The sequence below is a fragment of the Taudactylus pleione genome, unplaced genomic scaffold, assembly GCF_031769625.1.
Source record: "Taudactylus pleione unplaced genomic scaffold, aTauple2 ptg000537l, whole genome shotgun sequence".
NCBI lineage: Eukaryota > Metazoa > Chordata > Amphibia > Anura > Myobatrachidae > Taudactylus > Taudactylus pleione.
In genome coordinates this window covers 8,209,057-8,497,414 of record NW_028284939.1, presented here as the reverse complement: position 1 = coordinate 8,497,414, position 288,358 = coordinate 8,209,057, and the positions used below count along the sequence as shown (strand labels likewise).

The 288,358-nt window shown below is 47.8% G+C and overlaps 2 protein-coding genes across 2 annotated transcripts; one reads left to right on the top strand and one right to left on the bottom strand.

Annotated features, from left to right (window-relative positions):
- The first annotated feature begins 90,570 nt into the window (after positions 1-90,570).
- SLC7A10 (solute carrier family 7 member 10) lies at positions 90,571-181,250 on the top strand. The gene is made up of 11 exons (XM_088451096.1): positions 90,571-90,970; positions 135,928-136,132; positions 142,574-142,725; positions 149,664-149,789; positions 157,523-157,676; positions 160,992-161,115; positions 161,245-161,348; positions 165,174-165,270; positions 175,095-175,244; positions 177,297-177,474; positions 180,762-181,250. Exons 1-11 carry the CDS (start codon positions 90,796-90,798, stop codon positions 180,890-180,892), a joined length of 1,596 nt encoding a protein of 531 aa, XP_088307222.1. The 5' UTR covers positions 90,571-90,795; the 3' UTR covers positions 180,893-181,250.
- Positions 181,251-189,391: 8,141 nt separating this feature from the next.
- LRP3 (LDL receptor related protein 3) lies at positions 189,392-238,077 on the bottom strand. Its single transcript, XM_088451134.1, has 7 exons — positions 237,757-238,077; positions 209,013-209,060; positions 204,456-204,594; positions 203,089-203,297; positions 198,047-199,133; positions 194,788-194,920; positions 189,392-191,268 (listed from the first exon to the last, which is right to left on the bottom strand). Exons 1-7 carry the CDS (start codon positions 237,809-237,811, stop codon positions 190,459-190,461), a joined length of 2,481 nt encoding a protein of 826 aa, XP_088307260.1. The 5' UTR covers positions 237,812-238,077; the 3' UTR covers positions 189,392-190,458.
- Positions 238,078-288,358: the final 50,281 nt, after the last annotated feature.

Here is a 288,358-nt window from a genome sequence, read left to right as displayed (position 1 = left end):
TATGGCTAGCTATTCACTGTAGTACTACTAGTACTACAATCTCCAGTGATTAACTTGTGATGTCTGCAGTTTGATCTGCCTGTAAACCCTTTGCGCAGGTTACATGAAAAAGGTCACAGTAGTGACCGAAACGCATTGTTGTTCCTGATTTCACCTTCTGAAACACCGCCATTTTCTTACTTCCCAATTGAAGACTTTGGCCCTGATTCAGAGCCGGACGCTCTGACCAGAGCGCTCGCTCTGAATCAGGGCCCACCTCCATAAATATGGAGCGTCCTCCTGGACGCTCGTATAGCTGTGGGTCACCACCCACAGCATATACGAGCGTGCAGGATGATGGTCGCGATGGTCTTGACCATCGCGACCATCGCCACTGCGAGCAGAAGCCTGCGGTTGAGTTTCTCAACCGCAAGGCCAGGAGTGATTTTGGCTCTATCAGAGCCAAAATCACTCCCACTGACATCACTAGTGATGTCAGTGGGGCCGGCTTCTGACGGTAGGCGTTCCCTTGGGAACGCCTCCGTCTGGCAGGCACGCCCACCAAAGGGGGCGTGCTTTCAATCAACATCGACAGCACGCCCCCTTTGATCAGACACTACGAGCGAAGGAAAGTCCTTCGCTCGCCGCGTCTCGCGCATGCGCATGACGGAGCTCCCTCCGTCGTGCGCATGCGCAGTGCAGACCATCGACCCACTTGCTAGCGGACAGCCGCTCGCAAGTGGGTCTGAATCAGGCCCTTTAGCTGATGGCAAGCTGTGCCGACTAAAGTGAGAAGCGCGACCCTGCAGTGGCCTTGTGAACAAGATCTACTGCCACCAATAGAGGTCCAGCACTACTCCTCACCAAGCCAGACACAGAGACAGGTATGAATGACCAGGGGCGTATCTATAATGGGTGCAGGGTGTGCGGGGCACACGGGCCCCTGGGTCCATGGGGGCCCCGCACCGCACACCCTGCACCCATAATATTACCTACCTCTCCGGAGTGCCACGTCGGCGGGGTCCGGCACTGTAAAAACAACTGGAAGATGGCCGCGGCCATTTTTAAGTCATTTAAGCTTGCACAGTACAGTTAAAATGGCCACCGCCGCCATTTTCCCGGTGACCTGTGCATACTCTGTAGACTCTGGTGCCCAGAGTCTATAACACCGGCGCTGGCTGCGCACAGCTCAGTGCGCTGCCGACCGCCGGGGAGAGAGAGGAGGGGGCCTGTATAGGAGACTGCACATGGGCCCCCTCCTCTCTAGAAACGCCCCTGCGGGTGACCCACGAGGGGGATGCCCCTCAATCTGATTGAGACCCTGAAATGGGACTCTTGGTCCCTGTGATCTGGGGGACTTACATTTATCAGCTCATATATCGGAGGTAATATTGCGTTTTTTTTAAAATTGACCAGTGTTTATCATATGTGCACTCAAGAAACATTACAAACCACGAGTGAGATAAAAAAATCCACATACACATACATACATATGCATACACATACACACATATACATACACATACACACATATACATACATACACACACATACATATACATACACATACATACATACACACATACATACACATACATACATACACACATACACACACACTGGCCGATTGAGCTTTCTTTGAACTTTTCAAGCTTTTGAATGAGATCATTTCTTTATGTGCTTTTAGATACATTTGTATCTATGTAGCTTCTTGCTATGCTAATTCAGCCTGAGTATTTACACACACAGTGTTTGGATTTGTTTCAGCAATTATAAATTGCCATATGACAACTTGCATTAGCCATTTAGCCATTTGTTTTTAAAACAACTGCATTCTTATTTTTATTTTGTAGTCTTTCCAATATATGTATAGGCTAGCATGTGTTTGTACTAGTAAAATAATGTGTTACGTATACTTTCCAGAACTCATGTTTACATTTCAGGCATATTAATTATTATACAGTGAGTTGTGCCCAGTCCCTAAAAATGAAGAATCCTTATCACGGCAATAAAGATAATTTTTTCGGGGAATGTTCCAATGTCAATCACCAAAACATGGGCTCTAATGAGAGCCCACCTTGGTGATGAGTTAGAAGTAGAGTGATTGCATACGCGAGCTCTTCACTTCCATGATTCGGAGCTGGCCACTGCACACATGCGATCCGAAGATGAAGCGATGGACATCGGGTTCTCCTCTAACCTGCCTGAGAGGGAGCGCAAGATCCTGCTCCATTGAAGGTAACGGGCTAGAGCCACCAGAAGATGACATTAGCATGCAAGATCTGAAAAGCTACAGTTCTTGGTTCGTGTTACTTACCGTCCCCATAGAAAATTATGGGACAATGGTTGCAGGGGCTGGCAGGTGATATCTCCAAAATCTCCAGCATTCTATAATATTACAGTCTAGCGACATTTAATGAGGAAAATAGCAGTTTCCGTATAGTATAGGGACAGGATTGCTTGATAAATAGACCCATTACTGTAGGACTGGCCAGAAAGGAAGGTCTCTGATGTGAAGTGTATTTCAATGCGTAGAACTAACACTCCCTAGGGGAGATGTATGAACAGGTGATATGGGGGTGAAGTGGTATCAGCGCACGTTATGTGCGCTGATACCGCTTCCCCATGTATTAATGTGGGGTTGGGTGGTAATGCTATACGCCCACGTCATTATCGGTGCTGCTATCTACAAGATAGCGCGCCGATGAGCCGGACAATGTATGAACGGTCAGTCGCATTGACATCGATATCAACAGCTGCAGCTGTCGTTGGCCTAACACCACAGCAGGGACAGCACTGTCCCTGGCTGCGGCGACTGCCGGGCTCCGGGCTGCACGGAAGAACTTGCGATGCTTGCGAGATTTCGTGCATGCCCAGCGGAGCCGGCCGGGAGGTGAGACAGGGCACATCAGCACTAGGCTGATGCGCTGTGAGCTCTTGCAGGGATCACCGGTGGGGAGAGTCTTCACTTCCCCAGTCTGGCAAACAAGATGGTAGCTCATCGGTACTGCTTCCTGCTTCACCTCGGTAAAGAGGTGAAGCAGGAATAGTTACAACGGCACAATGCGTGTCGCTATAATACATCCCCCCCTCTCTGTTTCTAAAACGAGTATATATACAGTACTGTATATATTATTTTTTTTTTAAAATGTATTATATTTTTTAAAAATGACAAGAAAACAGTATGCAGTTTCCCTTTACATTTTGGCACCATCCCTTGTGCTAGTGTCTGCTTGTCTAAATGTAGGAGTTAAAGTTTGTGGTAATTTCAAGGAATTTACTGAAAGAAAACACAGACATGAAAAATCAGCAATGCGGCTGTCTAGATAAGTGTACAAGCGTGTGGTTGGTATCAGATACTGTATGTCTGGAATTGTAATCTCAATTTGGGACAATAGAAGGGATGTTTTATTATAAGATCTAGATCTGTATCTAATTTGCATACTGTATTCCTTTTTTCTTTCTTCAATAAACCATTTTAGTAGCTGTAATTTCATTGTGACAAGGTAGGGTAAAGATCAACCCCAGGTTCCTCTGGGACAGAGGGCCTGATTCAGACCCGGTCGCAAGCACTGAGCACTCACAACCGGGTCGATGGTGGCCCAGAGCGCATGCGCGAGACCCAGATAGCGACGGGCACTCCGTCGCTCCAGGTCTTGCAACAAAGGGGGCGAGCTGTCGATGTTGAGTGACAGCTTGCACCCTTTGGTGGGCGGGCCGGGGGGGGGGGTGGCTGCCCAAATGGAGGCGTTCCCATGAGAACGCCTGTCGTTTGGGGGCGGCCCCACTGACATGTCAGTGGAGAGCTTCTGGCTCTGTTAGAGCCGAAAGCTCTCTGGAGCTTGCGGCCACGAGTCCCTACCACAAGGGTCTCGTCGCATAGCCCGATGGTCGCGATGGTCTTGACCATCGCGACCATCATCATGGCTACTCGCTATAGCTGTGGGTGGCAACCCACAGCTATGCGAGCGGCCAGGAGGCTGTTCTTAAAAAATAAAAAAGCCCGGCCCTGATTCAGAGCGAGCGCTCTGTCAGAGCGACCTGGTCTGAATCAGGCCCAGAGCCCCCAATGGCCACACTAAGATGGTATGCATAGAAGTATGCCTCAGACAAGGGGTATATTTACTACTGTGCGGGTTTTTAGAAGTGGAAGTTTTGCCCATAGCAACCATTCAGGTTCTACTTATCATTTATCTAGCACCTTCTAGAAGATAACAGCCAGGGGCAAGGGTGTTTCTAGATAGGAGGGGGCCCGTGTGCAGTCTCCAACACGGGCCCCCACCTCTCTGTCCGGCGGCCGACAGCGCACTGAGCTGTGTGTGGCCAGCGCAGGAGTTATTGACTCTGGGCGCTAGAGTGTGCCCAGAGTCTATAGAGTATGCGCAGGTCACCGGGAAGATGGCCACGGCGGCCATTTTCTCTGTACTGCTCAGCGCCGGACTCCCGCACCGACGTGGGACTCTGGAGAGGTAAGTAATACTATGGGTGCAGGGTGTGTGGTGCGGGGCCCGTATGCCCTGTACACCCTGCACCCATTAGAGATACGCCCCTGGCCAGAGGGGCCTATGCATCATAACTAAAATATTTGATGGAGGTAATTAGGTTTAGAGCTCACATGGAGTTCTACCTAATTACCGGAGGAATCCATCATTCCTCCTCTCCATCATTATCTATTCCGAAAAGCTGTCATTTTTGCCATGACAGTTTTTCAGGAAATAGATACTTTTCCCTGCCTATACCAGTACACCTACCTTACCGCAGCTGTAATCAGTGCTGCACATGCACCATTCCATTCACAAAATCGGCGCATGCGCAGCACTGCCTACAGCTGCGGTAATTCTGTGTGTCCCCCAACCACCACCCCTCCTCACCTCCCTGTCCCCCACCTACCTGGCCGCAGCGGACCCCGACCTCCCGTCTGAAGAGGAGAAAACAGTAAAGTTACAAAAAAAAAATATATATATTTTTTTTTTCTTTGTAACTTTACTGTGTTCTGCCGGGAGACACAGTCGGAGCCACGAGGGAGTGACAGAGGGAGCCGGAGGAGGACCTGCACAGCTTAAGGTAAGTGTAACCCGCTATATACCATCTGAGAATAGCGTATAGTAACACCATCAAATTCTGAAAATACATAATTTTTGGAACTTGATGAATAGCCTAATTTCCATATCCCCATACTAATGTACTAATGTATGGGGAGTGTGGAAATGAACGCAGTGTGTTACTGAATACTAAAATAACGGTAATTAAGGAAAATGTCCTTAAAATCGTTATTTTAGTGTTGATAAATAGGTCCCAGAATCTGATAATTGGGAACAACGCTACTTCTACAAACCCGCAAATATACCCCAAGGATCTACAACATTGTTTAATCCATAAAAAAAAATCTTGATACATAACATTTAATTTGACAAGAGCAGCACATAACTGGTCAAAATTAATAATAATTTCTCTTTATAATCAGGTAAATTCCTGTCGGAAGATTTTTGGAACGTGCTTCAGAGGGCCGATAATATTGTTACATAGGGACCTATTCATTATCGGGGGCCGGGAGGCCCCCAATAATTAAGTATCCAACTTGCTGCAAGTGGCAGAGGGGGATACTAAAACACCAAAGCAATTCAACATTGCTGCGGTGAGGAGGCAGCTGATCCGAAGATGAGCGGTCCCGCAATCTATATCAGCGCTACTTCTGTAGCCGTGAAAATAAGTACTAGTGCGCATTTGGAAGTGGTGGGTCAGAACCGCACTAATCCAAGGTGAGGTGGTGTGGGGGCGTGGTGGTGAGGGAGGGGGGGAGGGAATGGGTGGTGGTGGGAGTGGTGAACGGAGAGGGGTGAAGGGTGGTGGGGATGGGTTTGTGGGGTGTAGGAATCTGGGTATGTAAAGAGAGGGGGGAGGGGAGTGATACCTTCTTACAGGAGTACCTGGTCCTGTCTCCAGTAGCTATGATTATAGCAGTCAGGTGCGCTCTTCATAGGTGTGTGGGTTGAGATGTTGTAACTAGATATGTGCGGGTTCGGTTTTACTCGGTTCTTTTCGTCAAAATTATCGCAAGTACAGATTAGTTTGGATTTATTTTATTGGCTATTCGAATCAAAACATGTGATAGCCGATAGCCAATAAAATGCCATTTTTGAGATCCGAGTAAAACCGAACCCGCACATCTCTAGTTGTAACGCTGATGGCGATCCGTGCTGTGTGTAAAATAAAGAAAGACCACAATGTGGGGCCAAACCGTTTTTTTCGAGTAGTCACAATGCTGCTCCGGAATGGTCGGGGAAAGGGGGGTGGTTGGGTTGGGAAGGTCTAGGCAGGTGTGTCAGGAATATGGGGAAAGCGGGGGAGGACGGATTGTATGTTGTTGTTGGGGTGACTTGCTCTGGGTGGGAAAATTGGTGGACCCTTTCAGGGGGCTCCTTACCGTGTAGTTCTTGACCAGCACGTATTCCCTGCTGGACCTATTGTCTACAGTCTTATGAGCAGTCTGTGTGTGTGTACTGTCAGTGGGGTGAGTAAAGTCTCAAATAATGTAATGATATAGGCGGCGGCCCGCACGGTGGTCTGGCAAAGTTCTTACCTACCTATAGGTGCTTGCGAGGAGTGGAGCTGCGTTCGGCAGTTGTTTCCTGCTGCGGTTCGGTATGGCTCTTCCTGGCTTGTACTGATTTATCTGTTGTTGTGGGGATCTCAGTGGGGGAGGAGGGTGGCTACCTAGGGCGTCTGAGCACCTCAAGTATCTGTGGGATCCTTCGCAGTCCAATGGCTGTATGTGGCCTCAGTGCAGTGGGTGGGGGGGAGTCTCCACCTTCCTGGGCCCGGAGGGTGCTTTGAGCTGGTGGTGCTGAGGCTGGCCTGAGGTTGGTTGGTGACCTTCCCTTCTATGTGATAGGCCTTGTTGGTGGTAGGCTGTCTGCGTCTTCCAGTGCATGTAGGGACCAGTCCAGGGCTGGGTGCCGTTAGCTGATGCTGCTCGCGGCTTCCTGGGCTGGTGCGCAGCCTAGCAGGCACTGGGTCAGCACTTGGGGGGGAGGAGGTCTCCGCATACGCATCGGCGTAAGGGTGACGTGGGTGAGGTTGATGAGGGGGGAGGGAGAGCGGTAGTAGCGCCGGTGTCCGGAAGCCGGTGTACACTTGCCCAGAGTAAGATGAGTAGTTCAAATGGTGTAACCCATTTGGTGTAACCCATTTGTAACCCATTTGGTGTAACTATGCCTTCTTCAAGGAGGTTTACACATGCGCACAAAGAAAGTGGCGTCTGGCAGAAGGAAGCGAACAGGGGCAGATCCAATTGGATCCTTCCTTCCCATGGGAAAGAGCAGGAGTCAGCCATCTGAAGATGGAGACGGTTCATGCTGTCAAGCTCTGAAAATGTTGTATTTTTGGAGATTGATGAATTTCAGTCCTTATACTACTCTATGGGGATGACGGGCCACATCGAGGCTGAAAGGTCAGCAGGAGATATCATGCGCTACATTAGGGTAACTGGCATAGTACTCACACTGCAAAGGGCCCTAGTGTTAAATTAAAAATTAAAAATCTAAAATACAAAAGCAGCGATTAGTGAAAATGTGAAACATATAAACCAATAAAAGCTATAAAAGTTGGCAAAACCACTTTAAAACTTTCTAACCTGCCTTCCCATGACCTGCCATTAGTGCTTACCCTGCATCCAATGCCCTCAAGCCAAAGCAGACCGTGCCAAACTCTGGCCTTGGCAAAGCACAAATGGTAAATACGCTCCTGTAAATCAGTGGCAAATCCAGAATGCTCCATCAAAGGGAATATGTACCCGATTTATTGCAAGGTCTTTTATAGAACTCTTCTGTTATTCTCCAGTAAAACATATCGTCACATTCCAAAAAGAGAATGTTATTTCTTCTCTGCGTATTTCCATGGGTGGGAGTTGCTACATTGCTGGGGCATAATGGAATATCACCCTTAGGGTCCTGCCATTTTATTCAGCGCTGAGATATCCTGCATCACCGCTCAGCGCAGCAATACAGGATGTCTTAGCGCTGACACTTGTTATGATTACTCCTCTAGCGACCTCTATCCTGCCGGTAGCTCACAGTCCTAGCGCTGATGCGATACGAATGACTCCTGGTGGCCCCATCGCAGCATGCACGAGATATCGCAAAACCACTACATCTGTTTACGGCGGATGGATCTGCGTTGGCAGTGGTGGGACTGGTGAGTAACACATAGCGCCATCCACAGATGACGCTACATGTTAGTGGGCAAGCAAAGAAATAAATCTCAGCTTAGAGGGTTCCCCTAATGCTTCTATCTATGGCAGGGCCGTAACTAGGGATGTGTGAATGGTACAGCCACATAGAGGCCCTGATTCAGACCCGCTCACTGCCGGAGGCCTGAAGGGCGTTTTTTTGGGGGGTTCGGCCTTCTGGCCGCTTGCTAATCTGTGGGTGACCACCCACAGCTTTTGCGAGCGGCCAGGTGATGGTCGCGACCATCGGGCTTGCGACGAGACCCTTGTGGTAGGGTCTTGTCTGCCGCAAGCCCCAGTGAGCTTCTGGCTCTAATAGATGCTCACTGGTGATGTCAGTAGGGCCGCCCACAAACGGCAGGCGTTCCTTCAGGAACGCCTCCGTTTGTCCAGCCACAACCCCTTCCACCCCGCCTACAAAATGGGGCGAGCTGTCGATCAACATCGACTGCCGCCCCGTTTGTAGCGAGCCCCGGAGTGAGTGAATTTCTCACTCACTGCGGGGCTCGCGTGTGCGCACTGCCCGGCCATCGACCCGCTTGCGAGCGGGTCTGAATCAGGCCCACAGTACCGTCGCTGCCCCACAGAACCTGCATGTGGCTTGCAGTGTGCCTGGAATGGGCCCGTGCAGCCTGTTGAGCTGGCCGGAGCCCTGGACAGTGCTCTACTTACAGGAGGCAGCAGCTCCGCCCTCTAAGGCATGACATCATGAGTTTAAGGGGTGGGCCTGGCACAGTGCGGCATAGAGCTGTTTCGGCACTGATCTATTAACAGAGTAGAAGGTGCCGCAGGAGAAATCGCTATAGCTATCTATGGTGGCGGCATTATTAACAGAAGCAGAAGGTGCCGCTTGAGAAATACGGGTTATCACCACTTCATACATTTGCCCCATAGTCTCCAGTGAAATAGTGCCCCTGGTGGTGATATAACAAATTGTAAAACCATTTCTAGTTATGACAAAGTAAATGATTACAGAGTAATACACAGTTCCCAGACGGGATCCAGTCACCAGGGCCGACTCTAGGGGTATTCAACCTGAGCGGTCGAACAGGGGCGCCACCCATAGAGGGCGCACCCTTCCCCAGCATCCCGATTTCAGCAGGACAATACTGTCCCGCTGTTCCACCCGTGGGCCGAAGTGGCCCCCGGATGGTCAAATCATCATCAGATGCGCGCGGCATCCTTTCAGTGCCGTGAGAGGGCTGGGGGAAGCCCAGCTAGCGAGGCTCCCCCAAGCCTGCCGTTATTTGGAGGTGTGCCATGCAGGCACGCCTCTCAGATAATGTCATGTAAGGAGGCGTGGCCTATGGTAATTAGGCCACATCCCCAATTCCGATCGCTCGTGAGAGCAGAGCACTCGGCCGGCACAGGGCGCTATTAGCCCTGGAGCCGGCCCTGCCAGTCACATGTCGACATTAGTTAACATGAGTCCAGTTAACATGTCAACATTCATAATGACACTAGAATGTCGACGTGGTTCAATCCCTGGCATGTGCTTGTCACATGACCACCTGGACCTGGAGATGACACTGGAGATGGGACTGCCGCTCTGAACAGGCAAAACACCACTAGTCCGCCCAGGGGCAGAACTATGGGAGACAACGGAGGCGCCTACCGCCGGGCTCCAGCTCTGAAGGGGGCACCTTCTCCATTGTCCACAACATATTCTCCCCACTTAGGGCTGTAACTGTGCACCCAGAGTGCACCATCATGGCCATCTAATACATGGCACCCCTTCCCAGCACCTAAGAAGCCACCATACACTAGTAGAGAGCTCCATGTCAGACCATCAGCTGCTGCCTTCGTCTATCTATAGCCTGTCTGCATGCAAATTTCACAGTGTCAATTGCACACTGTGACAGGGGGGGGCACCAAATTATAACTTGCCTCCGGGCGTCTTGTATGAACCTACGCCACTGAGTCCGCCAAGGGACGTTTGTGGATAGTATCCGTGTAGACATGATAACTTTCGACTAAACATACGAGACCCCTCTCAGACATGGGAGTATCACTAGTGTTCTTAGAACATATACCTAAAATATACTAAATTACATTTAAAAACTATCTGCATCTTTCAGCCCACTGTAACCCCAACTATTCATGAAAGGATATTGAGCTGCTGTTGTGTCATGTCGCAACAGAAAGGGCATAGGTTAACTAGTGACTTTTCTGTTGCTGAACCACAGGACCCAGCAAGCCTAAGCCTGTATTAAAAGCGAAAAAACTCTGGGCCTGATTCAGACCCGGTCGCAAGTGCTGAGCGCTCGCAACCGGGTCGATGGTGTCCCAGAGTGCATGCGCACGACGGAGGCGGCTCCGTCGTGCGCATGTGCGAGACCCGGATAGCGATGGGCAAGCCGTGGCTCCGGGTCTCATACCAAAGGGGGCGAGCTGTCGATGTTGAGTGACAGCACGCCCCCTTTGGTGGGCGGGCTAGGGGAGTGGCTGCCCAAACGGAGGCGTTCCCATGTGAACGCCTCTGTTTGAGGCCGGCCCCACTGACATCACGAGTGATGTCAGTGGGAGAGATTTCGGCTCTGTTTGAGACGAAATCTCTCTGGGGCTTGCGGCAACGAGACCCTACCACAAGGGTCTCGTCGCAAGCCCCATCGCGACCATCTTCCTGGCCGCTCGCTATAGCTGTAGGTCACTGACAGCTATGCGAGTGGCCAGGAGGCCGCTCTAAAAAAGAAATAGCCCGGCCCTGATTCAGAGCGAGCGCTCTGTCAGAGCGTCCGGCTCTGAATCAGGGCCTCTGGCTACATGCTGTGTGCTAAAATGCAGGTATTAAAGCTCTATAAGGCCATGGCGATTTACAAAACATTCTGAGTGGCTCACCTGGCCAGGTGTCACTTTACGATTATGCAAATGAAGCGAGCGGCAGTGAGAAGAGAGTTAGGTAACCGTGGTTGGGAGGAAAAAGGAAAAAAATAAAATAAGAAATTGGTCTGGGCACCTTGTTATGTAATCAGAGATAAGGGCTAGAATGCAGACAAAGAACTTCGACACAGATTAGAGGAGAATGAGGGCAGTTGGAGGAGTTCTCTGTCTGAGACATCAGCTGGAATGGGGGCAGTTGGCCAAGTCTTGATTGCTAAACCAGGAAATAGGCTTTAAGGAGAAGCGAGACACACCACTCTAGATAAGTCAACAATTAATAAAGGCTCTTAAAAAACGGATTTTATACTTACTGAAAAGGGTTTGACACAAGGAAACAATTGATTTATGTTCCTCCCAGTTGTTGGGGTCCTATTTTTCCAGGCCTCAGTGCTGGGATAATTATTAATATAACAGAGTTTTGGGCTAGAACCGAGGGCACATAAACTTCTAGTCAGGGATAGAGGGGTTAATAAAGTTAAGGGTGTTGGTGCTTGTTTTGACAGTGGGTCGGCAGCAGTGATAGGATGAGAGGTTAGGGGGCGTGTTATGTGAGAGGGTGTGGTGATAGGATGAGAGGTTAGGGGGCATGTTATGTGAGAGGGTGTGGTGATAGAATGAGAGGTTAGGGGGCTGTTATGTGAGAGGGTGTGGTGATAGGATGAGAGGTTAGGGGGCGTGTTATGTGAGAGGGTGTGGTGATATGATGAGAGGTTAGGGGGCATGTTATGTGAGAGGGTGTGGTGATAGGATGAGAGGTTAGGGGGTGTGTTATGTGAGAGGGTGTGGTGATAGGATGAGAGGTTAGGGGGCGTGTTATGTGAGAGGGTGTGGTGATAGGATGAGAGGTTAGGGGGCGTGTTATATGAGAGGGTGTGGTGATAGGATGAGAGGTTAGGGGGCGTGTTATGTTAGAGGGTGTGGTGATAGGATGAGAGGTTAGGGGGCGTGTTATGTGAGAGGGTGTGGTGATAGGATGAGAGGTTAGGGGGCGTGTTATGTGAGAGGGTGTGGTGATAGGATGAGAGGTTAGGGGGCGTGTTATGTGAGAGGGTGTGGGGAATCTACAGTTATAACTCTGCCTCTTTGAATTTTATCTCTTACCCTCCCCTATTGTGTCTTGTGTCAGCTTTATTTCATAGCAGGGAAAGACCAGCAATATTGAAGCGTCCATCTTGCGGCAGTAACAGCGGTGCGCACCCCTTCAATGCACTGGTTAGGCTGATTTCACCCTACTGGGGTCAGCTCCACCTCTAAACCGTGCAGGCATGACTGGTGCATTGGCATGGGTGTCGGAGGCCGCATCACTTGCTTTGAAAGGCATAGTTGGCCCTTGCAAGTTTTAAGCTCTTGCTTGGGATAGTTGGCACTAGTAAGTTGTGATATCATTTTGCCTAAGTGGACGCTGGTTGTTTGAACGTTCCTTCTTCTGCCACCATACCTACCACTGTAACTAAATAAAGCTGACCACTTATTTTTTCAACGGCATAACTTGGTCTCTTTAGTTAAGTATAGTTTAAGTTTATAGGTCACATCTATCATCTGATGATAGAAAGTTTAAGCGGCTTCGGATAACAGGGAGTCACCCCCTGTGCTTTTCTGAAAGATATAGGATTCTCACAGTTACAGGTATAACTATCGCTGGCTGAAAACTAGCACATACAGCTCTTATACAGGGCAGGGTTGGGGAAACATTTTCTGCCTAGGGTCATTTTGATATATGCAGGCCACACCCCCTCCGTGTGACGTCACGCAGGGACGGGGCCACAGTCGCCGGTGATTACAGCAATGCCAGGAACATCCTGAGGATGCTCCGGGAGCTGTAAGGGCAGCGGTGTGACCGTGTGAAGTGTCCTAAGGACGCTTCAGGTGGCACTTTTGCATAGATTCTGTCTGTAGGGTTCCATTCTAGGCACCCTGCTAGCCAGATGAGGCTAGCAGAAAAAAGCTCAGAGGGCCAGACCAAATGATTCCGTGGGCCTTACACAGCCCCCAGACCTGAGGTTCCCCCATCCCTGATATAGGGGAATACCATTTCATGAGATGCACCATAACTGCCAATACCAACCCAAAAACACACGACTCCAACCAAGCCCCTATAGCACACACCCTAACCGACAAACATCCAACAGCAACTTTCCACCGAACACCACATCAGCCCTGACTGATTCGTACTGTAGTAACCAGATTGTCTGCGTTGCCACGGTTACTGGTTCACCTTTCACTACGCCTGCCTCCGATGCTTGCACTCTTTGAACTCTTGCTTGCGTGTGGCCAGCCCTGACCATCAATTGATGATTCTGCAGTGGAAAAAGTTAGTTTGCTTAGCTGTGAATTAGCCATTTGAGTTTATCTCAGTCAGTGGTCTGAAGTTCCCCTTTTCGGGATTTGTACGATTTATTTTTACTTTGTTGTGATGATAGTAAGAGTGGTGACCAGGCAGAAAAACATAACAAAAACTTAATACATCGCAGATCTTATTTATCAAAATGACTTAATATATGGAAATGTACCGGACTCTAATGTGAATGCCGCTCGTGTTTGTGAGAGGTACGGAAGAGTGACAGCAAATGGATTAGTGGAAGAAAGGTAAACGTGGGGTCTCCAATTCTGATCATGTTGCGACCTCATTTGCTCATAGGCATTGCAGCTACACAATCCTTCACCACCTCACCCGGACACGTCCTCCTCATAATTTTAAGGGTTTGAACGTCTAAATCTGCGACGGGCAATAAGTGGTCCGAGTCTACACCTGCGGCCCCCAGTTACTTTCTGCTTCTTGCCTTGTTGGTCCTTTTTCCCTTCTTTATGCCCTGTTGGCCCTGACTATTATGGGAAGATGTATCAAGCTTTGGAGAGGTGCAGTAATGCCGAGCTTCAGGAAAAAGGGGAGGTGCATCAAGGCTTGGAGAGAGATAAAGTGGAGAATTGCCCAAAGCAACTAATCAGCCTCTAACTGTCATTTATCTACTACAGTGTTTGACATGACAGAAGCTGATAGGTCGCTTTGGGCAACTTCTCTGCTTTATCACTCTCCCAGGCTTGGTACATCTCCCTTCTAGGCCCACATGTAATAAGCTCCGATTTGCTGGTCTCAGTGCGATTCTGGTGATATAGGAGTCTGCGCAACGTGAGCAATCTGAAGTGTGAGTGGGGGGCTGAGGAGTGTTTTAGGGCAACTGGAACGTATAAGAGGAGTTTTATTGTGTTAATAACAGATATGGAAGTGTAATGGTTGAATGGGTATTGCGTTGGATGCTGGGGCGGTTCAAGAGAGGAGGGGGCCAGTGTGCAGTCTCCGTCACGGGCCCCCTCCTCTCAGTCCGGCGCACTAATAGACTCTTGGCACAGAGTCTATAGCGCATGCGCAGGTCACCGTGAAAATCGCCGCAGCGGCCATTTTACAGGTGTTTTTTTTACAGCGCCGACATCGGTGCCGACGTGGGACTCCGGAGAGGTACATATAATATGGGTGCAAGGTGTGCGGTGCCTGCCCCCCCCTAGATACACCACACCCCCTGAACCCATTATAAATGTATAAATACGCCCCTGGCTGGATGTGGGGCCAATATAATGTGATTCTATGATAATTGCGCCATTTGGCCCTGCCCCTCTTCTTAGATGAGCGATTCACAGTGTTTTGGAGCAGCCCGAAGAGGAGAGGCTGCTGGCAGGCTCGGGGGCGGGGGGCCGGATTATTGACGTCATTAGGCCCCATCTATTTCTGGGGAAAATCCTAAATTTGCTAGTCCACAAGGAGAAGGCGGGGGTAATAAGTTGTTTTGCATATTTTTAGCCCCCGCCCCCTCTCTACGGTCCTGCAAATTCACCTGTAATATCTCCTCATCCTGCCCACTTCTGTAGGCAGTGTGCAGGAGGCGGGTGATCTGCCTACTCTTTTGGGGAGTGCGGGGCGCTACCCAAAAAATCGGGAGCCACCCGCGACATCCGGGAATGTGGGCATGTATGCCACTGGCAGAGCAGGCTAAGCAGCCGGTACCTTGCATCAGACGTGCCAGCGAGAGCCTGAGACATCATCGCCATGAGGCTGGAAACAGGAGCATTTAGTTAATGAAGGTGGAGAGCATTGGTGACTCTACTGTGACAGCAGGATGAGGTGGGGAGCGGCAGCCGGCAACTCCAGGAAAGCTGTGGCAAACACAGGGACCCGGCTGACTGAATGCAGCCCGCCAAGTGCTCCGGAGATAAAAAAAAAAAGGAAGAGTTCTCCATCAAACGGCCCACAAAGCATCTATCTGTGCCGTCTGAAGTATTTATTATTTAAACCATGTTCATTTTCTAATTAAAAACAATGAGCGACTTCTGAATGTGCAGCTGCCAGACTTCTGCTTTATGTATAAGAAATTAATAATTGTTACGTCCTCAGGCTGCCGGCACTTTGCCATGAATTCATTGTTCCAAAAAGGAAGATCTCCTGACCCCTTTTATTGAACGTACGGAGGGGATAATATAAACAAGTAGCAAATGAGCAAAGTGGACTTTTAGTGTACCACGCGGCAGACCGATGGATAGAGGTGCTAGGTGGGAGACTCCGGACGGACGGGGGGGCGGCACTGAACCCGTGCCCCCGCCGAGCCCCTCAGGAAGCCTGGGCCCGGGTAATCTGTACCTGCTCCCTCCCCCTCTCGGCGGAGGGTTAGGTTTAGGGTGCAGGGAGGGGGAGAGTTAGGTTTAGGCAGCGAGGAAGAAGGGGTAGGGGTAGGAGAAGGGTTAGGAGTTTGGCCGGTTGGGGGACGTGACTTGCTAAGTACAGAGTAGGCGCACGGCTACAACAAACTGTGTAAAACCTAGATGGAAACAAGGTGAAGAGGGCACATTGCAGAGGATACCAGGCTGTGCAGAAGGCCATGGCGCCAATAAAAAAAGTTCATTTCTGCAGCATCTCTGAGCTACTGGTGATACAAGAGCCTGATTCTGAGCTGGGCCCAAGTCCAAGAGCAGGAGCATCCCGGGAATATTAGTAGACTGCGCATATGCCACAAGAAGCGATTGCAGACTCTGCATGATGGAGCCCACAGAAAGAAAGAGGAGATTCAGACCCGCATGCCTGACTTTAGGTCTATCCCTGACCATAGCGCTCCTCTCCTCTAGTTTACACGCCGGGGCGGTCAGTAGATTGTGACATCACACCCCTGCTGACAGCAGTCTCAGGGGCCTATTCATCATATCTAAAACATTGATGGAGGTAATTAGTTTTAGAACTGGCATGGAGTTCTACCTAATTACCGGAGGAATTCATCATTCCTCCTCCCCATAACTATCTATTCCGAAAAGCTGTCATTTTTGCGATGACAGCTTTTCAGGAAATAGATACTTTTCCCCGCCTACACTAACTTACCGCAGCTGTAATCAGTGCTGCGCATGCACCGTTACATTCGCAAAATCGGCGCATGCTCAGTACTGATTATAGCTGCGGTAATTCTGTGTGTACCCCCTCCTCCCCTTCGCATTCATCCTTGTCCACCACCTATCTGGTTGCTGCAGCCGCGGACCCCGACCTCCTGTCTGAAGAGGAGAAAACAGGAAAGTTACGCAAAAAAAAAATATATATTTTTTAAAACTTTACTGTGTTCTTCCGGGAGACACAGTCGGAGCAGCAGGCGGAGCCGGAGGAGGGACGAGGGAGTGCCAGAGGGAGCCGAGGAGGACCTGCTCACGCTGAAAGCAGGTATCACCCGCTATACGCCATCTGAGAGTGGCGTATAGTAACACCAGTCTGTTAATGAATACGAAAATATGTCCTTAAAACCATTATTTTAGTGTTGATGAATAGGCCCCTCAGAGAGGATGAGGTAAGAGGAGGGGAGGAGAGGAGACAATAGGGTTGGACCGCCACCTCCTTTGTTATGGCTGGCCGCAGTGTACTGTAACGATGCAGTGTGACTCATTATTATCACTGCGGTCAATGCTGGTGTGTGGGCCCCTTCATTGCCGCGGGAACGGTGGGCACCGCCGATATGACCGCCACTGAGCCTGCCAGATGATCAGGGCCGCATTTCAGGGGACCCGACCTCGGGCCCCGCAGGACCCGCCGGGCGCCTAGGTTGCCTAGCGGTAAATCCGGCCCTGGTGCAGGGTGTGAAGTGTGGGCCTTACTTGCCGACTATCTGGCTGCCCCTTCCGGGAGGGAGCAGCCAGATCGGCATGATTGGGGGGGCGTGACCAGCAAACGGGGGCGGGGTTGGCCAGGTGGGGGCGGAGCCACACAATCACGTCATTTTGGCCCTGCCCCCGCTACACACTGCAGATATTACAGGCAGTGTGAAGCAGGGGGCAGGGCCAAAATGATGTGATTCCACGTGAATCATGTCACCGCCGTCCCCCGCTGCGGGGGCTTTACATGTAGTTGCGGGGGGATAAGAGGGGTCGCCGGCAGCCGGGAGGCTTGCCTGCGTTCCCGGGAGGTCGGGAACGGCACCCAATTTTCGGGAGGCTCCCGACCAAATCGGAAGGGTAGGAAAGTATGGTGTGGGACCTCTTGGATCAAGGGGCCCGTGTGCATTGCACACCTTGCACCTATTATAGATAGGCCACTGATTTATATAGGTAGCCCGCTACCTTTTGAAACTGTACATCTGTGTAATATACTGCAATTATATTATGGACATTGCATATTACCCATTATTGCTCTCATTGTTCCTGATAATCTGTAACTCTTCTGTATATAACTCTGGCACACATCAAGCATAAAACAAGACACTATCCATGGAGAAGTGACCTGAAGGGGACCTTGGATCTATAAAACCAGCACAGAGCTAGAATCTGCACGTGGTGACAGGGAACCGGGGCCTCTGATGAGAAGCAGATTTCACTTTTGGAATTAATTTTGGCAATGCCTGGCCATTTGTGAGTCGTTTGCCATACGTCACATATAAATCAAAGTCTTCCCCCCCAGCAAATCGCTGAGGCCAGATAGCGATGAACATTTGGACTGGATGTCAAGGTAATTATGACAATCTTAAAGGTCAAAATGTTAGTTAAATTAGACTAATGATTTGTTCTAGCTTGTGTGCATTGTGTCCGTTGCTTTGACACTCGATGTAAGAATGACCCTTTGCAAGTAAACGGAATCCATCCAAGCTGTTAGAGCCAAACGTGGTGATGAGGTCACCGGGACAATGCGCTTGGCTGCTTGAAGCGTTTACTGGAAGTGATGCGGTTTTAGAGCAGATATATAAGGCCCAGTGGAAACAATCTGGGTTTGTATTGAACCCTTAAATGGCTTTTCTGTGGCACAAACGTAAATATGACAGCCAAGAAGACGTCACCTTTATTTCTTTCCCAAATCTGATCCTAAACACGTCTTACAGGCTTTATATAGTGAGGATTGTGAATAAATACACATATCAGGTTATACAGATTTGGGGGCCGAACCTGCAAAGAGCGGGGCACACAGACAAGACGGACAGTGACGAGGGCGAGGTGTGGCTTAATAGATCTATGCTATTTAGATAGACGGTCAACAGACCGACACCAAATGGTAGACAAGCAATAGTTCGATGGGTACAAAAGGTCGATATGGATGAAGATCAACAGGTACAAAAGTTTGACAAGGTCAAAAGGTCGACATTGGAATGGTCAACACAGAGTGGGTCGACTCATGATTTTTATTTCTTCTAACCTTAATCTTCACCCTAACTCTCCCCTTGGTGCCTAAACATAACCCTACCTCCTGGTGTCTAACCCTAACCGTCGGGGTAAATGCCTAACCATTCGTCCTAGTGCCTAACCCTCCGTCCAGTAACTGCCTAACCGTCCATCTTAATGCCTAACCTTAACCGTCGGGGTAAGTGCTGAACCCTAACAGTGACTTCTACAGCCGAACCTTCCAGTAAGTGCCTAACCTACAGTAACCGTCCCTTCTAGAGTCTAATCCTAACCCTCTAGTAAGTGTCTAACCATAACCAACAAACAAAAACACGTGTCAACCAATTCTGTGCCTACCATTCCAATGTTGACATTTTTGACCACGTCAGCCTTTATGCCAACATTTTGAGCGTCGACCTTTTGATCATGTCGACCTATTGCCTGTCTACCAGTTGGTGTCTACCTAGACACTGTCGACCTTTTCATTGTCTATCTTTTGACTGTCATCCATGAAGACGGGGGATAATATTTACAGCCACAGAATTGTCCTGAATTACTAGGCCTGATTACGAGTCGCGCACTAACCGGGCGCAATGGCGATATTCACGCAGTTAGCCGATGTTATGAGTACTGCGTATGCCGCCTGATTGTTACCGCACAGAGAGGCCTAAGGAATTTGGGAGCAGGGAGCGTAGATTTAGTCGGCGTACCTGGGAGTTAACAAGGGTGGTTAGCAGACGCGGGCTTGACACTGACAGTGACTGCATCCAGAGCTGCAAAGCCGCTCACGCAGGGGCCATGTTGAGATGGGGAACCTGCACCTGCCATAGGGCTGGTGCAAGTTTTGATGATGCCCAAAGACGTGCTAAGAGGGATTTCCACAGGCGCAAGATGCAGAAAGTGGGCATCTCAGTTGTAAAGAAATCGGCATTAGCATAAGACGCAGTCACGTCCGTGTCTCTATGTGACGCAGAGTCAGGCCCCTCTGCTTATACCTAAATTGTGCATCTGTGTCTAGTTTCAGGGAAATGGCCCTAAAAGTTATCCTGGCAATACAGTGACTGCTATGCAGGGGAAGCTAGCTAGGCATTGCCCTGGCAATACGGTGACTGCTATGCAGGGGAAGCTAGCTAGGCATTGTCCTGGCAATACAGTGTCTGCTATGCAGGGGAAGCTAGCTAGGCATTGTCCTGGCAATACGGTGTCTGCTATGCAGGGGAAACTAGCTAGGCATTGTCCTGGCAATACGGTGTCTGCTATGCAGGGGAAGCTAGCTAGGCATTGTCCTGGCAATACGGTGTCTGCTATGCAGGGGAAGCTAGCTAGGCATTGTCCTGGCAATACGGTGTCTGCTATGCAGGGGAAGCTAGCTAGGCATTGTCCTGGCAATACGGTGTCTGCTATGCAGGGGAAGCTAGCTAGGCATTGTCCTGGCAATACGGTGTCTGCTATGCAGGGGAAGCTAGCTAGGCATTGTCCTGGCAATACGGTGTCTGCTATGCAGGGGAAGCTAGCTAGGCATTGTCCTGGCAATACGGTGTCTGCTATGCGGGAGAAGCTAGCTAGGCATTGTCCTGGAAATACGGTGTCTGCTATACAGGGGAAGCTAGCTAGGCATTGTCCTGGCAATACGGTGTCTGCTATGCGGGGGAAGCTGGTTAGTCATTGTCCTGGCAATACGGTGTCTGCTATGGGGGGTAAGCTAGCTAGGCATTGTCCTGGCAATACGGTGTCTGCTATGGGGGGTAAGCTAGCTAGGCATTGTCCTGGCAATACGGTGTCTGCTATGCAAGAGAAGCTAGCTAGGCATTGTCCTGGCAATACGGTGTCTGCTATGCGGGGGAAGCTAGCTAGGCATTGTCCTGGCAATACGGTGTCTGCTATACAGGGGAAGCTAGCTAGGCATTGTCCTGGCAATACGGTGTCTGCTATGCGGGGGAAGCTAGCTAGTCATTGTCCTGGCAATACGGTGTCTGCTATGCAAGAGAAGCTAGCTAGGCATTGTCCTGGCAATACGGTGTCTGCTATGCAGGGGAAGCTAGCTAGGCATTGTCCTGGCAATACGGTGTCTGCTATGCAGGGGAAGCTAGCTAGGCATTGTCCTGGCAATACGGTGTCTGCTATGCACGGTAAGCTAGCTAGGCATTGTCCTGGCAATACGCTGTCTGCTATGCAGGGGAAGCTAGCTAGGCATTGTCCTGGCAATACGGTGTCTGCTATGTGGGGGAAGCTAGCTAGTCATTGTCCTGGCAATACGGTGTCTGCTATGCGGGAGAAGCTAGCTAGGCATTGTCCTGGCAATACGGGTCTGCTATGAGGAAGAAACTAGCTAGGAATTGTCCTGGCAATACGGTGTCTGCTATACAGGGGAAGCTAGCTAGGCATTGTCCTGGCAATACGGTGTCTGCTATGTGGGGGAAGCTAGCTAGGCATTGTCCTGGCAATATGGTGTCTGCTATGCAAGAGAAGCTAGCTAGGCATTGTCCTGGCAATACGGTGTCTGCTATGCAGGGGAAGCTAGCTAGTCATTGTCCTGGCAATACGGTGTCTGCTATGCACGGTAAGCTAGCTAGGCATTGTCCTGGCAATACGCTGTCTGCTATGCAGGGGAAGCTAGCTAGGCATTGTCCTGGCAATACGGTGTCTGCTATGCAGGGGAAGCTAGCTAGGCATTGTCCTGGCAATACGGTGTCTGCTATGCGGGAAAAGCTAGCTAGGCATTGTCCTGGAAATACGGTGTCTGCTATACAGGGAAAGCTAGCTAGGCATTGTCCTGGCAATACGGTGCCTGCTATGCGGGGGAAGCTAGCTAGGCATTGTCCTGGCAATACGGTGTCTGCTATGCAGGGGAAGCAAGGCAGGCATTGTCCTGGCAATACGGTGTCTGCTATGCGGGGGAAGCTAGCTAGGCATTGTCCTGGCAATACGGTGTCTGCTATGTGGGGGAAGCTAGCTAGGAATAGTCCTGGCAATACGGTGTCTGCTATGCGGGGGAAGCTAGCTAGTCATTGTCCTGGCAATACGGTGTCTGCTATGCAAGAGAAGCTAGCTAGGCATTGTCCTGGCAATACAGTGTCTGCTATGCAGGGGAAGCTAGCTAGGCATTGTCCTGGCAATACGGTGTCTGCTATGCAGGGAAAGCTAGCTAGGCATTGTCCTGGCAATACGGTGTCTGCTATGCAGGGAAAGCTAGCTAGGCATTGTCCTGGCAATACGGTGTCTGCTATGTGGGAGAAGCTAGCTAGGCATTGTCCTGGCAATACGTTGTCTGCTATACAGGGGAAGCTAGCTAGGCATTGTCCTGGCCATACGGTGTCTGCTATGCGGGGGAAGCTAGCTAGGCATTGTCCTGGCAATACGGTGTCTGCTATGCAGTGGAAGCTAGCTAGGCATTGTCCTGGCAATACGGTGTCTGCTATGCAGGGGAAGCTAGCTAGGCATTGTCCTGGCAATACAGTGTCTGCTATGCAGGGGAAGCTAGCTAGGCATTGTCCTGGCAATACGGTGTCTGCTATACAGCGGAAGCTAGCTAGGCATTCTCCTGGCAATACGGTGTCTGCTATGTGGGGGAAGCTAGCTAGGCATTGTCCTGGCAATACGGTGTCTGCTATGTGGGGGAAGCTAGCTAGGCATTGTCCTGGAAATACGGTGTCTGATATGCGGAAGAAGTTAACTAGGCAATGTCCTGGCAATACGGTGTCTGATATGCGGGAGAAGCTAGCTAGGCATTGTCCTGGCAATACGGTGTCTGCTATGCGGGGGAAGCTAGGTAGTCATTGTCCTGGCAATACGATGTCTGCTATGAAGGAGAAACTAGCTAGGCATTTTCCTGGCAATACGGTGTCTGCTATGAGGGAGAAACTAGCTAGGCATTTTCCTGGCAATACGGTGTCTGCTATGTGGGGGAAGCTAGCTAGGCATTGTCCTGGAAATACGGTGTCTGCTATGCAGGGGAAGCTAGCTAGGCATTGTCCTGGCAATACAGTGTCTGCTATGCAGGGGAAGCTAGCTAGGCATTGTCCTGGCAATACGGTGTCTGCTATACAGCGGAAGCTAGCTAGGCATTCTCCTGGCAATACGGTGTCTGCTATGTGGGGGAAGCTAGCTAGGCATTGTCCTGGCAATACGGTGTCTGCTATGTGGGGGAAGCTAGCTAGGCATTGTCCTGGAAATACAGTGTCTGATATGCGGAAGAAGTTAACTAGGCATTGTCCTGGCAATACGGTGTCTGATATGCGGGAGAAGCTAGCTAGGCATTGTCCTGGCAATACGGTGTCTGCTATGTGGGGGAAGCTAGCTAGGCATTGTCCTGGAAATACGGTGTCTGCTATGCAGGGGAAGCTAGCTAGGCATTGTCCTGGCAATACAGTGTCTGCTATGCAGGGGAAGCTAGCTAGGCATTGTCCTGGCAATACGGTGTCTGCTATACAGCGGAAGCTAGCTAGGCATTCTCCTGGCAATACGGTGTCTGCTATGTGGGGGAAGCTAGCTAGGCATTGTCCTGGGAATACGGTGTCTACTATGTGGGGGAAGCTAGCTAGGCATTGTACTGGAAATACGGTGTCTGATATGCGGAAGAAGCTAACTAGGCATTGTCCTGGCAATACGGTGTCTGATATGCGGGAGAAGCTAGCTAGGCATTGTCCTGGCAATACGGTGTCTGATATGCGGGGGAAGCTAGGTAGTCATTGTCCTGGCAATACGGTGTCTGCTATGCGGGAGAAGCTAGCTAGGCATTGTCCTGGCAATACGGTGTCTGCTATGAGGGAGAAACTAGCTAGGCATTGTCCTGGCAATACGGTGTCTGCTATGCAGGGGAAGCTAGCTAGGCATTGTCCTGGCAATACGGTGTCTGCTATGCAGGGGAAACTAGCTAGGCATTGTCCTGGCAATACGGTGTCTGCTATGCAGGGGAAGCTAGCTAGGCATTGTCCTGGCAATACGGTGTCTGCTATGCAGGGGAAGCTAGCTAGGCATTGTCCTGGCAATACGGTGTCTGCTATGCAGGGGAAGCTAGTTAGGCATTGTCCTGGCAATACGGTGTCTGCTATGCAGGGGAAGCTAGCTAGGCATTGTCCTGGCAATACGGTGTCTGCTATGCAGGGGAAACTAGCTAGGCATTGTCCTGGGAATACGGTGTCTGCTATGTGGGGGAAGCTAGCTAGGCATTGTCCTGGCAATACGGTGTCTGCTATGCAGGGGAAGCTAGCTAGGCATTGTCCTGGCAATACGGTGTCTGCTATGCAGGGGAAACTAGCTAGGCATTGTCCTGGCAATACGGTGTCTGCTATGCGGGGGAAGCTAGCTAGGAATTGTCCTGGCAATACGGTGTCTGCTATGCAGGGGAAGCTAGCTAGGCATTGTCCTGGCAATACGGTGTCTGCTATGCAGGGGAAGCTAGCTAGGCATTGTCCTGGCAATACGGTGTCTGCTATGCGGGAGAAGCTAGCTAGGCATTGTCCTGGAAATACGGTGTCTGCTATACAGGGTAAGCTAGCTAGGCATTGTCCTGGCAATACGGTGTCTGCTATGCGGGGGAAGCTGGTTAGTCATTGTCCTGGCAATACGGTGTCTGCTATGCGGGAGAAGCTAGCTAGGCATTGTCCTGGCAATACGGTGTCTGCTATGGGGGGTAAGCTAGCTAGGCATTGTCCTGGCAATACGGTGTCTGCTATGCGGGAGAAGCTAGCTAGGCATTGTCCTGGCAATACGGTGTCTGCTATGCAAGAGAAGCAAGCTAGGCATTGTCCTGGCAATACGGTGTCTGCTATGCGGGGGAAGCTAGCTAGGCATTGTCCTGGCAATACGGTGTCTGCTATACAGGGGAAGCTAGCTAGGCATTGTCCTGGCAATACGGTGTCTGCTATGCGGGGGAAGCTAGCTAGTCATTGTCCTGGCAATACGGTGTCTGCTATGCAAGAGAAGCTAGCTAGGCATTGTCCTGGCAATACGGTGTCTGCTATACAGGGGAAGCTAGCTAGGCATTGTCCTGGCAATACGCTGTCTGCTATGCAGTGGAAGCTAGCTAGGCATTGTCCTGGCAATACGGTGTCTGCTGTGCAGGGGAAGCTAGCTAGGCATTGTCCTGGCAGTACGGTGTCTGCTATGCAGGGGAAGCTAGCAAGGCATTGTCCTGGCAATACAGTGTCTGCTATGCAGGGGAAGCTAGCTAGGCATTGTCCTGGCAATACGGTGTCTGCTATGCAGGGGAAGCTAGCTAGGCATTGTCCTGGCAATACGGTGTCTGCTATGTGGGGGAAGCTAGCTAGGCATTGTCCTGGCAATACGGTGTCTGCTATGTGGGGGAAGCTAGCTAGGCATTGTCCTGGCAATACGGTGTCTGCTATGCGGGAGAAGCTAGCTAGGCATTGTCCTGGAAATACGGTGTCTGCTATACAGGGAAAGCTAGCTAGGCATTGTCCCGGCAATACGGTGTCTGCTATGCGGGGGAAGCTAGCTAGGCATTGTCCTGGCAATACGGTGTCTGCTATGCAGGGGAAGCTAGCTAGGCATTGTCCTGGCAGTACGGTGTCTGCTATGCGGGGGAAGCTAGCTAGTCATTGTCCTGGCAATACGGTGTCTGCTATGCGGGAGATGCTAGCTAGGCATTGTCCTGGCAATACGGTGTCTGCTATGAGGGAGAAGCTAGCTAGGCATTGTCCTGGCAATACGGTGTCTGCTATGTGGGGGAAGCTAGCTAGGAATTGTCCTGGCAATACGGTGTCTGCTATGTGGGGGAAGCTAGCTAGGCATTGTCCTGGCAATACGGTGTCTGCTATGTGGGGGAAGCTAGCTAGGCATTGTCCTGGCAATACGGTGTCTGCTATGCGGGAGAAGCTAGCTAGGCATTGTCCTGGCAATACGGTGTCTGCTATACAGGGGAAGCTAGCTAGGCATTGTCCTGGCAATACGGTGTCTGATATGCGGGAGAAGCTAGCTAGGCATTGTCCTGGCAATACGGTGTCTGCTATGCGGGGGAAGCTAGCTAGGCATTGTCCTGGCAATACGGTGTCTGATATGCGGGAGAAGCTAGCTAGGCATTGTCCTGGCAATACGGTGTCTGATATGCGGGAGAAGCTAGCTAGGCATTGTCCTGGCAATACGGTGTCTGCTATGCGGGGGAAGCTAGCTAGTCATTGTCCTGGCAATACGGTGTCTGCTATGCGGGAGAAGCTAGCTAGGCATTGTCCTGGCAATACGGTGTCTGCTATGAGGAAGAAACTAGCTAGGCATTGTCCTGGCAATACGGTGTCTGCTATACAGGGGAAGCTAGCTAGGCATTGTCCTGGCAATACGGTGTCTGCTATGTGGGGGAAGCTAGCTAGGCATTGTCCTGGCAATATGGTGTCTGCTATGCAAGAGAAGCTAGCTAGGCATTGTCCTGGCAATACAGTGTCTGCTATGCAGGGGAAGCTAGCTAGGCATTGTCCTGGCAATATGTTGTCTGCTATGCAGGGGAAGCTAGCTAGGCATTGTCCTGGCAATACAGTGTCTGCTATGCGGGGGGAGCTAGCTAGTCATTGTCCTGGCAATACGGTATCTGCTATGCGGGGGAAGCTAGCTAGTTATTATCCTGGCAATACGGTGTCTGCTATGCAGGGGAAGCTAGCTATGCATTGTCCTGGCAATACGGTGTCTGCTATGCAGGGGAAGCTAGCTAGGCATTGTCCTGGCAATACGGTGTCTGCTATGCAGGGGAAGCTAGCTAGGCATTGTCCTGGCAATACGGTGTCTGCTATGCACGGTAAGCTAGCTAGGCATTGTCCTGGCAATACGCTGTCTGCTATGCAGGGGAAGCTAGCTAGGCATTGTCCTGGCAATACGGTGTCTGCTATGTGGGGGAAGCTAGCTAGTCATTGTCCTGGCAATACGGTGTCTGCTATGCGGGAGAAGCTAGCTAGGCATTGTCCTGGCAATACGGGTCTGCTATGAGGAAGAAACTAGCTAGGCATTGTCCTGGCAATACGGTGTCTGCTATACAGGGGAAGCTAGCTAGGCATTGTCCTGGCAATACGGTGTCTGCTATGCGGGAGAAGCTAGCTAGGCATTGTCCTGGAAATACGGTGTCTGCTATACAGGGAAAGCTAGCTAGGCATTGTCCTGGCAATATGGTGTCTGCTATGCAAGAGAAGCTAGCTAGGCATTGTCCTGGCAATACGGTGTCTGCTATGCAGGGGAAGCTAGCTAGGCATTGTCCTGGCAATATGGTGTCTGCTATGCAGGGGAAGCTAGCTAGGCATTGTCCTGGCAATACAGTGTCTGCTATGCGGGGGGAGCTAGCTAGTCATTGTCCTGGCAATACGGTGTCTGCTATGCACGGTAAGCTAGCTAGGCATTGTCCTGGCAATACGCTGTCTGCTATGCAGGGGAAGCTAGCTAGGCATTGTCCTGGCAATACGGTGTCTGCTATGCAGGGGAAGCTAGCTAGGCATTGTCCTGGCAATACGGTGTCTGCTATGCGGGAAAAGCTAGCTAGGCATTGTCCTGGAAATACGGTGTCTGCTATACAGGGAAAGCTAGCTAGGCATTGTCCTGGCAATACGGTGCCTGCTATGCGGGGGAAGCTAGCTAGGCATTGTCCTGGCAATACGGTGTCTGCTATGCAGGGGAAGCAAGCTAGGCATTGTCCTGGCAATACGGTGTCTGCTATGCGGGGGAAGCTAGCTAGTCATTGTCCTGGCAATACGGTGTCTGCTATGAGGGAGAAGCTAGCTAGGCATTGTCCTGGCAATACGGTGTCTGCTATGTGGGGGAAGCTAGCTAGGAAAAGTCCTGGCAATACGGTGTCTGCTATGCGGGGGAAGCTAGCTAGTCATTGTCCTGGCAATACGGTGTCTGCTATGCAAGAGAAGCTAGCTAGGCATTGTCCTGGCAATACAGTGTCTGCTATGCAGGGGAAGCTAGCTAGGCATTGTCCTGGCAATACGGTGTCTGCTATGCAGGGAAAGCTAGCTAGGCATTGTCCTGGCAATACGGTGTCTGCTATGCGGGAGAAGCTAGCTAGGCATTGTCCTGGCAATACGGTGTCTGCTATACAGGGGAAGCTAGCTAGGCATTGTCCTGGCCATACGGTGTCTGCTATGCGGGGGAAGCTAGCTAGGCATTGTCCTGGCAATACGGTGTCTGCTATGCAGTGGAAGCTAGCTAGGCATTGTCCTGGCAATACGGTGTCTGCTATGCAGGGGAAGCTAGCTAGGCATTGTCCTGGCAATACAGTGTCTGCTATTCAGGGGAAGCTAGCTAGGCATTGTCCTGGCAATACGGTGTCTGCTATACAGCGGAAGCTAGCTAGGCATTCTCCTGGCAATACGGTGTCTGCTATGTGGGGGAAGCTAGCTAGGCATTGTCCTGGCAATACGGTGTCTGCTATGTGGGGGAAGCTAGCTAGGCATTGTCCTGGAAATACGGTGTCTGATATGCGGAAGAAGTTAACTAGACATTGTCCTGGCAATACGGTGTCTGATATGCGGGAGAAGCTAGCTAGGCATTGTCCTGGCAATACGGTGTCTGCTATGCAGGGGAAGCTAGGTAGTCATTGTCCTGGCAATACGGTGTCTGCTATGCAGGAGAAGCTAGCTAGGCATTGTCCTGGCAATACGGTGTCTGCTATGAGGGAGAAACTAGCTAGGCATTTTCCTGGCAATATGGTGTCTGCTATGTGGGGGAAGCTAGCTAGGCATTGTCCTGGAAATACGGTGTCTGCTATGCAGGGGAAGCTAGCTAGGCATTGTCCTGGCAATACGGTGTCTGCTATAAAGCGGAAGCTAGCTAGGCATTCTCCTGGCAATACGGTGTCTGCTATGTGGGGGAAGCTAGCTAGGCATTGTCCTGGCAATACGGTGTCTGCTATGTGGGGGAAGCTAGCTAGGCATTGTACTGGAAATACGGTGTCTGATATGCGGAAGAAGCTAACTAGGCATTGTCCTGGCAATACGGTGTCTGATATGCGGGAGAAGCTAGCTAGGCATTGTCCTGGCAATACGGTGTCTGCTATGCGGGGGAAGCTAGGTAGTCATTGTCCTGGCAATACGGTGTCTGCTATGCGGGAGAAGCTAGCTAGGCATTGTCCTGGCAATACGGTGTCTGCTATGAGGGAGAAACTAGCTAGGCATTGTCCTGGCAATACGGTGTCTGCTATACAGGGGAAGCTAGCTAGGCATTGTCCTGGCAATACGGTGTCTGCTATGTGGGGGAAGCTAGCTAGGCATTGTCCTGGCAATACGGTGTCTGCTATGCGGGAGAAGCTAGCTAGGCATTGTCCTGGCAGTACGGTGTCTGCTATACAGGGGAAGCTAGCTAGGCATTGTCCTGGCAATACGGTGTCTGCTAAGCGGGGGAAGCTAGCTAGGCATTGTCCTGGCAATACGGTGTCTGCTATGCGGGGGAAGCTAGCTAGGCATTGTCCTGGCAATACGGTGTCTGCTATGCGGGGGAAGCTAGCTAGTCATTGTCCTGGCAATACGGTGTCTGCTATGCAAGAGAAGCTAGCTAGGCATTGTCCTGGCAATACAGTGTCTGCTATGCAGGGGAAGCTAGCTAGGCATTGTCCTGGCAATACGGTGTCTGCTATGCAGGGGAAGCTAGCTAGGCATTATCCTGGCAATACGGCGTCTGCTATGCAGGGGAAGCTAGCTAGGCATTGTCCTGGCAATACGGTGTCTGCTATGCAGGGGAAGCTAGCTAGGCATTGTCCTGGCAATACAGTGTCTGCTATGCGGGGGGAGCTAGCTAGTCACTGTCCTGGCAATACGGTATCTGCTATGCGGGGGAAGCTAGCTAGTTATTATCCTTGCAATACGGTGTCTGCTATGCGGGAGAAGCTAGCTAGGCATTGTCCTGGAAATACGGTGTCTGCTATACAGGGAAAGCTAGCTAGGCATTGTCCTGGCAATACGGTGTCTGCTATGCGTGGGAAGCTAGCTAGGCATTGTCCTGGCAATATGGTGTCTGCTATGCAGGGGAAGCTAGCTAGGCATTGTCCTGGCAATACGGTGTCTGCTATGCGGGGGAAGCTAGCTAGTCATTTTCCTGGCAATACGGTGTCTGCTATGCGGGAGAAGCTAGCTAGGCATTGTCCTGGCAATACGGTGTCTGCTATGAGGGAGAAGCTAGCTAGGCATTGTCCTGGCAATACGGTGTCTGCTATGTGGGGGAAGCTAGCTTGGAATTGTCCTGGCAATACGGTGCCTGCTATGTGGGGGAAGCTAGCTAGGCATTGTCCTGGCAATACGGTGTCTGCTATGTGGGGTAAGCTAGCTAGCATTGTCCTGGCAATACGGTGTCTGCTATGCGGGAGAAGCTAGCTAGGCATTGTCCTGGCAATACGGTGTCTGCTATGCGGGGGAAGCTAGCTAGTCATTGTCCTGGCAATACGGTGTCTGCTATGCAAGAGAAGCTAGCTAGGCATTGTCCTGGCAATACGGTGTCTGCTATGCAGGGTAAGCTAGCTAGGCATTGTCCTGGCAATACGGTGTCTGCTATGCAGGGGAAGCTAGCTAGGCATTGTCCTGGCAATACAGTGTCTGCTATACAGCGGAAGCTAGATAGGCATTCTCCTGGCAATACGGTGTCTGCTATGTGGGGGAAGCTAGCTAGGCATTGTCCTGGCAATACGGTGTCTGCTATGTGGGGGAAGCTAGCTAGGCATTGTCCTGGAAATACGGTGTCTGATATGCGGAAGAAGCTAGCTAGGCATTGTCCTGGCAATACGGTGTCTGATATGCGGGAGACGCTAGCTAGGCATTGTCCTGGCAATACGGTGTCTGCTATGCGGGGGAAGCTAGGTAGTCATTGTCCTGGCAATACGGTGTCTGCTATGCGGGAGAAGCTAGCTAGGCATTGTCCTGGCAATACGGTGTCTGCTATGAAGGAGAAACGAGCTAGGCATTGTCCTGGCAATACGGTGTCTGCTATACAGGGGAAGCTAGCTAGGCATTGTCCTGGCAATTACGGTGCCTGCTATGCGGGGGAAGCTAGCTAGGCATTGTCCTGGCAATACGGTGTCTGCTATGCAGGGGAAGCAAGCTAGGCATTGTCCTGGCAATACGGTGTCTGCTATGCGGGGGAAGCTAGCTAGTCATTGTCCTGGCAATACGGTGTCTGCTATGCGGGAGAAGCTAGCTAGGCATTGTCCTGGCAATACGGTGTCTGCTATGAGGGAGAAGCTAGCTAGGCATTGTCCTGGCAATACGGTGTCTGCTATGTGGGGGAAGCTAGCTAGGAAAAGTCCTGGCAATACGGTGTCTGCTATGCGGGGGAAGCTAGCTAGTCATTGTCCTGGCAATACGGTGTCTGCTATGCAAGAGAAGCTAGCTAGGCATTGTCCTGGCAATACAGTGTCTGCTATGCAGGGGAAGCTAGCTAGGCATTGTCCTGGCAATACGGTGTCTGCTATGCAGGGAAAGCTAGCTAGGCATTGTCCTGGCAATACGGTGTCTGCTATGCGGGAGAAGCTAGCTAGGCATTGTCCTGGCAATACGGTGTCTGCTATACAGGGGAAGCTAGCTAGGCATTGTCCTGGCCATACGGTGTCTGCTATGCGGGGGAAGCTAGCTAGGCATTGTCCTGGCAATACGGTGTCTGCTATGCAGTGGAAGCTAGCTAGGCATTGTCCTGGCAATACGGTGTCTGCTATGCAGGGGAAGCTAGCTAGGCATTGTCCTGGCAATACAGTGTCTGCTATTCAGGGGAAGCTAGCTAGGCATTGTCCTGGCAATACGGTGTCTGCTATACAGCGGAAGCTAGCTAGGCATTCTCCTGGCAATACGGTGTCTGCTATGTGGGGGAAGCTAGCTAGGCATTGTCCTGGCAATACGGTGTCTGCTATGTGGGGGAAGCTAGCTAGGCATTGTCCTGGAAATACGGTGTCTGATATGCGGAAGAAGTTAACTAGACATTGTCCTGGCAATACGGTGTCTGATATGCGGGAGAAGCTAGCTAGGCATTGTCCTGGCAATACGGTGTCTGCTATGCAGGGGAAGCTAGGTAGTCATTGTCCTGGCAATACGGTGTCTGCTATGCGGGAGAAGCTAGCTAGGCATTGTCCTGGCAATACGGTGTCTGCTATGAGGGAGAAACTAGCTAGGCATTTTCCTGGCAATACGGTGTCTGCTATGTGGGGGAAGCTAGCTAGGCATTGTCCTGGAAATACGGTGTCTGCTATGCAGGGGAAGCTAGCTAGGCATTGTCCTGGCAATACGGTGTCTGCTATAAAGCGGAAGCTAGCTAGGCATTCTCCTGGCAATACGGTGTCTGCTATGTGGGGGAAGCTAGCTAGGCATTGTCCTGGCAATACGGTGTCTGCTATGTGGGGGAAGCTAGCTAGGCATTGTACTGGAAATACGGTGTCTGATATGCGGAAGAAGCTAACTAGGCATTGTCCTGGCAATACGGTGTCTGATATGCGGGAGAAGCTAGCTAGGCATTGTCCTGGCAATACGGTGTCTGCTATGCGGGGGAAGCTAGGTAGTCATTGTCCTGGCAATACGGTGTCTGCTATGCGGGAGAAGCTAGCTAGGCATTGTCCTGGCAATACGGTGTCTGCTATGAGGGAGAAACTAGCTAGGCATTGTCCTGGCAATACGGTGTCTGCTATACAGGGGAAGCTAGCTAGGCATTGTCCTGGCAATACGGTGTCTGCTATGTGGGGGAAGCTAGCTAGGCATTGTCCTGGCAATACGGTGTCTGCTATGCGGGAGAAGCTAGCTAGGCATTGTCCTGGCAGTACGGTGTCTGCTATACAGGGGAAGCTAGCTAGGCATTGTCCTGGCAATACGGTGTCTGCTAAGCGGGGGAAGCTAGCTAGGCATTGTCCTGGCAATACGGTGTCTGCTATGCGGGGGAAGCTAGCTAGGCATTGTCCTGGCAATACGGTGTCTGCTATGCGGGGGAAGCTAGCTAGTCATTGTCCTGGCAATACGGTGTCTGCTATGCAAGAGAAGCTAGCTAGGCATTGTCCTGGCAATACAGTGTCTGCTATGCAGGGGAAGCTAGCTAGGCATTGTCCTGGCAATACGGTGTCTGCTATGCAGGGGAAGCTAGCTAGGCATTGTCCTGGCAATACGGCGTCTGCTATGCAGGGGAAGCTAGCTAGGCATTGTCCTGGCAATACGGTGTCTGCTATGCAGGGGAAGCTAGCTAGGCATTGTCCTGGCAATACAGTGTCTGCTATGCGGGGGGAGCTAGCTAGTCACTGTCCTGGCAATACGGTATCTGCTATGCGGGGGAAGCTAGCTAGTTATTATCCTTGCAATACGGTGTCTGCTATGCGGGAGAAGCTAGCTAGGCATTGTCCTGGAAATACGGTGTCTGCTATACAGGGAAAGCTAGCTAGGCATTGTCCTGGCAATACGGTGTCTGCTATGCGGGGGAAGCTAGCTAGGCATTGTCCTGGCAATATGGTGTCTGCTATGCAGGGGAAGCTAGCTAGGCATTGTCCTGGCAATACGGTGTCTGCTATGCGGGGGAAGCTAGCTAGTCATTTTCCTGGCAATACGGTGTCTGCTATGCGGGAGAAGCTAGCTAGGCATTGTCCTGGCAATACGGTGTCTGCTATGAGGGAGAAGCTAGCTAGGCATTGTCCTGGCAATACGGTGTCTGCTATGTGGGGGAAGCTAGCTTGGAATTGTCCTGGCAATACGGTGCCTGCTATGTGGGGGAAGCTAGCTAGGCATTGTCCTGGCAATACGGTGTCTGCTATGTGGGGTAAGCTAGCTAGCATTGTCCTGGCAATACGGTGTCTGCTATGCGGGAGAAGCTAGCTAGGCATTGTCCTGGCAATACGGTGTCTGCTATGCGGGGGAAGCTAGCTAGTCATTGTCCTGGCAATACGGTGTCTGCTATGCAAGAGAAGCTAGCTAGGCATTGTCCTGGCAATACGGTGTCTGCTATGCAGGGTAAGCTAGCTAGGCATTGTCCTGGCAATACGGTGTCTGCTATGCAGGGGAAGCTAGCTAGGCATTGTCCTGGCAATACAGTGTCTGCTATGCAGGGGAAGCTAGCTAGGCATTGTCCTGGCAATACGGTGTCTGCTATACAGCGGAAGCTAGATAGGCATTCTCCTGGCAATACGGTGTCTGCTATGTGGGGGAAGCTAGCTAGGCATTGTCCTGGCAATACGGTGTCTGCTATGTGGGGGAAGCTAGCTAGGCATTGTCCTGGAAATACGGTGTCTGATATGCGGAAGAAGCTAGCTAGGCATTGTCCTGGCAATACGGTGTCTGATATGCGGGAGACGCTAGCTAGGCATTGTCCTGGCAATACGGTGTCTGCTATGCGGGGGAAGCTAGGTAGTCATTGTCCTGGCAATACGGTGTCTGCTATGCGGGAGAAGCTAGCTAGGCATTGTCCTGGCAATACGGTGTCTGCTATGAGGGAGAAACGAGCTAGGCATTGTCCTGGCAATACGGTGTCTGCTATACAGGGGAAGCTAGCTAGGCATTGTCCTGGCAATACGGTGTCTGCTATGAGGGGGAAGCTAGCTAGGCATTGTCCTGGCAATACGGTGTCTGCTATGCGGGAGAAGCTAGCTAGGCATTGTCCTGGCAATACGGTGTCTGCTATACAGGGGAAGCTAGCTAGGCATTGTCCTGGCAATACGGTGTCTGCTATACAGGGGAAGCTAGCTAGGCATTGTCCTGGCAATACGGTGTCTGCTATGCGGGGGAAGCTAGCTAGGCATTGTCCTGGTAATACGGTGTCTGCTATGCGGGGGAAGCTAGCTAGTTATTATCCTTGCAATACGGTGTCTGCTATGCGGGAGAAGCTAGCTAGGCATTGTCCTGGAAATACGGTGTCTGCTATACAGGGAAAGCTAGCTAGGCATTGTACTGGCAATACGGTGTCTGCTATGCGGGGGAAGCTAGCTAGGCATTGTCCTGGCAATACGGTGTCTGCTATGCAGGGGAAGCTAGCTAGGCATTGTCCTGGCAATACGGTGTCTGCTATGCGGGGGAAGCTAGCTAGTCATTTTCCTGGCAATACGGTGTCTGCTATGCGGGAGAAGCTAGCTAGGCATTGTCCTGGCAATACGGTGTCTGCTATGAGGGAGAAGCTAGCTAGGCATTGTCCTGGCAATACGGTGTCTGCTATGTGGGGGAAGCTAGCTTGGAATTATCCTGGCAATATGGTGCCTGCTATGTGGGGGAAGCTAGCTAGGCATTGTCCTGGCAAAACGGTGTCTGCTATGTGGGGTAAGCTAGCTAGCATTGTCCTGGCAATACGGTGTCTGCTATGCGGGAGAAGCTAGCTAGGCATTGTCCTGGCAATACGGTGTCTGCTATGCGGGGGAAGCTAGCTAGTCATTGTCCTGGCAATACGGTGTCTGCTATGCAAGAGAAGCTAGCTAGGCATTGTCCTGGCAATACGGTGTCTGCTATGCAGGGTAAGCTAGCTAGGCATTGTCCTGGCAATACGGTGTCTGCTATGCAGGGGAAGCTAGCTAGGCATTGTCCTGGCAATACAGTGTCTGCTATGCAGGGGAAGCTAGCTAGGCATTGTCCTGGCAATATGGTGTCTGCTATACAGCGGAAGCTAGCTAGGCATTGTCCTGGCAATACGGTGTCTGCTATGTGGGGGAAGCTAGCTAGGCATTGTCCTGGCAATACGGTGTCTGCTATGTGGGGGAAGCTAGCTAGGCATTGTCCTGGAAATACGGTGTCTGATATGCGGAAGAAGCTAGCTAGGCATTGTCCTGGCAATACGGTGTCTGATATGCGGGAGAAGCTAGCTAGGCATTGTCCTGGCAAATACGGTGTCTGCTATGCGGGGGAAGCTAGGTAGTCATTGTCCTGGCAATACGGTGTCTGCTATGCGGGAGAAGCTAGCTAGGCATTGTCCTGGCAATACGGTGTCTGCTATGAGGGAGAAACGAGCTAGGCATTGTCCTGGCAATACGGTGTCTGCTATACAGGGGAAGCTAGCTAGGCATTGTCCTGGCAATACGGTGTCTGCTATGAGGGGGAAGCTAGCTAGGCATTGTCCTGGCAATACGGTGTCTGCTATGCGGGAGAAGCTAGCTAGGCATTGTCCTGGCAATACGGTGCCTGCTATACAGGGGAAGCTAGCTAGGCATTGTCCTGGCAATACGGTGTCTGCTATACAGGGGAAGCTAGCTAGGCATTGTCCTGGCAATACGGTGTCTGCTATGCGGGGGAAGCTAGCTAGGCATTGTCCTGGTAATACTGTGTCTGCTATGCGGGGGAAGCTAGCTAGGCATTGTCCTGGCAATACGGTGTCTGCTATGCGGGGCAAGCTAGCTAGTCATTGTCCTGGCAATACGGTGTCTGCTATGCAAGAGAAGCTAGCTAGGCATTGTCCTGGCAATAAAGTGTCTGCTATGCAGGGGAAGCTAGCTAGGCATTGTACTGGCAATACGGTGTCTGCTATGCAGGGGAAGCTAGCTAGGCATTGTCCCGGCAATACGGCGTCTGCTATGCAAGAGAAGCTAGCTTGGCATTGTCCTAGCAATACGGTGTCTGCTATGCAGGGGAAGCTAGCTAGGCATTGTCCTGGCAATACAGTGTCTGCTATGCGGGGGGAGCTAGCTAGTCATTGTCCTGGCAATACGGTATCTGCTATGCGGGGGAAGCTAGCTAGTCATTGTCCTGGCAATACGGTGTCTGCTATGCAAGAGAAGCTAGCTAGGCATTGTCCTGGCAATACGGTGTCTGCTATGCAGGGGAAGCTAGCTAGGCATTGTCCTGGCAATATGGTGTCTGCTATGCAGGGGAAGCTAGCTAGGCATTGTCCTGGCAATACAGTGTCTGCTATGCAGGGGAAGCTAGCTAGGCATTGTCCTGGAAATACGGTGTCTGCTATACAGCGGAAGCTAGCTAGGCATTGTCCTGGCAATACGGTGTCTGCTATGTGGGGGAAGCTAGCTAGGTATTGTCCTGGCAATACGGTGTCTGCTATGTGGGGGAAGCTAGCTAGGCATTGTCCTGGAAATACGGTGTCTGATATGCGGAAGAAGCTAGCTAGGCATTGTCCTGGCAATACGGTGTCTGATATGCGGGAGAAGCTAGCTAGGCATTGTCCTGGCAATACGGTGTCTGCTATGCGGGGGAAGCTAGGTAGTCATTGTCCTGGCAATACGGTGTCTGCTATGCGGGAGAAGCTAGCTATGCATTGTCCTGGCAATACGGTGTCTGCTATGAGGGAGAAACGAGCTAGGCATTGTCCTGGCAATACGGTGTCTGCTATACAGGGGAAGCTAGCTAGGCATTGTCCTGGCAATACGGTGTCTGCTATGAAGGGGAAGCTAGCTAGGCATTGTCCTGGCAATACGGTGTCTGCTATGCGGGAGAAGCTAGCTAGGCATTGTCCTGGCAATACGGTGTCTGCTATACAGGGGAAGCTAGCTAGGCATTGTCCTGGCAATACGGTGTCTGCTATACAGGGGAAGCTAGCTAGGCATTGTCCTGGCAATACGGTGTCTGCTATGCGGGGGAAGCTAGCTAGGCATTGTCCTGGCAATACGGTGTCTGCTATGCGGGGGAAGCTAGCTAGGCATTGTCCTGGCAATACGGTGTCTGCTATGCGGGGCAAGCTAGCTAGTCATTGTCCTGGCAATACGGTGTCTGCTATGCAAGAGAAGCTAGCTAGGCATTGTCCTGGCAATACAGTGTCTGGTATGCAGGGGAAGCTAGCTAGGCATTGTACTGGCAATACGGTGTCTGCTATGCAGGGGAAGCTAGCTAGGCATTGTCCTGGCAATATGGCGTCTGCTATGCAAGAGAAGCTAGCTTGGCATTGTCCTAGCAATACGGTGTCTGCTATGCAGGGGAAGCTAGCTAGGCATTGTCCTGGCAATACAGTGTCTGCTATGCGGGGGGAGCTAGCTAGTCATTGTCCTGGCAATACAGTATCTGCTATGCGGGGGAAGCTAGCTAGTCATTGTCCTGGCAATACGGTGTCTGCTATGCAGGGGAAGCTAGCTAGGCATTGTCCTTGCAATACGGTGTCTGCTATGCAGGGGAAGCTATCTAGGCATTGTCCTGGCAATACGGTGTCTGCTATGCAGGGGAAGCTAGCTAGGCATTGTCCTGGCAATACGGTGTCTGCTATGCAGGGTAAGCTAGCTAGGCATTGTCCTGGCAATACGGTGTCTGCTATGCAGGGTAAGCTAGCTAGGCATTGTCCTGGCAATACGCTGTCTGCTATGCAGGGGGAGCTAGCTAGTCATTGTCCTGGCAATACGGTGTCTGCTATGCAGGGGAAGCTAGCTAGGCATTGTCCTGGCAATATGGTGTCTGCTATGCAGGGGAAGCTAGCTAGGCATTGTCCTGGCAATACGGTGACTGCTATGCAGGGGAAGCTAGCTAGGCATTGTCCTGGCAATATGGTGTCTGCTATGCAGGGGAAGCTAGCTAGGCATTGTCCTGGCAATACGGTGACTGCTATGCGGGGGGAGCTAGCTAGGCATTGTCCTGGCAATACGGTGTCTGCTATGCTGGGGAAGCTAGCTAGGCATTGTCCTGGCAATACAGTGTCTGCTATGCAGGGGAAGCTAGCTAGGCATTGATGAATCAGGGTGATTAATGGAGGCTAAGAGCCAGATACAGTAATGTTAAGGGCTGGTGAACCATGAGGAAAGAGAAATCATGTTAGATTCAGGCCCTTGAGAACGCCTGAAAGAGTGGACAAGTCTCACCAGCCGCCTGACTACTTCCAGAGTGAAGTGGACAGCCCAGGAAGAGTTTTGAGCTGAATCGTGTCATCTTGGCCCCGTTGCCCGCTTTACATGTGCCGCAAGACCTCGTACCACCCACTTTGCCACGCCATGCCCCCTGCATTGCTAGCCTGGGAGTCGAGTCTGCAAGTATGATTATGTCAAAGCAAAGTGTAAAGTGTCTGTACATAGAGACCTGGGCAACCTTTGGAAATAAAGAGGCCTCCCTACAACCTGACAAACAGGAACCATCTTGTTTCTCTCCTCGTTGTGGACATTAGTATGCAAAAAAAAAGGACCATTCTGTAGTCTATTACAGCGGTTCCCAAACTTTTTTGAATCACGGCACCCTTAGAGTTTCAGCATTATTTTCATGGCACCCATGGCCCAAAAGTTTCTTATTGAGAAACTGAGCAAAAATGTAATTAAGTAAATTGTGCTTCTAGGTCACCCTTAGGTTCAGGTTAGTAAACAAAGCAGGCCTTAGCCTGGTGGCTACAAATCTCAGCAGTACCCAGTCTTATGGCTAGTATACAAAGCAGTCTTTAGCCTGGTGGCTAGTATTCACAACAGTATTCACAGCAGGACCCTTTCTTATGTCAAGTATATAAAGCAGGCCCTAGTCTGGTGGCTAGTATTCACAGCAGGACCCATTCTTATGGATAGTATACAAAGCTGGACCATAGTCTGGTGGCTAGTATTCACAGCAGGATCCATTCTTATGACTAGTATACAAAGCTGGACCATAGTCTGGTGGCTAGTATTCACAGCAGGACCCATTCTTATGGATAGTATACAAAGCAGACCACAGTCTGGTGGATAGTATTCACAGCAGGATCCATTCTTATGGCTAGTATACAAAGCTGGACCATAGTCTGGTGGCTAGTATTCACAGCAGGACCCATTCTTATGGATAGTATACAAAGCAGACCACAGTCTGGTGGATAGTATTCACAGCAGGATCCATTCTTATGGCTAGTATACAAAGCTGGACCATAGTCTGGTGGCTAGTATTCACAGCAGGATCCATTCTTATGGCTAGTATATAAAGCAGGCCCTAGTCTGGTGGCTAGTATTCACAGCAGGACCCATTCTTATGGATAGTATACAAAGCAGACCACAGTCTGGTGGATAGTATTCACAGCAGGATCCATTCTTATGGCTAGTATACAAAGCTGGACCACAGTCTGGTGGCTAGTGTTCACAGCAGGAACCATTCTTACGGATCGTATACAAAGCAGACCATAGTCTGGTGACTAGTATTCACAGCAGGACCCATCCTTATGGATTGCATACAAAGCAGACCATAGTTTGATGGCTAGTATTCACAGCAGGACCCATTCTTATGGCTAGTATACAAAGCAGGACCCAGTCTGGTGGCTAGCATTCACAGCAGGAACCATTCTTATGGCTAGTATACAAAGTAGGCCCTAGTCTGGTGGCTAGTATTCACAGCAGGGCCCATTCGTATAGCTAGTATACAAAGCAAACCCTAGTCTGGTCTGCTGGCTAGTATTCACAGCAGGAACCATTCTTATAGCTAGTATACAAGGCAAACCCTAATCTGGTGGCTAGTATTCACAGCAGGAACCATTCTTATGCCTAGTATACAAAGCAGACCCTAGTCTGGTAGCTAGTATTCACAGCAGGACCCATTCTTATGTCTAGTATACAAAGCAGGTACTAATCTGGTGGCTAGTATTCACAACAGGAACCATTCTTATGGTAAGTATACAAAGCAGGCCCTAGTCTGGTGGCTACAAATCATAGCAGGACCCATTCTTATAGCTAGTATACGAAGTAGACCCTAATCTGGTGGCTAGTATTCACAGCAGGAACCATTCTTATGTCTAGTATACAAAGCAGACCCAAGTCTGGTAGCTAGTATTCACAGCAGGACCCATTCTTATGTCTAGTATACTAAGCAGGCCTAGTATGGTGGCTAATATGTCAAATAGCCCAACATATTCTAATAACAGTGAACAACACACTATACCCTGCAATGCCCAATGTATATGACCCAGTAGAAACTTCTATATCATCTTTTGCCCATTCACCATCCCCATCCGCATTGTTTTATCCCCTCAGATATTTCCATTCTCTCTAGTGCTCTCCTTTTCCTCGCAGCTCCCAAAGCTAAAACGTTAATCTGCTTCCTAGAATATGAAAAGGACATTTTCCCCTGTCACAACACACAGAAAACATTGACACACTATCCCACTGATACCACTTAATGAGATTGTGTTTTTTTTTTGTGCTCTCTGGGCCTGATTCAGAGCCGCTCGTAGGCGGCCGTTCGTTTGCTCCGAGTGATGTTCGCACAACTGCGCATGCATATGGGTCGTAATGCGCATGCGCCAACCAGTCAGTGCGATCGGAAATCGAGTGCTCACAAAATAGCGAGTGCCTGCTAATTTGAGTGACAGGATGAGGCGTTTGTGGGTGGTAATAGGGGAAGGTGCTTGAAAACGGGGAGTGGAGATCCGAACGCAGGCGTGCCAAACGGTCAAAACAGGCGTTTTAAGGGTGTGCATAATTAACAAAGCAGCGTCATCGGCCACGTCACTTGGTTGTTTCTTAGCCTGAACTGTTCGCATGATTGCGGTAGGAAAATGCTACCACAAGCACTGCGAGCAGTTCAGACGCCTTTCGATGTACTCGATTAATCAAATAAATAGCGGAGATGACGTATGATGCGAGCGGCCAGGGGGCGTCTTTACAACATAGCGAGCGCATGTTTCGTTCGCTCGCTCAGACATAGAGGCGTCAAGAGACCGCAAAGAGCGAGCGCTCAATTTAAATAGCCGGCCCCTTTTTCTGCCCGAGCGAGCGCAAATAGCGTGCGGCTCTGAATCAGGCCCTCTGTGTGCAGTGTCAAAGGGATAGAGTGTGAGTGTTTTCTGTGTGTGGCGTCAGTGGGAAAATGTGTGTGTTTTCTTTGTGCAGTGTCAGTGGGATAGGGTGTGAGTGTTTTCGGAGTGTATAATCAGTGGGATAGAGTGTGAGTGTTTTCTATGTGCGGTGTCAGTAGGAAAATGTGTGAGTTTTGTGCAGTGTCAGTGGGATAGAGTGTGAGTGTTTTCTGTGTGTGTCGGTAGTAGAAAAAAGTGTGAGCGTTTTCTTTGTGCAGTGTCAGTGGGACAGGGTGTGAGTGTTTTCTGTGTGTCGGTAGTAGAAAAATGTGTGAGTGTTTTCTTTGTGCAGTGTCAGTGGGACAGGGTGTGAGTGTTTTCGGAGTGTGCAATCAGTGGGATAGAGTGTGAATGTTTTCTGTGTGCGGTGTCAGTGGGATGGGGTGTGAGTGTTTTCTGTGTGCGGTGTCAGTGGGATGGGGTGTGAGTGTTTTCTGTGTGCGGTGTCAGTGGGATGGGGTGTGAGTGTTTTCTGTGTGCGGTGTCAGTGGGATGGGGTGTGAGTGTTTTCTGTGTGCGGTGTCAGTGGGATGGGGTGTAAGTGTTTTCTGTGTGCGGTGTCAGTGGGATAGGGTGTGAGTGTTTTCTGCGTATGGTGTCAGTGGTATAGGGTTTGAGTGTTTTCTGTGTGCGGTGTCAGTGATATAGGGTGTGAGTGTTTTCTGTGTGCGGTGTCAGTGATATAGGGTGTGGCTGTTTTCTTTGAGCGGTGTCAATGATATTGAGTGTGGCTGTTTTCTGTGTGCGGTGTCAGTGATATAGGCTGTGGCTGTTTTCTGTGTGCGGTGTCAGTGATATAGGGTGTGGCTGTTTTCTGTGTGCGGTGTCAGTGGGATAGAGTGAATGTTTTCTGTGTGCAGTGTCAGTGATATAGGGTGTGGCTGTTTTCTTTGTGCGGTGTCAATGATATAGGGTGTGGCTGTTTTCTTTGTGCGGTGTCAGTGATATAGGGTGTGGCTGTTTTCTTTGTGCGGTGTCAATGATATAGGGTGTGGCTGTTTTCTGTGTGCGGTGTCAGTGATATAGGCTGTGGCTGTTTTCTGTGTGCGGTGTCAGTGATATAGGGTGTGGCTGTTTTCTGTGTGCGGTGTCAGTGGGATAGAGTGTGAATGTTTTCTGTGTGCGGTGTCAGTTGGATGGGGTGTGAGTGTTTTCTGTGTGCGGTGTCAGTGGGATGGGGTGTGAGTGTTTTCTGTGTGCGGTGTCAGTGGGATGGGGTGTGAGTGTTTTCTGTGTGCGGTGTCAGTGGGATGTGGTGTGAGTGTTTTCTGTGTGCGGTGTCAGTGATATATGGTGTGGCTGTTTTCTGTGTGCGGTGTCAGTGATATAGGGCGTGGCTGTTTTCTGTGTGCGGTGTCAGTGATATAGGGCGTGGCTGTTTTCTGTGTGCTGTGTCAGTGATATAGGGTGTGGCTGTTTTCTGTGTGCGGTGTCAGTGATATAGGGTTTGGCTGTTTTCTGTGTGCGGTGTCAGTGATATAGGGTGTGGCTGTTTTCTGTGTGCAGTGTCAGTGATATAGGGTGTGGCTGTTTTCTGTGTGCGGTGTCAGTGATATAGGGTGTGGCTGTTTTCTGTGTGCGGTGTCAGTGATATAGGGTGTGGCTGTTTTCTGTGTGCGGTGTCAGTGATATAGGGTGTGGCTGTTTTCTTTGTGCGGTGTCAATGATATAGGGTGTGGCTGTTTTCTTTGTGCGGTGTCAGTGATATAGGGTGTGGCTGTTTTCTTTCTGCGGTGTCAATGATATAGGGTGTGGCTGTTTTCTGTGTGCGGTGTCAGTGATATAGGCTGTGGCTGTTTTCTGTGTGCGGTGTCAGTGATATAGGGTGTGGCTGTTTTCTGTGTGCGGTGTCAGTGGGATAGAGTGTGAATGTTTTCTGTGTGCGGTGTCAGTGATATAGGGTGTGGCTGTTTTCTTTGTGCGGTGTCAATGATATAGGGTGTGGCTGTTTTCTGTGTGCGGTGTCAGTGGGATACAGTGTGGCTGTTTTCTTTGTGCGGTGTCAGTGATATAGGGTGTGGCTGTTTTCTGTGTGCGGTGTCAGTGATATAGGGTGTGGCTGTTTTCTGTGTGCGGTGTCAGTGATATAGGGTGTGGCTGTTTTCTGTGTGCGGTGTCAGTGATATAGGGTGTGGCTGTTTTCTGTGTGCTGTGTCAATGATATAGGGTGTGGCTGTTTTCTTTGTGCGGTGTCAGTGATACAGGGCGTGGCTGTTTTCTGTGTGCGGTGTAGGTGATATAGGGTGTGGCTGTTTTCTGTGTGCAGTGTCAGTGATATAGGGTGTGGCTGTTTTCTGTGTGCAGTGTCAGTGATATAGGGTGTGGCTGTTTTCTGTGTGCTGTGTCAGTGATATAGGGTGTGGCTGTTTTCTGTCTGCGGTGTCAGTGATATAGGGTTTGGCTGTTTTCTGTGTGCTGTGTCAGTGATATAGGGCATGGCTGTTTTCTGTGTGCGGTGTCAGTGATATAGGGCGTGGCTGTTTTCTGTGTGCGGTGTCAGTGATATAGGGCGTGGCTGTTTTCTGTGTGCGGTGTCAGTGATATAGGGCGTGGCTGTTTTCTGTGTGCTGTGTCAGTGATATAGGGTGTGGCTGTTTTCTGTATGCGGTGTCAGTGATATAGGGCGTGGCTGTTTTCTGTGTGCTGTGTCAGTGATATAGGGTGTGGCTGTTTTCTGTATGCGGTGTCAGTGATATAGGGTGTGGCTGTTTTCTGTGTGCGGTGTCAGTGATATACGGCGTGGCTGTTTTCTGTGTGCTGTGTCAGTGATATAGGGTGTGGCTGTTTTCTGTGTGCGGTGTCAGTGATATAGGGTGTGGCTGTTTTCTGTGTGCGGTGTCAGTGATATAGGGTGTGGCTGTTTTCTTTGTGCGGTGTCAATGATATAGGGTGTGGCTGTTTTCTTTGTGCGGTGTCAGTGATATAGGGTGTGGCTGTTTTCTGTGTGCGGTGTAGGTGATATAGGGTGTGAGTGTTTTCTGTGTGCGGTGTAGGTGATATAGGGTGTGAGTGTTTTCTGTGTGTGGTGTAGGTGATATAGGGTGTGAGTGTTTTCTGTGTGCGGTGTAGGTGATATAGGGTGTGGCTGTTTTCTGTGTGCGGTGTAGGTGATATAGGGTGTGAGTGTTTTCTGTGTGCGCCGTCAGTGGGATAGGGTGTGAGTGTTTTCCGAGTGTATTGTTAATGGTGTATTGTGTGAACATTTTCTGTGTAGTAATTTTCCTAGTGAATTGATTACAGAAGCAGCGCCAGCACCAATCTTACAACTATAACTGCTTGTCAGTGTGTACGGTGTCACCTAACTCAGCCATTTTGCGTGAGGGCACACCTGTTCACATTAAAGTCACAGCCATTATTACAGTTGTCCTATCTGATGACCTTCAGCTAATAGAATAGGGCGAACGATCCATTAATCCTCCTTTGATTGATTGATAAATAGACTGACAAATCATACAAAATGGCAGCAGTTTATGAGTAGTGTGTCAGACTACTCACCCCAGCAGATAACAATAATGATTCTGGGAGGGGTATTTACCTATGAGGGGTGTGCCATGTAATATTAATTAATGACTTATTGCCTCGCAGACCCCTCTGGCAGCTCCAGTGATTTGCCAGAGACAAATCGTGTTTATTACAGACCAAAGGCCATGACGGTGCAATAAACAGAAAATGGCAGAGGCCAGATGAGTGCGAGCCAGAGTTCTGTCATACGACTTACACTGGAAGCCATCCCGGGATTTTTATATCTCTGATTGGCTCTGTGGACTAGGAAAGATAAAGGAGGTGGTGTGATTAAAAGTTATAACTAACGAGGGAGTATAAAAAAAAAAACCTATAATTAACTTTTGATAGTGAACACGCCAAACGTTCAGCCCCAGCCTCACCCCGGAGCGTAAGACAGAGATAACGCAGTGCAGCCTCTGTAAGTGTACCACCAGTAACAAGACATGTACAGTCCGCTATCCCTGCAGGAATATCTATAAGGGAATTAATACACGCTTTAATACACTTTTATTTATTTTTGTAGATAACCCGGTGGCGTTACAATTCAGGGGCGCTATATTTTCATTTTAAAAGGGGTTATAAGAATTATGAGAAGGGCTTGTTTTCCACTGGCACCGGAGCACAAGCAATACTTTTTGCACAACATACAGTATATCCCAATCCCAATACATGTACATCTAATGACACGGCCCCTTGCATTGTTTAGGCAAATGAAAGATCAGCAATAGACCATTGAAACAGCGCCACCCAGTGGCCAGCATAAAAGATAACACTATAGTAGCTTGGCCATTTTTCTCCTGTTACGAAATATTCAATTATTTGAATGTTTATTCAAAGCCATGCAATTGTAATACTTATATTGCATACTGAATTATGTATCGCCGACACTTTTGGTGCTTTACACAATAAAATGTGTTTAATAAAAAAAAAGAAAATATAACACTGTACTGTACTGTGATTTTTAAAAAAAAAATTTATACGGATTATACTAGAAAAATATTTAGGTGGCTTTTTTTAATATGTGTAATAAATGCAGTGTTTTTTTATGCCATTTGTGATGTATACCCTTTGTTATTCTATTTGTATGTGATATACTGGTGTGTTGGTGCATTCTTTTAGCAGACTGGCAATGGGCCTTTCATGAAGCGTCAACATTCGCTATTACAAATTCTACAAATCTATTACTATTTCCACGCAACTTTCATTTACTAATCACCATTGCACTCATGTATTGACTAGGTGGCACTGGTATATAGAGACAGGCCGTGATGTGTGTATGTCTGCTGGTGTAATTAGGCCAGTGGGCCTGATTCAGAGCTGAACACTCTGACCAGAGCGCTCGCTCTGAATCAGGGCCCTCCTACCTTTTTTTGGAACGTCCTCATGGACGCTCGCATAGCTATGGGTTACCACCCACAGCTATAGCGAGCGTCCATGATGATGGTCGCGATGGTCTTGACCATCGCGACCATCGGGCTTGCGACGGAGACCCTGCGGTAGGGTCTCGCTGCCGCAAGCCCTGGAGTGATTTTGGCTCTATCAGAGCCAAAATCACTCCCACTGACATCACTAGTGATGTCAGTGGGGCCGGCTTGAGACGGTAGGCGTTCCCATGGGAACGCCTCCGTCTGGCAGGCACACCCACCAAAGGGGGCGTGCTGTCAATCAACATCGACAGCACGCCCCCTTTGGTGCGAGACCCGGAGCGATGGAGAGCCCGTCGCTCGCCGGGTCTCGCGCATGCGCACGACGGAGCTCCCTCCGTCGTGCGCATGCGCAGTGGGGGAACATCGACCTGCTTGCGAGCGTACTGCCGTTCACGAGCGGGTCTGAATGACCCCCTGTGTTCTTTAAGCCTGCTGTATCTAGTCAGACACGGCAGGAACAATCCACTTATCGGCATCCCTTGTGCTTTCTGGGAACTTACAGATTTTTTTTTTTTCATAGTTTTCATTACAAAAGATAATTGCAGCTGGTGCCAAGTACGTCCTACACTATCATCGACACACTGAAAGATGCAGAAACATTTTAAAATCTTGCAGAAAGTAGATAAACAGTGTTCCGTTGGCTAACACATTGGAATGCAGGAAATCGGATTGCGCTGAGTAAAGCTAGGTACGCACGTTACAGACTTGAGTAACGATCTGAGAGATGAATCGATCCAGAGAACATTCGATACCCAGTGTGCACTCTACTCGACTATCCTTCCTATCTGTACGGTACAGTAAATGTTCCTAAAGGTCGTTGAGGCGATGTTGCTAAATGCACTATGTATGTCAGACCGATCACATACACAGTATGGGCCTGAGGGGGTCATTCAGACCCACTCGCGAGCGGCAGTACGCTCGCAAGTGGGTCGATGTTCCCCACTGCGCATGCGCACGACGGAGGGAGCTCCGTTGTGCGCATGCGCGAGACCCGGACTGCGACAGCCAAGCTGTCGCTCCGGGTCTCGCACCAAAGGGAGCGTGCTGTCGATGTTGATTGGTGGGCGTGCCTGCTAGATGGAGGCATGGGAACGCCTACCGTCTGAAGCCGGCCCCACTGACATCACTAGTGATGTCAGTGGGAGTGATTTTGGCTCTGATAGAGCCAAAATCACTCCAGGGCTTGTGGCAGGGAGACCCTACCGCAGGGTCTCCGTCACAAGTCCGATGGTCGCGATGGTCAAGACCATCGCGACCATCTTTTTGGCCGCTCGCATATGCTGTGGGTGGTCACCCACAGCTATGCGAGCGGCCAGGAGGCCGCTCCATTTTCATGGAGGAGGGCCCTGATTCAGAGCGAGCGCTCTGGTCAGAGCGTCCGGCTCTGAATCAGGCCCTGAGTCAGCAAGGATTGCTAGTCTGCTAGAACGCATGCACCGCAGTTGCTAATATTAGCGATAAAATGCAAATGTTTGCAATTGCATTGCAATCTCTGCCTAACATAAGGACGCGCACTTCCCTTTACTCACATCCGTATACTTGGGCAACATAGCAAAATAATCGGTAACATCGAGTCTTATCGGACCCATACGCACAGTTAAGGCAGGTCAGACCTCACTCAGGAATTGCTAACTTCAGCGCACGCTATGAGGCCTCACGCTGCGTATGGTATTGCAATGGATAATTTATGCATGCCCCTGCAACGCCATCCCAACGCACTGGCACGCCTGACACCCCCCCCCCCCCGTCATCACCCACAGACGGCACTTCCTGTCAATCCCCGCAGTGCGGAATTATCGGCCGAGCGCGTGCGTTTTCTCCTTTGTGTTCCTTGCTGAATCAGGCCCTATGTTTGCAGAATGATATCGGCTCATCGTTACCTCGTACTTGACAACATTTGAAAATGCTTTTCAGGGAGATTGTGAAAACAGCACCTATGAGCGTGGCAGTAAAGTGGGCGTGTACTGCTACATCTGAGGGGCGTGTCATACATCTGAGGGGCGTGTACTGCTACATCTGAGAGGCGTGTCATACATCTGAGGGGCGTGTACTGCTACATCTGGGAGGCATGTCATACATCTGAGGGGCGTGTACTGCTACATCTGAGAGGCGTGTCATGCTACATCTGAGAGGCGTGTACTGCTACATCTGAGAGGCGTGTACTGCTACATCTGAGAGGCGTGTCATGCTACATCTGAGAGGCGTGTCATACATCTGAGGGGCGTGTACTGCTACATCTGAGAGGCGTGTCATACATCTGAGGGGCGTGTACTGCTACATCTGAGAGGCGTGTCATACATCTGAGGGGCGTGTACTGCTACATCTGAGAGGCGTGTCATACATCTGAGGGGCGTGTACTGCTACATCTGAGAGGCGTGTCATACAGAGGGGCGTGTACTGCTACATCTGAGAGGCGTGTCATACATCAGAGGGGCGTGTACTGCTACATCTGAGAGGCGTGTCATACATCTGAGGGGCGTGTACTGCTACATCTGAGAGGCGTGTCATACATCTGAGGGGCGTGTACTGCTACATCTGAGGGGCGTGTACTGCTACATCTGAGAGGCGTGTCATTCATCTGAGGGGCGTGTCATAACATTTACTTACAGTCACATGTAAACGAGACCCAAAGTAGTTAGTAAGATGTACTTGTTGATGAAAACACGCTGATACTATTCAGAAAATGCATGTAGCTATAGGGATCATTGTGCCTTATAACCAATACAGGGAAATTATAGTAAAGTTCCAATTTAAATGTATTTATCTACATATATATAAAAAATAAAACAGCTTCACAATGGGGTAAGGTGCAATCAGGGAGATTGCTAGACTCTTGAGGGAGTCAGGGAGATTGCTACTGTAGGCACAGAAACAGACAAATCTCAGGTGCACAACTCCAAATTATTAATAATATATATAAATGCAATAAAATGTTGCAATCAATAGAGGTTTTTAGCATAATCATGGCCAAGATTATGGGCCCACCCACCATATCCAGGTAACCTCTTTCGGGTGGGTCCCTAACATACTAGGGTTCAAATCCAGAGCGCAGGACCCCCCAAAACTGGCCCAGCCAAGCCGCCCCAGGGCACCACCATAGTAAGAAAAGTGCAGTGTAAAGAGATAGTTAGGAGCAGCTGCTAAAAAGATTATGCTAAAAACCTCTATTGATTGCAAAATTTTATTGCATATATATATATTATTAATAATTTGGAGTTGTGCACCTGAGATTTGTCTGTTTCTGTGCCTGCAATTAGTCTCATCAGGTAGCACCTCCCATCATATATATAGTCAGGTTGTGCAGTCCAGAAATCTTTCCCAGATTGCTACTGTATCAGGGAGAGTTGGCAAGTATGCCAGTATTAAGTCAACCTGTCATCTACATATAAAACTGATATCAGAACACACAAAATTTTAATTTCTTCCAACTCTTAAGCTGCATACACACACAACGATTTAGTAAATGAACGATTTTTGTAAACGATTTTCGTTCATTTTTTCAAGGGCAAAATTAATGAAAATCGTTTACTAAAATCGTTCATTTACTAAATGTGATTAACGACTTTTTTGAACTACAAATGATTTTTGCATATTCCCTTACTGAAAATCGTTGAGTTGGTCAGTCTGACTGAACTACAAACTACAAACGTGAATGCGCATTAATGATGATCGTTCATCGTTTTAACTCAGACAGAGAACGATTTTTTCAACGATTAACGATATCGTTATCGATAATCGTTAAAAAAGTCGTTGTGTTTGTATGCACCTTTTTAATTTAGTTGGGACAAAACCATTTTTGAGAGGATTGTCCAACAAGTTGTCACATTGGTCCACCTTCACTCAGTTCATGCCATCGATGTTAAACACAGATGGACCTCTCTCGTCTTGTCATTAATAGCAGGGAGCCAATGGTTTCCTAGCATTGATGGCAGCCTCCCGCATGCAAAGGCCGAAAACTTACGGTGTTCGTAGTTTGCTGAATATTAGGCCCCTAGTAATAAATGGGCCCATTACTTAAAACATTTGGAAACTAGCGTCGTTTCTTGCATATGTAACAGGCCCATCAGTGATCATGAATATTCCGCTTAGAGATCTAAATAAATGTTATCCATGTTTTTGCTATCAGAGCTTAATAAGACAAATAAAAGGGACAAAGCTGCCACCTAGTGTCAGAGAGCATTTACAGCAGGTAGAGCTCCATGCACATTAAAAAATGATCGTCCTGCAGAAGTGATTGATTAAAGGTGACAGAATATACATAGGGGGATTGGTAAACTAACCATGACCCTGATACCATCCACAAATACTTCTGTGTGACATACTGGCTTGGGAAATGTGTCACATACGTGTGATTTGCTGTATATTCTCTGTTTAGTACAACATATATGACGCAGGTCCATAGTGACTGAACCAAAACTTACAATTTTCAATCACAGAACCAGTTTTGGAAAATGTGTGACTGGAAATGTCCTTATTGTTCAGTAATGACAAACACACATTGTTTTTGTTTACGGACACAGACAACGAGTGTGGCCAAAACAGCAGTAGGGTTACCACAAATGAATTTGTCATCAGAGCCCCCTCATATGCCATAAGAGCCCCCTCATGCCCCTTTTGTATGGAGTCCGAGCCCCCTCATTCGCCATAAGAGCCCTCTCATGCCCCAGTTGTATGGAACCAGAGCCCCTCATACGAGATTAGAGCCCCCTCATGTTCCTATATATGTCAGAGCCCCCTCATACCCTTTTTGTATGGAGTCAGAGCCCCCTCATGCCCCTTTGTATGGAGTCCGAGCCCCCTCATACGCCATAAGAGCCCCCTCATGCCCCAGTTGTATGGAATCAGAGCTCCTCATACGAGATTAGAGCCCCCTCATGTTCCTATATATGTCAGAGCCCCCTCATGCCCCTTTTGTATGGAGTCCGAGCCCCCTCATACGCCATAAGAGCCCCCTCATGCCCCTTTTGTATGGAGTCCGAGCCCCCTCACACGCCATAAGAGCCCCCTCATGCCCCAGTTGTATGGAATCAGAGCCCCTCATACGAGATTAGAGCCCCCTCATGTTCCTATATATGTCAGAGCCCCTCATACCCTTTTTGTATGGAGTCAGAGCTCCCTCATACGCCATAAGATGGGTTGCAGCCCAAATACATTGGTAGCTCATAGATCTAACAAAAAAAATGTAAAAGAATGATAAACCGCTCAATGTTACTGATTTACACGTAACAGTACTGACTGTCATAGGGGTCTATTTACTAAGCTTTGTTAGGAGATAAAGTGAACAGTGATAACTGATAAGGTACCAGCCAATCAGCTCCTAACTGCCATTTTTCAAACACAACCTGTGACATGACAGTTAGGAGCTGATTGGCTGGTACCTTATAATCATTCACTTTATCTTCTATCAAAGCTTAGTAAATAGACCCCATAATCTTGAAAGGTGGTATGTCCCAGTCACTGCATGGCAATGCATGAGATTGTAAAAGGAGGGAGTTCAGGGGCTGCCTAGTGCTTCAGAAGCATCAGGGTAATCCTTCTTAGTGTAGCCATGTCTGATTTGTGAAGCGGCCATTCGTATTTCTGTAGGGCGTGCCCTAAACTAGCAAGTCTCCTATCACAGGTTACCGACGGCTGTTTTCTGACTTGTCTGCAGCTTTGGGTCTATTTAGCTGGGGTAAGGTGTAAATAAACGGTATCCCGATAAAACTATAGACCGGCACTCAGAGCCTGATTCAGCAAGGAACTCACGGATGCAGACGCACGCACCCGGCCACTGCGAGAATATGCTAATGAATGCATACGCACGGCAATGGCAGCAGAATAAGCAGACGCCCAGCCTGCTCGGACTCCATAATACCACCCACTTCCCTTTACTTGCGGCCTCTATACCTGGCAAGGCAGCAGAAACATCGGTAACATCGAGAACCATCGGACCCATACGCACAATAGTGGTTGACCTGACCCTCCTGCAGACATAGCGAGACTTCCTGTGTGCAACCAGACCTCAGGCAGCATACGCCGCCGCAAGGGCTTAATTATGCACGCCCCTGAAACACCATCCAAACGCACTGGCACGTCTGCGTTTGCCCGACCACTCCCCCGTCACCACCCACTAATGGCACTTCCTGTCAATCAAATGTCCCTGGGGCTGCGGACTCCCTGCGTACGCATACTCCATTGCACTGGCCTGTTCGCGCACGCATACTGCGATGCATGCGCATAGCAAAACCATCGAACGATTGCGTGCCTCTGCATCCATGCGTTCCTTGCTGAATCAGGCTCTCAGTTCCCACCAACTCCCAGAATATACATATTTTTCCCACACTCCCAAATTTCACAGAGTTCCCCCGGATTCCTGCAAAAACAGAGCACCCTGCCACATCCTCCACACTTTCAGTCATATAGTTACATCGCAGCACTGCGCAGGGGCAGGAGGATCATGATGATTCATATTGCACCGCCATGCCGCCCGCACTCACCCCCCGCCCCCTTCCTTCCTCCAGGATCTCTGGAGGAGTGATCAAAAAATATCTGCAAGTACGATGAGTAAAAACAAATATAATTGTGGGGAGTAAAATGTGTCAGCCACCTGTAATCCACCTGTAATTCCGCCTAGGCGGAAAGTCTTTCAAATTGAATACGGGGTAAAAGCAAAACAGGTGAAAATGACATCATCGGTGAAAAAGTATCGCGGATCCGGACTTTTCGCCTCAAATTGAATACGGGCCCAATACGGAAATTTGCAAAACCCTGTGTATAGATCATTAGGTCGGTGCAACTGACGGGAATGTCTCTATCCATCCTCATCCACTTGTTTTCTCAGTGCTCACAGCGGTTTACTTTGAACTTTGGGCCTAATTCAGACACGCTCGCAAGCGGGTCGATGTTGGCCCAGAGGCGGCTCCGTCGTGCGCATGCGCGAGACCCGGATAGCGACGGGCAAGCCGTTGCTATGGGTCTCGCTACAAAGGGGGCGTGCTGTCGATGGTGAGTGACAGCACGCCCCCTTTGGTGGGCGTGCCGGGGGCGTGGCTGGCCATACGGAGGCGTTCCCATGGGAATGCCTACCATCTGGAGCCGGCCCCACTGACATCACAAGTGATGTCAGTGCGAGTGCTTTCGGCTCTGATAGAGCCGAAAGCACTCCAGGGCTTGCGGCAATGAGACCCTACCACAAGGGTCTCGTCGCAAGCCCGATGGTCGCGATGGTCTTGACCATCGCAACCATCTTCCTGGCCGCTCGCTATAGCTGTGGGTGGTCACCCACTGCTATACGAGCGGCCAGGAGGCCGTCTAAAAATTCAGAAGGACAGCCCTGATTCAGAGCGAGCGCTCTGTCAGAGCGTCCGTCTCTGAATCAGGGCCATTGTTCTCACCCTCTGGCTCAGTGTGACTCATGCTCTGGTTCTACCTCCTGCCCTGCAGAAAAGGACCACATTCAGGGCTGGAAGGAGCAAACCAGCCGAAAACTATGCCTGGTACATAGGATCCAATGAGCACATTAAGGCCATAGGGGAAATGTATCAAATCTTTGAGTGATAAAGTGTAGTAGTGTCCCAAAGCACCAAATCAGTTTCTAATCATGTATCTAATCCCAGTCTATAAAGTGACAAGATTTGGACAACTTCTCCACTTTATCTCTCTCTCCAAGGTTTGATACATCTCCCCATGAGAGAAGAGAGGTTCTATAGACATTCTAAGTAACAGTGTGCTATGTAAAACGGGATCCGGTTACATTGTGTCAACATGGTGACTGTCGCCAATGTGACTGGATCCGTGGTGGCTCCAGCGGTGGGGCTGCAGCGCCAACTGCCACCCCAAATGCTGCCAAACATCACTGGCTGGGACTCACTGGCAGTTGGTGGCTCCCCTATTTTAATTTTGGTCTGTGCTGCAGCCCCACAACTGAAGCCGCCACTGGACTGGATCCTGTTATACATCGCACGCTGTTACTTAGAATGTCTACCCTCCCAACTGAAATGTTGCCATGTTGAAGGTTGACATTCTCCCATGCCAATGGTTAGGGTTAGGTCATGGGGCAGATAATGGTTAGGCTGTGTGAGGGGGGTGGGGGTAAGGGATAGACACTATGGGGAGAGTTTAGGGTGGAGCAGAGATAGGAAAAAATTACTAACCATTTGGTCGACAGTCTATTATGCCATTGGTTTAGACCTGATGCATGTCGACATGATAACGGTCAACCTAACATAACCTGACATACCACACCCATGTAAAACAACTTGCCGCACTCAGATAATAATAATTTAGTATGGCGTTTACATTTTTCTACAAAGCTGTCTCACAATCCAAGTCACTGACTGCGATCAATGGGCCTGATTCAGAGCCGCTCGTAAGCGGCCGCTCGTTCGCTCCGAGCGATGTTTGCCCAACTGCGCATGCGTACGGATCGTTATATGCATGCGCGAACCAGTCAGTGCGGTCGAAATTCATATGCTCGCAAAATAGTGAATGCCTGAAAATTTGAGTGACAGAATGAGGCGTATGTGGGTGGTAACAGGGGAAGGTGCTTGAAAACAGGGAGTGGAGATCCGAACGCAGATGTGCTTAAAGGTCAAAACGGGCGTTTTATGGGTGTGCATAATTAATACAGCAGCGTCATTGACCACGTCACTGGGTTATTTTATAGCCAGAACTGCTCGCAAGATTGTGGTAGCAATAACCAACCACAAGAATAGCGAGCAGTTCATACGCTGGTCGATGTACTCGATTAATCTAATAAATAGCGGACATGACGTAGGATGCGAGCGGACAGGGGGCGTATTTTTCCAAAAAACGACCGCAGGTTTTGTTCGCTCGTTCAGACCTAGAGGCGTGAACAGACCGCAAAGAGCAAACGGTTCATTTGAATAGCCACCCCTATTTTCTGGACGAGCGAGAGCTAATTGCGTCCAGCTCTGAATCAGGCCCAATATGCACACTGCAGTTGGTGGAAATGAATAAGAGAGCAGAGCAAATCTCTTTTTGGCTACTTAGAAAACTATTGGCTGCAGAAGGTCACGGTTTATGCTCTGTCTCAGTATTAAGAATGCCTGCGCCAAAGGTTTCCTCCAATAACGATCGTTCGTTTCCCATTTCTACAGCTGGCGTCAAATGTAGATCTTAAGCTAAAACTCCAAAAGGTCATTTCTGAAGAATATGTGTTTGAAAAATGACAGTTAGGAGCTGACTGGCTGGGACTTCTCTTTCTCTATTTTATCTCTCTCTCCAAGGCTTAGTGAATAGATCCCATGGTAGGCTCAGCAGCTGCTTACTCAAAGACACAGACTGATCTAACGCCGAACAAAGCTATTTCTTATACCCCTTTTACACCGAACTGAAAATCCCAGGTTGATGCACGTGAAGTCGTGAAAGCTCATCAACCCGGGATTCTTGTCGGTGTAATCGGACCCTCCCGCGTCCCTGGACCCGGGGATTCAACTCTGGTAGTTTGCAGGGTTGACCACGGGTCGTTCCCGTATCACCCTTCAGTGTAAACAGAGCGATCCGGGTCACGATGACCCGGATCATGCCACATGCCGCCTGATTGGCTGGCTTCAGTGGCGCTTGGAGATGACATCATCTCCAAGCGTCCACTGCAGAGTTGGGCCGACCTGCACAGAGCAGCGAACCCCACCTCCCTGCCACTGGACCACTGCGGAGTGAGGTAAGAGGGTCGGGGAGGGGGAGGGAGGAGAAGCGCTGCTCAACTGCGGCGGTGTGAACAGGGGTGTAAAAAGGGTCTGTCTCGGGTCTGATCCGGGTTGGAAACGTGTTCCAAAACAAAGGTCAGACCCAGGACTTTGGTATAAAAGGGGTGTTACCCTGAACTCCCCAGAAAAATATGGGATACGGTCCATAGAGGAAGCATAAGAGCGAGAGAGTAGTGAGGACTTGCTCGTTACATTGCGCCTATACACTGCTGCATGATTTTGTTCATATTGAAGAACAAATAAAGTTATAAATAGGCCCAGGTTTGAGGACAGGCTACATAGCGCTGTCTGCAGGACTGAACAGGCCCCTGGATAAAGTTTTGTTTTTTTATATTATGTTTTGCCTTTTTTTTTTTTTTGTTTCCTTAAGTTCCCACCAGGTGTTTGAAATTAATTTTCTTTTCTTATAATGTTTATTTTCCTATACGTACATCTGCCATTTGTAATCAGTGTTTTAGGATATCTGGCAGCATAAAAGAAATCCAGAATTTGTCATTATTTTTATATTTAATTAATGGTAGAAATGATTTATTTTATATAGGAGGACACATAGTGGAGGTTGGGGCAATGGAAGTCTGTGGCAATGGGATTGGGGTAACTTCCACAGTCATACCCACCTGGAGGACCAAGAAATGTGTCTATATGCACATCCCTGCCAAAAGTCCTTATGTTTAGAGGTCAAAAGAGGCTGCTCTGTTAAAAATGGGTGTGGGATGGGTCGGTCAGGGAATGTTTACGTGAATCAGGCCGTGGCAAATTCCCCATGTAGAATGTAGAGAGGTACAAGTGTATACTCAATAAGGTATAGAAATTATTTTAAGACATTAGACCTTCCAACAGTTCATCGTCAGTTAGGGATGCAGTTTGTGCCGCTGGTCTATATCCGAGAAGACGGACGGGGGACTTCAGATAGGCGCCAAAATATAGATGCCTATCTGAATCCCGACGCCAGAACGCCGAAGGACGAGGTATGTCCTTAGCCGGTGAGGAGGGGGGGCGGGGGAAGGTTAGGTTTAGGGAGTGCAGCGGAGTTAGGGTTAGGTTTTGGGGGGGAAGGTTAGTGTTAGGCACCCCTAGCGGGGAGGGTTAGGCACCCCTGGGGGTAGGTTAGGGGTAGGCACCCCCCGGGAGGGTTAGGTTTCAGGTGTGGGAAGAAGGGGTTAGGTTTAGGCACCCCGGGGGGGACTTAGGGTTAGGCACCACCCCAGGAGTTTTAGGGTTAGGCACCAGTGGGGGGGGGGGGGGGAGGGTTAGGGTACTTGCCAGCCGGTGTCGGAATCTGCTGCTGTCGGGCTTCTCGTGACGGGATTTGAATCGGCGGCTATTACATACGGATACCGTCAGTTATACTGTATGATAACATGCCTTCCTGGCAAATTTATTAAATAGATTGACAGCCCTAGGGATTGAGGAGACAAACATTATATGAGAGCATTACTATAAAGCACAGAAGGGTGGTTACCACAATAAAGCGGTGTATTTAGTAAATAATATTACAGGAGAACATGTACAAACCTATACTTATAAAGTTATAAGAGGGTGGAAACCCCTTTAAGATTTCAGATTTTGACTTGGGACCTCCCAAAATTTAGGCTTTTTATACTATATTTTTCCATTAGGCCCTGGAGTTATTCATCTCCTCAAATTATTACGTACCCCAGGAACACTTGGTCCTAAATAATATTATGCTAGCGTGATTCTTCTGCAGGAAGGTGGAAAACCAGCTTTGCAGCACTTACAATAATTCTGCTCTGATATTTAGAATGGCTGCGAGAGCTTGGAGAACATAGGATAATGGCATTTCAGCTGTTTTAAATCAAACATCTTTTTTTATAGGACAATGGAGGTGCAGGTAATAGACGTAAGTATATATCAAAAGCCTCTCGAGAGAACTTAGATGCGCAAAATGATCTAGGATGACTATAAACCTATAATGTTCTATGAAGGATATAAAATGGTGATGGGATCCTGCGCGACGGGCAGCAATCTGAGGTGTCATCTGTTCTGCTGTAACTATTTTGGTTGAAGCCTTAATTGGAGCCATCGCTTCTGATGATAGTCTAGGCTAGACACCTGCAATGAGATCTTGCATCTTAATAATACATGTATCTGCTGTCATTTTAGTATTGTCCGCAACGTCCGTCTTTGGTCTTTGACAATCAAAGCAGATGTTATTTCAGGTCATTACATGAGGCTTGCGGTTTAGGAACAGGCAAACCACTAGAGATTAAAACCCATTTTAATTCAGATTTCCAGGTGCCACATAACCAACTGGAGCTGGTGCGATTGAAAACTTCTGGGAAAAAGAAAAATCTATATATCTCTGAACTACGGTAGGAAGAGAACAAACCAATTACATTCTTCCTGTAGCACAATATTGTTGTAGACATTTCCTATTTTACCACTCATCATAGATATTGACAGATACACAATCATGATTATTTTATATATTACTGTTATTTCTTTCCATTTGTATGCAGTTTTCATGCTTTGATGCCTGAATAGTTTAACAGTGAGTACATACAGATTATAAGGTGCTCAAAAATGATTACAATAGGCACCTGGAGTAGTTTGGGAATATGCCCTCATCATATATATGACCACAACTTAACCCACCCTCTAGTGCCTAACCCTAACCTCCCTCTAGTGTCTAACCCTTACACCCCCTCTTCCCGTAGCCTAACCCTAACCTTCGTCTAGTGTCTATCCCTTACACCCCCTCTTCCTGTAGCCTAACCCTAATCTCCCTCTAGTCTCTATCCCTTACACCCCCTCTTCCCGTAGTCTAACCCTAACCTTCCCCTAATGTCTATCCCTTACACCCTCTTCCTGTAGACTAACCCTAACCTCCCTCTAGTTTCTATCCCTTACACCCCCTCTTCCCGTAGCCTAACCCTAACCTCCCTCTAGTGTCTATCCCTTACACCCCCTCTTCCTGTAGACTAACCCTAACCTCCCTCTACTTTCTATCCCTTACACCCCCTCTTCCCGTAGCCTAACCCTAACCTCCCTCTGGTGTCTATCCCTTACACCCCCTCTTCCCGTAGCATAAACCTAACCTCCCTCTAGTGTCTATCCCTTACACCCCCTCTTCCCGTAGCCTAACCCTAACCTCCCTCTCTTACACCCTCTCATCCCGTAGCCTAACCCTAACATCCCTCTAGTGTCTATCCCTTACACCCCCTCTTCCCGTAGCCTAACCCTAACCTCCCTCTAGTGTCTATCCCTTACACACCCTCTTCCCGTAGCCTAACCCTAACCTCCCTCTAGTGTCTATCCCTTACACCCCCTCTTCCCGTAGCCTAACCCTAACCTCCCTCTAGTGTCTATCCCTTACACCCCCTCTTCCTGTAGTCTAACCCTAACCTGCCTTTAGTTTCTATCCCTTACACCCCCTCTTCCCGTAGCCTAACCCTAACCTCCCTCTGGTGTCTATCCCTTACACCCCCTCTTCCCGTAGCCTAACCCTAAGCTCCCTCTAGTGTCTATCCCTTACAACCCCCCTTCCTGTAGCCTAACCCTAACCTCCCTCTACTGTCTATCCCTTACACCACCTCTTCCCGTAGCCTAACCCTAACCTCCCTCTAGTGTCTATGCCTAACACCCCCTCTTCCCGTACCCTAACCCTAACCTCCCTCTAGTGTCTATCCCTAACACCCCCTCTTCCCGTAGCCTAACCCTAACCTCCCTCTACTGTCTATCCCTTACACCCTCTCTTCCCGTAGCCTAACGCTAACCTCCCTCTAGTGTCTATCCTTTACACCCCCTCTTCCCGTAGCCTAACCCTAACCTCCCTCTAGTGTCTATCCCTTACACCCCACTTCCCGTAGCCTAACCCTAACCTCCCTCTAGTGTCTATCCCTTACACCCCCTCTTCCCGTAGCCTAACCCTAACCTCCCTCTAGTGTCTATCCCTTACACCCCACTTCCCGTAGCCTAACCCTAACCTCCCTTTAGCGTCTATCCCTTACACCCCCTCTTCCCGTAGCCTAACCCTAACCTCCCTCTAGTGTCTATCCCTTACACCCCCTCTTCCCGTAGCCTAACCCTAACCTCCCTCTAGTGTCTATCCCTTACACCCCCTCTTCCCGTAGCCTAACCCTAACCTCCCTCTCTTACACCCTCTCATCCCGTAGCCTAACCCTAACCTCCCTCTAGTGTCTATCCCTTACACCCCCTCTTCCCGTAGCCTAACCCTAACCTCCCTCTAGTGTCTATCCCTTACACACCCTCTTCCCGTAGCCTAACCCTAACCTCCCTCTAGTGTCTATCCCTTACACCCTCTCTTCCCGTAGCCTAACCCTAACCTCCCTCTAGTGTCTATCCCTTACACCCCCTCTTCCCGTAGCCTAACCCTAACCTCCCTCTAGTGTCTATCCCTTACACCCCACTTCCCGTAGCCTAACCCTAACCTCCCTCTAGCGTCTATCCCTTACACCCCCTCTTCCCGTAGCCTAACCCTAACCTCCCTCTAGTGTCTAACCCTTATAAACCCCCATACCCATAGCCAAACCTCCCTCTAGTGTCTATCCCTTACAATCCACTTCCCGTAGCCTAACCCTAACCTCCGTCTAGCGTCTATCCCTTACACCCCACTTCCCGTAGTATAACCCTAACCTCCGTCTAGTGTCAATCCCTTACACCCCACTTCCCGTAGTCTAACCCTAACCTCCCTCTAGTGTCTATCCCTTACACCCCACTTCCCGTAGTATAACCCTAACCTCCATCTAGTGTCTATCCCTTACACCCCACTTCCCGTAGCCTAACCCTAACCTCCCTCTAGTGTCTATCCCTTACACTCCACTTCCCGTAGCCTAACCCTAACCTCCCTCTAGTGTCTATCCCTTACACCCCACTTCCCGTAGTATAACCCTAACCTCCGTCTAGTGTCTATCCCTTACACCCCACTTCCCGTAGCCTAACCCTAACCTCCCTCTAGTGTCTATCCCTTACACTCCACTTCCCGTAGCCTAACCCTAACCTCCCTCTAGTGTCTATCCCTTACACCCCCTCTTCCCGTAGCCTAACCCTAACCTCCCTCTACCGTCTGTCCCTTACAACCCCCCTTCCCGTAGCCTAACCCTAACCTCCCTCTAGTGTCTATCCCTTACACCCCCTCTTCCCGTAGCCTAACCCTAACCTCCCTCTAGTGTCTATCCCTTACACCCCCTCTTCCCGTAGCCTAACCCTAACCTCCCTCTAGTGTCTATCCCTTACAACCTCCCTTCCCGTAGCTTAACCCTAACCTCCCTCTAGAGTCTATCCCTTACACCCCCTCTTCCCGTAGTATAACCCTAACCTCCCTCTAGTGTCTATCCCTTACACCCCACTTCCCGTAGCCTAACCCTAACCTCCCTCTAGTGTCTATCCCTTACACCCCACTTCCCGTAGCCTAACCCTAACCTCCCTCTAGGGTCTATTCCTTACACCCCACTTCCCGTAGCCTAACCCTAACCTCCATCTAGTTTCTATCCCTTACACCCCACTTCTCGTAGCCTAACCCTAACCTCCTTCTAGTGTCTATCCCTTACACCCCCTCTTCCCGTAGCCTAACCCTAACCTCCCTCTAGTGTCTATCCCTTACACTCCACTTCCCGTAGCCTAACCCTAACCTCCCTCTAGTGTCTATCCCTTACACCCCACTTCCCGTAGCCTAACCCTAACCTCCCTCTAGTGTCTATTCCTTACACCCCACTTCCCGTAGCCTAACCCTAACCTCCCTCTAGTGTCTATCCCTTACACCCCACTTCCCGTAGCCTAACCCTAACCTCCCTCTAGTGTCTATTCCTTACACCCCACTTCCCGTAGCCTAACCCTAACCTCCCTCTAGTGTCTATCCCTTACACACCATCTTCCCGTAGCCTAACCCTAACCTCCCTCTAGTGTCTATCCCTTACACCCTCTCTTCCCGTAGTCTAACCCTAACCTCCCTCTAGTGTCTATCCCTTACACCCTCTCTTCCCGTAGTCTAACCCTAACCTCCGTCTAGTGTCTATCCCTTACACTCCACTTCCCGTAGCCTAACCCTAACCTCCCTCTAGTGTCTATCCCTTACACTCCACTTCCCGTAGCCTAACCCTAATCTCCCCCTAGTGTCTATCCCTTACACCCCCCTTCCCGTAGCCTAACCCTAACCTCCCTCTAGTGTCTATCCCTTACACCCCCTCTTCCCGTAGCCTAACCCTAACCTCCCTCTAGTGTCTATCCCTTACACTCCACTTCCCGTAGCCCAACCCTAACCTCCCTCTAGTGTCTATCCCTTACACTCCACTTCCCGTAGCCTAACCGTAACCTCCCCCTAGTGTCTATCCCTTACACCCTCTCTTCCCGTAGTCTAACCCTAACCTCCGTCTAGTGTCTATCCCTTACACCCCACTTCCCGTAGCCTAACCCTAACCTCCCTCTAGTGTCTATCCCTTACACTCCACTTCCCGTAGCCTAACCCTAACCTCCCTCTAGTGTCTATCCCTTACACCCCATCTTCCCGTAGCCTAACCCTAACCTCCTTCTAGTGTCTATCCCTTACACCCCCTCTTCCCGTAGCCTATCCCTAACCTCCCTCTAGTACCTATCCCTTACACCCCCTCTTCCCGTAGTATAACCCTAACCTCCGTCTAGTGTCTATCCCTTACACCCCACTTCCCGTAGCCTAACCCAAACCTCCCTCTAGTGTCTATCCCTTACACCCCACTTCACGTAGCCTAACCCTAACCTCCCTCTAGTGTCTATCCCTTACACCGCCTCTTCCGTTGCATAACCCTAACCCTCACTGTAGTACCTATCGCTACCCTCACCCTGCAGCCTAACCTTAACCTCACCCTGCAGCCTAACCTTAACCCTTGCGCCTGCTGCCTATCCCTAATGTTGACGTTCTCTAAATGTCGACACATTGAATGTCGACATTTTAACAATGTTGACATCCTAACTGTCAACATTGCAGTGTCATTATGAATGCTGACATTGTAAATGTCGACTTAAATGTCTACATCCCCCAGAAGGGTTAACAACCTTAAGGCACCATGCAGCAGGTCCGAGTGTTCAGTTACCTTAAAATTATTATATAATATATATATATATATAATATATTATATAATATATTATGTCAATATCCCATTAATTTCATTGGTGTCGTTCGTTACATTTACAAACCCCATGGCAATGAATAGGCCATTGAGATAAATTGAGTTCCACAGCATTGTCACTTTTCCCTCATACAATGCCTAGCCTGATGATAGGGGTAACCCTCACCTGTGGTCTCCCTGCTAAGAGTGGGAACTAAAACAGGCTATCTAGCGAGTCAGCTGACTGAGGAGATTGGGGGGGTAGTCACTGTACCTGATTCTTTTAATGATTTAGTTTTGGTCCTTTACCAGGGATGCCAAGAAGGGGGGGAGGGGGGGGCAGGTACTAATTACCCGGAGGGGCCCAAGTCCGCCTCCCCTTCTTACCTGTCAGCTGCAGCAGCCTCTCTCCCTAGCCCCAGTCAGCAGCCTTTCTGATATGCTGGGAGGGAGCAATCACACTGGATCTCGCCCTTGCTAAGGGGCACATGACATTTTTTTTTCTTCAGATTTTTTTGTGGGGAAAATTGCGACACGATTAGTCCAACACCACCCCTCCCTCTCTCTTGTCTCACAGCAGCCCAGCACACACTTCTGTGTGCTGGGTTGCAGCAGTCCCCTATGCCTGTGAGGGGAGCGTTCGCACTGAACACGCCCCCCCATCTTTGCGCCGGGCTATGGGGCTCACAGCACCCCCGTCCCCAGCATGTGGCGCTGCAAAAATGATTATGGGAGTTTTTAATCCTAAGGGAGCCTGGCCTAGGCCCAGCACGACTCTCAGCGCCCCTGTGCACACAGGCTGTTCCCTGGGGGCAGTCCGCATCTCCGGACCCCCGGAGTGGCTAAAACAGGTTCGGGCTGCGAGACCATGCCTCCTACCCGTGAGGCCACGTCCCTTTCTACAGGACGCTGCTTCGCCGCACGCACTACTATCCTCTCCGGGGCCCGCACTGTCCCGGCAGTACTACTGCGCATGCATGCACAGCTTCTAGCGAAAGGAGCCGAGCAGTGGCGGGAACTAACACCGTCTGAAGATGGCGAACGTTCCCGCAGTCAAGCTCTATATATTTTGTATTTTCGGAGTTTGGTGAATTTAGGTCCCCATATTAGTGTATGGGGACAGCGGGGCAGATGGGGGCTGAATGGTAATGAATGGCCCAGATACTTAATTTCTACAAAAGTAGGTGAAAATTTTATTTTTCACCTGCTTTTGTAGAAATTAAGGCCCTCATTCAGAGCCAGACGCTCTGAGCAGTGCGCTCGCTCTGAATGAGGGCCATCCTCCATAAAAATGGAGCGTCCTCCTGGACGCTCGTATAGCTGTGGGTCACCACCCACAGCACATACGAGCGTGCAGGATGATGGTCGCGATGGTCTTGACCATCGCGACCATCGCCAGTGCAACCAGAAGCCTGTGGTCGGGGTTTTCGACCACAAGCCCTGGAGTGATTTTGGCTCTATCAGAGCCAAAATCACTCCCACTGACATCACTAGTGATGTCAGTGGGCCGGCTTCTGACGGTAGGCATTCCCTTGGGAACGCCTCCGTCTGGCAGGCACGCCCACCAAAGGGGGCGTGCTGTCAATCAACATCGACAGCACGCCCCCTTTGATCAGACACAACGAGCGAAGGAAAGTCCTTCGCTCGTCGCGTCTGGCGCATGCGCACGACGGAGCTCCCTCCGTCGTGCGCATGCGCAGTGCACACCATTGACCCACTTGCGAGCGGACAGCCGCTTGCGAGTGGGTCTGAATGAGGCCCTAAGTGATGATGAATAGACAATACTTTACAAATTAGCCTCTTATATTTTGTGGAATAATAAGAAGGAAAAAAAATGGAGGTTCCACTTTAAAAGGGGTTACATGCAGTGGGGGCTGAAGAGGTGGGGCTGCAGTACAGTGCAAAATTCAAATAGGTGAGCCACACCAACTGCCAGTGAGTCCTGGCCATCTATGTTTGGCAGCATTTGGAGTGGCAGTTGGTGTGACTCCCCTATTTGACTGTTGGGCTGCGCTGCAGCCGCACCTCTGGAGCCTCCACTGGTTACACGTATTCTGCACCTCCTGTCCTTTCATTTCATATAACTTGCAGTAGCAGGCTTATAGTTCTGAAAGCAAATCTGTCATTTTCATTTACTGCATATATACTCGTTCCTCCCTGCAGTTTATAAATGACATAAAAACTGAATGCGGGGAATGCAAAATCTGATTTATCTCTAAAGTCCTTTCTTTTCATCTTTTTGTTCCGGATGGATTGGAGAATCTGCTCTCACACTGCAGAAGTTTCATCATTTTATAATCTTGTTGCTTTTCCTCCTATGCGAGGTTTATAAATCCTCCGGAGACGTTCAATGTTTCCTTATTACCTTCCCTATCCATCTAAGTGTGCTTTTCTTCTTTTCCGAGTCTTCTATAATACCTCAGGATTTAATCTATTTCTCCTACAAGGTCCTCTCCAAATGCCGCAGCGACCGCAGCTTATCGAAATGAATCTTTTTAAGGCATAATAATGTTTTGTTTTTATTACATTGGTGATTAGATTTACAGGACAGCACTTTCAGTCAGTGCCCGTCCAGTCTGGGTTTGTACGATCATGGAAAAATCAAACTAACGGGCAAGCTTGTGTCTGACTTGACTGAGCTCTTCAGTGTGGGATAAGTTGTTCTGGGTTGCGGGTGAAGCACCAGTGAGATTGGAGTGACAAACTGTGGGAGGCGGGGGGCGGAGCCACAGGCTGCACTGACACGGTACGGGCTCACCAGTCCTCTAGATTTTACCAATCTGTACCCAAATAAAGTATTGAGTACACTGTCTCCGTAATGCTTCTCTAAGGAAGCATTTGCCCTTACTAAGATGGCCACTGTCACCGTGTATAAGCGCCACAGTGAGACACGGAAATGTCCAACTTAGCTCCAGAGAGACCCTGCGATATACAGTACCTCAGAGATACCTGCTACAAAGCACACCATTACCTTCTATACAGTATGTGCACCGCTAACCTATACTATTACCGGCTGGTGACTTGTATGCTCCACTCCATCCAGATACCATGTGTATATAAACTGTAGGTGTGGCTGTATAGACACATTGCTGTACAATAAACCGTACTACTGTCCTGAGCTGTCAATATACCTCCGATCGAGATGCTGGCGGTTGAAATCCCGGCGAAGGAATCTCGACATCAGTTCAGATGCCGACGCTGAAATCCCGACAGCCGGCATCCAGAAAGTGAATATAGCGGGCCAGGTTAACTGTTAGCTGCGGGTGGGGGGAGGGTTAGGTTTAGGCACTACGGAGGGTTTAGGGTTAGGCTGCAGGAGGGGGAGGTTAGGGTTTGGCTGCAGACAGGGGGTTTAGGGTTAGGCCCACTGGGGGGGAGATTAGGGACTAAGGGGGGAGGGTTAGGTTTAGCCATTAATCAGGAGGGTTAGGGTGTGGGGTAGGGAGGGTTAGGATGCAGGAAGGGAGGGTTAGGGGGTGAAGGGGGCAGGGTAAAGATACTTACCTAGCCCCTGTCGGGATTCTGAGAATAGGGATGCTGCTGTATTTGTTTTGACAGCTGGCATCCTGACTGCCTGTCTCCCATACCCAACCCGTCTGTTGCATGTAGGATTCCGCTAGTATATACTAATTACTCTGCTTACCATCATCCAAATAGTACACGCGTGTAAGAAGTATAATAACGGAGGCCTGCGTCAGATAGGAGCTATGGGACCCACCTAGCTCGGGGGTCCGTGTGCACTGCACGCTCTGAACTCATTGTTTATATGCCATTGTCTGCACAACTATCACTTTGCTTCCATCTCATTGCCAGGACGGGCTCTATAATGGACCCCCTGTCCCGGCACGAGAGTTTTTGGTAAATTCAAGTGAAAATATTCTTTTTTTTTTTTTTAGTCATAATTACCTCACACTTACCTACTTTTGAAACAGCACTTTAGGGATATTGTGAAAACAACACCTATGAGCGCGGCGGTAAAGTGGACGTGTAAAGCTATGGCCAAAAGTTTTGAGAATTACACAAGTATTGGTTTACACAACGTTTGCTGCTTCAGTGTTGTTAGACCTGTTTGTCAGATGTTACTATGGTATACTGAGGTACCATTACAGCATTACATAAGTGTCAGATGTTACTATGGTATACTGAGGTAACATTACAGCATTACATAAGTGTCAGATGTTACTATGGTATACTGAGGTACCATTACAGCATTACATAAGTGTCAGATGTTACTATGGTATACTGAGGTAACATTACAGCATTACATAAGTGTCAGATGTTACTATGGTATACTGAGGTACCATTACAGCATTACATAAGTGTCAGATGTTACTATGATATACTGAAGTAACATTACAGGCATTTCATACGTGTCAGACGTTACTATGGTATACTGAGGTAACATTACAGCATTACATAAGTGTCAGATGTTACTATGGTATACTGAGGTAACATTACAGCATTACATAAGTGTCAGACGTTACTATGGTATACTGAGGTACCATTACAGCATTACATAAGTGTCAGATGTTACTATGGTATACTGAGGTAACATTACAGCATTACATAAGTGTCAGATGTTACTATGGTATACTGAGGTAACATTACAGCATTACATAAGTGTCAGATGTTACTATGGTATACTGAGGTAATATTACAGCATTACATAAGTGTCAGATGTTACTATGATATACTGAAGTAACATTACAGCATTTCATACGTGTCAGACGTTACTATGGTATACTGAGGTACCATTACAGCATTACATAAGTGTCAGATGTTACTATGGTATACTGAGGTAACATTACAGCATTTCATACGTGTCAGACGTTACTATGGTATACTGAGGTACCATTACAGCATTACATAAGTGTCAGATGTTACTATGGTATACTGAGGTAACATTACAGCATTACATAAGTGTCAGATGTTACTATGACATACTGAAGTAACATTACAGGCATTTCATAAGTGTCAAAGGCTTTTATTGACAATTACATTAAGTTTATGCAAAGAATCAATATTTGCAGTGTTGACCCTTCTATTTCAAGACCTCTGGAACTCGCCCTGGCATGCTGTCAATCAACTTCTGGCCACATACTGACTGATGGTCGCCCATTCTTGCCTAATCAATGCTTGGAGTTTGTCAGAATTTGTGGGGTTTCTGTTTGTACACCCGCCTCTTGCGGACTGACCACAAGTTCTCAATGGGATTAAGGTCTGGGGAGTTTCCTGGCCATGGACTCAAAATGTAGATGTTTTATTCCCCCGAGTCACTTAGTTATCACTTTTGCCTTATGGCAAGGTGCTCCGTCATGCTGGAAAAGGCATTGTTCATCACCAAACTGTTCTTCGATGGTTGGCAGAAGTTGCTCTTGGAGGATGTTTTGGTACCATTCTTTATTCATGGCTGTGTTCTTAGGCAAAATTGTGAGTGAGCCCACTCCCTTGGCTAAGAAGCAACCCCACACATGAATGGTCTCAGAATAGAAAACGAAGGTTGCCTAAACATGAGTGAAATAAGAATCCTGGGGTTTTTGCTGATCAGCTGTCTTGACAGCCTTGTTACTAGGCAGAATAAGTGGGTTTAGGTGGTCATGTGGTTTAGCTGACCAATGCTGTGATTTCTGGGTTTGCCTGTGACTAGAGGTATAAAAGTGGTCAATTGCATGTGATCTGCCTCTTTGCTGATTCTGGAGCCCAGCCTCCCGCCCAAAGCTTTGCTGATTCTGGAGCCCAGCCTCCCGCCCAAAGCTTTGCTGATTCTATTTTGTTGTGTTTAATGTTCCTTATTCAGGGAAGGCGCAGCATGGCGGGAGAACGCTGCATCTCAGTGGCTTTATTGTGGCGCAAGAGAGCGTTGTGAGGGCGCTGGACCTCGATGTAACATGACGAGTCTGTCCTTCTCATACGAGGGGACCCGAACGCTTTTGTACGGAAGCGCTCGGAGTAGATTGGCCCAGGAGGGAGGCGGGACCTTCGCAACGTAAGTGCGTCTTTAGGGGGAGCGTTTCAGTCATTCCCCGTGTGTGTCTCCAACTTCAAAGCTAGAACTGAGTATGCAGCGTCTCCTGGCCACCTTGGTTAGGTGAATTAATGAATTCAGAAATAAAGCTGTGACCTTTTATCCAAGCTGTTAAGGTGTCCGTCTCTTTATTTAATAGATGAGTTAAGTAAGGATGTTTAAGGTATTTAATTAGCAATAAGCCAATGGAGGTCTTATGCTTTACTGTTGGCATGGAAAATGAAAAGTTTTTGACACATGAAATTGTAACCTGATACAATGCTTGTTAGCTGTGGTGAAAGTGCGCCACCTACTGGAAGCTTCATAAACACTACGATCCCATTAATCTCCAATTGTGAATTGCGACAGACTTCACTTTAACTGTTACATAACTGACAATTAATGGTGAAGTGAATCTTAAATGGTCCCATTACTCTGGTCATCAGCCAAAATGTGTTGGCAAGGATGTCAGTCAATTCTGAAAATGAATATGATAAATAAGAACACAACAGCTAAGATGGATAATTAGCTGAGCTCTTGTTCCATGATACAGTACGTATCCCTTACAGTCCTGCTTACTTTCTGTCGCTTTCTTCACATTACACATGAAGAGTTTGGATGGAGGCAATCACTAAAGCCAAGAGTAAGAGGTCTGTTACAGGCCACTCGAGGAGCTGAGCAAGATCCTATTACCACAGCTGCACATTATATTGGGACTTTGGAAGAATTTTGGATGAAGATGGACCAGTTTTCAGCAACCACAAGGACAAATTTTCCACACTTAGGGGTAAATTTACTACGAAGAGAGTTTTTAGAAGTGGAGATGTTGCCCATAGCAACCAATCAGATTCCACTTAACATTTCACTAGCACCTTCTAGAAGATAATAGCTAGAATCTGGTTGCTATGGGCAACATCTACATTTCTAAAAACTCTCATCTTAGTAAATTTACCCCTTAGTGTGGCCAAAACAAAGGAAGATGTTGTCATTGCCCCATAGATATAATGGCCGTCGAAGAGGGGAGCGGGTACTAACTGCTTGGGCATGTTGGAGGGTTCACGCCAACTGATAAGGGAGATTGTCCTCCTTTGCAGTGCTGATGATGTGCAGCCCCTGGTGCCTGGGCCCTCTTCGGCCCCCTCGCAGTAGGCCTACAGACGAAGACCATCAGACCGAGCAGGCTGAAGCAGCGCAGCGGGTGTTCAGTCTCCTGGGGCGGCAGTCACCTCCGCACCATGGCCGGGTACGGGACCCGGTGGGACCACTTCACCTAGGGGCTGACAGGCTGCCCTGAGCTGCACTACTGCAGCATCAGTCAGTGGGCATGGATGTGACTGTGTTATGGGGGGGGTGATCACCCTGATCGCCCCCCTGGATTCATCCCCATCCAACAGCCGGCGCCCCCTGAGCAGCTTTGAGGTGCCACGCATAGTATTTTTCAAATTTTTTAGGGAGCGTGGCCATGCCTCCCAGGGTTTAGTAACACCCCCATACCCGGGCCAGTGGATGCTTTCGACGGCCCTGGGTACAAGAAAGAGCTTCTCATGGATGAGCACTTTGTCCAGATTATACGGGTTGATGAGAAAACGGATTGTAGTAACTTTTTGGTGTAGATGGAGCAGATAACTATGGTGAACTTGTGTCACTTACTGCTGTCTGGTCAGAAATTAAGCTGCATCATGTCCTTCCTTATACACAGGTTTCCATCTCTCTCACCCGGACCTTTCCCCAGACATCTGTGGCGCAGTGATGAGAGATTCCACAGGACATCCCAGCAATGGAGAAGAGAAATCAGGGTACATGTAGCTGTAGATTGCTAGCCGGGTATTGCCGGACTGTCACACGAGATGCCCCGCATGGGAAATACAGACGGCAGGCGAAGAAGCGTAAACTGTGTGACATCTTTTTATTCTTTTAAAAATGGGAATCAATAGAATCTGTATTTTATAAAAATATATATATATATTGTTAAAATATGGTATTTTTTTATTTGCCCCTTCTTCGCTTAATGCACCTTATACTCAGGGGTGTAGCGAGGGTGGTTCCAGTGGAGCATGAGCTCCGGATGCCATAATAGACAGAGGGCGCCATCCAGGGTTCCAAAATTCATGAAGGCCGCCTGATAGGCTATAGAGCAAACAAACCGAGATAAAACTGCCACCTCCCCTCACCTGTCCTTTTTTTATTGGCTTCTGTCACCATCCCTCTCTGATCAGCTCTTTGCCCCTCCCCTCTCCTTTCTTATTGGCTCCTGTCACCACCCCTCTCTGATCAGCTCTTTGCCCCTCCCCCCCCTTTCTTATTGGCTTCTGTCACCACCCCTCTCAGATCAGCTCTTTGCCCCTCCCCTCTCCTTTCTTATTGGCTTCTGTCACCGCCCCTCTCTGATCAGCTCTTTGCCCCTCCCCCCCCTTTCTTATTGGCTTCTGTCACCACCCCTCTCGGATCGACTCTTTGCCCCTCCCCTCTCCTTTCTTATTGGCTTCTGTCACCACCCCTCTCGGATCAGCTCTTTGCCCCTCCCCTCTCCTTTCTTATTGGCTTCTGTCACCACCCCTCTCTGATCAGCTCTTTGCCCCTCCCCTCTCCTTTCTTATTGGCTTCTGTCACCACCCCTCTCTGATCAGCTCTTTGCCCCTCCCCTCTCCTTTCTTATTGGCTTCTGTCACCACCCCTCTCTGATCAGCTCTTTGCCCCTCCCCCCCCTTTCTTATTGGCTTCTGTCACCACCCCTCTCGGATCGACTCTTTGCCCCTCCCCTCTCCTTTCTTATTGGCTTCTGTCACCACCCCTCTCGGATCAGCTCTTTGCCCCTCCCCTCTCCTTTCTTATTGGCTTCTGTCACCACCCCTCTCTGATCAGCTCTTTGCCCCTCCCCTCTCCTTTCTTATTGGCTTCTGTCACCACCCCTCTCAGATCAGCTCTTTGCCCCTCCCCTCTCCTTTCTTATTGGCTTCTGTCACCACCCCTCTCTGATCAGCTCTTTGCCCCTCCCCCCCCTTTCTTATTGGCTTCTGTCACCACCCCTCTCGGATCGACTCTTTGCCCCTCCCCTCTCCTTTCTTATTGGCTTCTGTCACCACCCCTCTCGGATCAGCTCTTTGCCCCTCCCCTCTCCTTTCTTATTGGCTTCTGTCACCACCCCTCTCTGATCAGCTCTTTGCCCCTCCCCCCTCCTTTCTTATTGGCTTCTGTCACCATCCCTCTCTGATCGACTCTTTGCCCCTTTTCTTATTGGCTTCTGTCACTGGCCCTCTCTGATGTGCACTTTCCTCTCCCCTCTCCTCTTTGATCCCTTCCCTCCTTCTCTCCTCATTCATTCATTGTGCTTCAATGGACTTAAAAGTGACACATTTGAGGTAAAATCCTAAACTTCAATTATAAGGTATGAGTTTAAAAAAAGTCACTGCTTTGCTATATAAAGTAATGGAGATGTTCCCAGGCATGACCACAAAGTGTTATTTTAAAGGTCATTAAATAAATATTAGGAGACCTGAAATAATAATAATGGGGGTAGACAGAACATGACATGATTAGTAGTACTCACATTAATATAGGTGCAATGTATATTGGGGAAGTAGGAGCATAGCTGAGAATGGAGCTTCCCATAGGTGTTCCCACTCCAGTGACAGCTGCAGTAATAAGCTGTGTACCCTGTGGAATCTCACACTAGCACATGTACTCTGTCAATTTAAGTTAAATGATCAGAATATATAATACAATCTCCTATATTGGCTAAAGACAATGACTCAAAAGGAGATAAAAGTCAGATCCTAGGTCAGGACACGGGCCCCCTCCTCTCCGCCCGGCAGCGCACTGAGCTGTGTGCGTGGCCAGCACACAGCTCAGTGTGCTCCGGCCAGCACCGGAGTTATAGACTCTGGGCACTAGAGTGTGCCTAGAGTCTATAATGTATGCACAGGTCACCGGGAAAATGGCGGCGGCGGCCATTTACTCTGTACTGCGCATGCACCGTTGCGGCCATTTTCCAGTCATTTTACAACGCCGGACCCCCGCGCCGACGTGAGAGGTAAGTAATATTATGGGTGTTGCGTGTCCGGTGCGGTTCCTGTGTTCCCCGCACACCCTGCACCCATTATAGATAAGCTAGGTGCAATACATAAATAAAGTAGTGCCAAGGAGCTACACCTTAATGTCATATAGTGCATCACCGAAGCATTCTATTCTGCCAATGGGACCTCCATTCCCCAGCGGGATACTGCCACTGTTTGTTTTTTTCTCTTCACTTCAGTATTCCCTCACAGGCTACCCAAACCCCACTGGCACAGTTCAGTACAGGGAAGGGGGGAGCTATGATATGCACTTTTTCCGGGCGCCATGGTGCCACGCTACTCCTCTGCTTATACTCCCCACATAAAACTATTTAATCAAGGAAATAAACAATAAGAAAAACCTATTGATTTGAATGTGTGCCCCCTATTACTGGACTATAGTTGAGAACACCAAACAAAACAGCCACTGGGAGACACAGCGCACGGTTCCGCTCAGAGGAAAGTACAAGCTACTGCTAGGACTGCAGCTGACAAATGGTTGGAATTGTCCCATTGAGCCAACACGGACGTCCTGTCTTTTCAGGGTGACAGAGGAGTACACGCTGACAGGTGCTGTCACCATGCTGGATGCCAAACGTTTTGGCAACAGAACAAGAATTTGTCTACTCTTTAGTTTCAGATATCTGTATACAGCGGTGGGTGAGCTGATGCTCTGTCCCAGATTTCATTGTAAAGAGACAACAATGACTTTTCTTCTTTTATTCACAGCGCGTTTTGCATTATTATTTCTTTTGTTGTGACAAATGCAGCATTTTTTAGTAAATAGTAGTTTACTCATTACTTTGAAGTAATGAAAGCATCTGCAGAAGTGTGTCTGCAAATGCCTTCTCCCTCCTTGGGCATTTATATAAAGAGCGTAGTGAGGGTGCTTTGATGTCAGCACGGGCTGGGCTGAGTTGTGCGCACGCAGAGATCCGTCTCAGACGTATTTCTTGCACCAAGGATAGGAGTGCTGCAAGTGCCCGCTGGTAATGATGTGACCACAGGCAGATGCCCACAACTCGGCATACAGGCGAGTATGCCGGGTTCTCTGTATATACATATATTTATCCTTGACCTGAGTAAGTTAGAATGAAGCTGGGTACACAATAAACGATTGTGTACCCAGCGATGCGACCCATTGTCCCAGCGCTGATGGGCAGACATATTGGGAGGTCCGTACACACTGGGCCCGACCGCCTGATTTGCCGGTCCCCACCGCATAGCGCGGCATGGGATCGCCAGCCGCATCGTCTGATCTTCCTGCATGTACACAAGATGAGGCGTTGCGGCAGACGGCCCTACGAGAGCGCACACTACACGATGTACTGTATACACACTGCACGATATTACAGATTTGTCGTTCCGGTGCGCCGAAATCGGGCAAATCGTGATCAATATCGTGTAGTGTGTAGGGGCCTTAAGTCTTGTAGAACATTTCTCAGATATGGTTACATTGTTGCAATACCTGTTTGTTGCTTATTACCCTCTCTCCAAGGGGCATATGTATCAAAGCTTGATGTGAGATAAAATTGTGAAATATATATCACCAATCAATCAGCTCCAAACTATCATTTCTTAAACACAGCCTGCAAAATGTAAGTTAGAAGCTGATTGGTTGGTGATATAGATCACACAATTTTATCTCACATCAAGCCCCCTTCTGCAGAAATTGTGAGATGCCGTGATAGGAAAGCGCAGTGGAAGGATTAGCAATGATTGGAAGGATTAGCAGAGGTATTCGTGTCCTAGCCGACATCACACCCGCACACTCCGCACAAGCATTCTGTGGAAGCCGACAGGTGTGGCTATGAAATGTTGCCCCATCTTTCCTTTGATCTGATCTCGCACAACTTCTGTCTCTTCCCTGAGATGAAGCAGACACTTCAGGGTAGGGGATTTGACAACACAAATGATGTCGTTCTGGAAGTGGAATTGGATTCATTTGCAGGACTTCTATTATGATGGGTTGCGGAAGGTCAAGAAACACTAGCAGTATCTGTAGCTCTGCAGGGCGACTACGTGGAGGAGACAAGTTCAACATACCACATTTAGGGGTCTATTTATGAAGCAGTGATGTGTCCTGTTTAGCTGAAAACAATACACTTCTCTGCTTGGTGCTATTCATAGAGCAAGGTACCACTGTACAAGCTTATTACTATGTCCGGTGGTTTAAATCCCGATGCCGGAAGACCGGCAGCAGTGAAGATCCTGACAGGTAATTAAGGTAAGTATAACTAACCCTCTCCCCCCCCCTAACCCTCTCTTAGGGGTGCCTAATCCTGACCTCCCCCCTAGTGCCTAACCTTAACCCCACCGTAAGTGCCTAAACCTAACCCCCCCGTTCCTGCAGCCTAAACATAACACTCCCAGGGGAGCCCCTAACCCTCCCCCCCCAGCTTTCCGTTCCTCTGCTTAGCATTGCCTTCGCTATCTCAGGATGGCGTTAGCAGTAATGTTAGGGGGGGGAAGAGCAACAAGGACAGCTGTCTTCCTGCCTTATTCCTGTTCTCTCCGCCCCCTTCTCTGCCAGCGGAGGTGCCCAGGGTGTATGCATATGTCGGGTCACCTCTTTCAGTGCTGGTTTATGAGTTGCGGATGACCCAGTGCCCCTTCTTCCTACATCGGCCCTGCTAGGCGACATGGTATATGTATATGCCAGGTCCTACATCCGGACTACCTCTGCCCCCCTCCCCCCCTCGTGCCTTCCCCTACAGCCTCTACGTAAGGTGACCCGGCATATGCGTAGGCTGGGTCACCTCCGTATGGATTACTAGTGCCCCCCGTGCCACCCTCCTGTTCATTCCCCTGCTGCCGCTAAGGTGAGCAGGCATATGCCGAGTAACCTCCATTCTAACTGCCCACGGGTCCCAGTACCTTCTCCTGCCGCCAACGTAATGACCCGCACTCTCTCTCTCTCGTACATACACACACACACATATATATATATATATATATGTAGCTGGTGGACAGAGAAGTGCTAACACATTCCAGTTTTGCTACTTTATGAATCGAGTATTATATGATCAGACACTAACTGCAGGTATCGTTTATATTACACCATTTACGAGGTCTTACAGTATATGATTCAGAGAATCGTTTAATTTAAGGTCATACATTAAGCATTTGTGTTTGCACCAATATTGAGATTTACCCCTGAGGAAGTCTCAGAATGAGACGAAACGCGTAGGGTTTATGAAAGGTGGACACCATGTATGAATATTCCCTTGATTGGAAGGTGTAAAATATTTTCCGTCAAAGAGTGGAAGGTTGCATATTACCAGAATTGCTATCTTTTCTAGAACCTCCAGAAAAAATTTGAGCAAGCTCAGCTATTGTCTATGGGCTAATTTGCTCAGAATTGCTAGCAAGCAGGAACAAGGGCAAGACTGCCTCTCCAAAAGAAAAAGAATCAGGATCCATAAGATTGTGGAGGAACCAATATCGTTGTACAATATATGTGATAATATATGTAAAATTGGGTTGTATCGAAACACCCCGTCAGTAATTAGTGTATTTAATTTTTTTGTTTAGTCCTACTAACAGAGACTCTCTGAAGGGTGCTGCTGTAATTGTTTTATTAGCGCAGAGTAGGTATTTTCGTGACAATATATATATAGATATATATGTATATAACATGCTTTTTTTTATAAACATACATACACGAAATATCATTCCTTATTGTGTCAATGTAAGCATGTGTGGCCTGTTTGCAGAAAATGACAATTAGGCCCCTCAGGGTATAGAGTAACTAAAATGTGATAATAGTGACAATGAATAGCAGTGACCAGTAGAGGGAATAACATTGTCACTTTTGCCTGCTTGAACGTGGCAAGTAATTCATTTTATTTTCTCCTCTCGGTGACATTTCTGTGTCAGTGGACAGGGTCAGCGACTTCCGTCCAGCAAGAAGAGACTCATAAAGGCCGAGGCATCTGGGTATTCCTTGATAAGTGCTTACCTCACACGTTGGGATAAGAATGTCTCTCTTAAAGCCGTAGCCTGTTTGAAAATATGCAATTATGGTGGCGTGTTTGAACTCATTCAGAAAATCTGGGCAAAGCAGACCTGAGAAGTTAAACGGTATAAGCTTGATTGCATCCTGTGTCTAGTTGCTATGCAGCGGCCATTCATTGGCAAAGAACGCTGGCTTTCCTGCCTGCTGCTGACACATTCATCCAGTCTTCCCCCGCACAGCTCGGAGGCTCCGTCCCTGCAAGACGCACTCATTTTGTGTACCGACAATCTAATCATCACAGACACATAATAACAAATAACGATGGTCTCTATATTCATTTTTTGCAAAACGGTTACCTTTGCATTGGGAGATTTAGCTTTGACAGAAAATAATAAAATAATAATAAAATATAATATATGATTATAATCAAGGTATATACACAAAATAACATGGATGTAGCCAACACTATTGATCCGTCCTGATTGGGGAATGTATATGTATATGTATATAAACCACGTGGTCCTATATTTGTGCAGTTACAGATATTTATATTTAATCCTTTTTTTTTGTGTGTAACTGTCTGAAGCTGTAATAACTTATGACCGGTCTGTTCAGCTACCTTCCTGCCAATAGCATAAGCAAAGGGCTGAGTACGGGATGCCAGCGCTGGGGACGCCGGTGCTCGGTATCCCGATAGGGTTAGTATACTGACACCTGTTGGTAGGTATCCTAACCCTATCCCTAACCCTCCCTCCCTGCAGTCTAAACCTAACCCACCCCCTTAGTGCCAAAACCATACTTGCCAACTCTCCCTCATTGTCAGGAGGAAATAGTAGCAATCTCCCTGACTGCCTGAAGAGTCTAGCAATCTCCCTGATTGCACCTTACTCCCATTATGTAGTTGTTCTTTACTTGCGCATTGTATCTCAGATTGGCTAATCTGCCCTACAGCCCGGCAGATCTTAAGATGCAATGCGCGATGAGCGGGGATGCGCATCGGCATCGTGATCAAGAGCAGAAACTCACGATTTGGCCATTTTTTACATGATCTGTCATCACGATTCGTCGAAATCGGCCAAATTGAATGAAAAGCCGGTATGTGTGTGGGCACCACTACATTCTGATGCAAGTCAGTGTTAGGACACACCCCTCAGATGTAGTAGCACACGCCCACTTTACCGCCATGCTCATAGGTGTTGCTTTCACAATCTCCCTGAAAAGTTTTTTCAAAAGTAAGCAAGTATGTCCTAAACCTAACCGCAACCCCCAAAGCCTAAACCTAGGGTTAGGTATAGGACACAGTACACAGTAATGTATGACAGAATGGAGCTGAGCAGTGATGATATTAGTGATACAGCTGTCACTAGTGTATAGAGAATGTGTGGAGGAAGGATTAGGTGTATGACACAGTAATGTATGACAGAATGGAGCTGAGCAGTGATGATATTAGTGATACAGCTGTCACTAGTGTATAGAGCATGTGTGGAGGAAGGATTAGGTGTATGACACAGTAATGTATGACAGAAGGGAGCAGAGCAGTGATGATATTAGTGATGTAGCTGTCACTAGTGTATACAACATGTGTGGAGGAAGGGTTAGGTGTATGACACAGTAATGTATGACATAAGGGAGCTGAGCAGTGATGATATTAGTGATACAGCTGTCACTATTATATAGAGCATGTGTGGAGGAAGGGTTAGGTGTATGACACATTAATGTACGACATAAGGGAGCAGAGCAGTGACGATATTAGTGATACAGCTGTCACTATTATATAGAGCAAATGTGGAGGAAGGCTTAGGTGTATGACACATTAATATATGACATAAGGGAGCAGAGCAGAGATGATATTAGTGATGTAGATGACACTATTGTATAGAGCATGTGTGGAGGAAGGGTTACGTGTATGACACATTAATGTATGACATAAGGGAGCAGAGCAGTGACGATATTAGTGATACAGCTATCACTAGTGTATAGAGCATGTGTGGAGGAAGGGTTAGGTGTATGACACAGTAATGTATGACACAAGGGAGCAGAGCAGTGATGATATTAGTGATACAGCTGTCACTATTATATAGAGCATGTGTGGAGGAAGGGTTAGGTGTATGACACATTAATGTATGACAGAATGGATCTGAGCAGTGATGATATTAGTGATACAGCTGTCACTATTGTATAGAGCATGTGTGGAGGAAGGGTTAGGTGTATGACACAGTAATGTATGACATAAGTGAGCTGAGCAGTGATGATATTAGTGATGTAGATGTCACTATTATATAAAGCATGTGTGGGGGAAGGAGTAGGTATATGACACATTAATGTATGACATAAGGGAGCTGAGCAGTGATGATATTAGTGATACAGCTGTCACTAGTGTATAGAGCATGTGTGGAGGAAGGGTTAGGTGTATGACACAGTAATGTATGACACAAGGGAGCAGAGCAGTGATGATATTAGTGATGTAGATGTCACTAGTGTATAGAGCATGTGTGGAGGAAGGGTTAGGTGTATGACACATTAATGTATGACATAAGGGAGCTGAGCAGTGATGATATTAGTGATACAGCTGTCACTATTATATAGAGCATGTGTGGAGGAAGGGTTAGGTGTATGACACATTAATGTATGACATAAGGGAGCAGAGCAGTGATGATATTAGTGATGTAGCTGTCACTATTGTATAGTGCATGTGTGGAGGAAGGGTTAGGTGTATGACACATTAATGTATGACATAAGGGAGCTGAGCAGTGATGATATTAGTGATACAGCTGTCACTATTATATAGACCATGTGTGGAGGAAGAATTAGGTGTATGACACATTAATGTATGAAATAAGGGAGCTGAGCAGTGATGATATTAGTGATGTAGCTGTCACTATTATATAGACCATGTGTGGAGGAAGAATTAGGTGTATGACACATTAATGTATGAAATAAGGGAGCTGAGCAGTGATGATATTAGTGATACAGCTGTCACTAGTGTATAGAGCATGTGTGGAGGAAGAATTAGGTGTATGATACATTAATGTATGAAATAAGGGAGCTGAGCAGTGATGATATTAGTGATGTAGCTGTCACTAGTGTATAGAGCATGTGTGGAGGAAGGGTTAGGTGTATGATACATTAATGTATGAAATAAGGGAGCAGAGCAGTGATGATATTAGTGATGTAGCTGTCACTAGTGTATAGAGCATGTGTGGAGGAAGGGTTAGGTGTATGACACAGTCATGTATGACACAAGGGAGCAGAGCAGTGATGATATTAGTGATACAGCTGTCACTATTGTATAGAGAATGTGTGGAGGAAGGGTTAGGTGTATGACACATTAATGTATGACATAAGGGAGCTGAGCAGTGATGATATTAGTGATGTAGCTGTCACTATTATATAGTGCATGTGTGGAGGAAGAATTAGGTGTATGACACAGTAATGTATGACATAAGGGAGCAGAGCAGTGATGATATTAGTGATGTAGATGTCACTAGTGTATAGAGCATGTGTGGAGGAAGGATTAGGTGTATGACACAGGGCTCTATTTATTAACATTATTTTTACTAAAATAAAGTGAAAAAGGGTGTTTTCACACCCTTTTCACATTATTTTAGTTTCACCTGTATTTATTACAGGGCAATTGGAGTAGAATTAGTAAAATTCTACTCCAACCCCCAGTATCACTTATTTTTAGTAAAGCAGATCGCATTTCCCATAATTGTAATGGGAAATGTGATCTGTGTGCAAGTTACTAAAAATAAATTGTAAAAAAATACCGGGGGAAGCCCTGTGATAATAACGCCACCTGGAGGTGGCGTTATCCAGGGTCTCCCCCGGTTACCGGGCTCCCACTCTGCTCTAACGGAGAGAGCAGAGGCGGGAGCCGGTACCAGTAATCAGCTATGTGGTCTAAATAGACCGCAAGCTGATTGCTGTAAAAGAAAGAAAAAAAAAAGAAAACATTTTTTTTTTTTACTTACCTGAATCCAGGGACCGGTGATCGGGCCTCCGGTGATGGCTCCTCTCCGGTCAGCTGGTCTCCCACAGTGCACTGCTGCCCGGTCATCAGGTGATCGGGCCCCAGTGCAGTATGGGAGATCACCTGATCGGGAAGCCCGGAGAAGACCACCGGAGGCCAGGAGGATGCAGGTAAGTGTAATGAAGGGAGGGGGGGTCGTAGGGGGGGGGAGGGGGGGTCGCGGGGGTCCGCGATCGCGGGGGGTGGGGCTTAGCACCGGGGGGCGGGGCTTAGCATCGGTGGGGGGGTAGTAGCGGTGGTCGGTCGCGCATGCGCGGGCTCTTAGTCGCGGTATTTTTTCCGAAAATACCGCGACTAGAGTGCAGATGGGATCCGCAGGGACAGAGCTTTATCGCAAGCTCTGTCCCTGCAAGGGATTTATAGTAAATCCCTGTGATATTACCTGAATTCGCAATGCGAATTCACTCGGTAATATCACACTACAATCCGCATTCAATATGCGGATTGTAGTAAATAGAGCCCACAGTAATGTATGACAATAGGGAGCAGAGCAGTGATGATATTAGTGATGTAGCTGTCACTATTGTATAGAGCATGTGTGGAGGAAGGGTTAGGTGTATGACACAGTAATGTATGACATAAGCGAGCTGAGCAGTGATGATATTAGTGATGTAGATGTCACTATTGTATAGAGCATGTGTGGAGGAAGGGTTAGGTGTATGACACATTAATGTATGACATAAGGGAGCTGAGCAGTGATGATATTAGTGATGTAGATGTCACTATTATATAAAGCATGTGTGGAGGAAGGAGTAGGTATATGACACATTAATGTATGACAGAATGGATCTGAGCAGTGATGAAATTAGAGATACAGCTGTCACTATTGTATAGAGCATGTGTGGAGGAAGGATTAGGTGTATGACACAGTAATGTATGACACAAGGGAGCAGAGCAGTGATGATATTAGTGATGTAGATGTCACTAGTGTATAGAGCATGTGTGGAGGAAGGATTAGGTGTATGACACATTAATGTATGACACAAGGGAGCAGAGCAGTGATGATATTAGTGATACAGCTGTCACTAGTGTATAGAGCATGTGTGGAGGAAGGGTTAGGTGTATGACACATTAATGTATGACATAAGGGAGCTGAGCAGTGATGATATTAGTGATACAGCTGTCACTATTGTATAGAGAATGTGTGGTGGAAGGATTAGGTGTATGACACAGTAATGTATGACACAAGGGAGCAGAGCAGTGATGATATTAGTGATGTAGATGTCACTAGTGTATAGAGCATGTGTGGAGGAAGGGTTAGGTGTATGACACAGTAATGTATGACAGAATGGATCTGAGCAGTGATGATATTAGTGATGTAGATGTCACTATTGTATAGAGCATGTGTGGAGGAAGGATTAGGTGTATGACACAGGGCTCTATTTATTAACATTATTTTTACTAAAATAAAGTGAAAAAGGGTGTTTTCACACCCTTTTCACATTATTTTAGTTTCACCTGTATTTATTACAGGGCAATTGGAGTAGAATTAGTAAAATTCTACTCCAACCCCCAGTATCACTTATTTTTAGTAAAGCAGATCGCATTTCCCATAATTGTAATGGGAAATGTGATCTGTGTGCAAGTTACTAAAAATAAATTGTAAAAAAATACCGGGGGAAGCCCTGTGATAATAACGCCACCTGGAGGTGGCGTTATCCAGGGTCTCCCCCGGTTACCGGGCTCCCACTCTGCTCTAACGGAGAGAGCAGAGGCGGGAGCCGGTACCAGTAATCAGCTATGTGGTCTAAATAGACCGCAAGCTGATTGCTGTAAAAGAAAGAAAAAAAAAAGAAAACATTTTTTTTTTTTACTTACCTGAATCCAGGGACCGGTGATCGGGCCTCCGGTGATGGCTCCTCTCCGGTCAGCTGGTCTCCCACAGTGCACTGCTGCCCGGTCATCAGGTGATCGGGCCCCAGTGCAGTATGGGAGATCACCTGATCGGGAAGCCCGGAGAAGACCACCGGAGGCCAGGAGGATGCAGGTAAGTGTAATGAAGGGAGGGGGGGTCGTGGGGGGGGGGGAGGGGGGGTCGCGGGGGTCCGCGATCGCGGGGGCGGGGCTTAGCGCCGGGGGGGGGGGGCTTAGCGTCGGTGGGGGGGTAGTAGCGGTGGTCGGTCGGCGCATGCGTGGGCTCTTAGTCGCGGTATTTTTTCCAAAAATACCGCGACTAGAGTGCAGATGGGATCCGCAGGGACAGAGCTTTATCGCAAGCTCTGTCCCTGCAAAGGATTTATAGTAAATCCCTGTGATATTACCTGAATTCGCAATGCGAATTCACTCGGTAATATCACACTACAATCCGCATTCAATATGCGGATTGTAGTAAATAGAGCCCACAGTAATGTATGACAATAGGGAGCAGAGCAGTGATGATATTAGTGATGTAGCTGTCACTAGTGTATACAGCATGTGTGGAGGAAGGATTAGGTGTATGACACAGTAATGTATGACAATGGGGAGCAGAGCAGTGATGATATTAGTGATGTAGATGTCACTAGTGTATAGAAGCTATACTGTATGAGCTGCAGCCCCTAGAAGCCGATAGGGCTGCCGAAATAGTAGGGGTGTGGCTTCCCATGGTAAGCTCTCTCTCTGCTATTGCCATCCGGACTGGCAGTCCCAGGGGGAGAAAACACTCTGGCTGTGATGATTAATGATTAATAGGGAGTGCTTCCAATGAGAAGTCTTTGCCACTAGCCTTTGCTAGGCAGTCTCTGTGAGTGTCAGATTTTACTGGGGAAGGGAGGGGGGACTGCAGTCCCGCAGCCCCTAGGTAAAATCCACTACTGGTAAGGAGCCGATTGGTTGGTACTGTATCTACATCCACTTTATCTCTTACTAAAGCTTAGTACATAGGCCCGCAGGTCGGAAGGGCGGTTTGTTTGTTTTTTGACCGGCCTTCTGGCTGCTCGCTAAGCTGTGGGTGACCACCCACAGCTTTAGCGAGCGGCCAGGTGATGGTCGCGATGGTTGCAACCATCGGGGCTTGCGACGAGACCCTTGTGGTAGGGTCTCGTCTGCCGGAGGCCCCAGCGAGCTTCCAGCTCTAATAGAGCCAGAAGTTCACCACTGACATCACTCGTGATGTCAGTATGGCCGCCCCCAAATGGCAGGCATTCCTTCGGGAACGCCTCCGTTTGGCCAGCTACCCCCCAGACCCGCCTACCAAACGGGGCGAGCTGTCAATCAACATCGATAGCCGCCCCTTTTGGATGTGAGCGCCGGAGCGAGTGATTTCTCGCTCGTTCCGGGGCTCGCGAGTGCGCACTGCCCGGCCATCAACCTGCTTGTGAGCGCATAGCGCTTGCGAGCGGGTCTGAATCAGGCCCATAGACCCATCTGTTCAAGTTGACATCAGGAAGAAAAGCGATTAATGGATTCTACAAGGCAATCTCATAAGACCTTGGTTAAAAAAGACATTCGCCATAGATGGAAAATTGCTACCCTGCAAAGCCAGGGCGGGTCGCTAGTTTGTATAATATATATATATATATATATATATATATATACACGACAGGCTCAATCCACGGCACTCGACCATCTGGGGTGCCCTTGGTGTGTGACCACACCATCTACATGATATTTTTTATATATATATATAGATATATAGATATATATATATATTATGATGCAGATCCAAGTAGCAGCAACAACACAGTCTTTTCTGAGCGTCCATTGCAGAATTCTATGTCGCAGGCATTGTAACACCCTGCAAAGACACAATCTGGAAGCACTGTTTAGAGAATAAAGATGCAGAGTCACCTATATTCTGAAGTGCTCCTGTAATTAAGTAATCGACTTGTCTGGAACACTGGACAGGCCCATGTACTGGGGGGGAAGTGACCTCTGAAGGAGGTGTGGCTATGCTCTATCTGGGTGTACACTCCTATGGTGTACGCCCCCGAGTAGCAATGGTCGAGGAAAGGGGTGTTTGTCTGTGGCATTGTGCCCCCTAAAGAGGACACAGCCCGGGTAATTTGTACCCCCTTCCCCCTATTAGTGGCTCGTGTCTCAGGTTAATAAGAAACAATGTATCAATGTATATAAATAATTTATTTGGTCAATGTCTCAAAATAGCTTTTTCTTAGGGCAAATGCAGATGTAATAAGTCTGGCAGTGTCAGCATTTGTTTGTTTACAGTGCACAATAAAATATTACAAATATTCTAGGGTATGAATTGCGCCCCATTTTATTTACCGCCACCGGCAGCCGTATAATTAACAAGACCTTGCTCATTCAAAGCTTTGTAGAATAGAACCATGTCCTCAGTTCTCAAGTCAACACTTCAGTAAGAAACATACAATATTGCTTTTATTAACAACAGCATAAATTAAAAAATTAAATAGAAGAACAATAAAAAAAAAAGTCACTTATCTTAACGTTGGATACAAAAAAGTACTGTAACCTTTAGCATCCAATCAGAAATTAGCTGTCATATGACTGTCCAGTGCAACCAATAAAAAAACATCTGGCTGTTACAGTTGATATGCACTATTTTCACCATGGTATTTAAAAAAAAGCAGAGAGGATGTACACCAACATTACCGAGACAGCACCCGTGTACCCACTAACCTCACCCTGCAAATTCTCTCCCATTCCCGGAAAGGACATTTTTTTTTTCCCCCTTGTCTCCTATCTAATCAAGGTAGTCTCTGGTGACAGTGATATGTCGCTGAGAACACACGACCACGAAACAAAGGGATAACTGTACTGGTTCCAAGAGTGTTAAAACATCTGCACATCGGGGAGGTGCCATGTGGACGGAGAATGGCGTCCATTCATCCTGTGCTTTTTGTTCGTCTTCTTGTTTAGATTTTTTTTGTTTTGTTTTGTTTTATTTTTTGGTCAGGGGGAGGGGGGTGTCAGAAAAAGATTTTTGTTTCTGAAAAGGGGAGAGGGGGTCGGTTAACCCTTCACATGTAAAAAAAAACGTCTCAAATGGTCAAGTCTAGAAAACGTGGAACTTTATTTAAAATAACGTCAGCAGTTTATTCTTTATTGAAGCTGTATATTTCCCCCTCCCCCCCCCCCCCCGAGTATTTTTTTCCAATAAAATATATATGTGACATAAGAGTTAACATGGCCATTTATCAAAGAACTAGTTAGCAGTCCTTCAAAATGACGGGACACTGTCGCGCCCGCGAAGAGTCCCGTTTGAGCGCTGAAAGGGGTCACTTTTCAGTCATTTGTGCTCGGCGGCTCGGTGCAACAATTGAATTGCTCTGTTGGGCGCCATCTAGTGGCCAACGGTGTGCAACACACTTGAATTACCCCCATGTAGGTGAGGAGCAGCGTTAGCCTGAACATTGTTGCGGGCCCGAAAAGTCCAGTTTGAGTACTCAAACGGATCACTTTGGGGTAATTCCTGCTCGGCAGCTCCAGGGGGCTGGGAGTCGAAAAATGTTAGCGCTGGCTGCTGTACGTGCCCGTAAGGAGCAATTGTTCTGTTGGGCGCCATCTAGTGGTCATCGGGCGCAACACACTTGAATTTCCCCCCCCATAGAAATGAGGAGCAGTGTTAACCTTTTATACATATATAGATACTTGCGGGATATCCCCCTGAAAACAAACTTTTTTTTGGGGGGGGGGGCGCACAAATATTAAAGGATCCCATAAAAATATCTATAGGGGGCCATAGCAGATATCTCCCATTTGCAGAAGCAGCCCCGTAGGTTTCTATGGCCAAATGGCACATTTTTTTCCAAGCTTCGGAATGCAAAGCATTGGCCCTGGGAGCTAGCGCCACCTTCAGGCACTGTAGCCTATGAACAGCTGTCTGCAAAAGGTACAGGGAAAGGGATCCACAAGATGAAAGTAAAGTTCTCCTATTGGCAATCCTCTTACTTTTATACATTGCAGCCAGGCAGGGCCGGTGCAAGGTGTCTGGGCGCCCTAGGCAACATTTCATCCACTGCTTCCTCCAATACTACACATAAGTGACACCAGTTTATAATATGCCACACAGCAGTGGCCCAAATTCAAAATATACAATATAGAAATGCCCCAACTAATATGCCACACAGCACAGAGACCCAATTCATAATGATGCTACACATCAATGCCTCCAATACATATGCCACACAGCTGTGCACCAAATGTATTGCATGCCACATTGCTATGAATTATGCTATAAAATGCCCCTAATACATTATGCCACACATGTGCTCCAAATTCTTCATATGCCATACAGCTGTGCCTCCAATACATTATGCCACACATCCATGCCCCAATAGATATTTATGCCACACATCTGTTCCCCATTATATGTCAGCACCCATTAACCACGCCCCCCCTCCCTCCCCCCACACACCTCACCCTGCCAGCACCGTAATACCTACTGGTGGTATATCATTTCTTATTGCTGCTATAAGAAATTATACTGATCGGGTCTGAACCCTGATAATTAATAAAAGGGCTCCATAATAAGGAAGGCAGCAGATTTTATTTTAGTCACCCAATCTATAATATATTCCCTATATGTTAAGCCTGTGCATGGTGGGATAAACACATATTTAATAACTTAATAAGTAGAATTTAGTGAAAGTGCAAATTTTGGCAGAATCCAATTAAAACTACCAGGATGTTTTTGGAAAGTGGGAGGAAACCGGAGCACCCGGAGGAAACCCACGCAAGCACGGGGAGAACATACAAACATACTAACCACTACGCCATCTGCGCTGCTCCACTTATGTTTATTAGCACATGAAAAGTGTATTTAAAGCAGCCCGTTGTTTAGAGTCCTACAAGGTATTACTTTCTATGAAGATAATGGAGCGTACACACGGTCAGATTTGTCAGACTTGTCAGATTTGTCAGATGAACGATTGAACGATTAAACGATCTGAACGATTTGAACGATTTGACCAAAGTTTTGAACGATTTGAACGATTGAACGATTTTTGACTGCATTAAAATGAATGGAATCGTCCAAGTCTGACTGCAAACCCATCAGATGTCAGATATCGTTATCTGACAAACGGGAACGCGCATCGTTGATCGTCCATCGTTCAGGCATGTCAGATATGAACGATTTTACTTCAGATATGAACGACTGAACGATTTTTAAATCGTTATCGTCCATATCTGAAGAAAAAATCTGATCGTGTGTATGCACCATAACACGCATGAGCAGCAGACGTGATTGCTTCCATTAACGTCCGGTTCTTAGCTACACATATCGATCCCATCGTTTCCAAGACTAGAAAATCGGAGGCTGGACAAACAACATTATAATGACTTTAAGGACCATATTTTATTATTAGTAGTAGTTTGCGACTCATGCACTGAGCAGTATACAGGGAATTAAATTAAATAAATAAATCCATCTGCATGACCAAATATTCTCAATCAGACTATTTTACATGTTGTACATACAGTGCAACCGCAACGATTATCTCCCGTTTTCTAGATCACACAAGTTATGAATACACAATGGTTTCCAGGTCATTTATCCATCCTAGCAAACCCTTTGCTGTTTCTGCAAAGCCTTATTTGTAAGTCACTGACATTATTGCACAGAAGTGGAAACGCTTATGGAGAAACGATCGGTAGGGCTGGTTGATGTGAAACACGAGTCCATTCTCCATTTATAGAACCACCAAAAAAAAAAACAACTTTATAGTAAAACCGTAAATAAAATAAAAAACAATAGGTTCCATCAATTGCTAACAACTCTCTCGCTGTACAGTATTAAAGTGTCCACCTGTGGAATTATCACGTGTTTGTAAAGAAAACCAGAAAATCGATGTAACATGAATTGTGCATTAAACATTCTGCAGTGGTACAAAGATATCTCATCCTGTCCCTTTGCTGTATCCCCATAACCTGTTATTGGGACTGTGGTGCCTTGGCAATAGAGATTGCCACTGACCATCACTGTTTGCAAACCATCGATGGTTAACAGCCGATGCCAGATAATTTTTCAATCTATGGCAGAGGGCCTGATTCACCACTGATCGCAATATAGTGTACGCACGTAGTTCAACTGCGATAGTATGTTAATCTGTAACGCAATGCCGCCGCACTACTACATAAGGACGCCCAATTCACCTACACGCATATCCGTAATGGTTGGCAAGACTGCGAAAACATCAGTACAATCGAGTAACATCGGACCCATACGCACAGTTAAGGCAGGTCTGACCTCACTCAGGAATTGCTTGCTGCAATATGAGGGTATCGCTGTGGATAATTTATGCACGCCCATGCAACGGCATTGAAACGCACTGGCACGCCTGCGTTCGGCCAACCACCCCCCCCCCCCCCCACGTCACCCACAAACGCCACTTCCTGTCAATCACTGCCATGGGTCTGCGTAGTCACTGCAATGGCAGTCCCGATCGCAGAGGCCGATTGCGTGCATATGAGCAACTGCGATCCTTGCTGAATCAGGCCCAGAGAACGTTGCTGGTTTTTTTGCCCCCTGATGCACCTGTGAAGCCTCGTCCCTTGGTTCTAAATGGTAGGCAGCCCAGTATGTCATAGAGCAGAGATGACCGTTGATGGTTTAAACCATCGATTGCTTCTGATTGGTTTTACACCATCTATGATCACTACCGATGGTGCCATCGATAGTTACCCACCGATGGCCATCCCTAGTTTGCAATTTATCAATAATTATCGGGGCTCGTCTTCCATCTGCTGGTGAATTAGAATAAAGAATATACTGGGCGTGTGCAGTCTCAGCAGCTCTCACGCTGCCTAGTAAGAACAAATCAGGCACCGGATTACCGCATCAGCGTTGCGCTGGTACGGAATGGCAGAAAAGGCACCACTGGTAGGGTAGGCGTTCACAGGGTCTCCCCAGCAGGAGTCACCTTGATAAATGACAGTGATTACACATCTTGTATCACTGGGTAAGATTCTAGTCATTTCACAGAGTGTACATGATAAAGGATAGCTGCAATTTCATTGGTTGCTATGGGCAACACCTCCACTTGTCCCCTTTAGAAGGTATGATAAATCTCCCCATCAGCTTTCAATATGGCCACCCCTGATTCCATTGGCTAATTTGCTTGTTCAACCACAACTGCCCTAAGGTATCTCAGGGTGCGACTCCCCCCAAAGAATCAATAATTGCCCTGCTCCCATCAGGCCCTGATGCTCATGCACTCTCACACTTGCATATTGAGGTCTTGTGACAAACGTTCATTTTCTGTATCTGCAATTTTGACAGCAAATGCAAAAATGTGGATAGGACTCGAATTCAGCCAAGTCAAAGGTATCACTACCTGCATACTACGTTACCATAAAGAGCAATAAAGCATACTAGTGTTGTTACAGCTGCAGAGTACTCACATGATGCTGGAAAAAAAAATTACAGCTGGCCAATATAATGAAGATTAGCCACGGATTTTCAAGAACAACCCTGTGGTGCCGTTAAATACTTAAGTGCAGAAAATATTTGCATGTACTGCTGAAAGATTATAATGAACTCTCTTTTGACCAAGGGAAGAGGGGGGGGGGGGGGGGGGGGCAATGGATGCGAGCGCTGTGTCTTTAAGAGCCCAGTGTGTGGACACTCCTCCTGGTCCTGACTGTGGAGAGAGCACACTGGCTGTGGCAGCATGTGAAGGGTACTCTGCGTGTGCCAGTCTCCGTGTGTGTGTGTGTGCTGTCACTGTGTGCTCTGCAGGTGCAGCAGAGAGAAAAATAAGGTACCTGGCGAAGACACAGGGTCCTGTCCAAGACGAGCGAGCCCACACCGAGCATTGCAACAGTCTGGCAGGCGGCTGAGCTGGGCTGAAGGAAATCCAGGACGCTGGAGAAATGTCAGGAGAGAATCCGATCAAGAACTCCAACAGCAGCAGCGGTCCGGGGCACGGTCCGACGGCACCGACACCGCACCTACCCAATGCCACGCCGGGGGGCCAGGACGCCGCCACAGAGAACGTAACCTTAAAGAAAGAAATAGGGCTAGTGAGTGCGTGCGCCATCATTATAGGTAAGATCGACATTACTGTGATGCATAACCCCAGATTTGTACTTTTTTTTTTGTATCTTTTATTTAGTCCAAAATGTTTGATCACGGTGAACGTCCAACTGGGTCTTTGTACAAAAATGGGAATAGGTTTTAGGTAGGCAACCTATGGCAAGGGCAGCTGTCGTGGTACCGCAGGCCAGCCGACTGGTAACTGTAGGTCCAAAACAGCTGGACAGTCACAGGTTGGCTAATCCGGATGTAAGAGAAACCTTGAGCTCTTTCACGAGTCCATCAAAAACAGGTATTTAGCCCACGGTACCGCCATGTTTCACAAATACACATGAATGAATGAACACGCACATTTATAGACATTTGCACATTTATTACATCTGAAATGTTAAGTAACTGGCACAGCATCCATAATGTGGGATTGTCTACCTGCTATAACAAATGCATCTGGGGCTCACAGCGCGCATAATTGGTAAATACATGTATTTATGCACTTGTGTAAGGGCTCGGATAGTTTGCTGACGTATTGATGTCCTTGCTGTGGCGCACTTGTGATACAACATGCATATTATTAATGCAGAAAGGTTCTGGGAAACATGTCATTAGTAAAGCATCAGAAAACTTGAATAATGCGCTTTACGCAAACGGCAAATTTATGGCACTGTAATCATTTTCTTAGAACTGCATATGTTCTATCTATATGTATATTGATATAGATGGGGGCAGTATCACTGCAGTAGGGATCTCACACTGGTTTGTGTTCACACTAGTGTCCATTGGAAGAGCAGTAGGACTGGTGTGTGCTCTTTACAGATCTCTCTCCTCCCTACACTGTGTCAGTGGATAGGTCCGGTCACACAGCAATAGGGTTCTTACCTCAGTCACTAGTGTCCAGGCACGGACACTGCCATTTGCTCTGTACAGATCTCTCTCCTCCCTACACTGTGTCAGTAGGTAGGCTCAGTCACACAGCAATAGGGTTCTCACCCTACAGTAAGTAATAATCAGTGTCCAGGGAAGGATAAGGAAGACTGGTGTGTGCTGTGTACAGGTCTCTCCTTCATGCACTGTCAGTATGTAGGCCCAGTCACACAGCAATAGGGTTCTCACCCTACAGTAGTAATTAGTATCCAGGGCAGAATAAGGGAGACTGGTGTGTGCTCTGTACAGGTCTCTCTCCTCCCTGCACTGTGTCAGTAGGTAGGCCCAGTCACACAGCAATAGGGTTCTCACCCTACAGTAGTAATTAGTGTCCAGGGCAGGATAAGGGAGACTGGTGTGTGCTCTGTACAGGTCTCTCTCCTCCCTGCACTGTGTCAGTAGGTAGGCCCAGTCACACAGCATCAATTGTTTTCATCATACTAGTAAAAACGGAATCGGTATGAAATACCGATGGACAGGATGCTGGCTGTCATTGCACTGACAGTGGTATCCCGATGGTTCAAATCCCGACAAGGGAATGGTAAGAAATGTTCCCCTGTCCTATTTACCCCCTAACCCTCCTTTCCTGTACCCTGATACTACCCTGCACCCTAACCCTCCCGGTAAGTGCCTAAACCTTACCCTCCCCCCTTAGTGTGTAACCCTAGCCCTCCCCCCTTAGTGCCTAACCCTAACCCCCCCCCCGGTGGTGCCTGAACCTAACCCCCCCCCCCTGCTTGGAGCCTAACCCTAACCTCCCCCCTGCCTGGAGCCTAGCACTAACTCCCCCCGGGGCGCCTAAACCTAACACCCCCCTCCAGGCTGATACTCACCTTTCCGTGGTGTCCTTACGATCGGGATGCCATCTATCGGGATCCAGAGTAATGTCTGGATTTTGTCGCCGGTGTTGTCTCTGCGTTCGGGATTCCGATGCCGGGGTCCCGGCAGACGGCATCCCGCTTGGCGGGATCCTCACCGCATCCCGTAAAAACACCAGCAGCCACTTCATTTACTGTCCCCACTGCATCAATCTACAGTGTCCTAAAGCCCAAACAATGACCTAACAACTAGGGGTACAGATGTGTAATAAATAAAGCGTTGAATGGCTAGCATGGCTACCTCACAGTGATGGGACCGGAAGGGCTCCCTGCACTGTACGTTATTCTCCTAGGTTTACTCCAGCTGCTCCGATTTCCTCCCAAGTTCAGGGGTCATAAAAGAGGATATATATTGGTCTGATGTTTATGTCTCTGGTAGGGAAATTAGGGCCTGATTCAGCTTCAGACGGAATAGCTGAGCTGCTCGCAAGATGCTTTGCGATTCCGCCTGTGCAGATATGGTAATGCAGCAGGGGGCATCTCACCACCTGGGGGCATCTCACCTCCTGGGGGCATCACACCTCCTGGGGGCATCACACCTCCTGCTGCATTATGTACCCGAGCTGCGTTGTCCAACGCAGCATCGGATACATTGCGGGACATTGGCAGGCTAAAGTGACTCATGGGGTCACGCAACCGGCCGCCGCAGTTGAGACGAAGAAGCCAGGAAATCACCGTCAGGCGACGAAGATCCTGACTCCCCCCCCCCAACAGCGGCGACACGCCTCTGTTTCGGGGAACGGAGGTCATCGCTGCCCCCTCCCCAGCCACAAACAGCAGCAGACTGTCAATCACTGCCAGTCTGCGAGCGGGATCGCAGAACCGTTCTGCACATGCACAGATTCCCGAACATCGATCCGGCCCTCAGACTGTGACCTTCAATGTAGCAGGGACTGATTGCCTGAGCATAGTTCTACAACTGCTCACTGCTGTACTATATGCTAGCATGACATAATAATTATAACAACAACTATACTGTAAAGAATCCCCATTGATAAAAGTGCATTTAACAATTTACATTGTGTTATACATATGCTGGTGTTTTGGAGAAATCAGTATGTTCTGTAGCACAACAAATGTCCTATAGTTCTAATGGAGGCTTACCGCTATAGGCAGTGGGATAGGACATTTACACTGGTTTGAACAGATTGATGTTGTCTCTATTTAGCCTGTTTAATTACCTGTGGATGAATGGGCGACAATGAATGCAGAAAAGACCCTTTGCTTTGACACTCATTAATAACTCATTGAGTCATTTGCTGCTGGTGACCAGGTACCAGCCCCCTCCGTCCGCACCAGAATACAGATCTCTGGGGAATAATTGGCGGATGTGAATTCGGACATCACGTTCCGAGCTGCATTCTTCCCACAGTATCACATAAATCTCAAGCTGGAGGCTTCGCTGGCAAAGCCTAAGGCCCTTGGTGTTGCTGTGTGCGGCTTGTTCCGTCCAAACAACGCACAGTCCTGCTAGTGATATTACTAACCCAGACAGTTACAGAATAACTCCCGATAACTGGGTTACTGCGGATGGGTGGAAAAGAGCTTACTATTCTCAGCTTATTAAAGCGCTTTGCCAGTTCAGTTATTTTCTCGTTACATTCATACCCTTCAAATGAGAATACGATGAAACATTGCAATTACGTTTTCTACTTTATTATGCTGAAAACTAAGGGTTAAGTGTTTTGCAGACATTTGCATCTATAGTTTTAGTTTGTAAAAATGTAACAGTACTCTCAGCGGTATGCAGTTGGGATGCTGACGGTCTAAGGGCCTGATTCAGAGCCAAACGCTCTGACCAGAAAGCTCGCTCTGAATCAGAGCCCTCCTCCATGAAAATGGAGCGGCCTCCTGGCCGCTCGCATAGCTGTGGGTGACCACCCACAGCATATGCGAGCGTCCATGATGATGGTCGCGATGGTCTTGACCATCGCGACCATCCGGCTTGAGGCGGAAACCCTGCGGTAGGGTCTCGCTGCCGCAAGCCCTGGAGTGATTTTGGCTCTATCAGAGCCAAAATCACTCCCACTGACATCACTCCGTCTGGCAGGCACGCCCCCAGCACGCCCACCAAAGGGGGCGTGCTGTCAATCAACATTGACAGCACGCCCCCTTTGGTGCGAGACCCGGAGCGATGGAGAGCCCGTCGCTCGCCGGGTCTCGCGCATGCGCACGACGGAGCTCCCTCCGTCGACCCACTTGCGAGCGTCCTGCGCTCGCGAGCGGGTCTGAATGACCCCTTAAATGCCGACTGTCTGCATCCCGACTGTCTAATCCTGGCAAGGGTCTAATGACAGGCGTCAAAATCCCGATGCCTGTCATTTTACCTACGCCAGGAGCCCGACATCCCGATCGAAAGTAAGCCAGGTGCCGGACGCGGACAGCCGCGGGGGGGGAGGGATAGGTTAGGGCCTCCCGGGGGGCACTTAGGGTTAGGCAGCCCCCCGGGAGGGTTAGGGTTAGGCATGGGGAACGGAGGGTTAGGGTTAGGCACGCCTGGGGGGAGGTTAGGGTTAGGCACCCCCCCAGGAGACTTTGGTTTAGGCTGCGGGGAAGGTTGGTTAGGTTTAGGCACTTAGAGGGGGGTTAGGCACTTGGGTGGGAGGTTAGGCACCCGTAAAGGAGGGTTAGGGTAGGGAATTAGGTAAGCGGTACTTACCTAAATTAGCAGTCGGGGTCTTCACCCCTGCCGGACTTCTGCTGTCGGGATATGAACCTTTCAGCAGCCAACTTCCTTAGAGAATAACTAGAGAAGGGAGAGGAGCAATAGGAGAGCTCAGAAGTTTATCTTTTCCAACGGAGGTGACACCTGCCGGCTAAATCTACAGCTCACAGGTTTTTTTTCTACCTGAAAGGTAACAGAATAAGCAAAACTTTTTCATTCACACTAACTTTATGACTGGCCGTTTTGAAGCAGCGTTCAAACCAACACATACATTATTCTTCCCCAAATACGGCTTCTCCGTGTCCATCCATAAAAGTGAGGAATCGATTGGGTGCTGTGATGAACACCGATGGCCAGGTGTAATAACACGTATGAACTAATCGCATTCTGGATATTTTTTGAAGGGCGGCTTAGAAAAAGATAGCAAAAGTCTGCCAAGGGTTACTGCACCTCGTTCCTCAGCACCAGTTATCATAAATATTCACTAATCTGTCTCCAGTATCTAATAGTATTCAGTGATTTCATACCTAGGACACGAATTCATAGGGGATGTTTTCAGGAAGATCTCCGATATCTGCCTCAGGCCTTCCATTTCCAACCGCAAAAGCAGCCTTCAAAAGGTTTCTATGCGGGTTGATAGATGGTCAGATTGACCAAGCTCTGGAATGCCAAGCATCCTGGAGCTGGGCCCCGGCAGCTAATGCCATCTTCAGATGACGTTAGCCCATATTTCTCCCCGTTGGGCCCCACTGAGTTATGCACAGGTAGACAGGTGAGGAAGTGTAGCATGCACGCCTGGTCTGATCCCGGAAACTAAGTGATAGCTGTAGCTTCTAGCCCTTCACTGGGTCAGGGTGTTTCTTGAAGCTCTGTCCCGCTGCCCCAACTTTAATAAGTGCAAGCAAACAGTTTCATTACCGCATTGCGAATAGAGGCGATATTTTCATGCCACAACCACATTTTACATGCGGGTTGTGGTAAATATGCCCCTTGGTAACCTACGTACAGTACATGGACAGTGGCTACGTCATTTGTGAATTGGTGGCACCTTGGAACCGCAGCCCTAAAGTTTTATTCTGGTGCATTATACTATAGCGGGATATAAAGAACACAAGAGCTAAAGCCCTGTTTTTTTTCTTCTCTGACCAAACACACAGTGGGGGTCATTCAGACCCGGTCGTTAGCGCCGATGCGCTCGGACCGGGTCGATGGCCCCCCACAGAGCATGCGCACGACGGCCCCGGCGCCGTTGTGCGCATACGTGAGACCCGCTACGACCGACAGCGCCGGTCGTAGCGGGTCTCGATCCAAAGGGGGCGAGCTGTCGATGTTGGTTGACAGCTCGCCCCGTTTGGAAGGCGGGCCAGGGGGGTGGCAGCCCAAACGGAGGCGTTCCCATGGGAACGCCTACCGTTTGGGGGCGGCCCCACTGACATCACTAGTGATGTCAGTGGAGAGCTTCCGGCTCAGACAGAGCCAGAAGCTCTCCGGGGCTTACAACAAGGGAGACCCTACCCTAGGGTCTCGTCGTAAGCCCCGATGGTCGCGATGGTCTCTGACCATCGCGACCATCAACGGAGCGGTCGTTAGAGCTGTGGGTGTTAACCCACAGCCTAACGACCGCAACAGAGGCGTGCGGTCAGGATGCAAGTGGCCGCCCAGTTTCTGAGCGACCGCTTGCATCCTCCGACCGCCTCTGAATGAGGCCCAGTATCACTTCTCTTGTTCTACATGCAATTCTCAGCATCCATTCCGGACAAATCAGAGAATGCCATTGCTGAGCCTAGAATGCGCATGTATGACCCATGTACCAGCCTTTCTGTCACTGCGACACACTTGGCGGTACATACGACACAAGATTTGTATTACGGATAAATTAGATAAACTCCCTATCGACAGAAGTGAGATTGCATAACCCCCACACACTAACCATGAAACCTAAAGAAACAAGCTATAAACTCAACTAAACAAATGACGCAGTCATAGTAAAATGCAATAACAACTGGTCACCTGTTTTATTTAAATTTAACAATCAACTAAAGTATGGTGGCAGAAAGAGAGAATGGCCAGCTGCTCAGCTACATTACGTCTTACGCTAATCTAATGTCCACGACATGTGTAACTAGGCCAATTGCCCGTTACCAATATAATTATAAGGCTCCAACTCTCCCACCAATACACCATAACAGGGCCGGCCAGCCAGCCAGTGCCAATGCCCCCCAGTAGGGAAGGTCAGACTAGATTAATGTATCGGTGTAGAGAACGCACCTCCATATAGCCGGGTAATACCCACCAGACTGCCGTTCTTTCCCACTGCAAAGAGGTTGACAAACCCATCCAGCAAAGAAAAAATACCAATTGTGTTGTTACCAAAGCGGTAGGCGTTCCCATGCGCAGTGGGGGAACATCGATCCTAACTAGTGAAAAACACAAAATGTCTGCCAAACCCCACCCTAAACCCGCCCCAAACTATCCCCATAGGCTAATTACTTAAAAAGATTAACCTTAGCTTCCCTAGTGTGAGGGTCTGCAATACCAAACTCCCTAGGGGTTTAAACTTGCTTGCCCTTATTCAAGCACTCGCTCGTCATTATGTTGAAAACCATTAGTGCATTACAGGTGATGTGTTTTATTACCTATAAAATATAGGCCACACTTACTCCCCCTACTGCAGATCTACATTATTATTTAAGAATTATTATCTGTTACCCAATAGCTTTCTGACACACAGTGGCGTCACAAGGTGGGTGCGGCCCGCACCTGGGTGTCACCTGACGAAGGGTGACACCAAGGTGCAGACTCCCCTTCAGTGACAAGAGCCGAGTGCTGCACTGTAGCATTGAGTGCAGAACTCAGCTCCTGACATTGTAAGGGAACCGGCACTGCCACAAGGCACCTTCTGCACCCCCTTGCAGTAACAAGAACGGGACCACCGGGGTTCGGGCCGCGAGGCCACGCCCCGTCCCGTGAGGCCACGCCCCACCCAGTGGGGCCACACCCCTTTTTTGGCGGCGCGCGGCAGAGGAGGGTGCAAATTTATAGATCGCTGAGGGGCGCCGAACACCCTAGCCTTCCCTGGCTGTGTTACAGTCTGGAATGGTAGTGTTGCTGTCCCGGACTGTGGTGTAGCATGGTGTGTGTGCTATGGAAATATATTCAGGAATATATAGAGGGGTATTCAATATGAAACGTTAACTTCACTGTCGAAGTTAATGTTTCATATCGGAGTTTTTTCCTACGTTAAAGTCTGGTGCGCTCCCGCTTATCCCCGTATTCAATATAAAATTAACGAAAACGTTAAACTCCGAAGTTGGATTTGCGTAAAGTTACGAATTTTTACTTAAAATAATTGTAAGACCCCCCTAAAGTTGTAAAAACATGGGGGAACACTATGGATACCCCTGTTTTAGCCTTTAATTGAAAGTCGGGGATTTAAATAGCCGCAGCAGGTGTTTTTTTCTGACATTGAAGAAGTGATGCAGAAGAGCACTTAGGTTTTTTTTTTCGTTTTTTTAAGTGGTCCCATCAAATTTGGGGTACATGAAAATGGGTACTAGCATATTTTTAAGTCCCTAAAGTAAGTTTTTAAAAATTCTGCATTTGTGCACCTGCCGCTATAATTCTATTCTAGAAAACACGTGCCGCATACTTGCAGAATAGCCCTGAACCTATTTCCCTATTGTTAAACAATTTTTTCCCTTTTTTTTTTTTACCCCAATTTTTTCATTATTTTTTGGGGTGTCCCTATTTTTTTTTAAAACTTTTTTTAAATGTCGGTCCCAGGGGTGCAGGCTATTTTTTTTAAATCTGCACCCCTAAACCCCAATTCTGCACTTTTTTTCGACACCTATTCAATGGTGAAAACTTAACCCCGTTTTTTATCAAAGACTTTTCAAAACTGCGATAAGTTTTTGAAATTGAATACGGTGTAAAAGTAAAACCTGCGATAATGACGTCATACCTCCGATATTAACGCAAAAACGATGTTACCGCACCCATATTGAATACCCCTGATAGTGTTTATGTATGCCCAGCGGTAGTGAGGAGTGTGCACTCAGGCTGAAGGGGGGGGGAGAGAGGAGAAGGAGGAAGGATCACACCAATTGGCAGAAGCTGTGTACACATAGAGTTGTATATACATAAGGGGGGGTGCATTGTTGGTTCTATAATAATAATGCATTGGTAACTTATTATATCTAACCAAAGGGTACTATGAGTGCTTGTAATCCTTTAATAGTTGTTACTAAGTTTTATTGGTCTCCCTCCCCGCACCAGGTGACACCATGGGGAGGGACGCCACTGCTGACACATCCAGGTTAGAACCAAATGTGGCATGACCCAATGGGTCAGGGCCGGCTCCAGGGCTAATAGCGCCCTGTGCCGGCCGAGTGCTCTGTGCTCATTATCGCGTGTGGCCGAAATCGGGGGTGTGGCCTAACTACCATAGGCCATTCCTCCTTACGTGCAGTTATCTGAGGGGCGTGCCCACATGGCACGCCTCCAAATAACATCAGGCTGGGGGGAGCCTCACTAGCTGGGCTTCCCCCAGCCCTCTCCCATCACTGAATGGATGCCGTGAGCATCCATTCAGACTCCGGGGTCCAGCTAGTGACCCCCCGATTTGACCACCCGCAGGCCACTTTGGCCCACGGGTGGAACAGCGGGACAGTACTGTCCCGCTGAAGTCGGGATGCTGGGGAAGGGTGCGCCCTCTATTGGTGGCGCCACTGTTCGACCGCTCATGTTGAACACCCCTAGAGCTGGCCCTGCAGTGGGTTATATACAGATCTGAACCAAACAATTCAGGAATGACTATCCTGGTGGCGGCCCTACGCCGTATTTTGTGTCTTTATATCAATGTTCCCTGTATATGACAAATTCTGCATTAGATATAGTAAATGCAAATAAATAATAACCATTGCTGGTGGTTTTATATCTAATATTTTTATAAGTAAGTAAATACACAATGAAAGGACAATATAAGAGGATGGGTGTATTATAGTCTGGGCAGCAGTGACATTTATTTAACGTAAGACATAATGATACATTCTAGAAAGTGAGCCGACAGTCCATTATACAATTCCGGGGAATAATCGGATGCTGGCGGTAGTCTATTAGCATTATCACAGATCAGCTTTCACTGCAGAAATAGATGGCATTCATCTGCAGAATACAGCAGGGAGACGTTTAAGTCCTTGTCCTATTTAGCAGCAGTAGGAGGTTGGTAGCATTGTGCAAAGGAATAATACAGGAAATAGTTGAAGAATATATGGAAATTGGTGTATTGGATTGGTTTCCATAATCTCCACATTTCTTAAATCATTACATTAACTGGTCTGAATAGCTCAGTGCATTTAGGGCCTGATTCAGAGCCGGACGCTATTTGCGCTCGCTCGTTTAGAAAAAGGGGCCGGATATTTAAATAGAGCGCTCGCTCTTTGCGGTCTGTTGACGCCTCTATGTCTGAACGAGCGAACAAAACATGCACTCCCTATTTTTTTTAAAACGCCCCCTGGCCGCTCGCATCCTACGTCATCTCCGCTATTAGATTAATCGAGTACATCGAAAGGCGTCTGAACTGCTCGCAGTGCTTGTGGTAGAATTTTCCTACCGCAATCATGCGAACAGTTCAGGCTAAAAGACAACCAAGTGACGTGGTCGATGACACTGCTTTGTTAATTATGCACACCCTTGGCACGCCTGCGTTCGGATCTCCACTCCCCGTTTTCAAGCACCTTCCCCTGTTACCACCCACAAACGCCTCATTCTGTCACTCAAATTAGCAGGCACTCGCTATTTTGCGAGCACACAATTTCCGACCGCAATGACTGGTTCGCGCATGCGTATTACAACCCATACGCATGCGCAGTTGTGCGAACATCGCTCGGAGCGAACGAGCGGCCGCTTACGAGCGGCTCTGAATCAGGCCCTTAGTCTTTAGTCATAACATATTAAACGGTGCATCACTTTATAGAACTTACAGTGTGAATGACATCACTAAGGTAGGAGTGACTTGTATATTGCGTACTGATAGGTCAGGAAAACAGAAGGGGAGTTTCAGAAGGGGAGCAGATATTAAATAAACTATATGGTGCGATGCTCTGCCACTGATGAATATGAGGTTTGTTTTCATTTATAGCAAGAGATAAATTATATTCAAGTTCACCATAAATTGGAGAGGTCATGTATCCAGAGGGTAATGTCACAGGATTAATGCAGCCTTTTTCCACAAAATTGCCCTTCAGAGCATCCACAATCAGAACTAATAGGTCAGTTGTTACTGCCAACGGTCTATGCAACTTCATCAGTTTATATCAATGTCTACATCTTGTCATCTGAGATTATTGGGAGGACTAGTAACTCATTTGTAGGTTAGAACAGTGCATACATGCTGACCTTTGCGCTGCCACCAACAGATCTGCACAGTGGAAGGGGGCGTGGTGCGACTGAAGTGGGCGGCGCAAAGAGGGGGGGAGGGGCATGATGACGCAGTTGCATCATCATGGCCTCATGCAGCATTACCAAAATGGTGGCGCAGGGTGAATCTCGTCATTGGCCTCCAGGACCACCCACTTCACTCATGATGGGGACAGGCGCAGACACGGCCTTTGGGAGACTTGCCTACTCTTCTAAGCATCTGGGAGCACCACACGATTTTCAGGAGCCTGAGCATGAACGATCAGGGAGAGTAGGTAGTATTTCCCAAGCTTGATCCTCAAGACACCCTAACAGTCCAGGTTGTATGGATATCCATGCTTAAGCACAGGTAACTTATTTAGTACCACAGTCACTTTGATTATAGCATCTATGAACACAACCATGGATATCCTTAAAACCTGAACTGTTAGGAATGCCTTCAGGACTGAGTTTGGGAAACACTGGCTTAAAGACCAATCAACTAATAAGTAGATAGACCCATACAAGCTGATTTTGCCCCAGGACTGATCACATCCATTAATATCTGATGGCTTTGGATTCAATCACACAGATTAGATCACATAGTCGGCAGATGAACCCCATCAGCAGGTGTCTTAGGTCATCCACCGACCTCAAATGGGGAAACCTGTCTAACCATGAAGGACCCGATCTGTTCAAATGTATTTTTCTTTATACGGCAATCGGGTTGAATGGCTGGATTGTATGGTGTGGTTTGTAAGACATGACCTTGCGAACAGTCGCTGATCAAAGATGTTAAGGGCATATCATGGATCATACAGGAAACTGTTCAGGCTGAGTTTGTGCCGTGGAGGCTTTGATGAAACCTTCATGACACAAAGGTACTGCCCCCCCCCACTCCTCAAATTTGATTTGTACTAATTAACGCACACATCTAACTTCTAAGACTCATATCTTTACTGCTTCATTTATTAACGCTAACATTGAACAATATACATCGAAAATAAATAATTACTAAGATTATCTAAAAGGATGGTCCTGGGTGTACAATATAGAATGAAGGGTTCTTTCTTATGTTCCTGAAAAATAATATGTCAGACCGGTGTCTTACAGCTCCTTCAAGATTATTTCTCGGTTCTAGAGAGGGAAAAACATTGGAAACCAAAAAACCATGTGTATTAGGGGATGTAGTCAGGATGCCGACGGCCGGAATGCCCACTGCCAGAATCCCGACACTGAAAGCCCGGCATGGGACTAAAGATAGACGTCTAAATGCTGACGCCTATCACACCGAAATCGCAATGCCTGGCATACTGAACATAGGTAAGCCGGGCATCGAAAGCTGTTAGCCCCGGGGAGGGTTACGTTTAGGTACCCCCCCGAGAAGGTTAGGCTAGGGGAAGGGGGAGGTTTGGGTAAGACACCCCCTGGGGAGGTTAAGGTTAGGCACCACCAAGGGAGGGTTAAGTTTAGGGTGCGTGGAGGGAGGATTAGGGTTAGGCACCATGGGGGGGATTTAGGGTTAGGCACCACCCCCAGAGTCTTAGGGTTAGGCACCCCCAAGGGAGGGTTAGTGGGGAGAGGGGAGGGTTAACTATAGTTACCAGCCGACATTGGGATTTTATGCTGTTGGGCTTCCAGTGTCGGGATTTGAACCAGCGTTTTTTAAGCCGGCAGTATTTCATACCGAACCCGTCTATTAGTGCTACATGACCTGCAGTTCCTCCCAGTAAACACTAACTTGAGTCTGATTGCAGACTCCCACTGCGCAGGCGAAGTTCTAATGCACAAAAAAGAGAGAGCACTTATACTGTAAGTGTCATTTATGTACGTTAATGCCTGACCATCAATAACCGCACAGATTTTATGTATTCACTGGGAGTAGTCAATGTCTGGAGAATTTTGTAGGTGGATCAGCATATTCGGTCTGTCCACACCAGCTCACTGGATGGCTAGCATACCATTTGCAATCAATATTGAGAAAAAGAATTATATATATATATATATATATATATATATATATATATATATATAAAAATTGGGGGTTGTTATAGGGCCGAAACTTCCCTTTAACGTAACAAGCTGCCTTTTATGTAATGTTACCAAATTAAGTTAAAGCATTTTTTTTTTTTTAACTCACATTTGATAAAACACGGCGGACGAGAGATTATAGGATTAAGTGTAAATGAAACTAGGAATTGGGAGAAATTGTAGCGGGACTGTAGCATATTCCGATTTACTACAGGAAGAATGTTAATTATGTCAGTGTGAAGTATTCACACTCTGAATTAGAACAATGCTCCTCACAGTGCTACATTGCAAGGTACTAAATCTCAATTAGGCCAAAGGTCCTAATGCGCGGTTTCTATCCGGACACTGCCCAGTTATTTAAAGTGTATTAAGTACCGCTCTCCTATGTTCTGCGATTAACAGAGGTTGACGGTCAGAAAGGACATATTTCATATTACACAACTGCAACACCTGCTGATGTGTAACAAATATATAAGAGCAATTAAACTGCTGTATTTCCTTGTCGCTGATCAGAGACATAAAGGGACCTGACTGAGTCGCAGGCTCGTTATTCACGCAATAGGCCGATGTCGCGTCCCAATGGTGTCCGTACATAGGCACTGTATAGATTTGGATGCAGGGTATTTTTAATACTGGGAGGTAACAAGTCGCACGCAAATGTTGCCCCTTATAGTAGTGGCATCTAGCTGTAAGCGGTTAAGTAAAGAGACGCACATAGGAGGCCATAGGGTTGGGGCAAATTTCGATGGTGAGACCGGCGGCGCTCCCAAATATGCCCCAGACTGTAATGCAGCGTCTTTAGATGCTGTGGGTTTGCGTCTCGGCAAAGACCCAAGGCAGCCATGGACATGCGCTTCTACCTGGCGGAGATCCTTTCAGCGCAGCCAGCAAGGCTTCCTTGAAGCCTTAAAGACTTTGTGGATCCCCATAGACGGCAATTGGGACTATACGGATGGCGTGATGATTTCTTCACAAGCAGCGGTAGGTTCATCTTCCCACTGTTTGTTAGGTATTGGATTGATGTTATCTTTTTGCTTAGGAACATTTTTTTACTTTGCTCACCTCCGGGCCAGCTACCTCTAACCCTCAGCTCTTGTCAGCTTCTCCGGGCTGGAGGTAGCCTGTCTGGGAGAAAGAGCTTGCTGAATATATTCCTCCTGGGGATGCACCATGCAATAAGCAAAAATAGAACATTAGAGATACTGGTGATCACTTTATAGGGCTAAGTGCTACCGTACGAAGAACCACAGTAAGCTGAGGACGCAATATGATCATCTCTTCAAAGATGGCAAAAGCCTCAGGACAGGTAACTGCCAGGCAGAGCCGTAGCTAGACTTTTTGGTGCCCTGTGCCAGAAAGAGCATTGGCGCCCCCCCTCATTTTTCAAAGGGACATAATGCACCCAAAAAAGGGGAATGGCCTCATGGGGAAGGGCCAGGGAAGAGATAGGGGAGGCCAGGAGATGCTGGGGATGAAATAAGAGGAAGCTACAAGTGAGAATGATAATAAACAGAAATTTGACATGCCCAAACAACGCCCCCTGACCTGTGGTGCCCTGTGCGATGGTACCGGCCGCACTACCCTAGCTACGGCCCTGCTGCCAGGGCCGTAGCTAGGGGTGTGCGACCGGTGCTGGTGCACAGAGAGCAGGGCTCTTTGGGTGGCACTGTCGCTGCCCCACGATCTTTGCTTCTGGCTAGCAGGGTTCCTGGAACAGCTCCAGGGTTCACTGCTGCAGCACTACAAGGGCGTTCATTAGATGCCCTTGGCAGGCACCCTGCAACCTGGGCCGCTGATTAGAGAATCCTCAGGATGCTCCAACTAGCACTGCACTTACCAGTGCTGCTGGTCCCGCCCCCTGCGCACGACGTTGGTTGCTAAGGAGGACGCTCTTAAGCCCCGTTATGGTTCTCTGGTAACTGCTCTATACACTCTTAGGGTGCGATAAAACAACTGAATCGCCCTCTATCTCTCGTCTAAAGTGACAGGAGATCGGCATGTGATATTCAATTGTTTTTGGGGCCCCATGCATATCACGCTCAAATAGACAGAGTTTAGCCGCATAAAGCGGCTAAACCCATCTAAAGTCCTGCTTTGGGCGCCCAAAGTGCCGACTTATCGCACATTTCTGCTTGCTGTATGCGCCCGAACAGAGCGACAATTGAAGTGCTCTTCCGGGTGCCTGGCAACATCAGCCGCGGGCTAAAACAATTGAATCACCCCCTTAGTGTTCATTCCAGCACCCTGCACCTGTCACAACCTGTGCAGTTCCTCTTACCTGCCTGGGGTGTTGCTCTCTGCTCTGGTGCTTCTAGTACACTCTGGTCAGTATCTCAGCAGTTTTTTTGCATCAGTGGAGTGTGCTAGAAGCACCAGAGCACAGAGCGACACCCCAGGCAGGAAAGTACACTAAATTCAGCTACAAGACGTAAACCGAAAAGGGCTATCAGAGAGGATAGAGATTATATTTGCAGAACATCCACTTAGGTGCCTATTTATCAAGGAATATAGTATGTGTACACACTACAAGATTTTGCCCAATGATGCCAACGACTAGACTGACCAAAATGATTTAAAAACGGACAATAAACACCACACACAGGCCCTCATTCAGAGGCGGTCGGAGGATGCAAGCGGTCGCTCAGAAACTGGGCGGCGCTTGCATCCTGACCGGCCGCCTCTGTTTCGGTCGTTAGGCTGTGGGTTAACACCCACAGCTCTAACAACCGCTAGGGTGATGGTCGCGATGGTCATTGTCGTAAGCCCCAGAGAGCTTCTGGCTCTGTCAGAGCCGAGAGCTCTCCACTGACATCACTAGTGATGTCAGTGGGGCCTCCCCCAAATGGCAGGCGTTCCCATGGGAACGCCTCCGTTTGGCCTGCCACCCCCCTGGCCCGCCTTCCAAACGGGGCAAGCTGTCAATCAACATCCACTGCTCGCCCCCTTTGGAAAGAGACCTGCTACGACCAGCGCTGTCGGTCATAGTGGGTCTCACGCATGCGCACGAAGGAGCCGGCTCCCTCGTGCGCATGCGTACTAGACAAACATCAAGGCGGGCGTGCGGTCGTAGACCGTACGGCCGCCTCTGAATAAAGCCCACACTACCCTATAATAGTTACGTTTCAAACAATCCTTTCGATTCCAAATGGTCTCGTCTCCGTTCACAATGTCAGATAATTCTGCTGTTAGAGAAGGGGAACGTTAATTAATAATCAGACATGGTGTTGAGGTTGGTACACACTGCACCTTCTGAATTATATAAAAATGGCAGGACATACATAGCACGCGCAGCACACGCTATATCGGGAGCCGAGCTGACAGGTTTTGGACAGACCGTCGGGCCCTGGTACTGCGTTTACAAATGTAATAGGGGGAGAGTTTAGAAAATGTGAGGGTTTAGCATTAATCTCTCACAGTGGTCGAGTTTTATCTTCAAAATGGGAAAACATCTGGGTGAGAGTTTAAATCGTGAGAGTATTGTGAGTCTGAAATACATGCGAGTTTGCTCTGATGCTTTGTTCTCAGACTTTGGCCGAGTTTAAAAAGTGTCAGAAAACTCTCATGTTATCTAATCTCTCACCCTATTACCTTTGGCCCATAATGTGTACCCAGCTTAACATAATAATACTAACACTTCTACCTCCCTGACACGAATAGATTTTTGATTAACAAAAATGGAAATAATATCAAAGCTTAATTTTCTCATCATAGTTACTAAGAATTTCAGCCAGTTGTCAGTCTGTGTCTAACAAGTTTCCGTTTAGAAAAACATATCTTGCTGCTACAATTTCTAAGTAAATAGATACAAATATATATTATATATTTCTCTACATTTTGGTCTGGTCCAATCCAAACTGTATTTTTTTGCTTTTTTGTGACTGGTCCTCTCAGTGTCAGTAATGTAATAATAGCATGCAGGGCCATAGAGAGCGCCGCCGGGCCCCGGTAAAGAGGGGGAGTGGCCACGCCCCCTTGTAGAAAAAGAAGAAGAAAAAATCCAGAGGGGGCGCGATCAGTGTGATCGCTCCCCCCTCAGGCAGAGGAGATTGCTGTGGCTGCTGCTTAGCCCGGGCCCGGGTAAAGTGTACCCGCTTCCCCCCCCCCTCTCGGCACACCTGATAGCATGCAATAGCGAAACAGCATACAGTCCTGCTTCCTGGTAGGGGGGGGTTTCATGGTGGAGGACCCCAGGCTGCTGCCTATTCAGCCTACCTCTAAATCTGCCCTACTGTCATTTATTGCGGCTTCACTCCTTCTACTGAACTGCAGGCAATCACAGGGTACGTGGAATACTTAGGGACCTGTTCATGAAGCTGGAAGCCACCTGTGACTATTTAAGAAGCGTTTAATACAGGTGATGTCAGGAGCAGGGGCGCCGAGAGGGGGGGGGGGGCGGGTACAGATTACCGGGGCCCGGGCTTCCTGAGGGGCCCGGCGGGGGCCCAGGTCCGGTGCCGCTCCCCCTCCCTCACAGCAGCCCAGCACACAGCGTGTGCTGAGCTGCAGTGGAGACTGCTCGTGGTTGCTGAGCAGCAGCCACAGCAGTCTCCTATGCCTGTGGGGGGGAGCGATCACACTGATCGCGCCCCCCCTGGCTTTGAGCAGGGCTGAGGGGGCCCAGAGCGCCCCCCTCCCCAGGGCCGCCAAGAGCCAAGGCGGGCCCCGGTAATAGGGGGCGTGGCCTAATCTCGGGAGGCGTGGCCACGCCCCCACGCTGTGTGCTGGGCTTCTGTGAGGGAAGGGGAGCGGCGTCTGACCTGGGCCCCCGCCGGGCCCCTCAGGAAGCCCGGGCCCGGGTAATCTGTACCCACCCCCCCCCCCCTCTCGGTGCCCCTGCCCCTCCCCAGCGCTGCAAACCTTTTTTTCTTTTTTGGGAAGGGGGCGTGGCCACGCCTCCCGCGATTAGGCCACGCCCCCTATTACCTGGGGCCGCCGCGGCTCTCAGCGGGCCTGGTCAGGAGATATTTCCTGCATTAGGCAAAGACTGCAGACAGAAATCCCCATTATTCTCAATGGGGACTGCAGGCTGGGACAATTAACCAAACTCTGAATGTTCTATAATAATAATAATAATAATAATAATAATAATAATAATAATAATGTTTATAATTGGCCCATATAGCAAACGCCATCCTCAGAAGGCATTATCCGCTGTAAGGCACATCGCCGGAGAGGATCATCTCATCCCAACCTGGCCTCCTCCATGCTCCTATAGAAACTGCGGTTCCAGGAGGAGGTTTTTTTTTTGTTGAATATAGAACTATAACAGAAGGAAAAATTTACAGAGCAGTTCTTTGAAACTTGGGAAACACTGTCTGAGGGGCCTATTCATTATACCTTAAAACTCTCTGGAGGTAATTAGGTTTAGAGCTCGCATGGAGTTCTACCTAATTACCGGAGGAATTCATCATCCTCCTCCCCATAACTATCTATTTCGAAAACCTGTCATTTTATCTCTATCTACACTACCTTACCGCAGCTGGAATCTGTGCTGCGCATGCCCTGTTACATTCGCAAGGCCAGCACATGCGCAGCACTACCTACAGCGGCGGTAAGTTTGTGTCCTCCCCAACGCCCCCCCCCCCCCAATCAACTCCCCCCGTCCCCACACTTACCTGCCCGCTGCAGCGCCTCTGGCTTCTGGGACTGTACAGACACGTATTCTCCCAGCAACCCACAGTACAGTTTAGAAAAAGAAAAAAAAAAACATTTTTTTTTCTTTCTAAACTTTATTGTGTTCTGCTGGGAGAACACGTGCCTGTACAGCCCCAGGAGCCAGAGGACGCACCAGAGCGCCGGAGGGAGACGCCGGGGGACCTCACCAGCTGGAAGCAGGTAAGTGTCACCTGCTATTCGCCACCTCACAGTGGCGGATAGTACCTCCATCAAATTCCGAAAATACATAATTTTCGGAATTTGATGAATACCATAATTTCCATATCCCCATACTAATGTACTAATGTATGGGGAGTGTGGAAATTAACGCAGGGGAGCTTAGCAAGGAGATATCAGTGATAACTCCTGTGCTAAGTGTGTTCATGAATACTAAAATAACGGAATTAAGGAAAATGTCCTTAAAAACTTTATTGTAGTGTTGATGAATAGGTCCCTCAGTCACTCAAAGACCAGGTGTGGAATGCTTCAGGCATACACTTTGGTATGAGACACGTGTTTGTGGGCAAGACCCCCGATCTCCTTTAATGCCATCTTGTTTGGGTTATGGAATTGGTGTTGCAGACTCGGGCTCACAGTGTCTTATCTTATTTTATTTTTAATCGTATTTGTAGTCTTTTTATGGACTCACCATTGTGTAATGTGTTGGCAACTTGTTATGTTTAAATACCAGACAATGGATATTTCTCTGTAAAGTACTATACTCCTAACTGAATGTGCTTATTTCCGATTGTATGTTATAATTCTGTTATGCTTCAATAAAGGAAAAATTTTGTTGAAAAAAAAAAAAATATATAGAACTAAAATAAATTGTTAAATGCAGTGATAAGAAATTAAACTTTTCTGGGCCCCGCTGAAATCAATGACTAATAGACCCCTTATGGGGCCCATACACCAGCGAAAAAAATCTATTCTACGTTCTTTTCCCTGATTTCACGATTCTCCAATCAGCGTCCATACATCACAGATCGTTTTATTTTCACCAAATGACAGATCTGCCAGTCGTCAATGGCCCATCATTTTACTAGTAACGGTCTGCAAATCGGCTAATCATTACCATACACTAGCAATCTACAGCCCTGATAGGTCGGGGACAACCTGATTTACCCCTTTCAATAATTTTTTGGTCTAAACCGGCAATCCCAAATTGATTGCTGATGTATGAGTCCCATTAGTCTGTAGTGACGGGATGTAGTCACTATCCAGGCTGACAGGATGCCGACACAGGGATAGGATACTTACCGACATAGGGATAGGATAATTACCTGTCTGTCCCCTAACCCTGTTGGGATACTGGCGTCGGGCATCCCATACCCAACCCGAAGTGACATAACAGACTACAGGGTGGCATTATGGGGTTACAGACCCTCCAACATGACCCGTTCCATTAGGTACAGAATGTTCTGCTCCTGGACTTCCCTCTTAATTTATGATTGCAGTCACCTGTGTTGAAACACCTGTCTCATCAATTACCTAGTTCAACACAGGTGACTGCAATCATACAGTAGGTGGGAAGTCCAGGAGCAGAGCATTTTGTACCTAATGGAGCAGGTCATGTTGGAGGGTAGGGGGTTATACGTTCAGCCCTGTGGATGGGATTTTCCCCATGCCATGCATGTCACTCATAATACAAAGATGTATCTTATTTAAATATTGTTGTTTTTCTTTTTAAATAAAAGTAAAGTTTTATTGTATTTTCAAACACTAAATCAAACATATCACGTAACTACATATAGCAAAAGGGCGCGGGCCTCAGATATCAACAGATATATAAATATCACCAAAAAATCTGTTATTGTGTTTTTAATAAATAATAAATATATATACATTTTATTTTTTTACGCGTGATACTCTAATAAATCCTTCTTGCGATATATTTTATGCAGCACATTTTGCGCAGTGCAATAATTTAGCGCTTACCCTGCGCACTGCGTTCCCTCGCCAATGTAGCGTAATGTCTATAGAAAAGATGGCTGGCCTGCATTAGTCTGAATCATAAACGAATGCTGGGTCCTTGAAGCGTGTGATGCGCAAAAGGCCAATGTTACATGAATCATTTCAGTTACACGTGCACGCCTCCTGCCATTTATGGTATCGTACTACGCAGCCCTGGAGAACGAGTGACCGGCAGATTCGGTAAAGTTGTACATTGCATAATCCGCTTATTGGTCCTAATCCCAGGAAAAGTCCTTTAGGAATGTTAGATTTATGGCACACCGTGATTGTTCAAGTTGTTACATGCAGAAGTCAGAGTCTAGGGGGACCGCGTTCTACAATATACGCTCTAGGTCATAGCAGGAATCAAGTCAGAGCTTATATCATCAATACTGCTAATCTCTCGGAAAACTGCTGATGCATTCATTGCCTTTGCAAGGGGCTCTGGACAATACTAGAGAGATTACTTGCCTAGGTCATGTAGTGAACTTCAAGACCCTATAATTACCATCCAAATGATTACAGGACTTAGGTGGCATATAATAAAGGAGATTGAGCTACTATAATAATGCTTAAGAAAGTTTTAGTCAGCATAAATACTGGTACAACTTGCTAGAGATGGTGAAGGTGCCTCATTAGGTTATTTTCCATTTCCATCCCTCTAGTCCAGGGGTCAGGGAACTTTTTTACCTTTTACCCCAAAATATATTTAGATACGCCGACGTTACCCCCTTGATTTGAAAGGAGGGAAATCATATAGTGCCCCCATATAATGCCCCTGTAGTAGTGCCCCCATAGTTATACCCCTTTAGTAGTGCCCCCATATAGTGCCCCTGTAGTAGTGCCCCCATATAATGCCCCTGTAGTAGGGCCCCCATATAATTCCCCTGTAGTAGTGCCCCCATATAATGCCCCTGTAGTAGTGCTCCCATATAGTGTCCCTGTAGTAGTGCCCCATATACTGCCCCTGTAGTAGTGCCCCCATATAATGCCCCTATAGTAGTGCCCCCATATAATGCCCCTGTAGTAGTGCCCCCATAGTTATACCCCTGTAGTAGTGCCCCCATATAGTGCCCCTGTAGTAGTGCCCCTGTAGTAGTGCCCCCATATAATGCCCCTGTAGTAGTGCCCCCATAGTTATACCCCTGTAGTAGTGCCCCCATATAGTGCCCCCATATAATGCCCCTGTAGTAGTGCCCCCATATAATGCCCCTGTAGTAGTGCTCCCATATAGTGTCCCTGTAGTAGTGCCCCCATATACTGCCCCTGTAGTAGTGCCCCCATATAATGCCCCTATAGTAGTGCCCCCATATAATGCCCCTATAGTAGTGCCCCCATATAATGCCCCTGTAGTGCCGCTTGTACAAAAAAAAACCACTTACCTTAATCCCCGCTCCTGCATCCGCCGCCGTCCTGTCCGCCCGGCTGCTCCTCGGAACTATGGGAGAGACGTCATGACATCTCTCCCATAGTCCGCATGGAGAGAGCCGGAAGCTGGAGTTCAGAAGAGAGTCTGGCTAACGTGGCGCTGCAGGGAAGGAGCCTGGCGCCCGCTGGTAATAACATCTCAGCTTATCTTATGCAGTGCCCCCAGTAATGTAGTACCCCGAGCTTGCAGTGCCCAGACGCCGCTGCCTGATTGACAGGCTATGGTCATTTGGGGGTGGAGTGTGGGCAACACCAGGCAGCATCCCAGCAAATGGGGGAGTGTCGGACCCGTTTTCTGGGTGTGCCGAAACCATCGGCCATCCTGAGTAACCCGAAGGTAGTCACACAGAGTGATCCAATCCTGCGTACTCCAACGCAGCAGCGAATCACAGAAGCCGGCAGGAAGGAGTCTATTTACACAAGATGCCTCCTGCGGCATTAGCAGATTATTGCACAGCCGTACAAAGTCGCAGCGGGTGTGCAATAGCGTGTAGCTCTGAATCAGCCCCTATATAGTCAAAGCATTCGTCTATTACTTTAGAATGTACATTAATGGTCCAGTTACTCCACGTACAGTTCCATATCTCTTTGAGGACCACTTGACATTAAATACAAGTTAGCATAGATAATGAGTAGGGTTGGCCATCAACCATTGATGGTTTAGCAACCATCGATGGCCTGAGGCCAAATGATGAGTGGTTTGTTTCACATTGAAAGGTCAGTCACCGATGGTACAATATCGATGTATGAGCCAGATGGGGAATAACAAACGCGTTATCTGCACAGGCGCGAGCGGCGACTACAAACATCGATGGCTTCTGCACATATGTTTCAAACTCATTCGTGGCCAATATTAGAAATGAGAGCTACCTAGCTTTACTAATTTCACCTTTGAACCCTCACTTGAGTAAATAAACTTTCCCCAGTCCACCTACATCCCCACCCCCCCACTCATTCTACAGTTCTTATTCCCTGCAACTTCCAACTTAACGATTGACAACGCTGGCATTAAAGTTTCCCAGTCTCCCCGGTTTGAGATACATTTGTGGATTTTCACTCCCTTTTGACACATCATTTCATAAATATATTACTGTGTGTTTATTATACTACATTATTATTATTTATTTATCAACAGTTTCTTATATAGCGCAGCATAAAAGACATACATAAGGGTAAGAGGGCCCTGCTTGCATGCTTACAATCTATAGGGAAATAGGTGTAGATACACAAGGATAGGTGCTACATATTGCAAATTGGTCCAGCCAGAATGCAGATGTTCTTGGTGGGCTGTATAATCCAATTACACTGGAAAGTTGGCCTAAGGTTAGGAGGATGTTAAATTGAAGACAGAGAAGATGTGATAGGTGTTTACTAACAGAGGGCCTGATTCAGACCCGCTCGCGAGCGCTCGCAAGTGGGTCGATGGTGCCCTAGTGCGCATGCGCACGACGGAGGCTGCTCCGTCGTGCGCGAGACCCGGCTAGCGACGGGGAAGCCGTCGCTCCGGGTCTCGCACCAAAGGGGGGGTGCTGTCGATGTTGATTGACAGCACGCCCCCTTTGGTGGGCGTGCCGGGGGCGTGGCTGCCGGACGGAGGCGTTCCCATGGGAACGCCTACCATCTGGATCCGGCCCCACTGACATCACTAGTGATGTCAGTGGGAGTGGCTCTGACAGCCAAAAGCACTCCTGGGCTTGCGGCAGCGAGACCCTACCGCAGGGTCTCGTCGCAAGCCCGATGGTCGCCATGGTCTTGACCATCGTGACCATCTTTTTGGCCGCTCGCATATGCTGTGGGTGGTCACCCACAGCTATGCGAGCGGCCAGGAGGCCGCTGCAAGTTTAGGTAGGAAGGCCCTGATTGCTGGTGGCATTGCATTGTCTGACTTCTACATGCAAACGACTCTTAGGCACAAGGAAGGCCATTTTGGCATCTTCGTACTGGCATCAAAGCTGCCGACAAGGCTTCTGGCGCAATCTTAAGCAGGCGCAGTGAACTCCGTGTTGCCAGATTGTGTACCTGCTGTCACTGTGTACCGTACATTTATGATATCCCTGGCCTAGAGTACCCGTTCTCCCCAGTGCCTATCTTTAACACTAACTTCATTGTGGGCAATTGCAATTTACAACCAAGCTTCAATTATATTAGAGCTGGAGCCCCTTCTGTGTTGGTGCATTACCACGGTTCTACGTGTATCACTGCAATACTCCTATAATCACCAACACAGGATGACGGTAGCAGAGGATCTGCAGAGATAAAAAGTATTTTTCATTTAAATAAGCATTTTTTTCAAAAGCAATAATGACGAATATTTGATATTATTTTATACTGCACAGGCACAGAAGACTGGCTGGAGAACCTGCGGGAGTTATACGACCTCTACCAGCCAGCACCGCACCAGCAAACTTATCCATAACTTGCGGTAATATAAAATCTTCTGTACCCATCGCATATTGATAAATAGACCTCCTATATCTGTGAATGCTAGTACATATATACTATTTTATAGCAGGGCCACAGCAGGGCGAAATTGCACGCAGTGCCGGCCGTGCCCCCTGAACATGTGACATTATGACTTCACAACAAGGGGACAGGGATGGCCATTGCTAGGTTAACCATCGATGATACCATAGGTGGTTGACATCGATGGTATGAAATCATTGTTGTCATCAGCGAACCATGGTTTCATCCAGCAATGGTCATTCCTGTTTTAATACTGGCTGGGCAGTAGGCCAATCAGGGAGTGGGGGCGAGGCTTTGTGGGCTGTGTCAGGAGACGGAGATAAGCTCAGTGTCTCAGCACAGAGGTAAAAAAAAAAACCCCAAAAAAACATTGCTTGGCTCTGTGCCATCGATGGCAAAACAATCGGACATCGTTGGTTAACCATCGATGTTTGATAACCATCAATGGTCATCCCTATGCCAGGACCAAGGAGAAACTAAGCACCTGGAGCAACCTAAGGATGCTCGGGATGACTCTGCGGTGGCTTGTTGCCAGGACCAGGGACAAGGTCAGCGTCCAAAGCATCCTAAAGGCACTGCGGGCACCATGCTGCGGGGGACCCAGGAGAAGCTGAACTCCTGGAGGTATTCTAGGCACCCTACATGCCAAATACAGGGTGCCATGGGGCAGCTACAGTGCCACCCCTTAGGCACTGCGCACTGGGCTGTGGAACCACTTACACCCCTCCTAGCTATTGTTCTATATTTGTGCTGGTTTCCTTTATCTAGGCAGTGTGTAGCAGCACAATTACTGGCAGGAATATTCATGAATGGGATCAGTAGCTCTTTTATTTTAATGTATGACAACAGAGAGCAATAGCGCACGTTAATAAAATGTAGCACATATTGAGATCTGTATAGCTATTGGAGCTTTTATTTGTAAATATTATTAGCTGCTCTTTTATATAAATCGGGGGGGGGGGTATTTATCATTATTTAAATATTCAATTGATATTTTCAGATTAGTGGGGGTTTTTAAGATGATTTTTTTTTTTCTAGAAAGTTACCAGCTACTTAAGACGTTTAAACATGTCATTTCATAATTGCTGCTAATTTGCCACCCACGCCAGAGGCCCACATGCCCCTTTCTGTGCAGACGTTAATGAGTTAACTCCCCGGTGATACGTCTCCCGGTCCTGGCTGACTTTCCCCTAACACAAGTGTGAATGTCTGGCTGTAATTCTGCATGCCAAGCAGGGAGCACTTCGGAAAAAAGGGACATAACTTCGCAAGGTGGTTGCCGTGGGGAAGTAGAAGGGACTGAACGTGGCAGGGGTGTTGGTTTGACCCCGTGCCACGAAGCTAAAAGGCTTTTGCTAGATAATAAAGAGGTTCTGCGCAGTACGAATGAGATTTCCTTCCAGCCAGGAACCTTAGAGCAGATTACACAATTCAGCAGCAATAGGAGATAGCCGGCCTTTGTTCCGTGTGCGGTGGAAACAGTTTGACAAATTCACGTCGTGCCTGTGTGTACAAGCTGGCCTTTCCGTGTAAGTCATTTGCATGGGAATGTTCTAGCAACAGAATGTGCCCGTTCTGGGGTCCCCCTCATCTGACAGGGTTTGCAGGCCCCTTGTGCCCAGTGCCGACTCATTAGACAACATCGCTGACACTTGATCAGAGTAAGTTGTGGAGTTTAAAGTGGGTTTTTTCTGCATGCAAAGCAGCCCCCGCCTGAATACAGACGTCCATTGTACAATGCGAGTCACACTTGAAGTGTGCATAGAAGCCTCACTGACACTGGCACTGCCACAGTGCCACTACAATCATGTTTTAAAGGGGCAGAGAGAACCCGGCATGGCTGAGGGGTCAACTAACCCGAGGTCATCAGTGGGTAGGAAAAAAAATGATCTAGAATCGTCTCTTCTGCCATCTGCGGATTACTGGTATGCAACTGAACATAGACTATCCATAGACACAAACGGTTTATATACTTAAGACACAATAGAGTTACCAGCATCGTGCGGTTAATGGCATTATGGTCGTATTAAGACTCTAAAACTAAATTCACACCGTCGCCCAGTTTTATTAATATGCTAATTAGAATGTATGTTCCTGGCATTTGCTGAGTACAGAGAGGACTTTGAGTAAATTGCTATGTAACATATCAGCCTATGTAGGCTCAGGCCTAAAGGCAGAACGGTTTTAGGGCACGCTTATGTTTTTAGATTTTTTTTACCTTGCGGTTTTTGCAAGACGTATATTTTTACAGTTCCAACGGCGGAAGAGGGAAGTTATGAAGGAATCGGTATGTAATGCCGCCGAATGTTTTCCCGGCGGATGCAATACCGAAGCCGGAAGCCCTAACAGTGGAGATCCTGACTAGGGCAGATAAGTACCCTAACCCTCCCTTAGTGATGCCTAACCCCAAGTCTCTCCTGTGGTGCCTAACCATAACCCCCCCTTCCGGCACCCTAAACCTAACCCTCCGGGAGGGGGTGCCTAACCCTAACCTCCCCCCCAGGGGTGCCTAACCCTAACCCACTCTTCCTCTAGCCTAACCCTGACCCTCCCCAGGGGGGTGCCTAACCCTTTCCCCCCCCCAGGGGGTGCCTAAAACTAACCCACCCCTCCCCCGGGGCTAATAGTTAACAGTCACCGCTTACCTTCGTTGATGCCAGTTGTCGGGATTTCGGCTTCTGGCCAAAGATAGGCATCGGGATGTAGACGCTTGTCTTTAGTTCCAGGTCGGACTTCCAGCGTTGGGATTCCGATGGCCGGCATTCCGGGCGTCGGTAAGTTAACCGCATCCCGTTAGGGGACAACAAATGTGAAGTGCGCAGTTAACAAAAGCTCATATGCACATGGAGTTTACAGTCTTTTGTGGTGTTTTACTTTAAGGTACATATAAATGCTTATGTAATAGCACCAAAAGGCCCAGAGTTATATATTAATTTAGCAGAATACACACCTGGGTACTTATCAAATGTTTAGATTCAAGGAATGAGACAAGTGTGGAGAGGCCGTGGTCATGCATTATTGAGTCATTTCCAGCCCTAACAATGCAGTGGACCATTCCCACCCCTTTCGGCTCACCTAATAGAACCATTTGAATACCATCCGCACCATTCACCGGAGATCTGCTGTGCAACCCCTCCCCCCAGGGGTAGATCTATGGGAGACAATGGAGGCGCCTGCCGCTGGGCTCCAGCTCTGAAGGGGCACCTCCTCCATTGTCCTCAACATATTCACCCCACTTAGGGCTGTAACTATGTACTTGGAGTGCACCGTCACGGCCGCCCAATACATGGCACCTCTTCCCGGCACCTGACAAGCCACCATACACTAGTAGAGAGCTCCATGTCAGACCATCAGCTGCCGCCTTCGTCTATCTATAGCCTGTCTGCATGCAAATTGCTACATTACAGTGTCAGTGACTGTGACGGGGGGGGGGGGGGGGGGCACCAAATTATAACTTGCCTCCGTGTGTCTGGGATGAACTTATGCCACTGCTCCCCCCCCCCATCTGATTGGTACAGGGGGGCCCAGGAACGCAGCACTCAAACTGGGACAGTCCTGCCCAAACCTGGGCAGTTGGGAGATGTGCACTTGGTACATACATTCAGTTACAGTGGAAGCCCAGGGTTCTAAGGACACAACAAAACAGGATGACTCAGTATAGCATACCGTCAGCGACTATACCTGTGTGTATGAGGTTGTAGAATGCATTACCTCCCAATACCTAGGGCAGCTATAAACTGAGCTGCAGGAAGATCTGTCGAACCCTGTTTCTAAGGGATTAGGGGAGGGGGGCTGGCCACAGCGTGTTGTGATCTCCCGGGGCCCTCCTTACATGCTGCACTACCTGCTAAAGAGACATGGTAACATCATCTAGGTGGTGTGGCTGAGTATCCTCAGTAGCCAGGGCCACCCAATAGGTCTGGTACTCTGGGCCTGATTCAGACCGGGCGCTCTGACAGAGCGCTCGCTCTGAATCAGGGCCGGGGTTTTTTATTTTTGGAGCGGCCATGACCACCCACAGTTATAGCGAGCGGCCATGATGATGGTCGCGATCGTCAAGACCATCGCGACCATCGGGCTTGCGACAAGACCCTTGTGGTAGGGTCTCGTTCATCGCAAGCCCCAGAGAGCTTTCGGCTCTAACAGAGCCGGAAGCTCTCCGCTGACATCACTTGTGGGCCGCCCCCACTGAATGTTAATTTCTTGCTTCTCTTTATTGAAGAATATAAACATTAAAAAAGAAACAAAGCTCCCAAAAAAATGATCCATTCTTATGGGGTTTACTGCTGGAATAAGCGTCGCCAACTTGTGGAGTTTTTCTGCAGCCTTTGTGACTGCTCCGCAAAGAATAAGGAGCCGTATTATCAACTAATTAGCTGACAGTGATGTCTACAGAAGAGGTGGCCTGAGCCAAGTCAATGCCGTGAAGCTGCCCCCACACCCCGGGAGGTCCCGGATGTGTGGCCAATACACAGCACATGTGCAGGGACTGTTTTGGTACAAGAGATCCGGTGGCGTAACCGGCTTTTCACACAAGGGTGGGTGCAGAGATGGAAAATTGGCGCCCCAGGCCCATCAGGCTATGATGTAATGAAGGTGCATCCCCAGTATAATGCCCAGGAGCCAGTTATGCAAATGTTCTCACAACTCACCACGTGCCCCTTATAATGCCCATCACCCCAACCAAACATGCATTTTACATGGCATCACACCTCCTCTGCCCACAAGCACTTACAATTACTGCAGCTACATCACAGTGGTTTATTATTATACATTTACCCAGGGGGAGCCGCACCTGTCCCTAAATGACGTTATTTTGGGGGGTGTGCCCGTATGGCACGCCTCCTGTTAACGACAGGCTGAGGGCGAGCCCAGCACTACGTCAGTAGCTGGGCTGCCCCCAGCTCTCTTCCGGCACTGAATGAATGCCGCGTGAATGCACAGGCAGTTGTCCATTGGAGGATGATAATGACCAGAGGCCAAAAATCCTAAGTATCAACATAGTTTTCTCTCAAAATGCTGCCATTTTTCTATTTTAATGTAGTTAGGGAGGCTTCGAGATGTTTTGGTTCCCAAACTTGATATATATGGGGAATGTGGCAAACCTCAGAAAATGTACATTTTCTGAGTTTTGACCTCATTTTACCCTTAGTACATCCCGCCACAAAGTTTGTATACACCTAATGACAGAAAGTGGCAGTATAGTGAGAGCAGCCCAATTGTGTGATTTATATAGCGCACATAGGGCCTGATTCAGACCCGCTCGCAAGCGGGTCGATGGTGCCCAAGTGCGCATGCGCATGACGGAGGGAGCACCGTCGGGCACATGCGCAAGACCAGAATAGCGTCGGTGATGTCAGTAGGGTTGCCCACAAACAGCAGGCGTTCACATGGGAACGCCTCCGTTTGTGAAGCCACCCCCGCCATGCCTACAAAATGGGGCGAGCTGTCGATCAACATCGATAGTCGCCCCTTTTGTAGTGAGCCATGGAGCGAGTGCTTTTTGCGCTCGCTCTGGGGCTCGCGCGTGCGCACTGGGCCACCATCAACCCGCTTGCGAGCGGGTCTGAATCAGGCCCACATTCCGCAGTGCTTTACAGGGAGCGCTTTAGTCATTCACATCAGTCCCTGCACCAGTGGAGCTTACACTCTATGGGCCTGATTCAGAGCCGCTCTTAAACGGCCACTCGTTCGCTCCGAGCGATGTTTGCCCAACTGCGCATGCGTACGGATCGTAATACGGATGCGCGAACCAGTCAGTGTGGCCGGAAATCATGTGCTCGCAAAATAGCGAATGCCTGCTATTTTGAGTGACAGAATGAGGCGTATGTGGGTGGTAACAGGGGAAGGTGCTTGAAAACGGGGAGTGGAAATCCGAACGCAGGCGTGCTTAAAGGTCAAAACGGGCGTTTTAAGGGTGTGCATAATTAATACAGCAGCGTCATTGACCACGTCACTGGGTTATTTTATAGCCAGAACTGCTCGCAAAATTGTGGTAGCAAAAACCAACCCCAAGAATAGCGAGCAGTTCAGATCCTGGTCGATGTACTCGATTAATCTAATAAATAGCGGACATGACGTAGGATGCGAGCGGCCAGGGGGCGTATTTTTTCAAAAAACGACCGCAAGTTTTGTTCGCTCGTTCAGACCTAGAGGCATGAACAGACCGCAAAGAGCGAACGGTTGATTTGAATAGCCACCCCTATGTTCTGGACGAGCGAGCGCTAATTGCGTCTGGCTCTGAATCAGGCCCTATATTCCCTATCACGTGTCACGCCTGAGGGTTGGTTTGGGTTGGAACAGGCATAGGAGGCTGAAGAGGAGATCTGAGAGGCGTGAAGGAACTTAGGGCCTGATTCAGAGCCAGACGCTATTTGCGGTCGTTCGTTCTGAAAAAAGGGGTGGCTATTCAAATGAACCGTTCGCTCTTTGCGGTCTATTCACGCCTCTATGTCCGAATGAGCGAACAAAACTTGCGGTCGTTTTTTTGGAAACTACGCCCCCTGGCCGCTCGCATCCTACGTCATGTCCGCTATTTATTAGATTAATCGAGTACATCGACCAGGGTATGAACTGCTCGCTATTCTTGTGGTTGGTTTTTCCTACTGCAGTCTTGCGAGAAGTTCTGACTATAAAATAACCCAGTGACGTGGTCAATGACGCTGCTGTATTAATTATGCACACCCATAAAACGCCCGTTTTGACCTTTAAGCACGCCTGCGTTCTGATCTCCACTCCCCGTTTTCAAGCACCCCTGTTACCACCCACATACGCCTCCTCCTGTCACTCAAAATAGCAGACATTCGCTATTTAGCGAACAAACGATTTTTGGCCGCACTGACTGGTTCGCGCATGCGTATTACGATCCGTACGCATGCGCAGTTGAGCAAACATCGCTTGGAACGAACGAGCGGCCGCTTACGAGCAGCTCTGAATCAGGCCCTTAGGTTTGAGCCAGGAGCTCCTCATGTATTTATGTGAGGAGATAGATATATGTCAGTGGACGATGGGTCCGAAGACGAGAACAGGAATAGAATGTCTCTATTGAACAGCAGGTAGAAATGGGACAGGACATAAAATACTGAAGGAATGGGCAGAATCAAATTGGTACCGATGCTGCTGAATTGAAAGTTGGATCGGTTTGAGACCGATGTTGATAAATTGAAGAACTTGATGGATTTGAATCCGATGTTGACGAATTGATGAAATTGATCGGTTTGGTACTGATGTTGAAGAATTGAAGAGCTTAATTGTTAGTAGTCCGATTTTGTTGAATTGATGAACTTGTACTGTTGGGACCGATGTTGATGAATTGAAGAACTTAATTGATATCCGATGTTTGAGGCATCAGATGAGACAGATAGTTGGAAGTATCGGCTGGAACCGATGGTGGCTGTAAGAACGAGTCTCAGTGGTAAAACCAGACTGGTGTGCACGATGGTAAAGGAGACTTGTTTACCAGATATAGGAACTGGATATAATGGACTGGGGTCCTGATTCAGCAAGGATCGCTATTCTGCTAATACGCACGCAAAGCAGTTGCTAATATCAGCAGTGATATGCAAATAATTACATTCGCATTGCGATCGCAGCCTGACATAAGGACGCCCACTTCCCCTTACTCACATCCATATACTTTGGCAACATAGCAAAATAATCGGTAACATCGGACCCATATGCACAGTTAATGGCAGGTCAGACCTCGCTCAGGAATAGCTTACTTCAGCGCAGGCTATGAGGCCGCAGGCTGCGTATGGTATTGCAGTGCCTAATTTATGCATGCCCCTGCAACGCGTTAAAACGCACTGGCATGTCTGCGTTCGACCGACCCCCCCTGTTATGACCCACAAACGGCACTTCCTGTCAATCACACTGCGATGGGTCTGCGTCGCACACTGTGATTCGTATCAGGCAGTGGCGTAACTATAAATTTTGCTCCCCCATGCCAAAAAAGTTTCAGGCGCCCCCCCCTCCCCCACCCAAAGATCAAACACACCCAAAGACATACGTTTAAGGTGTGTGGTTACATGATACAGCAACGTGCCTTACACATTATGACACATTAAGTAATGCCACTTATAACACAGTGTGCCACAATGGAATGCCCCTTACAACATATTATGCCACACCGGAGTGTCCCTTACAACACATTATGCCACACAGCAATGCCCCTTACACATCCCACACAATAATGCCACATATAACACATAATGACATACAGTAAAGCGCTTATAATAACAAATTTATGCCATGCTGTAATGCCCCTATTTCACATTATGCCACACTGTAATGCCACATACAACACATTATGCCACACAGTAATGCCCCTTACACATTATGCCACACAGTAATGCCCCTAATAGCACATTGTGCACACAGTAATCCCAAATACACATTATGCCAAACAGCAATGCCCATTACATCCCACCCTGACAGATCTACTTCACCAACCCTCCTGTCAGTCCGTCACCTCAGCTCAAGACAGGTTGCACAGTTTTTATGTCCGTGTAGAACCAGATTATTGGGAACATAGTTTATAACCTGTAAACTGTGTATCAAATTAGTGTCCCTTATACAGTGCCCCCTGTAGTTGTGCCCCAAAATGCAATGCCCCCTATACTAGTGCCCCTTATGCAATGTCCCCTGTAGTAGTGCCCATTATGCAATGCCCCCTGTAGTAGTGCCCTTTATGCAATGCCCCCTGTAGTAGTGCCCCTTATGCAATGCCCCCTGTAGTAGTGCCCCTTATGCAATGCCCCCTGTAGTAGTGCCCATTATGCAGGGCCCCTTGTAGTAGTGCCCATTATGCAGGGCCCCCTGTAGTAGTGCCCATTAAAGTAGTGCCCCCTGTAGTAGTGCCCATTATGCAGGGCCCCCTGTAGTGCCCCTTCTAGTAGTTAGCCCCCTGTAGTGCCCCTTCTAGTAGTTAGCCCCCTGTAGTTAGCCCCCTGTAGTTAGCCCCCTGTAGTTAGCCCCCTGTAGTTAGCCCCCTGTAGTTAGCCCCCTGTAGTTAGCCCCCTGTAGTTAGCCCCCTGTAGTTAGCCGCCTGTAGTTGCTCCCCCCCTCCGCGCGCACACAAACAAACACACACACACAAAAGAAAAAAAACACAAACACTTACCTTTATCCCCGCTCCAGTGCTGCTGCCGTCCATACCCCGGCGTCCGCTCCTCGGCACTATAGGAGTGATGTCATTACGTCACTCCCATAGTGCCCTGCGGGACCCGGAAGACGGAGGGAGCTCCGTCCGCTGGCTGCCGCCGGGGGTTTGAATAGGAGCCGGGCGCCCGCTGGTAACACCCTCAGCGGGTGCCCGGCAGATGGAGGGTGCAGGGGGTGCGACCGCACCCCCTGCACCCTCCGTAGTTACTACTACTGCCCCGTCGCCCCCAAGCTACCCAGCGCCTCCAAGCCACTGGGGGGGCTGCGGGGGCAGTAGTTACGCCACTGGTACCAGGGGCATATTTATAATGAGTGCAGGGTGTGCGGTGCAAATGGGTCCCCGGGTCCAGGGGGGGCCCGCACTGCACACCCTGTACCTATATACTCTAATACTTAGCTTTACGAGGTCCGCGTCGGGTGCCTCAGCTATGCACAAAACACCGGAAAATGGCCGCCGTGGCCATTTTCCCGGTGTTTTGCATATGCGCAGTAGGAAATCACCAGGAAAATGGCCGCCACGCCATTTCCCTGGTGTTCTGCACATGCACAGTAGACACCGGGCACAATCTAGTGCCCGTAGTCTACCACTGCTGTCAGTTCACTGACAGCAGCCGGGGAGAGATGAGGGGGCCCCGGACGGGGACTGGACATGGGCCCCCTCCTCTCTTGATATGTCGCTGATGCATACGCAGTGGGCATGCGCAGTGCAAAACAATCGGCCGATTGCATGCGTATTAGCAACTACGATCCTTGCTGAATCAGGCCCTGGGACCATTCAGATACAGAGTACACTGTCAGTGCGTCCGGCTCTGAATCAGGGCCAGAGTCCCGAATTGGGTCCTCTCGCTAAGTTTGGAACTCGGATCTACAAACCAGATGTTGCATATTTCGGATTGCATTTAAGTCCCTCCCTTGCGATTTCAGGTGCTCTGAGGTGGTCACAATTGACTGGAAATAAATTCTATTGATATTAATAATACTATAGGATCAAAAACAGGTCTACGTTACATGATTTCAGCTGTTTTTATAAATGTTTTAAGAAATCCAAAACACTTGAGGGTGTTTTTGCCAAAACGAAACAATGATTTAGAACCAAAACACAGGGATCTGCACTCATCTCTAGGGGAAACCCATTCAAACTCCACACAGATAGTGCCTTGGTCAGGAATGGGACTTATGACCTTGGGGCCTGATTCAGAGCCGCCCGTAAGCGGCCGCTCGTTCGCTCCGAGCGATGTTCGCACAACTGTGCATGCGTATGGGTCGTAATGCACATGCGCGAACCAGTCAGTGCGGTCGAAAATCGAGCGCTCGCAAAATAGTGAGTGCCTGCTAATTTGAGTGACAGGATGAGATGTTTGTGGGTGGTAACAGGGGAAGGTGCTTGAAAACGGGGAGTGGTGATCCGAACGCAGGCGTGCCAAACGGTCAAAACGGGCGTTTTAAGGGTGTGCATAATTATCAAAGCAGCGTCATCGGCCAAATCACTTGGTTGTCTCTTAGCCTGAACTGTTTGCATGATTGCGGTAGGAAAATCCAACCACAAGTACTGTGAGCAGGTCAGACGCCTTTTGATGTACTCAATTAATCTAATAAATAGCGGAGATGACGTATGATGCGAGCGGCCAGGGGGCGTCTTTACAAAATAGCGAGCAAATGTTTCGTTCGCTCGCTCAGACATAGATGCGTCAACAGACAGCAAAGAGCGAGCGCTCAATTTAAATATCCGGCCCCTTTTTCTGAACGAGCGAGTGCAAATAGCGTCCGGCTCTGAATCAGGCCCTTAGTGTTCTGAGGCAGTAATGTTAACCAGTAATGCCAACTATCCTAAAATTGCATGACCCTATATTTACATGATACAATAAATTTAACAAAGTGAGAATATTGTGTGAAACTTGATAGATGCAAAAGTCACATTTTCTATAGACAATACAATAAAATAGAAACACAAAATACAAATTCAATTAACATCTGATGTTTTCCCCTTTATAAAGCAAATCTGAATCTTCTGTCTTGCAGTCATGGAAATGTCAATACAGTAATGTAAATAGAAAGCCACAACTTCGTATAATACCACCAAAATGTTATTAATGTTTTATGTAATACCAGTTAGCGGTGTCAATATGCCATCAGCCAATCAGATGTGGCCAGCTGTTGATCCCTTACTAGTATGGCACCTCCATATTAGGCAGCACTGTACAGAGGGCCTGATTCAGAGCCGCTCGTAAGCGGCCGCTCGTTTGTTCCGAGCTATGTTTGCCCGACTGCGCATGCGTACGGATTTTAATACGCATGCGCGAACCAGTCAGTGCGGCCGAAAATCGTTTGTTCGCTAAATAGCGAATGCCTGCTATTTTGAGTGACAGGAGGAGGCGTATGTGGGTGGTAACAGGGGAAGGTGCTTGAAAACGGGGAGTGGAGATCCGAACGCAGGCGTGCTTAAAGGTCAAAACAGGCGTTTTATGGGTGTGCATAATTAATACAGCAGTGTCATTGACCACGTCACTGGGTTATTTTATAGTCAGAACTGCTCGCAAGATTGTGGTAGGAAAAACCAACCACAAGAATAGCGAGCAGTTCATACGCTGGTCGATGTACTCGATTAATCTAATAAATAGCGGACATGACGTAGGATGCGAGCGGCCAGGGGGCGTAGTTATCCAAAAAACGACTGCAAGTTTTGTTCGCTCGTTCAGACATGGAGGTGTCAACAGACCACAAAGAGCGAACGGTTCATTTGAATAGCCACCCCCTTTTCCCGAACGACCGTCCGCAAATAGCGTCCGGCTCTGAATCAGGCCCAGAGAACATTCAGTCTCTGCCCCACTGCAGTTTACAGTCTAAGGGGGTCATTCAGACCCACTCGCAAGCGGCAGTACGCTCGCAAGTGGGTCGATGTTCCCCACTGTGCATGCGCACGACTGTGCTGTCGCTCCGGGTCTCGCACCAAAGGGGGCGTGCTGTCGATGATGATTGACATCACGCCCCCTTTGGTGGGCGTGCCGGGGGCGTGGCGGCCAGACGGAGGCGTTCCCATGGGAACGCCTACCATCTGAAGCCGGCCCCACTGACATCACTAGTGATTTCAGTGGGAGTGATTTTGGCTCTGATAGAGCCAAAATCACTCCAGGGCTTGTGGCTGGGAAACCCTACCGCAGGGTTTCCGTCGCAAGTCCGATGGTCGCGATGGTCAAGACCATCGCGACCATCTTTTTGGACGCTCGTATATGCTGTGGGTGGTCACCCACAGCTATACGAGCGTCCAGGTGGACGCTCCATTTTAATGGAGGAGGGCCCTGATTCAGAGCGTCCGGCTCTGAATCAGGCCCTAAATTTCCTAAATTTCACTCACACTATAGGGTACATTTTTCGAATGAGCCAATAAATATAAAATAATGTTTTTGGAAAACACTGGGAGCACATACATATGCCAGAGAGATAGGGCTCTGGTTGGAACCCATAACCCCAGCGCTGTGACATGTCAGTCTAATGACAGTCAACTTAGTATGAGACAGCTGCAGTCTGATTTTCTGCCACACTTTCTATCATTACATAGCACGGGCTGTGGATCTCTTATTCTTTGTATTGCATGGAAGTCATTAGAATGCTCTTCATAATCTATGTCGTACAATAGAATGCTCTCTGTATGATATGGCAGACAATCAGATGCTCTCTGTATTTTGAATTGGTCTCAGTGACGTTGTCTGTATTGTATGGTTATCTCTAGGATGCTTTCTGTATTGTCTGGCAATCACAAAAATGCTCTATGTATGGTAGTCACTAGAATGTGTTGGTCACTAGAGTGCACTGTTTGGTTTTAACTGAAATGCACTCAGCATTATACAGTGGTCACTGGGATTCTCTCTGTATTGTAAGTTATGGGGATGCTCTCTATGTATAGCAGTCACTGAAATGCTCTGTGTGTTATATGGATGTCACTAGGACGCAGGTAATATTTTACACTCAGGTGCATTCATTATTGAAGATCACTAAGATACTGCCTGTATTGTACTGTGGTTACTAGGATGTTCTCTGTATTGTATGTTGCTCACTACTGTGCTCTAAGTTTTGGTCACAGCTAAGCAGAGGCAATGTGATTTATGTTTGTCTTTTACACTGCTAAGGAAAATGTATTTAATCCCAGTCTACTCTTCTGTTGGCCCCACATATAGTTGATTTGGCCAAGCCTACACAAGACCACTTTGAGAATGTTTTCCAGTGTTACGTTAAGTTCCCAATCTGCCCTTGGTCAGCATATACCGATGTGCTTTACAAATGGAAGCAAGTCATCAACAGCTCACAAGCTTTCAATCTAAAGCGAAATCGGAATCTGATACATAAGGATAAATTCGACATATTGCAAATTGGTCCAGCCAGGATGCAAAAGTTAAAGGTGGAATATATGATCCAGGGGGGGGGGGGGTGTATAAACCCTTTGAGAGAAATAAAGTGGATAGGTTGTCCATAGCAACCAATCAACCAGCTTTTTGTCATTTTATAAACTGTTCTAGATAAATGATAGCTTGAAGCTGATTAATTGCTATGAGCATTATCTGTCTCGAAGGTTTGATACATCTCCCCTCCAGTCACATAGTAATGTTGGTCTGGGGTCAGTGTTTTGTGTGAGTGTAAAAAGAGAACAAATGGAAGTTTTGTGTGAACTCTGTAGAGGAGTATGCTGGCTTCATGCTTAATACTACAGTATATTTGTTGATCATTATGCTTTGTCTAATGTGCAATGTAGTAAGGAATTATTGTACAGGAATTGATAGAAGATTGTGAATAAAGATTCCCAAAATGGTACAAAAAAAAATAAAATAAATATATATATTTAACTTTTAATAATTTGTTTAGTATATAGGGATACTGGACCTCATTCAGAGTCGGTTGTTGCGGCCGCACGGTCGTAAGGGAAAAGGGGCCGGATATGCAAATGATGCACTCGCAAGTTGCGTCCTTAAGATCGGATCGTTAGCTGGCCGACCAAGGGGAGGATGCGGCCGTAAGACAAAAAATACGCCCCCTTCTCGTACGCATTACACGTCATCTCCGGCCATATAAAGATTAATCGAGACCATCGGAACTGGTCGTAGAGCTTAAGGTTGACCATACCCTCTCTTAAGCACTACGATCAGGTCAGTGTACAAACCACCCATGTCACATGTGCCATGACACTACTTTGTTAATTATGCACTCCCAAAAAACGCCGTTCGCATAATTAGGCAAGCCTGCGTTCGGATCTCAACTCCCTCGTTTTCAAGCACCTTCCCCTATTACCACCCACAAATGCCTCATCCTGTCACTCAAACTACCGACCTGGCTGTGTTCAAGGAGAGAGAAATTTCTGATCGTAGCAGCTAGTTTGCGCACGAGCATTGCGAACTTTACGCATATGCAGTTTAGCGAACATCGGTGGCGTACGACCGTGCGGCCGCAACGACCGGCTCTGAATGAGGTCCACTGTGTGGATTTATACATTGGGAAGGTTGAATGTGCTGTGAAATTCTCATTTATATTAATTTAAGAACAAAGCTATAAAAAGTAAAAACAAAACAATTAGATTAAAAACCTGTTTTAACAGCTGTGGTCCTTGTAATATTTCAGCTGCGATCGCATTAGGGGCCTGATTCAGACCTGCTCGCTAGGCTGCGTTCGCTGCGCATAGAATTGCGGCAAGTGCTGTGATCGCATCCGATGGTACTCGATGTTACCGATGGTTGCATGCACTTCCTGGAGATGACGTGCATTAGTGGGCGTCTTAAGACAGGCTGGTGGGCATCTACATACACACCGCGATTGCACGCCAAGACATAGTGGGCATGCTAATGCCTGCCTTTGCCAGATTTGCATACGCTGGGTGCGTGCGAACACATCAAGCGAGTGGTTCTGAATGGAGCCCTAGATTCCATCTCTGCTTGTACCTAGGACACAGAATCTAAGGCTATCTAGTATAATTAGCATAGAAAAGGCCGTCAGCACCTGTAGAAGCAGCAGAGAAGTACAGGATGTTCTCAGAACATGGCAGTATGGATTTCAGAAGATACAATCCACAGATCTATTAACGGAGGAAGTTCTCTGACCCCGCCTAATGAAATGATGCGTGGGGATCAGTAATCCTAGTTCCCAGGCATTTTAACCCTTCCTCCAGAATTTTTTTTAAATAAGATGGTATTAACACAGGAGGGGCCTGCTTGCCTGAGAGAGGTAATTATACTATGGGTGCGGGGCCCCCCCTGGACCTAGTGGCCCGTCGTGTGCACCGAACGCCCTGCACCCATTATAAATGTGCCTATGGTTTCTGTAAATGCACTTTGCAAGGTACTGTGCGGACTCATTGTGGCACCATATAAAGGATAATAATCATCATAATTATAATAATACTTTATAATGTCCATTTGCAGTTATGAAACAACAGATGGATTAGAAATTACAATGCGGAGATAAGGGAACTAGTTCTATGGCAGAAACATTTCTAGTTAAACTTTTTTAAAGCAAATCATGATTTCAGGTGTTTTAAACTTTTTTAATTGGTGGGTGAATTAACAGAGCTGCTTTTTGGAAAGGGAATTGAGTGTTCATTCTAGCACCCTACACCTGTCACAATCCGTGCAGTTCCTCTTTCCTGCCTGGGGTGTCGCTCTCTGCTCTGGTGCTTCTAGCATACTCTGGTCTGTATCTCAGCAGTTTGTGGCATCAGCTGAGTGTGCTAGAAGCACCAGAGCAGACAGCGACACCCCAGGCAGGAAAGAGGAACTGCACGGGTTGGGACAGGCAGGGCTGTTGAGAGCCTGGCCGGGCCCAGGTAATGGAGGGAGTGTGGCCTAATTGCGGGCAGTGTGGCCACGCCCCCTTGGAAAAAAAAGGAAAAAATAATCACCTTTGCAGCCCCCCAACCCGGTGCTAAGCGAGGGGGGGGGCAGGGCGCAATTAGTGTGATCGCTCCCCCCCATAGCCATAGGAGACTGCTCGAGCAGTCTCACACAGCATCTCAACACAAGCTGTGTGCTGAGCTGCTGTGAGGTGGGGGCGGGGGGGGGGGGGGCGACGCGGGATGCAGGCCCCTGACGGGCCCCTCTATCAAGCCCGGGCCCGGGCAAACTGTACCCGCTCCCCCCCCCCTCTCGGCAGGTGCAGGGTGCAGGACAGGTGCAGGGTGCTAGGATGAATCAGGTGGATAGTAAGATTAGACTGGGAACTTTGGGCCCGATTCAGACCCGTTCGCTAGGCTGCGCTCGCACATAGCCTGCCAATGTTTGCAACCTTGTACATAGAGGCATCGCTAGAATGAGTGACAGGACGTGCCGTTTGTGGGTGGTGACGGGGTGGTCGATGGTAACGGGTGTGGTGGTGCGAACGCAGGCGTGTCTGCGTCTTAACGCTGTTTCAGGGGCATGCATAATTAAGACGCAGCTTCATAATACATGTCACATGGCTAAATTACTAACACTCGCAGTGCTTGCGGTAGAATATGGTCAGCCACAAGTGCTGCGTATAGGTCCGATGTTACCGATTGTTTAATACACTTCCTGGAGATGACGTATGTTACTAAGGGAAAGTGGGAGTCTTGTGTCAGGCTGGATTGCATGGCAAGACATAGTGGGCGTGCTAATGTCTTGCCGTGCGATCGCGGGATTTGCGTACTTTGGCAGCTGACGGCTGCGTGCAAACGCATCCTACGAATGGATGTGAATCAGGTCCACTGTTCCCAGAAGGTTTAAACAAAAAGGATCCTTTATCTCCAGGTACATGTTATCATTTATATTTAACATATGTGTTATTAGTAAGAGAAGATTAATTCAACAGTAACTGATTTCATATATAGTGTAATGTGATTTTATACAATGCATTATGTTGTTTTTATTATGGTGTAATGTGCACATTCCCATGCTCTGTAAAATAAACTATAATAGAATGATATTTGTTAAATAATCAATGTATGCCTATGGTTACCCTGACTTTATATATATCTGTGACAGTCAGTCATCTAACCAGAAACGGACCCGGAATAAATATTCTCCTTCTGGTGCGATCGCTTCACTTCCTTGTGCAGCTTTGATATAAAGGATTTAGGCCCTCATTCAGAGCCACTCGCTAGCGGCAGTACGCTCGTTCCGAGCGATGTTCGCACATCTGTCCATGCGTACGGTTTTTAGTACGCATGCGCAAACCAGTCAGTGCGGCCGAAAATCGTTGGTACGCAATATAGCGAGGGCCTGCTATTTTGAGTGACAGAATGAGGCGTATGTGGGTGGTAACAGGGGAAGGTGCTTGAAAACGGGGAGTGGAGATCCGAACGCAGGCGTGCTTAAAGGTCAAAACGGGCGTTTTAAGGGAGTGCATAATTAATACAGCAGCGTCATTGACCACGTCACTTGGTTTTTTTTAACTCAGAACTGCTCGCAAAATAGCGGTTGAAAACACCAACCACAAGAATAGCGAGCAGTTCATACGCTGTACGATGTACTCGATTAATCTAATAAATAGCGGACATGACGTATGGTGCGTGCGGCCAGGGGGCGTTTTTATCAAAAAAACGAGCGTATGTTTTGCTCGCTCGTTCAGACTTAGAGGTGTGAACAGACTGCAATTTGCGAACGGATCATTTGAATAGCCACCCCTTGTTTTTGAACGAACGACCACAAATAGCGAACGGCTCTGAATCAGGCCCTTAATTCCAGACTGATTTGAATTGATATAAGTTTTGTCCTTTATTAATTAGTATTTGTACCCGGAAGGTCACAGCTTCAAGATTATGTATTCAGTTGCCTGGGAACATGAAGCAGTTACTCCTTCTAGTATTTATCAACAGTTATTTATACAGCACCGAGATATGAGATAGCACTTTACAGAAAATATTTAATCAGTTGTCTCAGTCCCTGTCCCATAAAATATTGATACATCTCTCCCTAAGAATCAGAAGTGCGTTCATAGGGGGCGATGCAATTCTTTTATTGGGTGCTTTAACTAATGGACACTCACTTGTTGCTCCATTCAGGCGCCCGCGCCACATGTGTGGGCCTGACAGCACCGGGTTTAGCGCTGTAAAGTGCCTAAACCCGTCTAAGGTACTGCTTTCCATCTAAGGTACTGCTCTCCACCTAAGGTACTGCTCTCCGTCTAAGGTACTGCTCTCCGTCTAAGGTACTGCTCTCCGTCTAAGGTACTGCTCTCCGTCTAAGGTACTGCTCTCCGTCTAAGGTACTGCTCTCCATCTAAGGTACTGCTAAGGTACTGCTCTCCATCTAAGGTACTGCTCTCCATCTAAGGTACTGCTTTCCGTCTAAGGTACTGCTCTCCGTCTAAGGTACTGCTCTCCGTCTAAGGTACTGCTCTCCGTCTAAGGTACTGCTCTCCGTCTAAGGTACTGCTCTCCGTCTAAGGTACTGCTCTCCGTCTAAGGTACTGCTCTCCGTCTAAGGTACTGCTCTCCACCTAAGGTACTGCTAAGGTACTGCTCTCCATCTAAGGTACTGCTCTCCGTCTAAGGTACTGCTCTCCGTCTAAGGTACTGCTCTCCGTCTAAGGTACTGCTTTCCGTCTAAGGTACTGCTCTCCGTCTAAGGTACTGCTCTCCGTCTAAGGTACTGCTCTCCGTCTAAGGTACTGCTCTCCGTCTAAGGTACTGCTCTCCGTCTAAGGTACTGCTCTCCACCTAAGGTACTGCTAAGGTACTGCTCTCCATCTAAGGTACTGCTCTCCACCTAAGGTACTGCTCTCCATCTAAGGTACTGCTCTCCACCTAAGGTACTGCTTTCCGTCTAAGGTACTGCTCTCCATCTAAGGTACTGCTCTCCATCTAAGGTACTGCTCTCCACCTAAGGTACTGCTAAGGTACTGCTCTCCATCTAAGGTACTGCTCTCCGTCTAAGGTACTGCTCTCCGTCTAAGGTACTGCTCTCCGTCTAAGGTACTGCTCTCCGTCTAAGGTACTGCTAAGGTACTGCTCTCCGTCTAAGGTACTGCTCTCCGTCTAAGGTACTGCTCTCCGTCTAAGGTACTGCTCTCCGTCTAAGGTACTGCTCTCCGTCTAAGGTACTGCTCTCCGTCTAATGTACTGCTCTCCGTCTAAGGTACTGCTCTCCGTCTAAGGTACTGCTCTCCGTCTAAGGTACTGCTCTCCATCTAAGGTACTGCTCTCCACCTAAGGTACTGCTAAGGTACTGCTCTCCATCTAAGGTACTGCTCTCCACCTAAGGTACTGCTCTCCATCTAAGGTACTGCTCTCCACCTAAGGTACTGCTTTCCGTCTAAGGTACTGCTCTCCATCTAAGGTACTGCTCTCCATCTAAGGTACTGCTCTCCATCTAAGGTACTGCTCTCCATCTAAGGTACTGCTCTCCACCTAAGGTACTGCTCTCCACCTAAGGTACTGCTAAGGTACTGCTCTCCATCTAAGGTACTGCTCTCCGTCTAAGGTACTGCTCTCCGTCTAAGGTACTGCTCTCCGTCTAAGGTACTGCTCTCCGTCTAAGGTACTGCTCTCCGTCTAAGGTACTGCTCTCCGTCTAAGGTACTGCTCTCCGTCTAAGGTACTGCTTTGGGCACCCAAACTTCTAAAGTGCCACCTCCGGAGGCGGCGAGCAGAAATGTGTCTACCTGCATCTATGCGCACCCAGGAAATAGCAACAATTGAATTTCTCAGTCAGGTATCCATTAGCTAAGGAGGTCAATAAAAGAACTGAATCGCCTCCATAAATTCTATCAAGGGTGTTGGAACCTTTTGAGAAACTTTTTCCCCGACCTGAGGCCATGACGCTAGTGCACTGCGACTCACTCTGCTGGAAGACTTTGGGCCTGATGTCCGACATAGCGGAACAATTTTATGCCACTGCACATGCGCTAAAGCCGCACTGTGCGCGCTCAGCGATGGATTATAGACGGCGGACGCCTTGTGGATTTATTCACAAAGTGAGTGGCAGGTAGTCAGCGTTTGGGGGTGGTAACGGGGGTGGATACAAGACCAAAGTCAGGTCAAGACCGTTCTCCGAGCATGCATTGTGAGCCGCTGCGAATTCCTACGCAGATAGAGAGGCCATGGCGCCTTAGGTGCAGCGCTTCTGACACAGCATAGGATTGCTCAGATGTGCGACCAATGTTTCCTCTTTTATACGTAAGCGGCGGATGCGAGACCCTGTAGGTGGGCGTCTCTGTGCACAAGATGGACGCCGAGTCATTAGCATATTTTCGCTGCACATGGGATTGCAGTTGTGAATGCAGCTGCGTCCACCTTTGGACCAGGCCCTTTGTCTATTCTTTAGAACACTACACGATGCTCCGACGTCAGCTGCAATGCTGTGCAATGACAATTAACCGATCATACTGTAACTACTGTAAATAAAATGTTTATCAAATACTCACTGAATAAGAGTTAGGGAGTTGGAGAACACTGTACCCGAATGTCTGTGTCTCTGTTGCAGGTAATATTATAGGCTCCGGCATCTTCATTTCCCCGAAGGGCGTCCTGGAACACAGCGGGTCTGTGGGGTTGGCGCTAATTATCTGGGTTCTTGGTGGTGGCATCTCTGCCCTGGGGTCCATGTGCTACGCTGAACTTGGAGTCGCAATTCCTAAATCAGGAGGTGATTATTCATATGTCACTGAGATTTTTGGTGGGTTGACAGGGTAAGTACTAGATAAATGACAGTATTGTATATTATATCATTTTAATTTTTTTGCCTTCTTGATTACAAATGTGGATCAGATACTCATAGAAATATGGCAGTTGTGAAGGTAATACTCGAATCATGCCGAATAATCTGTGGGTTACGCACATTTTCATGTCAGTTTCTGGTGCTTTGTGATACATTGGTTATATTAGGACATATTTTATATTTACAGTATTTTTTATACAGTATACAGTTTGATAAGCAGATATAAACACACACACACACACACAGATATACATACTGACACACACACACTACACACACACACACACACACATATACATACTGACACACACACACACAGATATACATACTGACACACATCCAATGACAGCGCAATCATGTGATCAGTTTCCGTTGCACATTCAGACCCTGATTCAGAGCCGGACGATCTTTGTGAGCCCTCGCTCTGAATCAGGGCGGCCTGTTTTTTATTTTTTGGCCGGCCTCCAGGCTGCTCGCTAAGCTGTGGGTGACCACCCACCAGTGGTGTAACTAGGGTATTTGGAGCCCAGGGCAAATTTGAAAAGGGAGCCGCCCCCCCCCCTCCGATGTGCGCGGTCGTGGGCGTGGTCACTTAAAAATGGGGCGTGTCAACATGACACACCCCTTTATTTTCACACTGAACATTCCTATCCATATGCACCTTAGCCCCAGTAGTACCCTTATACAGTACCCCCAGTAGGGAGTTGTGGTCCCTCTTATGCAGGCCCATAGTAGTGCCCCTTATACAGTATCCCCAGTAGTGGTCCCCCCAAATGCAGTGCCCCATGTAGTGTTCCGCAGTCCCCACAATGCAGTGTGCCCAGTAGTGGTATCCCCTTATGCAGTGCCCTTTATATGGTCCCCCCAGTAGTAGTCCCCCCCCATGCAGTGCCCTTTATATAGTGCCCCCAGCAGTAGTCCCCCCCCATGCAGTTTTCCCAGTAGTGGTCCCCTTATACAGGCACCCAGTAGTGATCCCCCCTATCCAGTGCCCCCTGTAGTGGCCCTTCCTATTATTGCCCCCAGTAGTGGTCCCCCAACTGCAGTGCCTCTACTAGTAGGCCCCTTTTATAATGCCCCCAGTGGTAGTTCCCCCCCAAGTAGTAGTCCCCAGTAGAGGTTCCCCCTCCCGATTAAGTGCCCCCAGTAGTAGCCCCCCCCAGTAGAGGTCCTCCCAATAATGGTGCCCCCACCCCCAGTAGAGGTCCTCCCAGTAGTAGCCACCCCCCCTCCCCCGTTCTGCAGATAGGATAAAAAATTTTTTTATATGTGTATATATATAGAAAAACATACTTACCTGCTGCTCCTGTCCGCGCCACCGCTCCCGCCGCCGCCCGCCAGTCCTCCCGAGCTGGCGCGCTCAGCATTATGGGACAGACGTCATGACGTCAGTCCCATTACCCACTGCAGGAGCCGGATGGCAGTGGGTGCTGCAGCAGTCAATGAGAGTCTATCTGACTCTCATTAGCTGCTGTTTAACACACGCATCGCCGCCAGCACTGGCGGCGATGCGTGTGTTATGCACAGCCTGAGCCCGCCTCCTAGCGCTATTGGGCAAGCGCTCAGGGGTAGGGAACGGGCTCAGGTGTGCAGCACAGGACCGGCGCTGGAAGCCTAGCGCCGATCCAGTGTAAATGTGTAGCGCCGACCGCAATCACTACGGTCGGCGCTACACTTGTGGCTAACTAGGGCGGGCCGGACCATGGCCCACGGCGCCCGGGGCACGCACCCTGCCCGACCCCCCCTAGTTACGCCACTGCCACCCACATCTTTAGCGGGCGGCCAGGTGATGGTCGCCACCATCGGGCTTGCGACGAGACCCTTGTGGTAGGGTCTCGTACACCGCAAGCCCCGGTGAACTTCCTGCACTAATAGAGCAGGATGCTCACTACTGACATCACGTGTGATGTCAGTAGGGGCCGCCCACAAACGGCAGCCGTTCCTTCAGGAGCGCCTCCGTTTGTCCAGACACCCCCCTGCACGCCTACAAAACGGGGCGAGCTGTCAATCACAATCGACAGCCGCCCCTTCTTGTAGTGAGTCCCGCAGCGAGTGAAAATTCACTCGCCACGGGGCTCACGCGTGCGCACTGCCTGGCCATAGACCCGCTTGCGAGCGCTATGCGGGTCTGAATCAGGTCCTCAGGCCTTATAAGCGATTGTTGAATATTTCACGGCTACAGAATTCATATAATTGGTATAAAACATCAATGACATATTCAACTGTAATACTGCCATCATATAAAACAAGATCCGCAGCACTGCACTCACATAAAGGCCAAGTGGTGTAAAAGTAAATCTATAAACCTATAAATTAGGTCAGAGACACCAGAGCAGTAAATAGACTTTTTGGTGCCCTGTGCCAGAAAGAGCATTGGCGCCCCCCTCATTTTTAAAAGGGACATAATGCACCCAAAAAAGGGCCATGGCTTCATGGGGAAGGGCCAGGGAAGAGATAGGAGAGGCCAGGAGATGAAATAAGAGGAAGTTACAAGCAAGAATGATAATAAACAGAAATTTGACAGGTCCAAACAGCACCCCCTGACTTGTGGTGCCCTGTGCGATGGCACCGGCCGCACTACCCTAGCTACGGCCCTGAGAGACACCATGTATAAATCTGCAATTGAGTTTGCTTAATATACTGTACTGTGGGCCTGATTCAGAGCCGGACGCAATTAGCGCTCGCTCGTCCAGAAAATAGGGGTGGATATTCAAATAAACCGTTCGCTCTTTGTGGTCTGTTCACGCCTCTAGGTCTGAACGAGCGAACAAAACTTGCGGTCGTTTTTTGGAAAACTACGCCCCCTGGCCGCTCACATCCTGCGTCATGTCCGCTATTTATTAGATTAATCGAGTTAATCGACCAGGGTATGAACTGCTCGCTATTCTTGTGGTTGGTTTTTGCTACCACAATCTTGCGAGCAGTTCTGGCTATAAAATAACCCAGTGACGTGGTCAATGACGCTGCTGTATTAATTATGCACACCCATAAAACGCCTGTTTTGACCTTTAAGCACGCCTGCGTTCTGATTTCCACTCCCCGTTTTCAAGCACCTTCCCCTGTTACCACCCACATACGCCTCTTTCTGTCACTCAAATTTTCAGGCATTCGCTATTTTGCAAGCACATGAATTTCGACCACACTGACTGGTTCGCAAACATCGCTCGGAGCGAACGAGCGGCCGCTTACGAGCGGCTCTGAATCAGGCCCTGTATGTATATCCCAGAGCTGCCTGTGGTGACTGCAGAAAATGTGGGATGCAGAGCTGATCTTATACTGTCACATCCAATACACTGCTCTGCTGCTCTGCCTGTGATGTGTAGCTGTGTGTGTGTGATAGGGGTGAGGCTACTGCTGAGCCATTACACACGTGGTTATAGGCTCGGCTGTCCCTGGCCTTGGTGCTGATATAAAACACTGCGTGATGCTCACAGGTTATATACTGTAGCTTTTGCTCATAGGAGACGCAGAGCCTGATTCACTATGGGGTATATTGTGAGAGTTTTTAGAAGTGGAGTTTGTTGCCCATAGCAACCAGATTCTAGCTATTATCTTCTAGAAGGTGCTAGTTAAATGTTAAATAGAATCTGATTGGTTGCTATGGGCAACATCTCCAATTCTAAAAAACTCTCACTGTAGTAATTATACCCCATAGATGGATGGAAATCCTGTCGTGCCTGTTTCTTTGTAGGCGGCCACTGTATGAAAACATGCAAATGTGGCAGCTGCCAGGGTTTGTACTGTGAGGCCCACGGGCATCCAAGCATCTGCCTAGAAAGACGCAGCATCGGACTCAGATCAGTCGATTATCGAAGTTCTGAGTAAACCTGTGATTACTTGGAATGGACATCGGAACATGGACGCCGGAGCCTTCGTAACTGCACATGGGATCAATCACAGTCGCAGGCTGAGGCACTTGGTCGGACGCGACGCACCTGCGTATTAGTCGCTGCACCCTTGTTGCCGCCAACAAATGCTCCCTGACTGTCACTTTGCAAATAAATCCTCACTGCGCCCATGAGCTGTGTGACTTATACGCATGCGCGGTAGAATATAATAGGACATTTGCGGAAACGTCAGCATTGCGACGGTCCCTGGGTCAGACTCACAGGACAGACAGATCGCCCCCATTCAGATTTACTTCCCCGGTGTTTCTTAGACAACAATAACTTTAATAATGGAATGTAGATATGGTAAAGGGGATGTAGTTATGCGGCCGCTGGTCACAATCCCGGCGGAAGAACCTCGACCCCCGCCATCCCGATTGTCACTGTTGGGGTAAGTACCCGGGGAGGGGTAGGGCTAGGCTAGGGGCAGGGGGGATTAGCTTAGGCACCCTCGGGGGGAGGTTAGGGTCAGGCACCCCTAAGGGAGGGTTAGGGGGGGGACAGGGGAGGGTTAGGGTTACTTACCACCGCTGTAGGGATTCCGTCCTGCTGGGCTAGCCGTGTTGGGATTTAAACCGGCATAACAATCCCATTCCCTTATTACTCTTAATGGTCAGTCAGAGCTATGTATTCTATAGCTTGTTTTCTATATTATTCTTCTAGGGCTTGTCAGAGTCACATCACACGTCAATAATCTCTGCTCCATCTGTACATAACACAGCACAATAGCCGCATCTAAATTTTTAGCGATTTTTCAGGCTGTTGCGTGGAATCGGTCGGTCACTTATACATGTAGTCAAATGGGAAACAAAATAAGAAGGAATAATAACAACAGGATAAAACAGGGAGGGAATATAGACGGGTACTATTGCCAAAGCAACTGTCAAAGCTAATTTTGGTAATATATTAAAAGGGGCTAGCCCCCCCCCCCCTCCACTTACACTGTCTGTCTATCCGCACACACACACGAGGGCTAATTGAAAAGTAATGAGACTGCCTTTGTCTTTCTGTCCTATAGGTAGACGTGGTAACGCTATGCTGGTTATTGTGAAGCTCATACATCGATGTGTGTGAACCTGCGGTGGGACTGCCGTAGTCTCCTTTGTTTGGTCACAGCGAGTTGAAGATCTTCGTATGTTTCATCATGGCGGATGAGGAAGACGTGTCTGTGAGATTACGTCAGAGATGTGCGATTAAATTTGTGTGAAACTTGAAAAAAGCAGAAATGAAACTCATGAAATGTTATGGCAAACATACGGTGGAGAAACAATTAGCCGTGCTGCAGTATGTCGGTGGTGGAAGCATTTCAAAGAGGGTAATACGCAAGTGACTGATGAAGCGAGTTCTGGGAGACCATCCACCGCGGTTACAGATGACAACATTGCCAAAGCTACGGAGATGTTGCAAAATGACAGAAGGGTAACCTTAGGCGAACTTTCAGCTTCACTTCATCTCATTCCAACGGGTTCAGCATATTGTGACAAAGGAGCTTAAAATGCATCGCGGGTGTGCCAGGTGGGTACCCAGAGATCTCACAGAAGAGCAGTTGAGATGACGAGTTGAATCGTGCAAGAACACCGTACAAATTTTGGAGAGGATACTCTATTTCCTGACATTGATTGCGATGTGGGACAAATCGTGGATTCGTCATTATCATCCAGGAACCAAACAGTCCAGTGTATGGTAACACGCAAATTCGCCTCCGACAAAAAAATTCTGTGTGATTCCTTCGGCGTGTAAAGTCATACTTCTACTGTTCTTTGATGCGCACGGTATGATCCTACAGCACCGAGTTCCCCATGGACAATTACTGGTGACTACTATGGAAACGTCCTGAAAACCCATTTGCGTGGAGCCATGAGGAAGTACAGACCACATTTACTGAAGGAACAGTGATTTTTGCTCCAAGACAATGCCGACCACATGTTGCTGCTGTTACATTGGCAGCACTGACTGAAATGAATGGGACAGCACTGGAACATCCTCCATATAGCCCGGACTTAGCGCCCTGTGATTCCTGGGTAGTCCCAACCCTGAAAAAACAACTGCGTGGAAGGAAGTTCTCAACAGATGATGAAGTGAAAAATGCCACAGCTGCAACACTAACAGTGATGTCACAAAACAGTCTACTGCGCGTCTTTCAATCGTTGTTGAAACGCTGCAAAAAAATTTATTGAATGTGAAGGACACTACTTTGAAAAAGATAAATGTTCAGATCCTGTGGGGTCATCTTATTCTGAATAAAAAAATCAGTCTCATTACTTTTCAATCAGCCCTCGTATATAAACATTTGTTGGAGATAAATAGATAAAAGCTTTGGGGGCAGGGATCCGGTGGTTTTTGCCTGAGCTGCCCTCTCGCCACCACAGAGCAAACCCTGCTATGCCCACCCTCTGGCACTCACTGAACATTCCCAGTAACTGTAGGGGCATCTAGATACATGTAAATAACCTCATGATGTTTTCTCCTGCTATAGACAGAATCTCTTCTGTTCTGCACCCATGACGTGTCCCTGTCTCTTACAGATTCCTCCTCCTGTGGAGTGCGGTTCTCATCATGTACCCCACCAGCCTGGCAGTCATTGCACTGACATTCTCCAATTATGTCCTGCAGCCGGTCTTCCCAGACTGTATCCCGCCATACGACGCCACCAGGGCGCTCTCCCTGGTCTGTTTATGTGAGTATGGCTGGCTGATGACGTGACACAAGAAATCCGGATGTGCCTCATTCCAGAGCCTGGATTATTAATATTATTTTCATCATCAGCCTCATCAGTGTAACATGCAGACGTATTTGTGGCCTGGATACACAGAGCAGAATTACATACAGTACTCAAAGGGACAGACTCAATTAGATGCAGTGCTTACTGCAGGCATATAGTCTCGAGCTTTACCACCCGGAGCTATTCAATTATAAACCCATTTCCTCCCGCAGTAAACCAGCAGCTAACGCACGTTAACCCATAGATTACGGGTTAACGCTATGCCAAGTGGAGAACTGACTGAGGGCCTGATTCAGAGCTGAACGCTCTGACCAGAGCGCTCGCTCTGAATCAGGGCCCTCCTCCATGAAAATGGAGCGGCCTCCTGGCCGCTCGTATAGCTGTGGGTGACCACCCACAGCATATGCGAGCAGCCAAAAAGATGGTCGCGATGGTCTTGACCATCGCGACCATCGGACTTGCGACGGAGACCCTCCGGTAGGGTCTCCCTGCCACAAGCCCTGGAGTGATTTTGGCTCTATCAGAGCCAAAATCACTCCCACTGACATCACCATGGGAACGCCTCTGTTTGGCAGGCACGCCCCCGGCACGCCCACCAAAGGGGGCATGCTGTCAATCAGGGCAGTTTCTAGGGTCTGAGGCTCCCAGTGCGAGCAGTCAAAATGCGCCCCCCCCCTTCCCTCAAGAAGCAGTAATATTGTGGTCGTGGCCTAATCATGGGGGGTGTGGTACCACAGTAAGGGAGCGTTGTCTTGAAAGACCACAGAATGTCAGCTGCTGTGACTACTGAGCCCAGGGGTGGCTAACCTGTCAGAGGCAAAGCGCTGAAAAATATATGTAGTTAAAAGAAAGACAGACATAATGCGCGCGCCGAAGGCGGGCGCTCAAAAATTGGGGTGTGGCCTAGCTGTCACAAACCCACGCCGCACTTGTGTGTGCATGCCTTTGGTGTGACCCCATTAGTAGTGCCCCCTATAGTCTTGTGCCCCCTGTAGTCATGTCCACATTAGTAATGTCCCCAACAGTGATGTCCCCAGTAGTAGTGCCCAGGTGCCCCCAGTGGTAGTGTTTCCCCCAGCAGAAGTGCCCCCAGAGTAATGTCCCCAGTAGTAGTGCCCAGGTGCCCCCAGTGGTAGTGTTTCCCCCAGCAGAAGTGCCCTCAGAGTAATGTCCCCAGTAGTAGTGCCCAGGTGCCCCCAGTGGTAGTGTTTCCCCCAGCAGAAGTGCCCCCAGAGTAATGTCCCCAGTAGTAGTGCCCAGGTGCCCCCAGTGGTAGTGTTTCCCCCAGCAGAAGTGCCCTCAGAGTAATGTCCCCAGTAGTAGTGCCCGGGTGCCCCCAGTAGTAGTGCCTCCCCCAGCAGACATGCCCCCCCCTCTAAGTATTGTCCCTAGTAAAAGCCGCGTGCACACACAAAAAAAAACAAACACTAATACTTACCATAAGCCCCGCTCCGGCGTCCGCTCCGCTTGGCTGCTCCTCTGCACTATAGGAAAGACGTCATGAGTCATGACGTCTTTCCCATAGTGCACACTGGGGGAGCCGGAAGCCGGAGCTTCCGTCTCCGGCTGCTCTGCTCTGCCCTGCCCTGCCGGGCGCCCGCTGGTAACCGAATCTCAGCAGGCGCCCGGCAGTTCACAGGCTTTCTACAGCAGGGGTCGGAGGAGGCGCGCCCCGTGCGATTGCACGGGTCGCCCGGCCCTAGAAACGGCCCTGCTGTCAATCAACATCGACAGCACGCCCCCTTTGGTGCGAGACCCGGAGCGATGGGAAGCCCGTCTCTCCCCGGGTCTCGGGCTTGCGCACAACGGAGCTCCCTCCATCGTGCGCATGCGCAGTGGGGAACATCGACCCGCTTGTGAGCATACTGCCGCTCGCGAGCGGGTCTGAATGACCCCCTGAGTTCTGTGCTACAAAGCACGCACAGTGTGATCACACACATGCAAAATGTGTGCGTCTGTGTGGTAGGGAACATAGGGCCTGATTCAGACCCGCTCGCGAGCGCTGAGCGCTTGCAAGCGGGTCGATGTTGGCCCAGTGCGCATGCGCACGACGGACCCGGCTCCGTCGTGCGCATGCGCGAGACCCAGATAGCGACGGGCAAGCCGTCGCTATGGGTCTCGCTACAAAGGGTGCGTGCTGTCGATGGTGAGTGACAGCACTCCCCCTTTGGTGGGCGTGCCGGGGGTGTGGCTGGCCAGACGGAGGCCTACCGTCTGGGGCCGGCCCCACTGACATCACAAGTGATGTCACTGGGAGTGCTCTCTGCTCTGATAGAGCCAAAAGCACTCCAGGGCTTGCGGCAAGGAGACCCTACCACAAGCGTCTCGTCACAAGCCCGATGGTCGTGATGGTCTTGACCATCGCGACCATCTTCCTGGCCGCTCGCTATAGTTGTGGGTGGTCACCCACAGCTATACGAGCGGCCAGGAGGCCGCTCTAAAAATTCAGAAGGACGGCCCTGATTCAGAGCGAGCGCTTTGTCAGAGCATCCAGCTCTGAATCAGGGCCATAGATTGTAAGCTTCACTGGTGCAGGGACTGATGTGAATTATATTCTCTGTATACTATTCTACGTAATATAATAAATAGTAAACAATAATTAATAATAATAATAATAACACGCTTACGCTATCTATAAAAATAACTACATTTGAAATAACCCCGCCACCCCAGACTTGGTGACACATGTCTTTTGTATCAATGCCATGCATTCATTTAATAAGGCATGTATGTTATACGTAATGTATGAGGCTATAACACCCCCCTCAATAGGAAAACAAAATTCACTATACCCATCATTTTTGGGTTCACAAGTTATTTTGCATCTATTTATAGTCTTGATTTACCGGCAAATAGCATGCAGGTCCGAAGGGGCAATGTCGCTGACAACGCGTGGGAGCGCGCATTGTCAGCGACATAGCGGATACACACTGGCCAATGTTCCCAATAGGTTGCTCCGATCCGCCAAATCGGACGACATATTGCTTAGTGTGTACCCAGCATTAGGGTGCACTGCCTGGCAGACAGCAGCTACTGGAACTATAATGGGAAAAACTCTGCATTGTTTAGGGCAGAGGTTCCCAAACTCCGCCATTACAGTCCAGGTTTTGGGGATATCCATGCTTGAGTCCAGATGTTTAAATCAAATTGACTGAGGTACTAATTAAGGAACCTGTGCTCGAACATGGATATCCTTAAAACGTGATATAGAATAGCGGAGTTTGTGAACCTCCGGCTTAGGGGAAGAACAGGCTAATCTAATCAGTGACCTGTCCTTTCCTGTGATTCACATATTCACCACAAGGTGGCAGCCATAGAAAACAATCTCATAGCTGTGAAATCATTCAGACCTAGTAGTGTGTGTATGTATATACATTAGGGGTGAGCGGGTTCGGATTTCTGAAATCCGAACCCCCCCGAGCCCCGCCGATCCGAGTCAGGCTCGACTTTTCCCGCCTGACTCGGATCTGAAATCGAGGCAAAACGTCATCATCCCGCCTTCCGGGTCTCGCGGGTTTTGGATCCTATATAAGGTACCCGCGTCGGCGCCATTTTCTCACTCGGCTGTGGACAGTGAAGAGGGAGGGTGGGAGTTAGGGCTGGCTGGGCTGTGTAGTGTAGTGTAGTGCAGTGTAGTGTTGTGCTGTGCTGTGCTGTGCTGCTGTTGTCCATAGGGGCTGTGTCCACTACTTCAAAGTCCATAGGGGCTGGCTGGACTGTGTTGTGCAGTCAGTTGTCCATAGGGGCTGTGTCCACTCCAAAGTCCTGTGCAGTGTCCCAGTCCTAAAGGGGTGCTGTAGTGTTGTCCAGGGGGTGCTCTGTCCGTCAGGGGTGCTCCCCCCAAGTGCAAAAAAATATTTTTTTTTTCTGTGTTTGTGAATTGTGTGCACAGTAGCCGCACGTGCATCAACAAAGTAGTGCCAAGCGTGCGCCTGTGTCCCATAAATAAAGGGCCGGCTGGATTGACCGCTAAAGGGTGCTGTAACCCCCAAAGGGCACTCCAAACAAAATAAAAATATATATTTTTTTGTGTTTGTGAATTGTGTGCGCAGTAGCCGCACGTGCATCAGCAAAGTAGTGCCAAGCGTGCGCCTGTGTCCCATAAATAAAGGGCCGGCTGGATTGACCGTTAAAGGGTGCTGTAACCCCCAAAGGGCACTCCAAACAAAATTAAAAAAAATATTTTTTTGTGTTTGTGAATTGTGTGCGCAGTAGCCACACGTGCATCAACAAAGTAGTGCCAAGCGTGCGCCTGTGTCCCATAAATAAAGGGCCGGTTGAATTGACCGTTAAAGGGTGCTGTAACCCCCAAAGTGCACTCCAAAAAAATGTAAAAATATATTTTTTTGTGTTTGTGAATTGTGTGCGCAGTAGCCGCACGTGCATCAACAAAGTAGTGCCAAGCGTGCGCCTGTGTCCCATAAATAAAGGGCCGGCTGGATTGACCTCTAAAGGGTGCTGTAACCCCCAAAGGGCACTCCAAACAAAATAAAAAAATATTTTCTGTGTTTGTGAATTGTGTGGGCTGTAGCTGCACATGCATCAACAAAGGAGCAGTGCCAAGCGTGCGCCTATGTCCCATAAGTAAAGGGCCGGCTGGCTCATTTCTTAAAGGGTGGTGTAACCCACAAAGTGCACTACTCTCCAACAAATATAAAAAAATATTTTCTGTGTTTGTGGGCGCCTTAGCCGCACGTATATATCAATATAACATAAATGGAGGACCAAACTTTCTCCGATGAAAATAAAATAGGGCAAGATCAAGAACCACTTCCTCCTAGTGCTGTTGCTGCTGCTGGGAGTTGTTCATCATCCCAGAGAGGAAGTAGGAACATCACTACTTTTACTAAATAATTGACCCTCCAACAGTCCCTAGCGAGGAGGATGAAGTACGACAGCAGTCATCCTGAAGCAAAACGTATAACTGAGGCCTTGACTGCTATGTTGGTGTTAGACGTGCGTCTGGTATCCGCCATTAGTGCAGTGGGATGTAGACAATTGATGGAGGTAGTGTGTCCCTGGTTCCAAATCCTGTCTAGATTCAACCTGCATCCTCAAAGCAGCAGCGACAAGCGTGCGTCTGTCTGTTAAAGGGTGGTGTAACCCTCAAAGTGTGCTCCACAAACAATAAAAAAATTCTTTTTTTTTCTGTATTTGTGAATTGTGTGGGCTGTAGCTGCACTTGCATCCTCAAAGCAGCAGCGACAAGCGTGCGTCTGTCTGTTAAAGGGTGGTGTAACCCTCAAAGTGCGCTCCACAAACAATAAAAAAAAAAATATTTTTTTTCTGTCTTTGTGAATTGTGTGGGCTGTAGCTGCACCTGCATTCTCAAAGCAGCAGCGACAAGTGTGCGTCTGTCTGTTAAAGGGTGGTGTAACCCCCAAAGTGCGCTCCAACCAAAATAAAATAATCTTCTTTTTTTCTGTGTTTGTGTGTGAAATGTATGCGCAGTAGCCGCACCTGCATCCTCAAAGCAGCAGCGACAAGCGTGCGTCTGTCAGTTAAAGGGTGGTGTAACCCTCAAAGCGCGCTCCACAAAAAATAAAAAAATCTTTTTTTTCCTGTCTTTGTGAATTGTGTGGGCTGTAGCCGCACCTGCATCCTCAAAGCAGCAGCGACAAGCGTGCGTCTATCTGTTAAAGGATTACATCGGTGACAGCATCCAAGTAGGCATGTCAGACAGTCCGTACATGTACTAGCAGGAAAAAAGAGGCAATTTGGAGGCCCCTGTACAAACTGGCTCTATTTTACCTGAGTTGCCCCCCCCTCCAGTGTGCACTCCGAAAGAGTGTTTAGTGCAGCCGGGAACCTTGTCAGCAAAAGGCGTAGGAGGTTGCTTCCACAAAATGTGGAGAAGATGATGTTCATAAAAATGAATTATCAACTCTTCCAGGGAGACCAGCCTCCAGAACGTACAGAGGGACCTGTGGTGGTGGATTCCAGTGGGGACGAATTAATACTCTGTGAGGATGAGGATGTACACAACACTGAAGAGGGTGAGGAATCGGTGAATGAGGAGGATGAGGACGACATCTTGCCTCCGTAGAGCCAGTTTGTGCAGGGCCAGATTAATTGCCAGCTTGTTTTGTGGGGGCCCAAACGAACCAATCATTTCAGCCACAGTCGTGTGGCAGACCCTGGTGCTGAAATGATTGGTTTGTTAAAGTGTGTATGTCCTGTTTATACAACATAAGGGTGGGTGGGAGGGCCCAAGGACAATTTCATCTTGCACCTCTTTTTTTCTTTGCATTATGTACTGTTTGGGGCCTAGTTTTTCAAACTGCCATCCTGTCTGCCACTGCAGTGTCACTCCTAGATGGGCCACGTGTTTGTGCCGCCCACTCGTGTCGCTTAGCATAGTCATCCAGCTACCTCGGTGCAACCTTTTGGACATAAAAACACTATTGTGAGGTGTGAGGTGTTCAGAATAGACTGGAAATGAGTGGAAATTAAGGTTTTTGAGGTTAATAATAGAATAGGAGCAGAAAAATCAAAACATTCTGTGATTTTAGCTGTTTTTATGCTTTTTAAAAAAAAAATACAGATCCAAAACACAAAACCCAGAACCCAAAACACCAAAGGGTGGTTTTGGTAAAACCAATCCAGTTCCAAAACACGAAGAAAGATCCAGATCCAAAACCAAAACACAAAACACGAAAAGTGGCCGGTGCACACCCCTAATATACATGAATAATATATTTGCACATATTTATTGTATGTATGATTTATAGAAATCAGAGTCCTGTGTCTGCCCCTATGACAGTTCCCGGCAATACTTTTTAAGTTAGAATTCCTCCACTGTGATACTACAGATGTATTTTCTCTATAGTAAAGTCTCCAGCTCAGACCCGACACCTCCCCCACTGGCCTGAACAGTCTCTCTTTACTTACAGTGCTCCTCACCTGGGTGAACAGCTCAAGTGTCCGGTGGGCGACGCGGATTCAGGACATCTTTACCGCCGGAAAGCTCCTGGCCCTGGGCCTCATTATAGTGATTGGGTTCATGCAGATATTTAAAGGTACCAAACTATACTTCCCAACTCTCCCTGAAACAGTAGCAATCTCCCTGTCTCCCTGAAGAGTATAGTCATCTCCCTAATTGCACCCCACCCCCGTTATGTAGCGGTTGTATAAAAGAAAAAACAGAGATATATACATTCAAATGGCATCATAGTATCATTTCCCTGCATTGGTTATAGGACACAATGGCCCTCATTCAGAGCCGTTCGCTATTTGCGGTCGTTCGTTCAAAAACAAGGGGTGGCTATTCAAATGATCCGTTCGCAAATTGCAGTCTGTTCACACCTCTAAGTCTGAACGAGCGAGCAAAACATACGCTCGTTTATTTGTTAAAAACGCCCCCTGGCCGCTCGCACCATACGTCATGTCCGCTATTTATTAGATTAATCGAGTACATCGACCAGCGTATGAACTGCTCGCTATTCTTGTGGTTGGTGTTTGCTACCACAAATTTGCGAGCAGTTCTGGCTATAAAATAACCCAGTGACGTGGTCAATGACGCTGCTGTATTAATTATGCACACCCATAATACGCCCGTTTTGACCTTTAAGCACGCCTGCGTTCGGATCTCCACTCCCCATTTTCAAGCACCTTCCCCTGTTACCACCCACATACGCCTCATTCTGTCACTCAAAATAGCAGGCACTCGCTATATAGCGTACAAACGATTTTGGGCCGCACTGACTGGTTCGCGCATGCGTACTAAAAACCATATGCATGCACAGATGTGCAAACATCGCTCGGAACGAGCGTACTGCCGCTAACGAGCGGCTCTGAATGAGGGCCAATGATCCCTATGGCTACAGGCATTTTCTGAAAAGTATCAGTGTGTTTTCATCAACAAGTACAATCTTACTAAGTGCTTTGGGGATCACTTACATTTGGATGTAATTCAGTTTTATGACACGCCCCTCAGATGTAGCAGGACACGCCCACTTTACCGCCACGCTCATAGGTGATGCTTTCACAATCTCCCTGACATGCTTTTTCAAAAGTAGGCAAGCATGTACCAAACTAGGTAATGCTGTTGTCTCACCAAGAACATGGTTTCAAAAAATAAGTGTACTCGGACTAATGGGGCCTGTATGTCAGCAATCAGAAAAAAAACAATTCAATAAATCTGTATCTGCTTCCCCTGATATTATGATTCCACCAATCTGCACCCCAGGATATTACAGATAGCGTTCAGTGATCTGCAGATCATTTTCAGCAACTAACAGACCTGCCAATGGTGAAAGGCCCATCATTTTACTAGTAATGGTCTGCAAATCGGCTAATTATTACCATACACTAGCCATCTACAGCCCCGATTGGTTGGGAAAATCCAACATGTTGGACAACCAGATTTACAGATTCTGATCACTTTTTGGTCGGAATCGGCGAACCCCATACATACATATTTTTACACAATCTGCAAACCGGGCAATTGCCCCAATTTATTGCTGATGGGCCCCCTTAATGCTGTATTTTTATAATAGTCATTTTTATACACACATATGTCACTGGTTCCAAAGTGACTACCTCACCACCTTGCTGCTTTAAACATAAATTTATACCAAGGGTGACCCTGTTGGTCACTGGGAGGCACTATGGACCTCATTCAGAGCCGGACGCACAGAGCGTGCGGTCGGTCTGAATGAGGGGAGGACCTCTTGAATTTTCAAGACGTCCTCCTTTGCGGTGGTAAGGCTGTGGGTTAACACCCACAGCCTTACGACCGCCTAAGGTGAGGGTCGCGATGGTCAAGACCATCGCGACCTTCGGGGCTTACGACGAGACCCTAGGGTAGGGTCTCCCATGGGAAAGCACCCGTTTGGGCTGCCACCCCCCCGGCCCGCCTTCCAAATGGGGCGAGCTGTCAATCAACATCGACAGCTCGCCCCCTTTGGATCGAGACCCGCTACGACTGGCGTTGTCAGTTGTAGCGGGTCTCACGCATGCGCACGACGGCGCCGTCGCCGTCGTGCGCATGCTCTGTGGGGGGCCATCGACCCGGTCCGAGCACATCGGTGCTAACGAACGGATCTGAATGACCCCCTATATTTGCCCCCTCACCACTAACACCACAGAAATCACTAGGGATCCCATAGTGATTACCATTGGAAGGGGGCCACTGAATAGCGATGACATTGCCACCATTGGAGCATGCCTTGCGATGACATGAAGCTATTGCATGGTAATCAGTTGATGGCTTTACCATCGATGGTATGCTGGCCAGCAAAAGTTACCGCATGTGCAGAGGATCTCTGCTGTGGACATATCGAGTTTCACCTTCCTGATGCACACAGCAGGAATTACATCAGCAGCTATCTGAATGAAACGTGATGGCAACAACCATCTCAATACCATCATGGAATGGTTAAAACATTTCAATTGGATCGGGAGCATCGATGGTTGCCAACCATCGGTTTCCGGTGGCCATCTCTACTCCTACATCTTTCATAGGCATATTGCTTCATTCCTTTGTAAGGCTTCCAAAATCTGAATCTATGAGGTAAATGCAATAGTCTGCGAACTGCAGGCATCGTCGGGTTCTCGGCGAGTCTCCCGGATGTTTTAAAGTAGCAGTTATTTAAAAGGCAACACTTGGATGTTTTGAAATGATCGCTACTTTAAAGCAGGGTCATTCCGTGTCAAATCAACACATATTTGGTATATGGAGAGTATATATGTAGTCTAAGAAAAATACAAAATATTATTTAAATATCTCATGCCGTTTCCAAAATATGTAAAGTTTTCAAAAATCTGTCAAAAACGCACAAACAGCATATTTTCAAATCGCCATATCAGCTCCCTTAATTACGCCAAAGAGGAGGGAGTGGTGTCATTTCACTGTGTTTTTTATGCCCTTTCCTATGATATATAACACAATAGGCTTTGTGAGGAAAAACTTTTTCCAAATTCGAATGGAAATTTTTGATCATGATTATCTCAAAAGGTGCGTCGACAAAAATAAAAAAAAAATCTGGAAATAGTCTATAGGAATGTTAAATGTTTGTCAAAATTTAAAAGTTGTAGTATAATGGGTTCATTGTTAAAAATAATTTTAAAGCAAGGTAGTTTATTCAAAAAAGCCAGGTGTATTACAAGTAGTAATAGGTAATAATAGATTTGATGGCTTCATTAGTTTAATTATATAAATCAAGTTGAATAGAAATACTTGACATTGCATTAGTCAGTCAACAATGTTAGCTGAAGTTTGACAATGCCTCAGTGGCTTTTAAAGTGTCATCAGGAGACATGACACTAAGGGCCTGATTCAGACCCGCTCGTAAGCGGCCGCTCGTTCGCTCCGAGCGATGTTTGCCCAACTGCGCATGCGTTCGGATCGTTATGCATGTACCAGTCAGTGCGGTCGAAATTCATGTGCTCGCAAAATAGCGAATGCCTGATAATTTGAGTGACAGAAAGAGACGTATGTGGGTGGTAACAGGGGAAGGTGCTTGAAAACGGGGAGTGGAGATCCGAACGCAGGCATGCTTAAAGGTCAAAACGGGCGTTTTATGGGTGTGCATAATTAATACAGCAGCGTCATTGACCACGTCACTGGGTTATTTTATAGCCAGAACTGCTCGCCAGATTGTGGTAGCAAAAACCAACCCCAAGAATAGCGAGCAGTTCATACCCTGGTCGATGTACTCGATTAATCTAATAAATAGCGGACATGACGTAGGATGCGAGCGGCCAGGGGGCGTATTTTTCCAAAAAACGACCGCAAGTTTTGTTCGCTCGTTCAGACCTAGAGGCATGAACAGACCGCAAAGAGCGAACGGTTCATTTGAATAGCCACCCCTATTTTCTGGATGAGCGAGCGCTAATTGCGTCCGGCTCTGAGTCAGGCCCTAATTCTTCCAGTTGGAGTTATAGGGTTGACTTTCCATAAGACATCTATTAGAGGTATCCATAGTACATCAGGCTTCCTTGGATAGAAGAATGATGGTGAAGGTCCAGCTGGATGAAGGAAGGCACTTTTAATTCGTCTTCATCTTCATTCTTGTCCATCACATAAGCAGGCCACCATTTACACAACGGATATTTAGTCATTTATTTGTGTCAACTGGAGTTTGAATAGAGATTTTGTAACTAATACTGAGGTGATGTTGTAGCCTTAGAAAAGGTATTCACCGATATTTTTGATGTACTTGAATCAACAGGTATATAAGCATGATACTGTTGTGTTCCCTGAATAGTTACTGACTGGCTGAAACGATCATTCAAAAAATGTTTCAGACTCAATATAGTCTACTTGTGTTGTGAAGGTCAAATTGATTCCAGATATATTTTCTACTGCCCATAAATAAAGTTGGACAGGTGTGAGGATTTGGTTCTTATATTAAGGCTGAATCGAAAAAAACGGAAATCTCCATAGAGAATTCCAGGGCAGGGGGGGGGCATGGTGTTTACGGGGCTACACCTTAAAAGTTATAGGAGTTACCAAACTGAAATTTGGCACGGACAGGTAGAACTGTCGCTCGTTGCTGCATGACAAATTTCAGGGCAAAAACATAAAGAATGAGGATTTGAGAGTAATCTAAAGTTCCAAGTGTAATTTTTTTCTGACACTCAGTTAGGACCACTTTTCTGCTGCTCTCTATGGGGATTTTTGGGAAGGCATAACTCAGGGTAGGGGGCAAATTTAGACTTGGGGTTTGTTTTATTAGGCAGCTATTGTTCCAGGGTAGGGCCTTGTGGGGTTCAGGTAATAGAGAAAGTTACAGTTTTGAAACTATTACCTCACAATTGCGCCATTATAGAGATAGGTAGATTCAATTCCTTGCGCAGCCTCAGTAGGAGCCTCCAGCAGGTGTACTTACTGTGGCTTCACTTGGGTGCAGCAAGATGGCTGCCCTCTGCGGACGGTAGCAGGGACCGGGACTGAGGGCAAGGAAGCCGGCATTTGCTGTGGCCGGGACCCGGGGGGAGGTAAGGGGCGTTGGCGGTGGCTGAGACCCTCACTCTGTGAGAGTGCAGAATCTGCAGTTAACCACAGGGTGTGATGGCATACCATATCTGTGTTACGCAAGGAACACGTCCATTAAGGACGTCAGCCTTAATGATCGGAATGTCATTGCTTTTTGAAGTCTGAGTGGCAGAAATTCAATAGATTTTGTGAAATTTCAGGTCATGTCTAAGAAGCCTTAATGGGTTTTTTGTCTATGGAATATATTATATTTTCTCACATGTAGATATTGATAAAAAGTAATTAAGAGAATTTACATTTAATTCAAATATTGAGTGTTGGGCTAATTTTAGTTGTTCCATCATATAATTGGATTTAAAAGTAGGCCCTGTTTTTTTCAAATGTAGTGCCTACTCCTGTTTAAAAAAAATTTCAGCTATGAACCCATTATCCTCCCACTTTTATATTTTGAAAAAAAAATGTAACATTAGTATAGATTATGTTCAGAACATTTTTTGAACTTTTTTGTTGACGCACTTTTTGAGATAATCATGATCAAAAAGTTCAGTTTGAGTTTTGAAAAAGTTTTTCCTCACAAAGCCTATTGTGTTGTATATCATAGCATAGGGCATAAAAAAAACACACAGTAAAGTGACACCACCCCCACCTCTTTAGCTTAATTAGGATGCTATGGCGATTTGAATATATGCTGTTTGTGTGTTTTTTAAAGATTTTTGAAAACTTGACATATTTTGAGATATTTAAATAAAATGTTGTATTTTCTTAGACTACATATATACTCTCCATATACCAAATTTTAACAAAATCTGAGCTGGTGAGGTACAATTTTAACAAAAAGTGTGTTGATTTGACACGGAATGGTTCAGTGGCTGGCAGACTCGCCAAGAACCCGTCGATGCCTGCAGTTCGCATGCTATTACATTTACTATGTCTCCTGCATTCCCACCACACCCCTGCATGTCCCATGTTTCCTTTATGCCCACTGCATACCAGCCCCACATCTCCTGTCTTCTGTCTATCCCAGTCATGTGGTTACCTCTTCTGTTGTCTGCTGACTCTGGGCCTGATTCAGAGCTGAACGCGCGGACCAGAGCGCTCGCTCTGAATCAGGGCCCTCCTACCTTTTTTTGGAGCGTCCTCATGGACGCACGCATAGCTGTGGGTTACCACCCACAGCTATAGCGAGCGTCCATGATGATGGTCGCGATGGTCTTGACCATCGCGACCATCGGGCTTGCGACGGAGACCCTGTGGTAGGGTCTCACTGCCGCAAGCCCAGGAGTGATTTTGGCTCTATCAGAGCCAAAATCACTCCCACCGACATCACTAGTGATGTCAGTGGGGCCGACTTGAGATGGTAGGCGTTCCCATGGGAACTCCTCCGTCTGGCAGGCATGCCCCCGACACGCCCACCAAAGGGGGCATGCTGTCAATCAACATCGACAGCACGCCCCCTTTGGTGCGAGACCCGGAGCGACGGAGACCCCGTCGCTATCCGGGTCTCGCGCATGCGCACGACAGAGCTCCCTCCGTCGTGCGCATGCACAGTGGGGCAACATAGACCCGTTTGCGAGCGTCCTTTGCTCGCGAACGGGTCTGAGTGACCCCCTCTGTTCCCTCATATAGCACCCTCCCTCAGTTTGTCAAAGCAGCCAATCATTATTGCCTTTGATTGATAGTTTTATATTGGCAACAGAAATAAATGCTAAACCCGTCTGGTTTAGCATTTCATTTTGTTGCCACTTTAAGGGGCCTATTTACCATTCAATATTTGCGGCATATCCACTGAAAACACTAGTTTTCCGGGGGATACAAGCAAATATTACGTTTTACCTTAAGATAAAACTGGGGGGACGACAGCAGACCTCCCCATACCTGCTGCGATCCATCCATTTCCGACAGCAGCAACATCCCCCTTAAGTTTCTATGGGGTTTGCGGAGCTGTCAGATTTACGAAGCTCTGAATAAGGTGTTAGCCTTTCTCCTTGGTTTGTTTCAAACTGCCATTAATGAATGATACTGTAATTCTGCTGCTTTTCCACAATGTTAAGTGTCACATGACATAGAGAGCAGATATACTTTGGAATGACCCTATGAGCTCTGTTTCACTATGACATCCTCCACACCCCCTTCCCCTGACATCACATAACATGCTGGGAGTCTGAGAACCTGTGTTGCACTGTGGGTGCTCTTGCCATTTAAATTGTTGCCGCTTTAAATCAGCAGCTGAGTAAGCTGGAATTGCACTGCTGAAAACTCTGACCCTATTACATAACATTCTATACCTGTGTCCAGCAGTCATGCATGTTTTCTCTCCAGAGAGAATTTGAAGAGGACATAGGAGCCTATTCATCATCACTTAAATGGCTTCGTTACACATGCAGAAACACTAGTTTCCGCATATTTGATGTGACGGGCCATTCATTATTAAGGGTCCGATAGGGCAGCCTAATATTCGGCAAAGTCTGAAAATTTAAAGTTTTCGAACTTCGCTTGCGAGAACAAACGCTATCTTCAGATGGCGCTGGTTCTCGTAGCCCCGCCCTTCCATTGGAAAGGAGGTCTGGGGTTGCGATGAGGGATCCGAGCAGAATAGGCCCCATAATGAGTTATCCGAGGATAGATAAGAAAAAACACTATCAGATGCCTGCTTAAAAAGATACTTCATTTGCAATTTAAAAATCATTTGCAAGTCCACTACAAAAGGAAAAAAAACACCATGCTTACATTACAAAACTGAAAAAAAACCTCTATTTATACACAGTATCAAAGGAAAAGGAGATATAACGCAAATATAACCTTTTTATACAGGAAACTACGAAGCGTTAAAACCGAGTAATGCCTTTAATTTCTGGATGACGCCTACAGTGGGGCAGCTGGCTCTGGCCTTCCTACAAGGATCTTTTGCATTCAGTGGTTGGAACTTCCTGAATTATGTCACAGAAGAACTGGTTGATCCCCGACGGTGAGTAGAATATTATCCCTCATTCTATATTCATTGCTTTTTAAGTGGCGTACAGGCACAAGTCACCGGAGACCCTCGCTCCAGCCCCTTGCAGATGAAGTTTTCATTTTCACATTAACTATTTAAAAGGAAACTGAATCCATAGAATGAATATTTTATATAAAGTGCTCCCTCTTTATTCTGCCGACTCCGCTTATCGCCAAATATACGGCAATGCGCATTAAATTATATCCATTTCATATTAAGTCACCTGGCTTTATTGCAAACTGGCAATCGGGGAACTGTGCCCAACATGGAGGTAAATATATTGAGCGTGGTACCTGTCGACAGGTTCTGAATGCCGACATGGATATAATGTCTACATGGTTAAAGTCGATGCTGACAACCACTGACGACATTAAAACCTGTCGACATTCTGACCGAATCCCAAATACATCATTCAGCTTTCACATCAATCTTACTGCAGATTCCTCCTGCTCTGTGGCAATGAGACGCATCTGCTACCAGTCAGCGACTATAAGGCAGCCGATAAGCTTCTACAGTCACACGCAGCAAAGTATTGCAACAGCACATGTCTGTGTACTGAGGAAATCCAACACCAGGTTGCAGGATTTAGGCTTCCTTGCACTCATTATATCTGGGAGATGTAATAGCTGTGAATGCATGATCCCATCTCAGTGTATGTACATGTGTTATTTATTATGCAGATATAATATTATATATATATATATATATATATATATATATATGCATTATTTATGAATAATGCCAGAAAGGGTGTTGTCAGCCATAAACAACCTGAATGAAAATCTCATCTTGTCTGAGGATATAGGGCCTGATTCAGAGCTGAACGCTCTGACCAGAGCGCTCGCTCTGAATCAGGGCCGTCCCAGCTAAATTTGGAGCGGCCTCCTGGCCGCTTGCATAGCTGTGGGTGACCACCCACAGCTTATGCGAGCGGCCAAAAAGATGGTCGCGATGGTCAAAGACCATCGCGACCATCGGGCTTGCGACGAGACCCTGCGGTAGGGTCTCACTTCCGCAAGCCCAGGAGTGATTTTGGCTCTATCAGAGCCAAAATCACTCCCACTGACATCATTACTGATGTCAGTGGGTCGGACTCAGACGTAGGCGCTCCCTCCATCGTGCGCATGCGCAGTGGGGCAACATCGACCTGTTTGCGAGCATTCTTTGCGAGCGAACGGGTCTGAATGACCCCCATAGGCCCTGATTCAGAGCCGGACGCTCTGATAGAGCGCTCGCTCTGAATCAGGGCCGTCCCTCTTAGTTTTTAGAGCGGCCTCCTGGCCGCTCGCATAGCTGTGGGTGTCCACCCACAGCTATAGCGAGCGGCCAAAAGATGGTCGCGATGGTCAAGACCATCGGGCTTGCGACGAGACCCTTGTGGTAGGGTCTCGTTGCCGCAAGCCCTGGAGTGCTTTTGGCTCTATCAGAGCCGAGAGCACTCCCACTGACATCACTGACTCCCACTGATGTCAGTGGGGCTGGCCCCAGACGGTAGGCGTTCCCATGGGAACGCCTTCGTCTGGCCAGCCACGCCCCTGTCACACCCACCAAGGGGGGCATGCTGTCACTCACCATCGACAGCACGCCCCCTTTGTAGCGAGACCCATAGAGACGGCTTGCCCGTCACTATCCGGGTCTCGTGCATGCTTCACGACGGAGCCGGCATCGACCCGCTTGCGAGCGGGTCTGAATTAGACCCAGAGTTCATAGGAATCCCAGTTTTCTGTCTTATCCCACCCTGTTGACTTTTCACACATTGGCGGATGAATGTGACACTTAGTCATACTTGCCTACCTTTACGATTCGGCCGGGAGCCTCCCGAAAATCAGGTGCCACTCCCGGCCCCCCGGAAAGACAGACAAGTCTCCCAGGCCCTGGCGACCCGCCCGGCCACCCCCCGCAATTACAATATAAACCCCGGCAGGGTGAGGGGGGGTGGTGAAGAGATTTGCGTTAAATCACGTCCCCGTCTTTTGCTTCACATTTCCGTTAATCTGGGCATCGTGAAGAGGGGTCGGGGCCACGATGACACGATCGTGCTATCGCACTCCATGCCACGCCCCCTTATGCTACGAGTGATGTCAGTGGGGCCGCCCCCAAACGACAGGCGTTCTGTCGGGAACGCCTCCGTTTGGCCAAACACCCCCCGCCCCGCCTACAAAACGGTGCAAGCTGTCGATCAACATCGACAGCCGCCCATTTTGTAGTAAGCCCCGGAGCGAGAGAATTTCTCTCTCAATCCGGGGCTTGCGCACGCGCAGTGCAGCCGCTGCACGTGCGCAGGGCCTCTACATCGACCCGCTTGCAAGCGCATCGGCGCTTGCGAGCGGGTCTGAATGAGACCCCCAGGGTCCAAGCTACCCATACATTGTACTTTTGTCACATTAGTGATTCGAATGAGATGCAAGTTTACTACAAAACTGTGTGGCGGCATGCATGGCGTAGCATAATCGCAAAGTCCGTGACATGCCAAACAGGACTATTTGACGCGATCTGAGGTTAGGTGCATATGGACAACTATGCAGAATCTCTAAGGCGTGGGTTTTCTAAAGCAGCCGATCATCACAGCGCCTACATTACCAAGAGGTCATTCATTAATACTGATTGAATCAGGCCCACTGTACATTTAGAGCCGCTCGTAAGCGGCCGCTCGTTCGCTCCAAGTGATGTTCGCACATCTGCGCATGCATATGGGTCGTAATGCGCATGCGCCAACCAGTCATTGCGGTCGGAAATTGTGCGCTCGCAAAATAGCGAGTGCCTGCTAATTTGAGTGACAGGATGAGGCGTTTGTGGGTGGTAACAGGGGAAGGTGCTTGAAAACGGGGAGTGGAGATCCGAACGCAGGCGTGCCAAACGGTCAAAACGGGCGTTTTAAGGGTGTGCATAATTAACAAAGCAGCATCATCAACCACGTCACTTGGTTGTTTCTTAGCCTGAACTGTTCGCATGATTGCGGTAGGAAAATCCAACCACAAGCACTGCGAGCAGTTCAGACGCCTTTCGATGTACTCGATTAATCAAATAAATAGCGGAGATGACGTAGGATGCGAGGGGCCAGGGGGCGTCTTTACAAAATAGCGAGCGCATGTTTCGTTCGCTCGCTCAGACATAGAGGCGTCAACAAACCGCAAAGAGCGAGCGCTCAATTTAAATAGCCGGCCCCTTTTTCTGAACGAGCGAGCGCAAATAGCGTCCGGCTCTGAATCAGGCCCTGTATTCTAAACATAAACTTACATTGTGATCGGACTTTAAATAAAACATGATTATTCTCTGTATTCCATTTAGGAATCTCCCTCGCGCCATTTTCATCTCCATTCCGCTGGTGACGTTCGTCTACACATTCACCAACATCGCTTACTTCACAGCCATGACGCCTGAAGAGCTAATGTCCTCCAACGCCGTGGCAGTTGTAAGTAGCCCAGTTTTCGCCATCCAGGTGTCGGACAATCTATGCTGTGACCCATCCCTGTATATACTGTCTGTATATATATATATATATATATTTCAGCCTCTCCCTCCCCCCCTTCTGTTGCTTTAGACATTTGGTGAGAAGCTACTGGGCTATTTTTCCTGGATCATGCCAGTCTCAGTAGCGCTGTCCACATTCGGAGGGATTAACGGATATCTCTTTACCTCATCCAGGTTGGAGGGAGTATGGTCTAACACTGTAGATTTAGCTTCTAACATCTCTTCCTGTGCAATCAATAGTAATTGTCCAATGAGCATAACTACTCTACGGCTTGTGATTTCAGAGGCGTGAATTGTGCCGCGTTATAGACAACCGCAGAAGTGCGGACAGTGTTCGTGGTCAGCGCTCGTGCGACAGCAATTCCGCACTTAGGCCCTCATTCAGAGCCGTACGCTCTGAGCAGAGCACACGCTCTGAATGAGGGCCGTCCTTCATAACTATGGAGCGTCCTCCTGGACGCTCTTATAGCTGTGGGTCACCACCCACAGCCTATACGAGCGTGCAGTTTGATGGCCGCGATGGTCGTGACCATCGCGACCATCGAAACTGCGAGCCGGAGCCTGCGGTTGAGGTTTTCAACCGCAAAGCCCGGAGTGATTTTGGCTCTATCAGAGCCAAAATCACTCCCACTGACATCACTAGTGATGTCAGTGGGCCGGCTTCTGACGGTAGGCGTTCCCTTAGGAACACCCCCGTCAGGGAGGCACGCCCCCAGCACGCCCACCAAAGGGGGCGTGCTGTCAATCAACATCGACAGCACGCCCCCTTTGATCAGACACAACGAGCGAAGGAAAGTCTTTCGCTCGTCGCGTCTGGCGCATGCGCACGACGGAGCTCCCTCCGTCGTGCGCATGCTCAGTGCAGAACATCGACCCACTTGCGAGCGGACAGCCGCTCGCGAGTGGGTCTGAATCAGGCCCTTAGACTGTATGTTGGGTGCGGGAAAAGGGGTGTGGTATAATAATCAACAGTCAACAGGTCGACAAGCAAAAATAGGTCGACATCGTCAAAAGGCTGACAGCCAAATGGACGACAGGTTCAAATGGACGACACAAAAACGTGGACTTTTTTTTGTAATTTGACCCTAATCCTAACCCTATCATCTAAAACTCCCCCCGGTGCCTAACCCTAACCCCGTCAACCTTCTGCACTGTCGACCATCTGGAACAACCTATTGACTGTCGAACTTCCATCCGGATACCCAAGCGATAAGCAAATAATAAATAGGATTAGACAGGAGAAGCACAAAGCGCCATGTGGCACTGGTCTAAAACACACTGTAATGTCATATTAAGTGTTTTTTTTTCTTGTGGGGCCAAGAACCAATTGTGAGCTCCCTTTAGAATAGAATATTGCCCCCTACTGGTGTATATTAGGTAGTTAATGCTGTGTGATGTTTGTGCCGGAATGGGATTGAAATGCCAGCCCCCATAACGCCTAACCCTAACCACCCCCAGGGGTGCCTAGCCCTAACCTCCCCACGATGGTGCCTAACCCCAACACCCCCTTCCCCTAGCCTATTCCTAACCCTAAGTCCCCCCGGGGTGCCCTAAACCTAACCCTCCCCCCCTGCGGCTAAGAGGATGCGCTCCCCGGACTTACCTCGTTCAGGCCTGTGTCGTCCTGGATTCCGGCGTCAGGTGTTGAGATACCGACGCCTATCATAATCCCATCATGAATCCCTAGCCTGCATTTTGCCGTCGGGGTTGTGACCACTGGTCACATAACGACATACCGTCTGTGCCACCTGTAATTTGCTGCATTGAGCATGCAGACATTACCCTTTAGGGATTCCAGTCTTAGAGTTTTCCCCAACAGCACTGGCGTCACTAGGGGGGTGCGGGGGGTGCGGGCCGCACTGGGTGACACCATCTAAGTGGGTGACACCAAAATATCAGAGCTAGTGTCACTGAGACATGGAGAGAGGAAGGGGAGAGATTGTGGGCTGCCACAGCAGCTGCAGGAGCACTGGGGAAGCCCACTGTGTGCCGAGAACAGGAGGCATTAACGCCTCCCGTATCGGCACACATAGGGGGTGGGGCTTTACAGGCAAAGCCATGCCCCCTTTCACAAAGCCATACCCCCTTTTGAACGCGCGCCTACGGCGCGCAAAGCATTTCGGTCCTGTTGCACCGGGTGTCACAGAGGTAATTGACGCCTCTGCCCAACAGGTCATGTTTTGTGGATGTCTTCAATCATGCCCAGGTGAGTTCATCTATTTTGAAGGGTCTGTAATTATCCCACCTGCTTCCACAGGCAGAAATCCTCAAAACATGGTCTGTTGGGAAAGCTTGAGGTTTGCAGTTGAGAACCACTGCTTTAGGCCATGTACCCACTGGCGTTTCTTTATATACACAATTAATAGGACAAGACACACTGAAAACCAGAAAGCAAACACAACACTAGCAAACATGCCAGCAAGTACTAAGACACTAGCAGGTAGCAGTACAGAGACTAGTTAAACATATGTAAAAAAATAAATAAATGCCACAGGTTACTAGGGCTGAAAGTGAAGGGGGTAATTACTGCACATAGAGGCTGTCATGGAGCCCAAGTGAATCCTTAATACATAACATTGTGGGGACAAATTTACTCACACAACGAAAGAAAGGAGTCTATGGAGGAAACGGCCTTGTTAAAACGTTAAGGGCTTTTTTCATGTACAGAAATCTATTTGCTGGCTTCTATATACCCTCTAGCAAATATTTAATTAAAGTGACTTTAACATTTTTACATTGTTTAACCGTGCCTAGCTCCAAGGAATGTAAACGCTGGACATGGTTTTATGTCCAGCGTTTACATGTCTAGGGTACTATACAGCCTCTTTACATTCTGTCATATAGCTACGGGGAAATGTTTCCTACCCAGGGGAGGGCAGCAGATATCGTGGCCAAACTTTTTGATATATCTCACAGTATACGGTCATGATATCTGCAGGGTTTAAGCTTGTCAGATAAAAGATATACCTGATGAAGACAAAAGAGGGTTATGGGGAAGGGAAGCTAAACAATGACCACTGTACTGAATTGCGAGCTCTACAAGATCCCTTCCTACCACCATCTCTTGGTAAAGCCATACAGCAAGAATTCACACCAAATAGTTCAAATTTATCCCCTAATAATTTTCATTTGAGAAAATAAAGGAATGGTAACCGAATATACTGTAAATGTACTAAGGTAGAAACTCTTATTTTAGCACTGTTTAATTCCGTGTATTGTGCTGCCCAGCAAAACCTGCTGCCTTAGACAACTGCCTCAAAACACCCCCCACCCCGATTCAGAGGTGGTTTGATTTATTAAGATAATTGTGCAGGTTAATCATTATGTGTATTAGCTGTACAGTGACACGCACCTAAGCTACTGGCCGTTATATCTGCTAATCAAGTGTTTCCTACATCCTGTCGCCTAGTAGCCACAAGTAATTGTAATTTGAGGATTTCCTCCATCAGTCAGGAGTTACATCTATTTGGTTGGGTCAGTAATTATCCCACCTCTTCTCAGATAGAAATTCTTAAAACATGACCTGTAGGGGGTGCTGGAGGACTGGTGTTGGGAAACACTGCACTAATTTGCACTCTCTCTATAAATTATATAGCGCTGTTACTTAAATCATGACACCATACAGATTAAGATCCTTTCATTATATTAACTACTTAATGGAATTGCAATTTCTCCTTTCCTGCAATCACCTACCTCCCTGATAATGCTTTATGACAAACCAATGCCATGTAATCATTACATTAGCCATAGAATTAACTACAAAGTACAGAAATAATAAAGAACCACTACACTCAAGGTGGACTTTTCCCATCGAGGCCCCTCCATCACTGATTAAAGTGCTATCTCACAAGCACCAACCTGCGACTGAACGGTAATGGCCGGCCGTAGTGGTCACTCGGGATTCTACCTTCCGTTAGGGAAAACTCCATTTTGAGTACAGTGCTTCTTTGACCACGATGAGGAAATGGTCGTTAATCCATGTGCTGCCTCTTTCCACAGGTTGTGCTTCTCTGGGGCACGGGAAGGCCACCTGCCCAGCTTACTGGCTATGATCCATTTTAAATACTGCACCCCAGTGCCAGCCCTGCTCGTTTGTGTAAGTACGATATTATACCGATATTCACCTGCTATACGCTGTAGAGTGACCCTGCAAATATTACAAGGCTGCACGGACCTCGAAACCCAGGGTAAAGATCCCCATGCAATAGTGCCACCTCCTTTGTCCATAAGCATGAAAAATGACTATTTTTATTTTTTTTTCAACATTTTTGTAAAAAACACCAGGTAAAACATTTTGAATGAACAAATTCTCAGCAACTGCCATATTTTTGTTTTTGTTTTTGCACAACAGACATACATTTGTAAATAAAAGGTCATCGCTGGACTTACAGAGAGGTGGTCTGGCATTCAGATCTGTTTTGGCCACCCGTGTGGGCAATCATATATTTAAAAAAAAAAAAAAAAAAGATCCGTCCATCAGGCCGGATCCCGTAGGGTCGGTTAGTGCCCTCAGACACGACAATCACGGTTACGGGCTGATGGCATTTTAGCTGCGGGTGACTGAGACAGAGGGCCTGATTCAGAGCCGGACACTATTTGCGGACGCTCGTTCTGAAAAAGGGGTCGGATATTTAAATTGAGCGCTCGCTCTTTGCGGTCTGTTGATGCCTCTATGTCTGAGCGAGCGTCCGAAACATGCGCTCGCTATTTTGTAAAAAGACGCCCCTTGGCCACTCGCATCATACGTCATCTCCGCTATTTATTAGATTAATCGAGTACATCGAAAGGCGTCTGAACTGCTCGCAATTCTTGTGGTAGGATTTTCCTACCGCAATCACTGCGAGCAGTTCAGGTTAAAGGACAACCAACTGACGTGGTCGATGACGCTGCTTTGTTAATTATGCACACCCATTAAACCCCCTTTTTGACCATTTGGCACGCCTGCGTTCGGACCTCCACTCCCCGTTTTCAAGCACCTTCCCGTTACCACCCACAAACGCCTCATTCTGTCACTCAAATTAGCAGGCCCTCGCTGTTTTACAAGCGCACGATTTCCGACCGCAATGACTGGTTGGCGCATGCACATTACGACCCATACGCATATGTGCGAACATCGCTCGGAGCGAACGAGCGGCTCTGAATCAGGCCCAGAGTTTCATCAATCTCCAAAATATTGGGTACTTGTGAGGACTCCGATTTATATGGTGAAGTCTTTTCCTCACCAAATGGCTTGTGTGCTTGGAGGAAGAGTTGGATTAACACTGAATGACGTCCAAGGTAACTTACTACATTGTCATGGGAAAAAAAACACACTTAAAGGGTTAGGGTAATCTGGGCTCCTTAGTTCCTACTGGACCCTAGGTTGCCTTATGAATAATCCAGCTATGCTTGGAGGCAGCCTTGATATACCAGCCTGTTACCCTTTGTGGGTTCTAAATGGCCAAGAGGAATATATGATAAAGTATAGGGTTATTATGATTCACAATCTTCACACAGGAATAAAGCACATTGGGGGGAGATGGATCAAACCTTCTAACGAGGACAAGTGGGGGGTGATGCCCATAGCACCCTCTGGCAATCTGTCTCTTTGTATCACATCAGTGTAGTGTTGATGCAATACATAATGGACCTACATGAGATGCCACCACTGCTAATACTGTGCGCCCCATTATCAAACACGTGTGTCCCTCTCCAGACCTATCTGTGGACTGGGCATACACAAGCAGTGGCGTATTTATAATGGGTGCAGTGCGTGCGGGGCACACGGGCCCCCGGGTCCAGGGGGGCCCCGCACCGCACACAGTGCACCCATATTAGCTTAAACTTACCTGTCCGTGGTCCCGCGACGGGTTTCAGCGCTGCTCTGAACACCAGAAATTGGCCGCTGCGGCCATTTTTCCGGTGTTCTGCACATGCGCAGTAGACTCCGGGCACACTCTAGTGCCCGGGGCGGGATGTATCAAAGCTTACCGACGCGGTCTAAGCTCTCATACGGCGGTGCTGACTTCATCGGTGTTCTTTACATAGAGCGTCATTGAACTGCCGCCATGCTGCATACACAGCTGAAGGGACAAGGCGGCTGTGCGTACGTAACAAGGGAGGCGGAGCTACTTTTCACGTCGATGAAGTCAGCACCGCCATACGAGAGCTTAGACCGCGTCGGTAAGCTTTGATACATCCCGCCCCCGGAGTCTACTAATGCTCCGGTGGCTGGCCAGCCGCGTCAGTGGGCTGACGGCCACCGGGAAGAGAGGAGGGGGCCCCCCACGGGGAGTGCACACGGGCCCCCTCCTCTCTTAAGACGCCCCTGTACACAAGATTATAAAGCCACGCATAACAAACAGCATACACAGCATGGCCAGATCTCTGGCAAGTTAATGCCAACCTGAGATGCTGTTATATATTTTTATTTATAAGAGATGTAAAGTTACGGCAAAGCACAGAAGAAAGAGGTTATCGCCTCTTGATATATCTGGTCCTAAGGTAGGAACACACTGGAAAGATAAATCAGCTGACCGTCCGTACACACAGCACGATGTGCAGATATATCTGCCATCGGACACTAGGCTTGATTCAGACCCGCTCGCGAGCGCACAGCGTTCGCAAGCGGGCCGATGGTCGGCCAGTGCGCACGCACGAGCCCAAGAGCGAGTGAGAACTTCACTCTCTCCGGGGATCACTACAAAACGGGGCGGCTGTCGATCTTGATCGACAGCTCGCCCCGTTTTGTAGGCGGGGACGGGGGGTGGCTGGACAAACGGAGGCGTTCCCGAAGGAACGCCTCCGTTTGTGGGCGGGCCTACTGACAACATTCGTGATGTCAGTAGTGAACTCCCTGCTCTATTAGAGCAGGAAGTTCACTCGGGCTTGCGGGAACCGAGACCCTACCACAAGGGTCTCGTCGCAAGCCTGATGGTCGCCATAATCGCGACCATCGCCTGGCCGCTCGCAAAAGCTGTGGGTGACCACCCACAGCTATGCGAGCGGCCTGGGGGCGGATTTTTTTAATAAAAAACGCCCTGATTCAGAGCGAGCGCTCGCAAATAGAGAGTGCCTCTGAATCAGGTCCACTGGCCGATGTGCACACAATAAAAATCGGCTGTTCCGTTGAATGGGCAATATGTCGGCCAGTGTGTACTCAGCATAAAAAGTAGTTCAGGCCTTATCTGGAGTCACTTTTCCAGTCTGATCTCTTTGTATTCTAAAATCTACTGCAAAAATCTATACGTTGAATAGAAACCCGTCTATCCCACCACCAGTTATAAATAATCCCAGCAATAATTTAGAGATTAAGGCTACTCCTACGTTCTTGTTTCCTTCGAAAGTGTTGGCTGACAAATTATAAACATTTTTCATGTTGGCTCCTACACACCAGTGCACCAGAGAAATACTTGCTATACCCTCCTACGTATGTGACCCACAATATTAACATAACAGTTCTCTCCTATGCTCAGTAAATACTTAATTAACAAAAACCATTACAGGCGGGCAGCCTTATAGAAATGAATGACTGAAAGCAGTATATAATTATATACATCGGTTACTGTATAATTGTACATCTGAAAGTTCAAGCTGCAAAAATAACTTCTCAATACTTTTTTTTTAAATGGTCTCTTATCAGTCACATATAACAGCGCCAACCTCCCTCTGCTCGGACCATATAGGACTTTAGGATCTGATCACTACAGCATCATTTTCAAATAAGCAGTTAAATTAATTATAAAATAAATGAAACACAAGTGATTGGATCACATATAACCCTACAAACAACCTCACCACCAAAAAAAGTAACCGTAAGACTTTGTACATAATTGATAATGTACTTACAGCAGTATTAAGAGCCCCCAGCAGTACTCTCTCCAAACTTCCTCATAGAGGAATGTGCATTAATCAGGGATTGAGACACCTGTGCTACCAATGGATCCACCTGTGATGCCCTCAGCAAGGCAAAAATGGAATGACACATTTTGAACTTTCCAGTTACATGAATGCAGAGATGCACATTCCCAGGCACAGATACCAATGTAACATAATCATTAAGGGGCCTATGTATCAAAGTTTGATGAGAGAGAAAATTGTGAGATATAAATCACCAACCAATCAGCTTCTATCTTACATTTTATAGGCTGTGTTTGAAAAATGACAGTTAGGAGCTGATTGGTTAATACTTTTCCTATCACAATTTTATCTCTCATCAAGCTTTGATACATAGGCCCCTAAGGGGGATATTTATCAAAGCTCTTTGGGCTCTATTTATTAACATTATTTAGCCTAAAATAAAGTGAAAAAGGGTGTTTTCACACCCTTTTCACATTATTTTAGTATCACCTATAGTTATTACAGGGCAATTGGAGTAGAATTTGTAAAATTCTACTCCAATTCCTAAGTATCACTTATTTTTAGTAAGCAGATCGCATTTCCCATCATTGTAATGGGAAATGTGATCCGACCAGAGTTACTAAAAATAAAATGTAAAAAAAAATACCTAGGGAGGCCCTGTGATAATAACGCCACCTGGTTACCGGACTCCTGCTCCGCTCTAACAGGGAGAGCAGAGCCGGGAGTCAGTCCCAGTAATCAGCTGTGTGGTCTAAACAGACCACACACTGATCACTGCTAAACAGACCGCAAGCTGATCACTGTAAAAAAAAGAAAAAAATAGTAAAAAAAAATTCATAGCACCGGACCGGAGGACATGGAAGAAATCATCGGAGGCCCGGATCATGCAGGTAGGTGTAATTAAGGGAGGGGGGGGTTCCGCGATCGTGGGGGGTGGGGCTTAGCACCAGCGGGCGGGTCTAAACGCCGGGGGGGGTAGCAGCGACGGCCGGTCGGCGCATGCGCGGGCACTTTGTAACGGTATTTTTTCCGAAAATACCGTGACCAGTGTGCGGAGGGGATTCACAGGGACAGAGCTTTCTCGCAAGCTCTGTCCCTGCAAGGGATTTGTAGTAAATCCCTGTGATATTGCCTGCGAATTCAGTCGGTTATATCACACTACAATCTGCATTCAATATGCGGATTGTAGTAAATAGAGCCCTACGAAAGATAAAATTGTGAGAGATAAAGTATTAACCAATCAACTCCTGTCATTTTCAAACACAGGAGCCTATTCATCATCAGAGGCCATATGGCCTCCAATGACGAAGTATTGAACTCGCTGCGAGGGATACTTAAGTAACCAACTCACAGCTGGGGAAACGTGACACCGGAGCAATTCATCATTGCTTCGGTGAGGAGACAACTGCTCCGAAAATCAGCTGTCCTCTCGGTTAGTATCGCAGCTGAAGTTATCGCAGAAGTAGCTGCTTTACTTACCTCCTCCCCGTCGTCCCGGCTACACAAGCGTGACCCGAGGCCACACATACACACAGCCGCCGGGAAGGTAGTGAGGAGGCGGCGGAAGGATCCCTCTTCACATCCCCGGAACTCCTTCCCATAGGAAGGAGCGGGAATCCGAGAACAAGCGCTGTCTGAAGATGGCGCTTGTTCTCGGCAGCAAACTCCGAAAACTTTCAGTTTTCGGAGTTTGCTGAAGGTCAGGAGGTCTATTTGAGATGATGAATGGCCCGGTAACCTAAATATGCGGAAACTAGCGTTTCCACATGGTTACCGGGCCATATATTGGTTAATGAATAGGCCCCTATGTCTGTAAAATGACAGTCAGGAGTTGATTCTTTCTCTCTCCAAGTTTTGATAAATACCCCCCTAGAGCACAGAAGTGAGACACATAATAAAATACTGTTGTACCAGCCATAAGTACTATAAGAAGTAAAGTTAACCATAACGTTGGGGGGATGTATCAAACCTTGGAGAGATAATCTTTCTCTAAGGTTTAATACATCTCCCCCTATAGGTGGTGAGATCCAATAGTCATTGTAGGCTTGGCAGGATGTATAAATGTGGGGTATTGTTACTTCCTAATATTGAACTGCTCTTGTTTGTCACTATACTATACATACTTTTCTACATCAGTGCCTCCAACACTGTGCCCACCCTTAACCTAATCACAGTGGAAGGAATCTGCCAGCTTGTGGGCTGATTTCCCCATTCATTGGACATTACAATTAACTGGGAACATTACAAAATAATGAAGCATCAGGAAATGTTTATATTGATAAAGCATAATGCCTCATGCCTCAGTGGTTTCTTTGGTCCAGACATGACCTGGTTCTGGGGACAGTCTCCATTTTGAAATGTCTGTCTCCCAATGCAGTTTATGATTTGGGGGTAAAATGACATAGGCTGCATGGGTGTATTGGGGGTGTCTCTTGTCTGAGGGAGCATAGGCTGTGTGTGACTGGGTCTTGTCTGAGGGAGCACAGGCTGTGTGTGACTGGGTCTTGTCTGAGGGAGCATAGGCTGGGAGGGGGGGGCTTGTCTGAGGGAACAGAGGCTGTGGGGGGGGGGCTTGTCTGAGGGAGCACAGGCTGTGTGTGGGGTGGGAATAGTTTGAGGGAATACAGGCTGTGTGGGGTGGAGCTTGTCTGAGGGGACACAGGCTGAGTGTGTGTGGAGGGAACTTGTCTGAGGGGGCACAGGCTGAGTGTGTGTGGAGGGAACTTGTCTGAGTGGACACAGGATTAGTTTGTGTGAGGGTGGGGGGGCTTGTCTGAGGGGGCACAGGCTGAGTGTGTGTGGAGGGAACTTGTCTGAGGGGGCACAGGCTGAGTGTGTGTGGAGGGAACTTGTCTGAGTGGACACAGGATTAGTTTGTGTGAGGGTGGGGGGGCTTGTCTGAGGGGACACAGGCTGAGTGTGTGTGGAGGGGACTTGTCTGAGTGGACACAGGATTAGTTTGTGTGAGGGCAGGGGGCTTGTCTGAGGGGGCACAGGCTGAGTGTGTGTGGAGGGGACTTGTCTGAGTGGACACAGGATTAGTTTGTGTGAGGGCAGGGGGCTTGTCTGAGGGGGCACAGGCTGAGTGTGTGTGGAGGGAACTTGTCTGAGTGGACACAGGATTAGTTTGTGTGAGGGTGGGGGGGCTTGTCTGAGGGGGCACAGGCTGAGTGTGTGTGGAGGGAACTTGTCTGAGGGGGCACAGGCTGAGTGTGTGTGGAGGGAACTTGTCTGAGGGGGCACAGGCTGAGTGTGTGTGGAGGGAACTTGTCTGAGGGGGCACAGGCTGAGTGTGTGTGGAGGGAACTTGTCTGAGGGGGCACAGGCTGAGTGTGTGTGGAGGGAACTTGCCTGAGGGGGCACAGGCTGAGTGTGTGTGGAGAGGACTTGTCTGAAGTGACACAGGCTGAGTGTGAGTGTGTGTGGGGGGCTTGTCTGAGGAGGTACAGGCTGATTTAAAATGGGAACACAGATTATTTAATGAAAGGGCATAGGTAGGTACACTGAGTGTCACAGGCTACTTTGACAAGCACCGGTTGGTGTAATCAGGTATTGCAGAGCAGTGCAATGATAGGTTGCTGGCTGATGATATAGTGATTTGGCATTGCCTGGTATGGTGGCTTACAGGCTGGTTTAATGTGGCAGAGGCTAATTTAATATGACATAGCGCAGACTTGTCTAAAAATGTCCTCTGGCTGGTGTAATGATCAGGGGCACGGGCCGGTGTAACATTATAAGGTCCCAGTGGCATAATGTGGTGTTGGAAAGGGAGACCCAGTGTGTGTATGCATTGGGAATATGGAATAGAGCTACATTACTGTATGTACTGGACAGTCGGTGCTGAATTTTATACTGATCAACTTCAGCTTTATTATTATTATATGCTGCAAGGTTGGCCGCGAGGTTGATAGATTCGAATACAGAATGACCTGATCACAGAGCCTGTTTTGGCACTGGTTTGTTTTCTGAGCTTGCTACTCGTATAGGGCTTGCTACTAGTTGTACAGGGTAAATACTGGCTGCTTTTGCATGTAGCCCACAAATCCTAGACAGCTTTATTATCACACTGCAAATTAGATCTGAGCTAGGACGCACCCCTCCCAAACCTAAATCTCTTTGCACATGCTACGCCCAACCAAGGTGCAAAGGTACTTTTTTTTTTTGTATGCTTCACTCCAAAATCAGGGCCTGGTTCCGAGAAGTACGTAAATGCAGTCACGAATGCGATTCCGTCCGCAGCGGGCTTGCGAAAACATGCTAATGACTTAACTGATGTCTCACTAGAGCACACCCAGAAAACGGTCCCAATACGCCTGCCCTTTTCTAACCACCCCCGTTACCTCTCCCAAACACTAACTACCGGTCACTCATTTTGCGCAGAAATCCCATCTGCATCCGCCATCGCTAATCCATCACTACACGTGCGCCTTTGAGGAATGCGCATTGTCAAAAAAATGGCTCCACTGCATTTAACGTCGACATTTTACGAGTTTATCTCTGAATCAGACCCTTAGCCCCATAGGGTAGTTTTATACTGTGTGCTATGTACACTAAGCAAAGTAATTATTATACTTTTATTCAATATTCGGTTGACCACTCATTTTTTATTTATTTTTTTAAACAAATTGTTATTGAAGCGGCAGGTGTCACATTTACAGACATCACAATGAACAATAATACAAATGTTTGATAACTAAAGGTGCCTACACACACGATTTTTTAAACGATATCGTTTATCGTTCAATCGTTGAAAAAATCGTTCACTTTCTGAGTTAAAATGATGAACAATTATCGTTCATGCGCGTTCACGTTTGTAGTTCAGTCAGACTGACCAACTCAACGATTTTCAGTAAAGGAATATGCAAAAATCGTTGTAGTTCAAAAAAATTGTTCATTACATTTAGTAAATGAACGATTTTAGTAAACGATTTTCGTTAATTTTTCCCTTGAAAAATTGAACGAAAATCGTTTACTAAAATCGTTCATTTACTACATCGTGTGTGTATGCAGCTTTATTCTTAATCAATGTACACAAAGGCAGCCAGATAACGTATAGCTGTAAGTTATTTTCGTGCTGTTTTCTGACCCCAGAGAGTTCACTTCAAAACCTTTGAATATTCCAATGTGCTGAGCCAATCAGAAAATGGTTTCTCAGCAGCAATCAAGTTAAGGGGCTTATTTATTAAGATACATTTTTATAAATTTATAAAGAGGATAACACTGGAGAATTCAGAGATTTTCCCGGTCCTCACCTATTTGGCGCCGCTGACCTCCGGGGACGGAGGCTTTTACGGAATTCAAGTGATGAAAAGCTTTACTTTTCGTCGCTGCATAACGCCATTTCAAGATAGCATTACCTTATACCTGGCATTGGGGATCTGTGAAGCCAGACAGGTTTTGCTTCTTCCCCTTCAAGTCAAACCATTGTGCGTATGCACGTCTACTGGCCGTGCAGGCGCATATCACCAAGTCCCTTTCCCGGCAGCGCTAGGGTGCCGATGAAGGAGAGAAACCCCTCGCAGAGAGATTGGTAAATGACAGCGTTAACAAAATATGTAATACCATGACCAGCGGCGATGCAGATCTTTAGTAGCGCTGATTATTAATAATGGGACCCTCGGACATCTTCTGTGTGCATGGGAAAAAAGAGCATAGTGATAAGGGCCTGTTAATGGGCGATATCTACTAACAGAAAAGGTATCAGGAAAACAAGGCGGCATCTGGGCTGAATGCTGAGATATGGCAAAAATCTCTCAATGGGAACATTTCTCATTCTAATATTTAAATGTCTTGTGCTTGATTCAGGGGTGGACGCAGCGTGGATGTCGCACAAAAACGGTCGATGCTTTTTATACCCCGCATGCGTCCCACCGTGCAAGTTTCGATGGTGTCACCGTTTTATTGTTTAAAGAAGCTGTAAGTGGGCGTCTGTTTTTTTATGGATCGGGGGCGGCATTAGCATAAAGGCGTAGATGCGACTGCCGCAAAAGCAGTCGCCGTATCTGCGTCCCCCTCTGAATAAGGCCCTTTATTTTCTGTTCTTTTAGTACAGCACGATTTACTTTGATGTTTGTCTTTCAGTGTGGAGCGACAATTGTCATCATGTTAGTGGGCGACACGTATACCTTAATAAACTACGTGTCTTTTATTAACTACCTCTGCTACGGAGTAACAATTATGGGGCTAATTGTTCTTCGCTTCAAGAAGCCCAACATGTTCCGACCAATTAAGGTAAGAGCTGTGCCACAGAATACGTCGTGCGCACCGAATCTGGCAATCGCACGTAAAAAATAAATATTATTGTGTAAGACATTATTTCATAATATTCTTAGTTCATTTCCCACGGACTTTTACATCAGTAATACTGCTTTTACACCGAAATTCCGGGTCTGACCCGGAGGTTGGAACAAGGTTCCTATCCGGATCATTCCCGGAATTTCCCCGGTCCCGACCGAGGATATTCCTGAGTTGGCGCAGTTCACACCGGAGCCGGGTCTGCAGAAACGCTTGGAGATGACGTTCACTTCAAAAGGGGTATTAGTGACTCACTACAGGGGCCCCTGAACTGGCTCCCTGAGCAATGCGTTTTGCTGGGGGGGGGTTTCTTAAGGGGGCGTGACCATGCCGCCCATGATTAGGCCATGCCCCTTCATCCGGGCCGGCTCTTACAGTATGCATAAACCAGTCGCATGTACTACTGAACTCCAGAACTAAATCTAGCACATATACTGCACAGGCCAAGCTGCCCGCGTATAACATGCTAGCTGCGCAGAATACACCTTCTTTGAGGGCGTAATTTTCATTTGAAATTTAGGTGCAAATTCCGTCCAGCCCCGTTATGTAAATTTCAAGAGACAGCAGAACTCAGACGACAACACATTTAGTGCTGGTGCTTTCTAATACATCTTTTCCACCAAAAACCCAGGTCCGACCGGGGTTTTCAGACATGGTTCCAACCCAGGTCAGACACAATTTACACAGCACCATCAAGCTGGGTTATTCTCAGGTCAGCCCCGTTCACACTGAACCTGGGTCTGCCCTGCTAAACTTGTGAGGTCATAAAAAGTGGGAGGTGACTGCTCCACAACCACCAATCAGCTCACTTTAGGCAAGACCCAGGTCAGATAACCCAGGTCGCGCCATTTACACTGCACCATTACCCAGGTCCTTCCTGGGTCTGACCCTGGTAACTACCTGGGTAGGATTGCTGGGTCACTTGACCCGGGTTATTTTTCAGGGATTCTTTTACACTGAGCTGCGACCCGGGTAGACCCAGCAAAAACCCAGGTTTTTGCTCTGGTGTAAAAGGGGTATAATACCTCTTTTCCACCAAAAACCCAGGTCCGACCATGCCGCCCATGATTAGGCCATGCCCCTTCATCCGGGCCGGCTCTTACAGTATGCATAAACCAGTCGCATGTACTACTGAACTCCAGAACTAAATCTAGCACATATGCTGCACAGGCCAAGCTGCCCGCGTATAACATGCTAGCTGCGCAGAATACACCTTCTTTGAGGGCGTAATTTTCATTTGCAATTTAGGTGCAAATTCCGTCCAGCCCCGTTATGTAAATTTCAAGAGACAGCAGAACTCAGACGACAACGCATTTAGTGCTGGTGCTTTCTAATACATCTTTTCCACCAAAAATCCAGGTCCGACCGGGGTTTTCAGACATGGTTCCAACCCTGGTCAGACCCATTTACACTGCACCTTTGATCTGGGTTACTCCCAGGTCAGCCCTGTTCACACTGAACTCAGCTCTGCCCTGCTAAACCTGTGAGGTCATAAAAAGTGGGAGGTGAATGCTCGACAACCACCAATCCGCTCATTTTAGGCATGATCCAGGTCAGATAACCCGGGTTGCACCGTTTACACTGCATCATTACCTGGGTCCATCCTGGGTCCAACCCTGGTAGCTACCTGGGTTGAATTGCTGGGTCACTTGACCCAGGTTATTTTTCAGGGACCCTTTTACACTGAGCTGCGACCTGGGTAGACCCAGCAAAAACCCAGGTTTTTGCTCTGGTGTAAAAGGGGTATAAGTCATCCATTTGGAGCGTTGGCTAGTATTGCTTCCATTCAGCTACAGAGAAAGCAATAAAATAAATTAATTGCAAAAATACATTACTGAATCTATGTTTTAAAAAGGAAAAAAAAATAAAGTTACTTGCCATTAACATGCAGAGTGCATTATTTGATTATCAGTGTTGCGACATGATACAAATGATAGAAAATGTAGAACTGACGTGAGCTGACCTATTTCTCCCTTTGTTTGGTTTTAGGTGAACCTACTGATTCCCATCACCTACCTGATATTCTGGGCGTTTCTCCTGATATTCAGCTTTTATTCAGAGCCTATAGTATGCGGTGTAGGGCTCATCATTATTTTAACAGGAGTTCCAGTCTTCTTTTTGGGAGTTTACTGGAAGAACAAACCAAAGTGTGTAGATAGATTTATTGGTAAGTCTGTGATTGCTGTGATGTGTTGTCCAGCGGACAGATGTTAGCAGATAATACAGCTAATGGGCCATCATATTCTGTTTGCTGCAATCCTTCACGCGCACCCTTTTGTACTGTCCCAGGGTTCAAACACTTCCTGCGACTGGCAAAGTGTGCTTCCTGGGCACCAGTCGGTGTCATTAAGAAGCCTTAGACCATCTCGCTGAAAACAGGGGAGATATACAAATCTTCTACAGAGGAGTTACCCATAGCAGCCAATCAGCATCTAACTATCATTTATCTTGTACACTCTATAAAATGATAGCTAGAATCTGATTGGTTGACAATGGGCAACTTCACCTGTCCGCTTTAGAATTTCTGATACATCTCCCCCAAAATATTACGCACTTGTGTGACAATAATGTAACAGCTACAAGCACAGGTGTTTTCTACTCATGCGATATTAATTAGTCGGTCTCGTTACAGCAATTTCTGTTTTTCTGGTATTTTTTTGCGAAGCAGGGTTTTTCATATTCATTTGCGTGATAGATTCTTTCGCGGTAATTTCTTTAGGGATTACTGTGGCTATTTTCTCGCAGCCCCAGAGCAGGTCTAAGAAAAATTAAAATACATAATATAAGATTAAAATGTCGGAGACCTCTTCAGAACCCGTTGGACACTCCCTAATGACTAATCTGGCAATTAGGAGTTTTCAATTAACCTAATTTGTCCAATAATTAAGTACATGTCATTATTGGTTGCTAACTTTTTTGTTAATTTATGCACCCCAAATTGTTTAAACAAAAAATAATTGCTTTCATTTTTTTTTTAAATTTACCTAATATTACCTACAATATCATTTTGATTTTTTTCTCTATTTTTATTTTTTTTTTGCACTTTTTGGTTTCGTTTGTAATAAAAGTGGAAAAAAAAATTTGATTTGGAATTACTAAAAAAAAAAAAATTATTCAATTGCTGCATTTTCAAAGAACTATTTATTTTTCTCTGGGACAGTAATAATCATTATTACTGTTACCCAATGTTTTTTTGGAGGGTACAGACTGTTCCCCCCCTTTTTTTTTTTTTAAATACCTCATCCTTTTGTCTGAAAGAAATGTGACTACTTTTTATTTATTATATATTATATATATATATTATACCACGGTTAACGGGAGCGCACATACCTATGGTAATAGAAAATTTGTTGCGATGTGTGTGGAAATTTTTGCAGGGAAAACCTTGCGACCAATTAGATATGCCCCTTTGAGTTTCAGCAGAAAGGCTACTAAGTCACTGTTGCCACCCATGAGAGAAAGGTCGGCTATTGGCAAGAGATGCTCTTTAAATATAGAGTTTAGGCAGGAAGTTTGTGTTTTGAACTTAAGGTGGGAGGAGCCATGATTAATCTATTGATTTTATGCAATTAATAAAATTACATTCATTTGGCAGGAAAATCCAGTGAGCATAAAGTGCATTAGATTTGATCATGCTGTTAGTACTCAAGCGCAGGGGTAGTTTAAGAGAAGGCGAGCGTGTGAAGTCTACGTGTGCCCCCAGGGGTGTAACTAGAACTGTTTGGGCCCCATAGCAAAATTTTTAAGGGGCCCCCCTAACTTAGGTCTTACACAATGCCCATAGTAGTTCCCCTAAAAAATGCCAACTGTAATGGTGCCTCTTACGCAGTGCCCCCAGTAGTAATAATACCCCCTATAGTAATGCGCCTGGTAACAATGCCCCCTGGTAATAATGCACCTAAAAGTAATGTCCCTGTAGTAGTGCCCCCTGCAGTGCCACCAGTAGTAAGGGCCTCTGTAGTGCCCCCAGTAGTAATGCTCCCTGTAATGCCCCTTGTAGTGCCCCCAGTTGTAATGCTCCCAATAGTGCCCCCAGTAGTAAGGCCCCTGTAGTGCCCCCATATGACGTACCCAGGAGTAATGCCCCCTGTAGTGCCTCCATATGATGCCCCCAGGAGAAAGGCCCCTGTAATACCCCGTGTAGTGCCTCCAGTAGTAAGGCCCCTGTAATGCCCCTATATTATGCCCCAAGTAGTAAGGCAGGCCCCTGTAATGCCCTCATACTATGCCCCCAGTAGTAAGGCAGGCCCCTGTAATGCCCCCTGTAGTGCCCCCATATTATGCCCCCAGTAGTAAGGCAGGCCCCTGTAATGCCCCCTGTAGTGCCCCCAGTAGTAAGGCAGGCCCCTATAATGCCCCCATATTATGCCCCCAATGGTAAGCCCCCCCCGCCGCACAATGACATACACACGAAAAAATAAAAACAATACTTACCTTAAACCCCGCTCCAGTGCCTGCTGCTGTCCTTCCTTCCGTCCGTCCCCGGGGCCCGCTCCTCAGAACTATGGGAGTGACGTCATGACGTCACTCCCATAGTGCACTGCGGGACCCGGAAGCCGGAGCTCTCAGGAGTGAGCTCCGTCCTCCTGCTGCCGCTGCTGCTGGCGCCGGGAGGGGGGGGGGGAGAGAAGCCGGGCGCCCGGCAAACGGAGGGTGTGATCGCTGGGCCAGCCGGTCCCTTAAGCCGCCGAGCCCCATAGCAACCGCACCCCCTGCAACCTCCATAGTTACGCCACTGTGTGCCCCCCTCACCGGCGCATACACCAAGTAGACTCTGGCACCATGCCATTGTGTACTGCACATGTTGTACATGCGCAGAACTCCAGGAAAATGACTCCCGTGCCATTTTCCTGGTGATTTCCCTGCTGCCAGTGTGCAGATCTTTGGGAGAAAGGCACCTGCGCCATTCGCTCAGTGATTACACTGGTTATTACAGCGGCATCAGTTGACAGGTGAGTATAATATATGGATGCAGGGTGTGCGTTGTGGCATTACATTCGCTGCAGGTGTTCACAATCGCATCCCCTGTATGAGGATCACCTGTTGCAAGCAAATTGCCCATTACAATAAAGTTATAAGGTTGTCATGGTAACCGCTTTTCTCTTGCTATACATACAGTACAATGTGGTTTACATCGTTTATTATCCACACTGACCTATACATACAGTAGTATTGTGGCAGGTTACTGTGCAGAGATTTATTGATGACATTTTATGCTATTAAATGTATCTACAGTATATACAGTATGTCTATAATACTTTGCTACACATTTTCTACTTTAGTTGTATATGTCAAGCATGTAAAGAGCGCTGTTAAGGCAGCTTCCCCATTCTTAGCACTTGCCACCCAATGCATTTCTTTGCTAAATGTTGTGAAGAACGCGTTTGCTCATTGGGTTTACCCGCCGGGTGTTTGGTTTGTGTGATGCAATAACTCATCAAACTTCATTTTCAGAAACCATGACCTTTTGTGGACAGAAAGTCTGCTACGTTGTGTACCCTCAGCCCAGCCTTCCGGAGGATGACCTGGTGCATTGTAACGACGTCCCAGTGTCCGACAATGAAAAGTCCATCAAAATGCAATGAGCTGCTGTCCAAGTTTCAACTTGCATTTTGTTTACATGCCAATTTGTGGAGAAAATGTACTTGAAGACCTAGCGATATAGAGAAAACACTGATGGGAAGGGGCGAGGAGGAACGCACCAGAAAACAAACACCCCAGTGACTTTTGACTTTGACAGGGGAGTGAAAGAAAGGAATTGGACGCTTTTTGTTAAAATGTGCTCATTAACCCCATTCCCTGCCTGGGGCAAGAACACAGAGACCCTAGCGCACTGTTCGCCGACAGTAAAACAAACCATGGTATATTCTGAGAAAGCATGGTTGGCCTTCCTGTTGTATAAATCGAGTGGGCATTTTTTTTCCCTCAAATAAAAGCCTCAATTTCAACCACCTGAAGCCTATTGTGTGAGTGTGAAAGGGTACCCATATAAAAACATTTTATTGTTCGGTATATATATTCCTAATTTGATATATTGCAGTGTGGTTTAACAAAATGGTTTCACTCCTGTTTAATTTATATATCTATTCGCTACAGTTGTTTGATAGTGAATTAAAGTATTCTAGATAGTTCTTATTTAGTAATATATGATTTAATATATAAACTACAGTATATATATGCTATGTTATTCTGGCAAATTAGGGTAGGGCCCACAGCAAATATATAATTAATATAGAGTTCCCAGCTCCTATATACATACTGGCCTACTATTCCTACATCACTCCTGGGAGACGGCAAGTTGAGGAAAGAAAAGATGGAGTGCATGACGCATTTTGCATCAAGTATGCAGTTCAATTTAGTCATCAGTGACAACCCATCTTTTTATAGGATGGCGTAAATTGCATCATCATTGCATCATCACGCCCTTGCCGCTAGGTGTTTAATGACATAGTCGGGACTAATGACACATCATGTCTATGCCCAACTTCTGGAAGGTTACTGCTCTCCAGTAAAATTGCTTGCTCTCTTGGGAGTGGGGCTGTTCTCCCCCTATTCCCGGAAGCCTCCCAAACATTCTGAAAAATTAAGCAACTATGCCTAGAGTTAAAGCAGCCATTTATGGAGGTACAAGCTACTTTTCATGAGTACTCAGCCTATCAATTATCTAGGAAATAGTGACAGCACTGGTTTTTAATGATCCGTTAGGCTAATTATTGGCTCAAACCACACACAAATGCAGGTATTTGGATATGGGGTAACGTAAAGCAAACAGAGGACTGTATATAAAAAAAGGAGAAGCAGATATAATTGTGCCACAAATACTGGTAGGTATGATAACTCATAACTGTGTGTTTTATGAGACTGCGGTCTGGAATAAGTGGAGACTGTGGAGCCAGGCAAAGTGTTTCCATCCTCTCCGGAGGATCCCGTTGTGATCTTCTGCGCCTATGTACGTCGAAGCCCTGTTCAGAATTTTAGTCTCAGGACACCGGTACTTATGGTCCAGATCACCAGGCTCACCCAGTCCCGATCAGGGTGGTGGAACAAAGGGCCTGATTCAGAGCCACTCACAAGCGAGCCGATGTTCTGCGTACATGCATGCGCATGCTTCATTCTGCACGTGCGCGAACTACACACTGCGATCGCAACCCTCTCACTCGCCCAGCAGACAGCCCAGTGTAATGAGTGACAGGAGAGGCCGTCTGTGGGTGGTAACGGGCAGGACGCTAATAACGGGAGGTTGGAGATGCGAACGCAGGCGTGCCTAGGTGTTTCAACGCCGTTTTAGAGGCGTGCATAATTAACAGGCAGCGTCATAGTACACATCACTTGCCATTTTTTTACACTGATTACCTCGCAATGCTTGCTGTAGGGTAAAGCTACATCAAGTGCTGCGTTCACATCCGATGGTGCTCGATGTACCAATGTTTTAATACACTTCCTGGAGATGACGTGTTGCTGGTGGGTGGCTCTGCCTGGCCGATTGGGCGTACGCATACACAAAGTGGCCGCTCCCTAAGACATGGTGGGCGTGCTTATGCCTATGCGCTTCACGTGGCGTCACTTTGAAAAATTTTTGCATATGCATCTCGCGAGCATACGCAGATAGCGAACGGGTCTGAATCAGGCCCAAAGCCCTCAAATTGGCAGGGTCCTGCTGCAGAAGCAGTGTGCTAGCACACAGGAAATGGTGGAGCACGGCCACACAGTTGCTGCCCGATTTGATAAAAATCGGGTCCGATAGCGCGACAGAATGTCACCACGCAATCATAATTCTATAGGGTGTGGTACACAATGTTAACCGCCGGAATTCTGGTCTGAATGTCGACCCGATCATTATGTCGGCATATGTCATGCACAATGTGGACATTTATGTTTCCATTGTGACTGTCGACAACTTCACTGCATGATTGCCGACCAGTTCGGCAAAATCAAGGGTGTGTGGCTTACACTTACATAATTTTGACCTCACCCCCACTACACAATGCCGTGATTTGGGGGATTCTCTTGTTACAGCGGGGGGGTTGGTGGTTGCCAGGAAGCTTGCCTGACTTTCCAGGGGGCCAGGAGCAGCACCCGATTTGCAGGAGGGTAGGCAAGTTTGATTAGTCTGACTGTCCAAATCTGATAGTTAACTGGTTGCTACAGGTTAAGTGTAAATCTGCTATTTATATTACTTTGTTAAAATGTACTGGCCATCTATATTGAGTTGAAACAGACATTTTATGGACTGCACCAATATCAATGTATTAGGGACTAGAGGCATCATTGAGGCATGAGGCACAGGCTCAATGATGTCATTGTCTCCCTGCATGCTTCGGAATATTGGCACAAAATGGCTGCCTCCACTGTTTATATGGCGCAGGCCAACTAAAAATAATATTTAAGTAAAAACAACTTTTTATACTATTTAAGTTTCAAGTACCTCTGCTTTCTCCATACATAATTTATTAACACACATTGAAGAATGATTAATGACGACTAAACCAATCCACAATTTGTATTGTTTGCACACTCGATGCAAAGACCAGATGTCAGGAATGGATTAGAGATCGCGTTGACCGACAAGCATCACAGGAGCCGAGGCACACGTAGTGAAGTCTACAACATAATTTTCAGTCAAGTCACCAATAAATATAGAAAACAAGATGTCCGGACGATAAAAGGCTTATCAGGAGATGAAAAACACACTCTACCTACCGTCATTATCTTAAAGTGCCTTGAGCAGAACAGTCGCTAGTAAAACGTTATCCTTTTTTTTTTATTCTTTCATTTTTATGCAAGTACATTTAATGAGCTGTAGATTTAACAAATGTTTCATATTGCAGTTTCTGTTTTTAATAAATATTTAAAATGAAGAAGTTCCATAAAAGACCTTTATAAAATATTGCGCAACATAAACAGGTACATAGCCAAAAACATCCAATCAGATAATAGTTTGTCTTTCTCTCTCTCAATAATCTCAAACCAAATGACAACCACTGTGTGATTGGTTGGTATACATCATAGCACTTATGTAGACATAGCCATATTTGTCTATCGATGTCCAAAGTGTGGGGGCATGTATATGCAACTTGTGTCACAATAGCCCCGCCCCATTTTATTGCAAATCGAATGGGTTTGCGGCGTGGCGGCATGATTTGTGGAGAATCGCATCAGAAAGACTTTGCGCATTTCCCTAGATTCAGGGGATTTCCTACTCTCCCGGAATTCAGGAGTCTCCCAGGGGAGTAGCCAAGTCTTCTGATTGGTTGCTGTGGGTCACGATTTGTTTATATGTTTTGACTGAACACAAATGATCTATGGCCAATCGCAACCAATCCGAGTGCCAATATGTAGATAAGCTGTTGAGAGGTAGGCAGCCAAGCATTCTGGGAGCTGTAGTTCCTCATGAGTTGGAAAGCCACAGCCTGCCTTAAACTATGCCGATTGCTGATAATGGACGAGATGTACAAAGCCTTAGAAAGAGAGATAAGTGGATGAAGATAAAGTACCAACCAATCAGCTCCTAACTGCCATTTTTCAAACACAGTCTGTAAAGTGAGTTAGGAGCTGATTGGTTGGTACTTTATCTCTCTCCGAGGCTTAGTACATTTCCCCCAATGTCATATATCAGGCAGTACCTGTCGTGGCTTAGTAAACCATAACTATAATTTTTATTAAAGTGATATATTACTTTGTAATTGGCCTGCATTATAAATTCATTTCATATCATTACTTTTAATATATACACCATGCTTTACAATTTCCTTCTAGGGACCTGCTATGGAACAAGGTGTGCCACATAAAGAAATGTTTGCAATGTTAATGAACCCAATGTGAAACTGCCCATATCATTCATTTAACATTATACCCAGTTTGTTGATGGAATTAATTGAGCCTAAAGTAGACCATAAAACCTGCACATCGTTCAGCATCTGCCGAATTAATTTATCGCTATTCTGTACATATTATATTTGTACTTGTGCATGTCCTATCAGGGCAGCCATATTTAAAATACATCCGACTCATTAAAAAAAAAAAAACATAAAAAAAAAAAAAACCTGAGGTTCTGATTTAAGCTGCATGCACACACAACGATTTTATTAACGATTTTCTGTCAGATTTTTTTTTAAAGTGTAATGAACGATTTTTTGGAACTACAAACGATTTTTGCATATCCCCTTTATGAAAATCGTTGAGTTGGTCAATCTGACTGAACTACAAACTACAAATGTGAACGCGTATGAACGATAATCGTTCATCGTTTTAACTCAGAAAGTGAACGATTTTTTCAACGAGTGAACGATAAACGATATTGTTATCGATAATCGTTCAAAAAATAGTTGTGTGTGTATGCACCTTTAGAGTTAAATGTAATCTTCTTACCTGGCCCCCACTAGTATTTAGTACAAGTGGTGAGCGGGGGAGGAGGCATCAAGGACCCGATATGATAGCGCCATGATAATAGATGTGGGCGGGTCTTACCTTGTACTATATAAAAATAATTGTGAAGTGCGGCGGATGGGGGCACCTAAACATATGGGGCACACTTGTCTGAAACAGGGAAGTTCCCTCTAGCAAAGTATGTGCCCCTTTAGAAGTTATTTCCTGATGATCAGTGCGCCCACCAGACAATAACCACCTACACTGCGTTACCGTAGTCGCACGATGCAAGTCTTAATTAGCAGTGTAATTGACAGGCAGGGAGTGTTTGGTGGAGGCAACGGGGAGTGTGAGCTAAAAACACAGGCGTGTCTTAACCGTTTCGTAGGGGGTGTCACATCCTGCATCTGCGATCCCCTACGCAGGAAACAGGGACTTGATGTCTCAGTTACAGCGTCCATTCTCAGTGGCCATAGACTCACTTGGAGAGTGGATGTTTGCATGATCTGCATCCGATACTGCGTATGTGTGTGCAGTTGCGGCAGCTGCGATGGCACCGGTGGGCGTCTCACTACTAGTCCCGGACACTGTTGCATTAGCCTATTTTCGCACATCCACACCTATGAAACTTGCAGCATACAACTCAGAAGAATCGTGCCCGTTATCATATATTTAGGCGCCGCAGTGCTGGACACGAAGGTGAAAATTACATCCATGAAACAGGGTAGATAGACGGGTGAGGTGGTTGCAGTAGTCTAGGTGGGAGATGATGTGAGAGTGGGGGTGTGGATTGAAAGATCTACAGTAATTAGATAGACAATGTCTAGACAGACAATAGGTCAACAGGGAAAAAAAGGTTGAAATGTAAGAAGGTTGACAGGATCAAAATGTCTACATAAAAATGGTGAAAATAAAAATGGTCGACACTTTTTTTTTCTAACCCTAATCTTCACCCTAACCCTCCCTTTGGTGCCTAACCCTAACCATTGGGGTAGATGCCTGACCCTAACCGTCCCTTCTAGTGCCTAACCCTTATCCTCCGGTAAGTGCCTAACCCTAACCCATTTTTGTGTCAACATTTTTGACCATGTCTACCTTTAGTATGTCGACCTTTTGTCCCTGTCAACCCATTGTCTGTCTAACACCTGTTGTCTACCTAGACATGGTCGACCTTTTTACTGTAGATCTATCAACCGGATACCCAGGATTTTGGGATTGTACCAAGCAGTGAAAAGCTTGGAGGAGTGGACCAGTGGAGAAGTTGCCCATAGCAACAAATCAGTTTCTACCTATCATTTTATAGAATGTACAGTGCATCCGGAAAGTATTCACAATGCTTCACTTTTTCCACATTTTTTATGTTACAGCCTTATTCCAAAATGGAAAAAATTACATTTTGTCCTCAAAATTCTACACACAATACCCCATAATGACAACGTGTAAAAAGATTTTTTGAGATTTTTGCAAATTTAATAGAAAAAAAAACAACACTAAGAAATCACATGTACATAAGTATTCACAGTCTTTGCCATGAAGCTCAAAATTGAGCTCAGGTGCATCCTGTTTCCACTGATCATCCTTGAGATGTTCCTACAGCTTAATTAGAATCCACCGGTGGTAAATTCAGTTGATTGGACGTGATTTTGAAAGGCATACACCTGTCTATATAAGGTCCCACACTTGACCGTGCATGTCAGAGCACAAACCAAGCATGAAGTCCAAGGAATTGTCTGTAGACCTCCGAAACATGATTGTCTCGAGGCACAAATCTGGGGAAGGGTACAGAAAAATATCTGCTACTTTGAAGGTCCCAATGAGCACAGTGGCCTCCATTATCCATAAATGGAAGAAGTTTGGAACCACCAGGACTCTTCCTAGAGTTGGCTGGCCGTCTAAATGGAGCGATCGGGGGAGAAGAGCCCTAGTCAGGGAGGTGACCAAGAACTAGATGGTCACTCTTTCAGAGCTACAGCATTCCTCTGTGGAGAGAGGAGAACCTTCCAGAAGGACAACCATCTCTGCAGCAATCCACCAATCAGGCCTGTATGGTAGAGTGGCCAGACGGAAGCCACTCCTTAGTAAAAAGCACATGGCAGCCCACCTGGAGTTTGACAAAATGCACCTGAAGGACTCTCAGACCATAAGAAACAAGGATTGAACTCTTTGGCGAGAATGCCAGGCGCTACGTTTGGAGGAAACCAGGTACAGCTCATCACCAGGCCAATACCATCCCTACAGTGAAGCATGGTGGTGGCAGCATCATGCTGTGGGGATGTTTTTCAGCTGCAGGGACTAGTCAGGATAGAGGGAAAGATGAATTCAGCAATGTACAGAGACATCCTGGATGAAAACCTGCTCCAGAGCGCTCTTGACCTCAGACTGGGGCAACGGTTTATCTTTCAGCAGGACAACGACCCTAAGCACACAGCCCAGATATCAAAGGAGTGTCTACAGGACAACTCTGTGAATGTCCTTGAGTGGCCCAGCCAGAGCTCAGACTTGAATCCGATTGAACATCTCTGGAGAGGTCTGAAAATGGCTGTGCACCGATGCTTACCATCCAACCTGATGGAGCTTGAGAGGTGCTCCAAAGAGGAATGGGTGAAACTGCCCAAAGATAGGTGTGCCAAGCTTGTGGCATCATATTCAAAAATACTTCAGGTTGTAATTGCTAAATCAACAAAGTATTGAGCAAAGGTTGTGAATACATATGTACATGTGATTTCTTAGGTTTTTTTTAAATTAAATTTGCAAAAATCTAAAGAAAAACTTTTTACACATTGTCATTATGGGGTATTGTGTGTAGAATTTTGAGGACAAAAATGAATTTATTCCATTTTGGAATAAGGATGTAACATTACAAAATGTGGAAAAAGTGAAGCGTTGTGAATACTTTCCGGATGCACTGTATATGATAAATGCTACCTCAAAACTGATTGGTTGCTATGGGCAACTTCATAAACAGTCCACTTCTCCATTGTTTTCACTGTTTGATACATCTACCCCTATGAGACTCAAGATACCTTCAAATTAAAAGTAGCAACTTCTGTGTCACATTTTTACATGACAGCTCCTAAATCTCCTCACAAGCATCAAAGCAACTGTGGCACAGTATGATAAAATAATATCAGTATGATAAAATAATAACCCCAGAGGAAAATAGACTTCCAAATTTGCATCCAAACTAGTTTAATTTTAAATTGCATGTAGGTGATGCTGTATAAAATTATTATTACTTGGCAGTGCATACAGGGAGTTGTAGTTCAATAGCAACTCTACAGCCACACCTTGGGAGTCATTCAGACCCGGTCGCAAGCACCGATGTGCTCGCAACCAGGTCGATGGGTAGCCCTGCACACGCACAGCGGCCGCACTACGCATGCGCAAGCCCCGGAGCGAGAGAAACTCTCTCGCTCCGGAGCTCGCTACAAAAGGGGCGGCTGTCGATGTTGATCGACAGCTCGCCCCTTTTTGTAGGCGGGTCAGGGGGGGGTGGTTGTGGGCGGCCGCACTGACATAATCAGTGATGTCAGTGGGGAGCTTACTGCTCCATCAGAGCAGAAAGCTCCCTGGGGCTTGCGAGTGCCCAGACCCAACCTTAGGGTCTGGTCGCAAGCCCCGATGGCCGCGATGGTGATCACCATCGCGACCATCACCCTGTCGCTAGCTAAGCTGTGGGTGGCAACCCACAGCTTAGCTTGCGACCAGGAGGCCGCACCAAAAAAAAAAAAAAAAAAAAGCGCCCGCCCACATTCAGAGAGAGCGATCGCTTCTTGCGACCGCCTCCGAATGAGGTCCATGACTTTCTGGGATAGTTAAAAAGTAGATTTGGTTAAAATATGAACCACTTGCAGATGTAATTGAGATCTCTCAAATTGTTAATTTTCATGTTATTAAAAAAAAACCTATTGTTAACTATAGTCCTGTATTAAGTTAAATTGAAATAAAATGTATTGCGTGAAGTTTTAATTGATAGCTGTAGTGGGCAGTAATTGGTCCGAGTGACAAGATCAAAGCTTCTTTTGTACAACAACCCCCTCGCAGTCGCCCTCAATTTCTCCATTCTGTTATTCCAAAATACGTCACCTGTCCAATACTTTCCAGAGCAGCCTCTCAGCTGGCCAGTAAGTCTGGATTATGGGCTGTGACTCCTGAAAGGCATTCACCCCTCGGCCGCTGATCACTGCAAGGACTCTGCACAGACAGGGGGTGTAAAGAGCTGCAGACAAAATGTTTTAGCTGCAAGAAAGGCAGATGCTTAAGTGCAGAGTAATTAGCAAATGCGTTAGATTCATGAATAAAGGATTATTTCATGAACTGGATGCGTTTTACACTTAATGCCAAAGACAGTTAATTGTAAGAAAACCCCCAGGGTAAGCTAGTAAACCAATTATTCACTTCTAAATGAGGTATTAAAGGCTCACATACTGTAGATATCTGCAGGGAGTCCCAGTTTTCAACTCTACGTACCGGTTTCCTGCTCGACCCCCTGCAGAAACCAGCTCCTATTGGGGGAGATGTGTCAAGACTTGGGTGGAGATAGAGTGGAGACGTTGCCCAGAGCAACCAATCAGCTTCTGTTATTTATCTAGCACGGTCTTTGAAATGACAGTTCGAATCGGATCGGGTAACTGCTCCACTTTATCTCTCTCCAAGGCTCGATACAACTCCCCCTATTGACAGCAGGACCTCACATGATAATAGAATATAAAAATATATGCTGCGTGCCGAGACCTGGACTCTTTACAAAAGAATACAAAAAAATGGTACGGGTGTAGGCAACTCATTAGCAAATCAACAAGGATTCATCGTCACTAGTGCTACTCTCCGAGAGGGGATGAGAGGTCTGTGGCATTGGCCCTGATGATGAGTGGTGGTAATTGATGTGCACCCCCAAAGGCTCCTCCTGACAGGAAGATACACAACTATGAGGCTGCTCGTTCACCTGAATGTGGACATTCGCTGAGCTGTCTAAATGGTCAGTGTTTTTCAAAGGCAATCTTAAGGGTTCCTTGTTTCGTTGATGGCTATGGGTTAACCTGCTAGAACCAGCAGCAGTCCTTTCCGATAGAGGCACCAAGTAAAATGTGTCCGAGAGATCTGCCGACGTGGGGTCTCCCCGGGTCACTCCTAGATCTTCTCTTATGGCTGGGTTAAAAAAACTGTGGCAAGGACTTTCAGCGTCCGAGAGAGCAGCAGACGCTTCCATCTCTGTCTGCGCCTGCAGCACGAAGCAGTCCTGCCGTGCGGCGTTTAACGGAAGCTGCTCCGCAGCTTCCAGTTCGTGACGCAAATCGTTGGCGCGCAAGTCGGAGCGATCTACAGCTTGGTTGCCGGTTTGCGTGTGCGTGTTGCATCTCTCTGGAGGCGTGGACGGGCTACGCCAGTTCTCCTCGCTCCTGCCGGCGTCCGCCTCGCCGCAACGTGCCTGTGAAAGCAGGGATGATGTCAGCAAAGGGATCTGCCCCCTGGCACGTGGGTGGTGAAATAAACGGTTCCACAGGCGCCCCAAACGCCTTCTGGAGGAGTTCCTCCTCGAAGAATGGCGTCTCATCTGCCGGCGCATTGCAGTGCGAATGTTCTGTAACATGGAAACCTAAGAGCAGAAAGAGAAAGTGTCAGTTATGCCAAACAAGATGCATTTTACTACTAAGACCCGTCTAATATGGGATTTCTACCCTTGTGTAGCAGAAGTGGCTGAACGCTCATGGATTTATATAAAACATTTAAAAAATGGAAACGGATGGATAGTTTAAGACATTTTCTAGAAATGGAATTAAAAATAACTTTTAATTCCAATAACAGAGAATCTTCCTACAATAATATGACATCAGTCTAATACTGATCCATTCCCCTCATGTTACTAGCCCTGTCCTCACTAACACATCAGTCATCTCCTGATATACTCTGTGCTGCTGGGGTATCCTGTACTTTCCATACTATAACTCTCAGCCTGTGGCTTCCTGCTGCCTCCATTCCCCTCCTCACATCATGTCACTGCCCCTGTCACATGCAGCCCTGTCCTCACTAAAACATCGCTCATCTCCTGATATACTCTGTGCTGCTGGGGGACCCTGCTCCTCCCACTATATAACTCTCAGTCTGTGGCTTCCTGCTGCCTCCATTCCCCTCCTCACATCTAGTGTTTATTCTAGCACCCTACACCTGTCACAACCCGTGCAGTTCCTCTTCTCTGCCTGGGGTGTCGCTCTCTGCTCTGGTACCTCTTGACCAGTCTGGTTTGCATCTCAGCAGTTTGTTGCATTAGCTGAGTGTGCTAGAAGCACCAGAGCAGAGAGCGACACCACAGGTAGGAAAGAGGAACTGGACGGGTTGTGACTGGTGCAGGGTGCTAGAATGAAGACTACACATCATATCACTGCTCCTGTCACATGCAGTCCTGTCCTCACTAAGACATCGCTCATCTCCTGATATACTCTGTGCTGCTGGGGGACCCTGCTCCTCCCACTATATAACTCTCAGTCTGTGGCTTCCTGCTGCCTCCATTCCCCTCCTCACATCTAGTGTTTATTCTAGCACCCTACACCTGTCACAACCCGTGCAGTTCCTCTTCTCTGCCTGGGGTGTCGCTCTCTGCTCTGGTACCTCTTGACCAGTCTGGTTTGCATCTCAGCAGTTTGTTGCATTAGCTGAGTGTGCTAGAAGCACCAGAGCAGAGAGCGACACCACAGGTAGGAAAGAGGAACTGGACGGGTTGTGACTGGTGCAGGGTGCTAGAATGAAGACTACACATCATATCACTGCTCCTGTCACATGCAGTCCTGTCCTCACTAAGACATCACTCATCTCCTGATATACTCTGTGCTGCTGGAGAATTACACCTCCTCCATTAACTATACACTCAGGAGCTCATTCAGACCCGCTCGCAAGTTGCGGGTGCTCGCTGGCAAAAAGGGGCCGGATATTTAAATGAAGTGCTCGCACTGCGTTGCGTAAGGACGCCCACTATGTTTTAGTGAGCTACAGCAAAGTGCGCTCACAAGTGTATATAGACGCCCCCTTGCAACACACGTCATCTCCGAGAACTGTAATTGGGACCATCGAGAGCCATCGGAGCTGCTCGCAGCCCTTGAGGTTGCCATAACCCGCCGCAAGCACAGCGATCAGTGCGGCCTGAAATACCTGTATGTGACGTAACCAATGACGCTACTTTGCTAATTATGCACACCCTTTAAACTGCGTTTTGGCGGCCTGACACGCCTGCTTCCGCAACACCACTCCCCCATTAACAAGCACCTTCCCCTGTTACCACCCACAAACGGCGCTATCTGTCACTCAAAGTAGCGACCTGATAGTGGCTTACTAGCTACCAAAAACAGATCGCAAAGACTGGCTTGCGCACTGCAAATTATACGCATGTGCAGACGGGCAAAAATCGATCAGAGTGAGCGCAACTTAGCAACCGGGTCTGAATCAGGTCCTCAGTCTATAGTATCCTGCTGCCCTCATTCCCTTTCAGATCATAAAACTCCTTTCCTGAAGTATTCTGTGCTGCTGTGGTATTCAGATGATCTGATTATCAGGTATGGAAATGAAAGGGTTGATGCAATTACAGAAGATGGCCACGATTTGCCGTTGGAATGCCAGCAGCAGCAGCACACCAATTCACCCCGATTTCATTCCAAAATCATATATTTTTGCGGAACATACAAAAATATGCAATCCCTGGGCTATCGTAAGTGCGACATAGGCGCACAAGAGCGTAGACCTCGCACGTCATTGAAACAACCCCAAAGATTGAAAATAAACAAAAAGTGCCTTAAGCCATTTATTTGAACCTTCAAATCGTTGCCAATGTTACAATACAAGCTTCCATTCAATGTGCTCCTCCGATCACCTCTCAGTAACTGCTCTTTCCTCAGTGCCCACTATCAGCTTTTAATACAAGAGCAGCCCAGGTGCTGTGAGTAGTCATTTGGAATAACACCTGCAGGATAGCGTTGAAATTGTCCAGTTTCATAAAACAGATGAGTATTAGGACTGGGGGTATGTTTTGTGAAGTTACCAGGGGGCTGTGTGAAGCTGCAGACATCACTGCAGTACCCCCCTACGGCCAGCAGGCTTACTGCTGAAATGCTGCTTCCTTGCTGTCCCAACTTATAAGGCAAAATATGCCATAATATAGTCTCACTTAGGGGTCTATTTACTAAGCCTTGGATGGTAATAAAGTGAACGGAGATAAAGTGCCAGCCAATCATCTCCTAACTGTCACTTAGCCTGTAACATGGCAGTTAGGAGCTGATTGGCTGGTACTTTATCACCGTTCACTTTAAGTTCATCCAAGGCTTAGTAAATAGACCCCTTAAATACATGCATAAATGCATGTATTATTACGCACAGAGGGCTTAATTTCTCTGTTTTGAATTTGCAATTTTTCACTTATTTCACAGAATATTTAAAATAAGGAGACTGCAATAGTGCAGTGCCCCCTGTGCCCAAATATATCCTGGAAATTAATATTAGATACTTGTATGATTTCCACCAAAGCCTCTCTCAGAGGGGCAGCACAATGTTTAGCTCCAAAGGTAGAGCTATTGTAACATCTATCATTTTCCAGTAGTGTTCATTCTAGCACCCTGCACCTGTCACAGCTGTGCAGTTCCTCTTTCCTGCCTGGGGTGTTGCTCTCTGCTCTGGTGCTTCTAGCACACTCAGCTGATTCAAACAAATTTCTGATACAGACCAGAGTGTGCTAGAAGCACCAGAGCAGGGAGCGACACCCCAGGCAGGAAAGAGGAACTGCATGGGTTGTGACAGGTGCAGAGTGCTAGAATGAAGACTTCCAGGACAATATTGCTGTAAATTAGATAAGTGACCTTGGGGTCTATGTATTGAGCCTCAGGAGAGAGAGAAAGTGGAGAGAGATAAAGTACCAACCAATCAGCTCCTAACTGTCATTTTTCAAACACAGCCTGTACAGTGTCAGTACATAGATCCCAATAAATCCTGTCCTCTGTTTCTAGTTAATCAGAGATGCTATTGCCGGTGCTAACCCGTGCCTATTTATCAAGTATACCAGTTCTGTCGATTATTTTATTATGGCTGCAAACTGGGCTATTGGGGGTACATGGTGCATAAACGGATATTTCTTTACTTGCGAGTCGCTGACAGCTGGAAAGTCCTCAACTGGCGGAATGAGTCCCTGTGCAATGAGCTGCCCATAGGAAGGAGGAGCCTCACGTCTCACAAACTCCGCCTCCAGACGGGTCATCTGGGTTTCAAACGCCCTGCAGAGAAAAGAAAAAAAGGCAAGATCATGGGAGGGGGTATCGTATGGAACTCTCAGGGAGTGGGGTGTGAACTTCTGGCCACATGATAAATATAATGCAGATGAGATAAGTCAATCTAATACACAAGGGATGCTAATTCAATCTAGATGACACCAGCTCTGATGTCACTGCTTATAATCGGTCAGCTCTGCCCATCCGCTAGTGCAGTAACTATGGTAACTCAGAGTACTGATACCCAGATAAAATCATGGCGATGGAACTCCTGGGTGAATTCTAATAACCTTATCATTTACTATAGGGGATTCATTACTGCATATACTGTATATAGGGCCTGCTGATTCAGCAAGGAACGCACAGGAGAGAACGCACGCACTTGGCCGATTTTCCGGAACTGCGCAAACGTAAGCATCACACTGCTCGTGCGTGGACTAACCAGTGCGATCGGGTAAGCGTACACAGGCTATACGCAGCGTGTACGCAGACCCTATCCGATATTGATTGACAGGAAGTGCCGTTTGTGGGTGGTGACGGGGGGTGGTCGTGCGAACGCAGGCGTGCCTGTGCGTTGGGACGCCGGTTTAGGGGCATCCATAATGAAGCCATTACGGCGACAGACGCAGAGATGAGACTCCGTGCACACAGGAAGTTGCCAAGATCCTGCGCGAGGTCTGGTCAACCACTGATATGCAAACGTGGTCGATGGTTCTCGATGTTACTAAATGTTTACGCCATCTTGCATGCTGATCAGGCCGTGAGTAAAAAGAGATGGGCGTCTTAATATGGGGCTGGGCATCTGCATCTTGTGCTGCGGTCCCCGTGCGTGTGCATTGATTCGCATATTCTCGCAGCGGACGGGTGGGTGCGTCTGCTAGCATGCGTTCCTTGCTGAATGAGGCCCAGAGTAATGTAGTGCAGCAGACGGGTGCGACCTGATATTCCCTCCCCTTCAGCCTGGCCGGATGCAGCAGATCTAGACGGATTGGATGTGCTCTAAGCTTTAGGGATAATATTTAAACCTTTTCCAGAAACCATATTTGACACAGATAATATGAGAGAGGGAAATGCTGGACGTCGATTGGACAACAAATTTCAAAAGAAAATCTAGTTCTCTATAAGTAAAAAAAAATAAATATTAGTATAATAAATAACAAAAACATTTATGTATACGTAGAGGATCGGTGTGAATGACCGCCGGATGAGAGCCCGGCGGCCGAAATCCAGTCACCGGCAGGCTGAACAGCGGAGATCCCGACGGAGATCTCTCCCACTAATCCTCCTTTAGGGTTGCTTAACCCTAACCTCTCCCCCTGGGGGGGCCTAAACCTAACACCCCCTCCCCACACCCTAAACCTAACCCTCCCGGGGGTGTGCCTAACCCTAACCTTCCCCCTGGGGCTGCCTAACCCTAACTCCTCCTTCCCCTAGCCTAACCCTAACCCTCCCGGTTGGGATGAATAACCCTAAATCCCCCAGGGTGCCCTAAACCTAGCCTCCCAATATCCCCCCCCCCCCCAATCTATGAGGAGGCGGGGACCGTGCTTACCACGTTCGGTCCCACGTCATTCTGGATTCCGGCGTCGGGATTATGATAGGCGTCGGTATTTCGACGCCTATCAATAATCCCTAGCCGGCATTCTGCCGTCGGGATTGTGACCGACAGCATATGACTGCATCCCATATAGAATGAGATAAAGTAAACCCTTTAACAGATCAGCACTTGTGTCTGGTTTATTTTAATTCTAATTATGAGCCTAATCCAGAGTAGTACACTAATACAGACGCATTTGCGAATATTGCCGCTTACCAATTTCTAAAATATGCAAATGCACCAGCCAGCGGAATTTGTATTGAGCCTTCGCAGCTGCCCGCAACTGAGCACATAAACGCAAGACTGGATGTAGATCCTGAAAAAATCCACTCCTCCAGTGAGTCTATGGTCACCCAGAATGTGCGCGATAACAGATACGCTGGAACTTTGTTCTCTGCGTGCGCGATCGCGGACGCTGCCTAGTGCACGCCCAGGAAACTGCCCCAACACGCCTACGTTTTGGCCGGAACTCCCCGTAACCACCCACAAAACGGTCTCTTCCTGTCAATTAATTGCGAGTGAGTCTTCGCAGCATGCTCGGTCGCAATTCACTCGCAGCATGTGCGCAATGTGGCTGAGAGTAATGCGCAGACTACCGATAATCGCTCAACTGCATTAAAATTGGCATAGCATTTAACTCTGAATCAGGCCCTAAACTCGGTACATAGGCTTAATTCTGCCTGGCCTGCACAAAGATTCTAATGTCTCTGCAGATTTACATTTACTAACACTAATGGCATAATGTCTTTATGCTGGCCCCATTCCTGCCCTTTTGTCTCTTGTAAGACGCCTGCTCCTCTATCTCCACTTTTCTTCTATTCATCTTCTAAGTCCTCATCCTTTCCTGGGACACATCATGTAACCCGTACAGCGGATACAATAAGGAGACTTTCTCGCCCAGACTACCTAAGGGGGCGCTGTGTGGTGACGTTGGTGTAACCATCCAGAAAGTCTCCTATAAGACTAATTTAGCAGGAGGGGAGAGAAGCCCAGGCAGCATAAGCAGGTATGACCAGTGGGGGCTCCAGAGGTGGAGCTGCAGCACAGTCCAAAATTCAAATAGGGAACCACACCAACTGCCACTCCAAATGCTGACCAGGACTCACTGGCAGTTGGTGTGCCTCCCCTATTTGAATTTTGGATGGCGCTGCAGCCCCACCTCTGGAGCCGCCACTGGGTATGACATCTATATTCTAGATATGTGCGGCTCCGTTTCTGCATGGGGGATGGAGCACAATGTCTAATACATTATAAATGACATTCAAAAATTGCACGTCACCCCCCGGCTTTTCCACCCTAGTTAAGAGGGTGACGCAGAGTTGAATGCACTTTTGCACACAATGATAGGTGATGCAGTAATATTCACTTGTGGGTGAAGGGGCGTGCATGGGCATTGATCGGGCATTGGCACGTGCACTAAGTTTAGCTAGGGTCTGCAGGCCATGCAGAGTTGTGCGGAAGCTTACGTACGCTCTGATTTCAGACTGATCTTTTACGTCATCCGGCGCATTTATAAGTTAAAGAATACGTCTCACCTGTACTCTCGGCTTCTTAGCGAATACAGCTTGAACGCGCAGCCCAGAGCAATAACCAGGAGCAGACCACACACCAAGCTGCCAATAAGAGCGGCCGTGATGACTTTCCGAGGCACGATCACCAGACAGTTCTGTTCATCGCTACCATCCTGGCAATCTTCTTGACCATCGCAACGCCACGTCTCAAAGATGCACAGGTTAGTGCCACAGTGGAAGTTCCCCGGCTGGCAGGTAAAGCAGTTTTTCTCATCAGAGCCATCTGGGCAGTTCTTCTGGTTGTTGCAGCGGTCGAGGTAGGAATAGCACAGGCCGCTCCCACCCTCGCAGGGATACTCATTGCTTTGGCAGGCCGGGCAGTTCTCTTCATCTTTGCCATTAGGGCAGTGCCACCAACCGTCACAGTTCTGGCTGTCCGAGAAACAAATCTCATCCGTTCCACAGGGGTGTTCCCATGGGAGGCAGTACCCTTTGACCTGGTAAGTGGCATTGAAACCATGTCCTATGCTCTTTGGCCGCGCGTGGTAGGACAACGTGAGCTGGCCATTCGCAGACTCCGCACTGACCGTGTGGTGGTTGTTGCGAAACGAGAGGCTCTGCAAGAGTCTCTGGCTCTGCTCACCGATGCCTTCGTAAACTTTGACGTAATCGCTGTATCCCAGCTGCAAATCAATCTGCAGAATCACGTGGCGATTGTCTTGAGTGTCTATGTGCCAGGTGCACTGGAGATCCGGGCGGCCGCTGTCAGCGCGGAAAAAGTCTGGCGAGGCGAAGGAGCCGTAGAAGTTGCCCAGCCTCCCCCCGCACGCGAGGTCCGGGCAGTTCTCTTCATCGGAGCCGCTGATGCAGTCTTTTACGGAGTTGCACCTCAGTTCGTTGGACATGCACTGCGTGGAGTGCGCCGCGTTACAGGGGAACGTCCGTTCGGGACACAGGGTGGTGCGGAGCTCAGTGAACGGAGTTGTGCAGTTTCGTTCATCGGAGCTGTCCCCACACTCATCCACAGAATTGCATTTCCAGGTGTTCGGGATACACTTCCCATTTCCACAAAGAAACTCGTCGGCTGGACAGGAGCTTAGTCCCATATTTCCTTGTGGATAAAGAAATATAACATTTCATTAGAAGGATAAAGAACTGGCAATTTCTGCTTATAAAGCTCATATATTTGTAACAGGTTACATACTTTGAAGGTGACATATTTAATAAGCAAACGTTTCACAGCAGCATTACTTATTTAAAACAATATATTTAGTAGGGGTTTCCTAATAAATCATAGTTACTGTCAGAAAGACTAAGAGGATCGGGGTAGGGGGACCCTCTCCTGGGGGTAGATGGACACCTCCAAACACACAGCAGCCAGTAAATCAGCACACCAGCCCAGGGTTTTCATGCAAGCTAGCTGCAGCTAGTTTTTATTGTGCAGTATAAAACATAAAAATAAATCCTAGCCCATCTGAGCACTAACTAAACAATAAATTCCCTCTCTCAAAGTGCTAGGGCCTACTGCACTCACCACAAACATAGGCATATGCACAGTACTTACAAGTAGTACATCAGAGTGTTTGTACAATCCTGACTGCCTGCTCTCCCAGGTATGAGACCCTGAACCAAACCCTCACACAGCTTATATGAGCCTCCCACAGCTGCAGGTACTAATCAGCCTGCTCTCAGGCTGAATCCGGAAAAGCCGAACCGGCCTTGTGGATGGAGCCCTCCCTCCACTCTCACATCCACACCCCCAGGAGCCATTATCCGGCATTTACCAAAAGCCGACACTCTAATCTATTTAGCAGAACAGACTTTTTGTGGGGGTTTAAAACACATAGGCCAAAAACCTTGGACTATCATATCTGCCATTAAACAAAGAAACACACAAACACACACACACGAGAGCAGTGAGCTCACATTAGTTGAATCTGTGGCACGATAGAGCAGTCTGACTTTCTAGAAGTACTTGGCTTAATCTTCCCATCAAGAAAGATAATTTCTATCAAATTCCACTTAAGAGACTCCACACAGACATATGCTGCAATTTATAACACCTCAGCTGTTCTGCCAGCAAGAACTAGATGGATAATAACAGGAAACGTGGGAGATGTAGAAGGAGATGAGCGAACTGGACCACAGCCCCGATGAAGACTTGATGGAAAATGAAATAGAAGTAAAGGTTTCTGGGTATACACAGGAGAAATGCTCATGGAAAACAAAGTGCCTACTCTTTACAGTAAGTAAAGACAATGAGACCACACCAGCTGCATCTTACTTAGCCTTTAATGATAGTAAGTGTGATTGAACCTGTACATAATAGTGTCACCTCAGGACAGGCTGCAAAAGGACTGTGGGTCTCATTCTGACCCGGTCGCAAGCACCGATGTGCTCGCAACCGGGTTGATGGGTAGCCCTGCGTACGCGCAGCGGCCACACTGCGCGTGTGCAGGCCCCGGAGCAAGAGAGAAACTCTCTCGCTCCGGAGCTCGCTACAAAAGGGGCGGCTGTCGATGTTGATCGACAGCTCGCCCCGTTTTGTAGGCGGGCCGGGGGGGTGGTTTCCAAAACGGAGGCGTTCCTTAAGGAATGCCTACCGTTTTGTGGGCGGCCGCACTGACATCATCATCAGGTGGACATCAGTGATGTCAGTGGGGAGCTTCCTGCTCCTTCAGATCAGAAAGCTCCCTGGGGCTTGCGGTTGCCGAGACCCAACCTTAGGGTCTCGTCGCAAGCCCCGATGGTCGGTCGTTAAGCTGTGGGTTTGTCCCACAGCTTAACTAACGACCAGGAGGTCGCACTTCAAAAATGAAGCGGCCGCCCTCATTCAGAGAGAGCGATCGCTTATTGCGACCGCCTCTGAATGAGGGCCTGTGTGTGTGAGTAGTGTTTATTGTAGAGTAGCAACAGCTGCAGGCTGAGTAATGTCTGAGAAGCTGAAGCGACAGTAGTTGGTGCTGTGTTTTCATTGTTGTTGTTTATCCTTATTGTGCAAATATACCCTTTTATACTCTCATGTGTATAAATAATCTATGATATGATGAAATTTTACATGTACTGGTCACAGAAATGTTTATCCCACAATCGTCAATGTATGCCGATGTTTGAATAAGCTAAAGTAGTATAATCTGCAACATATTAGGGGCCTAAGATCAACTAAATAAAAATATACAAGCAATCTTCCAGTGAAATCTGTAAAGTATGTGAGTAACTCAACACTGCATTTCAACTTAAGTAAATAGAAAGAAAAGAAGAGGTCAGGCAGTGCTTATCAGTAGCTAAACTGAATAACGACAATTAGATGTCTTAAGTTAAAAAACGCAGACTGCCTTCTCTGATCCAATGCTGCAGCCGAGAATCTTTGTACATCTGAAAATTATATCGTTACTCAGGATGTCTGTGATAATCACGCTGCTGGGGCCAGCGAAGCTGCGTACTGACTTTGGCGTTTTGGCCCCCATTTTCTGGGACGCTCTGTGTCACCGCCCTATCGCTGTACCCTTTGGGGCACTACGAGAGACATCGCAGCCCTAGATCTGCACATGCGCAGTGCGACTTCTGTGCATGCGCAGATCTAAAAACATCGGAGATGTACATAAACATCGGGTTTACGTACATCTCCGAATTAGGCCCAGAGTTCACTGTAGGCTCGGATACAACATAGGAGAAGACACGGTCAGAGAAGTAAGGAGTTGAACAAGGGAAAACAAGGAAACAGCGGTGGGCTGAGTAATGCTTGGGATGCTATACTGGACGGACAGTAGGTGGCGCTGTGTCTTAAATTGTCAGGTGGTTATGTAGAGTAATGTTTATGCCACAATCTTAGGAGAAAATGAGGGCTGGGCAGCACATATTAATTTAAACACAATAAGAGGTGCTACCTTGCTGAGACCTGTAGTTCTACAGCAGAAAAAAAGGGGGGGGGGAATACAGATGCACTTCTAGCACTAAGAATACTGAATATCAAAATATGTATAATAAACTATCAATTAACATTGTTTTCTATTAGGGTTCTTAGTCCATGTTTGGCCACCTACCACGTCAAGGTGAACTTTGTCAAGTGGGTCCCTAACATCCCAAATACTGATACATTGTATAAATGTATCTATAATAGTGCCCATTACATGTGTGTACTGCAATGCACCAATACTAATTAAAATCACCTGGGGCAGGTAGCAGGAGTGCCAGCCTAGGAGAAGGGGTCTCACCTTCACGTGTACCTTAATTACAGCCCTACACTCTTTCCTGCATGTTAATGCTTGAACAAAGTAGCATATTCTGCAACAATACTAACCACTGTGTCCACTGCATTAATGTACAGGTTGAGTCTCCCATATCCAAATATTCCGAAATACGGAATATTCCGAAATACGGAATATTTTCAGCATGACTGAGATAATGAAACCTTTGATTTTTGATGGTTTAATGTACATAAACTTTGTCTAAGGCATAAATTATTAAAAAGATTGTATAAAATAACCTTCAGGCTGCGTGTATAAGGTGTATATGAAACATAAATGAATTTCATGTATGTACACAAACTTTTTTTGATGCACAAAATTATAAAAAATATTGTCTAAAATGACCTGCAGGCTGTGTGTATAAAGTGTATATAACACATAAATGCATTCTGTGTGTATATTTGGGTCCCATTTCCAAGACATTTCATTATAATATACAATTATTCCAAAATACGGAATATTCCGATATCCAAAATACCCCTGGTCCCAAGCATTTTGGATATGGGAGACTCAACCTGTATTTGTTTTGGGTAGTTTCAAGCTCCTGATCTTGTGTCTTTCAAATATAAATCTATAAATCTAACAGTAAAGTTGTTTTAGCAGCGTCCAGGTATCACCACAATGTGAGAGTGGTAGAAAAAAAAAAAAAAAAAAGACCACAGAGTTGTAAATCAGAAAGATACAGCTGGGGCTGAGTTAAACCCATTCATAATACCAATTTCTGTATATTTTTTGGCTGTGTTGGCTCCTGGGATTTGTCTACCTCTAAGGCAGAAACTGCCCAAGACTATGATCCCCCTCCTAATTGATCTGACATACCTCTAATATACGACAGCCGGAATCCCTGAGACTGCCCTGAACTGGAGGCGTCGGAATGGAAAAATACCCAGACGTGATCCCGTGACGAGGTGAAGGCCGGGGGGATGGTGGATCCACAAACTTTGTATTCCTCTCTTTTAGAAGACGGACCAATCAGGAGCCAGTCAACAGCGCACTTGTGGGAATCTTGTAGGTCGAAATTCCTAAAACTATTGCATTCAAAAGCAGAAGACAAAAACCAAAGTTCAATGGTGCTTTGACTACGCAATAAAATGATCTGGTCTCTATATAGGTCAGAAATTTCAGTGCATTTCTTATATCGTTTCACAGCGATTTCAGAATTAATGGCTTATACAACAGATGTGGCGGATTCCAGTCGAGTACGCCAAACGTGTATAACTGAAATCAGACGGGCAGCTGTATACAGGTGGCAGCACCAAAGTGGTTTATGTCATGTGTACTGAATGGAAATTAAGTTTCTTTTTTATATATATATTAAAATAAGTGGTTTATAGTTACATATGTAATATGCTTAAACAGTTGCATTATTCCATTTAGTATTATATCTATAATTAGCAGAAATGTTATCTTTTGTTGGTGACACATCACTTTATACTGAATGCTTCATGGAGTGACTATAAATATACAGCCCATGATTGTGGGGTTTTAAAAGGGAATGCTACACAATTTAATTTTTTTTACCATATTTAATAATACGACGATGTGCAAATTTTTAGTTTTGCAGTTGCATTCTGGTAGAAAATCAAACATATAGTAAAAAAGTTTCTAACCTATGCACTTGTGAGCTGGATATTTCATCTGACAAGTATCAAGTGAGTTTCAAATTGTTGTAGTAGGTCCACTCATAACTCATATGCCCACTGCATGCCTTATATCACTGCAAGGCAGCTGGGCCTGTTAGTTCTACACTCTTTTCGTAACAATAACAAAGTGAAGTAGAAAAATAAATAAAAAGTTTTGCAAGTCATCGTAATGCTCATGGAGTATAAGGGGTAAATTTACTAAAGTGAGAGTTTTTAGAAGTGAGTTTTAAAAGTGATGTTGCCCATAGCAATCAGATTCTACTTAACATTGAACTAGCACCTTCTAGAAGATAATAGCTAGAATCTGATTGGTTACTATGGGCAACATCTCTTTTAAAACTCACTTCTAAAAACTCTCACTTTAGTAAATTTACCCCTAGGAGTTTAACCAAAAACAATTTGACTGGACTTGTACCGATTCATGACTTCTATTACATGTACCCAGTGTCAGAATTGATAAGTTAAAAACTAAAATAAAGTGAGATATTGCAGAGTGAAGAGAATTTGATTTTCTATGTTATGTGGTTTTGTTTAGTTTGTTACCTAATTGTTATGACATCACCACGGTCCCCCTGGATGTACCAGCTGCAGTTCATGGTAGGTGGGTAGTTCAAGGGCCAGCCTGGACTGTAAATGACGCCTCTCCTTTCCGTGTGTTGCTCCAGTTTACCACTGCAAGCAGCTGGCAGGATACAAAAAGATTTGTATTTTTCACCCGGGAACAAAAATACACATTAATGAGCACATTATACAGTGAAAACAAAAACAAACGCCAAAGTTGCATTGCAGCGACTGGCTAATGCTCCTTCTAGGCCTTATTATGACGGGTCTTCTGCTGCAGCCGCCGTGCCCGACTTTGTTTGTAGTGAAACACCCGTTTGCAGCAGTCCAAATCCATCTCGGCATGTCTTTAGATGAACCATCGGTGAACCACCGGACCTGGCTTGCGCCAGCCTTATGGTAGTTGCAGTATGAACATGGCGTCCTGTAAGAGCGGTTCTGCCTCTTTAGACCGCGTCTGCCTCGCCACCCACATTACCGCCCAGGAACTCCCACTAAAATCCACACTCCCTCCGTCCAAATTTGTTCTGCGTATCCATGCGTAAATCATAGCAGCGCAAATGGGACGCACCTCTGGGACAGGCCCCGTGTTTTTGTTTGTGTCTTCATGCCTTATTCCATTGGTTTCCAAACGCGGTTCTCAAGGCACCGCAACAGTTCAGGTTTTATAGATATCCATGGTTGAGCAAACAGGGCTGATTAAGGGGGGGCAACAAGGCTGGTCATTCTGGGGCCCCCACAAACATACCCGGCTGGCGAAGGGGGGACTAGGGGCACAGGTGGACTGCTGCCTACACTGCTGCATGATCAGCAGGGCACAGGGAGATACCTGTAAGGGGACAGTCCGGGGATCCGCGGCGCTCACTAACTTTATTGAACCGGAGGTGCCAGTGGCCGATGCAATAAAGTTTATTTTGTTTAATCGGTGCAGCGCGAGTAGCGTCATGACGTCATGCAGTGCTGCACCAATTGAAAGAGGGCAGGCAGCTGAGGAGCTGTGCTGCCTGGGGGAGGAGCCGGAAAACAAATAAAGTAAGTGTGGGGGCTTGGCGCGTTGGGGAGGGAGACGCAGTGTACCGAAGAGACAGATGGGCTCGGTGAGAGGATTACTGGGGGGGGGGGGGCACTGTGGCTGTATTGGAGGGGGACAAGGGCCCTCACAACTTAGTTGCCTGGAGGCCCCCACAAGACTTAGGGGGTCATTCAGACCCGGTCGCAAGCGATGAGCGCTCGCAACCGGGTCGATGTTCCCCCACTGGGCATGCGCATGCCGGAGCCGGCTCCGATGTGCGCATGCGCGAGACCCGGGTAGCGACAGGCGCTCTGTCGCTAGGGGTCTCGCACCAAAGGGGACGAGCTGTCGATGGCAAGTGACAGCTCGCCCCGTTTGGGAGGCGGGCAGGGGGCGTGGCCGGCCAAACGGAGGCGTTCCCAAAGGAACGCTTGCTGTTTGGGGGCGGCCCCATTGACATCAGCAGTGATGTCAGTGGGGAGCTTCCTGCTCGATCAGAGCGGGAAGCTTCCTGGGGCTTGCGAGTGCCGAGACCCAACCTTAGGGTCTCGTCGCAAGCCCCGATGGTCTTGACCATCGCGACCATCACCCTGGTCGGTTGCTAGAGCTGTGGATGGTAACCCACAGCTTAGCGATCGACCAAGAGGCGGCACTACAAGATGCAAGCGGCCGCCCTCATTCAGAGCGACCGCTTGCATCTAACGACCGCCTCTAAATGAGGGCCTTAATCCGGTCCCGGCCCTGTGAGCAGGTGGTTAAATCAAATTGAGGTACTAATTAAGTCACCTGTGGTCAAACATGGATATTCTTAAAACCTGGATTGTTAGGATGACCTGAGGACCGAGTTTGGGAACCTCTGCCCTAGTCATACACATTTCCACGGCTGACTTTACACCATGAATAAAACCTGTGTTAATATGGAATATATGGAAATGAATTATGCATATTTGGAGAGAATGACAGAGACTGAAGCGTGAACAATCCCTCGTGTGCAGGACGGATCCACAGAAGGAACTGGGAATTATTATTAGTTTATTTTCTATTGTTTATTCCTTCCCAGGTACTTTTATATACAGGCTCAGGGAACATTGGCCCTCATTCAGAGCCGGACGCTCTGAGCAGAGCGCACGCTCTGAATGAGGGCCGGGCTCCATTTTCATGGAGCGTCCTCCTGGACGCTCGTATAGCTGTGGGTCACCACCCACAGGCTATACGAGCGTGCATTTTGATGGTCGCGATGGTCGAGACCATCGCGACCATCGAATTTGCGAGCCGGAGCCTGCGGTTGAGGTTTTCAACCGCAAGCTCCGGAGTGATTTTGGCTCTATCAGAGCCAAAATCACTCCCACTGACATCACTAGTGATGTCAGTGGGCCGGCTTCTGACGGGAGGCGTTCCCGTGGGAACGCCCCCGTCAGGGAGGCACGCCCCCGGCACGCCCACCAAAGGGGGCGTGCTGTCAATCAACATTGACAGCACGCCCCCTTTGATCGGACACAACGAGCGAAGGACTTTCCTTCGCTCGTCGCGTCTGGCGCATGCTCAGTGCATAACATCGACCCACTTGCGAGCGGACAGCCGCTTGCGAGTGGGTCTGAATCAGGCCCATTGTCTCACGGCTCCAGACTGGTCGCATTTAACACATTGATCTAGTACTTCTGATGGCTTTCCTGCTGCGTGAAACAAACTTGTTAATTCATTGGATGTGGTAAACAAGCACCTGTTCATTGGAGAGAATTGAGTTTACAACACAAGGAAACATAACAGGTTTCACTGGTGTTATTCCCACTCTGCTACGTGTGACACCAATATAACACGATGATAGCCAACACCTGCTAATCCCATGGACCTGTGAACTCGGCCTTATAATGGCACCCTCTGACATCAGTGGCTTCTCTCCTGGGGCACTGCAGTGATGTCATCAGCAGCACAGTGAGCAGAGAGCCACAAAGCTGCAAGCCAAGGATTGGTGTGCGTCTCACATGGGCTTAGATTCGCTGGCACAAGTTCTAATCACCAGCTCACATTGATCGCATTACGGAGTTATCGCTTCTGGGATTACACTGCGCCCGGTTAGTGGGCCTGATTCAGCAGTGGAAGCTATTGCAGCCGCGACAGCGAGTTTTTGCAGAGCCGCAGCGGCGATAATATGCAAATGCTACTTTCAGCAAGCTCCGAGACGCCCATTTTCACTGCAAGTGGATGGCGCAACTCCACCGGTGGTTCTGAATGCTCTACAATCGGAGCACTATTGTGTTGCGCTGCGTGTTCACTGACACTCCCATAACACGCCCATGAGTCGGCCTGTTTTGCGCACACTTCAGGCTACCTCTCAGTCACCACCCATGGTTTTGCCACATAATTTCTAAAGATAGCGATCCCGTACACACTGTACACTAAGTGGAACACTTGCACCGTAAGGCTTCCAGTATTTTTTAGGGCATACGCAATAGCAAATAATCGCTCAACTGCGCAAATACCAGCACTGCGCCCAGCTCCGAATCAGGCGTTGCGTGTTCCGCAGAGGACTGAACAAATGACAGATAATGGTCAGCTTCCAATTACAGTTCCCGAAAGGCCTGATAATATTACGAAGGATACTGCTTGGCATTGCATTTTGTGGGAGGCCAGGCAAGCTGCGATATGATGCGTGATTCCCCTCTGAGGTAACTACCTATCCCAACAGTTGTCCGTGTATAATGCCCAGCGCTCCATAACCCGAAGGGGAGCTAGGGTGGGGGAAATGGACATGGGGGGTCATTCAGACCCGCTCGCGAGCGGCAGGATGCTCGCAAGCGGGTCGATGTTCCCCGTCGTGCGCATGCGTGAGACCCGGTGAGCAACGGGCTCACAATCGCTCCGGGTCTCGCACCAAAGGGGGCGTGCTGTCGATGTTGATTGACAGCACGCCCCCTTTGGTGGGCGTGCCGGGGGCGTGCCTGCCAGACGGAGGCGTTCCCATGGGAACGCCTACCGTCTCAAGCCGGCCCCACTGACATCACTAGTGATGTCAGTGGGAGTGATTTTGGCTCTGATAGAGCCAAAATCACTCCAGGGCTTGCGGCAGCGAGACCCTACCGCAGGGTCTCCGTCGCAAGCCCGATGGTCGCGATGGTCTTGACCATCGCGACCATCATCATGGACGCTCGCTATAGCTGTGGGTGGTAACCCACAGCTATGCGAGCGTCCATGAGGACGCTCCAAAAAAAGGTAGGAGGGCCCTGATTCAGAGCGAGCGCTCTGGTCAGAGCGTTCAGCTCTGAATCAGGCCCATGGTTTGGACATTAAAGGCCTCCTCTAATTAAGTCCTGCATGGATATAACAGCAAGCTGTTGGTAGACCATGTAACCATTATTACACCACTGCAGACTTACACTACAGGAGTTGTGCAGTGCTCTTAGCAGAAGATATATCAGTTCTAGGTTCAAAAAGTGCAGAATACTTCAATTCAGTCACCACATAAAAACTCCCAAATCAGTGATATAACAAATTACTTCTGAGCAAAAGAAAAAGTAAACAAGTCTCACCTGTGAAGGGGAAGGTGGTGTCTACCCATCCAGGGGAGAGCGCATTAACTGGAGGGAAACAAAACAAAAATACATAGCTTCAGTTTACTAATACAATATATCAATGGCAAATGTATTTTATTATTAAGTTCTCAATGATGGAAAAAGATATGTATATTTTTTTTTCCATAAAAAAAACAACAACACTCCCATGTGTATGTACTATATGTGAATATTATCCATAAAAACATTATATAAATATTTACTAAGAGGCATAATTTAATAATATATATATATATATGTATGTATTGCTTATATGTTTAATTATTGAGGTGAATAATATACATAAAATGACTGGAGTGTTTATAGTTCTCTAGACATTTGTGTCATGCTGTCTTTCCAACTGCAACAGTGGGCCTGATTCAGACCCGCTCGCAAGCGCATAGCGCTCGCAAGCAGGTCGATAGCCGGGCAGTGCGCATGCACGTGTGCTAGCCCTGCAGCGAGTGAGAAATTCACTCGCTCCGGGGCTCGCTACAAACGGGGTGGCTGTCGATGTTGATCGCAGCTCGTCCCGTTTTGTAGGCGGGGATGGGGGACAAACGGAGGCCATCTGTGGGCGGCCCTACTGACATCACTAGTGATGTCAGTAGTGAGCTTCCTGCTCTATTAGGGCTTGCGGAAGATGAGACCCTACCACAAGGGTCTCGTCGCAAACCCGATGGTCGCGATAATCACGACCATCACCTGGCCGCTCGCAAAAGCTGTGGTCACCCACAGCTTAGCGAGCGGCCAGGAGGCCGGTTTAAAAAATGAAAAGCGTCCGCCCTCATTCAGAGCGAGCGCTCGCTTTTTTCAAGCGCCTCTGAATGAGGTCCAGTGTGCAATGCAAGTAGGGAGGTGCTTCTTTGAGCGACAGGCTTGCAGAATATACTGCTATAAGGAGTGAGCACAGCAATACAAAGTAACAACACAGCGGATAGCCAGAAATGAAGCAGAGTACGGTGACAGGCGACTAACAACACGGCGAAACAAGCAAATGGTCAGGGCAGGTAGCTGACAAGCAAACCGGTAAAACGCTAAACTAGCAAAAGATCAAGGCTGGTGGCAAGAGAGATTAGTCAATAAACAATGTAGGTAGGGGCAACAGCAGATCATACCTAAACTTTCTCTGGAGGTAATTAGGTTTAGAGCTACCTAATTACCGGAGGAATTCATCATTCCTCCTCCCTATAACTATCTATTATTGCAAAGACAGCTTTTCAGGAAATACATAGTTATCCCTGTCTACTCTAACTTACCGCAGCTGGAATCCGTTCTGCGCATGCGCTGTTACATTCGCAAACCCAGCGCATGCGCAGCACTACCTACAGCTGCGGTAATTTTGTTCCCCCATCCCCCAAACCCCCGGCCCCCCTCCGCTCATCTCTCCCCTGAACCTGCACTTACCTGCCCGCTGCAGCACCTCTGGCTCTGGTGGCTCGTCTGACATGGGTTCTGCCAGCTGACCACAGTAGTTTAGAAAAAAAAAAAAAAAAAAAGAGGGGGGGGGTCCTAAACTTTATTGTGTTCTGCTGGGAGAACACGTGTCAGACCAGCCTCCGGAGCCAGAAGACGAACCACAGCGCCAGAGGGAGACGCCGTGGGACCTGCATACGCTGACGCAGGTAAGTTTCACCTGCTATTCGCCACCTCACAGTGGCGGATAGTAACTCCATCAAATTCCGAAAATACATAATTTTCGGAATTTGATGAATACCATAATTTTCATATCCCCATACTAATGTACTACTGTATGGGGAGTGTGGAAATTAACACAGGGGAGCTTAGCAAGGAGATATCAGTGATATACCCTGTGTTAAGTCTCTTCATGAATACTAAAATAACGTTAATTAAGGAAAATGGCCTTAAAAACTTTATTTTAGTGTTGATGAATAGGACCCAGAGTGATCAAAAACAACCCAAGGCCAGGATAATAAACAGACAGCATAGTGAAAAAAAAAAAGAAAGCTGAATCAATCGGGAGCACGGCTAGAACAAAAGCAGAAACGGACTGGTCTGAACACTGCAACCGGCAACCTGTGAGTGTCACAGATTAGTATAAAAAGCACCGGGAGTAATACCAGCTCCTCAATCAGATTGTCACACTAAGAGACCGGCAGCTGCGTCAGGGACAATGAAGAGGTCTGACACTAAAAAGCCAAAGACATAAAATGATACTCTGATCTCTTTGGGTCCAGGACCACAGAACATTAAGAATATAACTAATAAAACTTTCTTGCTGACTGAGGATAGGGTCAGACTGGCTCACAGGTGTACAGGGGATATCCCCAGTGGGCCCAACTGCCTGAGGCCCCCCTCCCTCCTGTAGGGGTCAGTACACATGGTGGAGCAGGATCATGGATGAACTCAGGTGCTTAGTTTGTTTCTATGGAAACTGCACCAATATTAGCCCTGATGCCAATCCAAGTGGGTGGTCCCGACTCATCCCACTTCCCTGTCAGACAGTGACTGAGGAGGTACCTATTAAAAAAATATTTCTCAATTAGATAAACAGGTCTAGGTCCATCACAAAATTGTGAGGCCCAGTACTAATGAAAGAGACAGGGAGCCCCAGCTTTGCAACCACACACACACAGTACCACCACCCTGGATGCAGAGCAGAGGAGGGGGGGTGGAAAGAGGAAATAGGAGACAGCTTCTGATTGGTGACTGGTCCCAACGGAGTGGCCAGTCTCCGTCAACTTGAAGCAGCCACAACAATGCCGTGAGCACACGGCTCTCCCAGACCTGGACCCCATGTCCTGGGTATAGTTACTAAAGTGTGGGGTTTTAGAAGTGGAGATGTTGCCCCTTTGCAACCAATAAGATTCTAGCTATCATCTTCTAGATTGTGCTATATCAATGATAAGCAGAATCTGATCGGTTGCTAGGGGCAACATCTCCACTTCTAGTAAATATACCCCCGGGAGAGGGTATAAAATCTTTTCCGATTAGGAAACTGCCCTAAAGATGTGGGCGGGGCTTCAACTGTCTCTAGTGGGGTGGGAACAATATTTTATAACGGAGCTGCAATGGGAAGTCAGGATAATACAAACAACCTATTTTACCTTCATGATTTATAGATTATGCAAATGTTCGAGCTTTAGTGGATTCCCTTTAAAAAATAGAAATGATTTATAGAGGATTTACTGGGAAACTCAAAGGTCACTCTGACGCCACTAATTCCGCAGTCACATCAGCATAAACACCATATGTCAGGGAAAGAAATCTCTGCGCAGGACATGGCAAGATTATGATCGGTGACTCAAAGAAATAATAAACTCTGGCTACAAATACGGTTTACATTCATTAAATGTTGTGATAAATGATAACTAGAAAAGAAATGTACAATATACAGTGTAAATAACATGGTTTATGGCGTACCATGTGCGCAACGCTTCCAGCGCACTAGTTTAATGCTGACTTTTAGTGGTTGGCGGTTTTCCAGACCGATTTATGCAACGGGTTTATTACCCGAGGCGCAACAAACGCATTGAGTGTGAGGTATTTGATTGGTTCAATATCCATATATCAAACAAATGAGGGATATGTACCCATAAAACACTATTTACAGTAAAGCAATAAGCCCAGCATGGGGGGGGGGGGTACATTCATTGGGACAGGGGGGGTTGCAAACAAGTTTTAAGGATGGTTTATTGGTCCTTTAAACAAGAACTATTAACATTTGGTTACAGATACGTTGAGCAAATCGTTTTTAAAAGGGCAAAGTGAAAATGTCCTTTGATAGACACAAAAGGCAAAAAGTAACAAATTGGGTGGAAATTTTGCTTTAAAATAAATTAAAAACAAATAAAAGCTGTCAAAGAACATTATTAACGCCCTTATGCAGAGGCGCACACATCGCAATATGCGTTGGTCTACAACCCCTATACATTACCACCCATGTTTTTAACCACTTGTTTCGATAATGAAATCTGTTTTTCTCCATCAGGCATTAATGACACTTCTCTCTAATGCTGGGTACACACTGGCCAACATATCGGCCGTTCAATTGAAGGGCCGATGTGTACCAGCGATATGTCTGTGAACTACGTCATTCACAGACATATTGCATCAGATGTGCTGCACCGCTGATGCACAATATATCTGCAGACATATTAATGCATCATGCTGTGGGCCTGATTCAGAGCCGTTCGCTCTGACAGAGCGCTCGCTCTGAATCAGGGCCGGGTTTTTTTTCTTTTGGGGCGGCCCACCAAACGGGTCGAGCTGTCACTCAACATCGACAGCTCGCCCCCTTTGGTGCGAGACCCGGAGCGACGGAGTGCCCGTCACTAGCCGGGTCTCGCGCATGCGCACGACGGAGCCAGCTCCGTCGTGCGCATGCGCTGTGGGCCACCATCGACCCGGTTGCGCGCGCTCAGCGCTTCGCGACCAGGTCTCAATCAGGCCCTGTGTGTACGGGTGGTCAGCTGACCGCCCGCTACACTGGCTGCGTAGGCCGGCAGTGATTGACAGCTCAACTGGGTGGGTGCATGTAAATGCCCGCCAAATTGTGACGTCAGTCAAGACGAATCAGGCAGTCTGCATGCAGAATATATGTTCTGCACAGTCTGCAGATCAGCCAATCTGCAGATATATCGTTCAGGTGTGTATACACCTTAACACAGCAGAAGCCGCTCCTCATCTTGTATACGGAAACGACATCAACAATTTGCTTAAATACTCGCACAAGCAAGCACTTATCAGTGTCAGCGGTGCATTTGCAAACAGCCATCCAATATTTCTACCTGCCCTAGACCACCAGCGAATAATATGGCTCTCCAGTATATGTACCTGTGTTCCCTATTGCAAGCGTTCGCAATTGCGCAAACACAGCCTAAAGCTGGCCACACCTGTAAAGATTATATGTCTAACCAGCCAACTAGTTGATTGGTTGGAATGAGAATCTGGTAACGTATGGGAGTAAATGATGATCAGCAATTTGCTCCTAAATGCCAGAAAACAGATGAAAATGGTCGTTAGACAAGTTTGTTAAATGTTTGATCTAAACAATTTGTGCAAACAACAGTTTTTGTCCATTTCCCGGCGTTTGGGAGCAAATTCCTGATTGTCATTTGCTTTCATACCTTACCAGATTTTCATTCCAACCAATCAACTAGTTGGCTGGTTGGACAGATAATCTTTAGATGTGTGGCCAGCTTTACTGTATTCAGCCTATGCAGGACCCTCTCCAGGGGTCTGAGCACCCTGTGCCGGCCCGGTAGATAGCGGCCACCGAAATTGGGGGCGTGGCCTCATTTCCATATACCACGCTCCCTGTGTGACGTTATTTGGAGGCGTGCCTGCATGGCACGCCTCCAAATAACGTCAGACTGGGGGTAAAGCCCAGCCCGCTGGGCTTCCCCCAGCCCTCTGCCGTCAGTGAATGGATGCCGCGCGCATGCGCGTGGCAGCCATTCACACTCCGGGGTTCCGGCACCGCCACACAACTGCGGTGGTGGGGGTCCCCAACCTCCCGATTTGACCACCCGCGGGCCACTTCGGCCAGCGGGACACTGCTGTCCCGCTGAAATCGGGATGTTGGGGAGGGATGCGCCTTCTATGGGTGGCGCCCCTGTGCGACCGCACTGGTCGAACACCCCTAGAGCCGGCCCTGAGCCTATGTTACGACCCTATCCTCCTGGTCCCGCTTCCCATGGTGCAGTCACAGATATACGCAGGTCTGCATAGGTGCATCCGAGCGATTCAGTTTATTAGCAGAACATTTTCATACACCGGCATAGCACTTGCTCTGCAAGACCCCCAAATTGTCTATGCTGAATAACCAATAGTCCTATGATTTATGGACGGATTATTATAAAATGATGTCGAAGATTCTGTGCAATCAAAATCCTATGCAATCTGATTGCTCGGCGGGAAAACACAATGGGCCCGGAAGCGTTAGGTTAATCCTACAGTTTGACCAATATCTGCACAATCCGATCACACAGATTACGGCAGAGCACCGCGCAGGCCTGACAATATATTTCCCTTTTAAAAGCTTGACATTTAGAACAATATTGGCGGTCTAGGTGGGCAAGCCCGTACTTATCTTGCTGCCGCACTCCTTCATCTGAATATGAATTTAATTAGAAAGCCCCTAAGGCTAATCAGGAGGGGCCATCTCCACAGCTAGTCAGTAAATATTCTGCCATTCTGGCAAAGTGATCTGATTCTTCCCAACAATGGGATAATGATCAGTCAGAATCCATCTCTGAGCAGGGGAACACGAGATGTAAGAGATGGGAGCGAGAAGCTGTCTCAATATTGACTTTAGACTGTTGCCAAATTGCTGCAGGATTTCAGCCCTAAGCACCTCCCGGCTTCTTTGCTATTTTCTTTCTTAGAAGTCGTCGGGACCCACCTGCGAGAACAGAGGAAGCTGTGAGGCGATGGGGAGGGGGGAGAGAGGTGGGTGATGTGCTTGAATTAAGATTTGCATAATGATACAGGCCGCCAGGCAGACCCCATTTCCCCTGGTTCCAGGTGCTAATGTGACTGATAACATAAACATAACAGAATTTTCTCTATACTGTTCCAGAGCAGCTCAAATGTTCAACTCAAATGTTCAACTCATTGCTGGTGCGATGTTTTCCGTCTGCGCCTGCGTCCGTCCCCGTTTGGTTTGTGCAGAGTCGCAGATCAAATTTAGATGCACGGTAGCAGAAATGTAGTGAACATTCCTGGCAGGTGACTGGGAGGTAACAGGGGGGCAGGGGCGTTTCTAGAGAGGAGGGGGCCCGTGTGCAGTCTCCGACATGAGCCCCCTCCTCTCCGCCCGGCAGCGCACTGAGCTGTACGCGGCCAGCTCACTAGAGTGTGCCCAGAGTCTATAGTTTATGCACAGGTCACCGGGAAAATGGCCGCGGCGGCCATTTTCCCTGTGCTGCGAATGCGCAAACGATGGAAAAATGGCCACCGCAGCCATTTTCCAGTCGTTTTACAGCGCCGGACCCCCGCGCCGATGTGGGACTCCGGAGAGGTAAGTAATATTATGGGTGCAGGGTGTGCGGTGCGGGCCCCCCTGGATCCAGGGGTCCGTGTTCCCCGCACACCCTGCACCCATTATAGATACACCCCTGAGGGGGGGTCTATTCACTAAGCCTAGGAGAGAGATAAAATGGAGAAAGATGAGGCCCAGCCAATCAGCTCCTAACCGTCATGTAACACGCTGTGTCTGAAAAATGACAGGAGCCGATTGGCTGGGACTTATCTTTCTCCATTTTATCTCACTCCAAGGTTTAGTGAATAAACCCCAGGCGGTGGCAAAAAAGATCCACGGCGTTGAATGCGGTTGCGTACGAAGATACTGAACCATACCCAGGTGGAGAATCTGCACATGCGTATGGGCTGGTTCACTTGTCGTTGGTGCGTCTAAAGACGCGGTATTTCAGCAAAAGTCGCAGATGAAAATCCGGCAAAAGGCGCAGACGGTCAACTACTCTGAAAAATGAACAAAAATGCCGCAAAACAAACGTGCACTTTAGAGGTGCTGTAACACATTTTTCATATGTCGGACTTTTACGATTACATGTTGTGTTACCAGTTCCAGAAAATCAGACTTGGCGCCTTCTAAATTTTATAATCGCCATTAATATTGCAGAACGCTTTGGGAGGAATATGAAAAGCGCAATTAAAATAATGAGCTTCATAATGACATGTAAAAGTCCAGACGCAATCCTACCACTATTGGGACGCTGGCATAGACACTAGGGGGTCTGTTTACTAAGCAGTGTTAGGAGACAGAGTGAAAAGTGATAAGGTACCAGCCAATCAGCTCCTAACTGTCATTTTTCAAACACAGCCTGTGAGATGACAGTTAGGAGCTGATTGGCTGGCACCTTATCACGTTTTAACTCTGTCTCCTAACACTGCTTAGTAAATAGACCCCTAGGTGCTGTGTGCGTTGCTTGGTGACATTTACCAGTGGGCGGACCTCTCTCCGCGGGCCACAGCTTGAATGAAGGCAAAGTGACCTTTAGACGCGTAAACAATCGATATAAATATATATATATATATATATATATATAAAGGGTAGTTTAATAGGTAAGGTAACAAGACCTCTCTGTAATGTTCTCTAATACATGATAATTTAGAACAGAGCAGGTAGGCTTCCCCTCACGGCCATTAGACTGCGCCTCATATCAGTCACACTGTCCCAACATCAGCTGTAAGATGGCGGGGCTGGCGGAAACATGGTCAGACATTGAGGTGCGTAGTGTGATCAGATTTCTGCGTCTAAAGGGCACATCAGCAGCTGAAATCATCCCCAACTTTTTGAGGTGTACGGCAATAACGTCATGTCTCAGAAACAGGTTTGGTGCACTGCCTTTGATAACGGCAGGACAAGATAAGCAGCGATCCGGCCGGCCAGGCACGACCACCACAATGCGACAATCTGTGCCGTATTGAAGGTCTGATTCAGGAGGACAGACGCATTGGAGTTAGTGATATTGCTGACGAGCTGAACATCTCAGTGGGTACTGAGCACAAAATTGTTCCTGAGCAACTGGGGTACAGGAAAAAGTGTTCACGCTGGGTACCGAAGCAACCAACAGAAGTTCACAAAACGCTTCACAACGATTTGTTCTATGGCCCTGATTCAGAGGCGCTCGCTATTTGCAAGCCCACAGCTTTAGCGGGCTGCCTGGTGATGGTCGCGATAACTTGAGACGAGACCCTTGTGGTAGGGTCTCGTCCACCGCAAGCCCCAGTGAACTTCCTGCTCATCACGCGTGATGTCAGTAGGGCCGCCCACAAACGGCAGGCGTTCCTTGTGGAACACCTCCGTTAGTGCAGCCACCCCCCGACCCGCCTACAAAACAGGGCGAGCTGTCGATCAACATCAACAGCCACCCCGTTTTGCTGCGAGCCACGAGTGAAGTTCTCACTCGCTCCGGGGTTCGAGCACGGGCATAGCCCGTCCATCGACCCGCTTGCGAGCACTATGCCCTCGCGAGTGTGTCTGAATCAGGCCCTATGTCGGGGTAGATGCTTGGGTGTACCATTGGAAATTTACGCAATGAGAGGTCTTGTTACCTTGTTTATTGAACCACCTTCGTGTGTGTGTGTGTGTAAATATATATATATATTTACTTTATTAATTAAATTGCAGGTTGAGTACATTTCAGCTGTACAGTAACAATATTATTGTAACTTATTGACACCACTTTTTCCGCCCTACCACACACTCTGCTACATACAGTGTAGTAAGGTACTATTGTAATATGTAATGTAATGTTCTGTGCACGCATGAGTCGAGTGATATATTGGCGGTAACAGCTTCCCTATGCTCTGTCCCTGCGATGGCCACCGCCGGGGATAGCAGGTGATAGCCATCGCGGCAGCAACGACTGTTTCCACGAGATTCAGGATCTTCTCCTTTTTATAATTGTTTTTCTTTTGTTTTGCCATAAAGATCTCTATAATGACAGTGGGCTCTATTTACTCCAATCCGCATATTGAATGCGGATTGTAGTGTGATATTACCGAGTGAATTCGCATTGCGAATTCAGGCAATATCACAGGGATTTACTATAAATCCCTTGCAGGGACAGAGCTTGCGATAAAGCTCTGTCCCTGCGGATCCCATCCGCACTCTAGTCGCGGTATTTTCGGAAAAAATACCGCGACTAAGAGCCCGCGCATGCGCCGACCGACCACCGCTACTACCCCCCCAGCAACGCTAAGCCCCGCCCCCCGGCGCTAAGCCCCGCCCCCGCGATCGCGGACCCCCCCGCGACCCCCCCTCCCTTCATTAGACTTACCTGCATCCTCCTGGCCTCCGGTGATCTTCTCCGGGCTTCCCGATCAGGTGATCTCACATACTGCACTGGGACCCGATCACCTGATGACCGGGCCCCAGTGCACTGTGGGAGACCAGCTGACCGGAGTGGAGCCATCACCGGAGGCCCGATCACCGGTCCCTGGAGTCAGGTAAGTTAAAAAAAAAAAAGTTTAATTTTTTTTTTCTTTTTTTTACAGCAATCAGCTTGCGGTCTGCTTAGACCACATAGCTGATTACTGGTACCGGCTCCCGGCTCTGCTCTCCCCGTTAGAGCAGAGTGGGAGCCCGGTAACCGGGGGAGACCCTGGATAACGCCACCTCCAGGTGGAGTTATTATCACAGGGCTTCCCCCGGTATTTTTTTACAATTTATTTTTAGTAACTATGGTCGGATCACATTTCCCATTACAATTATGGGAAATGCGATCTGCTTTACTAAAAATAAGTGATACTGGGGGTTGGAGTAGAATTTTACTAATTCTACTCCAATTGCCCTGTAATAACTACAGGTGAAACTAAAATAATGTGAAAAGGGTGTGAAAACACCCTTTTTCACTTTATTTTAGTAAAAATAATGTTAATAAATAGAGCCCAGTGTAACATGTTGCTGCTGAGAGTGTCAATTCTGTGATTATAAAGGAAACTGTTCCCTAAGGGAAATCTTGCTCAAGAGCAGCAAAGGGCTTAGTTGATGTTATGTATTTTGGTTATTGTCTTATTAGATTGCAGAAGTTGTACTGCGATGAGAAATACAATGATCGGGACACTGTAAGTGCTGGTATCCGGATTAAAGATCGACAGTGTCTAGACAGACACTCAATAGGTCGATACCAAATGGTCAACAGGCAATAGGTCGACAGGAACATTTTTACACTGCAGACCAACACTGGAGAGCATGGCATATGAGAATGTGCTGGAAGGAAATGAGTAACTGTCAGTGCAGGTGCAGTGTGACAGTTGATCCTCTGACTCACTGCTCTTCCGTTGGAGCTCTGCCTTCCCCCACTGGTACATATCAGCCTGTGCCTCCAGATGAGTGCAGTTTTAGGCACTGGAAGACATCCTGAGCGAACTTGTTTAAACCAAAATTTAAATGATTTGAAATTTTGTGTTATCACCCTGAAAGTTTGTGTTATCACCTTGTGCTCCCTCCCCCTGAGCTCATACCATAAACGCTCAGAAGCTGAGTGGAGGTTGGGGTTCTCAGACATCTCTATTGACAATCTCCGCCGAAACTGGGCGGCTGATGGAGGCCGCCCTGTGCAGCCGCACTACATGAACGGCCCTCGAGCCGGCCATGATTTTAGCTGTTTTTAACAATTTTTAAAAAGAACTCCAAAACCAAAACACTTGAGGGTGATTTTTTAAAACCAAAACACAATGAAGATATGCTGGCTCCCCCCTCCCCCACCCGCATAGCGCTGCATGGGATCGCACATCGCATCCCCTAATCGGCTGAACCTACAGTAAGATCTGGGGGTGCGATGTACCGCACTGGCCAATATCATGCCCACACACGGTACGATATAGCAGCCAAATCGTACCAATCCGTCAGATCGGCTGCATTATCGCACCGTGGGCCTGATTCAGAGCCGTTCGCAAAAAGCGAGCGCTTGCTCTGAATCAGGGCGGCCGCATGTTTCTTTTTAAAACCGGCCTCCTAGCCGCTCGCATAGCTGTGGGTGACCAGCCACAGCTTTTGCGAGCGGCCAGGTGATGGTCACGATGGTCATAAATACATAAATACATATTTACAGTGTGCAACTAGGATAATTATGTAGAGAAGGCAATCACACTATAAGGGAAATGATTTAATGCTTTTGTGTTCTAAAACAATGAATCCTGATCATTCTACCATCAGTGAAAGTAATAAATGAACCTATGGGAACATATGCAATGAATGAACACGATGCACTGTAGGAAGGAGCCACAGGTGCAGCCACCTTCTCACCGGAACGTCACCCGTCCTATGAAACTGGTTCTTCTGCCTTCTTTTGGGATTTGTTTAATCGGATTATTTTATTCACACAAGTTTTTATTTTCAGCCTTGAAAATATAAAATGTATTAAATGTCTACGTTTGGACTTTTTCGATGTCTGCGCGAGTCAGTCTTAGGAGCAAGACACGATTTTCACGGTAGTTAACGCGAGAAAGCCAGCGGAACGCGTATAACAATATCCGAATCTTTGTGTGCGCTCCCTTTAGGCAGCTTGCAAGTACACGCAGTATAGTAACTGCTCCCCTGAGGGGCAATTGTGTGGGTAACAGATTACAGCGGCTGGAGTGTGCCAGGTCTCTCTATGGAGAGTTATCACTCCTGAAGAACATGGGAAGGAACAAGAATGAGGAAATTATAATACTGCTGACCGCATTGTCGTCGCCTTACTGATACGCCCTAACCCCCCCCCCCCCCCCCCCCCCGTCCTAGCAACATCCTAACCATGGCTCTGGCCTTGCAATGGTGGGACATCTCTGTGGGTGAGATATGAGCAGCAACCGATGTGACATGCTTTTATCTCGCTTTAAGGGGTGCAAGGTAAAATTTCCCGTTAAATCAACGCGCTGTTAAGTCCATCTACAGGATTTCTTCTTGCACCCTCTTGAAGTGCGGGCAGGGGGCCTGATTCAGCAACGATCGCAGTTGCTAATATGCATGCAATCGGCCGGTTGTTGCATTCTGCGCAAGCATCGCAGTGTGCATGCGCGAACTGGCCACTCCGGTCGAGACTGTGGGCCTGATTCAGACCAGGACGCTATTTGCGGCCGCTCGCTTTCAAAAAGGGGCCGGATATTTAAATTGAGCGCTCGCTCTTTGCGGTGTGAGGACACCTCTATGTCTGTGCGAGCGTCCGCTAAATGCGATTGCTATTTTTTCAAGACGCCCCTTTGCCGTTCGCAAATCACGTCAACTCCTGTTTTTATTATACTAATCGGGAACATCGAACGGCATCTGAACTGCTCGCAGCACTTGAGGTAGGAATTACTTCCCGCAATCACTGCGAGCAGTTCAGGCTAAAAGACAACCAAGTGACGTGATCGATGACGCTCCTTTGTTAATTATGCACTCCCATTAAACGCTCTTTTGACCGTTGGGCACGCCTGCGTTCGCACAACCACTCCGTTTTCAAGCACCTTCCCCCGTTACCACCCACAAACGGCACTTTCTGTCACTCAAAATAGCAGCCCCTCTGTGTTTTACGAGCGCACGATTTCTGACAGCAATGACTGGTTTGCGCATGCGCATTGCGAACCATGCGCATGCGCAGTTGTGCAACCATTGCTCAGAGCGAGCGTGCGGACGCTTACGAGCGGCTCTGAATCAGGCCCTGTGATCACAGTCACTACGCAGACACATCGCAGAGTGATTGACAAAAAGTGGTGTTTGTGGGTGGTGACAAGGGGGGGGCGGCGAAACGCAGGCGTGCCAGTGCATTTGAACGCTGTTGCAGGGGCGTACATAAATTACCCACTGCGACAGCGTATGCTGCATCAGCTCCCATCGCAATTTCCAAGTAAGGTATGACCTTGTGCAAGTGTGCATGAGGCTCCGATGGTACTCGTTGTGTTCGCTATTCTGCTAAGTATTACGGATGTATGTAGGGTTATGTGGGCGTCCTTATGTTGTACGGAGAATGCATAGCGATGGCAATGGATTAGCATATGATCGCAGTGAGACTGCGTGCGTAATCGCTATTGCACCTGCGATCCTTACTGAATCAGGCCCAGAAATCCGACTTAAGTGCCGACTGCCATGCTGTTTTCCGGGTTAGTGTGACGCTAACCGCCTCGTGGTCGGCACTTTAGTCGGAGAATGCCGGTTAGCGCGACTAAACACCCAGCTTTAGGCGTGGTAACCGGCATTCTCCAACTTAAGTGGTTTTAGTTGAACTTAATAGTGGTGTCAAGTGAATAGCTCTGGGAACTCCTTCCCGAAGCTATTCACATGGCGCTGAAATGAATCGCCCCCTATGGGAGAGAGGGTACTTTGTGGAGAGCCCAGTAACCTGTCAATGAATGCACTTTGGTTTCTGATCCAGTCTATAGTAGGGATGGCTCATCGGTAGATTAACCATCAATAGTCACCATCGATGGTACCATTGGTGGTTGACCTCGCTCCCGGCATCAGCAAATGTGTAATGCAAACAGTTGAGGGGGGGGGGGGGGGACTGAACGTGTAATATGCTGCTAATAGTATTTGATGCAGGGTCTGTTTACTGGTACAGAACAGAAAGAGCAAAACCCACATTTTGAATTGTTCAATTGAGCTGGAAAAATCAGTGTTTAATCCAGGAAATTGTATAATGAGGGGAAAACAGCGACTTTGCGTTCCTGTAAATAAGGGATAAGCACGGAAGTAAAAGCCTGCACAATTCTGTTTTATAATATAATTTCCAGTGATACAGTGCTGCTGGCCAGACGCATCTCAGCTTATTGTGTGGTACAAACCAGGAGGACAGTGGTGTATACTCCATCCCTCACCAGGACATGTTCACTAAACGGGATTATAATAACAAAGTTTATATTTTAAATGTTAATATTTTTTTTTTTAATAAATATTAATTTATGAAGTTCAAAAAAACAAAAAACAAAACAAGAATATATTAAGGAAATATATATATATATAAAAAAAAAATAAGATTTATATGACACATCATCAATTGTGAAAAATAGGAACAATGATTGAGACAAAGGGGTAAATTTGCCGGTTTTGTTGTTTTCAATTTTAAAGCTGACGGGGCATGAACTGCGGTTTAGTGTCTGAATAACATTATTTACTATGCATCAGCTTTAGCTGTCATTTAAAATCCGCCATCGATGCCCATCTGGTTTGTGGCCCCTCTCCCACAGCAACTCTAGTGAGAATCAGCCGTCAATCAACGGCAGGTATAAAGAACTGCTTATATCACTATGATCTCTGCAGCCATTGCTGGGTAAAAATGAACAAATTAAGAGAAAAAAAAAAAAAACAGTGTCGCCCTCCCAAAATGATACCCGGCCCCTACTACTAGGCCTCTTAGCCTAGTAGTAGGATTTTATTAAGTCCCCACTACCCATTGTAAGCCCATTGTTCGCCTATTTATTACTCACTCAATCCATAGGGACATGTCCTCTCGAGTCCATGTAGGCATTCACCAGGTCTTGGCAAAATAACCAGCCCAGGGCTGGTTGTCCTTAAGGAGAGGGACCCTAATTCCTTTGGAACTCCAGCCCTGGGCTGACCAGTCTGGGGCTGGCTGCCACTATGGCAGGGGGACCCTACAACTGAATGTCTCCCTGCTATAGTGTAACCAGCCCTGGCTTGTTCAGCCTAGTTAAACAATAGGAGGATCCCATGCTATTTACCCCCCAATACCAGCCTAGGCTAAGAGGCCTGGGACTGGTTATTATTTCAATTTGTCCGTTTTTACACTGTTTACACAGCAAAGACTGCACAGATCCTAGTGTTCTGTGCAGTGCTGACACAAACTATTATTTGGGCGGCTTTGTTGCAGGTTCAAAACCCATGGCATAGTACATCCGGTGTTTCTATACTTCCACTGAAACAAACATTGATGGTGAGCTGATGTTTAATTGTGTTAAAAGTCTGAATTGACGGTGGACTCCCGGAAGCTTTGCCTTTAGTAAATCAGCAGAAACCGCAGGGAATCGGACAAAAACCCCAGACCAACGCCAACAATTACTGTACCTGCAGTATAGGGAGATTTGATAGCTATGTAATGTAATGCACTGTACTATATACTCAGCAATATATGATTTTTGCACCACTGAAACACAAATCACTGTGTTTTGTTTGGTGTCATAACAGGAAAATGAGGCAGGTAAAAAGATTGGTGCATACATTATACCAGTGGTTTTGCCTTTAGAATGATTGCTGCTTTAAAAATACAGGAAAACTCGCAGAAGTTCCCGCAGCAGCTGGAAGTCGCAAGCTATTACATAAGTCCCAAAACGTGGTTTGCTATAAGATCAATTTAACTTACACTCATACATGCCTACTCACCCGGAAGTCGCGGGAAGCTCCTGATTTTTTGGGTAACCCCCCGCACCCTCGGTAAAGTAGGCCCATCTCCCGCTTTCCTGCCCACTTCATAGTGAAGTGGGCAAAATGAGGAGATCGGGGGTCCCCGAGTAAGCTTAATGACGCAAACCATCAGGCCCCACCCCCCATTGCAGCCCACCTGCTTCTGCTCCCTGTAGAGCTGGCGATTGGTGGGGTGGCCGACGATGGTTACCATCGATGGGCCCATTTGTGATTACCTTCAATGGCACACAAACCATCTATGGTGTACAATCGATGGTTTGCACCCCCTCGATGGTCACCTCTACTGCGGGCACAACGGACCACGGGCCAATGAAAAATGGGGGGCGGGCTTAGCAGGCACCGGGGGCGGGGCTAAGCGCCGTCCTACCACAAAAAAAAAAAATCAGCTCCTGCATCGATGACAGAGAACCATTTTAAAAGTAGTTGAGATCGGTCAGCAACCATTGATGTTTTGAAACATCGATACTCAATGACCATCCCTACCTCCCTTAGCTTCCCTCGGGGAGGAAAAATGAAAAGTAGGCAGGTATGCTTACACTGATTTCCATCCTGCTTTTCCCAGTGTTTTATCACATAATAATCAGCTATATAAACACTACATAGTACAAGTGATTCATGTAAATCAGCTGCATCTCCTTCCTTATCTAGTGGTTGGTATTAAGATTCAATTACTTCTATCAATATATGTACAGTATATTTTATATATCATGACCGGATAAGCTCAGAAAATGTGAAAACGCATTAACTGGTAATCCCGTTAAGTGTCCAAACAGAAAGTGGCAAATTAAACTTGTGACCGTTGCACATTAGACGTCACTTAGTACCATTTCCATAGCAGGCACCTCAACCTCAAGATGTTTCTTAATTGTGCTAATACAGGGGGATGTACATGCTACACATAGCTTCATGCTATCTTACTGCACAGCAAACTGATATATCAGCCTCCACTTTGCCTGCTCTCAGTCATAATGTGACCTATGGAACCGGACCCCAACCTCTACTGAAGTCACCCCACTTCCCCAGTCATTTCCGACTTGCTACCTACTGCATCCTACTCAGGGCATCCAGATAGTAGATCGCCATAGGTCAACACAAGATGGTTGACATGGACAAAAGGTTGACAGAAACACAGTTAACACATCAATGTTCGACATTTTTAAGGTTAGGGGTTAGGGTTAGTTGCGTAGGATTAGGACGGTTAGGCACTAAGGGGATTGTTAGGCTGCCGGAGGGACGAAGCCGAAGCCGAAGCCTGCGGTTGAGTTTCTCAACCGCAAGGCCCAGAGTGATTTTGGCTCTATCAGAGCCAAAATCACTCCCACTGACATCACTAGTGATGTCAGTGGGGCCGGCTTCTGACGGTAGGCGTTCCCTTGGGAACGCCCCCGTCTGGGAGGCACGCCCCCGGCACGCCCACCAAAGGGGGCCTGCTGTCAATCAACATCGACAGCACGCCCCCTTTGATCAGACACAACGAGCGAAGGAAAGTCCTTCGCTCGTCGCGTCTCGCGTACTTGGGTCTGTATAATTCCTTTGCACCGAATTGTGTCTGGATCAATAGCGTGTAACTGACTGTACTTTTACTTGAATAATACTTTGTGCTTTGGAACCACATGTTCTAAGTCTGGAGTCTCTATTTACTGGATGACTGCGTACGCAAATTAGCGTCATCCTTAGAGGTTTATAGGTAGGATATTAGAAGGTATAGGCAGGGGTATATAGAGGTTCTGATCCGGTATCGTTATTAGGCATTAGGGGGAAGGTCAGGATTAGGCTGCCGAAGGGACAGTTAAGGTTAGGCACTAGGGGGGAGGTTTAGGCACCAGGGGGAGGATTAGGCACTAGGGGGTTAGGATAAAAAAAAAAGTGTCGACCATTTAATCATGTCGACTCTTGAACCCTGTCGTCCGTTTGGTGTTGACCTACTGAATGTTGACCTTTTTATTGTCGATTTTAGCGTTATGTTAAGTCCCATGAGGGGACATAGGGAAAAATGACAAATACACCTGTGTTTTATCTTATTTTTCTCAATTCAATCTTTTTATGGGCCCACAACGCAGCATACATTTAAGCGATTCTGTGATATAACTTACCTACCATCGGTAAAACTACCACCACGGCATGAGATTGGCTGCAATAGGGTGTAAAGCTGAGGTGGGGAGGGGTAGTAATGACAGACCACCTTCCTGGTGCCCCTGAGACTGTGGCTTCCGTCGGTCCATTACCGCTTTCAATTTAAATGTCAGGTGGCTGCAATACTAACTCGTCTCTACTCACCACCTAAACTGCCGGAGGCTGGTAAAATTACTTTTGGTGCACACATAAAGAGTATTCACGGTTTGAACCATAAGCTGGGAACAGACTAGAACCTATATTGGACGACTTGTCATTTTGAGGCGAATCAGAATGACACATCATCAACATCGTCTCGTGTATACGCGCTAGTGTGTGCTCCCATGCGTTGTGCAGTGCAGGCCAATCCGAAGATCCGGCGAACAACACCATACTTCTGGATGCGGCGGAGAAACGTTATATCGGGCGGCTGTACACCAGATTGTGCAGTGTGTACGGACCACCCGATATAATGTGCCGTCGCTGGGTACACACAACGTTTAGTGTGTACCCAGTTTAAGTATATATATATATATATATATATATATATATATATATGCAGGATGCCAAAAATTCGGGACTCAGAAAGAGGCATAACACCATCTTTCATGGACAAACATCATCTTTCATGGACTTTTATCCAGGAAAGATGATGTTTGTCAATGAAAGATGACAATTTGCCTCTTTCTGAGACCCAGGAAAAATCCAAATTTGGCGGGAAAATCTGAACTAATCCGAGATTGCACATCCCTAATATATATATATATATATATATATATATATATATATATATATATTATTTATTTAGTCTCATGACTTAATAGAGATTATAAAATGACAATATTCACAAAACTACTGTTGTTATACTGATATCCCAGAGTTTAATTAATTAATATCCATCCTCCGCCATCATAGCCAACTGGTATACATTACTACTATGCTTTCATTTGTGACCATGTACATTTCGATATTTTATTACTTGATTACTGTGTTTGTATAGTTGCTCTGTACATCGCTGCAGAAAACGGTAGCACCTTATAAAATAAAAGCTATTAATAATAATACCCATAGCATGCATCATACAATACAGAGAGCATCCCAAGGATTGCCACAAAATATAATCCCATTATCATTAATTAACCCCTCACCAAAAAACAGCATAACAACCCCAAACAATGAAACCACATCAAAACTATTTAAGATTTTTCTACCCAGTCTGAAGGTAAAATCCTTCTCCTGCAGATTGAACCAAACTGCAGTCGGCTTAGGTGTTCACAGACCGCCCCCCAAATATCAAGCGGTTAGAGAAATCCGGCAAACCGGATGTGTGATGCAAACCGAGGCTTGATACATTTCACCTAATAAGTAGATTGGCAGGAAGTCTAGGAACTGGATGCTGACTATTCGCATTATGATTAGTTTTTTGGAATGTTCGGTTTCTGTTGAATTAGAAAACTCCAAATTCCCTTTCTGGTTTGAAAAAGCAAAACTAAAGCACAGAATGTCAGCTGCATTGGTGGTGTCATTACAAGTAAATTAAGGATGTATTAAGTCAATTTAGTTATGTGACAAAGTGTATATTTATGGAATCACAAGAAGGATGGTCTATTGATAACATCTAAAACATTGCACTGTGGAACGTGGTCTTTGCATACCGATACTGCAATTTATTATAACTAAGGCTGGCCATAGACCACACAATAGTGCAGCCGACAAATCGACACGGAGGAAGACCAATAATCGGACCGCCGCCATACGCTGCACAATGAATAGAGGCAGTCTCAATACACAGCATGAAGTTGGCTTAATGACGGCCAGGTGGATAGGAGACATGTTATAACCGAACCAACCGTTTTTTCAGCTCTTTTCAGGCTGTGAGTGTGAGTGATAATCGTTCAGGTCCATACACTAAACATTATTCAGACCAGTCTAGTAATTTGGTCGGCTGATTTGTGCGGTAGTTGTGCAATGTGTGTCCAGTTTAGTCAAAACCTTACCACTTTGTATCCCTATGTTTATCAACAAAAATGTTACAAGACATTCTTAAGTTATCAATTTTCTTCAAAGTAGAATTGTGCGCCTTCTGTTTAAACTTCTCTCATAGGATGAACGGAGCCAGCCAAATCATACCTCGGAGACGCCCAGCAGTGGCAGAGGCAGGGAAGGATTATATAGTATGTTTATTTATTTATTTATTTATTTATTACCAGTTATTTATATAGCGCACACATATTCCGCAGCGCTTTACAGAGAGAATATTCGGCCATTTACATCAGTCCCTGCCCCAGTGGAGCTTACTGTCGCTCCGGGTCTCGCACCAAAGGGGGCGTGCTGTCGATGTTGATTGACAGCACACCCCCTTTGGTGGGCGTGCCGGGGGCGTGGCTGCCAGACGGAGGCGTTGCCATGGGAACGCCTACTGTCTGAAGCCGGCCCCACTGACATCACTAGTGATGTCAGTGGGAGTGACTTTGGCTCTGATAGAGCCAAAATCACTCCAGGGCTTGCGGCAGCGAGACCCTACCGCAGGGTCTCCGTCGCAAGCCCGATGGTCGCGATGGTCCAGACCATCGCGACCATCATCATGGACGCTCGCATAAGCTGTGGGTGGTCACCCACAGCTATGCGAGCGTCCAGGAGGACGCTCCTAAAACAGGTAGGAGGGCCCTGATTCAGAGCGAGCGCTCTGGTCAGAGCATTCAGCTCTGAATCAGGCCCTATATTCCCTACCACATGCGCACAAACACGGGTTAAATTGTATTGGGAGGGGGGGAACCAATATATTTTTGGAGTGTGGGAGGAAACCGGAGCACCCCGAGGAAACCCACGCAAGGACAGGGAGAATATACAAACTCCTCACAGTTAGGGCCATGGTGGGAATTGAACCCATGACATCACTGCTGTGAGGCAGTAACGCTAACCATTACATCGTCTGTGCTGCCCAAAGTATGTTGTGATGAGTCCATGAATCTAGCAACATTATAAAGAAATACTATGGGGTCAATTTACAAAGATGGGACCTCTATTAAGAAGTGATGTTGCCCATAGCAACCAATCAGATTCCAGGTATTATGTTCTAGAAGGTGCTAGATAAATGAGAAGTTGCTATGGGCAACATCACTTCTTAAACAGAACAGATGTGATATTTTGTACACACCAGCCGAGGCAGTACAGATATAGTCAATGGAACGGGCGATATATCGGTCAGTGTGTACCCAGCTTAAGACTTTGAACAATATAGAGGACAGTGAAAATGTACTGATAAAACTGATTGGTTCATTACAGTCCTAGCACTAGTTCCTTGTAAACTGACAGAGGTCTATCTCCACTGCACGTAGGCAACAAGTACACTACAACCTTGCCTTCTCAAGACTGTAGGGATTGTTGACAGTTGCACTTTCTGGACCCAAAGCAGATTATGATGCAAGCGGCACGCAGGGAGGCCGGCATGGGCTGGTAAATAGGTCCCTCTGGGAGTAGCTGGAGAAAAGAGTTCACTGAAGATGAAAGTGAATCAGCAATGGATTGCAGCACTCACCCGAGATGTAATCTCAGACAGGAAAAGCCAGCGAATAACATGTAACTATATAAATATATGTCAGATCAAATATGCAGTTACGCCATCTAGTCAGGCATGAAAAGGTTGAGTTATGTTTTATTTTTATTTCGTAGGCTTTTTCCTGCGATAGTCTGGTATGTAGTAATGACTGGAGGCCCGTACGCACTGCCCTCAGCAGAGCCGGTTGATAATGGAAGGTGGTATTAGATACATGTGGGTGGGGGTGAGGCAGCATGACTGGAGGCAGTGAGTGTTACAGTTAGAGGGCATTGGGATCGCAGCCTGACATAAGGACGCCCACTTCCCCTTACTCACATTCGTATACTTTGGCAACATAGCGAAACAATCAGTAACATGGGACCCATACGCACAGGTAAGGCAGGTCAGACCTCACTCAGGAATTGCTTAATTCAGCGCATGCTATGAGGCCCCGGGCTGTGTATGATATCTCAGTGGCTAATTCATGCACGCCTCTGCAACGCCGTCCTAACGCACTGGCACGCCTGCGTTCACCCGACCACCCCCCCGCCACCACTCACAAAACGGCACTTCCCGCTGGGTCTGCGTATACACTGCAATCTCATTCCCGATAGCAGTGGCTAGTTCGCGCACTGCGATGCATGCGTAAATCGCCCGACTACGTGCGTCTCAGCACTTGCGATACTTGGTGAATCAGACCCTGAGTGATGTCAGTGGGGCCGGCCCCAGACGGCAGGCGTTCCCATGGGAACGCCTCCGCCTGGGCAGCAACGCCCCCGGAACGCCCACCAAAGGGGGCGTGCTGTCCTCACCATCGACAGCACGCCCCCTTTGGTGCGAGACCCATAGCGACAGCTTGGCTGTCGCTATGCGGGTCTCGCGCATGCGCATGACGGAGCTCCCTCCGTCGTGCGCATGTGGACTAGGGCACCATCGACCCGCTTGCGAGTGCTCAGCGCCTGCGAGCGGGTCTGAATTACACAATTAAAAAATCGTTAAATTCTAGGACTGTTCCTCGATATCATGGACAACTGATAACAGTATGTAATGTCTCCGGTGACACTGCCAACAGTCACAATGTCAACAGCAAAAGGTCGACAGTTATGATGTCGACATTAACGTTTCTACATCATTAATGTCAACACCTGCAAAATGTTGACATTGGATATGTCAATATAGCATAATGTTGTGATTTCCATTAGGCTTAGGGTTACTGTTAGACAGGACTGTAATAAGGCTTCTCTGCGTCGTATGCCAGCCACGCCTACCCCCTCCCCCCCGCTATGTGGAGTGGGCGGGCACACTGAAGCAGCGATTCTGGCTAAAGGACGTCATTCCAGGCTCCCTGCTGGCCAGATGCAGGGGCCAAGGGTGAGCCGCACTGCTCGCTCACCCCTAGTTACAGCACTGCCGTTAGGTTAGCATTAGGGACAGAGGCCCTGATTCAGAGCCAGACGATCGCTCTGAATCAGGGCCGTCCTTCTTGATTTTCAGAGCGGCCTCCAGGCCGCTCGCATAGCTGAGGGTGACCACCCACAGCTATAGCGAGCGGCCAGGAAGATGGTTGCGATTGTCAAGACCATTGCGACCATCGGGCTTGCGACGAGACCCTTGTGGTAGGGTCTCGTTGCCGCAAGCCCTAACAGAGCCGAAAGCACTCCCACTGACATCACTTGTGATGTCAGTGGGGCCGGCACCAGACTGAAGGCGTTCCCATGGGAACGCCTCCGTCTGGCCAGCCACGCCCCCCGGCCCGCGCACTGGGCCAACATCGACCCGCTTGCGAGCACTCAGCGCTCGCGAGCGGGTCTGAATCAGGCCCAGAGATAGAAGTAGATCAAAGCGCAGTGTCGTCTTTGTCAACATTACAACCATATCGACATAATAAAGTACTGTCATCTGCGACACACTATACTAAATGTCAGTAACCACCTTTGTAGTCAACTTGCTGACGCAAATTAAAATAATATATAACTGTTGAACTAAGTGGGAGGTTAATGAAATATTTTATATGAATTTGAAAGCAAAACAGACGACAATTTAATGATTTTGTCATTCATACCCTGCACACAAGCTATGTACCATCTCATGAGAAGCCTTCCGCTGTCACAGATGATGTAATGCCTGGGGAACCATGCTGCACAACACATCAAGCAGTATATACATGCACTGATAATAGTCAGATGAGCACGCGATACAGTGGAACTCTCCCAGGAATTGTTCAATGTGAGCCTATCAACCAGCCGTTGCCAGAGAATCAGACACAATGAAGTTGATTCACTAAAGACAGATATGAACAAACAAAAGTCTACTGCTACGACCTTGGTTACTTGTAGTCTATTGGCTGACTAGCACATTACTGCAGGGAAATGGAAGACATTGCAAGGACTGAGGCACAATTTCTCCCTTCCAAACGTTTCGGGCCACAGAATTTCTGATAAAATATTATTTGAAACACAGGTCACCATAGACACCTGCACATGCTACAAAACGCAAAGGAGATGTACTAAGCCTTGGTAGCAATACAGTGGAGAGAGATAAACAGCCTGTAACATGACAGTTAGGAGCTGATTGGTTGGAACTTTGTAGCTCATTCAGACCCGCTCGCTAGAAGCGTACGCTCGCAGCCTGCGTATGCAAATATAGCGCACGCCCAGCAAGGCAGGCGATCGCACGGCAAGACATTAGCACGCCCACTAAGTCTTGGCGTGCGATCACTTTGTGTATGCAGACGACCACCAGCCATTCATAAGACACCAAAATGCGCACGTCATCTCCTGGAAGTGCACTAAAACATTGGTACATCGAGCACCATCGGAAAGCGATCGCAGCGCTTGAGGTTGACTATACCCTTCCGCAAGCACTGCGATCACTACAGTGTGAAATCCCACCAAGTGACGTGTACTATGACACTGCCTTTTAATTATGCCTGCCTTTGAAACAGCGTTCACACTCAGGCACGCCTGCGTTTGCACCTCCACTCCCCCGTTACTAGCGGCCTGCCCCTGTCATCACCCACAAACGGCTTCTCCTGTCACTCACTCTGCTGGGCTGTCTATGCACAGCGAGCGAACGCATCCAGATCTCTTGCACTGGTTTGCACAAAAAGCGACTATCGGCCAATTACGAGCGTTCGCATCATAGCGAGCTGGTCTGAATCAGCTCCTTTATCTCCATCCACTTTATCACTCTCCGAGGCTCAGCGCATCTCGCCCAAAATGTTACACAGAGTAGAGAGGTAACAATACAGATGTGTCCTCATACACCGAGCCTGGCCAATACTATCCCGTGTATCCTTGTATAACGTGTAATTGTGAAATTGTATGTTCTGTGCTATGCTTTATGTTTCTTACTGCATGAATTCCAACTGCCCGATTTAGGTGGGACAGTCCCGATACTTGGACCTAAAAAGCGTTGGAGTTTCATCCAAAAGTGGGCAGAGTCTGGGCTGGCCAGGGCCCAGGGGGATGAGGTTCATTTGGTTCGGATCTTGTGTGTCCCAATGTACCTTGCCACAGTGTGTCTACACAGAACTGTTTGTAAATGAACTCTCCTGGGTTGACAATGGAGAGTGAAGGTCTAATGCAGCATAATTAGGGTGAGCTCTCCTAAATGGTCAGGGACAACGCACTCATAGCTCATATTAAGTCACAGGCTAGCAACTTAGTGCGTATTTGGTGAAAAAAATAAATATATATATATATACATACACACATACATATAGGGGTGATTGTCGTCACAATTGACAAAGATTTGTTCAAAAATCCTGTTCCTTATAATTCAGATAATGACAGGTTATATGCTAATAAGAAAAAAGTTTTATGTACTTCTGAATTTTAATAAAGTGTTTTGGAATGATTAAAGTGGTTTGTGTGTCAACTCTCATCTCCCATTGACTAATAATCTATATATTTATATCAATATTGTATCACCAAAGGGGATTGAAATCGTGAATATTAAGCACTCCTAAGGTTATCATTTATTTATATATATATATATATATATATATATATATATACATACATACATACACACATATATATTTATTGCTAACAGAGGGAGACAGCTGAGAATATAGGACATATTATAAAAGAAACCGGCTCTACCATGTGGTTGGGAGTATTCGATTTACCGTCGTATGGTGAAGGGTTAAAATAATTGCCTCGCCTTTAAGAGTCGGTTTAAGAATCCCATCAGATTAAGGGACGAAAAATAGGCCCACATCGCTGAGTGTGTATTCAGTATACAATCAGGAAGCCGGCTGCCGGAATCCCGACAGCCGGCTTCCCGACTGCTATATCCCGGCGTGGGATAACTGACCGGCGTCTATATCTAGACGCCTGTCATTTCCCCGACGCCGGGAGACCGGCGCCTGGCATCCCGATCGAAGGGATGCCAGGCGCCGTGAGCGTACAGCCGCGGGGGGGGGGGAGGGTTAGGTTTAGGGCACCCGGGGGGGACTTAGGGTTAGGCACCCCCCCCGGGAGGGTTAGGCTAGGGGGAGGGAGGGTTAGGCACCCCCCCGGGGGACTTAGGTTTAGGCAGCGGGGAAGGGGGAGGGGGTTAGGGTTATGCACTTGGGGGGGAGGTTAGGCTTAGGCACCCCTAAGGAGGCTTAGGGTTAGGGGGTTAGGTTAGTTTATACTTACCTTAGCGACGATCTGGATTTTCAGCACTGTCGGGCTTCTGCTGCCGGGAACGCTGCTTTTGTCGGCCAAGCGCTGCCGGGAATCAAACCGCTGGACATGTGGCCGGCGACATTTTGTACCGATTCCGTGTATTCAGACCAATTCTATTTGAAGTTTTGTACCCCTGAAGAAGTCCCTTAAGCGGACGAAACGCGTAGGGTCGTAGATTTGATCGCCTGCACCCATCACATGAGAGGTCCCCCTAAGAGCTCACACCCGTAAGGATGCAGGTGGTGCATAATAACATCATCACTTCAGTATTGTGGCAGGTTATAAAGTCATTTTATGCTACTCATGTATTTATCTAGATTGTATGTTATGTAAACAAATTTAACTCTGTTGATATACCAAGACTAAAATATTCAGGTATAAACGTGCGTACCCACTACACGAGAGTGGAACGACTGTACGATTACAAAATTTAATCGTTCACCATCCTGTGCAGAGGATAATGTGCCCACACTGAACGATATGTCGGTCAGCGCAGGCGCCCTCCCTCATCCCCAAGCATGCACCACCTGACGATATCGGCAGGGTGGCCTGCATGTTCAGGCGATGAAAAGTGCCGACAACAACCAGCGGGAGGGACATTGCTGGTCATTGCCGGCATATTCACTGCACGATTAATGAACGATAATGATGTCATAATCGTTCAATTGCTCAATTTTCTCACATAGTGGATACGTGCCTTAAGATTCTTTGATGCCATAAGGCTTTTATTTTTGGGTGATGTTTTCAATAAAAAAAAGGGTGTATAAGTTAGTTACCAGCTGACTTGTTATAAAAACTCAGCGGTAGTGGAGATTCTTCCAACAGAAGAATATTAGCGCATCTAAGGTACCCCTATTCTTATATATATATATATTTATTTATATAAATTGATGTGGGAACACACTTATGAAGTCACTCAATGGCGTGTAGGGCAACCACAGCCGGTATGGCCTGTATGCGCAGTGGCACAGCGTCCACCCATGTCTGGAATTATGCAGGCGGGACGTAGCAACATTCTTCTACAAGAAAGTCGTCATGCTGATGCTGGTGGAACGGTCTCAGGCATTGCTCTAGCGGATCTCATCAGTGGTCACACTCGGTGGATGGTGCCATTGTCACCCTAGAAAGGACCCTTCCCATTAGTAAAGAAATGCAGCGACATGGGGTCATTAAGTTGTGATTAGCCTTCTTTGGGAATGACCCCCCCCCTCCCTAATCATATGACAGGAAAATGTCCTCCACAACAATACGGAACCAGTTCTATAGTGTCTGCCAGGCTGGTGCCAGAAGTGTGTTAGTCCACGTGCCGGGGACATGGATCTGTCCATATCACCCTCCTCCAGCCCAGCTGGCATATCTTGCTCTGCGGAGCTCTCTCTGGGCATTTTCTTTTTTAAACTTGCTGCTCGCAAATCTAAGCTAAATTTGCCATTATCATGCAGCTCGCCGATTAAGCCCACACATCCAATTGGGCTCTCCCACAGTGCTGATTAGCTGATGAGGGTTTCCAGGCTGACATCGCCTTACACGCTCCCCAACAATCATCCCTACTTCAAAGTCACTGAAGGTTCCTAATGCCATCATGCTAGTCACAATTATGGGCAACTGGGCTAGCCCAGCAGTTCTATAAATGGCCGTGGCCATGCTGAGATTCCACATGGGGGACACTTGCGTGGCAGCCATTGCTTTCAATATGCTTGGTGACCCTCATTTATCCAGGTGTTTCCACCAGTTGTTATATCACTACCCGTATATAGATAGATAGATAGATAGATAGATAGATAGATAGATAGATAGATAGATCACAGGTTCTCAAACTTTGGTCCTCAGGACCCCAAACAGTGCATGTTTTCCAGGTCTCCTCACAGAATTACATGTGAAATAATTAGCTCCACCTGTGGTTTTTTTAAAATATGTCAGTAAGTAATAAATGTACTTGTGCACCTGCTGGGTGACCTGGAAAACGTGAACTGCGTGGGGTAGATAGATAGATAGATAGATAGATAGATAGATAGATAGATAGATAGATAGATAGATATGGATATATAGATAGATAGATAGATAGATAGATAGATAGATAGATAGATAGATAGATAGATAGGAGTGTGTATGTGTAATTATATGGTGCTGAAGGTTTGTTGTCCTCAGCTGTTGCACACAGGATAAAACAGAGATATAGGAGCATTTCAGGGGCCACAGAAACAGTCCTGACTCCTGAGTGACACATTTAGCAGATGAGCTCATAGTATTAACCCCTCTCATTGCTGGACTGGCAGGAGATGGATGTTAAAGGACCAGGCTGTGTGCAGCTAAATTACAAAGATAACAATCAGAACAATTATAGCAATTACACTGGAGGAACAGCCCCAATACCGCACACACTGTGTAACACTACAGCACAGTCCCTGCAAGGACATAAACACACCTGACTGGCAGGTAACGGAGAGAAGTGAGCAAAGGTGTCGGGCAGGGGGAGAATGAGTCACAGGTACTCACATGTAATGGGGAGGGGGGAGCACAGTTACTCACATGTAACGGGGAAAGGGGAGCACAGGTACTCACCAAAGCAGATGACAGAGATATGATGAAGAAAGTCCCAGCTGGCAGCGCTGGGCATGGTGACAGGGGGGGCTGGGGTCCTTTGTCAGCCAGCCAGGGGGGGACAGGCGGGGAAAGGCTCCACATCAGCTGTATCTTTGTCAGGCAGCCAGGGGGGGACAGGAGGGGACAGGCTCCACATCAGGCATAGGATGTGCCCTCCACACACAGCAGCACATACCGGCTCAGCCTCTCTCTCTGTGCGGTGCATGGGAGGAGGAGTGCAGGCTGGAGGAGGTGGGGAAAGAGTAACATCCCTTGCTGCAGCTGATAGACATGCGAGAACCCCCCCCCCTCGCCAGTGTTACCAGGACTGGGCACCCCCCATCCAGCAGCAGCAGCAGCAGCAGGGACTCCTCACCTGCTGGCCTCCTGTCCTGTGTGTGGGAGGGGGGACACCTTCCAACAGGAACCCCCACTCTACTACTGATCTATCTCTGCTCCTCTCTGCCTCCCCCTCCTGGTCTACAGCAGTACTCCCCCCAGCCCCCACTACTACTGTGCTGAGATCATCTGGGAGGCCCCTGGGTCTGTGTGACACCGATCTAGCCTCTGCCTGCCAGCTCTCACCACTGTCTGTGTTTGTCTGACACCATTCGTGATCGATGCAACAAATGTATCAAAGGCTGTTCTAGTATTGTCTCATTCACACCCATGTCCTATACCTGACACACACAGGTTCTCTTCTGTAAAGGGGACAACAGCAATACTGATCAATATACAGTATTGGAGCTGATTCTGCGTCAGACGCAAGTCCAAATGCGGATGGATCCTGCGGCTATCCGCAAACTGCGTACGTCCTGCAGAAAGCAATGGATACCATGCGATCACACCCATTCACTATGCTGCGCTCGCTCGCATTGAGCGATTTTTCTCAATCTGCGCATGCATATAGTTCGCAATGCGCGTGCGCGAACCAGTCAGTGCGATGGGAAAGTGCTCGCCCGTAGCCCGCAGTCGGGCTGCTATTTTGGTGCAGATTGCGCCGTTTGTGGGTGGTAACAGGGGAAGGTGCTTGTGAACGGGGGAGTGGATGTACGAACGCAGGCGTGCCCGACCGTCAGAACGGAGTTTAATGGGTGTGCATAATTAGCAAAGTAGCGTCATTGAAGATGTGACTTGGATGATTTTTCCGTGAACTGCTCGCACTGCTTGCGGGATGCTAGGTCTACCTTAAGTGCTGTGAGCAGTTCCGATGGTCCCGATTAATCCTACAGTTCCCGGAGATGACGTTTGTTGCGAGTGGCACGGTGGCGTCTTTAAACACTTGCGAGCGCAATAAGCCCTCGCCTGCTAAGACATAGAGGCGCCCTTACACCGCAAAGAGCGAGAGCATGTTTTGCATAGACCGCCCCTTTTTGAGAGCGAGCGGCCGCAAATAGCGTCCGAGTCTGAATCAGGCCCAGAGCCCATCCGTCGTGGGTGTATAGGCCAACTACTGTGCGCATTCGCATTGTGCATATGGAAGTGAGACGCCTGTTACAGACGGATCTTTTGCACCCAGGAATAGTCCAGATAGTACTAATGATGATGCTGCAAATAAAGAAACAGTGGGAGGGGGCATGAAGTCAGACAGCTAATTGGCATAGGCAGGGAGATACGGGCGTGAGCCTAAGGTAAAATGTGGCCGCAATTGCGTCTGATTTCGTGTACAGTAACTATACTGTTTAGTGACGGGATGTGGTCTCAATACCGATATCCGAATCCCGACAAGGGAATTAAGAGAAGCGTTGAAATACCGTTGCCTATCTTAATCCCGATGCCGGAGCGCCGAAGGACGCCAGTCCGAACGAGGTGAGTCCGGGGCACCCTTAGCGTTAGCCGCGTAGGTGGGGGAGGTTAGGTTTAGGGAGTATAGCAGGGTTAGGGGTTTTTTTGGGGGGGTTAGGGTTAGGCAACCCTAGGGGGGAGGGTTAGGGTTAGGCACCTCCCCCCCAGGAGGGTTAGGTCTAGGGTGCAGTAAGGGGAGGTTAGGGTTAGGCACCCCCGGGATGAGGTCAGAGTTAGGCACTAGAGGGGTAGGTATTGGGGTACTTATCTACCCTGTCGACGGGATTTAAACCGGCGGCTATTCAGCTGCCGGGACTTCATACCCATTCCCATACTGACAGAGAGCCTGATTCAGAGCCGCTCATAAGCGACCGCTCATTCGCACATCTGCGCATGCGTATGGGTCGTAATACGCATGCGCCAACCAGTCAGTGCGGTCGGAAAACGAGCGCTCGCAAAATAGCGAGGGGCTGCGAATTTGAGTGACAGGATGAGGCGTTTGTGGGTGGTAATAGGGGAAGGTGCTTGAAAACGGGGAGTGGAGATCCGAACGCAGGCGTGCCAAACGGTCAAAACGGGCGTTTTAAGGGTGTGCATAATTAACAAAGCAGCGTCAACGACCACGTCACTTGGTTGTTTCTTAGCCTGAACTGTTCGCATTATTGCGGTAGGAAAATCCTACCACAAGCACTGCGAGCAGTTCAGACGCCTTTCGATGTACTCGATTAATCAAATAAATAGCGGAGATGACGTATGATGCGAGCGGCCAGGGGGCGTCTTTACAAAATAGCGAGCGCATGTTTCGTTCGCTCGCTCAGACATAGAGGCGTCAACAGACCGCAAATTTAAATATCCGGACCCTTTTTCTGACCGAGCAAGCGCAAATAGCGTCCGGCTCTGAATCAGGCCCAGAGTCTAATGTTGGGAAGCTGTAGCACTTTTGTATTGGTATTCTGGGGCGCTGAGGGGGAACGGACGGTTCTACTTACTTAGGCCCGGGCCGGGTGAAGGGACGCGGCGGGGGCCCAGGTCAGCGACCGCCCACGCTCCTTTGCCCACTATATCTGCAGTGAGAAATCAGAGGCTGCTGCTGCAGTAATCTCCTCTCACTGCTCGATGTGCCGCTGCAGCTGAGCTGTTATACAAGCCACCAGCGGTTGTCCTCAGAAAGGAGAAGTAACAGGGTTGCGGTGATTGCACTGATCGTCCCCCCTCCTCTGGTGCTGCCACCCCTCCCCCCTGTGCTGAGCGTGCAGCACCCCTTTGCGACACCACCCATAGGGGTCTATTTACTAAGCAGTATTAGGAGACAAAGTGAAATGAGATAAGGTACCAGCCAATCAGCTCCCAACTGACATGTTACAGGCGCTGTGTTTCAAAAATGACAGTTGGGAGCTGATTGGCTGGTACCTTATCTCCTCTCACTCTGTCTCCTAACACTGCTTAGTAAATAGACCCCTTAGTCATTTCTTACGTTGTTTTGGTAGAGGGTGTGGGCACAGATAAGAGACTATTGTAAATAGCTGCTAAATACTTTTGGGTTATGCGCATGTTTTAATAGTACTGAAGAGGAAAAAATAGCAGCTAGAATGATTGGATTAAGGTGCATCTCGGTGGCAATCACGTCACACACACAGCAATCGCATCTGCGATTTTTCCTATTGTGCATGCTCCTGAGGAGAGCATATGCATCTCTTCAGATGTGCAGGCAATTCATAGGAGCACAGATGTCAGCCTAATCTCCGCTTGTAGTTTAATAGCTATGATTGGGCGGCAACGAGGCCTTCACACTTAGCATAAGTTGCCGCGCGGGCATGTTGTGGGCACAGAGATGGGATACTGGGCTAACCATACACTATCTGGTGATATCATATGAGTTTCTTGCACCCAGGATAGGGCTAGTGCAAATCCGTGCTGATAGTAAAAACGTCTGCGCTGACAAGCGGATATATAGGGGCAACGCAGTGGCGCAGATGGGTGGAGCTATCTGAAAATAGACATATTTATGTGCAGAGCTGTAATAGTGCACAAATGCGCCCTGTGCAGCCCTGCCCCATGATCATTCACCGCCATGACATCACGCACATGATGGCGTGCGCAAGGGGCTGGGCCGGCAGCACCAGTAAGTGCAGCGGCTGCACAGACTGCAGTGTGCCCGTCTAACGCATCCACAGCCCAAGCGATTCTGACTAGTCAGGAGCAGGGGCCGTGGGCTGGCGGTGATGCCCTTGTGCTCTGTGCAGTGGCATTGGTCGAGCACCGCTTGTTACGGCCCTGTTTATGCATACAACTCTCCACAGCTCGCGATTACATCCACACTTTCTTAGATTGCATGCGAACTTCCCGTTACCGCCCATTTATGACACTTAGGAGTCTAGTTACTAAGCAGTGTTATGAGACAGAGTGAAAAGCGATAAGAAAGTGATAAGGTGCCAGCCAATCAGCTCCCAACTGTCATCTCACAGGCTGTGTTTGAAAAATGACAGTTGGGAGCTGATTAGCTGGCACCTTATCACTTTCTTATCACTTTTCACTCTGTCTACTAACACTGCTTAGTAACTAGACCTCTTAAGCCACAAGTGGAAAAAAAGTTGCGTCCGGATCCAGGACATGTGCTGTGCGAAAACTCGCAAGATCTCTCCACAAAGTCGAATTTCCACCTTTGTCCACAAAGTCAACGTGCATCTCGCGACGGCCCCTTTGTCCCTAATCTCTTCAGTTAAACTCCTGACAATTGAATATATGCATTTTTAAATATAATTATTAGTAACTATTTAGATCCCTTTTTTTATGTTTTAGTAATTATTTAATATTATTTTCTATTTCTGTTATAGCGTAAATTCATTTACTAAAATATGTTTTTCATATTATACAATTTAATATGGTCACTCATCAAGATCTTCGCAGATGTCTCACTGCAAGATGAAAGCGTCTTTTTTTATGTTGACTTGTAACTGGATTATCTTTATTATTTATTATTAATAGTTATTTTCCGTCAGAGATTCTTGGCTGAGCTATAGAATTATTAATAACTATTCAGATGCTGTTTTTTTCTTTGTTCCTTAGCGATCGCCCTCATTCTGTCATCATCTCAAGTATGGAAACAGTATTAGAACGTTTTCCACTTCTTAGTAAAACTGAATATTATCAAATAAAAACTGAATATTATTAAATACCTAACCATCACATAATTAAAATGGTGACTTGTATACTGTCATCTATTGTCTCTAGATAAGGACAGTGATACATGGGATGGTTTTGTTGCAGTTATGGGTTCCGTTTACTTGTATTTGAATTTTTCCAAGTAGCATTATTTTTAGACCTTCTCGTAGGGTCCCTATTAAAGACAATAGGGAAGGCTTGCTCCTCTATCCAGAGACAATGAGATTTCTTTAATAAACATGATGCACAAAAGACTCAGGGGCCTATTCATCAATGATAAATTACCCGGTAACCATGCACTTTCAGTGTAGGCTTCCGAGAACAAGCGCCATCTTCAGACGGTGCTTGTTCTTAGATCCCCACTCCTTCCTTACTGACGCGTTTCATTAACCCGACTACCTTAAGGGTGTGGTCAATTAGTGACTAAGAAAAAGGTTCCCAAACTGGGCCCTCAAAGCACCCTAACAGTCCAGGTTTTAAGGATATCCATGCTTGACCACTGGTGACTTCATTAGTACCTCAGTGAATTTGATTTAACCACCTGTGCTCAACCATGGCTATCTCTATTACTGAACTGTTAGGGTGCCTTGAGAAACTTGGTTGGGAAACTCTGTATAAAGGGGCCCCTACTCATGCAGATGCACCTCTTTACAATACATCTTTACAACAGCTTTGTATCTCTTTGGGATGTAGTTACCTTCCAGGATGTCGGCGCTCAGAATACCGGCACTTGAATCCCGACTGCAGCATCCAGATGGTAATTATTAGGGTTAGGGGAGGTTTAGGCTCTGGGGGTGGGGGGGTTAGGGTTAGGCTGTGGGGGAGGCTAAGGTTAGGCTGCAGGAAAGATGGAGTAGGGGGAGGGTTAGGGATCAGAGGCCCTGATTCAGAGCCGCTCGTTAGCGGCAGTACGTTCGTTCCGAGCGATGTTCGCACATCTGCGCATGCGTACGGTTTTTAGTACGCATGCGCGAACCAGTCAGTGCAGCCGAATATCGTTTGTACACTATATAGCGAGTGCCTGCTATTTTGAGTGACAGAATGAGGCGTATGTGGGTGGTAACAGGGGAAGGTGCTGGAAAATGGGGGTGTGGAATTCGAACGCAGGCGTGCTTAAAGGTCAAAATGGGCGTTTTAAGGGAGTGCATAATTAATACAGCAGTGGCATTGACCACGTCACTTGTTTTTTTTTTTAACTCAGAACTGCTCGCAAAATAGCGGTTGAAAAAACCAACCGCAAGAACAGCGAGCAGTTCATACGCTGTACGATGTATTCGATTAATCTAATAAATAGCGGACATGACGTATGGTGCGAGCGGCCAGGGGGCGTTTTTATCAAATAAACGAGCGTATGTTTTGCTCGCTCGTTCAGACTTAGAGGTGTGAACAGACCGCAATGTGCGAACGGATCATTTGAATAGCCACCCCTTGTTTTTGAACGAACGACCGCAAATAGCGAACGGCTCTGAATGAGGGCCAGAGTTCGATCACTTACCTAATTGGGTCGGGATTCTGACTGTCGGGATGCCGCTTTCAATATTCTAACCGCCGGTATCCCAACCCCCGGGATTCCGTACCCAACACATCACTTTATCTCAACTCTGTATCTCTTTATTACTGCACTGCATATTTTTTTTATCACTGCTCTGTAGCTCTTTATTACTGCACTGCATTTTTTTTATCACTGTCAAGAGGTAAAGTCACATAAAAGTCTGATTGGAATGGCCCGATGTTGCAGAGGGAGACATCATGCAACAATGCTCCACATCTATTTACCTGATGATAATTTAAAACTAGCAGCCTCTATAAGCTTCCTGGATAGTAACATTATTTTCACTGGGAATCGTTATGAATTACCGCCGGACGCAAGTCCGGCGTTTCAAATCCCGACAGCAGCTGCCCGGCATGGCTGAAAACCCTGATCGTCCCCAGGTAAGTATTTACTAACCTAACCTCCCCCCCCTATCCCTAACCCTCCTTAGGGGTGCCTAACCGTAACCTTCCCCCAGTGCCTAACCCTAATGCCCCCTCTAAGTGCCTAAACCTACCCCCCCCTTCCCCGCCGCCTAAACCTAAGTCCCCCAGGGGGTGCCTAACCCTCCCTCCCCCTAGCCTAACCCTAACCTCCCGGGGGGGTGCCTAACCCTAAGACCTCCCCGGGAGCCCTAAACCTAACCCTCCCCCCCGCGCGGCTGTCCATAGCGGCGCTCGGCATCACTTTGATCGGGATCCCAGGCGCCGGTCTCCCGGTGTCGGTAAACTGACAGGCGTCTAGATTTAGACCTGTCTCAGAAATTACAAGTCTCGTCACATGCAGTGAGTACTCAAGCTACATAGGCAACGCAGTGTCTAATTTATGCATGCCCGCGTTCAAACGGACGGGTTTTTCCAGACACTACCCCCTCACCACCCCCAAACGCTCATGGCCTGTCGCTCACTCTCCGATGGATTCCCGTGTGCGTGCGTGATCGGAGTGTGATGGTGGCGGACATGCAATGCGGTGCATATGCAAGCACAGTACGCAACAATCGGCCGATCTGCGTAAGCGTTTGCAATTGCAATCCGTGCTGAATCAGGACCATTGGGTTCTCGGGTGTGCTGTTTATGCCAGGGCTGTCCCCTTGCACCATCTCCCGAATTATAGCTCCTGCACCTCTCAATAGTCCCTAGAGAAATCAGCAACACATACAAATAGCTTCACAACAAGACTATGAGGACATGTACCAAACCTTCTAAAGAGAAAAGTGCAGAAGTTGCCTATAGCAGCAGCCAATCAGCGTCTGTCATTCTATAGACTGTGCTGAATAAATGAAAGCTAAAATCTGATTGGTTTGCTATGATCATCTTCTCCACTTTTTCTCTTTAGGTTTTTTACATGGATACAAATTCTTATGCTGGCGGCCTGAAATCTTGTAAAACGCACAAGACATAAGACCAGACTCTGACCCTGCTGCAGACAGCTGGATTTGATTACCAGCAAGCCCTGCGCCTGGATCCAAGTCTTTAGTGAAGATGTTGCGGAAATTGTGAGCTGACTATTGAATTAATACACTCTGGCAATGGTTACAGCAGTCCTTGCATTTGATTTAGCCGGAAAACTTGTACCTGTGAATCAGACATCTGTACTGGAGAGCAAGCTCAGGATCTAGTGAAGGTGAGTACTTAGAGGCAGCCAAGCGAAGAGCTCTCCTCAACATTGACCAGAACTATCCCAACAACGGGGATGCCGGCAGTCAGAATACTGACGCGGGAATCCCAACACTTGTTAGAACCCCGGCGCCGGCATCCCGAAGGTAAGTAGCGGGGTTAGGGGGTTGGTTAGGTTTAGGGTTAGGCACTAGGGGGAGGGTTAGGGGTTCCCGACTATAGATAGACAGTAATTAGATAGACAATGTATAGATAGACACCAGATGTTAGACAGTAAGCTGCTTACACACGCAACGATTTTGTAAATGAACGATTTAGTAAACGATTTTCGTTTATTTTTTCAAGGGAAAAATGAACAAAAATCGTTTACTAAAATCGTTCATTTACTAAATGTAATGAACGATTTTTTTGAACTACAAACGATTTTAGCATATTCCCTTACTGAAAATCGTTCAGTTGGTCAGTCTGACTGAACTACAAACTACAAACATGAACGCGCATGAATGATAATCGTTCATCGTTTTAACTCAGAAAGTGAACGATTTTTTCAACGATTGAACGATAAACAATATTGTTATCGATAATCATTCAAAAAATAATTGAAAAGGTCGACAGGGTGAAAAGTTCGACATGAAAATGATCGGCACAAAAATGGTCAACGCATGCCCTGCATGAAGGCCACTAGCACCCCCGGTCAGCCAGCCCCGCAGCCACCAGCCAGCCTACCTGTCTCACCAGTCAGCCAGCCCCGCAGCCACCAGCACCACCAGCCAGCCTGCCTCAGCATCCAGCCAGCCCTGCAGCCACCATCTCTACCAGCACCCCTAGCCAGCCTGGACACTGAACTCTGCTGACAGGCAGGAGCATAAAAATGTATATTAATATTTTATGTGGGAGCCAGTGTCATTTGTTTTGTTGGGGGAGCAATGTGGGTTTTCTTTTCTTAGAAGTCCAGCACTGTCTTTTTTTTTTGTTTCTGTGGGTTTTATTCCTGTGGGGGCATAGGGCCTCATTTAGAGGCGGTCGTTAGTTGCAAGCGGTCGCACTGAATCAGGGCGGCCGCTTGCATCCTGAACGACCGCCTCCTTGTTGATCGATAAGCTGTGGGTTACCACCCACAGCTTAATGACCGACTAGGTTGATGATCGCGATGGTGAACACCATCGCGACCATCGGGGCTTACGACCAGACCCCAAGGTTTGGTCTGGGCACTTGTAAGCCCCAGGGAGCTTCCTGCTCTGAAAGAGCAGGAAACTCCCCACTGACATCACTGATGATGTCAGTGCGGCCGCCCACAAAACGGTAGGTGTTCGTTGAGGAACGCCTCCGTTTTGGAAACCACCCCCCTGGCCCGCCTACAAAACGGGGCGAGCTGTCGATCAACATCGACAGCCGCCCCTTTTGTAGAGAGCTCCGGAGCGACAGAGTTTCTCTGTCGCTCCGGGGCTTGCGCACGTGCAGTGCTGCCGCTGCGCATGCACAGGGCTAACTATCGACACGGTTGCGAGCACATTGGTGCTTGCGACCGGGTCTGAATGAGACCCATAGTGTGTGGGTTTTATTCCTGTGGGGGCATAGGGTCTCATTCAGACCCGGTCGCAAGCGCCGATGCGCTCGCAACCGGGTCGATAGTCCCCACAGAGCATGCGCATGACAGAGCCGGCTCCATCGTGCCCATGCGCGAGACCCGGCTAGCGACGGGCGCTCCATCGTTAGGGGTCTCGTAGCAGACAGGGCGAGCTGTCGATGTTGAGTGACAGCTCGCCCCGTTTGCTGGGTGGGCCGGGGGCGTGCCCGGCCAAACGGAGGCGTTCCAGTCGGAACGCTTGCCGTTTGGGGGCGTCCCCACTGACATCATTGATGATGTCAGTGGGGAACTTCCTGCTCAAACAGAGCCGGAAGTTCCATGGCGCTTACGAGAGCCCAGACCCAACCTTAGGGTCTGGTCGTAAGCCCTGATGGTCGCGATGGTGATGACCACCGCGACCATCACGCTGATCGCAAGCTAAGCTGTGGGTGGTAACCCACAGCTTAGCTTGCGACCTGGAGGCAGCACTTCAAAACAAGAAGTGCCCGTCCTCATTCAGAGTGAGCGATCGCTTCTTGCGATCGACTCTGAATGAGGGCCATAGTGTGTGGGTTTTTTCAGGTGCGAGCCAATATGTATGTTTTTTCATATTGTAGGTCGTGCACGCCGCATCGCCAGATGGTGTGCCTTGGCAAATTTAAGATCTTGTGTAGTGTGCCTCAGGTTAAAAAAAGATCGAAAATCTCTGCACCACTGGGACTGTTTTGTCAACATTCTAATCATGTCGATATTTTGACAACATGATGAATGCCGATATGATGAAAGTCGACAAAATATACAGAACCCAGTCAGTGGCGTCACAAGGGGGGTGTGGGGGGTGCAGGACGCACCGGGTGTCACCCTCCAAGGGGGTGACACCAAATGCCACACGGTCCTGCCCGCACCCCCCGCCGCTGCTTTAAATCAAATCCATTAATTACTGATTCCCCTCTGCGGCCAGCCACATTGTGAACCAGGTACCCAGTTCCAGGCAGGGGATCCGCCCGCTGCCCGCCCACTTCCCCGGCCGCCACTGCCCCTGCCGCCCTGCTTAAAAGTTATTCTTGCTTTTAAAGAAAGCACGCGGCGCGTGACGTCAAGTTGTCACACCGCCGCCGCAGCTGAAAAAGAGGAGCCCGCTGCCCATCCGCTGCTGCTGGAAGAGAGCAGTCTGCTGCCCCAGTCCTCCGCCTGCCGCCGCCGCCGCTGGAAGTCTGAAAGAGAGGAGTCGTCAAGAAGGTAAGTGAATGGGGGCTGTCTGGCTGGATACAGAAGGGGAGGCATGCTGTCTGGGGACACAGAATGGGGGCTGGCTGGCTGGACACAGAAGGGGGGCATGCTGTCTGGGGACACAGAATGGGGGCTGGCTGGCTGGATACAGAAGGGGGGGCATGCTATCTGGGGAAACTGGCTTCATACCATATGATATGAAATATAGATAGCACATTGTATTATATGTGATTGACTATAAGGGGATATAATGCATCTCTCGCTTTGGTGATGTTTACAGTATAATTTAGTTCATACATGCCTACTCTCCCGATTTGGCCGGGAGCCTCCCGAAAATCGAGTGCCGCTCCCGGCCCCCCGGAAAAGTAGGCAGGTCTCCCGACTTCTCCAGTCCCCCCGCAATGTAGCGCTAAACTCCCGCTGCGGAGGGGCTGATTACGCGATTCGCGTCATCATAACCCCGCCCCCTGCCTCGCAATGCCGGAAATATCGGCATTGTGTAGCGGGGGCGGAGTCTAAATGATGCGATTGTGTGGCTCCGCCCCCAAACCTCGCCCCTAAATACTGGTAATGCATCCAGACACGCCCCTCTATAATGGCCCCCCTGCTAAACCGACCTGGCTGCTTCCTCCCGGAGGAAGCAGCCAGGATGTAGGCAAGTATGATTTAGTTATCCTTCCTGATATATAGATAGTTATTACGTGTTATAACTAGGGGTGTGCACCGGCCACTTTTCGTGTTTTGGTTTTGGATCTGGATCTTTCTTCGTGTTTTGGATCTGGATTGGTTTTGCCAAAACCACCCTTCCATGTTTTGGGTTCTGGGTTTTGTGTTTTGGATCTGTATTTTTTTTTTAAAAAGCATAAAAACAGCTAAAATCACAGAATTTGTGTGTTTTTCTGCTCCTATGCTATTATTAACCTCAATAACCTTAATTTCCACTAATTTCCAGTCTATTCTGAACACCTCACACCTCACAATAGTGTTTTTATGTCCAAAAGGTTGCACCGAGGTAGCTGGATGACTATGCTAAGCGACACGAGTGGGCGGCACAAACACGTGGCCCATCTAGGAGTGAAACTGCAGTGGCAGACAGGATGGCAGTTTGAAAAACTAGGCCCCAAACAGTACATAATGCAAAGAAACAAAAGAGGTGCAAGATGGAATTGTCCTCCCACCCACCCTTATGTTGTATAAACAGGACATGCACACTTTAACAAACCAAACATTTCAGCGCCAGGGTCTGCCACACGACTGTGGCTGAAATGATTGGTTCGTTTGAGCCCCCACAAAACAAGCTGGCAATTAATCTGTCCCTGCACAAACTGGCTCTACGGAGGCAAAATGTCGTCCTCATCCTCCGATTCCTCACCCTCTTCAGTGTTGTTTACATCCTCATCCTCAGAGTATTAATTCGTCCCCGCTGGAATCCACAACCACAGGTCCCTCTGTACGTTCTGGAGGCTGGTCTCCCTGGAAGAGTTCATAATTCATTTTATGAACATCATCTTCTCCACATTTTGTGGAAGCAACCTCCTACGCCTTTTGCTGACAAGGTTCCCGGCTGCACTAAACACTCTTTCGGAGTACACACTGGAGGGGGGGCAACTCAGGTAAAATAGAGCCAGTTTGTACAGGGACCTCCAAATTGCTTCTTTTGCCTGCCAGTACAGGTACGGACTGTCTGACATGCCTACTTGGATGCTGTCACCGATGTAATCCTTTAACAGACAGACGCACGCTTGTCGCTGCTGCTTTAAGGATGCAGGTGCGGCTACAGCCCACACATTTCACAAAGACAGAAAAAAAAAGAAGAATATTTTTATTGTTTGTGGAGCGCACTTTGAGGGTGTCACCACCCTTTAACAGACAGACGCACGCTTGTCGCTGCTGCTTTAAGGATGCAGGTGCGTCTACAGCCCACACATTTCACAAAGACAGAAAAAAAAATAAGAATTTTTTAATTGTTTGTGGAGCACACTTTGAGGGTTACACCACCCTTTAACAAACAGACGCATGCTTGTCGCTGCTGCTTTAAGGATGCAGGTGCGGCTACAGCCAACACATTTCACAAAGACAGAAAAAAAAATAAGAATTTTTTAATTGTTTGTGGAGCGCACTTTGAGGGTTACACCACCCTTTAACAGACAGACGCACGCTTGTCGCTGCTGCTTTAAGGATGCGGGTGCGGCTACAGCCCACACATTTCACAAAGACAGAAAAAAAAGAAGAATATTTTTATTGTTTGTGGAGCACACTTTGAGGGTTACACCACCCTTTAACAGACAGACGCACGCTTGTCACTGCTGCTTTGAGGATGCAAATGCGGCTACAGCCCACACAATTCACAAAGACAGAAAAAAAAAGAAGAATATTTTTATTGTTTGTGGAGCGCACTTTGAGGGTTACACCACCCTTTAACAGACAGACGCACTCTTGTCGCTGCTGCTTTGAGGATGCAAGTGCGGCTACAGCCCACACAATTCACAAAGACAGGAAAAAAAAGAAGAATATTTTTATTGTTTGTGGAGCGCACTTTGAGGGTTACACCACCCTTTAACAGACAGACGCACGCTTGTCGCTGCTGCTTTGAGGATGCAAGTGCGGCTACAGCCCACACAATTCACAAAGACAGAAAAAAAAAGAAGAAAATTTTTATTGTTTGTGGAGCACACTTTGAGGGTTACACCACCCTTTAACAGACAGACGCACGCTTGTCGCTGCTGCTTTGAGGATGCAAGTGCGGCTACAGCCCACACAATTCACAAAGACAGAAAAAAAAAGAATATTTTTATTGTTTGTGGAGTGCACTTTGAGGGTTACACCACCCTTTAACAGACAGACGCACGCTTGTCGCTGCTGCTTTGAGGATGCAGGTGGAATCTAGACGGGATTTGGAACCGGGGACAAACTACCTCCATCAATTGTCTAAATCCCACTGCACTAATGGCAGATACCGGACCCACGTCTAACACCAACATAGCAGTCAAGGCCTCAGTTATACGTTTTGCTTCAGGATGACTGCTGTCGTACTTCATCCTCATCGCTAGGGACTGTTGGAGGGTCAATTGTTTAGTAAAAGTGGTGGTGTTCCTACTTCCTCTCTGGGATGGTGAACAACTCCCAGCAGCAGCAACAGCACTAGGAGGAAGTGGTTCTTGATCTTGCCCTATTTTATTTTCATCTGAGAAAGTTTGGTCCTCCATTTATGTTATATTGATATATACGTGCGGCTAAAGCGCACACAAACACAGAAAATATTTTTTTATTTTTGCTGGAGAGTAGTGCACTTTGTGGGTTACACCACCCTTTAAGAAATGAGCCAGCCGGCTCTTTACCTATGGGACACAGGCGCACGCTTGGCGCTGCTCCTTTGTTGATGCACGTGCAGCCACAGTGCACACAAGTCACAAACACAGAAAATATATATTTTTTTGGTTTGGAGTGTACTTTGGGGGTTACAGCACCCTTTAATGGTCAAGCCAGCCGGCCCTTTACTTATGACACAGGCGCACGCTTGCCACTACTTTGTTGATGCACGCGCGGCTACTGCGCACACAATTCACAAACACAGAAAATAATTTTTTTTTTGGTTTGGACTGGAGTGTACTTTGGGGGTTATAGCACCCTTTAACGGTCAAGCCAGCCGGCCCTTTACTTATGACACAGGCGCACGCTTGGCACTACTTTGTTGATGCACGTGCGGCTACTGCGCACACAATTCACAAACACAGAAAATATTTATTTTTTTGGTTTGGACTGGAGTGTACTTTGGGGGTTACAGCACCCTTTAACGGTCAAGCCAGCCGGCCCTTTACTTATGACACAGGCGCACGCTTGGCACTACTTTGTTGATGCACGTGCGGCTACTGCGCACACAATTCACAAACACAGAAAATAATTTTTTTTTTTGGTTTGGACTGGAGTGTACTTTGGGGGTTACAGCACCCTTTAATGGTCAAGCCAGCTGGCCCTTTACTTATGACACAGGCGCACGCTTGGCACTACTTTGTTGATGCACGTGCGGCTACTGCGCACACAATTCACAAACACAGAAAATAATTTTTTTTTTGGTTTGGACTGGAGTGTACTTTGGGGGTTACAGCACCCTTTAATGGTCAAGCCAGCTGGCCCTTTACTTATGACACAGGCGCACGCTTGGCACTACTTTGTTGATGCACGTGCGGCTACTGCGCACACAATTCACAAACACAGAAAAAATATTATTTTTTTAGCACTTGGGGGAGCACCCCTGATGGACAGAGCACCCCCTGGACAACACTACAGCACCCCTTTAGGACTGGGACACTGCACAGGACTTTGGAGTGGACACAGCCCCTATGGAGAACTGACTGCACAACACAGTCCAGCCAGCCCCTATGGACTTTGAAGTAGTGGACACAGCCCCTATTAACAACAGCAGCACAGCACAACACAGCCAGCCCCTATGGACTTTGAAGTAGTGGACAACAGCAGCACAGCGCAGCACAGCACAACACAACACTACTCTGCACTACACTACACAGCCCAGCCAGCCCTAACTCCCACCCTCCCTCTTCACTGTCCACAGCCGAGTGAGAAAATGGCGCCGACGCGGGTACCTTATATAGGATCCAAAACCCGCGAGACCCGGAAGGCGGGATGATGACGTTTTGCCTCGATTTCAGATCCAAGTCAGGTGGGAAAAGTCGAGCCTGACTCGGATTGGCCTCGGATCGGGGGGGCTCGGGGGGTTCGGATTTCAGAAATCCAAACCCGCTCACCCCTAGTTATAACATTACAGCGATTGTTCATTTATAATTATATATGACTGCATGCACTTTAGATACCGTGGTAGTACAGTAATACTTTTTTTTATAATATGTAATTGTTTTGTTGCTATCATGTTGTTTAAGTTGGTGGAGTGGGGGGGTGTCACCATGAGTTATAGCACCAGGTGACAGCAACCCTAGTGACACCTCTGAGCCTAGTAAATCAGTGTTGTACTTCAGGGGTCCATCAAACCTTCTAAAGTACCACATCTCAATCTTAGGGGTCTATGTACTAAGCCTTGGAGAGAAATAAAATGGACGGAGATAAACTACCAACCAATGAGCTCCTGTGACTTCACAGACTGTGTTTGAAAAATGACAGTTAGGAGCTGTTTGGTTGGTACTTTATCTCTGTCCACTTTATCTCTCTCTCCAAGGCTCAGTACATAGAGCCCTTAAGCTCAGTAATGAGCTAAATCGTTGCAATTAAAAAAAAGAGACACAATCAGTAATAACCACTCACCAGGCATTTTACATAAGTGTTACAAGCTAGAATAAACCATTTTACAACAAAGCAGGAAGAATCCGGGGGCCGCAGGGGGAGGCTCGGAGAGACACATGAGGCTGCTCTTTGCCCATTACTGTACCATGTAATCATGGATACTGGTATGGCCTACAAAATGGCTGACACCCAACTATTCGTAGGGGACAAGTTGTCTTTAAAATAAATGTTTTTTGTCTCTTGTGTTACTTCCGCAACAAAACACCCTGCGTATTGTTACTGCGCACCTACAATAAATAACACCCTGTCCTTGCTACAACCTGTTTTTTATCTGCAGTATCATACAAAACCCATACGTACTATTTCCCATTACTTTAGAGACTTCTCTAATTGTTTTTAAACTTGTCTTCACGCGTCAGTGTAATCAGAACCACTTCTGAGCCATGAATGTACTTATTAGACAATAACAATTGTAGGAAAAAGCAGTGCTGGCAGTCTGGTATATTGGTAGGAACAGCTTCCCAGCCTAATGGAATCAGAATTTCCCTAATGGAATTAAGGAGCTCATTCAGACCCGCTCGCTAAGATGCATACTCTCGCTTCTGCCTATGGTATGCAGTGTGTATACATCGCAGTGCGCATACCTTAGCGAAAGTACACAATGCATTCGCTCGCTGCACATAGACAGCCCAGCAGAGGGAGTGACAGGGGAAGCCGTTTGTAGGTGGTAGTGGAGGTGCAAACGCAGGCGTGCCTGAGCATCTCAATGGCGTGTTAGAGGTGTGCATAATTAAAAGACAGCATCATAGTACACGTCACCGGGCTTGTTTTTACACTGAAGTGCTTGCAGTGCTTGTGGCAGGGTATGGTCAGCCTCAAGCACTGTGATCGCATCCAATGCACCGATGGTTGCATACACTTCCTGGACATGACGTGCTCAAGAGGGCGTCTTAAGACAGGGTATTCACTATGTGATCGCTCTCTAAGAAATACTGGATGTGCTAATGCATTGCTGTGCGATCGCACTGCCTAGGCAATTTGCATACACATCGTGTGAGCGATCGCATCTAGCGAGCGGCTCTCAATCAGGTCCTAAGCCCGCTGCAATATTAAACTAAATTGTTTGTGTCATTGATAAATTGTAAAATGCAAACAGTGCCCCTGATGTTTTCTGCAGAGGCTTCATCCTGGTTTGTGTTACAAACTTTTTTTTTTAAATAATTCATTATAGGTCACTTCTGAGCTGTAAAATTTGTGGGTGCACTGGGCACTTTTTATGTTGTGAAAATGCACCAGTTTGTTTGAGGCACACACAGAACCGCAGGGAGGTCCCAATGCAACTGCACCTGCCACCTCCACTAGGCAAGTGCATAGCGGGATGTGAGCACACAGAGGCAGCTATGGGAAAAGTGACTTAGCAGCCCGCAATGCTGGACGATGGGGCCGGAGCACCATCCATCCCCACCATAATCTGCCACTGCTGGGATGCCCAGGCAGATTGTATACGGAACTTCCACCATTGCTGCACATACATATGTCATAGTGATAACCATTGACTATCAATGGCTATCACCCATCAAAGGTTTGCCACTAATGGACAATGGCTTTGCCATTGATGGTGGAGATCTGATGTTTCTCTACCATCGATGGCAGGAAGCACATCAATGTTTTTTTTTTCTCGGTGCAGGGGACACAAACAATAGCTCCGCCTCCCCCAACACAATGCCTAGCCGCACTCTCTTCCCTGATTGGTCCACTGACCCGGTCCCCAAACAGTGTTGGCACTGATGGTGTAAGCCATTGATGTTTCCCTATTGATGGATTCTTGTCAGCTATGAAAATCACTGATTTTTAACTATTTGATGGGCACCCTCAATGTGTCATACCGCCTAACTGTTCCGAACTTGGTGGTATAGTCCCAAAGTGAGTTCTCTGTGCTGCTGTCCTGATCAGGAAAGCTTTGTTCCAATTGGGCCAGAAGGCTGGAGTGTATATATTGATCACCATTGGCCTGAATAGCAGAGCAGCATCTAGGGCACATGGCATTTAGAGGAAGGAAAAGGTATTGTGGGGTGGTCCAGTGCTTCCAAAACTTTGGTCATGACCCCGTGATGGGTGACTACACCCCCAATGTCAGTGCGCACATGTTTGTCACACTCCAACATGGGAGGCATGGTAGCTGTACTCTCATACTCCAGCTACTATATTAGTGATGTGCGCCGACCCCCGTGTTTTGTTTTTGTTTTCGGTTTTGGATCTGTATCTCCTTCGTGTTTTGGATCTGGATCTGGTTTTGCAAAACCACCCTTGCGTGTTTTGGTTTTGGATCTGGATCTTTTTTCAAAATGTTGCATCCAGCTAGCTGGCTGACTAAACTAAGCGACAGTAGTGGGCAGCACTAACATGTGGCACATTTAAAAAAAAATGAAAGGCTGTCGCTGCTATCTGATAATAAGTGCGGCTAACGCACACACAAAAAAAAATACATTTTTTATTATATGTTTTTTATTTTTTTTTGCCCACAACTTGGGGTTCGGAGCACCCCTGACCGAGGCAGCAGCGATTGACGACACAGGCAGCACTAGGTCGCTGTCTGAATAAGTGCGGCTAACACACACACAAAAAGAAATACACTACCACGCTACCAGCCCAGATGGACACAGCAGACAGCACCAGCCCTACACTACCCAACCTCCCTGTTCACTCTCCACAGCCGGAGTGAAATGGCGCAGACGCGGGATCCTCCTTATAAAGCAGAGACAAAAGCTTGCGAGCTGCGAGATTTTGGGCCTCATTCAGACCCGGTCGCAAGTGCTGAGTGCTCACAACCAGGTCGATGTTTGCCCACTGGGCATGCGCACGTCGGAGCCGGCTCCGACGTGAGCCTGCGCGAGACCCGGGTAGTGACGGGCGCTCCGTCGCTACAGGTCTCGCACCAAAGGGGGCGAGCTGTCGAAGGTGATTGACATCTCGCCCCGTTTGGGAGGCGGGCAGGGGGGGTGGCCGGCCAAACTGAGGCGTTCCTCGACTCTGAATGAGGGCCATTGTCTCTGAGGTTTTGCCTCGCTTTGAGGAGCCGGTGGGGGAACCAAACGCACATTCGGATCTCTAAGTTCGGGAGGATACGGATAAATCCGATCCCGCTCATCTCTAGTTTATATGGCTACTTTTACTAAACATAGGCAATGACACAGAGCTTTCTAGACTAGGATTAGTGTTTCAGACAGGTTATCACCAAAGCCCCTGTTATGTGCATATTTTGCTGTCTCCCTGGGCTGATATTAATCTCCATCTTAGTTCCTGGCAAGCCCTTTATTCTCCAGCCTAGCTGTACACAGCCGACTAACACGTTCCAAGCTCATTAGTAGCTCATTTCTCTGGCACTCAGCCCACACACTACTGTAAGCAATGCAGTCCCAACCTAACACCTTCTACACAAACAAACCGAGGAGAGACTGATTTATCCTAATCAATTCCTGCTTTCAGTAAACTGCGTTACACTGACCCTTTTCAAATATGTTGATTACATATATTGTTCCTAGACAAAATGCTGACGTCTAGCTCCTCTAATCCTGCATGCTGGCGTCAACAAGCATCAAGAATCCTAATGGGGACCCATTATGTGCGAGTGACAGAAACAAAATATATATTCCAACCATATTTAACCCTATACACAAACAATTTTCATATTTTTACAGTTGAATACTTTTGGTAGTTGATGAGTTAATCCTTACATGGACTTAAATCGTTTCCAGGGACCATGCTGATGAGTATTGAATCTACACACATCACACTTGCTATAATGTAGATGGACTTTGGTCATACCTCCATACTGTGCCGAGTTAGGCAGGACCAGTATTGGACTGGGGCATAAAGGGCCCACTGGGGGAATGCAGTTCGGGGCCCATGATTAAGGGGTGTGGTCATCCACCAGAGGGGGTGTGACCGGCCACCACAGTTGCTTGGTTACCCATTAGACAAATATTAATGTCGTTCTTAAAGAAGCAAACCAAGAACCAATGGTCCTGCTCCACAAGGTAACTGACCCTCTAATAGAGTAACAATGTACAATTTAGTGCACAGTCTGGAACATGATCCCTAGAGGAGGAGGTGGGGCCTTCATGCAGTGGGGCCCACCGGGGATTTCCCCTGTACGCCTGTGGGCAAGTCCAACCCTGGGCGGGACAGTCCCGATTTGAGCGTTGTACCCCTCTTCCCTGATCAGGACAGCTTTGCATGGTTGGGAGGTACAAGCCCTGTCCCACGCTCTCTGCTGCTATGATTAGCACAGCAGCGGGAACCGGGGTCCACAGGCACCTGACACTGGTATACAGGATTTTTTTTAAATGTCTTTTGGGCTCTACTTAGAAATTAGGGACATTACCCATGTCCAGTATATTTTGCCACAAATGCATATTTAAATAAGGGGTGGGCCAAAATGACGCGATTCTCATAGTATCTCATAGTATCGTGTCATTAGGTCACGCCCCCTACTCGTGGACCCGTTGGTCTGTAAGAAAATTCTTATTCTGCCCACTTCACTAAGAAGTGGGCAGAATGCGGGAGAAGTGCCTACCCTTCCGGGGGGGTGGGGGGGTTACCTGAAAAATCAGGAGCCTCCCGCGCCTCCCGGGAGGGTAGGCATGTATGAAACTACTTAAGGAGAGGTGATTACTGGGCATTGCCTCAAAGTTTGCTAATTGGTCCACTGATGCCATGTGGTTTTGCTATTACAGATTTCATCTTAAATAATAGAGTTCTGTGTTTTGTTTTGGTTCTAAATCATCCTCATGTTTTGGTTTTGGCAAAACCACCGTTAAGTGTTAAAAGTTTATAAAAACTGCTAAAATCATGTAACTTGGCCTCTAGTATTACCGTGTTTCCCCGATAATAAGACCTACCCCGAAAATAAGACCTACCCCTAATTTTGAAACCCGGTCCAAATTAAGCCCTACCCCGAAAATAAGACCTACCTGAACTCATTTTCAGCTGGGAACGCTGCAGAGACCAGCGTTCCCAGTCATGCAGTGCGCGGGTGACGTCATGACGTCACCCGCGCGCTGAGGATCCTGTGCGGGCCGCGCCTGCTGGATCATGTTAGATCCAGTCAGCGAGCAGGTGAGAGCGACATCCCGGATGGCGGCGAGTCAGGTAAGTTCACTACAGTAAGGGACACTGCTACAGGGGGAGACCTGCATAAGCGGCACTTCCACAAGGGGGCCTGCAAGGTGGGGGCATGCATAAGCGGCACTTCCACAAGGGGGGGCATGCATAAGGGGCACTTCTGCAAGGGGGCCTGCAAGGGGGTGGCCTGCATATGGGACACTTCTGCAAAGGGGGGGCCTGCATAAGGGCACTGCTGTCAAAATTAATATAAGACCTACCCCGAAAATAAGCCCTATGGTGTTTTTGTTAACAAAAAAAAAAATAAGACAGTGTCTTATTATCGGGGAAACACGGTAGTAACATCAATAATATTCATTTCCAGTGCGTTTTGACCTCACAGCACCTGAAATCATGAGGGAGGTCCTTAAATGCAATACAAAATATTCAAGATCCATTTTTCAGATCCGATTGCCAAACTTGCTAGAAGACCTGAGTTGGGACCACCGAAAGTGATCCGAGGCAGGACTGGGTTCGACTTGGAACCCCAGAGTTCAGGTGTGTTTGATTTTCAGCTGAACCGAACCACTCATCTCTACTAAATATCCATCAAACTTTACATACAAGTTCCTATTAATGAAACAAAAATTAATATCAATCTAGTGCACAACTAGAACTTTCAGAGCTCCATAACAAAATGTTGGTGGCCCCTCCCCAAGGTTACTAGTTCCTCTGTCCTCACTTACCTTTACGTATCAGCTCCCTGCCCACGCTTCCTTCGACACTCCGCAATTCACTTCCTCTTAAGTTCCCTATTGACTGCTGGCCCCGCATAGAAGACCAAATTATATATTCACTAAAAGACAGTTTTTAAAGCGGCGCTTTAGAATTTAAAACGGAAATAAAAATAAATGCAAGGCACTCCAAATTTTGCATTATTTTAATATTTTTGTCATTTTAAATCCTGCAGGAAAAGCAATAGACGATCAGCGGTTTAAAACACCTGCTGTTTAGTAAATATGCTCTCCAGGCTGGAAATTACATGAGGGCCTTACTGCTTTTACTCCTGCTACCCTGGTGGTATGCAATCGGGAAGCCGACTGCCTAAATACCGGCAGCCGGCTTCCCGACTGTCATATCCTGGCAAGGGTGAATGCCGGGCGTCTAGATGTATCGTAGTGATGCCGTGCGCCGCGAGCGGACAGCTGCGGGGGGGGGAGGGTTAGGTTTAGGGCTCCCGGCGGGTACTTAGGGTTAGGCACCCCCCTGGGAGGGTTAGGGTTAGGCTAGGGGGAGGGAGGGTTAGGGTTAGGCACCCCAGGGGGGGACTTAGGGTTAGGCACACCCCCGGGGGACTTAGGTTTAGGCAGCGGGGAAGGGGGTGGTTAGAGTTAGGCACTTAGAGGGGGGATTAGGGTTAGGCACTTGGGGGGGAAGTTAGGGTTAGGCACCCCTAAGGAGGGTTAGGGTTAGGGGGTTAGGTTAGGTTAGTAGATACTCTCCTATCCACGATCGGGATTTCCAGCGCTGTCGGGCTTCCACTGCTCGGAACTCTGCTGATGTTGGGCTGCCGCTGCTGGGAATCGAACCGCCGGCTGCATCATACCGATTCCACCCTGGTAGTTTCTATTGGCAGAACCCATGAGGGCAGCACACACCTGTATCTCACTCATCGGTGGCAGTAGCCCTTGTACAGTGAGCAGTGGTGACACAGTGGTACTTATGGTGCCTCCGCTGTGATACAGTCTTCGGTACAGAGAGACGCTCAGGGGCACGCCCTGTCTCAATGGAGGATGGAGAGAGAAGACGGGCAGACAGGCCGTACAGGTGCAGTAGCGTACTCGGGTCGGAGGTTGCGCTGTGACGTCAGCATACACCCGTCATAGTTACAGAGGGGGATATTTATCAAAGCTGAGAGAGAGATAAAATTGTGAGAGATAAAGTACTAGCCAATCAGCTTCCAATTTACATTTTGCAGGCTGTGTTTATAAAATGATAGTTAGGAGCTGATTGGTTGGTAATTTATTTTTTACAATTTTATCTCTCTCCCAGCTTTGATAAATACCCCCCCCAGATTCTTGAACCTGGCAGTGAGGGAGAGAGCTTGGAGCATACTCCTAGCGGTTTCACCACTGGTAAAAGTTAATGTATTGTTCTGTAAGGAAAGATTTACTTACTACTTTAGTTTGCCAATAGTGTGCTATTTTTTATATTTACATAGTTGATAACAATTTATTCATTTTTTGCAGGACCACTGTGGTGCTAAATCACTACATGTAAATATATGGCCATTTTATACAGCAGACCAACACCTAAACAGTTATGTCTCCGAATATATGCGTAGTCGCAGAACTGACCTACCAGGGGTACAGACTACTAGTCTGTACCCCTGGTAGGTCTTTGCCAGATCTCCTTCCGGAATAGGAAATATCATGTTTGCATTCAGTTGCAGAATGTTCAATCCTGCATTCTGGATGCTAAACCCTCTTCTATCCATCATAAGGAACACAAAATTGCTTTCTGAAAGTTACATGCTAACCCCAGCCACATATATGTTTTTTTGTTGCTCAGTTAGTAAATAAGCCCCAGCATACAGTTGTTGAGAGATGAAGAACAATATGTACAGAAAACTGCATCCAGTGTATCCGGTGGTTGTACCGTCTGTGTTTCCAAAACCAGGACTAATTTTAAACATCACATTGTTCCCATCCTACGCTAATGGACTTTTATTCAATATGTGTATGTAGCATGTCAATATATGTGTCTGTAACACGCTACTTGTTTCCTACCACCTGACAGACTGATCAGGATTGTGGAAGGTCATGACAGAGACAGGGAAACTCAATAGCCTTGTGCTCCGTGTCTCTCCTTGTGCTCCCAGTCTCTCCTTGTGCTCCCAGTCTCTCCGAAGCACAGTCTGCACTTTGGGCCTGATTCAGAGCCGCTCGTAAGCAGCCGCTCGTTCGTTCCGACCGATGTTCGCACAACTGCGCATGCGTACAGATTTTAATACGCATGTGCGAACCAGTCAGTGAAGCTGAAAATCGTGTGCTCGCTAAATAGCGAATGCCTGCTATTTTGAGTGACAGAGTGAGGCGTTTGTGGGTGGTAACAGGGGAAGGTGCTTGAAAACGGGGAGTGGAGATCCGAACTCAGGCGTGCCAAATGGTCAAAACGGGCATTTTAAGGGTGTGCATAATTAATAAAGCAGCGTCATCGACCACGTCACTTGGTTGTTTTATAGTCAGAACTGCTCGCATGATTGTGGTAGGAAAAACCAACCACAAGAATAGCGAGCAGTTCATACGCCGTCTGATGTACTCGATTAATCTAAAAAATAGCGGACATGACGTATGATGCGAGCGGCCAGGGGGCGTTTTTTTCAAAATTACGTTCGCATGTTTTGTTCGCTCGTTCAGACATTGAGGCGTGAACAGACCGCGAAGAGCGAACGGTTAATTTAAATAGCCACCCCTTTTTCTGGATGAGCGAGCACAAATAGCGTCCGGCTCTGAATCAGGCTCCTTGTCCATCAAGTTATGGTAAACGAGCCGCGTTTCATTTTATATTCATAAACATGTTCTGCGTGACATACTGTACGTGTATGAATTATCATTATCTGCATAAAATTTTACACTTTGGGGTTTTTTTGCATACGTATATGAAAGAATACATTATTGAGTGTCCAGCTAATAAAAACGGAGAAATGGACGCTAATGCAATTGCAATATCTGCTAAACAACGCAGCTGCGATAATATGCTAATGGTTGCGAAGATCACCCAAGCATAGGGGACGCCCACTGCTGCCTTCTCAGCTGCGTAGCACGTCGCTTACCTGCGTAAATATCGGTAACATCGACGCACATCGAGCGGCCATCTTGCCCTTGCGGCACATCTGACCAGCCGCAGACTCGGCCGCTCTCCTGACACACAGGGGGCTCTCAAGCTGCGTAAGAGGTCGCAATGGCTAATGTACGCACGCCTATGTAATGGCGTTTAAATGGTCCGACGCGCCTGCGCTTTACTGACCACACCTCTGTTACCATCGCCAAATGCTGACAGCCTGTCACTGACTTTGCAGTGGATCCCTCTGTGCGTCCGTAATCGCAATGTGCGCACGCGCAGTGCCGCTTATATACGCATGCGCAATGGCACACAATCGCTTGATCTGTGTACGGAATCGCCATTGCGTCCGTCTCTGCATCAGGCGCATAGTCAAGAAACTGACGGACAAGTCAGCGAATGCCAATATATTGGCAACGCATTGAGGAAAAGCTACATAGCGTTTGCTTGGAATTAAGAAATAGCAACCACTGAACAAATAATCACCGGCAAATGAGAGCAGTCAATCAGGGACGCCGAGAGAAAGGGTCGGAAAACAAGGACCTGGGGGTGGAAATTTGCCCCGAACAATGACCCTGTCTTCTTTAAAGATTGAGTGGGGCAGATGGACTAAGCTCTGGAACGTGATAAATTGGAGAGTGATAAACTAATGGAGCATACACACTAGACGATGTGTGTATGCGGCGATATTGTCTGCGGCGGGGGTGCCGACATTGGTAAGTGTATATAGTCCCTTACCAATGTCGGCCACAACGAATGACGTCGGGGGGCGTGGCCATGCTGTTTTCGGCAGCATGGCATCGTTAACGATGTCCCCAGATTGAGCTGCATGTACAGCTGACTGGGGATACCATTAACGACCCGCGGGAGCGAGCATCGTTGGTCGTTCAGTTTATACACACTAAATGATATGAACGATAACAATATCGTTATCGTTCATATCGTTCATAATGATCGTCTAGTGTTTACGCCCCTTAACAACCAATCAGCTCCTAACTGTCATTTTTCAAACACAGCCTGTAACATGACAGTTAGGAGCTGAGTGGTTGGTACTTTATCACTTCTCCCCCGCAATGAGAAATTACCCTACCTCCCAACAGTCCCTATTTTGTCATTACTCTCCAATAAGGGGGTGTGGCTTCACAATAATGTGAGTGGGGTTTGGACAGAACTGAGGGCCTGATTCAGAGCCGGACGCTCTGACCAGAGCGCTCGCTCTGAATCAGGGCCGGTCTACCGAAAATTGGAGCGGCCTCTTGGACGCTCGCATAGCTGTGGGTTACCACCCACAGCTTATGCGAGCGTCCATGATGATGGTCAAGACCATCGCGACCATCGGGCTTGCGACGAGACCCTGCGGTAGGGCCTCGTGGCCGCAAGCCCTGGAGTGATTTTGGCTCTATCAGAGCCAAAATCACTCCCACTGACATCACTAGTGGGCCTGATTCAGAGCTGAACGCTCTGACCAGAGCGCTCGCTCTGAATCAGGGCCCTCCTCCCTGAAAATGGAGCGGCCTCTTGGACGCTCGCATAGCTGTGGGTTACCACCCACAGCTTATGCGAGCGTCCATGATGATGGTCGCGATGGTCTTGACCATTGCGACCATCGGGCTTGCAACGAGACCCTGCGGTAGGGTCGCGCTGCCGCAAGCCCTGGAGTGATTTTGGCTCTATCAGGGCCAAAATCACTCCCACTGACATCACTAGCGATGTCAGTGGGGCCGGACCCAGACGGTAGGCGTTCCCATGGGAACGCCTCCGTCTGGCAGCCACGCACCCGGCACGCTCACCAAAGGGGGCGTGCTGTCACTCACCATCGACAGCATGCCCCCTTTGGTGCGAGACCCCGAGCGACGGCTTCCCCGTCGCTCGCCGGGTCTCGCGCATGCGCACGACGGAGCTCCCTCCATCGTGCGCATGTGCACTTGGGCACCATCGACCCGCTTGCGAGCGTACATCGCTCGCGAGCGGGTCTGAATGAGGCCCTGAGGGCCTAATTCAGAGACGGCCACTAATGCGATTTTCATGCAGGCCGAGCGATCATTTGCCATCACGCATGCGTATAAGTCGCACTGCACAGCGATCGCATTGCAATTACGGATGCACAGAGGATCCCATCACAAAGTGACTGACAGGTTGTCAGCGTTTGGTGGTGGTAATGGGGAGTGGTCAGAAAAACGCAGGCATGCCTGTCCGCTTAAACGCCATTACATGGCCGTGCATAAATTAGCCACTGCGTGTCAGAAGAGCTCCCAAGGTCTGACCTTCCGCAAGGGTAATATGGCCGCCAATGTGCGCCGATGTTACTGATACTTACGCAGGTATGCGTCGTCACACGCAGGTAAGAAGGCAGCAGTGGGGGTCTTTATGCTCGGGTGATCTTTGCAGACATTATCATATTTTCGCTGTTGCGTATGAAATCGCAGCTGCGATCGCATTAGCGCCCGTCTCTGAATCATGTCCTGAGTGTGGTTTTGCAAAGCTGAACAAGGCATGGGTGGATCTTGGGTCGGGAGGTGCTGCCAACCATCCTGAATGGGAGATCAGAACACCTTAGGTCACTCTCAGTCCACCTCAACCTGCCCGAACTTCCCCCCCCCACAAAGCATTCCATTTCTGTGTCAGTAACCTAGGGATGTCCGGGACATATAGGGGCTGTTGACAGACTAGGGGTCTATGGGCCTGATTCAGAGTTGAACGCTATTCTGATCTTCACTCAATTTAGCGATTATCGGTGGTTTGCGCACACGTCACAGCCGCATTGCGCGCGTCCACGATGTTGCCTTTAGCAACCAATCATATTCTACTTAACATTTATCTAGTACCTTCTAGAAGATGATAGCTAGAATCTGATTGGTTGCTATGGGCAACATCTCCACTTGTAAAACCCGCACTTTAGTAAATATACCCCCCAAGGCTTAGTACATAGACCCCAGGGACGTGCAGTCAGAGTAGGCAGGGAAGGCAGAGCCTCCCCCTGTCATACCCCTGAGATTTGATATAAAAATGATTAGAATAATACAAAGAAGATATAACTTATAAACATCTTTGTTTATTGTAATCATTTTTTATAGTTAACACTCACCAGCTTTGTGGAGCTCCCTGGGGCTGCAGGGAGACGGTAGATGAGGCAGCAACAACACAGACTCGCTTCTGTGTAGTCAGACACTGCTGGGGGCCGGGCAACACCACAGGCAGTAAGCTATGCTGAAAGAGAGCTAATAGAGGTATACCTCTGAGTATGGGGGGTGTACCTTGAGCACTGATGGACACCTCAGATGTGTAATGTGACCAGGGAGTGCCCTGCAGTGTTTAGAGATCGGAGCTCAGTCAGCAGCAGCAAGAGAAGACACACGGTAGGGTAGGAGAATCAATGGGCACTGAAGCGTAGTGTAGTAGTGTAGTGAGTAGGGGAGGAAACAGGCTCCCAGCACTCAGACCCATCTCCAGCCATTGACTTCACTGAACGTCACTGATAGACCCCCTAAGTGGTTATGTTCGTTTGTGTCAAATGCCCACAAAGTTTACTTACCACCATCGGGATCTTCTGCTGCCGGCCTTCCGGTGTCGGTATTTCATCCGCCAGGCTTAGGTCCGGCGGTATGACATACCGATTCCGACCATACCCCTAGGGGATAAAATCACAGTGTCGACAGTTACCATGTCGTCATTCATAATATCAAAATCACAATTCCGACATGGTTCAACATGTCAACAGGCACCCTGTCGACATCCTCAGTATGTCAACATGTTCACAATGTCGCCATGTGAAATGTCGCCATTCTCAGAATGCTGACGGTTAGGGTTAGGCACCATGGTTAGAGTTAGGACAGCTGCACCCTTGCACGACCGGCAATCGTGCCGATGATCCAATAGAGATTGCCGGTACACACTTAAAAGATTTCCGTCCTTCATTAATATGTACAGCCTCGCATTCGATATTGTGTGATTGGCCGCGCAGCACGGCCAATCACAGGGCATCGTATGCGACCTGAGGGAGCGAGCAGTCGTGCATGCACTCTGCACAATATGCCCGATTTGTCATTCTGATTTGCCCAAATCAGCCAAATCGGGCAAGTGTGTACCCATCCTTAGGCTGCGGGGTGGTTAGGGTTAGACACTAGGGTGAGGGTTAGAGATAGGCAGAATATACTCACCGAAGCTACCACTCAGTCGGAGGCCTGCGCCAGAAGTGATGGTCACATGTCCGCCAGGATCCGGAAGCTGCTCTTATGCCACTTCAGCCGTCAGGACCAGGTAAGTGTCCTCTGGGCCACCTGGGATGTTAGTTTGACATACTGTCATGCAGACATGTGACCCATGTGGACATGATGAATGTTCATAAGGTCACTGTCGACATGCCGAAATTTTCGACCATGTTAACTGTCGACCTAACATACCACACCCACTTTGCCAATATTTCTCATTTCAGTGTTTAATGATTATTTTTCCCTGCTATTCCTTTTCCTTTTTCTATTTAACAAAGCAAAAATGCAAGTTATTGTTTGCACAGTGACTATGGCAGGGATGCCGACACCATGTTCTAATCCAGTTGCCTAGCAACAGAACATGGAGCCCGGGAGATACTGAACAGTGCATTCACTCATTTTCATACCCCCATCATTAATACGTTTTAAAAAATTAATTAATCCACAATCCTAACATGACAGATGGCTGCACAATTATTATGACAACGAACATAAAGACCTTGGTTCCTATCGGATAATTAAATATGATACTTGCTGAACAAACGTATTATTCATTGTAAGCCGGGAGTTTCCAAAATGGATTATAGGCAGCACTGCTAAAATATTACTGAAGATTAAACTGTAATGTGGATCAAGTTATTATCATAGAAGATAATTAATAATAATAATAATAATAATAATAATAATAATAATAATAATAATACTGTAATGTGGATCAAGTGATCATCATAGAAGATAATAATGATAATAATAATAATAATAATAATAATAATACTGTAATGTGGATCAAGTGATCATCATAGAAGATAATTAATAATAATAATAATAATAATAATAATAATAATACTGTAATGTGGATCAAGTGATCATCATAGAAGATAATAATAATACTGTAATGTGGATCAAGTGATCATCATAGAAGATAATAATAATAATAATAATAATAATAATAATAATAATAATAATTCTGTAATGTGGATCAAGTGATCATCATAGAAGATAATAATAATAATAATAATAATAATAATAATAATAATAATAATAATACTGTAATGTGGATCAAGTGATCATCATAGAAGATAATAATAATAATAATAATAATAATAATAATAAAAGTTACAAATTAATAATAATAATACTGTAATGTGGATCAAAAATATTAAATAATAATAATAATAACAGAAATAATGAAAATAAAACAATAAATAATAAAAATAAATTTAAATGATTTTATTATAAATATATTGTAAATAAAAAAATGGTAATAAACAACATAAAAGTATATGATAACAGCCTAGAGGATGGTGTGTTACTATACTAGTCACGGAGATATGCTGTAGGATCCTAGGGCCTGATTCAGACCCGTTTGCTAGGATGCGTTCGCACGTAGCCTGCCAATGTTTGCAATCTGCGCATGCGTATAAGACGCAGGGCGCGAACCAGTCCATGCGATCGAGAAGCGTTCACACCCTCTACACAGACACCCCGGTAGAATGAGTGACAGGACGTGCCGTTTGTGGGCGGTAACGGGGTGGTCGATGGTAACAGGGGTGTGGTGGTGCGAACGCAGGGGTGTCTGTGCATCTGAACGCCGTTTCAGGGGCGTGCATAATTAAGACGCAGTGTCAACATACACGTCACATGGCTGAATTACACACTGCTTGTGGTAGGGTATGGTTAGCCACAAGTGCTGCGTATGGGTCCGATGTCAGCCGATGTTACCGATTGTTTAATACACTTCCTGAAGATGACGTGTGCTACTAAGGGAAAGTGGGCGTCTTGTGACTGGCTAGGGGCGTCTAAATACATACTGCAATCGCATTGCAAGACATAGTGGGCGTGCTAATGTCTTGCTAGCAATCGCGGGATTTGCATACTTTGGCTGCTGACGGCTGTGTGCGAATGCATCCTAGCGAACGGATCTGAATTAGGCCCCAAGTGCGCACTGCTCTGGCCTTTTAAATCTGTACTGTCACACCTTCAGCGTGAGAAAAGAGATGATAGAAGCTAATACACTAAGGGGTAAATTTACTAAAGTGAGAGTATTTAGAAGTGAGTTTTAAAATTGATGTTGCCCATAGCAACCAATCAGAATCTAGCTATTATCTTCTAGAAGGTGCTAGTTAAATATTAAGTAGAATCTGATTGGTTGCTATGGGCAGCATCACTTTTAAAACTCACTTCTAAAAACTCTCACTTTAGTAAATTTACCCCTAATTGTCCGTTATATTCACATAAAAATGGCTTTGCTTTCTATCGTACACCCAAATACTCCAGATATCGTATGACAGATAAAGTAATACGGGGATACAGATGGGAAATGTTGTGCAATTTTCCACAAGTATTAATGTAGTTTAGTAAACATCTATTTTTATCTATTGTGCCTTAAAAAACCATGGGAACTTCACCCGGCACTCGCAGTGGGAATTACAACTAGTGTGACATGGGAAATGTGGAATGTTTGTACTCTAGTGCCAAGCAGATGTATTCTACCAGGGAATATAAACCAACCACTGTATTATAGAGAGCAGATAATATCCGTGATACCTGGGAATAAGGTTAGATAGTAATGTCTGTCCTGTGGGTCCATTCACAGATAAAGTAACTGCGGAGCTGTAGTACCACCACTGGCCCTGGGGTGGGTAGATAAAGGTTGTTTAAAGGTCTATGGGCCTGATTCAGAGCTGAACGCTCTGACCAGAGCGCTCGCTCTGAATCAGGGCCCTCCTCCCTGAAAATGGAGCGGCCTCTTGGACGCTCGCATAGCTGTGGGTTACCACCCACAGCTTATGCGAGCGTCCTTGATGATGGTCACGATGGTCTTGACCATTGCGACCATCGGGCTTGCGATGAGACCCTGCAGTAGAGTCTCGCTACCGCAAGCCCTGGAGTGATTTTGGCTCTATCAGGGCCAAAATCACTCCCACTGACATCACTAGTGATGTCAGTGGGGCCGGCTTCAGACGGTAGGCGTTCCCATGGGAACGCCTCCATCTGGCAGGCACGCCCCCGGCACGCCCACCAAAGGGGGCGTGCTGTCAATCAACATCCACAGCACGCCCCCTTTGGTGCGAGACCCGGAGCGATGGAGAGCCCGTCGCTCGCCGGGTCTCCCTCCGTCGTGCGCATGCGCAGTGGGGGAACATCGACCCGCTTGCGAGCGTACTGCCGCTCATGAGCAGGTCTGAATGACCCCCTATGTACTAAGCCTTGGATAGACATAAAGTGAACTGAGATAAAGTACCAACCAATCAGCTCCTAACTATAATTGTTCAAACACAACCTGTAAAGTGGCAGGAGCTGATTGGTTGGTCCTTTATCCCAATCCACTTTATCTCTTTCAAAGTCTTAGTCATATGAAAATGTCTGTGGTTAGAAGACTGCAACATTTTTGAGTATCGGGGCATTTTAACAAGGGGGTAGTGCGGCGTATGTTGGGGAAATATACTCTGTACCCCATTCCTCAGCTTTCTGTGGGGACTGGATAAAATCTCCAGTTACCAAATACCTTTTCGGATCTTGGCCTCATTATCTAATGCCGACATTAGATGGCATTAGCCCACCGTAGCCTATGAGATCCTATATATATCTCTGATATCTGCTGTAGTACCCTCTTATTAAATGGCCGCCCATACTTAAATGTTTTAGAAATCCTCAGAATAAAAAAAAGAGTGTAAATAATGTTGGAAGGCGTCCGGCCCTGCGCTGCCTCCCCCCAGCACTGTACAGGTAGGACAGAGATGGCGGTGTGTAGGACCGTCAGGACTCTGCCAAGAGAGGTCTGACCTCTGACATGCGCTAGCGAGCGGTGTCTCTGCTCTTCTTTACTCCCCAGCGTTCATGAGCACAGGTCAGACCAGGAGACTCTCACCACCAAAGACACCTACAGAGCCCCGCTGTATACCCGCAAATGTACACTACACCACCACCCTGGTACTCTATACCACAAGTGCTACCATCTGCCAGTGTCAGAACCGCAATCACGCTATAAAACCCAGCAATACTGCGAGCTCCAGGCTGCCACAAACATTGTATTACATCTATCTCTGTTACATATATGCTCAGCTATGTTGTTGCCGTTGGCGCGGCGAATCACGCCTCACATAGCGCGAGACTGGTATGGCCGTGAAGACAATAGATATAGTGACAAGCCTTCCAGTGACAAATGGCACCAATATCTGCTTAGTAACCTAGTTTGGCACAGAAGGATATATATAATTCCGCCATAGCTGGAGACACAGGTTGCTTGCTGTACATGTATATGGAAGGTAAGCTTGCTTCCCAATGACAAGAAGTATAACCTATGCTCTACATGTATGTGGAAGGTAAGCTTGCTTCCCAATGTCAAAAAGTATAACCTATGGATTTACACAGCTGATGTAGTTTCAGTCCTCTGTAGATGGTTTCCAGATAGTTCATTCTGTAAATCCGGCTAATATTAATAAAATAACCGAGACTCTCGTCATTTTCTGTGCAAAAAATGTTTGTTGTACAAATTGGAAACAAGATCAAACCACAGAGTTCAGGACAAATTGTTTCAAAGCGTATTCCGAATCAGCATATGAATGGTAGGATTTATAAAAGGTCCACAGAGCACATTCTGCAGAATGAAACTTATTTTGTTAAACACAAACTTCACGGTCGGATGGTTTTAATCCCCCGCGTTTAGCCGGCACACGTGAACCTTTAGCTGAGGTGTCTGCTGTACAAGTGCAGTGAGGATAGACTGCACTACATAAAGACGGTGGGGTCTACACCCTGGGGGTCCTTGGCTGAAGTAAACGTTGTGCTCCTGACAATGGATGGATCCAGAAAAAGGTGACAGGAGGAAGTGACTGGAGCAATCCCGACAGCCGGCCTCCCGACTGCTTTATCCCGGCGAGGGTTAAATGACAGGCGCCTGTCATTTTCCCGACGCCGGGAGACAGGCGCCCGGCATCCCGATCGAAGGGATGCCGGGCGCCGTGAGCGGACAGCCGCGGGGAGGGGGGGATGGTTAGGTTTAGGGCACCCGGGTGGGGCTTAGGGTTAGGCACCCCCCCGGGAGGGTTAGGGTTAGGCTAGGGGGAGGGAGGGTTAGGGTTAGGCACCCCTGGGGGGGAATTAGGGTTAGGCACCCCCGTTGGACCTAGGTTTAGGCAGCGGGGAAGGGGGGGTTAGGGTTAGGCACTTACAGGGGGGATTAGGTTTAGGCACTTGGGGGGGAGGTTAGGGTTAGGCACCCCTAAAGAGGGTTAGGGTTAGGGGGTTAGGTTAGGTTAGTTTTTACTTACCTATGGACAATCGGGATTTCCAGAGCTGTCGGGCTTCTGCTGCCGGGATCTCTGCTTCTGTCGGCCTGCCGCAGACGGGATTCGAACTGCCGGCCAGAGGGATGGCGGTATTTCATACCGATTCCCAGTGCCGGCACCTATACTATGCGCTGGGCATGCGTTACATTACCAGTAATTTAAAATCAGGAAAATCCATGTGTGATGGCCCGCCAGGTGGTGTATACGGAATCAGTATCAGGTTCAAATCCCGACAGCGGAAGCCCGGCAGGAGTGAAGATCCCGAAGCTAAAGAAGGTAAGTAAAGAAGGTAAGTACAATTAACCCTATTCTACCCCCTAACCCCCCTTTAGGGGTGCCTCACCCTAACCTCCCCCCCAAGTGCCTAACCCTAACCCCTTCTAAGTGCCTAAACCTAACCCCCCCTTCCCCGAAGCCTAAACCTAATTCTCCCCCCGGTGGGGCCTAACCCTAAGTCGCCCCAGGGGGTGCCTAACCCTAACCTCCCCTTCTCCTAACCTCCCAGGGGGGTGCCTCACCCTAACCTCCCCCCCAAGTGCCTAACCCTACCCCCCCTCTAAGTGCCTAACCCTAATAACTCCTTCCCCGCAGTCTAAACCTGATTCTCCCCCTGGTGGTGCCTAGCCCTAAGTCCCCCCCTAGCCTAACCCTAACCTCCCAGGAGCCCTTAATCTAACCCTAACCCCCCCTTCCGCCCAGCCTAAACCCAAGTCTCACGGGGGGGTGCCTAACCCTAACCTCCCCCCGAGGGTGCCTAACCCCCCCTTCCCCTAGCCTAAATCTAACCCTCCCGAGTATATATAGAAAAATAATAATTTCATGAGATAAAGTGCATCATGCAAAAAACGGGCTGTGATATAGCCAAACATCCCCAAACACCAATAACAGTTTGCGCTTATAAAAGTGAATAAATATATATATATATATATATATATATACAGTGAATATATAAAACAATACTTTCCATAAAAAAGGGGGATTTTTTTATTAAAGATATTATCTATGCATACATAAAATACGATTCAATTCTCAATAATTTAATTTTTCTGTAAAAGAACAACATATAAAAAATATATATACAATATATTAAATATATAAAAATTAGTTAAAAAAAGCTTATCTGGTGAAGCAAAGGTATGTTCATAAAAGGTAAGAGGAGCCTCCGACGCGTTTTGTCTGGACATCAGACTTCTTCAAGGAAAGATTTTATGTAATAAAACCTATTTGGGTGATTACTATGAGTTGGAGACGTTTTTATATATTTTGGTGATGAGATTTTGGTGCTGATTATATTGTTCAGATGTAAAATGTTATTTATTGCTGCCACTGCCATAATCGTATATTTAGCCCATCCGTCAGCAACTCACAAATTATACAGATGCGTCCCTTTTCTTTTGTTGCACCAATTGCGCCAAAATATTACAATGAAAACTAAGATAAAACATAATAATAACATCTCGGTTACCTGTGTGATTATATCCTTTTATTGTATATTGTATATTTTTTTTTTAACATCTCTAGGTCTCATTTATTAATGAGTTTTATCACCAAAACGAGTGAAAAATGTCACTTTGTATGATAAATGGTGCTCCAGCCAATCAGCTCCCAACTGTCACTGTGTATGATAAATGGTGCTCCAGCCAATCAGCTCCAAACTGTCACTGTGTATGATAAACGGTGCTCCAGCCAACCAGCTCCCAACTGTCACTGTGTATGATAAATGGTGCTCCAGCCAATCAGCTCCAAACTGTCACTGTGTATGATAAATGGTGCTCCAGCCAATCAGCTCCCAACTGTCACTGTGTATGATAAATGGTGCTCCAGCCAATCAGCTCCCAACTGTCACTGTGTATGATAAATGGTGCTCCAGCCAATCAGCTCCCAACTGTCACTGTGTATGATAATGGTGCTCCAGCCAATCAGCTCCCAACTGTCACTGTGTATGATAAATGGTGCTCCAGCCAATCAGCTCCCAACTGTCACTGTGTATGATAATGGTGCTCCAGCCAATCAGCTCCCAACTGTCACTGTGTATGATAAATGGTGCTCCAGCCAATCAGCTCCCAACTGTCACTGTGTATGATAAATGGTGCTCCAGCCAATCAGCTTCCAACTGTCACTGTGTATGATAAATGGTGGCGAGAGCGATACGGGACACATTGCCGGCAATGGAGACCCGGCGGTGCCTTTCCAGCTTCAACTAAGCCTTCCAGGCACTGCCGGGTCTCCCTGTCATGCACATGCGCAGACGGACCGATGCGCATGCGCATGACCCTGAAGCCCCGTCGCTGGAAGTGTTAGGCTGCCAGCAGCCCAGCAGAGGACCTCGTCGAGGACGAGGATTCTGCTGGACTTCGCGGGACCGCGCCGGAGGGGTAAGTATTACTAAATACCAGTGGAATTTTTGTTTGTATCACAGTGATACTAAACGAAAATTGCCGCTGGTATTTCACTTTGTTTGTAAATGGGGCCCTGTCTATGATAAATGGTGCTCCAGCCAATCAGCTCCCAACTGTCATCTGTTAGAAAAATTACACTTAGGAGCTGATTGGCTGGAGCACCATTTATCATACACAGTGACATTTATCACTCGTTTTGGTGATAAAACTCGTTAATAAATGGGGGCCCTAGTTTGGTCACTTAACATTTGTTACAATATTTGGCCTCAGATGGCTCAGCTCCACCACTGCTGAAATGTCAGTGCCTCCATCATTTTCCCCCTCTCCTGTAAGAGTGCGCTGTCTATCTTATAATAATTGGCTAATGCATGTACATACCTCCCAACATGACCCTCTCCGGGCGGGACACAATGCTCTGATCCTGGACTTCCCTGGTAAGAGGTGGGGCTGCAGTGCTGTTCAAAATTCAAATAGGGGAGTCCCACCAACTGTCATTTCACACACTGCCAAACATCACTGGCTGGGACTCACTGACAGTTGGTGTGACTCCCCTATTTGAATTTTGGACTGTGCTGCAGCCTCACCCCTGGAGCCGCCACCAATCATAAATTACCAGGCAAATCCAGGACCAGAGCATTGTGTCCCTCCTGGAGAGGGTCATGTTGGGAGGCATGCATGTATACTACAAGATACCATAGTTGGGGAGCTAAAAATGATTCTGCCTACATTTTAGGGGTATATTTGATAGATTTCTGTGTATTCATCTCTTCAACGGCTTCATAAAGTCTAATAATATAAATTAGTTTTACTGGCATTTAGGTTCTACAAGACTGACTACACCTGTACTATGCACACGTTATTACATGGCTGTAGCCTGGCAGTGACTGGAGACATATTTGTCTAACAGCGCTGCTTATAGCCTACCATACAGTGATAATCATTTGTGTAAGTACAGGGAAAAAATGCTATTTATCATGGTGGCAGGAGATATGTCTCAGAGGCCTGGCACCTTAGGTGCAGGGGGAGGGTCGGGCCCCGGGTTGGTTCGGGCCCCATAGCAGCCGCACCCCCAGCACCTACGGTAGTTACACCACTGCCACTTTTCATGCTGATGTCAAACATCGCTGCCTCAAGGCTTACAGAAAAGTACTATGTTGACAGTATGAGGCCAAAGTAGGCCAAGAAATCCATTGTGTAAAATATTTTCTGGAATTCAGCTGCCCATATCTCTATCCAAGTGGTCACCATCACAATCATAAAATAACTGACTTTATAGTTACTTAGTTCCTGTGATAATGTCATCTAAAACTGCTTTTCACAAATCGGGCATTACATTTTCCAAAATCTTTGAAGTCCAATAGCAAAAAAGAGCATAACCGATTTTCTTGAATTAACATTTATTAAAAAGAGCAGACTTTAAACTACAACATATATATTATCTGGATAGGTGTTTTGCCTTAGAAGGGAGAAAATAGGCTATAAAGTTAGGTCACTTTCGGCTTACACAGTACTTTATATTATGGACAACGAGGCATGTTTACATTGTCTCTCACTATAAAGGTGCGTACACACTGGCGATGATGCAACAACAGCCACGGGTGGGTCTCTTTGACACAGGATCCCAAGCCTGAAATTGGGTTTCTTTACCTGAGGATCCCAAGCCTGCTGAAATTCAGTCATGAATAATAAATGAATAAAGTCACTAAACTCTACCTCCAGGTGTCAAGTGAAGATATCAGCCGATGTGAGGAGGATTAGGTGGAGGCAGGGAGGGCACTGGATACTTTCCGGAGGCAAGAATGAAAGTGTGCAGCAGAGGTGTCCGTGATGGAAATGGACATATGGCCTGAAGATGGTAGATGGAACCTAAGGACTCTAACTCTAATTAGATGTTTTTCCAAATTTGGAGCGCACCCATCTTAGGAATTTATTCTTGTTTTTTATCTTGTGGCCCTGTCCATCCTCTTTAGTTGTCTCAGAATCCTGGACCTCTTCCTCTGGGGTCGTGAATGGTAAAACTGGGTCCGACCACACAGCATCAGAATCTGGGACCTCTTCCTCTGTGGGCGTAAATGGTACCGCCTGGTTCGATGACCGAGCATAACTAAATGTCTTTCCAAGTCTGCATAGCCAGTTTTTGTTCTTGGGCTTTTTCTTCTGGACCTGGTCATTCTCTTCAGTTACCATGAATGGTACATGGTCTGATGACAGAGTATAACTAGATGTTATCGCTAACTTGCTTAGCCAGTTTTTCTCCTTGGGCTTTTTCTTCTGGACCTGGCCATCCTCTTCAGTTGCCATGAATGGTAAGACTGGATCTGACCAGACTGCATCATAATCCATAAGATCTTCCTCTGGGATCGTGTATAGTAGACTTGGTTCTACCCATGCTACCCGAGGTTTGGGGATCTCATCCACTGGTGGCATATGAGGTTTGGGGATTTCCTCCTCTGGTGACGAATATTCCTCTGGTGAAACCTCTGGTATGGTCTCCAGAATTTGAAGTGGTTTCCCCTTCCTCCCTCTTATCTTTCTCCTCTTCCTCTTCCGCATCTGTCGCTTACTTGCACGCACTTTTTCCACAAACTCCTCCATTATGCAACTCGTATTGAGAAGTGAGGATTCCACAGGTGTGTTGTCATAATGTGCAGTCTGACTGCCTGTGACATCACCAACAGCCATTATCACCTGCTGCAGAGGGACACTATTACAGTCAGAGGCCTATGGACAGTTAGAGTGGGGAGTAAATAGGGGTCAGTGGGACATTATGGAGTGGTTTGTTTTTTCCCTAAAAAAATAAAAAGCTTGTAAAGAAAAAATTGATTAAAATTGCTATTTTTCAATTATTTGAATTTCCAAATCTATTCATCTATTAGGGAAATAGACCAATAATTCTCCAGTTCTCCAAACCCATGAAAACAAGTTGTCAGACATGTACAAAAAGATTAATTCCTTTAATGCAATTTGGAAATTAGTAATAATGTTTTCACTGTTCTTAGACCCTCAAGATTAGCTCAAAACGGTGAGTTTTACGTATGTTCAAATGCTGGAAATAACGAGCCCATACGTTTTTATGTTATTTCTGCAGATGAACTATTAATCCTGCTGGGTACACACTGGCCGATATATTGACCGATCAATTGATCGGCCAAAATATTGTTCCCCCGTCGGCCAGCGTGTATAGACGTTATGTCTGTGAACGACGTCGTTTACAGACATATCGCATTGGCTGTGCTGCACAGCCTATGGACAGATACTGTATGTCTGCAGACATATTTGTACATCAGCAAGTGTGTACAGGAGATCAGCCGATCACCTATACACACAGCGGCAGCCGCGGGGAGGGGGACGACCCCGGCCAGCGGGACCTGCCTTCCAGATGATGGCCGGTCAGTGTGCATGAAGGACAATCATCTGCAGATATATCTGTCTAGTGTGTCCCCACCATAAGACCCCCAAGATTAGCTCAAAACAGTGATTTTTTTACGCATATTCAAATACTGGAAATGAGCGCATACATTTCTACTGTATGTTGTTTCTGCAGATGTGCTTTAATCCTGTCTAAAATGAGCACTATAAGATAAATAGGAAAATCCGTGGTCATGCAGTGTTACTAGCCAGTTACCCTATTTATACCCCTCTCACACAGAAAGGTAAATTACCGGATGATGCACTTTTATCCGGTAATTTGCATAAAAGCAGCTACGGAACTATTTTCTCCTCTGACCGGAGAAGTTGCAGAAATAAATGAAGCCCTAACCGATAATCCAGGCTTGGTGACCAAATCCTGCTACGATGAAGGTAAACAATGGGCTCTTAATAAGTCCAATAACTAAATAAATGTAATAACTGATAACCAAGCTTCCCCTCCTTGTACCTAGAGTTGGACCGGTCAGTACTGAAGCAAATCCCGAGATCCCCTGTTTAACTGTTTTGCCATTTTTTCTTTTTTTTAACCTAAAATGTTACAATGAAAACAAGGATAAAACATAATAATAACATCTCGGTTACCTGGGTGATTATATCCTGTTATTGCTGCTGCGGCAGAAAGACCAGATTTGGCACTTTACTATACAAAGACTTTACTCCGGGTACCGGAATTACCTGTATAAGAGAACCATTGCGTCTTTGCTAGAGATCACATCTTATATCATGGTGACACGTGTGGAACTAAACACGTCATCGTCACTGCAGCTATTCACCGATACTGTGTAACAATAAATAATTATCTGGAAATTTCGATCGATTTTTGTGTTAATTTCTCCTGAGGACAGAAATCCACTTTGGGCGATATTTATGGGCGGTCCTATATATGCCAGCTGTGGCGGTACTGCCCAAGTCTCACATAATGTCAGACTCCGTTTATATAACAGCCACTATATAATATGTCCATTTATATTCTGAACAGTTCTATATGAAAAACAGACACTGACGAGTTACGGCCTATCTGTTTAGGCCCGCCTCCAAATTAGACAAAGTATGCTCTCATCCCATAGGTTAGTAACAGGCCTAATAATATTCCTAAGAGGGGCTGTAGCTAGGACGGTGTGACGCGCCCCCACTCATCACCCTCTTTGTAGCCATTGCAGTAATTTTGGTGCCTCGCCTCTTCTCCGGGACCGGTCCCCTTGTTCTATATACTACGCCATTTTGTCCTCTCTCCTTCTCTGTCCCTTTCTCTTCTCATCCTCGTTCATTGTGTTTCACAAGGGCCTTGTGCTAATTCAGCATAAATGACCCCAAAATAGATTTTTTTTTAACGTCTCTAGGTCTTATGAGTTTTATCACCAAAACGAGAGATAAATGTCACTGTGTATGATAAATGGTGCTCCAGCCAATCAGCTCCCATCTGTCATTGTGTATGATAATGGTGCTCCAGCCAATCAGCTCCCAATTGTCATCTGTTAGAAAAATTACACTTAGGAGCTGATTGGCTGGAGCACCATTTATTAGAGATGAGCGCTTCGGATTCTGTGGAATCAGAATCGCTCCGAACATAGGGGATCCGAGTCCACCCGAACCCTGGGCCTGATTCAGAGCCGCTCATAAGCGGCCGCTCGTTCGCTCCGAGCGATGTTCGCACATATGCGTATGGGTCGTAATGCACATGCGCCAACCAGTCAGTGCGGTCGGAAATCGTGTGTTCGCAAAATAGTGAATGCCTGCTAATTTGAGTGACAGGATGAGGCGTTTGTGGGTGGTAACAGGGGAAGGTGCTTGAAAACGGGGAGTGGAGATCCGAACACAGGAGTGCCAAATAGTTAAAACGGGCGTTTAATGGGAGTGCATAATTAACAAAGCAGCGTCATCGGCCACGGCACTTGGTTGTTTCTTAGCCTGAACTGTTCGCATGTTTGCGGTAGGAAAATCCAACCACAAGCACTGCGAGCAGTTCAGACGCCTTTCGATGTACTCGATTAATCTAATAAATAGCGGAGATGACGTTTGATGCAAACGGCCAGGGGGCGTCTTTACAAAATAGCGAGCGCATATTTCGTTCGCTCGCTCAGACATAGAGACGTCAACAGACCGCAAAGAGCGAGCGCTCTATTTAAATATCCGGCCCCTTTTTCTGAACAAGCGAGCGCAAATAGCATCCGGCTCTGAATCAGGCCCCCTGTTCGGGTGTTCCTCGTCTGACTCGGATTTCCGTTCGGGGCCGAACAGCGGCCTCCTGATGATGGATTCTCGCGACAGAATCCGACATCAGGGCTCCTCTAGTGTAGGGCAGACCGCTGTGATAGCGGTCTGCCCTACACAGACACAAACACACAGCCGCCAGCGGCAGCTGTGTGTTTGTAATACCAGCCAATGAGAATCAGGCAGACTCTCAGTGGCTGCTGCACGGAGGGAGCCAGTTGGAGCTCACTCATGAGCTCCGTCTTCCGGCTCCCTCCGCGCATAATAGAGCAGACCAGACGGCGGCAGGAGCTGGGATTCAGGTAAGTTTTTTTTATTTTATTTTTTTATTGTGTTTGTAAGGGGGCGCTACTGGGGGCATGCTAATGGTGGCACTACTACTGGGGACCTGCTAATGGGGGCTCTACTATCGGGGGCTGCTACAGGGGGCACTGCTGCTGGGGGCATACTTCTACTGGGGGCATACTACTACTGGGGGCATACTACTACTGGGGGCATGCTAATGGGGCACTACTACTGGGGGCATGCTACTGGGGGCACTGCTACTGGGGGGCATACTACTGGGGGACATACTACTGGGGGCATGCTAATGGGGGCACTGCTACTGGGGGGCATACTTCTACTGGGGGCATACTGATGGGGGAACTACTACTGGGGGCATGCTAATGGGGGCACTACTACTGGGGGGCATACTTCTACTGGAGGCCTGCTAATGGGGGCACTACTACTGGGGGGCATACTACTACTGGGGGGCATACTACTATTGGGGGCACTACTACTGGGGGCCTGCTAATGGGGGCACTACTACTAGGTAGCATAGTACTACTGGGGGCCTGCTACGGGGGGCATACTACTGGGGGCATGCTAATGGGGGCACTGCTACTGGGGGGCATACTACTACTGGGGGCTTACTACTGGGGGCACTGCTACTGGGGGGCATACTACTAGGGGCATGCTAATGGGGGCACTACTACTGGGGGTCTGCTACTGGGGGCACTGCTACTGGGGGGCATATTGCTACTGGGGGCAATGCATAGGGGGCCCTACTACTAAGGGTACTGCATAGGTGGCACCACTACTGGGGGCATTGTGTAAGGGACACCACTACTGGGGGCATTGTATAAGTGGCACTACTACTGGGGGAATTGTATAAGTGGCACTACTACTGTGGGCATTGTATAAGGGGCATTACTACTGTGGGCTTTGTGTATAAGGGTCACTACTGTGGGCATTGTGTAAAAGGGTCACTACTTGGGCATTGTGTAAAAGGGTCACTACTGTGGGCATTGTGTAAAAGGGGCACCACTGTGTGTCGTAACATAAATAAGAGACACTACTTTATGGTGTAATGTGAATCAGGGACACTATGGTCCTCATACAGACCCAGTCGCAAGTGCTGAGCGCTCGCAGCCGGGTTTATGTTTAGGCCCTGTGCACGCGCAGCGGCCGCACTGCGCATGCGCAAGCCCCGGAGCGAGAGAGAAATTCTCTCGCTCCGGAGCTCACTACAAAAGGGGGGGTGGTTTTGCAAACAGAAGCGGCCACCCACATTCAGAACGAGCGCTCGCTTCTTGCGAGCGCCTCTGAATGAGGGCCTATGTGTGGTGTAATGTGAATAAGATTGTGCATTGTGACTCCGTAGCCCACTATGTAAACAAGTACAGTGATTCTGCTGGCCGTACCCCAGTGGGTGGGTGCACTACTTTTAATTTCTGCCACTGCTGTGTGGCAATGTGTCATAGATGTGCTTTATACTGTGGTGTCTGTGTCGCTGCTCTGTCGCTTGGTAACCAGTCAGCTCACTGCAACCTTTGGCCAGTAATGGTGAGAACTATAATTTAAACTGTGAGATGGTCTAAATTGACTGTAAATGACTGGAAATTAAGGTTATTGAGGTTAATAATACTCTAGGAAGGAATAAAAAGCCCAATTTATGTGATCTTTTTTTTGTCAGTTTTTGTAAAAAAAATCCAAATACAAATCCAAAGCCAGTCACCGCAGTTTGGCAAATCCAAAGCCAAACGATGAATTAGAACCAAATCCAAATCCGGCAAAAATGGTCCGGCGCACATCCCTATTTATTACCATTACTTCTAATTGTATATACTGGACATAAAGGTACCGTATATACTCGAGTATAAGCCGAGTTTTTCAGCACATTTTTTGTGCTGAAAAAGCACCCCCTCGGCTTATACTCGAGTCATGCCCGCATGGTACGCTGCTGAGTAGCGTACCATGCGGGCCGCGGTGCAGACTGTGTCACTGTGACACAGCCTGCACCGCGTGTGTAGCGCTGACCGGACGGAGTTCGGTCAGCACTACACACTGCTAAACACACAGCCGCCGGAGCCGGCAGCTATGTGTTTGGTGTAATCAGCAGCCGCTGAGAGTCTGTCAGACTCTCAGCGGCTACAGCTGCTCCCACTGCGGGAGCCATCTTCCGGCTCCCGCAGTGGGTAATGGGAGAGACGTCGTCATGACGACGTCTCTCCCATTATGCAAAGCGGCGGAGGAGCCTGTAGCAGCGTCGGGACCAGGAGCGGGGTTACAGGCAAGTGGTTTTTTTTTTTACATTTCTTTCCACTGGGGGGGCTACTACCGGGGGGTACTACCAGGGGGGGATATTGCTACTGGGGGCACTACCAGAGGGGGGGGATTAATAATGGGGGATCTACCAGGGGGGGATGTTGCTACTGGGGGCACTACCAGGGAGGGGGGGAATACTGGGGGCACTACCAGGGGGGATGTTGCTACTGGGGGCACTACCAGGGGGGGTTAATACTGGGGGCACTACCAGGGGAGGGATACTGCTACTGGGGGCACTACCAGGGGGGGGATTAATATTGGGGACACTACCAGGGGGGATGTTGCTACTGGGGGCACTACCAGGGGGGGGATTAATACTGGGGGCACTACCAGGGGGGGATATTGCTACTGGGGGCACTACCAGGGGGGGTATTACTACTGGGGGCACTACCAGGGGGGAATATTACTACTGGGGGCACTACCAGGGGGGGATTACTACTGGGGGCACTACCAGGGGGGATTACTACTGGGGACAGTACCAGAGGGGGGATTACTACCAGTAGCTGCTGCATTTCCCACCCTAGGCTTATACTCAAGTCAATAAGTTTTCCCAGTTTTTTGTGGTAAAATTAGGTACCTCGGCTTATATTCGGGTCGACTTATGTTCGAGTATATACGGTAATTATGTTTGGCACATGGGGCAGAAGTTCCCAAACACCACCATCACAGTCCAGGTTTTAAGGCTATCCATGCTTTTATCCAGATGATTAAATCAAATTGACTGAGGTACTAATTAAGTCACTTATGCTCAAGTCTGGATATCCTTAAAATGTGGCCTGTAATGGCGAAGCTTGGGAACCTCTGACATAGGGCATGAAATACATTGGAAACAAAATGATTGGTGGCCTCTAACCTTTGAGGCATTTGGGTCATTCCGTGTTGAGTAGACCAATTTGAAAATAGTCCCCACTTGACTGTCTCCGATTTCGATGAAATTTAGCATGAAGGTTGGTATATATGTAGGAGCAACTTTGGTAAAGTCTCAGGTCACAGTGTGTAATAGTAGTGGAGTTGTGGGCTCCACGGTGCACAATCAGCAATGTTGAAGTAATTGCTGGGGCAGATCTATGAGAGCAATAGCTGTGAAAGTGCACATGCTTATACTAGGGGTGAGCGGGTTCGGATTTCTGAAATCCGAACCCCCCCGAGCCCCCCCGATCCGAGTCCGATCCGAGTCAGGCTCGACTTTTCCCGCCTGACTTGGATCTGACATCGAGGCAAAACGTCATCATCCCGCCTTCCGAGTCTCGCGGGTTTTGGATCCTATATAAGGTACCCGCGTCGGCGCCATTTTCTCACTCGGCTGTGGACAGTGAAGAGGGAGGGTGGGAGTTAGTGCTGTGTAGTGTAGTGTAGTGTAGTGCTGCTGTTGTCCACTACTTCAAAGTCCATAGGGGCTGGCTGTGTTGTGCTGTGCTGCTGTTGTTAATAGGGGCTGTGTCCACTACTTCAAAGTCCATAGGGGCTGGCTGGACTGTGTTGTGCAGTCAGTTCTCCATAGGGGCTGTGTCCACTCCAAAGTCCTGTGCAGTGTCCCAGTCCTAAAGGGGTGCTGTAGTGTTGTCCAGGGGGTGCTCTGTCCATCAGGGGTGCTCCCCCCAAGTGCTAAAAAAATAATATATTTTCTGTGTTTGTGAATTGTGTGCGCAGTAGCCGCACGTGCATCAACAAAGTAGTGCCAAGCGTGCGCCTGTGTCATAAGTAAAGGGCCGGCTGGCTTGACCGTTAAAGGGTGCTGTAACCCCCGAAAGTACACTCCAGTCCAAACCAAAAAAAAATTATTTTCTGTGTTTGTGAATTGTGTGCGCAGTAGCCGCACGTGCATCAACAAAGTAGTGCCAAGCGTGCGCCTGTGTCATAAGTAAAGGGCCGGCTGGCTTGACCGTTAAGGGTGCTGTAACCCCCGAAAGTACACTCCAGTCCAAACCAAAAAAAAAATTATTTTCTGTGTTTGTGAATTGTGTGCGCAGTAGCCGCACGTGCATCAACAAAGTAGTGCCAAGCGTGCGCCTGTGTCATAAGTAAAGGGCCGGCTGGCTTGATCGTTAAGGGTGCTGTAACCCCCGAAAGTACACTCCAGTCCAAACCAAAAAAAAAATTATTTTCTGTGTTTGTGAATTGTGTGCGCAGTAGCCGCACGTGCATCAACAAAGTAGTGCCAAACGTGCGCCTGTGTCATAAGTAAAGGGCCGGCTGGCTTGACCGTTAAGGGTGCTGTAACCCCCGAAAGTACACTCCAGTCCAAACCAAAAAAAAAATTATTTTCTGTGTTTGTGAATTGTGTGCGCAGTAGCCGCACGTGCATCAACAAAGTAGTGCCAAACGTGCGCCTGTGTCATAAGTAAAGGGCCGGCTGGCTTGACCGTTAAGGGTGCTGTAACCCCCGAAAGTACACTCCAGTCCAAACCCAAAAAAAAATTATTTTCTGTGTTTGTGAATTGTGTGCGCAGTAGCCGCACGTGCATCAACAAAGTAGTGCCAAGCGTGCGCCTGTGTCATAAGTAAAGGGCCGGCTGGCTTGACCGTTAAGGGTGCTGTAACCCCCGAAAGTACACTCCAGTCCAAACCAAAAAAAAAATTATTTTCTGTGTTTGTGAATTGTGTGCGCAGTAGCCGCACGTGCATCAACAAAGTAGTGCCAAGCGTGCGCCTGTGTCATAAGTAAAGGGCCGGCTGGCTTGACCGTTAAGGGTGCTGTAACCCCCGAAAGTACACTCCAGTCCAAACCTAAAAAAAAATTATTTTCTGTGTTTGTGAATTGTGTGCGCAGTAGCCGCACGTGCATCAACAAAGTAGTGCCAAGCGTGCGCCTGTGTCATAAGTAAAGGGCCAGCTGGCTTGACCGTTAAAGGGTGCTGTAACCCCCGAAAGTACACTCCAGTCCAAACCAAAAAAAAATTATTTTCTGTGTTTGTGAATTGTGTGCGCAGTAGCCGCACGTGCATCAACAAAGTAGTGCCAAGCGTGCGCCTGTGTCATAAGTAAAGGGCCGGCTGGCTTGACCGTTAAGGGTGCTGTAACCCCTGAAAGTACACTCCAGTCCAAACCTAAAAAAAAATTATTTTCTGTGTTTGTGAATTGTGTGCGCAGTAGCCGCACGTGCATCAACAAAGTAGTGCCAAGCGTGCGCCTGTGTCATAAGTAAAGGGCCGGCTGGCTTGACCGTTAAGGGTGCTGTAACCCCCGAAAGTACACTCCAGTCCAAACCAAAAAAAAAATTATTTTTTGTGTTTGTGAATTGTGTGCGCAGTAGCCGCACGTGCATCAACAAAGTAGTGCCAAGCGTGCGCCTGTGTCATAAGTAAAGGGCCGGCTGGCTTGACCGTTAAGGGTGCTGTAACCCCCGAAAGTACACTCCAGTCCAAACCAAAAAAAAAATTATTTTCTGTGTTTGTGAATTGTGTGCGCAGTAGCCGCACGTGCATCAACAAAGTAGTGCCAAACGTGCGCCTGTGTCATAAGTAAAGGGCCGGCTGGCTTGACCGTTAAGGGTGCTGTAACCCCCGAAAGTACACTCCAGTCCAAACCAAAAAAAAATTATTTTCTGTGTTTGTGAATTGTGTGCGCAGTAGCCGCACGTGCATCAACAAAGTAGTGCCAAACGTGCGCCTGTGTCATAAGTAAAGGGCCGGCTGGCTTGACCGTTAAGGGTGCTGTAACCCCCGAAAGTACACTCCAGTCCAAACCAAAAAAAAAATTATTTTCTGTGTTTGTGAATTGTGTGCGCAGTAGCCGCACGTGCATCAACAAAGTAGTGCCAAGCGTGCGCCTGTGTCATAAGTAAAGGGCCGGCTGGCTTGACCGTTAAGGGTGCTGTAACCCCCGAAAGTACACTCCAGTCCAAATAAAAAAAAAAATTATTTTCTGTGTTTGTGAATTGTGTGCGCAGTAGCCGCACGTGCATCAACAAAGTAGTGCCAAGCGTGCGCCTGTGTCATAAGTAAAGGGCCGGCTGGCTTGACCGTTAAGGGTGCTGTAACCCCCGAAAGTACACTCCAGTCCAAACCTAAAAAAAAATTATTTTCTGTGTTTGTGAATTGTGTGCGCAGTAGCCGCACGTGCATCAACAAAGTAGTGCCAAGCGTGCGCCTGTGTCATAAGTAAAGGGCCGGCTGGCTTGACCGTTAAAGGGTGCTGTAACCTCCGAAAGTACACTCCAGTCCAAACCAAAAAAAAATTATTTTCTGTGTTTGTGAATTGTGTGCGCAGTAGCCGCACGTGCATCAACAAAGTAGTGCCAAGCGTGCGCCTGTGTCATAAGTAAAGGGCCGGCTGGCTTGACCGTTAAGGGTGCTGTAACCCCCGAAAGTACACTCCAGTCCAAACCTAAAAAAAAATTATTTTCTGTGTTTGTGAATTGTGTGCGCAGTAGCCGCACGTGCATCAACAAAGTAGTGCCAAGAGTGCGCCTGTGTCATAAGTAAAGGGCCGGCTGGCTTGACCGTTAAAGGGTGCTGTAACCCCCGAAAGTACACTCCAGTCCAAACCAAAAAAAAATTATTTTCTGTGTTTGTGAATTGTGTGCGCAGTAGCCGCACGTGCATCAACAAAGTAGTGCCAAGCGTGCGCCTGTGTCATAAGTAAAGGGCCGGCTGGCTTGACCGTTAAAGGGTGCTGTAACCCCTGAAAGTACACTCCAGTCCAAACCAAAAAAAAATTATTTTCTGTGTTTGTGAATTGTGTGCGCAGTAGCCGCACGTGCATCAACAAAGTAGTGCCAAGCGTGCGCCTGTGTCATAAGTAAAGGGCCGGCTGGCTTGACCGTTAAAGGGTGCTGTAACCCCCAAAGTACACTCCAGTCCAAACCAAAAAAAAATTATTTTCTGTGTTTGTGAATTGTGTGCGCAGTAGCCGCACGTGCATCAACAAAGTAGTGCCAAGAGTGCGCCTGTGTCATAAGTAAAGGGCCGGCTGGCTTGACCGTTAAAGGGTGCTGTAACCCACAAAGTACACTCCAGTCCAAACCAAAAAAAAAATTATTTTCTGTGTTTAGCCGCACGTATATATCAAATCGATATAACATAAATGGAGGACCAAACTTTCTCCGATAAAAATAAAATAGAGAAAGATCAAGAACCACTTCCTCCTAGTGCTGAAGCTGCTGCCACTAGTCATGACATAGACGATAACATGTCATCAACGTCGTCTGCCAAGGCCGATGCCCAATGTCATAATAGAGGGCACATACAATCCCAAATGACAAAGTTCAGGAAAATGACCTTGAAAAAAACATTTAAATCAGCTGAAGAGAAACGTAAACTTGCCAATATGCCATTTATGACACGGAGTGGCAAGGAACGGCTAAGGTCGATCCCTAGTATGTTCATGACTAGTGGTTCAGCTTCACATGACGATGGAAGCCCTCCT

Coding starts and splice junctions, on each gene's coding strand:
- SLC7A10 (XM_088451096.1), top strand. CDS start 90,796: ATGTCAGGAGAGAATCCGATCAAGAACTCCAACAGCAGCAGCGGTCCG. Junction 175,245..177,296: donor ACATGTTCCGACCAATTAAG/GTAAGAGCTGTG, acceptor GTTTGGTTTTAG/GTGAACCTACTGATTCCCAT. Junction 177,475..180,761: donor GTGTGTAGATAGATTTATTG/GTAAGTCTGTGA, acceptor CTTCATTTTCAG/AAACCATGACCTTTTGTGGA.
- LRP3 (XM_088451134.1), bottom strand. CDS start 237,811: ATGCCCAGCGCTGCCAGCTGGGACTTTCTTCATCATATCTCTGTCATC. Junction 204,595..209,012: donor CACCACCTTCCCCTTCACAG/GTGAGACTTGTT, acceptor GTATCCTGCCAG/CTGCTTGCAGTGGTAAACTG. Junction 194,921..198,046: donor CTAAGAAGCCGAGAGTACAG/GTGAGACGTATT, acceptor TTTTCTCTGCAG/GGCGTTTGAAACCCAGATGA.